This window comes from Magallana gigas, chromosome 8 (genome assembly GCF_963853765.1).
Source record: "Magallana gigas chromosome 8, xbMagGiga1.1, whole genome shotgun sequence".
NCBI classification, from domain to species: domain Eukaryota; kingdom Metazoa; phylum Mollusca; class Bivalvia; order Ostreida; family Ostreidae; genus Magallana; species Magallana gigas.
This window is the reverse complement of record NC_088860.1, coordinates 41039924-41281730: the sequence shown is the minus strand read 5'-3', so window position 1 is coordinate 41281730 and position 241807 is coordinate 41039924. Positions and strand designations below refer to the sequence as shown.

The window sequence follows — 241807 nt, the reverse complement described above, 5'->3', positions numbered from 1 at the left end:
AAAATTTACTAAATTACTGTTAATATATGTAATTACGTTAGCTAAAAGAAACAGCCAAATCGTCTCCTGTGAGACTTTGCGTCCGACATCGTCATGATTATCTCGTGCAGTCCGTGATTTTTCCTAGGTCGCTGTACTATGTAGGTTTGGACCAATCGATACACAGGGCGCGTGTCAATATCTCTCATGTCATTTTCTTGTCAGTTTCAGCAGCTGTAAATTTCGGGGCTAGTATGCCTTTGACACCAACTTCTCAACCTTTCAAAGGTACATTAAGGAACAATTATGATTCCTGCGAAAAGGGGGGGGGGGGGGGCTGAACCCTCTATTCTGCTATGTGTCTAATGGTTAAGTCTAAGCCCCCCCGGTTCCGACGCCTATGACTCTTTAAGAGTTTAAACGGGAATATCGGAATCTAACGCACATGCAGTTTTCTCTGTCCCAGATGTAGGAGTTACCGTGGACATAGTCTTTACGCGGCCTACATGTTGGCTCCTCATTCAATCAAAAATTGGATAATTCTGACTTTGAAACAGTGAATCATTTTTGAAGGCATGGTAAACAAAGAATAAATGCATAGTACTTCTCTATTTTACCTTTTTTTAAATCTTCAAAGCAAGGAATTTTAATTTTCTTTCACAAATCCTTTTTCTACCAAGATAAAAAGTGGTCGGTTTTGGTCTATATCTGTTCCATGTCTATAAATATACATGCATATTGTATGCGCGGTGCACAATTATAACTTTTACGATAATGAAATGAACATGTATATACCTACAAGTAAATTGTACATGTAAGGGATATAGGATGACAAACTAAACTGCACCAGGTGTGTGTACGGAAGCCCACTGGTGAATAAATCCAAATTTTATTTATTATTGAGCTGTATACGTCAACGGTATAACCCTTGATCTCGATATTAAAACCTAAGCAGCAACTTTTTAACCCTCTGGCTAGTTAACTTAAAGCTCTGGGGCCGGTTTCTTACCATAAAATTGAGTTTGCCAACAGTAGCGTAACCCCCCTATTACATTAGTCCTTATATGTATGATTATATGTTTACATTAAGCGCCATGCAGTTCATCCAATTTTATCTGGGCAGCCATCAGAAAAAGTGTATATCTGGCGGTCGCAAGATATTGTGTGCTGATCGCCCTAGACAGTTATATATTTCTCTCATAATATAGACATACCACTACCTAACCATACTTATATAGTATTAAAGTGGGAGGGATATTTTTATATCAGGAGAAGAATATGTACCGTGAGGTGCCCTTGGTGGCTGCCAGATAAAATATGGGGGGTTTTTCATGGCACGAACAGGCTTTCGCAGTGGCCATGCAGTGCTTAAAATTTTCAATTATTACAGCTGGGTTGAAAAGAACCACATTTATTTTTTCCTAATTGAGTCATCATGTTTGACTTTAAATATAGCTTTTCAAGAAAAGTCCTTGACAAGAAAAAAAGGGGGATTTCAATCAATGATGCAAAACTCATGTATATAAAGCACTAAAAAGTCGGGGGTTGTTAATTCTTTAGGGAGGGACAAATATATCATCGGTAATAAGGGCCACATTTTGCACCTGCTATTTGAGAAAGCTTTCGAATAACCCAACCAGCCACCTATTATATTACAAGAGTTTTGTATCATTTAAATTCCAGTCTATTATATTCATTCTATATTCATTTGAATCTGGTGTGATCATTTTTCACTGTAAATGTCAACCTGATAATATCTCTGTTTTCTTTATTCATTTTTATCTAGCTTGATTTCTATATACAGATAAAAGTTGGTGTAAAGAGGTAAATATAAAAAATGATTTCACGATTTTTTTCTCATTTTCTTATTTTTTATTTAATACTTGACAACACCATCATACAGTCATAAATGCAACAAACAATTAGCGTATAGTGTATACATGTATATGTAAATCATATATAAAAAAAAAAACAATTTCTAAACAGTGTCGGGTTTGTACGTGACTTTCCAGTGCATATTTAAAGAATTTGTTCCCTATCATTCTCTCATACCTTATATATATGGCTCGATTTTGACATATCATATAATTTACAATATTAATATATAGATACTTACATTGTAGAGAGAGGCTTTGATACGACAGTTGGATCAGTTATATGTAATCATTTGTTTATTTTCTACAGCTAGTCTTATAACCTAGCGAAACGATAGTCCAATGGGTAAAAACTATTTTTTTAATAAATCTGTTCAATAACAAGTTTTGAATCAATAGCCTAGCCATTTAGTTTACTTAATTAGTACTTTCTTGTTAACGCCCACTCCGTGTAGATAACATATGGTGCTCAATGTTCAGTAGTAAACGCCATAGTGATCTAAAACTTTTAAAAGAGGCTACTGCGTACATACATGTACGACGAGGCGGGGGACGGGGGTCTTAACATCGTGCCGGTGGGCAGCCACCCCACCCTAACTCTGTAATCCACGGTCGTCTCACATGAATAATTTGAACTTACTTTGTGGACTCTGACTAGCTGCAGGTCTGCAGCAGTCTGTAACTACATACCTGCAGATAGACTGACGAGCAATATGTATGTTGTCAGTTCTGAGTGTGTGTGTGTGTGGGGGGGGGGGGGTCTTTTTCTCAGTTACCTGACTTTAATTTCTCATTTTATAAAACTTATTTAAGTTATTTAGAAAATGTATGTTCTTGGTGTATATACATACCTGGTTATTGTTTGGATTGTTAATTAGTAATTATAGTAATAAGGACCGGAAAACAAGCTCCTCATAAATAGTGAGACTCATTGATAAAAGTATAGTATGAATTGCAAGTGTTTTGTAGTAGCCGAAGTATGCAGAGAATTTCGTGAGCAAAAAAACAACAAACAAAATACAACAAAAAACAAACCATATACATGTATTTAGCATCATAGCATCAGGGAAGGGGGGCGGGGGATCCTCACAACAGATATTTCTTTATGGAACCGCCCCCACCCCTTTTCAGTCCCGGTCCCACCTTTTTGAGAGCATAATTATAAAAATGTATGACGGGGATTTTTTTTTAGAAAATTAACATTAAAGTTGGAAGTTTTCGCTATTGCAACCCCGCCCCAACCATGGAACAAGATGTTTTTTTTTTCGTTTTTTTTTTTTTGGTCAAGATTTTGAATAAATTTGCCACCCTCTCCCGCCACCAGCACACACATACATATACAGTTTACCGAAATAGAGGATATTAACCTGCATTTTTACTCATTTTGCTGAAATGAAAAATCAGTTGGTAATTTTTATAGCTAAATTTATCTAGCCTAAGGTTAAAAAGATGAAAAAATCATACATTTGCATAGTATATAAGTCCCTGATTATCCTCATAATTAAGATATAAAAGGAAAATGATATATATTTTTATCAGGAGAAAAACATAAAACGTCAGCTGCCTGTGCAATTATAGCGGCTATATGTATATCGTTGAAAATGCATCGGGCTCGTAGTTCAAGTGTCAATGAATTTCCGGTAAAATGGAGAAACACGTGTGAGAATGTTGACAATGTTTTGCTTTTGATAAACAAGACTTACTAGGCATATTGAAATGGGGTCGAGAAAAATTCAGCAAAAATTAGTAAGTAAACAAAAGAAGGGGAAAGGGAAACGATGGAAAAAAGGCCAGAGTAGCAGCAGTAATCCGGACATCAAAACATATCGAGAGGCAGCAAAGAACAGATTCTTCCAAACATCAAAAGGTATACTTGTACTTTCTATTTAGTACTATTTAAAATGCATCAGGTTAAGTCCTTTCTACCATATGGAATACAATAGCATAATTGGGATAAAGTATCCCAAATGATATATAAATCTGTAGCTGCAGGACTGTAGCTCCCGGTCTGAAAAAATTCGGATGGACGACCTGGGAGCTACAGTGCCTCCCATAGTAAAAAACTGCAATTTACGGCGCACAAAAAATTGCGCTAGTTTTGGACTTATTAACCTTATTTTCACACAAATTCTGTAAAAAAAGTTAGTACCATTAAATTCTTCAGCAAATTTACTACTGACATCGTCACTTAACTTGTCTCAGATTTTCTCTTAACATGATAACCGACCTCGGAAAATGAAGTATGTTAATTTACGTCGAGATCGAGAGTCGCCATTTTTAAATGTAAACAAACTTGCACCACTTCAATTCACAGGGCTGGTGATGGTGTTTAAAAGACTATCAGAAGTAAGTGAAGTGACGATATCTGTAGTAAAATGTTCGAGGAATTTTTTGGGATCAAATATTTGTACAGAATGTGTTCGTAAATGAGATTAATCAGTCCAAAACTAGCGCATTTTTTTGTGCGCCGTAAATTGCAGTTTTTTACTATGGGAGGCACTGTAGCTCCCAGGTCGTCCATCCGAATTTTTTCAGACCGGGAGCTACAGTCCTGCAGCTAATAAATCTGAAGTGTAAAAAAAACATAAAAAATTAATTTGGTAATTTTTGATATAACATAAACTAGCTTGAATGTATATCAAATGCATCAACTTATCACCAAGTAAGTTTTCCTATATGACTATTGATTGTAAGATTGATCCTCATGAAGTATACATATGTAGATTTTGCCTCAACTCAATGAATAAATACAGTCAAACTATATAAGATGGGACTGTTAAGTATTCGAGATATTAAGGGTAAAATAGTTAAAAGATAAGCATAATTACTTCTTAAATTTTGAATATGATTTTACTGCATCCAAAGATAACAGATGGAGCAGTTTTCTGTGTTTATTTACCTAATACATTCATCAAATCTTGCACAGGAGAAAGTAGTTTGACTATTGATGCCTTGGCTAAACATGACGAGCAACAGATAGATAAAGACGGAGATGTCAGTTTCAAGGCAGAGTCTGATGTTGTCAGTGCAGCTGGAAAAACATTTAATACCTGGGCAACGAACTGGACAGAGTGTACGAACACAACCTTTGGTCGGGTACATAGGTACTGGGCATCAAACTCAGCCTTCCACAAAGAGGTAATGAAGTTAAATAAAATGTTGTCCTTTCACTCTGTTGGATGTGTTTTATAAGAGTTGGGGTGTCTGTGGACTATTTCTATGTACAACTTGTTTAAGGCAGAGTCGAACGAAGAAAACAGTGCATAGACCTCTATCTCCCTGGTTCCCTTGTTAAGGGGGGGGGGGGGGGGCATTTCCTGACAGATGGCAACAACTGCAGTAAAGCTTTATGGATGAACCCTTATTTTATGTGATACATGTATAAATTATTTGTAATGTTTTGCCAAAAAAACACTACAGAGTTAAAGATAAAAGTACTTACATGTAACTTATTGAACAATTGTATTCATCTAAATTATGTGTTATCAATTTTCTCTTCCACCAATTTATGTAAATAAAACACACACAAAAAATCAAAGGAAAATGTACAGAAATATTTATAATGGGTTTGATTTTACACAAATTACAATATGATAGTATCTGCTTTTAAGGGCTGAAATTAATCAGTTTTGTAACAAAATGATTAAAGAGAGATTCTGTAGAAAGGGCAATAGAGTAAGGATGTTGTATCACTATGAAAACATCCACATGAATACCACAAGCATTCTTGTTGTCATAAAAATGAGTATTTAAGATTTATTTTGATCCGGTGTCATATAATATTTTGAACCCCGCGATATATTGAACCCGGGTTCAAAATATCGCTGCGATATATTGAACCCCCCCATAAAATATTGAACCCAGGTTCAATATTTTATGGCCGCGATATTTTGAACCCCCCTCTATTTTTCATGGGTATTGGAGAGGGGGTTCAAAATATTATGGCTGCGATATATTGAACCCCCTACCTTTTTCCAATTCCCATTGGATAGGGGGTTCAAAATATTATGGCCGCGATATTTTGAACCCCCCTCTATTTTTCATTGCTATTGGAGAGGGGGTTCAAAATATTATGGCCGCGATATTTTGAACCCCCTACCATACAGGCTGATGTCAGCTATGAAGGGAGCCAATTAATGTTTACCTAGCTACCACCGGTGTGTATACGCAGTACACAGGTGTTAGCCCCCTTTTCTCCCACCTGAGGACTACCATTTAGAGTAACCTCCAAGGATACCCTATTTTCTTGGTAACAAAAAGAATCACCAAAAACAATATGATTTTCATTCATAATATGTTTTATTACAGACTGACAATAAAAGCACAATTATACCCCCCCCCCAAAAAAAATTGAATTCTGTATATGCATGAAGTAAAGATTGGGGGGGGGGGGGGGGGAAGTGGCAAAAGCAATAAAAGAAGGGGGGGGGGGCATTATTATTTATAATTAAATTTCACAGCCATTAAATTTTGAAACCCCTAGATCTCCAATAGCCAGTGATAAGAAGGGTTTTCAATATATCGCAGCCATAATATTATGAACCCCCTCTCCAATGGGAATTGGAAATAGGTATGGGGTTCAAAATATCGCAGCCATAATATTTTGAACCCCCTCTCCAATAGCAAAAAAAAAATAGAGGGGGATTCAAAATATCGCAGCCATAATATTTTGAACCCCCTCTCCAAAGGAAATTGGAAATAGAAGGGGGTTCAATATATCGCAGCCATAATATTTTGAACCCCCTCTCCAAAGGAAATTGGAAATAGGTAGGGGGTTCAATATATCGCAGCCATAATATTTTGAACCCCCTCTCCAATAGCAAAAAAAAAATAGAGGGGGATTCAAAATATCGCAGCCATAATATTTTGAACCCCCTCTCCAAAGGAAATTGGAAATAGAAGGGGGTTCAATATATCGCAGCCATAATATTTTGAACCCCCTCTCCAAAGGAAATTGGAAATAGGTAGGGGGTTCAATATATCGCAGCCATAATATTTTGAACCCCCTCTCCAAAGGAAATTGGAAATAGTAGGGGGTTCAATATATCGCAGCCAGAATATTTTGAACCCCCTCTCCAATGGGAATTGGAAATAGGTAGGGGGTTCAATATATCGCAGCCATAATATTTTGAACCCCCTCTCCAATGGGAATTGCAAACAATAATATTTTGAACCCCCTCTCCAATAGCAAAAAAAAATAGAGGGGGATTCAAAATATTGCGGCCATAATATTTTGAACCCCCTCTCCAATGGGAATTGGAAATAGGTAGGGGGTTCAATATATCGCAGCCATAATATTTTGAACCCCCTCTCCAATAGCCAAAAAAAAAGGAGGGGGGTTCAATATATCGCAGCCATAATATTTTGAACCCCCTCTCCAATGGGAATTGGAAATAGGTAGGGGGTTCAATATATCGCAGCCATAATATTTTGAACCCCCTCTCCAATGGGAATTGGAAACAATAATATTTTGAACCACCTATCCAATAGCAAAAAAAAATAGAGGGGATTCAAAATATCGCGGCCATAATATTTTGAACCCCCTCTCCAATGGGAATTGGAAAAAGGTAGGGGGTTCAATATATCGCAGCCATAATATTTTGAACCCCCTCTCCAATGGGAATTGGAAACAATAATATTTTGAACCACCTATCCAATAGCAAAAAAAAATAGAGGGGATTCAAAATATCGCGGCCATAATATTTTGAACCCCCTTTCCAATGGGAATTGGAAATAGGTAGGGGGTTCAATATATCGCAGCCATAATATTTTGAACCCCCTCTCCAATGGGAATTGGAAACAATAATATTTTGAACCACCTATCCAATAGCAAAAAAAAATAGAGGGGATTCAAAATATCGCGGCCATAATATTTTGAACCCCCTTTCCAATGGGAATTGGAAATAGGTAGGGGGTTTAAAATATCGCAGCCAGAATATTTTGAACCCCCTCTCCAATGGGAATTGGAAATAGGTAGGGGGTTCAACATATCGCAGCCATAATATTTTGAACCCCCCTCCAAAGGAAATTGGAAACAGTAGGGGGTTCAAAATATCGCGGCCATAATATTTTGAACCCCCTCTCCAATGGGAATTGGAAAAAGGTAGGGGGTTCAATATATCGCAGCCATAATATTTTGAACCCCCTCTCCAAAGGAAATTGGAAATAGTAGGGGGTTCAATATATCGCAGCCATAATATTTTGAACTCCCTTTCCGATGGGAATTGGAAATAGGTAGGGGGTTCAATATATCACAGCCAGAATATTTTGAACCCCCTCTCCAATGGAAATTGCAAACAATAATATTTTGAACCCCCTCTCCAATTAGCAAAAAAAAATAGAGGGGGATTCAAAATATCGCGGCCATAATATTTTGAACCCCCTCTCCAATGGGAATTGGAAATAGGTAGGGGGTTCAAAATATCGCAGCCATAATATTTTGAACCCCCTCACCAAAGGAAATTGGAAACAGTAGGGGGTTCAAAATATCGCAGCCATAATATTTTGAACCCCCTCTCCAATGGGAATTGGAAATAGGTAGGGGGTTCAATATATCGCAGCCATAATATTTTGAACCCCCTCTCCAATAGCAAAAAAAAAGGAGGGGGGTTCAATATATCGCAGCCATAATATTTTGAACCCCCTCTTCAATGGGAATTGGAAATAGGTAGGGGGTTCAATATATCGCGGCCATAATATTTTGAACCCCTTCTCCAAGAGCAATGAAAATTCGAGAGGGTTTCAAAATATCGCGGCCATAATATTTTGAACCCGGGGTTCAATATTTTATGGGGGGGTTCAATATATCGCAGCTATATTTTGAACCCGGGTTCATAATATCGCATAATATATTGAACCCGGGTTCAATATTTCGCGGTATCAAAATATTATATGACACCGGTATTAAAGATTTTTTTTTAATCAGTCTGCAATCGTGGCTCCTTTGGATATGCCACAAAAATATAAAATGTGTGTAAATGACACTGACCAGTCAGTTGTATAAACTTAGTCATTTTTATCATTGATTTACTGGACTTTTCCTATTACATGTATTTTAAAGACATTTACGAAGAAATTAGTATGATTTTGGTTGATATGTTGATAGTGACCTAAATTTGATTACTGGTAAATTAATTTGTCTATTTAAGGTGTACGTATTTACCCAAACAGTTTTCTATACATGTGTTATATGTATGTGTTTATTAACAGGTTCTAGCTGTCCTGGCTGCTGTTACAGAGGTTATAAAAACCCAAGGAGGCTCCGAATCGGAGACCGAATATTTTGCAGCTTTAGTGAGTACTTTTCACATTTTTACATAAATTTGCAATACTGGTTATCCCCCTACCCTTCTCTCCCAATCTTTCTCTGTCTTCAAACCAATATTCTGTAATTTATTATTGTTGGGTTTTTTTCAAATTTAAAATGTTGTTTTGTCACTTGTTTTTGCTTTATTTATTGTTGTGCTCTTTTCTACAGATGACGGCACTAGAGACCACAGACAGTGAAGAGTCTCTAGCAGCTGTTACGTATCTGCTTAGCTTAGTACTAAAAAGGTCAGTCTTTATCTCTTTGCTTCATGCAGGTATAGAGCCAGTCTATAACATTTGATAGATTTAGTATTAAGCATGTGTGATTTCACAAACTTTAATTCAGTTTGTAGGATGGGGTATCAATACATAGGCAGACAGTCTACTAGCTGTCTGCTTAGTACACAGTGGAAATATTTACACTGTAAAGCCTTTACATCTCAGATGTTGATATCTTTGTCAATGTGTATCAGAAGTCCTGTCCCTAGTTTTTTGGTTGTTTTTAAGACCTTGATATCAAGGATATATCATTTAAGTTTTTCACCATTTGGACCATCTTTTATTTGGTCTCAGTTTTCATCAAATTGTTGTCCCTTAATGGTTGTCATCGAATCCTAGAGTTTTGATTCTCTAAAAAATGTGATCTTTTAAGGCAGCCATGTTTTACATACCAATGCCTCACAGATTTTACTCACTGAAAAGATTTACACTGCAAAAATCATTTCAACTTGTAGAGAGAGTGGTTGATAGAAACTAAAATTTTCAATTTCTGCACCATTTGTGATGTAGTGATCATTTAATATATTATAATTACCGGTACAGTCTTATGAAAGAAAAATATTGGGGATGAATTTTAAACCTATACTAGCACTGTACCAGTTATCGGCTATAATTTAACGTTTTCTTTTCGTGTTTCCTTATTTCTTATATAGGTCATATTCTATTTTTAACTTAATAATGTCACTTCCCCCACAGCTGAAAGTGCAAAGATGTAACTCAGCGGAAAACAATAGGATCGTTAAAGCTCATGTTTAAAACATTGAGGAAAGTTTTCAAGCAAACATACTTTTCTTTATTCGAAACAGACAACTGAATTAAAAAATCTCGGATATTCACGTGCTATAAACCCGAACCCTCAGTTTAGCCGATAACTGGTCTTAGCCGATAAATGGTACAGTACCAGTATAGATCTAGAAAAATTAAAACATTTTACAAGATTTATATCTGTTTTTCTGTGATTCAGTATCTTTAATTTTCCAGAGTTCCCGCCCCGGTACTGAAGAGTCGGTTCTCAGAGATCGCCAAACAGTTCCTGGATGTCCTTGTGAAGCACAGTGAGGGTCAATCCACAGCGCTGCTTAAATCGGTGAGGACAGTCCCAAACATCAGTTAACAAAGCAGAGCTCACAAAGCTCATCAAGTCTGATTTTGAGAAAACAAGTGGGAGATCTGTTCTGATTTTAGAAAGACATGATTAAGGATATCGATGAGATTTGTATTTTAAAAATCCTAAAACATTTTGGTAATTTTTTTTGACAAAATTGTGCAAAAGGTTAAAAAATTAGATAGTTTACAGGATTTTTGATTGTTATTACTAGAGTTTACATTTAGGTTTTGGATTGTGCTTGTTTTTTCACTTTTTCTATACTGGTTAAAAAGAAATAGGCTTTAAAAAATGGATTCCTGTGTTTTTTTCTTTGACAGTTGTTGCTGTGCCTGGCTTTGTTGCTGAGAGTCCAGGAGCAAGCAACCTGGAGCAACTCCTCCACCCAGCGAGTGTATCAGGGCCTTCTGGCATTTACAGTCCACAAAAAACCAAAGGTACAGCATCATTTGATAAATCAAGGTATATAAATAGATTCTACAAAACATCCAAGGTATTGTATTATTCAGTGTATTGAGACAATTACAATCAACATATTTATCATTCTGGGGGATGTATCAAGGCCTTTAGAGGAAAACTAAGAACCTTCAAGATGAGTTTTTTTTCCCAGTTGTGAACAATGGATGCTGAATTATGTTGACTGTTTTGATTTGTTTCACTGTTATTTTCAGGTCAGGAAGGCTGCCCATCAAGGAGTGAACATTATTCTGAGAGGGAGCTCCTTTATGACCCAGGGAGAGACGGCCCCGCCCTACCACCCAGCGGGCTCAATGACCGCCAAGTTCTGTATCCAGGTTATAGAGCAATGCGGAGGTAGGCTGAAAGATATTTTGTACATTGGTTTTATAATGAAATCATACATGCACAGTTTAATTTTCTTGATTTTTGTAAATGATAACTAAGAGATATTAAGAGGATTTTAAAATTCCTCTCACAAATCTTAAATTTTTGTAGCATTCTCACGCATTTTCGCTTACTATGCTTTAATCGAAGGTGGTGTGTATCTATAAGCGATGTGATTCCATGTCCCCCCATACACTGCAGTCTTTCTCTTACAGGTTCTGGTGAGTCCTCGGACACACTTCACATACTGACCTTGCTGAAGGACATCATGGGTACATTTTCCCTCAACAGTGTCAAGGCCGTGTGTGAGACCATCCTCAGGGTCATGACCCTCAGCAATGTGGTGAGTACCTTTTATCACCCTGTTCAGGAAGTAAATAACACTTTCATATTAAGGTATGGTTTACCAGTAGTTTACTCTCAAGAAATATTTTTTGAGTTCATGTTTAAAATACTGTAGGTTCCATATTTTTGCACTACTTAATTCTGCGATTCAACATTATACCAACAAATCGCTAGAACATAGAATCATGAATGCTGACTTTTAATTATAGTTTCATGTAGTTTACCTAGTACGTTCAAAAAATAAAAGCGAGATTTTAAAATTCATGAGATGTGCTTCTCGTGATTTTACTTGGATTCATGCATTAGTTCCCTCCGTTTAATTAGAAATCTACAGTACCATGTTAATATTGAATTTTGTAGAATTAGTTTTGCAGGTTAGATATTATCTCATCAATTTTTAACCTGTTGTAACTGGATAGGATAGAATAATGACGGACCAGATCAGGAATAAAACCAGAGCACCCTGAATCTCTAGCCAGGTGTTCTATTGACCGAGCTACATGTATTTGGCAATGGGATTCAAACATGATGCCAGTTAGTTTAATAGAGCACCTGACTAGAGGTTTGGGGGCCCAGGTTCGAATCCTTGTCTTGCCCTTCATTATTTATTTCATTCTTTTACACAGTGTCTGAATGCAAACTTTTAAATTTTCTACTTTTTGACCTGCCATATTTTTGTTGTTAGTTTCTGTGGTAAACTTGAGAACAAAATATGTTTATAAACAGGTATCTAAAATGTACTGTACTTCTGAAGCTTTTTCTTAGGTTGAATATAGGGGGGGGGGGGGGGGGCTATTGAATGCATTTACTACATGCAAACAAGATGTACGTACATGTATGTGAGGAATATGTACCAGAACATGATGTCATTTTTGTGTTTTAAACTAAATCCTTTAAGGATATAGGGAACTGTGCATGCAACAATTTTTAACCTGCTATGTGTCTTTCAGATGGTGACGTCTTGTGGAATGAAGGCTCTGTTTGGACTGTTCAGTGGGACTCCCAAGCCAACCACTCTGAATGCAGAACTGAATGCACAGATCATTACAGTCAGTGAAACAGCAAAGCTTTATACTGCCTTCGACTTATTAAAGTTTGATAAATTTTCTTCAATCACTTCCCAATCTTGTATGGAAATGTCTACCCGTCAGTTATCTGTAGTACTATATGGCTAGCTGTCAATCACTCTTTGGGTCTATTTTTAGGCTCTGTATGATTATCAACCATCAGATAATGATGTTCAGCCCATGAAGGCATGGCTAGCTGTGATGGAGGCTGCTCACAAAAACCTTGCAAGGTATACTGAATCTTTTTAAAAGAAAAAGGACACCATGTTCAAATGTTACATCAACTCAATGTACAGTGTTTTAGAATAATTTAGGCAGTTCATGTGCAAGTATTGTGTACTTTGGTCTCTGCTACAAACATAATACAGTGTAATACTGATACATTGAACTTTGACCTTTATTTCAGACTGGATGAGAAGTTGTGTCTGAGCCATCTGCCGCGAGTTTTCTCTATCTGTATGACCTGTCTGTTGTCAGAGAGAATGGAGGTGGCTTGCAGTGCTACAAAAACCATGAAGGTTTGTGATTTTAACACCTAACTTATTTTTCTTGAGAGATTTGTTGTAAGGTTTGCTGAAGTTGTTGTTTACTTGTTGATGTGATTGTTTATTGCAAGCAAGATGGAATAACCTGTAAGCCTTAGTTTGTTGTTTGCTTTTATGAGCTGCTGAAGTTGTTGTTTACTTGTTGAAGTCGTTGTTTACTTGTAGGAGTTGTTGTTTACTTGTTAAAGTTGTTGTTTACTTGCAGGAGTTGTTGAAGGCATGCCTGGCCCCTGCTATGGACGGTATCAGTGTATTAGTGACCTCAGCGCCATCTGGTGCTAACACGCCTCTACATAAAATTATCAAAGCCTTGGACACAGGACTGGGGTACCAGTTTCATGCAGCATGGGGACTAGTCTTACAGGTGTTTGCGGTTTTATTTGAGGTAGGTTGCTTTTATCTCGTTGTTGTTGTAATAGGGAGTGAAATTTATCATGTACACGTACAGTCAAACCTGGATATATCAAACTTCATGGGATCTTGACAAGACTATGAGATAATCAAGGATTCCAGTTATTATGGTATCAATTAAAGATTGAAAAAACTATAATATTTTGGAAGAAGTTTGAGACTTCAAATTGACTTTGATCATGGTGATATATCGATTTGTTTTTTTATCTGCAGGTTGCTGGAAAAGAGTGTCCTTTGCTTTTCAAAAAGGTAAACTTTTGTAAAAAAAAAAAAAAAAAAAAAGAAAAAAAAAGAAGAAGACTTGTTAAAAAGATTTAAGTAAAGTAAAAAGGCTATCATCATGAAAGAAAAAAAAACCTCAATGTAAAATGAAGCAGATTTACAATAGTACCAAGCCGCTTGATGCCTTTTATAATATGACTGATTTGACCTGTATTCCCTGTTCAGAGTGTCCTGTCAATAGCCAACCTGCGGGACAGTCCCCGATTTCCTTACAAAGCAGAGCTTGACCATGCTATCGGAGCAGCTGTCAAATATCTGGGACCACGGCACGTCCTGGAAGCTGTGCCTCTCAACATCACAGGAGACGAGTGAGTAGCCGACATAAAACAGGGACTGAGGGCGGAAATATTTCTATACCTTAAGGCCTATCCAAAAAAATTGTGTGTTTCGGGTAACCCGACCTAACCTACAAAAATGGCCCGATCCTACCATTTTTAGACAGTGTTTTAAAAATTTCCCCAGGCCGATTTTGCATGGCGGTACCGCCATGCATTGAAGATCCCCCGCCATGCATCACACAATGCCGCCATGCTTCCCGCTATGCATGTTTATTTCAAAGCAAAATTCTTTTTCCAATTATTACACATCTTAACTGTAATTAGTAGATATAAAGTTGTCGTTTCTCCGCTCAAACTTCAGGAGAAACGCTTGCACCCGCAGTGAGCGCAGTTAATTTCGACATCGATCTCGGCAAGGGGGCACACGTGGTTTACGGTTTAAGGACTTAGCTTATGATTAAGATATATTAAAACTGAGTTTATTAATTGGTGATTAATGCATAAATAGAGACGTGATTACTTCTTGTTTTAATATAATGTGCTTTTTTTGACATCTCCGCCATTATCGAATGTTGTGGATTTTCCAAAATCTAAAAATAGCACAATGTTCACTCAATGGAGTTGGCTTGGATTCGATGTGCTTGAACTCTTTATTTGCCGCAAGGATATTGGAAACTTGAAAAAATGTACATAATAAAGAAAGAAAAAACTACAGTTATTTGCAGAAATGCACGGAAGCGATGTCACATGACTAGAAACATCGTATATTGTATGCCTATGAAAATGATTGACTGTGTACATACACATAAACGGGGAAGGGGACTGGTGTCAAGATATCACAGAGACTTTCATATGGACCCCCAATTTAAACAAGAAATATTAACTGCCCAGAATAAGTTGAATCAAGTTTGCTGTAATTGTATGGACTTGTTCTGCCTATTTCTTGTTCAACACCCCCTAAAAAAATCTCTTCTATATAATATGTAGAAGAAGGAGTGGGACAGAAGCTGATGTTGAACTGCCATGTGAATCTATATGTCTTGTGTTTTGTGAAAACTTGTGAGGACCAACCTTTTAAAAAACTGATTTTGAAAAAAAATGTTATTAGTTTTGCCAGAAAAAAAACAGAAAAATTGTATATTAAATATACACAGATATTAAAATATAATTATGAATTGAAATGATACTTGTTGATGTAGATTTCATGAAAATGCATCAGTTATAGTACATATCATGTAGTACGTTTCATCAAATGGTTATACTATTACACACAGTGATTTCGCCGGCTTAGGCGCTTTAATGCCGCACCTCGCACTTACTCTGACAAACTCCCCCCCCCCATGCTTCAAAAATTTTCAGGGGAAAACACTGTATTACAGTCTATTACAGTGTAATAGATGTCTGATTTTATCCGATTGTGATTTTATCTTATTTCCAATAAAAAATACGTTTTTAAATATGAAACAAACAAACATTCTTAGGATTCATACAAAAAAAAATATGATAAAATTAAAAAAAATCCCTACCTACCTAACCTAATTTTTTCATCAATGTTACCCTAAACACACAATTTTTTTTGTTAGGCCTAATTTGTTGCCAAAAAATATGTCATTATTTTCTTCATGTATTTGGCTGTGAGCTGGTGTTAAATATCCACTGGGTTTTATAAAGAAACAATTGAATTCTCTTGTATATTAGGGTTTTTTTGCCTCTTCTGATGAATAAGGGAACATTTTAGTAATTTCTGTTAAAGCTAAATAATAATGTAGCATAAAAACCCCAGATATAATAGTCCACAAAGATACATCTTATTTGTGCTGGGCATTCAAGAAATTACCAATGAAGAATAACTTGGTTGTCTATAAGATTTTGTTTGTTGTTTGTTTCAGTGATGACTACACCTTTCCTCGTAGCTGGTTGATTCCAGTAATCAGAGACAATGTTGGAAACACAGAGTTAGGGTTCTTTACGACCTACTTTCTCCCCCTGGCTGCTAAACTCAAAAAAAGATGTAAGGTTCTTCTGTGCATTGAAAGTTATTAAGCATATTCATATCTTGTTGGTTAAAGAATACTACAATTGCATAATATACACAATTATATAGATAAATGTTGTGGTTTCTACACATAATCAATTTTGATTAGCTTTAACAGTAAGAATTGCTTATATTCTCTCGTTCATTTGTGTTTGGAAATCTGGGCTATGATTGTTGAAAGCTTTTGTTGTAACTGTTTGTGATTGGTTGCTTGGTTATTTTTTTATTTGAATAATTCTAAAATAATTTTAGAAGTGATGTATTATCAGTTCTTGGTGTATGTTTGCTTTGACAGCTTTGGAAGCGGAGTCCACTGGTAACCAAGTGGTGTGCAAGTCTTATGACGCTCTACAGGGGCAGATCTGGTCCTTACTACCAGGCTTCTGTAACCAACCCACAGACCTCACACAGGTAATACAACCTCACCCAGGTAACAACCACACACAGGATATACAACCTCACAAGGTAACGCAACCTCACATAGGTAACACAAACTCACACAGGTAACACAACCTCACACAGGTAACAACCTTACACAGGTAACACAACCTCACAAAGGTAACATCCAAACACAGGTAACACAACCTCAGGTAACAACCTCACACACAGGTAACAACCTCACACAGATAACACAACCTCTCACAAGTAACACATCCTCATGCAGGTAACACAAGTTCACAGGTATACACAACCTCACACAGGTAACACAACCTCAGGAAATACAACCTCAGACAGGTAACAACCTCACACAGATAACACAGCCTAACACAAGTAACACAACCTCATGAAGGTAACACAACTTCACACAGGTAATACAACCTCACATAGGTAACAAGACCTCAGACAGGTAACACAATCTCAGGTAATATAACTTCACATAGGTAACAACCTCACTTGGGTATCACAACTTCACACAAGTAACACAACTTCAAACAGGTAACACATCTCACATAGGTAATAGAACCTCACACAGATAACACAACCTCACACAGGTAACACAAACCCACTCAGGTAATACAACCTCACACAGGTAATACAACCTCACACAGGTAACACAACCTCTCACAAGTAACACATTTTCACACAGGTAACACGACCATACACAGGTAATACAAACTCACACATGCAACCTCATGCAGGAAATAACAACCTAACACTGTAACTTTTGGTAATACAAACCTCAAACTGTAACCAACCAACAGACTACAGATAATTAATTAATGGTTATGCAAACCACAAACTGTACCAAACCCAAAGACCTTGCAGGTGTCACTACAGTATTAAATTTTACTATATATTCTTACCAAAATTCCACAACTTTAGATACAGATTAAAAATTCAAAACGAACTTCTGGGAAAAATCCACTTGACATCTTTTTAAACAACACTTCATTTACAATTTTCTAGCAAAATACACGTCAAGTGCATCCATCAAGGCGTGAGACTTTGTTTACCTCGAAGTTACATATTATGTGCTTGAAAATCAAGTCCGGGCCTTTTCACCCCCCTTCGGAAACAACACGCATCAGAAATTTAAATGACCTAAATTATTACAAAATTGGGATAGTTAGACCTCTTACTCATTATTTTTCAACTCATAAAAAAAATCAGCTCCTGTCACGTGCGGAAACGCTCCAAATTAAAAGGGGAATTCGGGAATTATTTTGCCTCACTCATGTTTTGATTTGAACCTTCAGTGAAATACTGTTATGACACCTACACATGTAATACATAATCCTTTTATATTCCAGTCCTTTAAAGGAATCTGTAAGATCCTTGGGTCGGCCATCAGTGAGCGAGAAGACCTGAGGGTGGAGGTCATGTCTGGCCTGAGGAAACTGATCAACAAAAGCAAGGAGGACGGTGAGATGCCTGTTTTTTAAGCTCAGTACATGTATTTTCTGAGAAACTGAGAGAAAAAATTACCTAATGGTAGCTTAGTTTTTTCTGTAAAATACCAAAGAAAACCTTTTTTGAGAAATCTCAGATTTGAGAAGAACTAGTTGGTTCATACCACGAAGCAAGCTCTATTGCTGAGTTTGAGAGGAAGACAAATATTTGGGTTTTATCATTGTTGCCATCTGCTTTAAAAGCTCTTTCTAGTTTAAGGTGCATTGACTCTCTTATGAGGGAGATCACTCTTGTATAACTCTACCTGAGATTAAGAATAGACTTGTACCTTTAATAAAAATGCTAACGCAACAGTTGATGAAAATGTAAAGAGCAATTGCAAGATGCTATTGATGCTATGAGAAAAAAATTATTCTGTGGAAGAGTTTGGTTACATGTCATGGGTAGTTTTTTTGCCATGTTCAGAGACAATTGCTGTATAATACAAATTAACATGTCATGGAAAAGACGAGATTTCATTACAATATCTGGAATTGTTAGATATACGCAGCACTTTTAAGGCTTAATTACTATAAAAATATCAACAGAATGATTTAAACGTTAATAAAACGATGCATCATTTTATTATTACAAAATATTTATGGAAAGTTATATGATCATGACATATATTTGGTATTAAATCAACGTATAGCATAGTAAATTTATGCTACCTTGTATGACACTTAGTGTGGTCCCCTGAATGGACAGTCACTTGATAAGAGTTGATAATTCTCTCGTTTGGAGGTCATGAACAAATTTCAATATTACAAGGGCATACCCTTATTTGAATTGAAAATTTCAATGATGATTAAATATTACTTATGAAATAGATTCTGAAAAGTGCTGCTGCCTCATGTAGAGTTCATCTTTTATTAGTCTAGAATAGATGTAAAAGATATGAGTTCAGGTTGAATTTTTATGACCTTGGCTTAATATTTTACATATTTATCAACTCATTCTATAGAATTTAAGAAGAATTTAAGCAGCAGCATTTTTATTAAATTACTAGTAATCGTTTCCTTAATTTATATCCAAAAAAATCATAATGATTTGTTACGTCAAACACATCAAACTTGTACATTAACACTCTAGGAAAAAAAGTAATACACGCTCTAAAATATAACTATATTCTGGATGTGTGATGTCATAGTTAACATTTCTCGTACTTTCTGGTGCGCACTACCATAAGGTAGTCTTTAACAGTGCTGCGTGCATGTGAGTCTGGGACAGAGAATTGCTCTTACAATGCTCAAACATCTATTGGAATTTCAATGACATGAATGAAATTTATTTTACAGAGGAGTGCAAGAAAGAGGTGGCAAGGTTTGCCAAAAACTTCCTGCCGATCTTGTTCAACCTTTTTACGACAGAACCAGAGAACACCAAGGACACGACCCGATTGGCTGTCCTAGAAACCACAAAGTGCTACCTACACATAGCGGACACTGCGGTATTTATTTTACAGTAGCAATGTCTTCCATTCTTATGCAGGTTCTTATTTTGGATTGACATGAGATTTAGCAGGTGGAATACATGTACATGTACTACAATCTGTGTAAAACACTAAACAATCATTTAAAAAAAAGAACTGGGTCTTGATAGCTTGCTTTATGATTAGAGTTGTGTTGATCTCTCTTTCAGCTTGTGAACACATACTGTGATAAATGTAAAGGAAAGTTCCATGAAGAAGGCATTTCATCATTTAAAAGGTTGGACGCAGTTATTCTTTGGTTTTTAAGATGAATTCTTAGTTGTATGTACATAGTGCCAATTTTACCAAATCAAAGTTAACGTTAAAGATACCACTCCCATTTATTATATTTGTCCTAATGTTGTTTATTTTGCTTTCTGTAGGCAAGCTTTGCTGGATCTTCTTCTTGTGATGTTACCTCTTGTAAAGGAAATGCGGGTGAAGGAAATTTTCCAACTTGTGACACAGTTTCTATCAGTGAGTTTAACTATTCAGTCCTTTACCAAATATAGTATTTCTACTAAATAAGAGTTAAGATATTTTATATGATTTAAAGGTTTTGTGTTATTTACATAGGCTAAAATAGTGAAAGTTTTGATTAAATCCAATATACTTGTGCTGCTTTTGTGTTGAAAGGTACATGAATTTATGAGTTATGTCCAAGACACAATGTAGTAATCAGTATCGATGATATCTACAATTTTGTATGGATATCACTAATTTGAATATTATAAAACTCAAATGCATATCTTTTTTATCTGTATTAACCATTTCATACATTGTATTGCTAACGGATCGATATCATTTCACCATCATTAAAAACCATAATTATGAAGATCTTTTTTGCATATTTTCATGTTGAGACATTTCACATACTTTTCTATAGAATTGTTGATATCATTTTGGTTTTGCAACTTAACAGTGTCTGTAGATATCATCATTTTGTATCTGATATCATTGATATTGTAGTTGGTCTTGCATTTTATTAATGTTGATATTGATGTGGAAATAGTCATTTTCTATACGATATCGTCAATATCAACAACGAAGTTGGTATTGGACATGTACCTTTAGTTAATAGTAATTTTTTCTGGTCTGTTTCTCCTACAGGACACAGACAAGACATTACAGAAGAAGTGTTACCGAGTGTTAGAGGACCTGTGTGGTAGCCCCTCCCCCGCCTGTCAAGGGTTCCTTACCCAGAACCTCCCCGGTATCCAGGGGGTGCTGCTCCAGTCCCTCTCTAGTTCCAGTCCATCGTCAAAAGCGGTAAGATCCACCAACTCAATGCTTTAACATTCTGATTAGATTTAGTCTTTACAGGGTTCAAGACTTTGTCTCAAGACTTACAACATTCTGTTTAAATACTCAATTCAAAGTTGAATTGTCTCCTGCAGCTGGCTTTGAAAAAAGTTTTTTGCTTTTATCTGAACTTTATTATGCTACTGATACTGTAAATATTATGACTGGTCCATTGAAAGTGTTGGTGAATTCGTCAAAATACAGAGAGGACATATTTATTGTGTAGAACTCTCTAATATTCTTTCTCTGATCGTGCTCACTTTCTTTAGATGTACATGTATTAATTTTAAGCTTTGTCTAGTGTTTTCTCATAAAGAAACAAAATGAACTTCAAGGTTAAATTAAGAGTATTTTGTTTCTTTTCCAGCCTCGTCTGCGCTGTTTAATCAATATATTCAAGTTATTGCCAGAGGAGCAGAAGGACTTCTTGTTAGCTGTTGTACCAGAGGTAAATGTCAATATCATTAAGGTTATGGTCTCCTAGAGAAATCTTCCTATCCAATGTAAGGGGGTCTAAGCGGTGATGTGAAATGAAGTTTAATGTATATCTGTATTGACATTATGGTAATAGTCAATGAATACATTATACCTGTATATAGATATAACATTAAGATTTTATATTGATAGAGAAATAATTTTTTTCTTTTAATAAACATGTGAAAAATTCAGGAAAAAGGTTATATGTAATTGTTTATAGCGAGCGCAGCGCCGGCGAGCGAAGCGAGCTCTAAGAACCAGTGTGCGCGGGAAAAAGAACGAGCTAAACCTACAGTTCATCAAACAAATTTTTTTGTCTACGTCCCATAATGCTCTCTAATGTTTTCACCCGTGGTGCTATGCCAAAAATGGCCGACTTTTAACTCGTAATTTACAGTGACTTAAAGTTTGAAGACACGTTTTGAGTACCGCATATGCTTTGGCGAGACTCAAAAGATTTGTTACATGCTTCCATACCTCCGTAATGAGTCGAGAAACGTAAACAAAGACGAACAAAGTCATGGATCTCGCGCTATATTTCCCGCGATAAATTTAGAGGTGGATCAAACATCTGTAATGCGTGTACTAGCTATTTCAGTACAGACTGCGATACCTGCCTCATTGACGTATGATTTGTTTTTAATTTTTTTTAATATAGAGATTTTATGTATATATATTAGCAAGAGCCATACTTTACTGTCATATCGATCCATTTTTAAGCTAATTGTGCATGAATGAGTAGGGAGGAAATAAACAATAGGACATTTTGAAATGAATCAAAAAGGAATAAAATAAAAAAATAAACAGTTAAAAAAATTATGTAGATATGGGATATAGTCAGACCATTAAATTTAAAAGTGGGAAATTACACACCTACAAACAGGTACCGGGCTCTCTCTCTCTCTCTCTCTCTCTCTCTCTCTCTCTCTCTCTGGGAAGTGGGTTGCGCTGTATGTATCATAACTATTAAAATTAGTACCTTTGGCATACTTATTGTAGAGCAATATACTCTCTCAAAAATTCTTTGACGTTCGTTGATACCTAAATAAAACTATAAGTTGACAATGATGCAAGGTATGTGTATAATTCTTGCTGCGCTCGCCAGAACGGTAGCACCGTAAAACATATTATTTGTAGAAAAGGATGCATTTTATAATGAAATTTTTTAGGATAGGCAATCTTGCAGAATAACTGCACATTGTTGTCTTTCTCTACAAACTGTGTACTTTTTAGGGCCAGGTAGTACATATATTGTTCCATCTAGTATAAATCTTCTTAATTTTCCCTTAATATTTTGACAGGCAATTCTGTGCACCAAAGAGATAGGAGAGAAGGCTCGCTCTGCCTCGTACCTACTGTTGGTGGAGATGGGCCGTGCCAAGATACGATGGAATAAAGATGAACACGGTATTATGTTCAGTTGGTTTCTTTAAGCATATATTTAGAGCTTAGAAATGAATTTCATGTTGTAGATTTACTTGAGACAAGTAATCCATCAACAAATACCTAGTAACCACTTGTATAGCAGGTTTTTTTCTTTCTGTGTGTAACTAGTTTTCATTTTATTGGGTGTGACAGGTGTCCCCACTCCTCAATAACAAGTGCTTTCTCATGAACAGGTGCCCTGGAGGACTACTTCCAGATGGTGATGGCAGGACTTGGGGGTTCCCCTCAGATGGTCAGCTCCACTTTGCTGGCTCTCACTCGCATTCTCTACGAGTTCAAAGGTCAGTGGCTGAAGTTGTGTACAATTAAATTAAAATAAATTGCATACTGATCTTGTTCTTGCTGCAATTGTATCTTTCACATATTAATATTGGTTCATATGAGTTTTATCATTTTTCACCAAGACGTTGTTAACTTTAAAATGTTGCTGCCTACAGCCTCCATCAGTTCCTCGTTACTGGAGACAATCGTGGAGAACTTGTGTATATTACTGACCTCCAAGACGAGAGAAGTGGTCAAAGCAGCTCTGGGCTTCATGAAGGTCCTTCTCTCCGCCTACCCAGACACTGTTCTGGCACCACACTTAAAACAAATTGTAAGCTTGGCTCTTGGAACTAAATCTCAAGTTAATCTTAATGTTATTTTATGTGTTAATGTTCAGATATGCACTGGGTGATTTGAATGAATCACTGTTGTATTTTTCCTCTTTTCTAGATGTCTAGTCTTGTATCACAGAAAGAGGATTGCAAACACCACTTCAGGTTTAAAGCCAAGGAAATTTATGCCAAACTTATCAAGAAATTTGGGTAAAATTTGGATTTTTTATCACTTTCCTTAAACACTTAAAATGTGTACCGTACTATTACATACATGTACATTTATGCAGGTTAAACCAACTACAATGAGGCTCCATTGGAATAATGTGCAAAAGCTTAAAAGCATGGAATGGCATGTTTTGTAATGGAGAATTGTTTTAATGCAGTAGATAATTATAAAGAGGTACATGGATACAGGATTTTGTAGTTCAGTAACAAGTATATTCTTAAATTTATAACTGGTTCCAGGTATGAGACAATCTTTGGCCTCTCACCACCAAGTATTCACAAGGTGTTGGTAAACATAAAGAAGACCCAGGAGAGAGCAAAGAAGAAGAAGAAGGAAAAAGAGGAGGAGTCGGAAGAAGAGAGTGATCAGGAGCACTTCAAGTCCCAGCCAGAGAGGTACTTTGTACATGTATACATGTTATCTTATGTATTTAATGTTTTATTTTTCCTCAGCGTATCAATCTCATAAAAAAGCTATAACTGTATAGAATAAGGATAGTTTAAAATTAATGTGAACTTGTTATAAGTGTGTCCAGTGCATCAATGTTAACTCCATCAAAATTTCTCTCAATCTCTTTGAATTCCAACAGCATGGATGAGCTTCTGAGGGACACCGACTCCGAGGAAGAAGGAGAGACGAAGGGGGCAGGCAAACCAAGGGACAGAACTCAGGCTAAACTGGCCTGGCTACAAGAAGGAGGGGACATCATGGACTTCCTGGACCCCAGTGCATCCAAGAAAGTTCTCGGTAAGTCACAGGAAATGCTCCATTTTAAGGGAGTGGAGGCTTTTGTTTTACGGGGTTTGAAAAACTGGCATAAATAAAATGAGGCAAGTCCTTTGTGACAAACAAAACACAAACCATACTTTTTCATAAAGATTTACTTTAAGAATTGTTTGAATGAAATAAATATCAAATCATTGTAGTTATAAAATTATGATGTTTTTTATCTATGTTGATAAAGTGGACATGTATTTAATTGCATGTGATGTTGAAAAACAATTGAAGGCCGTCATTGATGTTTGCAACATTTTATTGATAGCCACAAAGCCAGGAGAAAAGAGAGAACAAAAGACAAAGAAGAAGGAGGCGGAGTTTAAGACAGCTCCTGATGGACGCCTGATCATTACTGAGTCGAGTAATGAGGAAGGTAAAAAATCAGGGTCATGTAGGCTCTCACCCCCTTCTTAAAGAGTTGTTCATGAATAGGAAAGTTTGATCCATGCTATTTAATATATGATAGACTTCTACTGGTTCTTGCCAAAAAGTATTTCTACATTAGATGCAGATATCTGTGTAATATTCTGATTAATGGTAAATACAGTTTTTATTATCATTAAATGTTATTTCAGAACCTGAGAAAATGGCAGGTGATGATGAGGAGTTAGATGACTTATTGAATGCCATTGAGCAAGGTGCAGGGAATGTTAAGGTATATAATGAAACCAATTTATTTCAAAAGTGTTTCATGCACAGGAAATATTCTCCTGCCATACATGAATCTTCTAACTTGTCATTTTTGTGACAGAAAACCAAGAAGAGGAAGGTGGAGGATTTGGGATCTGATGAAGAAGGGCCGGCTCCCAAATATAAAGGTAACGTTTTGTGTGGCTCTCCCAACTAATTTATCAAAATCAAATAAAGGATGACTGAACTTAAGGACATGCGATATTTGTGAGAAAATAAACTTTTAAAAGAAGAATTTTTCTTTCATTAGCAGAAATGGTCAACATCTAAACTGCGTTAAATAAAAGTATGTTGTTACCAAGTACGATTTTGTTTTCATAGGCTGGGGTCATCACGATTTCTTCAATCTCCATACGATAATGAGGATGCCCACTTTAATACTGACTTCATACATAGTCAGCACATGTTTGTCTATTGTTCTCCGTTTCACAGTAGATGTATATTTGCATTATCAAAGTTATGTCGAAGGGAGATTAATATACAAACATGCTCTCATGGTTTAAATGAAAAAAAAAATCCTTCTTCTAATTTTGCTTTCCCTGTTGTAACCAAGGGCTGATACATGTTGAATATTATAATTCACCACGTGATTTCTCACCTCAGATAACTTTGTGAATACAAAATTCTATCAAGTGACATGTAATGTAGCATGTTATGTGCTAACTAGGACAATGTTTTTGTTATTGTTAAGTTGTCAGGTATTGATTTAAAGTCTTCTGTGCTAACATAGGCGTTGCCTAATTGTTGAAATGATAGTAAATAGTACATGTGTACTTGTGCCATATAGAATAGATAGGGTTATGGTGAAAGAGTGATCAAATAAATTGTATACATGGCATCGTCATTCATGCTAGTCTAATTTAAGTACATGTACCATTCTGATAATGTCATCTCCACCTCTCATGCATATTAATATTAATCTTATGTTTGATCAAGGCAGATAAGCGAAATTCTCCTTTTTTTCGAAAGTTCTAAGGAGAAAATCATTGAATGAGCTTATTGTATCATAGTCTAAAATGATGTTGGAAATTGACTAGGCTCTTTACAAAATTTAACAAAAGTGATATTAGGTGAAAAAATAAATGCAACAGAAGCAACTGAAAAGGGTCCAAAACCTGGCGCTAAGTGCAGTCATCCTATAAAACATTTTCATTACAAACAAGCATCTGACAACATCGTAGTTACAGTAATCAAAAGTAGTCCACTGATATTTTTAATGATAAACATTGAGTAGTATTTTGTGAATATCTATTCCAAGTTAAGAGCTATCTTATTTTATTTAGCTGGAGGTGGAGGCATACACAGACCAATTGTGAAGGCCAAGCGGTCGGCTCCTCATGACCCTGCCAGTGAGTACAGAGCCAAGAAAGCCGGAGGGGACATCAAAAAGACGGGCAAGCCGGACCCCTATGTCTACCTCCCACTCAACTTCCAAGCTCTCAACAAGAGGTAAAACACTTGATGCTCCAAGGCATGGAATGACTACTGATTCAGAATTATTTTATGCAATATACTCAAGAAATCTTACAGAAAAGTTCTCAAAAAGTGTGTCTTTTTTCCTTGATACTGGCAATTGATAAAGACAAACTCTCATCTTATATTAGTGTTGCAAAATTACATTAAATACAGTAGATTCCATATTTAATGTGAGGAAGTAATATTCATTTTATTTTACAGACAGCTTTGAACTATATGAAATTATGAAATATGAAATTGGTGCTCACGATTTTGTATTCTCACAATTTGATACAAAATGGCAGAATTGCGGAATCAAGTACTTGCTTAAAATAAGGAATTTACAGAATATGGTCAATAACTTTTTAGGCAATGGTGTGCCTTTTTATTTGATTATAAATAATAATTCCCTATTTCAGCTGTTCAGATTAGAGTTTATTTTTTTAATTTTCTTAGGAAAAAGGCAAAGATGACTGGTCGATTTACAAATCTAGTGAAAGGAGCAAAAAAGGGGGCCAAGAAGGGAGCTAAGAAGAAGAAGATGTGATTCGTATTTGGACATTCACACGCTGTGTTACTGCCGGATTGTTTTCTGTTGGTTCCGTTTTCATTGACTATCTAAGCGAGATGTTGTTCAGCATGTCTTATTGCATTAGTAATTTTAGTGCGGACTTCACATTCTGAACAATCAAGGTTGTTAGGAAAAAAGTTGTTCATTATACCATTTGAAAAAATGGTTATCTTATATGGAAAGAAAAAAATATTGAATTGTATTAAAGTTATGATATTTCAATATGCATTTTACAATTATGTTTTTTATTCAGTTAAATTATATTTACATGTAATTGTGTAGTGAGTTATATATCCTTGCAGATTTTTTCTGACGGATTTTTGAAAACACATTAAACTAGAACTGTCCTAATGGGACTAATACCCCCGCTAGGCTAATTTCAAATGGGACAAATAATTGAATTGAATAATAATTAAGGTTTGGAACACATACCAAAAAAAAATTCTAGAATTGTAAAAAAAAAAAAAAAAGTTAACAAAGAAAAATTAAAATCAAAATTGTCAGAATTTCACTGTAAATACATATCTATAACAGTAATACATTTACAAATGTATGTATTTGATGATATATTTTTTTAATTTAATTGATTTAAAGAAAAACCAACAAAATGACAATAACCCCTCCCTTTGCAGTGAATAGAAATACCGGTAGCCAAGCAATGCTCTTCTGTCGATAAAACTTTCAATATCTTTCTAATAAGAGTCTTGACAGATGCAATTAGTTGTTTCAAATTTTCCTCACTTTCTCCTATGGCACAATTGAACTCCATATCAGAAAATTGATCCCATAGGACTATGATTTTCTTTGATGAGCTTGTTAAATTTAATAAACTCCCAAAACATTACCATAATTACCATACTATGTAAAAATATGTAAAAAAAAAAAAAGAAAATTTAATATTACAAACAATTTTAAAATTGCCAAAACACTACAATCATATCAGTAATTTTGAATTTCATTTAAATTAATGCCCAATAGGGTCACTTCATCAAATTACTTGACAAATAAATTTAAACAACCTCTAAAAATAGTTTAACTTCTTTATTAATAATTATATTATTTATTTCCTTATAATGATAGACCTTTTGGTTTACATGAAACAGTTTTAAAATAGCCCCAAAACCATCACCCATTTTACAGATTATCAATTTCCCCTAAACACATGCTCCATCTGAGCCATGGCTCAGATAATGGCTCCCTTGGGACAAATGAATTCCGCCACACTTGTCTTTGATGTTCTCATTAGCTCCTAAGAATTTATCATTGACAAAAAAACCTTTGCATTGTCAGTTGATAGAATACTTATAAAAAATAATTTTTTTTTTTATTAATTAAGACATAAAGACAAAAAACTCCATCTGGATGTATTTATATAAATATATTTTAGAGTGTTTTCTATTAATTAATTAATAAAATCTGTAAGGATTACCTCCCTTACTTTTCAACATTAGTGTACAATATATAGAATAAGGAAAATGAATACTGTCATAAAATCATTAAATCTTGTCTGATCTTAAAAAAAATTGCAGGTGCACATCTTCAGATGGTGTTCAACATATGTACAAATTTTCAAACTGTTCCATGCAGTAATAAAAAATTCTATAGGGGGGACAAAGTTGCGTCTACAGACAGACGGACAGACAGACAGACGGACAGACGGACAGGGTGAAACCAATATACCCCCCTAAACTTCGTTTGCGGGGGTATAATAAGATTACTAGAATATCGCAGAAAATAAACATTTGGAAGACATCAAACATCAGGACCTTTAAAACAAACATAATTAGGGTCCTCCTACTTGGTTCTGAGTCATGGAAGGTGACAAATACCATCACCCACGAACTAGACACCTTCAACAAGATGCCTCCGTAGGATCCTCAAGATACTCTGGCCAGACAAGATCAGCAACGAAGAACTGTACAAGAGAACTCAAACAGCTGCCATATCTGGCCCGATAAAAGAAAACGATGGAAGTGAATCGGCCATGTCCTGAGAAAGGAAACAACTCTCGGCTTTTAAATTTTGAAACTTTTTTTTTAACTCGAGGTTACTTTGCATAATTCAAGAAAGTTCGAACTTTACTTTTTAAATGATTAACGCTAATTCGCTTAATGCACAATCTTTCAGATTAATTTATAAAAGCGTAACAAGTAAGTTTTTACCCAAATTAATAAGACATTTCTATAAACACGTGCAGTTTTATTCAACGATGATACCACTGCTACCTGTGAAGATATTAGTATATCCTGAACTAAAAAACAATAAAAAAGATTTTATTATAATATGACAGTCTTTTAATCTTCTTTGCATTTTAGTAGCATAAGAGACGGGATATGTACGCAGTCTGAATACCTTCCACCTATTTTACGGCTTTTTTATTAGAAAACAGAGACACAATATTACCAATGGATTAAAATCTGATAAATGAAAAATAACTAAAATCTCCCTGACCCCTTCATTTGAAAAAGGAATTAAATCTCTCTCTCTCTCTCCTAGAGTTAATAGCATGTTTATAACATGAATTTCATTCTTCATATATCTTGCTTAATATGAAAATCCCACGCTACGTAAAAATAAACAGAGGAACACTCTACACGTGTATAAAATCGGTCATATTTTGTGTATATTCGTTAGGCATAAGACATAGGTCATAAACAGAGTGCATGGACAAACATAAATTTTTCAGTAGAATAAAAAATTCGGCATGATGCTTTTTTTTTAAGAAAAACTTTTTGATTACCTTTATATTTCGTGATTAGATTAGTGATTACTATATAACTATAAAACAGAATTTTGCACCGTACATTGATTATAAGTCATATTTTAATGTTTCATCCCGGGATTTTTCCCGGGATCCCCTGACAATGAATTAAAGTAATTTTAGAGGGCCTTTGGTAGTATTACCTTGAATTTTGTCTGTGTATATATGGCTTTAAGAAATCAAATATGTATTTACCAAAAAAAAGTTCTCAGTTGATTAATTGTTAGTCATCTAGCTGTACATAGCTAATTTGAAGATATGAGTTATGCCTCTTGGCACTGGCGTCGGAAGCAAATTGAAAGTGGGGGGGGGGGGGGGGCTAGACTAATCCTCAGAAATATTGAGAAAAAAGTAATTCCCAAAATCATGGAAATCCTAATCCGTTTGGGGGGGGGGGGTATACCTATACTTCCAAAAGAAAAAAAAATTACTTTATACCCTAAAGGTAAATTTAGGAACAATAATCTTTCCTGTGAGAAAAAGTGTGGGGAGGGGGGGGGGGGGGGGGGGGGGGGGCTGAACCCTCTATCATGTTATGTTTCTAATGGTTAGGTTCCGACTCCTATGCTTGGCGTGTTATAAATAAATATCTAACTTTATCATATTCATGCAACTGTGACTTAGTGTAAATACAACTTTATATTCATTAGTGTAAAAAGGCGTAAGGATTTCTTTCTGTTTGTATAAGTATCTTACATTATTTCAGTTATATCAGTTTCCATTATAATGTTTCCAAAGGGGTAAGGGGTGTTTCGAGGAATAAATTTGTTTGCCAGAGGTTGTTTGCCAGAGGTTCCAACACCTTTTTACCGTAACTCAACTGTTAATCTTTTACGTTTTAATTATCCTAGTTTAGGGGGGAGGGGGGTCCAGATGATCTAAACCCCCCCAGATCAGCGCAAGCCGCGGAGCTTTTTTTCATCCTAAATTTAATACATTCTCATATTTCTTATAATATTATTTAAAAGCTAGTAACTGACTATAGATCAAATGATAACAACACCAACTTTAATATATTAATGTTTGTTTTAGTTAATTTTGTAAAGCAAATTTCTTTAAAAACAATGGGGGGTGGTGTACATTTCAAGGTCGGGTTCGAGTTACAACTACGAAAAGGTACTTGTCGTCTGGAGGATGCAGATGGATATTTTTTTTAAGGGTACTTAATACATACATCTTATATTTATATATTATTAGGCCTATATATTATTTTAATTTTCAACAGCGTGCAGTGTTATTTACAAAAAAATCCCCTGTGTGTTGCTGTCATACATGTACTCAGGCGCAGCAGTCAGAGTAGGTCTTCGTGTCTTATAGCCTAACAAAAACCCCGAATGTTTCTGACAAAGATGAAAGTTATTATATAAAATATTAAACATGTAAGCCCTTCAAAGATACGATTTTTCTTTTAATCATACAAACTTCTTTTGAACAAGATAATAACACAACATGTTTAGTACATTTCATGTTTCTTTGAATCAATACGACATTAGTTTCAGTTCGATGGCATATGCGCGGATCCAGAAAGAATTCCTATGGCGATCCGAGTGATAAAGATGTTTTCCGGGAGGAGAGCCAATGGAGAGTGTGAGGCCTATTTTAGGTAACTTTACAATGTGGATTTAAGAAGTTTGAATTTTTTAGGGTAAGTTTGTCAGGAACCCCCCCCCCCCCCCCACCCAGGTCTCCCACCAAGGGGATCAGTGGAAGAAAACCTTAATAAAAATTTAATCATTTATATATGATAAATAGATACATGTATATAATTTTGTTTAATTCACAACACATTATTTCTCTGACTAAAATTTCATTGATTAAAACCCACAAAAGCCATACAAAACATAATGATGTATAAAAAACAACAACATATACTCAATGTCTAAATACATTTTCAGGAAAACAGCTGATCAGATCAGGAAATTAAACACTCAAACAAAAGAAACCCAACAAGGATCTGGATATTTTAGATGTGGATTTTCTGAAGCTTTGAACATTCAGCAGAGAAAACAAGGCTGTTAAAAAATCACACACAACTACTCTAAATCTTAAAATTTAAGGTAAGTAATGCTAATTAGCTAGAACAATTTGAATTCTACTTAGGTTAATATACTAGTATCACTTCTCTATATAAGTAATGGGCCTCAGTCCCTTTGTGGCCTCACTCCATTGCTGGTAAAGAATTGAGTGCTACACGTCCATTAACCTTCATCATTAATACATATGTAACAAAATAACCACATGTAAGTTAAACATATAGAGACCATTACCTTGTTTCATGTTAATTACAAAGACTGTTGACATGTTATAGATAAACTGTTATCTTATATGCATCTAATGATGAAGAGAGTTTGTTTCAATATGAATATTGAGTCATTTAATACACATTGTAACAATTACATAAACACGGCCATTTTGTTTACATATACTATGCAAGAATAGTCAGTCTACATGTAATATGAAAGAAACAAATTGTTTGCATTAAAAGTTTGGTGTTAAAAAGCACATAGTTTGATGACATGCAATAATATGTTTTACGGTGCGACCGTTGGGGCGAACACAGCATGTGATCAAAAAATGAATAATAATAAATTAATAAAATAAAATTAACAACGTGAAATTTGAATGCCAAAAAATAAAACATACCTATTTTTCAGTAAATTTTCATTATTCATAGTTTATAAGATTTGTTATAATTTATTTATTTATATGTAGAACAATAGTTTAATCTCAGATATAATGTTGTTAAATAATAAAGATTTTAATATATAAATATTCATCGCACTGCATCTCCTCTTTTAAAGTGATTGTGATTATGATTGATTGATTGATTTCCCCCTTTTTTTTGCAGTAGACATTTTTTCTTAAACTTACATTTAAAACTTGACTCATCATAGAGCTCCCCCCATGCTAAAAATTTTTTTCATTTTTGTCAATTTATACATAGAAAATCGACTTACCATGGATATGCCCCTCCACTTAAAAAAAAATAATTTATGTTTAATTTTATTTTTAATTTACGCTTAAAAATATTTGCTTATCATGTTAAAAGAACATGGTGTTGTCCCCCCCCCCCCCCCCCCCCCCCGCCCCCCCCGCATGTAATAAATGGAAGTGAAAATAAAGAAACCATTGAACTGCTAAAGAGCTGAAGGATTAGAATTTTCATGATTTATTTTTTGGATGAGGCTGCCATCCACCCACCCACCCCCTTTAAAAAAAGGCGCTGTTACGTATAACGTTACGTTTCAGGAAATTACCGTAATTATAGTGAATAAAATATTTGTGAGCATTCATCCAAATTAGTGCAATTTACAACCGTTTCCTGTATCTGAAGAAATGTCCTTATTCGTCAGCGTTTCTTTATCTTAGCCATTGCAAGATTTTAAGAGGATTTTGGTCATTTCAGCAGATTTACAATAACTTCAATTAGAGTAATTTCCCCTTATCAGTGCTTATTGTGACGTCAAAGCTGACGTTGGTTAAGTGTCGTCTTACTCTTTAAAACTCCCCTGAGAAATAAAAGTATGCGAAGTATACTGTTTTATTTACTTAAAAAGCATGATGTTCTTAAAATTACACATCTTATAAGCTTTTCAAAGGTTTTACTTTGATTCTCGGGAGAACGTGATGTTGGAACGTGAGGTTGGAAACCATTGGTACTATGAATTGTGGGTCAAAATTTACTGACTCCGAAAAAATATATCGGATCAATGTGTAAACGTTTGTGACGTCACACGATTATTTTTGATTGAAAGTGTACTGAGGTGAACTTTAGAGGTAACATTGACTGTATGTCGCTTACGTCGTTATTGTTTTTACTGTCTAAATTTGTCTTGCTGATTCTCGTGAGAGTGTGAAGTGATAAAAATTGCCATGATTACAGGGAACTACTGGGACGATTAAAACGATGCATTACTGGTCCGATTTACTGCCGCCAAAAAAATCCGTTGAATGAATGTGCAACTAGTCCGAATTTTCTATTCACACACGCCTTGCCGGTAGAGCTCGCTTCGCGCCGGCGCTGCGCGCCGGCGAGCTGCGCTCGCTATAATTATACACATGGAAACTTACATGTTATATAAATACAGGCAACAATTTGTTTACATCCAATAGAAAAAAACTTACATGACCCGATAACACAGATTATATATATTTTATCTGTAATGATACAAACACACACAGTATTCTCATCTAATGTAGATGGTACATGATTGTATATATTACAAACACTGTGTTTACATGTAATATCTACCCACAGTATGTAATGTATACTTGATTCATTTGTTTACATCTAATTTATACAGTTCATTGATTTACATGTAATATTGGATTTTCTTCACTTTACCTGTGAAACACTCAGCCACAAAGAGGTTGTCTCTGGTGTCCACACATAAACCCCCTGGAAACTGTAAATGACAGTTGTCAATGTAGCGGAGGAACTGTCCATCCTGATCCAGGATGTGGATACGGTGGTTGTTAAAGTCTGTTGTCAGGATCCGACCCTGGCTGTCTGTTGTGATGCCGCGTGGATAGAATGATCTCTTGGTAGTAGAGGGAGGACGGTAGGTAAACCGGAGTTTCCCGGCCTGATTGACCACCACTACTGCATGGGCGTCATAGTCTGACACACAGATATCTAGGTTCCTGTTCTCACTGATGTATTTAATGTCACCAGATGAATAGAGAGGTTGTCCTTTGTCATCGTACTGAATACTTTGTTTCTCTGTGGAGCCAGAGTAACACACAACTTTTGTTTGTTTTCTATCATCACTGTCCATGACAACCAGGAGGTCACCAGAGGAGGTACTACAGACACCCCAAGGTTTCCACCCCTGTAGTCTGATCACTGTCTGTATCTGTGTATTCTTCACTATGTTCACAGTTCTATCATCTCTATCAGTATAAACTAGATCCCCACTCCTTGTCACTGCTATGTCCTGTGGCCAGTTCCCTGACTTGGTTTGGATGGACTCCACTAGTTCTCCCTGCAGGTTGAAGAGTTTCATCATGTTGTCATTACCACGTGTCCATACTTCTGTATCATTCAGACACGTCACACCATATAGTCCATACTCTGTGTCTATAGCTGTGATGACCTGGGGTACATCCACCAGTGACCGGTCGGGGGGAGAGGACTCGGCTCCCTGGGGCGGCATGCTGTAGTCTTGTTCCTCTGTAGTAAAAGATAATGCAGACAGAGAACCAAACTGTTCAATCAGCTGATCTGTGTGGATTTCCTGAGGCCTAAAGTTTGGTAAGGACACTTTGAGTTTAGGAGGCAATCTTTTGAATTCAGCGTTCCTGGATTTGTACTCAGAGACAAGGCAGACATCTTTGGAGTTCAGTAACTTCTTCAGTTCAGCAATGGTCTGTGTGATTTCAGAAATGGTGCGTGTGATTTCATTTTCCTGTTTATTTAGGATGGGCAGGTGTTTGGATTCCATTTCCTCCACGTTAGATTTCAGGTTTGTGATAATGGTGTCTATTTCTCTGTGCCAGACTTCTCCTTGTTTGTCAATTGCTGTTGTCAATTTCTGGGAGTTTTTACTCAGATCAGCTTTCTGCACTGGGATGTTGGATGCACTCTCTTTGTATTTAGGATAAATAAATTTCTCCAATTCTTGCAAATCTTTTTGCAACTTTTCGGTTTTGCTTTCAAAGGTTTTAAGAATGTCAACTTGTATATGTCCTAAATGTTTTTTAGAAGAAATACATTGTACACAGATAGGAATGTCACATTGTTCACAGTGGAGTTCACATTGTTTGGTGGGGTGTTTCCTACACTTGGGATAGTTCAGAGTGGTTAGATATTGTTTAAGTGACACAACTTTATGAACAACAGAGGAATCAGATAAATGTTTCTCTACACAGTCTTTACACAGATGTATGTGACAAACTTCACAGTACATGGGGGCCACAGAGTACTGACACAGGGTGCAGCGTACAACATCCTGGGCGCTGTTCCAGGGGTCCATGGTCAGGGAACCTTTTCTTTACTATAAATAGGGAACAACATTTACCTGAAAAGAGTTTGGAACATGTACCGTATATACTCGCCTATAAGTACGGTTCGCCTATAAGTCGGTTGCCTTTTTCCAGCTTTAATTTGAAGATTTTACTGTTGACTCCCTTATAAGTCGGGTTACTTTTTCAGGACAATTGATGTACAGATACTCTCAATAAAATACCACATTTTATCATACATGTTTTGAGTTTTAAAAAAATTGTCCTTTTTTCACCCCATAATTTCTTCTAGACTATTTCTATCATGGGTCTATGATGTTAATAACTTTTGATTTAAATGCCATTATTTTTTATAACACTAATTACAAGTTGGTAATAGCTTCAAAACTACCAGGTATTTAAATAGAGTCCTTTTGAAAATTTGATGATAGTGATTTATTTCCTTACTGACTGATTAGGTTGGTAATTAGCCCCTTAAACTGGGGTGTTGGCTTGTGTTGTTTTAGGTGACATGACCCCTATATCTATTATCACCTTAGGTGTGAAAAACAGACTGCTTGAATTTTCTTTTTATGAACACAGGTTCAATGCATTTATCATAATCTGTTTATCATTTAAAAAGAAATATAACTTACTTCTCTCTTGTGAATTTTTTTTTACTATGTCTCGCCTATAAGTCGGACCCCCACTTTTCACTCAATTTTCTACTCCCAAAATTCCGACTTATAGGCGAGTATATACGGTAAATACATGTATTGTCAAAACTACATGAATACCAGTAGTATTAAATGTAATATACATCAATTAATTTAAAATTGATGCAGTACGTACATTCCATATATTAATTAATTTATATCCCATTACATGCTATTGTTTTTGTAGGTGGAACTTATCTATCAACAACAGTTTCAATTAACTTTTTATAAATAAATGCTTATAACTTGATATAGTCTATAAAACTGTCAGATTATTTATATAAATATTTAGTAAATTGAAGAGCTTACTAATTCAGATCCGCTGGTAAACTTCCAAACGTCACATCCCAACATGGTGGGTTCTGTGTGTTAAATCTTTGTTCCTGGTCTCCCAGCTACCCGTGGGATTTATTGGTTGCAACATTCTCTGTCCACAATCTACATGTAGATGACAAATTGTTGTTCTTGGTCAACACAATATGGTTATTTCTAATATCAAAGTCTCAAATTCCCAATTTACATTCCAAAATAATTACTGGCACATGTATATATGTGTAAGGTCTCAATCATTAATATCTATACACTAGCGAGATGTAGTCCCCTCCCCCCATTATCAAAAAAAAATAATTACCAGTCATAGGAAGATATTTAGATATATTTATTAAGAAGAAAAAACTGAGATGATATAAAAAAAAATCATACCTGCATGTTCAAGGGTTTTCAGATTCAGAAATTACATTTACGAACAACTTCAGAACCACGGTGTTCGACTACTGAAAAACTTCAAAATCCAACATGGCAGGCCGTAGATGTTTATTGTTCCTGGTCCACCTACCTGTACAGGATCACGTGATTCAGACGTAAATGTCAGGTACAAACCTGTAATATGACAAGGACAGGTAAATCAGATATCCGAGTACTAGCTCTCAAATCTAGGTCAAACATTGTTAAGGTTTAAACGAGAAACAGCATTCTTTATTTGGTGAAAAAAGAGAAACGGTATAAAACATTCAGTTTTGATTCTTTAATTTTTTAAAAATATTCTGTAATTGTGTGTGTTGGAGGAGGAGAGGGGATGTGTATAGGAATATAGGAATCGGGCTGATCCATTTTAGAAACAACATTTTGTATTTAAAAGCTTAAGGTTACTCGAAGTGACTATTTTAAAAAACCAAAGTAGTATGAACAATGTTATTAATGACAATAATAAGTTCCAAGCCATAAGGTGAAATTCATACTGTGTAATTGACTGTGTTGACTTGATTCCTGTATTGTGTCTATAGAAACAGGGTGTGCTGTCAACTGGCAAGCTGCGGGACAGTCCCTGATATCCTTACAAAGCAGAGCTTGACCACGCTATAGGAGCATGCAGCCATCAATTATCTGAATGGACCACAGCACGTCCTGGAAGATGCATGTGCCTCTCAACATCACAGTGAGTAGCTGACGTAAAACAGAGACTGAGGGCAGAAATATTTTTATTCCATAATTTGTTGTCTGATAATTTACTTCATTAATTTTGCTAAGAGCTAATGCAAAATATTCATTGGGTACATTTATGAAGCAGTTAAATGTTCTTGTACATTCTGGTTTTTGGCTCACCTGAGCTGAAAGGTCAAGTGAGCTTTTTTGATCACTCTTTGTCCAGCGTCCATCCATCCGTCTGTCTGTCTGTAAACTTCCTTCATTTTAAACTTCTTCTCCGGATTTAAGCTTGTTAAAATGAAGGGCCGCTCTCTCTTTCAAGGGGAGATAATTAGGATTAATTTAAAATTTGTCGATATTTTTCAAAAATCTTCTTCTCAGAAACCATTTGGCCAGAAAAGTTGAAACATGTGTGGTAACATCCTCAGATAGTGTAGATTTAAGTTTGTGTAAATCACTGTCCCTTGGGGTAAGGTGAAGCCACAATGGTGGGTTGAAGTTTTACATAGAATATATAGACTAAATCTTTAAAAATCTTCTTCGCAGCAACCAAATCAGCAAGGAAAGCTGAAACTTGTGTGGAAGCTTCCTCATGTGGTGTAGATTTAAAATTTTGAAAATCATGGTGGGGGAGGGGGGGGGGGTCGTACTTTTACATAGGAATGTTTAGTGTAAATATTTAAAATTTTCATCTCAAAAACCGTTTGGTCAGAAAAGCTGAAACCTCTGTGGATGCATCCTCAGATAATGTAGATTCATGTTTGTTAAAATCATGGTCCCTGGGGTAAGGTGGGGCCACAATGGGGTGTGGGGTGAAGTTTAAAATTTTACATAGGATTATAAAATAAGAAAAATGTTCAGCTCATCTGAATAAATCTTTAAAAATTTTCTTCTCAGAAAGCAATCAGCCAGGAAAGTGATACTTGTGTGGAAGCATCCTTAGCTGGCGTAGATTCAAAGTTGTGAAAATCATTACCCTCAGGGGTAGGGTGGGACCACATTGGGGGGGGGGGGGGTCGACTTTTTACATATGAATATATACAGTAAATCTTTAAAAAATATTCTTCTCAAGAACCATTTGGCCAGGAAAGCTGAAACTTTTATGGAAGCATCCTCAGGTAGTGTAGATTCAAGGTTGTGAAAATCATGACTCCCGAGGGTAACGTGCCAAGGGTAGGGTGGAGCCACAATGGGGGGGGGGGGGGGGTGAATTTTCACATAGAAATATATTGAGTAAATCTTTAAAAATCTTCTTCTCAAAACCATTAGGCAATGAAAGCTGAAACTTGTGTAGAAGCATTTATAGGTAGTGTATATTCAATCTACAAAAGTTGTAAAAATCATGACCCTTGGGGGTAGGGTTGGGCCACAAAAGGGGGGGGGGGGCAATAGAGTAAATCTTTAAAAATCTTCTTCTCAGAGACCATTTTACCAAGAAGGTTGAAACTTTCATGGAGGCATCCTCAGGTAGTTAAAATTCAAATTTATAAAATTCATTACCCTGGGGGGGGGGGGGGGGGGGGGTCAACTTTTTACATAGGAATATACATTGTATAGAGTAAATATTTAAAAATCTTCTCAAGAACCATTTGGGCAGAAAAGCAGAAACTTGTTTGGAAGCATCGTCAGGTAGTGAGATTTTAAGAATATTCAAATCATGATTCCCAGAGGATAGGATGGGGTCACAAGAGGGGAAGGGGAGACAAAGTTTTACATAGGAATATATAGAAAAATATCTTTAAATCTTTTTCTAAAAAGACATTTGCCTGGAAAAGCTGCAACATCAGATAGTATCGATTCAAACTTGTTCAAATCACAATCTTTAGGAGTAGTGTAGGGGCAACTTTGGGGATTCAGTTGTACAAAGGAAAACATTTTAAATTATTCACAAAAACTGAAATGTTAATATATATACTTTTACTTATATGCAAGCATTTTTATATATTGCTGATTCTTTAAAATTGTTTAAACTTTGGCCCCTAAACGATTAAAGGGCCTCACAAGGGGTTCAGAGTTTGATGTAGGTTTATATCCTGTATATAAACAACTGTTAAGGGTCTTTTTGAGAACTGCAATGCTGAATGTGATATGACAATAAAATCATCCTGTTAGAAAACGGACTTGTAAATATAAGAATATCCAGGGGGAAACAGGATTATTTTTGTATAGGATCTACATGTATTATACCACATTGTCCAGATGTTTTGTATTATGACTCCATGAAGCTGATTTTATTATGCCTATTGTTGCTCAGGTGTGCGATGTGGCCCATGGGCCTCTTGTTTTAGCCTCATGTTATCATTGAGTGCATAGTGTTGAAGCTACAATATATGTAGTATAAAACCTTCAAAAGTAATCTCCGTTAAAAACACATCATATTTGTGTTGGACATTTCAGTAACTACAAATGAAGAATAACTTGATTGTCCAAAAGATTTTGTTTGTTGTTTATTTCAGTGATGACTGCACCTTTCCTCGTAGCTGGTTGATTCCAGTAATCAGAGACAATGTTGGAAACACAGAGTTAGGGTTCTTTACGACCTACTTTCTCCCCCTGGCTGCTAAACTCAAGAGGAGATTTAAGGTTTCTTTTGTATGCATTGAACAGGTATCAAGTTTATTTATGTTAAGTTGGTCAAAGAATACTACAAAGGAATGATATATATAGATAAATGTTATGGTTTCTAGACATAATCAATTCTGAGTAGGTTTAACAGTATAAATTGCTTATATTCTCTATAGCTAGTTCATTTGTGTTTGGAAATCTGGGCTATGATAGTTGAAAGCTTTTATTTTAATTGTTTGTGATTATTTGTTTGGTTTTTTTTAATAATTATAGAATAATTTTAAAGGTGATGTATTTTCAGTTTTTGATGTATTTTGCTTCGACAGCTCTTGTCCACTGGTAACCAAGTGGTGTGCAAGTCTTACGACACTCTACAGAGGCAATTCTGGTCCCTATTACCTGGCTTCTGTAGCCAACCCACAGACCTCACACAGATAACACAACCTCAGGTAATACAACCTCACACAGGAAACAACCTCACACGGGTTGCACACCTCACACAGGTAACACAGCCTCAAACAAGTGACACAACCTCAAATAGAAAGCACAACCACACACAGGTAACACAACCTCAGGTAATACAACCTCACACAGTTAACAACCTGACACCATTAACACACCTCACACAGGTAGCACAACCTCACACAAGTAACAAAACCACACACAGGTTACATGCCTCACTCAGTTAACACAACCTGAAACAAGTAACACAACCTTACACGGATAAAACAACCTCAAACAGGTAACACAACTGCACACAGGTTACACACCTCACACAAGTAAATAACAACATTACAAAGGTAACAAGCACACACAGGTACACAACCATACACAGGTAAAACAACCTCAGGTAATACAACCTTGCCCAGGTTACAACCACACACTGGTTACACACCTTACACAGGTAGCACAACCTCACACAGGTAATACAAACTCACACATATTACTTTCTACAGGTAATACAACCTCACAATTTCTTACAACGCTCTACAGAGGCAATTCTTGTCCCTCTTACCTGGCTTCTGCAACCAACCCACGGACCTCACACAGGTTACACACCTCACAGGTAACACAGCCTCAAATAAGTAACACAACCTCAAACAGAAAACACCACCACTTAGAGTAACACAACCTCAGGTAGTACAACCTCACCTACGTAACAACCTTATACCAGTAACACAACCTCACACAGGTAGCACAACCTCACACAAGTAACAAAACCACACACAGGTCACACAGATAAAACAACATCAAACGGGTAACACAACTGCACACAGGTTACACACCTCAAACAGGTAATACTAACAAAGGTAGCATACCCACACAGGTAACACAACCACACACAGGTAAAACAACCTCAGGTAATACAACCTCACACAGGTAACAAGCACACACAAGTAACACACCTCACACAGGTAGCACAACCTCACACAGGTAATACAAACTCACACATACAACTTCATACAGGTAATACAACCTCACAATGTAACTTATGTAATATAAACCTCAAACTGTTACCAACCAAACAGAGCACACTTAGGTAATACATCCTGTAACTGTAACCTTTGTTATAACAAACCTCAAACAGTAGTAAAACCACACAACCACACACAGGTAATACAACCTCAGGTAATACAACTTCACAAAGGTAACAACCAATCACTGGTAACACATCTAACACAGGTAGCACATCCTCACAAACAAGTAACAAAAGGACACACAAGTAACACAACCTCAGGTAATACAACCTCATGCATGTAACAACCTCACACAGGTTACACACCTCACACAGGTAATACAACCTCAAACAAGTAACACAATCTCAAACAGAAAGCACAATCATACACAGGTATTACAACCTCACATTGGTGATACATGTACAACCTTACAAAGGTAACAACCTCATACTGGTAACATAAACATACACAGGCAACACGTGCACAACATTAAACAGTTAACACAACCTCACACAGGTAACACAACCACACACAGGTAACACAGTCTTGGACAAGTAACAAAACCTCACACAAGTAACCCAACCTCACACAGGTAACAAGCACACACAGTTAACACAACCTCACACAGGAAACACAACCTCACACAGGTAATACAAATTCACACATACAACTTCATACAGGTAATACAACCTCACAATGTAACTTATGTACATGTAATTTAAACCTCAAACTGTAACCAACCAAACAGACCACACATAGGTAATACATCCTCAAACTGTAACCTTTGTTATTACAAACCTCAAACTGTAGTAAACCAACAGACCTCATACAGGTAATGCATATTCTACTACAGTTATTGCTGAGATCAAAGAGATGTCGCGGTCATTATTCTCCATTATAACAACAAACGTCAGTAGATATCACATCAGAAATACCTATTTGTCTCGCACTGAACATGAAAGTACAACTTCAAACCGTTTCAAAAAGTTTTAAAACCATGTCAATTTCACGTGTAAGTTCCTGTCAAAACGATGTGTATTGCCTCAAATGTTTATTTTTACGAGATCAATGCGGCTGTCCTAGGACCTCCCTAGCACATTTTCACTGCGTGTTTTTACATAAAATATATAACGTGGAGTAGTAATAATCGTATTAAATTGCCCTTAAAATATTAGGAATATGATTCAAAGATATTTCATAAATAAGTGAAGAGAATTCAAAATCCATAGAAAGAGTTCTTGTTTTTGTGAATGTTGCAGGATAACCTCATCGGTCTCAAAATGTTGTTTGAAATATAAAGCCTCGGCTTTCATATTTCAAAACAATATTTCTCGACCTCAGAGGTTATTCTGCAACATTCACGAAAACGCGTACTTTATTTCTTAAATGATTGTGCTGTTGTTTTCCAGTGAGGGAGAAGACCTGAGGGTGGAGGTCATGTCTGGCCTGAGGAAGCTCATCAACAAGAGCAAGGAGGAAGGTGAGATGTCTGTTTTTTAAGCTCAATTTTTTCTAAGAAACTCATATATAATTTTTTTCTCAGCTAAATTTTGGGTGAAAATATATTGTAACTAGCTTTTTGAGATAAATCTGAAATGTGAAGTTGAGAGGAAACCTATTTGCCAATGGTAGATTAGTTTGTTACACTTACAATACAAAAGAAGAAACTTTTGAGAAATCTCAGATTTAAGAAGAAGTAATTGGTTCATAGCATGAAGTAATTAAGCTCTGTTGCAGAGTTTTAGAGGAAGACAAATATTTGGGTTTGATCATTGTTGCCGTCTGCTTTAAAAGCTCTTTCTAGTTTAAGGTGCATTGACTCTCTTATGAGAGAGATCACTCTTGTATAACTCAACCTGAGATTTAGAATAGACTTGTTCCTTTAATGAATATGCTAACGCCGCATTTGATGAAAATTTAAAGAGCAACTGCAAGATGCTAAATAATTTTGATACTATGAGAAAAAAATTATTCTGTGAAAGAGTTTGATTTGAGATGTCATGGATAGTTTTTTGCCATGTTCAGAGACAATTACTGTGTAATACAATTTCAAAGTACCGTACATGTCTTGGAAAAGACAAGATTTCATTATATTCCAGTATCTGGAATTGTTAGATGTACATGTAAGTCCGTGACAGAGTGTTTAACTCTTACAATGCTTAAACATCTATTGGATTTCAATGACATGAGGAAATTTTATTTTACAGTAGAGTGCAAGAGGTGGCAATGTTTGCCAAGAACTTCCTGCTGATCTTGTTCAACCTGTTTACAATGGAACCAGAGAACACAAAGGATGCCACCCGATTGTGTGTCCTAGAAACCACCCAGTGCTACTTACACATAGCGGACACTGCGGTATTTATTTTACAGTAGCAATGTCTTCCACTCTGTGGAGGTTCTTATTTTGGATTGAAATGAGATTGAGAAGGTGGAATACATGTACTACAATCTGTGTAAAACACTTAACAATCATTTTAAAAAAAGAATAAGGTCTTGATAGCTTGTTTTGGGATTAGAGTTGTGCTGATCTCTCTTTCAGCTTGTGAACACTTACTAGTACTACTTACACAAAAGTTCCATGAAGAAGGCATTTCATCATTTAAAAGGTTGGATGCAGTCATTCTTTGGTTTTTAAGTTAAGATGAATCCTTAGTTGTATACATAGTGCTATTTTTGCCAAATCAAAGTTAACATTAAAGATACCACCCCCATCTATTGTATTTGTCCTTATGTTGTTTATTTTGCTTTCTGTAGGCAAGCTTTGCTGGATCTTCTTCTTGTGATGTTACCTCATGTAGAGGAAATGCGGGTGAAGGAAATTGTCCAACTTGTGACACAGTTTCTATCAGTGAGTTTACAATCCTTTACCAGATATTGTATTTCTACTAAATAAGAGTTTGAATATTTTAAATGTTTCAACAGTTTTGTCACAACTTTTGTGTTACTCACATAGGCTTAAATAATGAAAGATTTGATTAAATCCAATATATTTGTGCTGTTCTCCTGTGGATAGGTACAATAAGTGATCTGGTGAACCTACTTGTAGATTCCCCTTAATAGTAATTTTTATCTGGTCTGTTTCTCCTACAGGACACAGACAAGACCTTACAGAGGAAGTGTTACCGAGTGTTAGAGGACCTGTGTGGGAGCCCCTCCCCTGCCTGTCAGGGGTTCCTTACCCAGAACCTCCCCGGTATCCAGGGGGTTCTGCTCCAGTCCCTTTCTAGTTCCAGTCCCTCATCAAAAGCGGTAAGATACGATAGATTCATTATTTTACGCGAGTACTTAATTCCGCGATTCAACGGTTTTCCATCAGATCGCAAGTACCCGGTACATAAAATCGTGAATGCCAAAGTTTTATCATACAGTAAAACTCGTTCAGTACGAACACGGATATAGTGAATTCTTGGAAAGTGAAGTTTTTTGGAGTCCTCGGTAAAATTCTTAGCAACTCTTTGCAAAATTTAGCGTTTATAATGAATTTCGGTTACAAGGAATTTACGGATATAGCGAACTGATTTTGTGTCCTGTAGAGGTGAATAATAACAAAACACTTTTATAACGAATTTATTTACAGTTTAAAAAGTTTGCACTTCCAGTTAACATAACAATTTGAATGAATTTATTTTCATATAAATTTTTCAATTCACAATCTGATTATTAAAGATATCAAAGTAATGTATTTTTATTTTAAGCCTCATTTAACAAAAAGTATAGGCTTGTAAAAGAAAACATGCATATAGTGATTATTATAATGAATTCGTTATATGGATATTACGAATTACGGATATAACCAAGTATATTCACTGGTCCCTAGATCATTGAATGTGCTGGTGAATTCGTCAAAATAAAGAGAGGACAAATACATGTACATGTTTATTGTGTAGAACTCTCTAATGTTCTTTCTTTGTCTCTCGTGATCACTTTCTTTAGATGTACAGTCAAGTATTAATTTTAAACTAGTGTTTTCTCATAAAGAAACAAAATAAACTTCAAGGTTAAATTAAGAGTATTTTGTTTCTTTCCCAGCCTCGTCTGCGCTGTTTAATCAACATATTCAAGTTATTGCCAGAGGAGCAGAAGGACTTCTTGTTAGCTGTTGTACCAGAGGTAAATGTCAATATCATTAAGGTAATGGTCTCCAAGAGAAACCTGACTAACGAATGTAAGGGAGTCTAAGTGGTGATGAGAAATGAAATTTAATGCAATATCTGTATTGACGTTTTGGTAATTGTCAATGTCGATGAATAAATTTATATAGATATAACATTAAGATTTTATATTGATAGAGAAATAAACTGTCATTTTTCTTTTAATAAACATGTAAAAATTCAGGAAAAAGGTTAAGTGTAATTGTTTTTATTTTTAGAAAAGGATGCATTTTAGAAATTAAATTGATAATGCATTCTTGAGAGAATTTTTAGGACAGGCACTCTTGCAGAATAACTGCACATTGTTGTATTTCTCATGTGTACATTTTATGGCCAGGTAGTACATATATTGTGCTAACTAGTATCTTCTTACTTTTCCCTTGATATTTTGACAGGCAATTCTGTGCACCAAAGAGATAGGAGAGAAGGCTCGCTCTGCTTCATACCTACTGTTGGTGGAGATGGGCCGTGCCAAGATACGATGGAATAAAGATGGAAACGGTATTATGTTCAGTTGGTTTCTTTCAGTCCTTTATTTAGAGCTTAGAAATGAATTTCATGTTGTAGATTTACATTTGTACTTGAGACAAGTAACTCATCAACAAATACCTAGTAAACACTTGTGTAACAGTTTTTTTTCTTTCTATCTACAAGAGGTTTTTATGTTATTATGTGTGACAGGTGTTCTCACTCTTCAATAACAAGTATTTTCTCATGAACAGGTGCCCTGGAGGACTACTTCCAGATGGTGATGGCAGGACTTGGGGGTTCCCCTCAGATGGTCAGCTCCACCTTGCTGGCTCTTACCCGCATTCTCTATGAGTTCAAAGGTCAGTGGCTGAAGTAGTGTACAATTAAAAATAAATTGCATACTAATCTTGTTCTTGCTGCAATTGTATCTTTCACATATTAATATTGGTTCACATGAGTTGTATCATTTTGCACCAAGACATTGTTGTTAATTTTAAAATGTTGCTGTCTACAGCCTCCATCAGTTCCTCGTTACTGGAGACAATCGTGGAGAACTTGTGTATATTACTGACGTCCAAGACAAGAGAAGTGGTCAAAGCAGCTCTGGGCTTCATGAAGGTCCTTCTCTCCGCCTACCCAGACACTGTGTTGGCACCACACTTAAAACAAATTGTAAGCTTGGCTCTTGGAACTAAATCTCAAGTTAATCTTAATGTTATTTAATGTGTCAATGTTCAGATATGCACTGGCTGATTTGAATGAATCACTGTTGTATTTTTCCTCTTTTCTAGATGTCTAGTCTTGTATCACAGAAAGAGGATTGCAAACACCACTTCAGGTTTAAAGCCAAGGAAATTTATGCCAAACTTATTAAGAAATTTGGGTAAAATTTGGATTTTTTATCACTTTCCTTAAACACTTTAAATGTGTACTATTACATACATGTTCATTTTTGCAAGTTAAACCAACTACAATGAGGCTCCATTGGAATAATGTGCAAAAGCTTAAAAGCATGGAATGGCATGTTTTGTAATGGAGAATTATTTTAATGCAGTAGATATATAGATCGATGTACATGAATACAGGATTTTGTAGTTTAGTACCAAGTATATTCTTAAATTAATAACTGCTTCCAGGTATGAGACAATCTTTGGCTTCTCACCACCAAGTATTCAAAAGGTGTTGGTAAACATAAAGAAGACACAGGAGAGAACAAAGAAGAAGAAGAAGGAAAAAGAGGAGGAGTCGGAGGAAGAGAGTGATCAGGAGCACTTCAAGTCCCAGCCAGAGAGGTACTTTGTGCATGTATACATGTTATCTTATGTATTAAATGTTTTATTTTTCCTCAGCGTTTGATTGGTTAAATTTTATTAAATGATCATGTTAAAAATTCTATAATAAATCTGATGCTTATAAATCTTACTATGCTAAAAATAAAAAATGTATAAACCTTACTTTAAAAACATGTATTAATCTCATGAAAAAGCTATAACTGTATAGAATAAGGATAATTTAAAATTAATGTGAACTTGTTATAAGTGTGTCCAGTGCATCAATGTTAACTCCATCAAGATTTCTCTCAATCTCTCTGAATTCCAACAGCATGGATGAGCTTCTGAGGGACACTGACTCTAAGGAAGAAGGAGAGGCGAAGGGGGCACACAAACCAAGGGACAGAACTCAGGCTAAACTGGCCTGGCTACAAGAAGGAGGGGACATCATGGACTTCCTGGACCCCAGTGCATCCAAGAAAGTTCTCGGTAAGTTACAGGAAATGCTTCATTTTAAGGGGGTGGGGGTGTATTGTATGGGTTTGGAAAAACTGGTGTAAATACAATGAGGCAAGTCCTTTTTAAGAAACAAAACACAAACAATACTTTTTATGCCCCCTTCAAAGGAGGGAGGGCATATTGCTCTGCTGCTGTCTGTCGGTGGGTCGGTCGGTCCACCAACAGTTTCCATTCAATTTCTTCACAGAGGATGAACATATTGAAATGAAATTTATTACACAGGTTTATCATGATAATATCTAGGTCGAGTTCGATATTGGGTAGGATCGAGCAATTTTTTACAGAGTTATGGCTCTTTGATTTTCTGCTCATTTTCTTTGCAGGGGATGAACATATTGGAATGAAATTTTGTATACAGGTTTATCTTTATAAAATTTAGGTCAAGTTTGATTTTGGTATGAAAGAGCAATTTTCGACAGAGTTATGGCCCTTGGACATAGAAAAATTCCAAATATTTGCAGTTTGCGTTCATTTTCTTTGTGGATTTTTTCAAGAGGGGGGAGGGAGGGGGGGGGGGAGCATAAGTGTTTCACAAACATCTCTTGTTCATGTAAGATTTACTTTAAGAATTGATTGAATGAAATAAATATCAAATCCTTGTAATTAATTACGATAATTTTGATCCATGTTGATGTTTAAGTGGACATGTATTTAATTGCACATGATGTTGAAAAACAATTGAAGGCTGTCATTGATGTTTGCAACATTTCATTGATAGCTACAAAGCCAGGAGAAAAGAGAGAACAAAAGACAAAGAAGAAGGAAGCTGAGTTTAAGATGGCTCCCGATGGACGCCTGATCATTACTGAGTCGAGTGACGAGGAAGGTAAAAAATCAGGGTCATGTAGGCTCTTGTTGGGTGCAAGAAATAGTGATAAAATAAGATAAGATCAGGGTCACACATACTCTTTATCATGTTCACTGGAGTCTCGAGATAAATAAAATCAGGGTCATACAAACTGTTTATCATGTTAATAGTTGTATAGAGTAATACAGCATTTTAGAATGAAATAAAATCAGGGACAATCTTCCATCACCCCCTTCTTAAAGAGTTGTTCATGAATAGGAAAGTTTGATCCATGCTATTTAATATATGATAGACTTCTACTGGTTCTTGCCAAAAAGTATTTCTATACTAGATGCAGATATCCGTGTAATATTCTGATTAATTTAAATACAGTTTTTATTATCATTAAATTTTATTGCAGAACCTGAGAAAATGGCAGGTGATGATGAGGAGTTAGATGACTTATTAAATGCCATTGAGCAAGGTGCAGGGAATGTTAAGGTAAATAATGAAATCAGTTTATCACAAAAGTGCTGACTGCAGAAGAAATTATCTCCTGTCTTATATGTATCTTCTTACATGTCATTTTTGTAACAGAAAACCAAGAAGAGGAAGGTTGAGGATTTGGGATCTGATGAAGAAGGGCCGGCTCCCAAATATAAAGGTAACGTTTCGTGTGGATGTCCCAACTAATGCCATCATCATTTTATTATCAAAACCAAATAAAGGATGACTGCACTTAAGGACATGCGATATTTGCGAGAAAAATTTACTTTTAAAAGAAGATTTTTTCTTTGAATAGCAGAAGTGGTCAACATCTAAACTGCAACTTTACGTAATTGCGTTAAATAAAAGTATGTTGTTACCAAGTATGAGTAAGCGGGGGTCATCACGATTTCTTTAATCTCCATACGATGAGGACGCCAACTTTTATACTGACTTCATATATAGTCAGTGCACATTTGTCTATTGTTCTCCATTTAACAGTAGTTGTATATTTGCATTATCAAAGTTATGTCAAAGGGAGATTAATAGACAAACATGCGCTCATGGTTTAAATGAGAAAAAAAACTGCTTCTTCTTACTTTAACTTTCCCTAGAATAGATAGGGTTATGGTGAAAGAGGGATCACATAAATTGTATACATGGCATCGTCATTCATGCGTATAATTTCAATACCATTCTGATAATGTCAGCTCCACCTCTCATGCATATTTAATTAATCTTATGTTTGATCAAGGGCAGATAAGCGAAAATTCTCCATTTTTCGAAAGTTGTATTAAATGAGAAAAACATTGAATGAACTTATTGTATCACAGTCTAAAATCACTATTGATGTTGGAAATTGACTAGACTCTTTTAAAAATTTAACAATAGTGATAATAAGAAATGAACGCAACTGAAGCAATTGAAAAGGGTCCAAAACCCGGCGCAAAGTGCAGTCATCCTATGAAATATTTTCATTACAAACAAATATCTGACAACATCATAGTTACATAGTAACAAAAGTCAAAAGTAGTCCACTCTGTTATTTTTAATGATAAACATAGAGTAGTATTTTGTGAATATCTATTCCAAGTTAAGAGTGATCTTATTTTCTTTAGCTGGAGGTGGAGGCATACACAGACCAATTGTGAAGGCCAAGCGGTCGGCTCCTCATGACCCTGCCAGTGAGTACAGAGCCAAGAAAGCTGGAGGGGACATAAAAAAGACGGGCAAGCCGGACCCCTATGTCTACCTCCCACTCAACTTCCAAGCTCTCAACAAGAGGTAAAACACTTGATGCTCCAAGGCATGGAATGACCATTGAATTATTTCATTCAATATACTCAAGAAATCTGATAGAAAAGTTCTCAAAAAGTGTGTCTTTTTTTCCTTGATACTGGCAATTGATAAAGACAAACTCTCGTCTTATGCATGTATTAGCATTGCAAAATTACATTAGATATATGGTTGGTAACTTTTTAAGCTGTCGTGAGCATTTTCACTTGATTACTAATATTAATTGTTTATGTCAGCTGTTCAGATTTAATATAGAGTTTATTTATTTTTATTTTTTTTTTTTTAGAAAAAAGGCAAAGATGACTGGTCGATTTACAAATCTAGTGAAAGGAGCAAAAAAGGGGGCTAAGAAGGGAGCTAAGAAGAAGAAGATGTGATTCGTATTTAGACCTCCACACGCTGTGTTATTACTGGGTTGTTTTCTGTTGGTTCCGTGTTCATTGACTATCTAAGCAAGGTGCTGCGTTGTTCAGTATATGTGTTCTTGCATTCTTGATTCAAGACGTGTGGACTCCACATTCTGAACAATTAAGTTGTAAACTTTAAAAAAAACGTTGATGTTGGTAATTGCTCCATTTGAAAAATGGCCATTTGACGTGGAAAGAAAAAGAAGATTGAATTGTATTAAAGTTATGATATTTAAATGATACATGTATAAGGAAAATAACATTAACATGCAATAATGGTCATATGGAGTGAGTTAGCCCTACAGAATTTTTCTGATGGACTGTTGAAAATAATACATTTTAAAAAAAATAGAATATTGCAGAAAATAATCATGAATTTTGTTTAAATGCTGTGTAGGACTCGGTCTTCTTTCTCTGCACATAAATCTTTTTATTTCTTCGTTTATACTTTTGTACAGTTAAAGTTGCTTGCGCAATTATTTCACACAAAAAGAGACAGGAATACATGTACGTTTTGTTTTGTATTAATTATTGATTAAATACATGAAGTTGTTCTGCGGGTGTTTTAAAAATTTATTTTAAACTCATGATCATGGCCAGAGAATTTTTTTAAAAATTTAAAAAGAAAATTGTTGAAACTTGTTGTTGCATTTTTTTTTTCAATTTTCATTGTAATTTCAAATTCAGGTAAAAACAACACACCGTTCACAAAAAGTAAAGAATAGTGTTGACCTCCTAAACCACGAGAAGTAAAATAAATTTATGTACTCCTAACTCTAATTATGAGGAGCTATTGAATGAAAGATAGCGAAATCATAGCAAACAATAACAGAATATAAGAAGTCAACAATTCCGTATGCCATGGCAGTAACATAACAGTCAATGGAGACTCTGTATTGGATGTTAAATACAGGATAACAAAAGCCTGTACAATTTATGAAAACCTGCGGAACATTTTGAAGACATCAAACATCAGGACTTTCAAAACAAACATAATTGGGGTCCTCCTACTTGAATCTGAGACCTGGAAGGTGACAGATACCATCTTTCAAAAACTAGACACCTTCCAAACGAGATGCCTCCGTTGGGTGTGTTCCCGTTTTGCACACATTTGATAATTGGGTATAGAACAATAGGTGTGAATTGTGTTGTGATAGCAATTATAGTCTGCTTTCGGTCAAAGATTTTACCTGGATTTTTACCTGTGTTTTATTAGTGCCTTTATGAAACAAGAATAGACATTTTGTTGGGTTTTAGGTCTAATAACTAATAAATATCATCATTTTTTTTTCATTTGATAAAATAAAGATAATGATATTTTTAGTCTTGTGACGTTGTGAAGATGATGGGGTACTTCGTGTCTTTTTTTACAACTTGTTTGCAAAAATATGTAAAACGCATGTTTATAATTTGTTGATTGGTATCAACAGAAAGAATATTGTGAAAGGAGACATATCTTTATCACAAAATATTTCAATCTTTGAAGTAGCGGCTTTGACAGTAGTTCTTATGACATCACCGCTTTAGTATATATTGTGGGTCACTTTCTGATTTTTCAGATATAGAACTAAGCTAAAAACATGAAGCACAAACATTTCCGACAAAAATGATTATTTTGACATTGATTCGAAAAGTTCTTATGTTCCGGCAAAAATGATTATTTTGACATTGATTCGATAAATTCTTATGCTGTCATCGCTTAAGTATGTAATGCGGGTCACTTTCTGGTTTTTCAAATCAGTGGCTAAATGCATGAAGCAAAAAAAAATCCTACAAAAATAATGATTTTCATATTGATTCGATATACACATGTACTTCAATCTGAAGAAGGTTGAACAAGCATGAATTAGGTCCACATTTGATAGGTTTTGTGAAAATATATATAACAGTTTTTGAAGCATATAAAATTGCCTATTTATCATCATATATATCATCATACAATTTGTCTATTTTCTATGATTATTGAAGCAAAAGCATAAATGAAAAATATATAGCAGCGTTTTCACTAGACATATTTCCTTCATTTATGTTGGCAAAAGCATTAATTGAATATTAAAATATATTTTCTCTTCAAACTTGTAACAAGTACTTCCTATAGACAGCAAGTTATTGCATTACATATCCAACATTTTTGCAATAATATTTTTTGTTTAATGAAATTATTCATGACCAAATTGATATTTGAAATTAGATTCAAGAACATGAATGTCAATTTTTATGTAAATGTGCTTTTACGCAATTTATATTGTAACATAAAATAAATGTAAATATCAATTAGAGTAGATGTTTTATATTTATTTTATTGTCGATTGCCCTCACAGGAACTGTGATATAGACTATAGCAATTAAGCAATTATCTCACCTGGTCAAATTCCCGTTTCGCACACATTTTTTCGATACCTAATTTTCAAATGTGTGCAAAACGGGAACAAACCCTCCGTAGGATCCTCAAGAACTTCTGTCCAGACAAGATCAGCATCTAAGAACTGTACAAGACAACTCAAACAGCTGCCATATCTGTCCTAATAAAAGGAAAACGATGGAAGTGGATCGGTCATGGGCTTTCCATGGGGGAAATCTACTACTATATATAGTATTTTCCCTGAGGAGAAACTGCTCTAGCTGTAGTTATATGCCCCCCCCCCTCCATCTTCGAAGAAGGGAAGGCATCTTGATTTGCTGCTGCCCGTCTTTCTGTCTATCTGTTGGTCGATTGGTCCACCATAGTTTCCGTTCATTTTCTCTCAGAGGTTGCAAGTATTAAAATGAAATTTGGTATACAGGTTTATCATAATATCTTGGTCATGTTTTAGGCACAATCCTGCAATTTACACCCGAGTTATGCCCCTTGGAAATTCCTATTATTTGCAGTTTCCGCTCACTTTCTTTCCAAGAGTTTCACGCATTGAAATGAAATTTGGTATTCAGATTTATCGTAATAATACCCCGGTACATGTATCTAAGTCAAGTTTGATTTTGGGTACAATCGTGTAATTTTCGACAAAGGTTATGCCCCTTGGACTTAGAAAAATTCCTATTATTTGCAAGTTTCCGTTCATTTTCTTCGCAGAAGTTGCACATATTAAAATGAAATTTGGTATACAGATTTACCAAAAAAATATCTAAGTGAAGTTCAATTTTGGGTGCAATCGAGCAATTTTTATCAGAGTTATGTCCCTTGGACGTAGAAAAAAAAATTGAACAAGTTGTTTTTCATTTGGCTGCGCCAAAGAGCTGTTGCTGCGATCCTCGCGCTCTCGTGACGTGTCTTCTGCGTTTATACCGCGCTTCCACGGCGTTTCTAGTGCGTTGTCATCAAGACCACGAAAACTCGAACAATGGCTGTTGTACAATAGCAAGCGATGTAATAATTATCAAACTGGATGTAGATGACTATACGTAAAAAGTAGCATTTGCTAATATTCCAAGACCTATCAATGGACGTAGATGGAATTCATGCCATTTGGTTCTGATGTTTTCACATCTTTTCTATGTTTTCTAACAACTAATAACGGATCTTTTTTTGTAGACCTACTACTAAGAGTTTTGTCCTTGTCCTTCACAAAATGGTTAGAATTAGTTATGTTTCAATTACAATGTACCTTTCCATAAAATCAAAACAATTTTTAATCATTTATTTACTAGTTGTAAATTCTTGTTTGTTTCCCATACAATTGTACAAATTAATATTAACATACCAAGAAGTAAAGAACGTCTTGTGCACGCAGTCAGCGCACAGAGCACGCCGTTGACGCGCGGTTAAAACTCCTAGCACGTCATGAGCGCTCGGCGGAGACTCAACGAGAGCGCAGTTAATCGCCATGCAAGTAGAACTCCCTGAAAACGCAGTTACACGCCGTGGGAGCTCCGTAAGAACGCCTCGGTCGCCGTCAGGACGCCGTGACATCTCCACTTGTAAAATTTTCAAAAAACAATGTACATTTTTTCTGAATTTTCCTTGCGATCCTACGGCGATTCCATAAATTTTACAACGCCGTGAACACGCCGTGGGGACGCAGCTTATAGTGTGACAGGGCCTTTAAATATGAAAATCCCACGCTACGTAAAAATAAAATGAGGAACACTGCACGTATATCAAATCAGTCATATTTTGTGTATATTCGCCAGCATAAGACATAGTCATAATCAGAATGCATGGACAAACATTAATTTTCATTTCACAAATAAAAAAAAATTTCGGTATGATGCTTTTGTAGAAAAAAAACTTTTTGATTACTTTTAACATTTCGTGATTACTAATCTATAACTATAAAACAGAATTTTGCACCGTACATTGATTATAAGTCATATTTTAATGTTTCATAAATAAGCTAAGCATAATTTGGTTTAGAATGATAAAAGTTATATAATAACGCATTTCAATTTTATTATTTTGAATTATTTACACTGTCATTAAATTGTCATTAGAATAAAAACATATTCGGTATGTTGCTTTAAAAAAAACCTTTTTGACTTCTTTTAACATTTCGTGATTACTATAACTATAAAATAGAATTTCATAAATAAGCATAACCCGTCTCGGTGTAGAGTGATAAAAGTTACATAATAACGAATTTCAATGTTTTATTTTGAATATTTACACTGAACCATTTCCCCCCCCCCCCCCAGGGATCCCCTGACGATGAATTAAAGTAATTTTAGAAGGCCTATGGTAGTATTACTTCGAACTTTTCTGTACACGTGGGGCTTTTAAGATATCAAATATTAACCAAAAAAAGTTCTCAGTTGATTAAAGTATATTTGCATGTTTGCCAGAGGTTCCAACGCCTATTTACTGTAACTTAACTGTTAATCATATACGTTTTGATTATCCTAGTTGGGGGGGGGGGGGGGGGTTCCAGATGATCTGACCAACCCTCCCCTCAAGATCTGCGCAGCGCACAAGCCGCAGGGATTTTTTTCATCCTGAATTTAATACATATTTTTGAAAAATTAAAAGCTAGTAATTGACTATAAATCAAATATGATAACTACACCAACTTTAATTTATTAATGTTTGTTTGAGTTAATTTTGAACAGGTAAATTCTTTGGGGGGGGGGGGTTACATTTCTAGGTTGGGTTCAGGATACAATTACGATAAGGTACTTGTCGTCTGGAGGTTGCAGAGGGATATTTTTTTAAAGGGTACTTTAAACATATAGCTTATATTTATATATCATTATGGATTATTTTAAATTTCAACAGCGTGCAGTGTTATTAAAAAAAATATATCCCCTGTGTGTTGATGTCATACATATGATATTTGTACTCAGCCACAGTGCCTTATAACCGTCTTTGCTAGCCAAGGGTTTTTGGTCCACTTTCCTCGGAGCGAAGATGCTAATAACAAAAACCCCAAATGTTTCTGATAAAGATAAAAGTTAATATATAAAATATTAAACATGTAAGCCCTTCAAAAATACGTTTTTTTCTTTGAATCATACAAACTTCTTTTAAACAAGATTATAACATAAAATGTCTATATTTCATGTTTCTTTGAATCAATACGACATTCGTTTCAGTTGGATGGCATATATACGCGGATCGAGAAAGAATTCCTATGGCGATCCGAGTGATAAAGACGTTTTCCGGGAGGAGAGTCGATGGAGAGTGCGAGGCCTATTTTAGGTAACTTTACAATGTGGATTTAAGAAGTTTGAATTTTTTAGGGTAAGTTTGTCAGGAAAATCCCCTCCAGATCTACCACCAAGGGGATCAGTGGATGAAAAACTGGAATAAAAATTTAATCATTTATATATGATAAATAGATACATGTATATAATTTTGTATATTTACATTTTCCAGTGTCTTTGCCTGTGATAACACTACGTATCGATTTTGTACTATATAACCGATAATACAAATGACGCCAAATTGAGGCTCCATCGGGGTTTGCTTATTCATATTTAAATATTTAATCGTACGATGGCTCAAAATTATATAAATATAAGTAATAAGGAATCATGATAATTTCGGTCGGGGTGTACTGTTTGAAAAACAGCAAGTATAACCAGATTCAATAACTATTGGTAATCTTGATTGAATGTAGATCTGATGTAGATCTGAAGTGGTAAATTGCTGAAACAAATTATAAACAATTTATAAATACATGGAATAATATGCAAACTGACATTTTAACAATTCACACAATAATACATTTATATCATATATGTATATATATCATAGTTCTCATAAGAAATAAATTGACAATTATCAAAATAGACGAATTCCAAAATGTGCACCCAGTATTGAAACAGTAGCCCGAGGGAAATTATGGAATATAGGTAAAAAAGGGAAAATAATTTAATTGAAAAATATAAACATAGAATTCACACTTTATAGGTGTGCTGTGTACTTATTAATGACCAGTAAATCATATAAATAATGAAGTTATACTTATATGTTTTAACATCAACAAATGTAAACACGAGAAAATATGGCGCCTACAACCTACTACAGTAACAGTCATTACGAGGGTGCTTATGTTTGCTTATATAAACATGTCATGGCAAAAACAACAAATAAAATGAATATTTCATATATCTAAATGCATATGATACTTACAATTTGAGGGGACAAGGATGAAACATGGAATATGTTGGTATAGACAATGTGTAGCACTGCGGCGGGACCGCACGTACACAGCGTGAAAAACTGAACATAGAAGAGTTCCACATAAAGAGGAATAACTCTCAGACTGTATAATACAAGATCAAGAAAGATAACTCTTGGTTCCACTACACTCCCCGCCTGGCATCTTTGAGATGCCACTACTCATATGCATGCACAAAACATTTCAAAATTGTGATAAACTAGTTGATAAATAATACATCTCGTGATCACTTGATACATGAATCATAATACAAGTCAATGTTTACAAATTCATTGTTAACAGTCCATTATTCACAGTCCATAAGTTACAGTCCATTATTCACAGTCCATAAGTTACAGTTCACATCTAGTCACTGTTCACTTTCTATTAGCAACACGAGATCATGAATTGGTCGAATGTAAAATGTTGGTTTTCCTGCTCGAATAGTTCGCACAACAACTTTTCTCACGATTCCATCGTCACTTGGAAATACGCGGTCGATAATACCAGTTGGCCAGTTGTTCCGGTGCTCAGCGGGATCTTTCAACAGTACCACATCATCTACTTTAACGTTTCTGGTTTTGCTTTTCCACTTACGTCTACTTTGTAGGATAGATAGATACTGCTTACGCCACTGATTCCAGAAAATATCTGCAAGGATTTGGACACGTTTCCATTGCGCTCTGTAAACGTCTTGTAGACTGAGTGAATCAGACACGACTGGTAGGAAATCAACTTTACCGGTGAGAATCATAGTTGGTGTAAGAATCATTGGGTCATTTGGATCCGAAGGTATCGGTGCTATAGGTCTAGAGTTTATGATGGCACAAACTTCACATAAAAATGTTGCTAATGTCTCATGTGTTAGAGGTTTACCACTAGATTCCAAAAGCATTGAATCGAGGATTTTCCTTGTCATTCCTATGACTCGCTCCCAGACACCACCCATATGGGAGGAATGTGGGACATTGAAAATCCAGGTGATGTAGGATTTGTCCAGGAACTGTTGAACTGGTCCCTCTTCTACTTTTATCGTGTTCACTCTCATTTCCTCAGCAGCTCCAATGAAATTGGTGCCTCGGTCAGATCTTATTATCTTCACTGGGCCACGGAGTGATAGAAATCTACGCAGTGCATTTATAAAACATGAACTCGACATCTCTTCAATAACCTCTATGTGAGCCGCTCTTGATGTTAAACAGGTAAACATCAGTCCCCATCTCTTGCTGTTTGCAGCTCCTCCTCTAGTTCTGCGGGTACAGACTTCCCATGGTCCGAAGACATCAATTCCAACAGATGTGAAAGCTGGGCCTGGTGTGATCCTGTCCTCTGGTAAGTCTGCCATCATCTGTGTTTCAAGGCCACGGCGAAGTTTTCGACAAGTCACGCAAGTGTGAATGAAAGATGAAATCATGCGCTTGCCTCCCAGGATCCAATAACCTGCCGTACGAAGTGCACCTTCAGTGAATAATCTCCCCTGATGTTTGACTTGCTCGTGAAAATGACGTATCAAAAGAACAGAGATATGACTGTTCTTGTGAAGAATAATTGGATTGATTTCCTTTGATGGTAAAATTCCAGCAGCTTTGTTCAATCTTCCACCAACACACATTAGTCCATTTTCATCTAAGAATGGTGCAAGTGTGGATATACTTGTGTCTTTGTTCAAAGGTTTTCCAGACTTTAAACTGTTTATCTCTTTAGAGAAGAATTCTTGTTGAATCTGTTTTAGGACAAAGGTCTCTGCTTCACAAATTTCATCATAACGGGTAAGTTGCATAGGTTTCTGGTCACGACAAGCTCTAAACCTGCGGCAAACTCGCTTGAGACAAGCAATGCCCGTAATGAGACAACTCCAACGATCAAATCGATCAAATTTCTTGGTAATGAGATCAGATCCTGTTGTTGTAATGGTAACATCAGTTTGTGAGCATATTACAGGTCTATCGATTGGACGGACTTCTCTGTCACTATCAGGTTCAACAAGTGGAAACTGTGTAGGTTTCATTTCTGTCACATCACACAACCATTGTGGACCAGTAATCCATGGTAACCGCATAATGTTGATCACATTAGTGTTGCATCTTGTACAAGAATCTGCAGGATTCTTTTCACTGGAAATGAAGTTCCATTGATTGGCATTAGATATTCGTAGAATACGATCAACTCGGTTGCTTACATAGGTGTAAAATCTTCGAGTCCTATTACCAATGTAGCCTAACACAACTCTGCTATCTGTGTAAAATCTCATGGTTTGCAATGGGATGCCAAGTTGTACAGATATGATCTCTGCGAGTTCCGTTGCTAAGACAGCTCCACACAATTCTAGGCGAGGAATGGTGTGGCCATTAAGAGGTGCTAACTTGCTTCTTCCCATGATGAATCGAACGCTTGTTTGTCCATCACTTACAGTTTTTATATATGCTGATGCTGCTATTGCCTTTTCTGAAGCATCTGAGAATATGTGAACTTCTGCTGTCTGAGCTGAACTAACAGAGGTGTGAGACATCATACGGGGAATGGCGATATCACTGAGACAGTGAAGAGACGATTGCCACTCCTTCCACTTTTGAAGATTATTGACAGGTAATGGTTCATCCCAGTCAACTCCTTCAGGTGTGCATTCTCGGAGAAGTATTTTACCGCTGATGATGATTGGTGATATGAAACCTAATGGGTCGAATAGGCTGTTTACAGTTGAGAGCAGACCGCGACGAGTAAAAGGTTTCTCTTCAGTAGGTACTGTAAACACAAAAGTATCATCCTTCAGTCTCCAACAAAGTCCAAGAGATCTGTGTATCATGTCATCACTATCTATTTCTTTCAACTGTTCTCCATGATCACTGACATCAAAAGCGTCCATCACAGCTTGTTTGTTGGACGTGATTTTGTGAAGACGAATCTGACCTTCCTGTTTCATGGTTGACTGAGTGCGCTTCATCAGGCTGATAGCATCTGATTCATTTGGTAAAGAGATTAACCCGTCATCAACGTAGAAGTTATGATGTACAAAGTTTTTCACATCTCGATCAGCGTGTTCGACAGTCTTAAGGAGTCCATAAGATGCAATAGCAGGCGACGGACTGTTGCCGAATACATGTGAAGTCATTCTGTACTCTATCATGATGTCATCTGGGTTGTTTTCTTTATACCAAAAGAAGCGTAGGTAATTGCGGTGGTTTTCATCAACACGAAATCGGTAAAACATCTGCTCTATATCTGCTGCCATCGCCACCTCATCCTTCCTAAAACGAAGCAAGATCCCAAGAAGGCTGTTGATCATGTCTGGACCAGACATGAGTACTGAATTGAGGGAAACTCCACCATACTTAGCCGACGAATCAAAAACGCCTCTTATTTGATCTGGTTTCTTTGGGTTACGAACGCCAAACAAAGGTAGGTACCAGCAACCTGTGCTTGTTGGAGGTGGCGCAACTTCTGCTGCTCCACTGTTTAGAACTTTCTCCATGAATTTCACAAACTGTCTCTTCTTTTCTGTATCTTTCTGTAAACTGTTGTGTAGTATCTGAGCTCGATGTAATGCCTGAGGTCTGTTGTTAGGAAGATCAGGTTGGTTCTCTCGAAAAGGAAGAGGTACAGTCCACATGCCGTCCTTGTCTTTAGTGAATGTTCTATCCATCAACTTTAGGAATAGTCTGTCTTCTACCGATAAACCAATACAATCATCTTCAGGGGTCTTCATAAAGACATCTTCACCATGAAATTGAAAGTCACGCTCACCAATTATATAGTTAGACACAAGTGTTTGCTCTTTCACGTCAATGTTGTTCTGACAAGGTTGACTGCATGTAACTCTACCATCATTGAGAATAGACACTTTGTTGACATTCACGGAGGTTCTTCTATGAAGTTTACCGAGACAAACTTCACCAATTATAGCCCAACCAAGACTAAGTCTTTGAGCGAATGGTTCCCCTCGAGGTCCAGTGATCTGCTCTTCAATGTGATGGGCCTCAATCAAGTCTCTACCAATAAGGAGCTGTATTTTTGAATTCACATCAAACTCAGGTATACTAGATGCAATTCTGAGAAGGTGAGGGTAGCTCTTAGCAACTTCTGGTGTAGGAATTTCAGAGGTTTCGTTAGGGATGTCATCACATTCCATCAGAAGAGGAAGGTCCATTGTCACAGCTGTGTCCAATGATCGTAACTTCATACTATGTGCTTGCCGACCATTTTGGGCTGTCTTTCCCATACATGTTGTCAAAGTGTAATGAATGGGTGAGGACATAATGTTCAAGGCATCAAATAGTTCTGGAGATGCAAGAGACTGGTTGCATTGGTCATCCACGATTGCGTAAACACGATACATGTTGTTAGGACAGTCTGTGTGAAATACATCCACAAGGAAAATTTTGCTGCATGATCTGCCTTGATAATGGTCACCACAGAATGTAGTACACTTGACACTAGTGTTTGTTGAAGCTTTCATAGGTACAGGCGATATGTTGTCTGTTTCTGACTTCATGGTTTGTAGAGATGAGTTATACATTTTCTCCCCGCCATGCATGCTTGGGCTTGATGATGGACCTTTGTTTATATGCAAAGCTGTCGTATGATAAACACTCCCACAAGCAGTGCATTGGATTTTGACTTGGCAGTCTTTTGCTGTATGACTAGTTGAGGTGCAACATCTAGTACAAATGTTTTTACTTTGCAAAAAGTTCTTGCGTTCAAAGAACGGTTTTGCACGGAAGGCTCTACAATCATGGATGCTATGATCTGCCTTATGATATGGGCAGCGGGTGTTGTTGTTGTTGTCTGTTGACACCTCAGACTTTTTGGAGTATACCGGTCTCTTGAGAGCTGGTTGTCGGCTGTTGGTGAATACAAATGCCGGATCATTTCTGATTTCACTCATTTCGCGTACAAATGTCACAAAATATGAAAATGGTGGGAACGGCACTTTGTTTAACTTTTTGAAATTGGAGGCTTTGGCGATCCATTTTTCCTGCAGGTGAAATGGTAATTTGTTGATGATAGGATTCACTCCAATTGACGAGTTAAAATACGATAGGCTTGTAGAAAATGTTGAATTGGCCATCAGTGATTCTATCTTAATGAGAATGTTTAACAAGTCATACAGGCGCTTGTTTTCAGCTGATGTCACTGGTCGGAAGTTTTCTAGCTGGTGACGTATCGACGCTTCGATCATTTCTGGTCTCCCGTACATCTCATCAAGTCTTTTCCAGATTATTTGAAGTGCTTCCTTAGGTTTACCAGGATTTGCATTGCGAATTCCAATTGCTGTAAGTTTGGAATTGCCAGTGAGTCTATTTAACATTAACTCAAGTTCTTCATTACAGGAAACTTTTAGTTCACTGATAATATTGGTAAATGTTTCCTTCCAGGCATTGTACGAATCTGGCGAGTCATCAAAGTTTGAAAAACGTTCAGGAAGCATTTGCTTTTTAATCATAAGCAGGGCCATTTCAGATAGCACATGAGGCGATTCAGTTGTGGGTATCTGGACATCAACAGGATTGGAAGGGATGTTTTCCACAAACTTCTGTGTTCGTTCCCCTGAACTCTCTCTCTCAATGTCTGCAAGGTCTTGCTCCATTGAAAGTTCATCATCACTAGCACTCTGTTCTTGTTTCAGTAAATCTAAGTCAATGTCCAACTCACACTTTTTTCTGTTCATTTCAGCTATACGTATTGATTCATCTTCCTCAAGGCGAAGTTTCTGTTTTCTTAACTCTGCTTCTTTTTTCATTATTTCCAACTTCCGCTCTTTTCTTCTTTTCCTCTCAGTGCTGGTTGTTGATATTTCTGAGGCTGTTTCTAAGAGGTCTAATTTTGCAGCTTTAATGTTGTCTAAGGCCTTGTAAACCACTGACTTTCCTTTCTCGAAGTCCTCGGTACATCGTTTCATCTCGCTTTTACCTTGTTCACTTCTGGAGTGTCTTTGTAGAAAGACAAGGTACTGTTTAATACTGTTGTGAAATTCACTGAATGTGTTCTCTATATCACTCTGTAAGATTTGATATTGTTCAATGTTTCTGTCACATTTTTGCACACGTAGAATGCATTTTTCGACTTTCCCCCATGTTTCGAATATAGGTTTTTTATATTTTGAACATTCTTCTTCAAATGCTAAGAGTCCTTTCTCACTCAAGATAACATCACGTTTATCCTTGATAGAGGTGTTGGTTTCTTCAATCTCGTTCTGGGAATCACTGTTCCGTGGTAAGGGGAGCCCTCCCGTAGCCATGTTTCCTTGGTGTGTAAATTCAATTTACTGTACTGTTTGTTTTCAGCTGATGTCACTGGTTGGAAGTTTTCTAGCTGGTGACGTATCGACGCTTCGATCATATCGGTACAACTTGGCACCCCATTGCAAACCATGAGATTTTACACAGATAGCAGAGTTGTGTTAGGCTACATTGGTAATAGGACTCGAAGATTTTACACCTATGTAAGCAACCGAGTTGATCGTATTCTACGAATATCTAATGCCAATCAATGGAACTTCATTTCCAGTGAAAAGAATCCTGCAGATTCTTGTACAAGATGCAACACTAATGTGATCAACATTATGCGGTTACCATGGATTACTGGTCCACAATGGTTGTGTGATGTGACGGAAATGAAACCTACACAGTTTCCACTTGTTGAACCTGATAGTGACAGAGAAGTCCGTCCAATCGATAGACCTGTAATATGTTCACAAACTGATGTTACCATTACAACAACAGGATCTGATCTCATTACCAAGAAATTTGATCGATTTGATCGTTGGAGTTGTCTCATTACGGGCATTGCTTGTCTCAAGCGAGTTTGCCGCAGGTTTAGAGCTTGTCGTGACCAGAAACCTAAGCAACTTACCCGTTATGATGAAATTCGTGAAGCAGAGACCTTTGTCCTAAAACAGATTCAAAAAGAATTCTTCTCTAAAGAGATAAACAGTTTAAAGTCTGGAAAACCTTTGAACAAAGACACAAGTATATCCACACTTGCACCATTCTTAGATGAAAATGGACTAATGTGTGTTGGTGGAAGATTGAACAAAGCTGCTGGAATTTTACCATCAAAGGAAATCAATCCAATTCTTCTTCCCAAGAACAGTCATATCTCTGTTCTTTTGATTCGTCATTTTCACGAGCAAGTCAAACATCAGGGGAGATTATTCACTGAAGGTGCACTTCGTACGGCAGGTTATTGGATCCTGGGAGGCAAGCGCATGATTTCATCTTTCATTCACACTTGCGTGACTTGTCGAAAACTTCGCCGTGGCCTTGAAACACAGATGATGGCAGACTTACCAGAGGACAGGATCACACCAGGCCCAGCTTTCACATCTGTTGGAATTGATGTCTTCGGACCATGGGAAGTCTGTACCCGCAGAACTAGAGGAGGAGCTGCAAACAGCAAGAGATGGGGACTGATGTTTACCTGTTTAACATCAAGAGCAGCTCACATAGAGGTTATTGAAGAGATGTCGAGTTCATGTTTTATAAATGCACTGCGTAGATTTCTATCACTCCGTGGCCCAGTGAAGATAATAAGATCTGACCGAGGCACCAATTTCATTGGAGCTGCTGAGGAAATGAGAGTGAACACGATAAAAGTAGAAGAGGGACCAGTTCAACAGTTCCTGGACAAATCCTACATCACCTGGATTTTCAATGTCCCACATTCCTCCCATATGGGTGGTGTCTGGGAGCGAGTCATAGGAATGACAAGGAAAATCCTCGATTCAATGCTTTTGGAATCTAGTGGTAAACCTCTAACACATGAGACATTAGCAACATTTTTATGTGAAGTTTGTGCCATCATAAACTCTAGACCTATAGCACCGATACCTTCGGATCCAAATGACCCAATGATTCTTACACCAACTATGATTCTCACCGGTAAAGTTGATTTCCTACCAGTCGTGTCTGATTCACTCAGTCTACAAGACGTTTACAGAGCGCAATGGAAACGTGTCCAAATCCTTGCAGATATTTTCTGGAATCAGTGGCGTAAGCAGTATCTATCTATCCTACAAAGTAGACGTAAGTGGAAAAGCGAAACCAGAAACGTTAAAGAAGATGATGTGGTACTGTTGAAAAATCCCGCTGAGCATCGGAACAACTGGCCAACTGGTATTATCGACCGCGTATTTCCAAGTGACGATGGAATCGTGAGAAAAGTTGTTGTGCGAACTATTCGAGCAGGAAAACCAACATTTTACATTCGACCAATTCATGATCTCGTGTTGCTAATAGAAAGTGAACAGTGACTAGATGTGAACTGTAACTTATGGACTGTGAATAATGGACTGTAACTTATGGACTGTGAATAATGGACTGTTAACAATGAATTTGTAAACATTGACTTGTATTATGATTCATGTATCAAGTGATCACGAGATGTATTATTTATCAACTAGTTTATCACAATTTTGAAATGTTTTGTGCATGCATATGAGTAGTGGCATCTCAAAGATGCCAGGCGGGGAGTGTAGTGGAACCAAGAGTTATCTCTCTTGATCTTGTATTGTGCAGTCTGAGAGTTATTCCTCTTTATGTGGAACTCTTCTATGTTCAGTTTTTCACGCTGTGTACGTGCGGTCCCGCCGCAGTGCTACACATTTTCTTTACCAACATATTCCATGTTTCATCCTTGTCCCCTCAAATTGTAAGTATCATATGCATTTAGATATATGAAATATTCATTTTATTTGTTTTTTTTGCCATGACATGTTTATAAAAGCAAACATAAGCACCCTCGTAATGACTGTTACTGTAGTAGGTTGTAGGCGCCATATTTTCTCGTGTTTACATTTGTTGATGTTAAACATATAGGATACCTTCATCATTTATATGATTTACTGGTCATTAATAAGTACACAGCACACCAATAAAGTGTGAATTCTATGTTTATATTTTTCAATTAAATTGAATTTACACACCAAGGAGACATGGCTACCGGAGGGCTCCCCTTACCACGGAACAGTGATTCCCAGAACGAGATTGAAGAAACCAACACCTCTACCAAGGATAAACGTGATGTTATCTTGAGTGAAAAAGGACTCTTAGCATTTGAAGAAGAATGTTCAAAATATAAGAAACCTATATTCGAAACATGGGGGAAAGTCGAAAAATGCATTCTACGTGTGCAAAAATGTGACAGAAACATTGAACAATATCAAATCTTACAGAGTGATATAGATGTAGTGGAACCAAGAGTTATCTCTCTTGATCTTGTATTGTGCAGTCTGAGAGTTATTCCTCTTTATGTGGAACTCTTCTATGTTCAGTTTTTCACGCTGTGTACGTGCGGTCCCGCCGCAGTGCTACACATTTTCTTTACCAACATATTCCATGTTTCATCCTTGTCCCCTCAAATTGTAAGTATCATATGCATTTAGATATATGAAATATTCATTTTATTTGTTTTTTTTGCCATGACATGTTTATAAAAGCAAACATAAGCACCCTCGTAATGACTGTTACTGTAGTAGGTTGTAGGCGCCATATTTTCTCGTGTTTACATTTGTTGATGTTAAACATATAGGATACCTTCATCATTTATATGATTTACTGGTCATTAATAAGTACACAGCACACCAATAAAGTGTGAATTCTATGTTTATATTTTTCAATTAAATTATTTTCCCTTTTTTACCTATATTCCATAATTTCCCTCGGGCTACTGTTTCAATACTGGGTGCACATTTTGGAATTCGTCTATTTTGATAATTGTCAATTTATTTCTTATGAGAACTATGATATATATACATATATGATATAAATGTATTATTGTATGAATTGTTAAAATGTCAGTTTGCATATTATCCCATGTATTTATAAATTGTTTATAATTTGTTTCAGCAATTTACCACTTCAGATCTACATCAGATCTACATTCAATAAAGATTACCAATAATTATTGAATATGGTTATACTTGCTGTTTTTCAAACAGTACAGTAAATTGAATTTGAGGGGACAAGGATGAAACATGGAATATGTTGGTAAAGAAAATGTGTAGCACTGCGGCGGGACCGCACGTACACAGCGTGAAAAACTGAACATAGAAGAGTTCCACATAAAGAGGAATAACTCTCAGACTGCACAATACAAGATCAAGAGAGATAACTCTTGGTTCCACTACATCTATATCACTCTGTAAGATTTGATATTGTTCAATGTTTCTGTCACATTTTTGCACACGTAGAATGCATTTTTCGACTTTCCCCCATGTTTCGAATATAGGTTTCTTATATTTTGAACATTCTTCTTCAAATGCTAAGAGTCCTTTTTCACTCAAGATAACATCACGTTTATCCTTGGTAGAGGTGTTGGTTTCTTCAATCTCGTTCTGGGAATCACTGTTCCGTGGTAAGGGGAGCCCTCCGGTAGCCATGTCTCCTTGGTGTGTAAATTCAATTTAATTGAAAAATATAAACATAGAATTCACACTTTATTGGTGTGCTGTGTACTTATTAATGACCAGTAAATCATATAAATGATGAAGGTATCCTATATGTTTAACATCAACAAATGTAAACACGAGAAAATATGGCGCCTACAACCTACTACAGTAACAGTCATTACGAGGGTGCTTATGTTTGCTTTTATAAACATGTCATGGCAAAAAAAACAAATAAAATGAATATTTCATATATCTAAATGCATATGATACTTACAATTTGAGGGGACAAGGATGAAACATGGAATATGTTGGTAAAGAAAATGTGTAGCACTGCGGCGGGACCGCACGTACACAGCGTGAAAAACTGAACATAGAAGAGTTCCACATAAAGAGGAATAACTCTCAGACTGCACAATACAAGATCAAGAGAGATAACTCTTGGTTCCACTACACTCCCCGCCTGGCATCTTTGAGATGCCACTACTCATATGCATGCACAAAACATTTCAAAATTGTGATAAACTAGTTGATAAATAATACATCTCGTGATCACTTGATACATGAATCATAATACAAGTCAATGTTTACAAATTCATTGTTAACAGTCCATTATTCACAGTCCATAAGTTACAGTCCATTATTCACAGTCCATAAGTTACAGTTCACATCTAGTCACTGTTCACTTTCTATTAGCAACACGAGATCATGAATTGGTCGAATGTAAAATGTTGGTTTTCCTGCTCGAATAGTTCGCACAACAACTTTTCTCACGATTCCATCGTCACTTGGAAATACGCGGTCGATAATACCAGTTGGCCAGTTGTTCCGATGCTCAGCGGGATTTTTCAACAGTACCACATCATCTTCTTTAACGTTTCTGGTTTCGCTTTTCCACTTACGTCTACTTTGTAGGATAGATAGATACTGCTTACGCCACTGATTCCAGAAAATATCTGCAAGGATTTGGACACGTTTCCATTGCGCTCTGTAAACGTCTTGTAGACTGAGTGAATCAGACACGACTGGTAGGAAATCAACTTTTCCGGTGAGAATCATAGTTGGTGTAAGAATCATTGGGTCATTTGGATCCGAAGGTATCGGTGCTATAGGTCTAGAGTTTATGATGGCACAAACTTCACATAAAAATGTTGCTAATGTCTCATGTGTTAGAGGTTTACCACTAGATTCCAAAAGCATTGAATCGAGGATTTTCCTTGTCATTCCTATGACTCGCTCCCAGACACCACCCATATGGGAGGAATGTGGGACATTGAAAATCCAGGTGATGTAGGATTTGTCCAGGAACTGTTGAACTGGTCCCTCTTCTACTTTTATCGTGTTCACTCTCATTTCCTCAGCAGCTCCAATGAAATTGGTGCCTCGGTCAGATCTTATTATCTTCACTGGGCCACGGAGTGATAGAAATCTACGCAGTGCATTTATAAAACATGAACTCGACATCTCTTCAATAACCTCTATGTGAGCTGCTCTTGATGTTAAACAGGTAAACATCAGTCCCCATCTCTTGCTGTTTGCAGCTCCTCCTCTAGTTCTGCGGGTACAGACTTCCCATGGTCCGAAGACATCAATTCCAACAGATGTGAAAGCTGGGCCTGGTGTGATCCTGTCCTCTGGTAAGTCTGCCATCATCTGTGTTTCAAGGCCACGGCGAAGTTTTCGACAAGTCACGCAAGTGTGAATGAAAGATGAAATCATGCGCTTGCCTCCCAGGATCCAATAACCTGCCGTACGAAGTGCACCTTCAGTGAATAATCTCCCCTGATGTTTGACTTGCTCGTGAAAATGACGAATCAAAAGAACAGAGATATGACTGTTCTTGGGAAGAAGAATTGGATTGATTTCCTTTGATGGTAAAATTCCAGCAGCTTTGTTCAATCTTCCACCAACACACATTAGTCCATTTTCATCTAAGAATGGTGCAAGTGTGGATATACTTGTGTCTTTGTTCAAAGGTTTTCCAGACTTTAAACTGTTTATCTCTTTAGAGAAGAATTCTTTTTGAATCTGTTTTAGGACAAAGGTCTCTGCTTCACGAATTTCATCATAACGGGTAAGTTGCTTAGGTTTCTGGTCACGACAAGCTCTAAACCTGCGGCAAACTCGCTTGAGACAAGCAATGCCCGTAATGAGACAACTCCAACGATCAAATCGATCAAATTTCTTGGTAATGAGATCAGATCCTGTTGTTGTAATGGTAACATCAGTTTGTGAACATATTACAGGTCTATCGATTGGACGGACTTCTCTGTCACTATCAGGTTCAACAAGTGGAAACTGTGTAGGTTTCATTTCCGTCACATCACACAACCATTGTGGACCAGTAATCCATGGTAACCGCATAATGTTGATCACATTAGTGTTGCATCTTGTACAAGAATCTGCAGGATTCTTTTCACTGGAAATGAAGTTCCATTGATTGGCATTAGATATTCGTAGAATACGATCAACTCGGTTGCTTACATAGGTGTAAAATCTTCGAGTCCTATTACCAATGTAGCCTAACACAACTCTGCTATCTGTGTAAAATCTCATGGTTTGCAATGGGGTGCCAAGTTGTACCGATATGATCGAAGCGTCGATACGTCACCAGCTAGAAAACTTCCAACCAGTGACATCAGCTGAAAACAAACAGTACAGTAAATTGAATTTACACACCAAGGAAACATGGCTACGGGAGGGCTCCCCTTACCACGGAACAGTGATTCCCAGAACGAGATTGAAGAAACCAACACCTCTATCAAGGATAAACGTGATGTTATCTTGAGTGAGAAAGGACTCTTAGCATTTGAAGAAGAATGTTCAAAATATAAAAAACCTATATTCGAAACATGGGGGAAAGTCGAAAAATGCATTCTACGTGTGCAAAAATGTGACAGAAACATTGAACAATATCAAATCTTACAGAGTGATATAGAGAACACATTCAGTGAATTTCACAACAGTATTAAACAGTACCTTGTCTTTCTACAAAGACACTCCAGAAGTGAACAAGGTAAAAGCGAGATGAAACGATGTACCGAGGACTTCGAGAAAGGAAAGTCAGTGGTTTACAAGGCCTTAGACAACATTAAAGCTGCAAAATTAGACCTCTTAGAAACAGCCTCAGAAATATCAACAACCAGCACTGAGAGGAAAAGAAGAAAAGAGCGGAAGTTGGAAATAATGAAAAAAGAAGCAGAGTTAAGAAAACAGAAACTTCGCCTTGAGGAAGATGAATCAATACGTATAGCTGAAATGAACAGAAAAAAGTGTGAGTTGGACATTGACTTAGATTTACTGAAACAAGAACAGAGTGCTAGTGATGATGAACTTTCAATGGAGCAAGACCTTGCAGACATTGAGAGAGAGAGTTCAGGGGAACGAACACAGAAGTTTGTGGAAAACATCCCTTCCAATCCTGTTGATGTCCAGATACCCACAACTGAATCGCCTCATGTGCTATCTGAAATGGCCCTGCTTATGATTAAAAAGCAAATGCTTCCTGAACGTTTTTCAAACTTTGATGACTCGCCAGATTCGTACAATGCCTGGAAGGAAACATTTACCAATATTATCAGTGAACTAAAAGTTTCCTGTAATGAAGAACTTGAGTTAATGTTAAATAGACTCACTGGCAATTCCAAACTTACAGCAATTGGAATTCGCAATGCAAATCCTGGTAAACCTAAGGAAGCACTTCAAATAATCTGGAAAAGACTTGATGAGATGTACGGGAGACCAGAAATGATCGAAGCGTCGATACGTCACCAGCTAGAAAACTTCCGACCAGTGACATCAGCTGAAAACAAGCGCCTGTATGACTTGTTAAACATTCTCATTAAGATAGAATCACTGATGGCCAATTCAACATTTTCTACAAGCCTATCGTATTTTAACTCGTCAATTGGAGTGAATCCTATCATCAACAAATTACCATTTCACCTGCAGGAAAAATGGATCGCCAAAGCCTCCAATTTCAAAAAGTTAAACAAAGTGCCGTTCCCACCATTTTCATATTTTGTGACATTTGTACGCGAAATGAGTGAAATCAGAAATGATCCGGCATTTGTATTCACCAACAGCCGACAACCAGCTCTCAAGAGACCGGTATACTCCAAAAAGTCTGAGGTGTCAACAGACAACAACAACAACACCCGCTGCCCATATCATAAGGCAGATCATAGCATCCATGATTGTAGAGCCTTCCGTGCAAAACCGTTCTTTGAACGCAAGAACTTTTTGCAAAGTAAAAACATTTGTACTAGATGTTGCACCTCAACTAGTCATACAGCAAAAGACTGCCAAGTCAAAATCCAATGCACTGCTTGTGGGAGTGTTTATCATACGACAGCTTTGCATATAAACAAAGGTCCATCATCAAGCCCAAGCATGCATGGCGGGGAGAAAATGTATAACTCATCTCTACAAACCATGAAGTCAGAAACAGACAACATATCGCCTGTACCTATGAAAGCTTCAACAAACACTAGTGTCAAGTGTACTACATTCTGTGGTGACCATTATCAAGGCAGATCATGCAGCAAAATTTTCCTTGTGGATGTATTTCACACAGACTGTCCTAACAACATGTATCGTGTTTACGCAATCGTGGATGACCAATGCAACCAGTCTCTTGCATCTCCAGAACTATTTGATGCCTTGAACATTATGTCCTCACCCATTCATTACACTTTGACAACATGTATGGGAAAGACAGCCCAAAATGGTCGGCAAGCACATAGTATGAAGTTACGATCATTGGACACAGCTGTGACAATGGACCTTCCTCTTCTGATGGAATGTGATGACATCCCTAACGAAACCTCTGAAATTCCTACACCAGAAGTTGCTAAGAGCTACCCTCACCTTCTCAGAATTGCATCTAGTATACCTGAGTTTGATGTGAATTCAAAAATACAGCTCCTTATTGGTAGAGACTTGATTGAGGCCCATCACATTGAAGAGCAGATCACTGGACCTCGAGGGGAACCATTCGCTCAAAGACTTAGTCTTGGTTGGGCTATAATTGGTGAAGTTTGTCTCGGTAAACTTCATAGAAGAACCTCCGTGAATGTCAACAAAGTGTCTATTCTCAATGATGGTAGAGTTACATGCAGTCAACCTTGTCAGAACAACATTGACGTGAAAGAGCAAACACTTGTGTCTAACTATATAATTGGTGAGCGTGACTTTCAATTTCATGGTGAAGATGTCTTTATGAAGACCCCTGAAGATGATTGTATTGGTTTATCGGTAGAAGACAGACTATTCCTAAAGTTGATGGATAGAACATTCACTAAAGACAAGGACGGCATGTGGACTGTACCTCTTCCTTTTCGAGAGAACCAACCTGATCTTCCTAACAACAGACCTCAGGCATTACATCGAGCTCAGATACTACACAACAGTTTACAGAAAGATACAGAAAAGAAGAGACAGTTTGTGAAATTCATGGAGAAAGTTCTAAACAGTGGAGCAGCAGAAGTTGCGCCACCTCCAACAAGCACAGGTTGCTGGTACCTACCTTTGTTTGGCGTTCGTAACCCAAAGAAACCAGATCAAATAAGAGGCGTTTTTGATTCGTCGGCTAAGTATGGTGGAGTTTCCCTCAATTCAGTACTCATGTCTGGTCCAGACATGATCAACAGCCTTCTTGGGATCTTGCTTCGTTTTAGGAAGGATGAGGTGGCGATGGCAGCAGATATAGAGCAGATGTTTTACCGATTTCGTGTTGATGAAAACCACCGCAATTACCTACGCTTCTTTTGGTATAAAGAAAACAACCCAGATGACATCATGATAGAGTACAGAATGACTTCACATGTATTCGGCAACAGTCCGTCGCCTGCTATTGCATCTTATGGACTCCTTAAGACTGTCGAACACGCTGATCGAGATGTGAAAAACTTTGTACATCATAACTTCTACGTTGATGACGGGTTAATCTCTTTACCAAATGAATCAGATGCTATCAGCCTGATGAAGCGCACTCAGTCAACCATGAAACAGGAAGGTCAGATTCGTCTTCACAAAATCACGTCCAACAAACAAGCTGTGATGGACGCTTTTGATGTCAGTGATCATGGAGAACAGTTGAAAGAAATAGATAGTGATGACATGATACACAGATCTCTTGGACTTTGTTGGAGACTGAAGGATGATACTTTTGTGTTTACAGTACCTACTGAAGAGAAACCTTTTACTCGTCGCGGTCTGCTCTCAACTGTAAACAGCCTATTCGACCCATTAGGTTTCATATCACCAATCATCATCAGCGGTAAAATACTTCTCCGAGAATGCACACCTGAAGGAGTTGACTGGGATGAACCATTACCTGTCAATAATCTTCAAAAGTGGAAGGAGTGGCAATCGTCTCTTCACTGTCTCAGTGATATCGCCATTCCCCGTATGATGTCTCACACCTCTGTTAGTTCAGCTCAGACAGCAGAAGTTCACATATTCTCAGATGCTTCAGAAAAGGCAATAGCAGCATCAGCATATATAAAAACTGTAAGTGATGGACAAACAAGCGTTCGATTCATCATGGGAAGAAGCAAGTTAGCACCTCTTAATGGCCACACCATTCCTCGCCTAGAATTGTGTGGAGCTGTCTTAGCAACGGAACTCGCAGAGATCATATCTGTACAACTTGGCATCCCATTGCAAACCATGAGATTTTACACAGATAGCAGAGTTGTGTTAGGCTACATTGGTAATAGGACTCGAAGATTTTACACCTATGTAAGCAACCGAGTTGATCGTATTCTACGAATATCTAATGCCAATCAATGGAACTTCATTTCCAGTGAAAAGAATCCTGCAGATTCTTGTACAAGATGCAACACTAATGTGATCAACATTATGCGGTTACCATGGATTACTGGTCCACAATGGTTGTGTGATGTGACAGAAATGAAACCTACACAGTTTCCACTTGTTGAACCTGATAGTGACAGAGAAGTCCGTCCAATCGATAGACCTGTAATATGCTCACAAACTGATGTTACCATTACAACAACAGGATCTGATCTCATTACCAAGAAATTTGATCGATTTGATCGTTGGAGTTGTCTCATTACGGGCATTGCTTGTCTCAAGCGAGTTTGCCGCAGGTTTAGAGCTTGTCGTGACCAGAAACCTATGCAACTTACCCGTTATGATGAAATTTGTGAAGCAGAGACCTTTGTCCTAAAACAGATTCAACAAGAATTCTTCTCTAAAGAGATAAACAGTTTAAAGTCTGGAAAACCTTTGAACAAAGACACAAGTATATCCACACTTGCACCATTCTTAGATGAAAATGGACTAATGTGTGTTGGTGGAAGATTGAACAAAGCTGCTGGAATTTTACCATCAATATTAACTAGATTTGATTTTTTGTTGTGTTCTTTGCATGTTTTATGATGTATTTTCATGATGCATACACTTTGATTGTACATAATTATTAATGACATGCAATTTAAAGGTGTCAGATATATTCATATTTAATTGATAGGTTGCAAAATATTTTGAGTTAAAAAAAAATTGCATCCGTTCAACTGGTGCGATTATTAATTGAGGAGTTACATGAGCCATTGGCAAGCATTGTAAATCTCCTTTCTTTAGTCCAAAATCATATATATAATTTATCTTAGCAACCTCATGCATTTACAACCATCAAAATGCCCAGTGCGTGGAAACATGATGATGTGGTAGATATTTTGTAAAATGTTTCTATTCTATCTTCTGGGAACATTCTCTTGATTGATTATAAGTTTTCTATCATACCATGCATGAGGTTGACAATGTGCAGGTTGAGATTTCATTGTTTTCTGTTACAATGCATCATACTATAACAAATTACCTAACCATTATGTATCAAGGTAATTAGGCTGTTCTGATGAAAAGCTGATCTGTAGAATAAGTACTATTTGCAATTTCCTTGAAACAGAGCTCTATCAGCTTAGTTCATCACAAAATCATTAAAAAAGGCCTTGCTTAAATTGATGGATTAAAATTTCCAAGAAAAATAGTACCTCTTTCATAGGTTATTTAATTTTTGACAAGAAATTAATTGATATCCCACATACGTCCTATGATTTAAAACCGTTACATATATAGTATTTATTCCTGCATTCAGAATTCAATGACCATGAACTGTTTCTGACCGTTTTGACCAGAGCATCAGTCATGCCATCCTACTCCATTAAAACATGATAAGGATAATATATTGTGCTCATTAACTTAATTAAGTTAGCACTTGCACATATACCGGTAGTGACTTTTAAATCAGACTTTAAAAGTTGACAAGTTCAAATAAAATTGTCAGTAATTTGAAGTTTCAGTGCAGTTGAAAATGTTACATTTGAGTTACAGGTGCATGACTTGTATTTTAATGTTAGTATGGTATAATGGCTGACTTTTTTTAGTGATTGATATACATGTACTATTATAGATATTCCTGGTATTCATCCTTTTCAAATGTGGCTGTGATTGAGATTTTGTAATAATTAATTGTAATGAAATTTTAGTTGTTGATACATTGATTATATATAAAGTATCAATATATCATTTAGAACTTAGTTTTGGGTGCAAATATAAGATGATTTATTTTGAACATATTTAGATTTCCATCATTGTTAACTTTTGTTTTCATGAGCAACACAATATGGTCACAAACTATGTGGTAATAAAATTTCTGTTTGACACGAGGTTATGCAATTTCCAGGAAGAAGAAGGAATGAGTTTTGAAGTGCGTTATGAATTGAACAGTGTAACTTTTAACTGTTTTTCAATCATGTCTCAATCATATTATCTGAGGTTGTTTTGGTGAGAGCTTCCTGTAATCTTTGCTTGTAAGATTGTCCAGCCTGCAATTTATGTCTTGCTATATATTGATTTCACAACAAACTGCAGTCATAAATCTGATGTTAACATCTTAAGATGATAATACCAAACGATGTAAAATTAATTAACAATTGTAACACATCACATTCTTCTTTTTCTCTCTTCTGAGAGTTTGAGTGAATGAATGCAATCAAATTCAATCTTTTCACTTCACAATTTCTTAATTCTTAAAGTACTTGGCAGGTCAGATTTCTCTTTATCAGCAAAGCTATATGCTTTAAATAAGGATTAAGGGATTAAGAAGGATTTGATCACATTGAAATTTTTCTGATCTATATTCTAGGATTCACTTTTGTAAAGGTCACTTAATTTTAATCAGAATAACAGGATGTACAGCCAAGGCATGTAATTTAATTTTCAAGCTTCGATGTAAATATGTTGTGTTTGGTTTATTCTATATCAAGAGTATTCAACAGACTGCACTTCTATCATGTCTATAGAAACCTATCGTTTTCCATTTAATGATGTTACATTGACAACATGCACACACATGCACTCACGGAACGCCTTCTGCCAGTTGTCACCAGAGATTTACATGCAACTAGGGTTACAGAAATATAAATATCTGAAAGGTCTGAAATAGAAATGTACAATGTAAATGTATCATCAAAAGTACAAAAAAACCCACCCAGGTAGATGTTCTGGTTTTAGTTATAATGTAGTATACACGATGGCATAAGGTTTAATAAATTAATATACATGTACATGTAACAAGTTAACTTATTACATCTTAGCCGGGCTCTGCTGAAAGCAGAGTCCTGGCTATAGGCAGGCAAATCGCCAATTTTACTATAAATAGCACAAGTAAACAAAAAACCAAACAGCGTCAAAGTAAAAGCTTCCGCTATACCAAATAGTTACACAAAGAGCCACGTTTTGTCAAAAGTGTTGGCATTTTAATTGTTTCTTTTATTTTAATTTCGAGAGAATTGTCTTTCTTTTTTAGTTTTCTTATTAATAACTTAATTGTTTTAAAAACAAGACTATGCATTTTGGATACATAAAATGCGCATGAATTTTCATGAACTACTTTGCTGCGCGTTGAAGAAATGGGGATTGAATATATAACGCTTGTTGCAAAATTCAAGGCAGAAACTGTTGAACTTTTTTCTACTAGACAGACATATTTTTGTTTTTAGCCGCTTACAAAAATTGATCGCTCTCTGATGCTTTGCCGACATTAAAAGCATATGAGAGAGAGAGAGAGAGAGAGAGAGAGAGAGAGAGAGAGAGAGAGAGAGAGAAAGAGAGAGATTTTCAGTCTTTACCACACAATATGCATAAAGACACACCAAAAGAGCCCGGCTTTCAGTACTTCAGTACTTTGATTAAGTTTTTGACATTAAGATCACCTTGAATGTTGAGCAAATTACCATGAACCATACCTTATATGGTATTCATCATCTTGAACCAAACCTTATATGGTATTCATCACCTTGAACCATACCTTATATGGTATTCATCACCTTGAACCAATACTCTTGATTCTATATATATGGCATTTTTCATACATCATTTTGTATCAGCTTCTTTGCTGATAAAATACATTTGGATATGAATCTCACTTAAAATGATAGAGGATACTGTTTTATATACAATATATGTACAAGTACTGGTGCATGTTAAATTGGAGAAGTATATTGAAGTCTGATATTAAATCAAGAAACTTGGTGTTCCATCAGATAAAATGATCAAGAGTATTTTAAGTTTTGTGAATAAAATTGTTATTTCCATCATAGTTTAAATGATTGCTTGGTTGATGGACCTTGTAGAAAGAAATTGATGTGTATCAGGTGAATACAGGTAGAGATCACACATGAATGGTACAATAACACACCTACACTTACCTGATCTGTAAAGTCAACCTATAGATCTACTGAGAAATGTGATACATTTTGTACAATTGTGTGTGGGTGCTGTCAGAAAAGAGTCATCATATGTTGAAAAATTAATTGTTCTAATGATGTAAACATCCATTGAGAAAGAGAGAGAGAGAGAGAGAGAGAGAGAGAGAGAGAGAGAGAGAGAGAGAGAATTGGATTGTGTATATTTATGGAGAAAAACTTGATACAGATACATGTACTTAGTATTAATTGAGGGGAGATTGCTCTATGGAAAATCTAGTAGATACATGTAGTCTATCGATGCTAATGACTTTGTCAAAATGACAGTTAGAGTCACAGACATACAGGGTGCTTTAAAAAAGTATTTCAATCATTCCATATTATCTCAAGATGTTGAAAACCATAATCTAATCTTGCAGTTTTTGTTCATTTACAGTTGGTGCTCGGAAATTGAACTCCCTTGTCAACTGTACTCCACGAGCCATCAAACAATTTCCGCGAGACCTCTTCACGCAGAAACAGAGGGCAGATGGCGCTGTTCTCTTCCACATCTTGGTGTCAGCGTACATGTTTGCAGCATTTGCTTACATATGTGAAGACTACTTTGTTCCATCTCTGGAAATTATGAGTGATGGTAAAAGAAAATGAAAGAAATAATAAATATCTCATTTTTTCATTCTTTTTTTCTTACAATCAAGAAGTGCTTTAAATTACTTATTTCAAAATTGAATTTTTATTTTATTTTTATCAGCAGTATGTGATCTCTAAAAGTGCAATTTTAAAACATGTAAAACTACTTTAAACAAAGTCTTAACGCATGGACTGATAAAAATGAACTTTTGATTTAAAAAATTAAAAATGCCCTTTAAGGTACCCCTCCCCCTTCACACTCCCTCCTTTCTCCTGGGGCTACACATTGTCTTGCAGAACAGACATGTTAATTGTTAAATGACACATATTCATCAATTTTAACTAGCAGTGTAATCAATAAAAATTATCTTGCAGTAATCAATTAACTTCTTTGCTTAAAATAAGTATATTTACGAAAAACATCACTTAGTCTAGGACATTCACCATCTCCTTTCACTACAATTTAGCAATATAATTTATCAACATTCAGTACTGAGAGCCCAATCACCCCTTATAATCAAACTCATTGAGCAATTATTTCAGAAGGAAGAGGATGTCTTATGCTGAAGACTTACACCATTTTCCTAGAGTGAAATTTTGTTTTAGGTTGGGGGTTGGGGAAGGAGTTAATGTTAATTTTAAAATTTCAATTTTTCCGGGGGGGGGGGGGGGCTGTTCAGACCCCCTTGACACCTCCTTTCCCATTCACCCTGCCTCTTTTAGAAAATGCATAACCCCTAACAAATTAAACGACTTGATGTACCATCATGTTACTCCACAAATGTTTAAAAGAGAAAACACAGCCAATTGAGGTTTATTTCTATCTGACGTGTGCTCGCTATTGGAATGATAGAATATACATGTAGCAGTTGTGCTGTAGGAGCTCATTCTATTGCAGTAATTCAGTCTGTTTTTTGGTGGTTTATACATGTACATTGTATTTGCTTCAGTTAGATGCTCGTTAATCACAAGAACAATTAATCTTCATGATCTATTCATCAAAAACAGGCTTTATTCATCCACAAGTATCTCCTATTATGGCATAATATTCAGTAGCATTATTTTACAGTACAAGCAATCAATTTTAAAACAATCTACCAGTAATTAAAATGAGATGATCTGAACCCAATACCGCTTCTCAAACATTTAAGAAGTGGTAGCGGATTCAGAATATCTCATTTTAATTAGATTGAATTTGAAAATGAATTAAACAGTTTAAGAAAAAAGAAGATGATTGTGTAATTTGCATTATTATGCCCACTCCCTTGAAAAAAAAGTTTACTGCGGATGTACATCTTTAATGCATAGAATATTTAATTAACGTGAGAATATTTAAGATCTTTACATAAGAATCCCCTAATCTGGATAGTGTATCTGTTTGAAGTATTGATTTTTCATGTAATTCACACAATTCAGGTACATACATCATTTTATATCATGTACATATGTATAACATATTTGATACGCTACATTTATTCAAGATGAAATTTTCAAGAAATTGTATTAATATGATTATCTTCCTTCCTCCTAAATAAAACATCCATTTAATTAAATGTATAGATAGATTACCAGTATTAATTAAGTGCCTGTTGTATAGTTTTTTAAGAACAAAACATTGACTTAGGGTTTTTGTATAATAAAATGTGTTTGTGTGCCATTTTTTCATTATTTAGGTTCTTATTTTGGGGGGTAGTAAGCAGAAATCTGAGGAATAGTTGTTGGTGATTTTGATATTTTTATTTATTTGTAATAATTAAGATGGCCAATTTAGCCAAGCTTAGTGACCATGCATTTTAAAAAACTTCTGTACTGTAATGTGACAACTTCTGGTTTGCAGCTTTTCACATCCAGCCAGATGTTGCGGGAGCCACGTTAATGGCAGCAGGAAGTTCCGCTCCAGAGTTAGCCACAGCTGTCATCGCAGTGTTCATAGCAGAGGTATTCCTGAATTATATTTATGATTTAAATAAACACCATTGAAAACAAATTGCGCATTGAAAGGTTCCATTAAAAAAAACTTTCTTACATAAAAACTGAGATGATTAGCTGAGATCAATTAATAAAAAATCTTCCTATTTCATATGAAACATTAAACATAATACACATATGAAATATATGTCATTGATTAGTTTAAGAAGTTACCGTTCTTTCTCAGAATTTTCTAAAACCAAAATTTCTTGTATGGTAAAAAAATCAAAACTTTAGAGTAGTTAATCGTGCATCCGTGTATTTAATACCCACCCGTATTGTATGATTATTGAAAGCACTTATGTAACCACCTGGCCAGCATAAAGAACCATTTTTACAGTCATTTATTTAAATATTGACCCCCTCCCCAATGTTACCGGTAAACAAGGATAGTTACAAACACATGTCAACAGTCTTAATAATTAATATTCCCCTGAATGGTGGGAACAAATTGTCACGATCAGTGTGTACAGGCAGATGGAGGGATCATGTATAATAGCTACCTGTATACATGTACAGGAATAGCTACCTGTTCATATAATTATGAAGGATGAAGTTACAGAACAATAGGCGAGCAACTGGAGGCGGTTGTTTGAGAGTAGCATGTGGATAAATGATCTATTCAAAAGTATCAACTAAGTATATATATGCATTTTTCAAGGAGAATTTTAATAAAAAAAATATATGGCATAATACTTCTTGCACCAACCAGTGTAAATGTACGTCTGACTCGGTTTTGAAGTACATGTATAAACAATGTGTATTCTTTGACATGGGCTGTATTTGTTTGCCAGCTAGGGCCCAACTTTACTCACTAATCAGCTATAGTAAGGGTGGTACATGTGATCTAAGGGTAATACATTTACATGTACATTATCACCCAGACCAACAGTAGAATGCCAGGGACAAGCAGTTTGTGATAGGCTATAAATAGAAACATGTTCTATAAATTTATTATGTACATTTTGTAAATGTTAAATATGATTGAAACTAGGAGGAATATAACTAACTTCACAGAAATAACTTGTACCAGGAACTAATTTTTTTTATTTACAAAAGGTAATCATATTATGATAAAGATTCGTCTGAGACAGTAAAAATTTGCATATTTTTTTAATTTTAAACTGCTGATGAAATCGAGTCTAATGAAGTTTGATGTATCATTTTAATTCTCAGAAAAATTTCTGTTTTAGGATGACATTGGGTTAGGAGCAGTGGTTGGCTCAGCTGTGTATAACGTGATGTTTGTCATCAGTGTTTGTGCTCTGGGTGCTGGCATGGTAAGTCTCTTTGTGTGATCTTTGTCACTAGTTTCTGTGCACTGTGTGTTATGTGTCATCAGTTTTTATGTTCTTTGAAAGACTCAAAATGTATTGATTTTTTTTTCACTTTGTGTCTGTATGCACTCCTTCATCGCATAGTAAGTTGTTTTGTGAATAATAATTAATAGGGAGAAAAATTAATTTTCCTTCAGTTCTCTAAACATTTATCAATCTCAATGTCATACAATGAAGCTATTGAATCCATGCTGTGATACATTCCTGGTACCGCATTTAGGTATTTTATAACTCCCTCTACATTTTTCAATACTTTAGATTGTTGAATATTTCTGTAGATGCATTGGAGATACGCATGTTGATTCTGATGGTTTTCGGACTTCACACTTGTCGATCCATAGTATTTTTCAATCTGTGTCTTTATTACCCAAAGCAACTGGCTCACTTTACTTTTAATTTCTACCCTCCAGAATAATATTTTTTTTGTTGTTAGAAACTATTTGGTCAGCTAGGATAAAAAAATTTGTTTTAATAAAGATATTTTTGATTGTAGATATATTTCTATTTTTTTAAGCTGCAAGCTGATGTGTCCTGGCTAAGCTCTACTAAGAAATTATAAAAGTAAACAATTGTTGCTTATAGATATCACTAATGTGGCTTATTTCGCACATGTTTACATATTAGTAGTACACTGCACAGGTACAATTCTAACAATTAAGTGGATGTGGAAGAAAACATGTGTAAATTAAAGTATTGATTCAATTTCTCATGTAGAATAAATCATTTCATAGATATTTGACAGATGATACAGTTTTAGTAATGAAGTAACAGGAAATTGAATTTCCAAGCAGAGCAGATTTAAAACGATCTATTGTGATCTATTGTGGGTTTTGGGGTCCTATTCATTTACCAATTTACCCTTAAAATCTGATTAAAAAAAAAAATTCTTTCCTGTTTTCTTCATTTTAATCAATCTCTTTCTTTCTCGTCTTTTTGCTCTCTGAGACAATTTAATTTCATAATTTTATGTATATAAAATTATATTTTGCATGATGATAGCATTTTAAAGTTTAAGTGAAAATCAATGACTGAACTTCTTATTTTGCAAATCATTATATGGATAGCAGAAGAATATGTCTCTCAATCTCCATTCTTCCTTTAAAGTCAGCCGAATTATGGGTTTATCTGCAAAGTAATTTGGCCAGATTTATAATGGTATTTAATGAAAAATCAAATGATTTACTAGTTTTTCTCAGAACTAATATGGCTAAAAGTAATGTTATCAAATCCAATAGCAGCTGATCCATGTATCATTCTTGCATTAAATAAATGGAAATGTTGATACACAATGGCCTTCTCCTAACTGGTTTTGACAGGTTGTGAACCTTCACTGGTGGCCGTTGTTCCGAGACTGTGCGTTCTACGCGCTGAGTGTGGGAGCTCTGGCCGTGGTCATCCTTGACGAGAATGTGTATTGGTAAGATATCAAAAAATCAAAGGACTGAAAGTCATGACAGACACTGATATTGGTATTATTATAGATCATGCTATGTCTTACTGAACCAAACTCTAATTTTTTCACTTCTGTGAATATATCACCCACAGAAAGCTTTTTTGATATGAAAATAACAAGACAGACTAGTGGCATGCTGTTTTGATAGTAATTAAATGTAATCAACACCTACATCCCGATTCCCTTCAGCCCAGGGGCCTTACCTGTTTTCTAGGGAACTTCTCTTAGAAGTTACAAAATCAAATTTTGAATGAAATTGTGTTTAAATTAAATGTACATTTAATTGATTTTATATGATTAACCTATTTCCAAATCTGTAACCAGTTACCATCGTTCTGACTAAGTAACCATTTAAAAGGTTAGAAATTGTCATCCTTAATAATATCATATTAAAAGTTTTGCATTAGCAGTTTTTGCTTTTTTTCAAAGAATTTTACAAATATACCCAGGAGAGATTCAGAAATTTTGGCCACTTTTTCTATGTCAGCAGATTTCTTAGAGGTGTTTATTGTTTAAATGAATTCCTAAATATCAGTCTGAACTGGTTTTTGTTTTATATTGTCATGAGTATATGTCACAATCAGTATAATTATTGGCTTTATCTGTCTAGTTGCACTCATATAACAAACTTTTTAACATCAAAATTTGAGCTAATAATGTATATAAAGGATATGCTGCCTTGACATTCTTAACATATATCTTGATGTCATATACTCCTGATAGAAGAAACATACTTTTTTCTCCACAGTTATGAAGCTACTAGGAGACATGTCTATTAATTAAATGAATATTGATTATAACAGTCAACAGATGACTGGAGAAAACTTTATTAGCAAAAGGAAATTGTTTCTTTCTATGAACTATTCATTATCTTCTATGTCTAGTTTACCACCTTTGGTCTTTAAAGAATTTATGAAAAGGAGGCCTTTGTAACATCTGTATTTCAATTTTTACAATATATGTCATAATAATAGGTGTTACTCTCAGAAGATGGTAATGAAAATTGGTACCTTTTTTGTCAATACGAAAGTATTTATTTAGTGGTACATACATGTACTAGATTGCTTTTCAAAAAAAACCCCACAGATACAGACAGTGATTAGACTACGGGGGTGGATACCTCATGGTGTCTGTAGTACTTCCTCTGGTGACCTCCTGGTTGTCATGGACAGTGATGATTATGAACAAACAAAGGTTGTGCGTTACTCTGGCTCCAGAGAGAAACAAAGTATTCAGTACAACGACAAAGGACAACCTCTCTATAAGTATTTATCTGGTCACATTAAACACATCAGTGAGAACAGGAACCTAGATATCTGTGTGTCAGACAATGGAGCCCGTGCAGTGGAGGTGGTCAATCAGGCCGGGAAACTCCGGTTTACCTACACTGGTCCTCCCTCTACAACCAAGGGATCATTCTATCCACAAGGCATCACAACAGACAGCAAGCTTCGGATCCTAACAGCAGACTGGGAAAACCACCGTATCCACATCCTGGATCAGGACGGACAGTTCCTCCGCTACATTGATAACTGTGATTTACATTTCCCATGGGGTTTATGTGTGGACCCCAGAGACAACCTCTTTGTGACTGAGAGAGACACAGGTATAGTGAAGAAAATTCAATATTGCATGTAAATCAATTAAACTTTAAATTAGATGTAAACAAATGAACCAAGTATACATTACATACCCGGTACTGTGAGTAGATATTACATGTAAAGACAGTGTTTGTATTGATCCTGAATATACCATCTACATTAGATGAGAATAGTGTGTGTGTTTATATTGTATAGGTATTTATCATTAGAGATAATATATATATATATATATATATATATATATATATATATATATATATATATATATATATATCAGAGTTGGGGTCAATTACTTTGAAAAGTAATTAATTACTTTCAAATACATTGACAATTTTATCAATTACTTGCAATTACAATTACATTGATTTTTTAAAATGTAATTATTTACTCTCAATTACTTTGATAAATGAAATTAATTACAATTCAATTACTTTAGTTTTATTTTTTTAAATCATGAGAACATATACATATATTAACGACATTAAGATATACAGGGCTTTATGTACGGTTATTTTTTTAAAGGTTGTATAGTTCAGTTCAGATCAGATTTCTTGAAAATTTTCTTTAACATTAAATTCATTAAGAACCATTGAGTTCATTTTTGGTTCTGAATAATATTTTCTCTATAGTGAATTAATTTTTATTCACATATTAAAACTGTGTTTATTGAGAAAGTACAACTTTTGGCAGTACAGTGTATCAGTATATAAATAATAATTGCTTTAATTCACAAGAATGAGATATTTTGATTCCCTTGAGTCTAAAATCAGTTCAGTCTAAAATCAATTGGGGTTCTTGGGTATTGGAGGAGTTCACACCTCCACAAAATTAGATCTTTACCTATTGCTCTGGGCAGTGTGTCATACTGTATAAACATATGAAACATTATGGGACATTTAATTATTGTATAAACAAAAGTCCATGCCAAACATGTATAAAATCTATTTATCATTATAAGACACCTTTATGATATCTTAAACTTGGAGAAAAGTAATTGAGATGTAATTGAAAAGTAATTGAAAATTCACAATATTTTTGGAATGTATTTAAATACATTCAATTACTTTGAAAAATGTAATTAATTACACTCAATTACAAATACTTTTTTCAATTACCCCATCCCTGATATATATATATATATATATATATATATATATATATATATATATATATATATATATATATATATATATATATATATATATATATATATATATATATATATAATCTGTGTTATCAGGTCATGTAAGTTTTTTTTCTATTGGATGAAAACAAATTGTTGACTATTTTCATATAACATGTAGGTTTCCATGTGTATAATTATATTGCATGTCATCAAACTATGTGCGTTTCAAAACCAAACTTTTTCTGCAAACAATTTGTTTCTCTCAAATTACATGTAGATTGTCCATTCTTGCATGTATATTATATGTAAACAAAATGGCTGCGTTTATGTAATTGTCAATTACTATGTGTATTAAATGACTCAATATTCATATTACATATAAACAAACTCTCTTCATCATTTGATGCATATAAGATAAGAGTTTATCTATAACATGTCAAACAGTCTTTGTTTTTTTACATGAAACAAGGTAATGGTCTCTATATGTTTAACTTACATGTGGTTATCTGAAGAAACTTTTTGTTACATGTATTTATAACCAGTGAAATGACATCCATTTCACTTTTGATAACTTTTAGGCTAAGCATACATTTTCATAGTCTACTTTATTTTACTTTATTCTAATCTTATATGTTCCCATACTTAGCAATTCCTTATTGACATCTAAAGCATTCCTTATTATTTATTTCTAAAGGTTGTCCAAGCTGTTGTTTACTTCTTAATCACCTAGAATATTTAGTGATTTCACAGTAATTGTTAATCTTTATTGTCAGTGACACTGCTCATGGCACTGGGCACTCATAGGTGTAAGTTAGGGTAAACAAAACCACTTTGACTTCTTCACATCAAAGGGATGACACTGATAACTTAATTATTTGATAAGCCCTAAGTGACAACTTTACCTTAGGCAATTCATAGCGAAATTTATTCTTGTACATGAGTTCTTCTAGAGAGAGTTAGCTTTGAGACTTCGGACTGAAAGGATGTAGGGCGAAGCTAGGAAATCATGTAGAGTGTTAGGAGACAAATTTCTAATTCATCTGTTAAGGCCCCCTCCTCTAAATTACAGTTAGGAACAAGACTTGCTCATTAATGTTGTTACCTGCGTGTGTAGATTGGATTATTTAACATTCAATCTTTAATAAACATTTCTCATATCCTGCCATTTGGACTTTGTGCATTCTTGATTTACTTATTCCCCTTGAGCTTAATTCCCCAAATGAACGTGCACCACTGCCTAGTTATGTACCAGACATCCGGGCGTGGTCACATATTAATGACGAAGGTTAATGGACGTGTAGCACTCAATTCTTTACTAGCAAAGGAACGAGGCCACAAAGGGACTGAGGCCCATTACTTATAAAGAGGAGTGATACAGGTATATTAACCCAAGTAGAATTCAAATTGTTCTAGCTAATTATCATAACTTACCTTAAATCTTAAGAATTAGAGTAGTTGTGTGTGATTTTTTAACAGCCTTGTTTTCTCTGCTGAATGTTCAAAGCTTCACAAAATCCACATCCAAAATATCCAGGTTCTTGTTGGGTGTCTTTTCTTTGAGTGTTTAATTTCCTGATCTGATCAGACATCTTCCTGAAAATGTATTTAGACATTGAGTATATGTTGTTGTTTTTATACATCATTATGCTATGTATGGATTTTGTGAGTTTTAATCAATTAAACTTTAGTCAGAGAAATAATGTGTTGTGAATTAAATAATGAATAAGGAATCATTCTTTGAGTATAATGAGGTGATAATTTCGGTCGGGGCGTGATCAAATCCATTAAGCCCGAAGGGCTTTATGATAGATTTGATCACGCCCCGTGTAGTGGAACCAAGAGTTATCTTTCTTGATCTTGTATTATACAGTCTGAGAGTTATTCCTCTTTATGTGGAACTCTTCTATGTTCAGTTTTTCACGCTGTGTACGTGCGGTCCCGCCGCAGTGCTACACATTGTCTATACCAACATATTCCATGTTTCATCCTTGTCCCCTCAAATTGTAAGTATCATATGCATTTAGATATATGAAATATTCATTTTATTTGTTGTTTTTGCCATGACATGTTTATATAAGCAAACATAAGCACCCTCGTAATGACTGTTACTGTAGTAGGTTGTAGGCGCCATATTTTCTCGTGTTTACATTTGTTGATGTTAAAACATATAAGTATAACTTCATTATTTATATGATTTACTGGTCATTAATAAGTACACAGCACACCTATAAAGTGTGAATTCTATGTTTATATTTTTCAATTAAATTATTTTCCCTTTTTTACCTATATTCCATAATTTCCCTCGGGCTACTGTTTCAATACTGGGTGCACATTTTGGAATTCGTCTATTTTGATAATTGTCAATTTATTTCTTATGAGAACTATGATATATATACATATATGATATAAATGTATTATTGTGTGAATTGTTAAAATGTCAGTTTGCATATTATTCCATGTATTTATAAATTGTTTATAATTTGTTTCAGCAATTTACCACTTCAGATCTACATCAGATCTACATTCAATAAAGATTACCAATAGTTATTGAATCTGGTTATACTTGCTGTTTTTCAAACAGTACAGTAAATTGAATTTGAGGGGACAAGGATGAAACCTACACAGTTTCCACTTGTTGAACCTGATAGTGACAGAGAAGTCCGTCCAATCGATAGACCTGTAATATGCTCACAAACTGATGTTACCATTACAACAACAGGATCTGATCTCATTACCAAGAAATTTGATCGATTTGATCGTTGGAGTTGTCTCATTACGGGCATTGCTTGTCTCAAGCGAGTTTGCCGCAGGTTTAGAGCTTGTCGTGACCAGAAACCTATGCAACTTACCCGTTATGATGAAATTTGTGAAGCAGAGACCTTTGTCCTAAAACAGATTCAACAAGAATTCTTCTCTAAAGAGATAAACAGTTTAAAGTCTGGAAAACCTTTGAACAAAGACACAAGTATATCCACACTTGCACCATTCTTAGATGAAAATGGACTAATGTGTGTTGGTGGAAGATTGAACAAAGCTGCTGGAATTTTACCATCAAAGGAAATCAATCCAATTATTCTTCCCAAGAACAGTCATATCTCTGTTCTTTTGATACGTCATTTTCACGAGCAAGTCAAACATCAGGGGAGATTATTCACTGAAGGTGCACTTCGTACGGCAGGTTATTGGATCCTGGGAGGCAAGCGCATGATTTCATCTTTCATTCACACTTGCGTGACTTGTCGAAAACTTCGCCGTGGCCTTGAAACACAGATGATGGCAGACTTACCAGAGGACAGGATCACACCAGGCCCAGCTTTCACATCTGTTGGAATTGATGTCTTCGGACCATGGGAAGTCTGTACCCGCAGAACTAGAGGAGGAGCTGCAAACAGCAAGAGATGGGGACTGATGTTTACCTGTTTAACATCAAGAGCGGCTCACATAGAGGTTATTGAAGAGATGTCGAGTTCATGTTTTATAAATGCACTGCGTAGATTTCTATCACTCCGTGGCCCAGTGAAGATAATAAGATCTGACCGAGGCACCAATTTCATTGGAGCTGCTGAGGAAATGAGAGTGAACACGATAAAAGTAGAAGAGGGACCAGTTCAACAGTTCCTGGACAAATCCTACATCACCTGGATTTTCAATGTCCCACATTCCTCCCATATGGGTGGTGTCTGGGAGCGAGTCATAGGAATGACAAGGAAAATCCTCGATTCAATGCTTTTGGAATCTAGTGGTAAACCTCTAACACATGAGACATTAGCAACATTTTTATGTGAAGTTTGTGCCATCATAAACTCTAGACCTATAGCACCGATACCTTCGGATCCAAATGACCCAATGATTCTTACACCAACTATGATTCTCACCGGTAAAGTTGATTTCCTACCAGTCGTGTCTGATTCACTCAGTCTACAAGACGTTTACAGAGCGCAATGGAAACGTGTCCAAATCCTTGCAGATATTTTCTGGAATCAGTGGCGTAAGCAGTATCTATCTATCCTACAAAGTAGACGTAAGTGGAAAAGCAAAACCAGAAACGTTAAAGTAGATGATGTGGTACTGTTGAAAGATCCCGCTGAGCACCGGAACAACTGGCCAACTGGTATTATCGACCGCGTATTTCCAAGTGACGATGGAATCGTGAGAAAAGTTGTTGTGCGAACTATTCGAGCAGGAAAACCAACATTTTACATTCGACCAATTCATGATCTCGTGTTGCTAATAGAAAGTGAACAGTGACTAGATGTGAACTGTAACTTATGGACTGTGAATAATGGACTGTAACTTATGGACTGTGAATAATGGACTGTTAACAATGAATTTGTAAACATTGACTTGTATTATGATTCATGTATCAAGTGATCACGAGATGTATTATTTATCAACTAGTTTATCACAATTTTGAAATGTTTTGTGCATGCATATGAGTAGTGGCATCTCAAAGATGCCAGGCGGGGAGTGTAGTGGAACCAAGAGTTATCTTTCTTGATCTTGTATTATACAGTCTGAGAGTTATTCCTCTTTATGTGGAACTCTTCTATGTTCAGTTTTTCACGCTGTGTACGTGCGGTCCCGCCGCAGTGCTACACATTGTCTATACCAACATATTCCATGTTTCATCCTTGTCCCCTCAAATTGTAAGTATCATATGCATTTAGATATATGAAATATTCATTTTATTTGTTGTTTTTGCCATGACATGTTTATATAAGCAAACATAAGCACCCTCGTAATGACTGTTACTGTAGTAGGTTGTAGGCGCCATATTTTCTCGTGTTTACATTTGTTGATGTTAAAACATATAAGTATAACTTCATTATTTATATGATTTACTGGTCATTAATAAGTACACAGCACACCTATAAAGTGTGAATTCTATGTTTATATTTTTCAATTAAATTATTTTCCCTTTTTTACCTATATTCCATAATTTCCCTCGGGCTACTGTTTCAATACTGGGTGCACATTTTGGAATTCGTCTATTTTGATAATTGTCAATTTATTTCTTATGAGAACTATGATATATATACATATATGATATAAATGTATTATTGTGTGAATTGTTAAAATGTCAGTTTGCATATTATTCCATGTATTTATAAATTGTTTATAATTTGTTTCAGCAATTTACCACTTCAGATCTACATCAGATCTACATTCAATAAAGATTACCAATAGTTATTGAATCTGGTTATACTTGCTGTTTTTCAAACAGTACACCCCGACCGAAATTATCATGATTCCTTATTACTTATATTTATATAATTTTGAGCCATCGTACGATTAAATATTTAAATATGAATAAGCAAACCCCGATGGAGCCTCAATTTGGCGTCATTTGTATTATCGGTTATATAGTACAAAATCGATACGTAGTGTTATCACAGGCAAAGACACTGGAAAATGTAAATATACAAAATTATATACATGTATCTATTTATCATATATAAATGATTAAATTTTTATTCCAGTTTTTCATCCACTGATCCCCTTGGTGGTAGATCTGGAGGGGATTTTCCTGACAAACTTACCCTAAAAAATTCAAACTTCTTAAATCCACATTGTAAAGTTACCTAAAATAGGCCTCGCACTCTCCATCGACTCTCCTCCCGGAAAACGTCTTTATCACTCGGATCGCCATAGGAATTCTTTCTCGATCCGCGTATATATGCCATCCAACTGAAACGAATGTCGTATTGATTCAAAGAAACATGAAATATAGACATTTTATGTTATAATCTTGTTTAAAAGAAGTTTGTATGATTCAAAGAAAAAAACGTATTTTTGAAGGGCTTACATGTTTAATATTTTATATATTAACTTTTATCTTTATCAGAAACATTTGGGGTTTTTGTTATTAGCATCTTCGCTCCGAGGAAAGTGGACCAAAAACCCTTGGCTAGCAAAGACGGTTATAAGGCACTGTGGCTGAGTACAAATATCATATGTATGACATCAACACACAGGGGATATATTTTTTTTAATAACACTGCACGCTGTTGAAATTTAAAATAATCCATAATGATATATAAATATAAGCTATATGTTTAAAGTACCCTTTAAAAAAATATCCCTCTGCAACCTCCAGACGACAAGTACCTTATCGTAATTGTATCCTGAACCCAACCTAGAAATGTAACCCCCCCCCCCCCCCCAAAGAATTTACCTGTTCAAAATTAACTCAAACAAACATTAATAAATTAAAGTTGGTGTAGTTATCATATTTGATTTATAGTCAATTACTAGCTTTTAATTTTTCAAAAATATGTATTAAATTCAGGATGAAAAAAATCCCTGCGGCTTGTGCGCTGCGCAGATCTTGAGGGGAGGGTTGGTCAGATCATCTGGAACCCCCCCCCCCCCAACTAGGATAATCAAAACGTATATGATTAACAGTTAAGTTACAGTAAATAGGCGTTGGAACCTCTGGCAAACATGCAAATATACTTTAATCAACTGAGAACTTTTTTTGGTTAATATTTGATATCTTAAAAGCCCCACGTGTACAGAAAAGTTCGAAGTAATACTACCATAGGCCTTCTAAAATTACTTTAATTCATCGTCAGGGGATCCCTGGGGGGGGGGGGGGGGAAATGGTTCAGTGTAAATATTCAAAATAAAACATTGAAATTCGTTATTATGTAACTTTTATCACTCTACACCGAGACGGGTTATGCTTATTTATGAAATTCTATTTTATAGTTATAGTAATCACGAAATGTTAAAAGAAGTCAAAAAGGTTTTTTTTAAAGCAACATACCGAATATGTTTTTATTCTAATGACAATTTAATGACAGTGTAAATAATTCAAAATAATAAAATTGAAATGCGTTATTATATAACTTTTATCATTCTAAACCAAATTATGCTTAGCTTATTTATGAAACATTAAAATATGACTTATAATCAATGTACGGTGCAAAATTCTGTTTTATAGTTATAGATTTATCTCTTTAGAGAAGAATTCTTGTTGAATCTGTTTTAGGACAAAGGTCTCTGCTTCACAAATTTCATCATAACGGGTAAGTTGCATAGGTTTCTGGTCACGACAAGCTCTAAACCTGCGGCAAACTCGCTTGAGACAAGCAATGCCCGTAATGAGACAACTCCAACGATCAAATCGATCAAATTTCTTGGTAATGAGATCAGATCCTGTTGTTGTAATGGTAACATCAGTTTGTGAGCATATTACAGGTCTATCGATTGGACGGACTTCTCTGTCACTATCAGGTTCAACAAGTGGAAACTGTGTAGGTTTCATCCTTGTCCCCTCAAATTCAATTTACTGTACTGTTTGAAAAACAGCAAGTATAACCAGATTCAATAACTATTGGTAATCTTTATTGAATGTAGATCTGATGTAGATCTGAAGTGGTAAATTGCTGAAACAAATTATAAACAATTTATAAATACATGGAATAATATGCAAACTGACATTTTAACAATTCACACAATAATACATTTATATCATATATGTATATATATCATAGTTCTCATAAGAAATAAATTGACAATTATCAAAATAGACGAATTCCAAAATGTGCACCCAGTATTGAAACAGTAGCCCGAGGGAAATTATGGAATATAGGTAAAAAAGGGAAAATAATTTAATTGAAAAATATAAACATAGAATTCACACTTTATAGGTGTGCTGTGTACTTATTAATGACCAGTAAATCATATAAATAATGAAGTTATACTTATATGTTTTAACATCAACAAATGTAAACACGAGAAAATATGGCGCCTACAACCTACTACAGTAACAGTCATTACGAGGGTGCTTATGTTTGCTTATATAAACATGTCATGGCAAAAACAACAAATAAAATGAATATTTCATATATCTAAATGCATATGATACTTACAATTTGAGGGGACAAGGATGAAACATGGAATATGTTGGTATAGACAATGTGTAGCACTGCGGCGGGACCGCACGTACACAGCGTGAAAAACTGAACATAGAAGAGTTCCACATAAAGAGGAATAACTCTCAGACTGTATAATACAAGATCAAGAAAGATAACTCTTGGTTCCACTACACGGGGCGTGATCAAATCTATCATAAAGCCCTTCGGGCTTAATGGATTTGATCACGCCCCGACCGAAATTATCACCTCATTATACTCAAAGAATGATTCCTTATTCATTATTTAATTCACAACACATTATTTCTCTGACTAAAGTTTAATTGATTAAAACTCACAAAATCCATACATAGCATAATGATGTATAAAAACAACAACATATACTCAATGTCTAAATACATTTTCAGGAAGATGTCTGATCAGATCAGGAAATTAAACACTCAAAGAAAAGACACCCAACAAGAACCTGGATATTTTGGATGTGGATTTTGTGAAGCTTTGAACATTCAGCAGAGAAAACAAGGCTGTTAAAAAATCACACACAACTACTCTAATTCTTAAGATTTAAGGTAAGTTATGATAATTAGCTAGAACAATTTGAATTCTACTTGGGTTAATATACCTGTATCACTCCTCTTTATAAGTAATGGGCCTCAGTCCCTTTGTGGCCTCGTTCCTTTGCTAGTAAAGAATTGAGTGCTACACGTCCATTAACCTTCGTCATTAATATGTGACCACGCCCGGATGTCTGGTACATAACTAGGCAGTGGTGCACGTTCATTTGGGGAATTAAGCTCAAGGGGAATAAGTAAATCAAGAATGCACAAAGTCCAAATGGCAGGATATGAGAAATGTTTATTAAAGATTGAATGTTAAATAATCCAATCTACACACGCAGGTAACAACATTAATGAGCAAGTCTTGTTCCTAACTGTAATTTAGAGGAGGGGGCCTTAACAGATGAATTAGAAATTTGTCTCCTAACACTCTACATGATTTCCTAGCTTCGCCCTACATCCTTTCAGTCCGAAGTCTCAAAGCTAACTCTCTCTAGAAGAACTCATGTACAAGAATAAATTTCGCTATGAATTGCCTAAGGTAAAGTTGTCACTTAGGGCTTATCAAATAATTAAGTTATCAGTGTCATCCCTTTGATGTGAAGAAGTCAAAGTGGTTTTGTTTACCCTAACTTACACCTATGAGTGCCCAGTGCCATGAGCAGTGTCACTGACAATAAAGATTAACAATTACTGTGAAATCACTAAATATTCTAGGTGATTAAGAAGTAAACAACAGCTTGGACAACCTTTAGAAATAAATAATAAGGAATGCTTTAGATGTCAATAAGGAATTGCTAAGTATGGGAACATATAAGATTAGAATAAAGTAAAATAAAGTAGACTATGAAAATGTATGCTTAGCCTAAAAGTTATCAAAAGTGAAATGGATGTCATTTCACTGGTTATAAATACATGTAACAAAAAGTTTCTTCAGATAACCACATGTAAGTTAAACATATAGAGACCATTACCTTGTTTCATGTAAAAAAACAAAGACTGTTTGACATGTTATAGATAAACTCTTATCTTATATGCATCAAATGATGAAGAGAGTTTGTTTATATGTAATATGAATATTGAGTCATTTAATACACATAGTAATTGACAATTACATAAACGCAGCCATTTTGTTTACATATAATATACATGCAAGAATGGACAATCTACATGTAATTTGAGAGAAACAAATTGTTTGCAGAAAAAGTTTGGTTTTGAAACGCACATAGTTTGATGACATGCAATATAATTATACACATGGAAACCTACATGTTATATGAAAATAGTCAACAATTTGTTTTCATCCAATAGAAAAAAAACTTACATGACCTGATAACACAGATTATATATATATATATATATATATATATATATATATATATATATATATATATATATATATATATATATATATATATATATATATATATATATATATATATATATATATATATCAGGGATGGGGTAATTGAAAAAAGTATTTGTAATTGAGTGTAATTAATTACATTTTTCAAAGTAATTGAATGTATTTAAATACATTCCAAAAATATTGTGAATTTTCAATTACTTTTCAATTACATCTCAATTACTTTTCTCCAAGTTTAAGATATCATAAAGGTGTCTTATAATGATAAATAGATTTTATACATGTTTGGCATGGACTTTTGTTTATACAATAATTAAATGTCCCATAATGTTTCATATGTTTATACAGTATGACACACTGCCCAGAGCAATAGGTAAAGATCTAATTTTGTGGAGGTGTGAACTCCTCCAATACCCAAGAACCCCAATTGATTTTAGACTGAACTGATTTTAGACTCAAGGGAATCAAAATATCTCATTCTTGTGAATTAAAGCAATTATTATTTATATACTGATACACTGTACTGCCAAAAGTTGTACTTTCTCAATAAACACAGTTTTAATATGTGAATAAAAATTAATTCACTATAGAGAAAATATTATTCAGAACCAAAAATGAACTCAATGGTTCTTAATGAATTTAATGTTAAAGAAAATTTTCAAGAAATCTGATCTGAACTGAACTATACAACCTTTAAAAAAATAACCGTACATAAAGCCCTGTATATCTTAATGTCGTTAATATATGTATATGTTCTCATGATTTAAAAAAATAAAACTAAAGTAATTGAATTGTAATTAATTTCATTTATCAAAGTAATTGAGAGTAAATAATTACATTTTAAAAAATCAATGTAATTGTAATTGCAAGTAATTGATAAAATTGTCAATGTATTTGAAAGTAATTAATTACTTTTCAAAGTAATTGACCCCAACTCTGATATATATATATATATATATATATATATATATATATATATATATATATATATATATATATATATATATATATATATATATATATATTATCTCTAATGATAAATACCTATACAATATAAACACACACACTATTCTCATCTAATGTAGATGGTATATTCAGGATCAATACAAACACTGTCTTTACATGTAATATCTACTCACAGTACCGGGTATGTAATGTATACTTGGTTCATTTGTTTACATCTAATTTAAAGTTTAATTGATTTACATGCAATATTGAATTTTCTTCACTATACCTGTGTCTCTCTCAGTCACAAAGAGGTTGTCTCTGGGGTCCACACATAAACCCCATGGGAAATGTAAATCACAGTTATCAATGTAGCGGAGGAACTGTCCGTCCTGATCCAGGATGTGGATACGGTGGTTTTCCCAGTCTGCTGTTAGGATCCGAAGCTTGCTGTCTGTTGTGATGCCTTGTGGATAGAATGATCCCTTGGTTGTAGAGGGAGGACCAGTGTAGGTAAACCGGAGTTTCCCGGCCTGATTGACCACCTCCACTGCACGGGCTCCATTGTCTGACACACAGATATCTAGGTTCCTGTTCTCACTGATGTGTTTAATGTGACCAGATAAATACTTATAGAGAGGTTGTCCTTTGTCGTTGTACTGAATACTTTGTTTCTCTCTGGAGCCAGAGTAACGCACAACCTTTGTTTGTTCATAATCATCACTGTCCATGACAACCAGGAGGTCACCAGAGGAAGTACTACAGACACCATGAGGTATCCACCCCCGTAGTCTAATCACTGTCTGTATCTGTGTATTATTCACTATGTTCACAGTTCTATCACGGTAATCAGTATAAACTAGATCCCCACTCCTTGTCACTGCTATGTTTGCTGGACTGTTCCCTGACTTGGTTTGGATAGACTCCACTAGTTCTCCTTGCAGGTTGAATAGTTTCATCTTGTCGTCACTACCACGCATCCATACTTCTGTATCATTCACACACGTCACACCCCATAGATATTCATATCCTGTATTTATAGCTGTGATGACCCCGGGTACATCCATCAGTGACCGGTCTGAGGGAGAGGACTCGGCTCCCTGGGGAACAATCTAGGCTGTAGTTTAGTTCCTCTGTCGTAAAAGATAATGCTGACAGAGAACCAAACTGTTCAATCGGTTGATCTGTGTGGATTTCTTGAGACCTAAAGCGTGGTAAAAATCACGGACTTTAATAAATAATGATGATGCTTTTAGACTTCAATTCCCATTTAAGATGATTTGGCTATTCCTTTACCGCATCTACTGTTGTACATTATCAATAATTTAGTTTTTACTTACTCTTTCAAATCAATCGTTTTGTTTAAAAAAAAGATGTAACAATAAAACGATGCGGGTTATGAAGGTATGCACGTAGCGATCATTGTCCAAAAATTGATAATCCGCCAACGTGGGTTATCAATTTTTTCTGCAATGTCTTTTTATCCCACATCTAATAATGAAAAATTATGTTTTTATATGAATATTCGTCTATATATACTGTATATACAAGGAAATATTCACCCCGCTTTATTTTCGCCCATTTCGCCCTCCTTGTCTACGGGCTAATTTAAGCCTGGGCAAATTGCATTGGCTCAAATTATTCTTTTTTTAAACACAGCTATGTCTGGGCGTATTTAAGACGAAGCTAAACTGTTTGCAATTGAAGAAAAGGGGAGGCGAAAATAACACGAGGCGAAATTTACCCTAATTACAGTAGTTACAAGTAAAAATACTTCATGAACACAATCAATTGGTTTGCATATACTTTACACGAATAGTCAGTTCGCAATAATTCATGCAAAATAACAACAATTAAGAATTTTAAATGCATACCATTCAATGGCATGCAACAATGATGCACGTAAAAATCTACAACGAAATCTGGAATAACAGTCAAAGAGTGTGGTTACATTTTAGAAATTAGAAATTTTTTTTTTAGTTTAATGATGTTATAGTTTCGGTCGGGGCGTGGTTCAATAAAATTCAAATTTAATAAAGCCCAAAGGGCTTTATGATGGAGTTGACCACGCTCCGGGCGAAACTATCACTTCATAATATTAAAAGACATTTTATAAACAAGTTTTTTTCATGTAACACGTGTTACGTATTACTACGCTGTTATGTTATAAGACACGCCCATTTTGTGTCACACATCTTTTATGAAATTACTGGGCTAGAGGCTGCAAATTGATTCGTGATATTATCACAGACAAAGACAGTTGAAAATGGAAATATTTTTATATATGTTGTCAGATGTTACATGTAATACATGTTTAATATAGGATACGAAGGTATGATATTGATAAATTGATATGATCCAATTATAAACGTTTGAAAAATTTCATCTGCAATGATTGCAACATATACACTATAAGCACAAAATATTCTCAACTAATATACAATGAATACCATAGATAAATACAATAACATAAACGTTCATAACATGCAGTCTTTACACACAATAAATAAGAAATACAGAATGTACATCGTTACATATAATTTTATATATGCACTTTATTAATTAACACTTTATATTTCCATACATATGCAATAACATGAATTTTATGCAGTTACTTGCATTACACATTGTATCATTATATTTATTTAATGATTAATTCATAGCTCTCTGATTGGCTCAAATCAAACAATCTCGAAACAAGAGGCCCACGGGCCACATCGCTCACCTAAGAAACAATAGGCACGATAAAATCAGCTTCATGGAATCATAATACCAACTATCTGGACAATGTGGTATAATACATGTAGATCCTATACAAAAAAATCTGTTTCCCCCTGGATATTCTTATATCTATAATCAAATCCCTTTTTTAACAGGATGATTTTATAGTCATATCACATTCAGCAATGCAGTTCTCAAAAAGACTCTCAACAATTGTTTATATACAAGATATAAACCTACACCAAACTCTGAATCCCTCGTGAGGCACAATAATCGTCCAAAGGCCAAAGTTTAAAAAATTTCAAAGAATCAGCAATACATAAAAAAGCTTGCATATAAGTAAAAGCATATATACCGGTAATAACATTTCGGTTTTGTGAATAATTAAAATATCTTCATTTGTACAACCGAATCCCAAATGTGGCCCCACACTACTCCTAAAGATTGTGATTTGAACAAATTTGAATTTACACTATCTGATGTTGCTTTCACTAAAGATTTGAAGATATTTTCCTATATATTCCTATATATATGAAAAATCCCCACCCATGTGACCCCATCCTACCCCCGCGAATCATGATTTGAATTAACTTGAAATCTCACTACCTGACGATGCCTCCAAACAAGTTTCAGATTTCCTGCCCAAGTGGTTCTTGATAAGAAGATTTTTAAAGATTTACTCTATACATGTTTATTCCTATTTAAAAAGTTGACCCCTCCCCCCATTGTGTCCCCACCGAAGCCCCCGAGGGTCATGTTTTCACTTTTAATTTTCACTACCTGAAGATGCTTCCACACAAGTTTCAACTTTTATGGCATAATGGTTTCTAAGAAGATTTTTAAAGATTTAATATATATATTACTATGTAAAAATTCGCCCCTCTCCCTTGTGGCCCCACCCTACCACCAAGGGTCATGATTTTTACAACTTAGAATTTACACTACCTGAGGATGTCTCTACACAAGTTTCAGCTTTCCTGAATAATTGGTTTCTGAGAAGAAGATTTTTAAAGAGTTACTCTATATATTCATATGTAAAAAGGCACCCCCCCCCCATTGTGGCCTCACCCTACCCCCGGGGTTCATGATTTTCACAATTTTGAATCTACACTACCACCCTAACCCCGAGGGTCATGATTTTTACAACTTTGAATCTACACTACCTGAGGATGCTTCCATATAATGTTTAGCATTCCTGGCCAAATGGTTCTTGAGAAGAAGATTTTTAAAGATTAACTGTATATATTCTAATGTAAAAATTTGACCCCCATTGTGGCCCCACCCTACCCCCAAGTGTCATGATTTTTACAACCTTGAATTAACGGCAGAAAAGGATGCTTCCACATAAGTTTCAACTTTGCTTGCCAAATGGTTCTTGAGAACAAGACTTTTTAAGATTTACTCAATATATTCATATGTAACAAGTCGACCCCACCATTGTGCCCTACCCTGCCCCTGAGGGTCATGATTTTCACAACTTTGAATCTACACTACCTGAGAATTATTCCCAAAAGTTTCAGCTTTTCTGGCTGATTGCGTTCTGAGAAGAAATTTTTTAAAGATTTACTCTATATATTCATATTTAAAAAAGTCGACCCCAATTGTAGCCCCACCCACCTCCAAGGGTCATGATTTTCTAATTTTTGAATCTTCACTACCTTAAAACGCTTCCACAAAAGTTTCAGCTTTCCTAGCCTAATGGTTCGTGGATAGGAGATTTTTGAAAAATCAATTATTTCTCTAAGTACTATATAGTATCTCCCTTAGCAAAAGGTAGTGGTCGTTAATTTTCGCATTTTAGCATAAGGATGCTTTGTGTCAAGTTTGGTTAAAATTGGCCCAGTGGCTCTAGAGAAGTTGTTGAAAATGGGAAAAGTTTACAGACAGACAGACAGGCGTATGGACGGACGGACGACAGACAAGATGTAATCAGAATAGCTCACTTGAGCTTTCAGCTCAGGTGAGCTAAAAACAAGTTATATCCAACTGCACGTGACCTGGGAGGTCAAAATTACATTTGATTTTCTCTACATTGCACTAAAAATAGATTGTCCAATGAAACATCTCGTTTCTCAATTTGTTCGGCAATAGCTTCAAACTAAAACATTGCTTGATAACACTCAATTTTATATACGTCTGTATCAATTCGTCGCTGAATCATATAATAAAATAATTATTGCTGGGGTTTTTTCATCAATACGATGATTAAGCTACCCTTGCAGTACAATATTGTACTTCTAAGGTAGCTTAATCATCGTATTGACTTCCAAAACAGCAATAATTGTATAATATTGGATTTTCTTCACCTTACCTTCGTACCTTTCAGCCACAAACAGGTTGTCTCTTGTGTCTACACATAAACCCCATGGATGATCTAAACCACATTTGTCAATGTAACGGAGGAATTGCCCATCCTGATCCAGGATGTGGATACGGTACTTCATTTTGTCTGATATCAGAATCCGGCCCTGGCTGTCTGTTGTGATACCGCATGGATCAAAGGATCTCTTGGTAGTAAAGGGAGGACCAGTGTAGGTAAACCGGAGTTCGATGGCTTGATTGACCACCACTACTGCACGGGCGTCACGGTCAGATACACAGATATCTAGGTTCCTGTTCTCTATAATGTATTTATCCATATCAACTGAATAGAGAGGCTGTCCTTTGTCATCGAGCTGGATGCTTTGTTTCTCTGTGGAGCCAGAGTAACACACAACTTTTGCTTGTTTATCATCACTGTCCACGACGACTAGGAGGTCACCAAAGGAGGTGGTACAGACATGACGAGGAATCCACTCCTCTAGTCTGATCACTGTCTGTATCTGTGTTTTTTCACTATGTTCACGGTTCTATCATCTCTATCAGTATAAACTAGATCCTCACTCCTTGTCACTGCTATGTCCCGTGGTTCGTTTCCTGACTTGGTTCGGATGGACTTAACTAGTTCCCCTCCGGAGGTTGTAGAGGTTCATCTTCATGTTGTTACCACCCCGTGTCCATACCTCTGTATTATTCAGACATACTACACCGTATAGTATTGTATACTCCCTGTCTGTGTCTATAGCTGTGATTGCCCGGGGTTCATCAATAAATGAATTGCCTGAGGGAGATGACACTACTCCATTGGTCGACATGCTGTATTCTTGGTATAATTTCATGATGTGTTTAACGGGCGTGATTTTGGTCTAATTCTATATCTGTTTTTATTATTTACAGTGCTTAAGGAATGCCTTTCTAATGATCGAATGAAATTTGAGAGTCAGTCGTTAAGTTATAATTTAGATACAGGGCTCATAATTCTTTGTCATTTAAACAAGGCTCGTGTCCTGTTTTTGTTTACATAAGTTCAATAAACCATTAAAAATCTTTTTCAAACTGATTTGTCTATCTTCTTAATCCTTTAAAGCATAAATAAACAGCTTCTGACATATAACGCATTCATTTTAGGTCTATAACCGGAATTTTCACGTCAACATTCAAAATATAAACAAACGCTTTATTTACATTGAAAAGAATTGTAAGCACTGTAACTCGCTTATAACTCAACGAATGACACTCAAATTTTGTTTGTCTGTTAATATGTCTTACTGAGGGCATTGTAAACAACTTTAGAATCGAAGAAATAATTTTTGACCAAAATCGTAACCATGCCCCTTTAACCCTAACCTGTACCTTCATTGTATATCAAATTCTTATTTCTCAAATACACCTTTCCATGACTTTTTTCAAGGTGAAACAAATCCACCAGATAGTATAAAACAATGTCAGAACAATTAATAATAAGTTAATTGAATAACATACGTAATTCAAATCCACTGATAAAATATTGAGCTTCACAATCCAACATGGCGGGTTCTGGATGTTTATAAACAAACGTGCCTAGTTCCAGGTGTTGATTATTTCTGGTAACTACAAATTCACGTGAGTGATTTAAATGCCATTGTACGAAAGAACTTTAAACGTCAAATAGAACGAAACATATAGTAAATGTTTACATTTGATAAACATATTGAAGGGAAAAACGTGAAAAAGGTGAATGCCAGTTTTTGAGGTTTTAGTTAAGAAATCATTGTTTGAGTATTAAGAGATAATTTTGGTCCGGACGTGGACAAATCCAGTGAAGCCCGAAGGGATTTATGATAGCTTAGATCGCTCCCGACTAAAATTACCACCTCATTATATACAATGATTCCTTTTTACTTATATTTATATAATTTAAAGCAATTGTACGATTAAATATGAATTGAATATATATAAGCAAACCCTGCATGCACCCCATTATAGGTCATTAAAAGTTATTGGACTCGATATGCAGGGTTATCACAGGCAAAGTTCGCGAAATATTCTGGCAAAATGAATATGTTTCAGGTAATAATTTATTGGTGCATAGGCGTCGGAACCGGGGGGGGGGGGGGAGGGGCATTTTTTTTGCAAAGTTAGACCTAACCATTAGGCACATAGCATCATAGAGTGTTTAGCCCCCCCCCCCCCCCCCACTTTTTCTCGCCGGAAATGTAATTGTTCCTAAATTTACCTTGAAAGATTGAGCAATAGGCATACTAGCCCCCCCCCCTTCCCTCACGGATTAGGAATGTCATGATTTGGGGGGGGGGGGAATTTTGGGTAGGAACATTTTTTTTGGAAGAAAAGATATACCCCTCCCACGGATTAGGATTTTCATGATTTTGGTTATTAGGTTATTTTTCCCTTAATATTTCTGAGGATTAGTCTAGCCCCCCCCCCCCCCCCCCCACTTTCAATTTGCTTCCGACGCCAGTGTGGTGTCTGTTGGCTGTATCATTCAAAGTTTGAAAACGTGTAATTTCTATTCTTTATTTTAATATACATGTATAATCAAAACCCGACCTGCCAGTTTCTTTCATTATTTTTGATAATTCTGAAAGATAGTTGTGATTTACCTATAACTTCCTGTGTACGACACCTTTCACTTAACAAATATGAAATAAGAAAGAGGAAAAACGAAATTAAAACTGGTGGATTCATTGAATAAATTTATGAATATCCAAATGTTATCCCGTTTACACATATTTTGCGTGGAAATTATTAAGTAGAAAAAAAAAACGAAATGCTCCTTTACATGGTTATGTTTATTTTCTGCATTCTTTATCATTGTTTCAATCAACTAAAATATGAAACATAAATTAAGTTATTGGAGGACTAATAATCGGGCTGCTTTATCCAAGGCACATGTCTCAGCCTCGAGATCTAAGGTTCTATGTCTACAGCATTAACACAAGGCTGTATCGTTGCAGCCTGGTACACACGATTGTAAAAATGTTAGATTACTGTAATATTTAAACGTTAAGCCTAACTCAATCTGAACACTGTGTATTCTTATTACATTGTACACTGCAGGCAAGTAGCACTGGGGAGGGGAGGGGAAGAAGGGACTGTCTTTTTTTTCATCGCAGCAGACATTTTTTCTTGAATTTACATAGAAAAAATTGAAATATCAGGAAGTTGCTTGGAAGCATGTAATAAATGGAGGTGAAAATGAGGAAATGAAAATCAGTGAAATAAAAATTCAATGATTACCCTTCCCCTCGTTTTATCTCGTTAAAAAAACTTTTTAAAAGTCGTAATAATAACTCTTTATTTCATTTTAAATACGCCTTTTTTAAAAGTCGCATTAACGACTTTTTATCTCTCGTTATAACGACTTTTTATCTCGTTATAACGACTTTTTTATTATTTTTTAACATTCCGATTTGACCTTACTAGGCTTTCGAACAATAATTATATGCGCTTTATGTTTATTTTTTAAGTCGCTACACGTGAAGACTCAAAACTCAAACCTTTATATTTTCCGCTGAAATACGACCTGAATAAATAAATATAGCAGTGTAAACTTCCGAACCTGCATGGCTTGTCATTATCTTATGATATGCGTACCATTTGATACGCATATTGGCTTTATACCAGTGATATACTAGTGTCATGTGGACTATCCTCGCACATACTAATAAACATCAAAGTTTAACCCTTATGATTTAATACTCAATCTCAACTTCTCGGGCCAGAGCTCGAAAAAATATTTTTTAAATCTAAATATCAAATACTTACTTATTTATCCCTGCAGTTCGTATGAAGAAATAAATCGTTATTTTTAATATCTACTGTGTTGTTGTTCGACGTTTGCTTGCTTAATATTGTCCGATCCATAATTAAACAGACTATCTGTGTATTAATTTGCTTTATTTTCAATGTATGATCAAAAAGAAAATTCCAAGTGTGCCCGATGCATGGTTAAACCACCGTAAATAGTGATGACATAAAGAAACTAGGTTAGTTGCATGAATCAATTATTCTTAACAAATCCTAATGCCTATAATGAAATATAGCCTTTCACAAAATAAATTCAGGAAGTTCTGTGGTGTGATTTTGCCACTAAACGGTATTTTTTTCAATTACAGTGTATTGAACATAAATGTAACTAATGTGCCTATGATTATAAAGGAGCAATACTCACTCTCTCTCTCTCTCTCTCTCTCTCTCTCTCTCTCTCTCTCTCTCTCTCTCTCTCTCTCTCTCTCAAACATGCATGCCCGCTTGGGTAAAATAGCAAAGCGCGCCCTGACAACCTTAGTTGCGGTTTCTTCTTATCAATATTGTTAAATGATACAACTTGTTTTCTTTAAAAGTAAGTTTACCTGTACATGTAATTCTTATCATCTTAATATAGAATAGTAATATCATTTGTTAAAGCAACTAAACTGCAATACATGTATTTTGAAATCTAAAATATAGCCATATTCATTTATTTATTTTTCATGATGTTTTGTTAAATGGATTGAATTATTGTTATTTGTTAATTTGTTTCTTTTAAATTAATAGTTGCAGTTTCCTCTGATGAAATTGTTAAAATTCAAAGCTTGTAAAGGTTAATTAGTCTCTGACGAAGCAGCCGAAAACAAGCTCTTGCAAACTGAGCGAGTAAAGAATCATCCTAAAATACACACAATTAAGCTTAAACATATATACCAAATTTAAAAAAATTCTAAAATAATTATAAAAAAAGAATAAAAGAGATTTTATACTATTATGACAGTCTTTTATTTTCCTTCTTCGTTGCATTTTAGGAGGTAGGAGACGGGAGAGGCAGAAATGATTTCTTTTTTTAGAAAACGGCTTTTTATCTGAAAAGTTTACGTTATCATTGGATTAAAAGTTAATAAATAAATAATTAGTGAATAACTGATTAAAATCTCTTCACGGATAATGAGTTTGACGTTTTGCATTTTATTCGTTAGGTCTGTCCTTCAATCTGCCATCCGCAGAAAGGTGATGGTACCAATCTAATTAAAATAAGACTCGTAAATCTGCTCCTCTACGATACGCTATACAACTTTAGATTCAAAAGTCTAATCTTAATGGATTGGTGATGGTACCTGTATGTACTAATGAACTTGGGGGAATAAGCCGAGGCATATGCCTACAAGTGGCCACAACCCTATCACGAGTGTGTTTCAAATGACAATCACGCATTTAGTATAATATGTGAATTAACTTCAAATGTTTTTATTCCTGTGCTTACATATTTCCAGAGAATTTAATTTATTATGTGCGTGTAAATAGAATAAAGAGAATTCCAATCTTTTGTCTTAAAGAGGCAGTACAGCTGAAAACATATGTGTGAATGACTTCAGATTTACCTATTGTATCGTTAGGAAATAAGAAATAACGTTGGTTGTAATAGTTGAAATACATAAAAATCCCTTTCACATACTGAATTAACGTAATTATGAGCTTCCGGAAATTTAAGGGTCGTACAAACCGGAATAATCTTATATCGTTCATTTGTACCACGTGGACTTTGATTGACAGTAATTGAGATGTGATGAAAACTACAAGATCTTCGTCCGACTACGGTCAGCATGGTATACCAGGTTAAAGGGACTGTCTAAAGGGAACACATCCTCACTCGATAATTTATAAATAGGTATACGTGCCTTAGAAAAAACACAAATATTTTTCTGATAAAGATAAACGTTATTACATGAAATTAAATGTAAGACCTCATTTAAAACCAGATACGTGTTTTCTCCGAATCATGCAATTTCTTTCATACAAAATAATAAAGCAACATGTACATGATGTATATAATACCATGTATACATATGTACTTCAAGTCTCTGCGCGGTTTTCCCAGGGTGTCTCGAGGTAAAAAGATAGTTTAATTTGCCTGGGGAGGGGGGTAGGGGGAGGCCTTTGGTAAATGCACTATATAAAATTAAAAAGTAATAATTTTCCAGGGTAAATCCATCCGGAGTTTTGGACACACACCCCCCTCCCCCGTCCCTGGTCTTTTCATCACCTAGATCACGCAGTGTATGAATAAAAAGAATAATATTTTCTATTCGACTTAAAGAGAATTATCTATGATGAGAGAGAGAAAGAGGTGGTACGATACACCTTCATATTGTTACGTACTTCTGATTGAAATTAACAATAAAATCAAGTATAATTGTATATACATATAACTGTTTACCACCAAAATTGTTACCAAGATTCGTAGTGCAATCGGTTTGAGCATTAGCTACAAATCTGTAAGTCACAAGTTGAAATTCTGCTGGGTTTTTTTTTATAATTGTTCCCTTTCTAAAAATAATTATACATTATTTTTGGGTCAAATATTTTAAATTTTAGAATTCTAAAGCGGTGAAAGCAATTTGGTTGCCAATGTAATGTACTTTTAACCACATAAATATCGACTTGTATCCTATACAACCTTGTTTGATTCACAAAACATCATTTCATGACCAATTTTTAAAGTTTTATTGATTGAAACTCGCAAAATCCATACTAAGCTTAATCATGTAAATATACTTATTGTATAAATACATTTCCTGCAAAACACTTGAATATTTTAAATAAATGTGGATGAAGATTTTCTGAAGTTTGGGATATTCATCAGAGAAAACAAGGTTTAACTTAATAGAAAATCACACACACGACTACTAGAACTTTAATTCTTAAGATTTAAAGGTAAGTAATAATAATTATCTAAGACAAATGAAATTCTACCTTGGTTAATATACCTGTACCACTCCTCTTTATCAGTAATGTCCCAGTCCCTTTGTGGCCTCGCCTCATTGCTTGTGAAGAATTGAGTGCTACATGTCCATTAACCTTCGTCATTAATACATGTAACATAATTTTTGTCAGTAACCACGTGTATATATCCTATATATGTCTAGTAAAAACAAACAGAGTTTGTTCATATGAAAATGAATATTGAGTCATTTAATATACATGGAAAGAATTACATAAACTCGGTCATTTTGTTTACATATACAAGAATAGTCAGTCTACATGTAATATGAAAAAAAAACAAATTGTTTGCATAAAATCATTGGTGTTAAAACGCACATAGTTTGATTTCATGCAATATAATTAAATACATGGAAACCTACCCGTTATATAAGTACAGTGAACAATTTGTTTACATCTAATAGATAGGTCAGGTTGTTTACATGTGATACATGTTTCATAAGAAATATAAACACAGCCTTCATTGTTAAAAAAAGTTTACATGACCCGATTAGACTGATTATATATATTTTATCTGTAATGATAAATATCTTTACAATATAAACACCCAGTATTGTCATCTATGTACACAATATATTCAGGTGCAATGTAAATAGTTTCTTTACATGTAATATCTACACACAGAATAAAATATATATTTGGTTCATTTGTTTACATATAATTTATGCAGCTATTTAAAGGGACTTGGACACAATTTGAGCTCAAAATTCTAAATTTTATTGTTCTGTTTTTAATGTTTAGAATGGTTAATATTGGTATTCTAAATGCCTTGTCAAAATTTGAAAGTAAATTATTGAGTTAAAAGTGAGATATTGAGTTTGATATTCTTTGTTTTGTAAACAAATATTGAGTCTTGTTATTGTTTACATGTGTGTCTTATTGACATAAGTTTTAATCAAATGTTGCTTTTTCTGTTGATAATATTATTTAAAAACAAATTGAATCAGTTTATTTTGTTTGCCACGAGTCAGTTTGTCAAAGAAATGGTAATTCCTTGCTTTACATTATTTGTAAACAAGTATAAGACTCGAGCTTTGTTTACATAACAATGAATTCTTACATCTGTATCTCTCTTATAACTTGAATACTAACAGTCAAATTTTGGCGAATCACTCAAATAACATAGGTAAGCTATTTTATGCATAAAAAATAAAAAAAATAAAAATTTTGACCTGAAATGTGTCTAGTTCCCTTTAATTTACATGTCATATTCAATTTTCTTCACTATACCTGTTAACTCAGCCACAAAGAGACTGTCTCTGGTGTCCACACATAAACCAAATGGACGCTGTAAATGACAGTTGTCAATGTAGAGGAGGAACTGTCCGTCCTGATCCAGGATGTGGATACTTTGGTTGTCACAGTCTGCTGTCAGGATCCGACCCTGGCTGTCTGTTGTGATGCCGCGTGGATTAAATGATTCTTTGGTGGTAGAGGGAGGACCAGTGTAGGTAAACCGGAGTTTCCCGGCCTGATTGACCACCACTACTGCACGGGCGTCGTAGTCTGACACACAGATATCTAGGTTCCTGTTCTCACTGATGTATTTATAGTAGCCAGAGGAATAGAGAGGTTGTCCTTTGTCATCGTACTGAATACTATTCTTCTCTGTGGAGCCAGAGTAACACACAACTTTTGTTTGTTTATCATCATCATTGTCCATGATAACCAGGAGGTCACCAGAGGAGGTACTACAGACACCATGAGGTTTCCACCCCTGTAGTCTGATCACTGTCTGTATCTGTGTATTCTTCACTTTGTTCACAGTTCTATCTTTGTAATCAGTATAAACTAGATCCCCACTCCTTATCACTGCTTTGTCTGTTGGAGTGTTCCCTGACTTTGTTTGGATAGACTCCACTTGTTTCCCCTGGTGGTTGTAGAGGTTCATCATGTTGTCACCACCACTATGGGTCCATATTTTTGTATCATCCAGACACGTCACACCATATACTCCATACTCATACCCTGTGTCTATAGATGTGATAACCCGCGGTACATCCATCAGTGACCAGGCCAGGGGAGAGGTCTCCGCTGACAGAGAACCAAACTGTTCAACAGGCTGATCTTTGTGGATTTCTTGAGGCCTAAAGTGTGGTAAAAATCATGGACTTCAATAAATAATCATGATGATGTTAAACTTCAATTCATATATAGGACGATTCGGCTATTCTTTTATCGCATCTACCGGTGTACATTTTCAATAATTTAGTAACTCTTTCAAATCGATTATTATGTTTAACTAAAGACGTAACAATAAAACAATGCGGGTTAAGAAGACAAGGTATATGCATAAAGCGACCATTGCCCCCCAAAGAAAGATAGTCCACCAACGTGTGTTATCTATTTTTTCTGTAATGGCGTTTTATCCCGCATCTAATAATGAGAAGATTGTGTTTATATATAATATTGGTCATTTAATATACTGTATACACAAGGAAATATTCGCCCCCGTTATATTTTTGCCATTTCGTCCTTCTTGTCTACGGGCGAATTTAAGCCTTGGCAAATTGCATTGGCTCAAATTATTCTTCTTTCTTTTTAAACACAACTTTGTCTGGGCGAATTCAAGACGAAGGGAAACTGATTGCAATTGAATGAGGTCGGGACGAATATAACACTAGGCGAAATTTACTCTTATTACAGTAGTTACAAGTAAAAATACTTCATGAACACAATTAATTGGTTTACATATACTTTACGTGAATAGTCAGTTCGTGATAATTCATGCAAAATAACAACAATTATGAATTTTAAATGCGTATCGTTCAATGACATACAACAATGATGCACGTGAAGTGAAAGTCTACAGCGCAATCTGAAGTTTAAAAAAAAACTGTCAAAGAGTGGTTACATTTAAGGAATAAGGAATCTTTCTTTGAGTATTATGAGGTTATAATATCGGTCGGGGCATGGTCAAATCCAATAAAGAACGAAGGGCTTTATAACAGAGTTGACCACGCTCCGACCGAAATTATCACATCATAATATTCAAAGAATGATTCCTTATTACTTATATTTGTATTATTTCCAATTTGTACACTTTTAAAAAAGGATTTTTTAATGGAACATGTGCAACGTATTACTACGCTGTTATGTTATATGACATGCCCATGTTGTGTCACACATCTTTTATAAAATTATTATTGGGCTTGAGGCTTTAAAATTGATTCCTAATGTTATCAAAGACAAAGGCAGTTGAAAATGTAAATATTTTAATATATATGTTCAGGTGTTACATGTAATACATGTTTCATATGGGATACGAAGGTATGATATTGGTAAAATGATGTGATCGAATAATAAACGTTTGAAGAATTTCATCTGCAATGATTGCAATCTTTACATCATAAACACAAAATATTCTCAACTTATGTACATGTACAATGAATACAATAGATAAATACAATAAACATAAACGTCATTTCATGCAGTCTTTACACAAAATAAATATGAAATACAGAATGGACATATTTACATCTAATTTATGCATTCAATAAATTCACATTTTATCTTCCATACATGTGTAATATGCATCGTATCTTTGTACTTGGTTGTTTTCATAACATGAATTTTGTGCAGTTACTTCATTTACATGTAGTATTGTATTTTCTTCACTCTACCTTCGTACCTTTCAGCCACAAACAGGTTGTCTCTTGTGTCTACACATAAACCCCATGGATGATCTAAACCACATTTGTCAATGTAACGGAGGAATTGCCCATCCTGATCCAGGATGTGGATACGGTACTTGATTTTGTCTGATATCAGAATCCGGCCCTGGCTGTCTGTTGTGATACCGCATGGATCAAATGATCCCTTGGTAGTAAAGGGAGGACCAGTGTAGGTAAACTGGAGTTTCCCGGCCTGATTGACCACCACTACTGCACGGGCATCACGGTCAGATACACAGATATCTAGGTTCCTGTTCTCACTAATGTATTTATCCATACCAATTGAATAGAGGGGTTGTCCTTTGTCATCGAACTGGATGCTTTGTTTCTCTGTGGAGCCAGAGTAACACACAACTTTTGTTTGTTTATCATCACTGTCCATGACAACCAAGAGGTCACCAGAGGAGGTACTACAGACACCACGAGGAACCCACTCCTCTAGTCTGATCACTGTCTGTATCTGTGTATTCTTCACTATGTTCACAGTTCTATCATCTCTATCAGTATAAACTAGATCCCCACTCCTTGTCACTGTTATGTCCCGTGGTTCGTTTCCTGACTTGGTTCGGATGGACTTAACTAGTTCCCCCCGGAGGTTGTAGAGGTTCATCTTCATGTTGTTACCACCCCGTGTCCATACCTCTGTATCACTTAGACACGCTACACCGTATAGTATTGTATACTCCATGTCTGTTTCTATAGCTGTGATTGCCCGGGGTTCATCAATAAATGACCTGCCTGAGGGAGAGGACACTGCTCCATTGGTCGACATGCTGTACTCTTGTTATTAGGGTCTTCCGTTTCCAACGGAAGACCCTCTTGTTATTCTATTGTTTCTTTTTATTATTATTAGGGTCTTCCGTTTTCAACGGAAGACCCTCTTGTTATTCTATTGTTTTTTTAGGGTCTTCCGTTTCCAACGGAAGACCCTCTTGTTATTCTATTGTTTCTTTTTATTATTATTATTATTATTATTCTTTTTCTTTATTTTTCTGACTTTTTTAAAGCTTAATATCTCAAAAAGTTTTCAACGTATTTACATAAAACTTTCAGGGATTATGGCAAATCACTGTCCCTAAAAGATATTAATTTTTTAAGTACAACGTCACTTCCGTTTCTATGTTACGTCAATTTTTAAATTTTAAAAAAGTGATTTTGTCCAGGGCGTTTTTCAAAAACGCTTAAAGATAAAGACTTGGAATTTTCTGTGTTGAAGCATTGATCGTTTTTATTTGGACATAAGGCTGGAATTTAGTTTCCGACACTTCCAGTCCAAACCGGAAGTGTTTTAAAATTTTCGAATTTTCGAATTTTTCGTTTCAATTTCAAATGTTTATGAGGTTTGTAAAGTTGGTCATGCTGAATACGAAAGTGAAATCCGTTTAAAAATCGGAAGATGCATTATAGAGATATCGGGGTTTAAAAATTGATTTTTCCGGAAATTTTCTTTCCGCGTCCTTGGTTTAAAAAATAGCGTAATGTTCAAAGTAAAATTAACTCGTACCAAAAATAATTGCTAAGTCGTACTTAAACACATTCGGATTTTTTTGTTTAGTCGTTCTTAAAAAAGGTTTTTGTTAAGTCGTACTTAAAATCATTCGTATTTTATTAAGTCGTACCAGGAATAATTCGATTTTTTTTCATTTTTTTCTTTTACTCTTGTTGTTGGTTTAAGAGCTCTGCTTCTTACAGGAACTTTCAGCTTTACTTCCGACATTGACGGAAGACCCACTCGTTGCTTTGCAACGAGCTTTGCTCTAGTTTTATTATTATTATTCTTCTTGTTTTTCCTTCTGACTTCTTTTTTGCTTTATATCTCAAAAACTATTCAACCAATTTGCAAGAAATTTCCAGGGATTATTTTAATTTCTTGTCCCTTGAAGCCTTCAAACTTTTAGTCATTAAGTCACTTCCGGTTTCTAGTTACGTCATTTTAAAAATTTTCAAAAAGTGATTTTGTCCAGCACTTTTCTCGTAAACGGTTGTTTATAAAGACTTGAAATTTTCTGTGATTGTAAATCTGCGAATTGACTTATGGCAAATGTACAGAAAAAATTATTTTGTCCCTTCCGGTCGAAACCGGAAGTGAAACAAATTTTTCGAAAAAATGAATTTTCTAATCAAATCAAAAACAAATATGTGTTTTGTAGAGCTTATTTAGCTGAATCTAACACTGAAAGCCGTTTCAAAATCGGACGATGCATAACAGAGATATCGGGGTTTAAAAATTGATTTTTCCGGAAATTTTGATTCCGCTTCCTTGGTTTAAAAAATAGCGTAATGTTCAAAGTAAAATTAACTCGTACCAAAAATAATTGTTAAGTCGTACTTGAACACATTCGGATTTATTTTGTTAAGTCGTTCTTGAAATCGGAAATGTTTTTGTTAAGTCGTACTTAAAATCATTCGTATTTTGTTAAGCCGTACCAGGAATAATTCGATTTTTTCATCTTTTTATTTTCGTTACTCTTGTTGTTGGTTTAAGAGCTCTGCTTCTGACAGGAACTTCCAGCTTTACTTCTGACATTAACGGAAGACCCACTCGTTGCTTTGCAACGAGCTTTGCTCTAGTTTTTTTTCTTTTTCTTTATTTTTCTGACTTTTTCAAAGCTTAATATCTCAAAAAGTTTTCAACAGATTTACATGAAACTTTCAGGGATTATGTAGCATTATTGTGCCTCAAAGATGTTAAATTTTTAAGTACAACGTCACTTCCGTTTTTACGTTACGTCAATTTTTAAATTTTAAAAAAGTGATTTTGTCCAGGGCGTTTTTCAAAAACGCTTTAAGATACAGACTTGGAATTTTCTGTGTTGAAGCATTGATCGTTTTTATTTGGACATAAGGCTGGAATTTAGTTTCCGTCACTTCCGGTCCAAACCGGAAGTGTTTTAAAATTTTCGATTTTTCGAATTTTTCGTTTCAATTTCAAATGTTTATGAAGTTTGTAGAGTTGGTCATGCTGAATACGAAACTGAAATTTGTTTGAAAATCAGACGATGCATTACAGAGATATCGGAGTTTAAAAATTGATTTTTCCGGAAACTTTGATTCCGCGTCCTTGGTTTAAGAAATAGCGTAATGTTCAAAGTAAAATTAACTCGCACCAAAAATAATTGGTAAGTCGTACTTGAACGCATTCGGATTTTTTTTGTTCAGTCGTTCTTAAAATCGGAAAGGTTTTTGTTAAGTCGTACCTAAAATCATTCGTATTTTGTTAAGTCGTACCAGGAATATTCGATTTTTTCATCTTTTTATTTTAGTTACTCTTGTTATTGGTTTAAGAGCTCTGCTTCTTACAGGAACTTCCAGCTTTACTTCCGACATTAACGGAAGACCCACTCGTTGCTTTGCAACGAGCTTTGCTCTAGTTCTGTTGTATTATTCTTATGTATTAAATGAATTTCATGATGTGTTTAACCCTGACCTTTATTGTATATCGAATTCTTATTTCTCAAATACACCTTTACTTAACTTTTTTTTCAAGGTGAAACAAATTCACCAGATTTACTCATTCAGTAGTATAAAAAGATGTCAAAACAATTATTAATAAGTCAATTCAGATCCACTGATCAACTACTGGGCTTCACAATCCAACATGGCGGGTTCTGGATGTTTATAAACAAACGTGCATAGTTCCAGGTGTTGATTATATCTGGTAACTATAAGGTCGCGCGATTGATTTAAATGCCATGTACCAAAGAACTTTAAACGTCAACTAGAACGAAGCATATAAATGTTTACATTTGACAAACATACTAAGAGACAAAAAGGTGAATGCCAGTTTCGAGGTTTTAAACAGATACGAAAACTTCATGTATCATTCATTGCTTTGTAAACAATGCTTGTGCAATGGTTTTTGTTTAAATTTGTGAAATACCGTGGTAATATTTTTCTGATTGCTACATCCTTCTGAATACAATGGTTGTCTAATTCAAAGTTTGAAACCGTACGTGTAATTTCTATTCTTTATTCAATATACATAAAATAATCAAAACACTGCCTGCCAGTTTCTTACATTTTAAAAGATTGTGAGCTCTGTATCTCGCGTAAAGCGCCTGACTGCGAGATAGAGATGTATTTTTATAGATATACATATTTGTATGCATGATTCTAGCAGTTATGAACAATTCGATAAAATAAGAAGTCGGAAACATTTGAGTAAAACATTACTTTTCACATATATTTTTCCATGGGTTTCCGAATTAATTGGGGGAATATAATGGAAATCTCAAGAAAACAGCTTGATTCCTTGCTGAGAATTGACAAGCTAACAACTATATAATTATGTACGTTTTCAAAGCCCTCTCTTTATTATATGGGTTTCCGAATATAGGAAACCACTGATATCACGATTCCTGTTGGTTTACATTTATTTAATAATATAAAAGACAGTTTTCATCCAGTATTCAGAAAACATTCAAAAGAGTATTGGTCTATAAACCCAAAGATCGTGGAACAGTTTTATAGATCGATCGACCCTCGTGATCAGTAAGCTGCCGTAGACTATCACTAGGATACTTCAATATCAATGTTCTTGCTAACAACAACAATTCAATAACAAAAATATACTAGCATAACTCATTTAATTTCATTCAATATCTGAATCAGTCACCATTCTTTAATTTTTTGGAGTTGGTGTAACAAAATTGTTTGGCTTTGTAGATGATTATCACTCACACACTTTACATGAGCTGAATAGCACACCCCTCTTTAAAACACACTAATTCTTATTGAATTCTTATTCTATGATCAAGTGAACAGTTGATTGAAAAAAATATATATTAATGAAAAAAAAACCGTGTCATCCATTAATATAGGTAATCGTAAAAGTGTACACATGTATTCCTTGGGTGTTCCGTATAGACTTGTCCACAAATCTGTCCATGTAGTATAATTTTTAGTTTAGCATAAAAGGTTCAGTGACAGGTATAATAATCAAAATATTATGTATACTGAAAAGGGGTGGTAAACGGATTATATCAAACTCGTATCGCACGACTTCATGTAATTTAATAAATTAATCGCAACAATAAATAAGTTCAGTTCTGAACATAATTACAAGGCAAAATTTTAACTCTAAAACGATCTGAAGTAATGCATAAATTAGTTAATACAAATAAAAATGACATAAATAAAACGGCAATCGTGCATTTTAAATCGACAGTCTTAAGCATCGTGGGAATTCTGCGTTATAGAGTTTTCCCTCTTTTTTAAGTCCTTCGCGCATTTTTTCTAATTTTGCGTAAAGAAATAAATGAAAAGTCGCCTTTTTATCAATGCTAATTTTTTTAGTAAAGGTGAAATAAAATACTAAATTTATAACGTAAAAAGATTAAAATCATCTATTAGGTAAACGACAGGCGTATGGATTTGCGTTATTTACTTAAATGATTTTTACTAATTTTGTGTTAATCAATAAATATGGTAATTTTTTTTAATTAATATTATCATTAATCTAGTTAGAAAATATGAAACACAAAAGGAACAATTATTAAATCCATCCATCAGGCTAACGCGGGTTATGTATTTTTTCTGTAATGTCGCCACCGTGTTATGCCGCATGAATTCACCAAAGAAAGCATTTTATTGTTTTAATACATTCGGTGTATACGCGTACTTCCCATTATGTTTGCATTGGACATATGCAATGTTCAGTCTCCCGTGAATACACTTAGCTAATTCATTCGCCAGGAGCACAAAAAAGTAATCACGCGTTTTGGGAAGATATTTTAATGTAAGATCAGTTGAAACGTTTAATCTTACATAACCAATTTAATATGTACTAATTGAAAGTAATCGTTAAATTCTACGTTCTCCTCAATTAAAATGAATTTTTAACAAAGTTCCTGGCTCTATATTTAAAGTCGCGGAAGCGACCCTAAATAGTATGTTAATATGTTTCATATCCCTGAATAAGAGCGTATATTTTAACAATAAAATGCTTTCTTTGGTGATTCATTCGGAATAATTGTAAAGATAGCGACATCGCAAAAAAAAAATACATAACCCGCTAACGCGGTAATTTTTTTCTGCAATGATCGCTACCTTCAGAAACCACATGAATCATCAAAGAAAGCATTTTATTGTTTATATTAACATCTTTCATTAGATTAATTAATAAATTGATTATGAAAAGTAAGTAAAACTCACTTAATTACTGTCAACGTACATAAGTACGTTAGCTAAAAGAAACAGCCAAATCGTCTCTTGTGAGACTTTGAGTCTGACATCATCATCATTACATGTATTTCGTGCAATCCGTGATTTTTCATAGATCACTGTAGGCTACGACCAATCGATAAACGGGGCGTAAAGATTTCAGCCATGTCAGTGTCAGCCGCGGTAGGCTTTAACCACTCGATATACAGGGCGTGTCAAATTCTGTCTTAGCTGTCAGTGTCAGCCGTTGTAGATTTCGACCAATCGATAAATGGGGCGTGTAGATTTCAGTCTGGCTGTTTCTGTTGAGCTATGAATTGACTACAAGTTTCCGTAAGAAATAGAGTAAATAATACTTGGTAGATGTAAATATAGTGACTTAACAGCGACGATACACAATATTTCCAACAAATAGACATCAGTATGATGATATAAATATAAGCATTGAATACTTATTTTTTGGATGTCGTCGGTCCAATAACACACCAAGCGGTGAAGACAATTTATCATGCCGCTAACAGGTGTTCTGTATTTTTTTACTGCAGTGTCGCCACCTTCATACATTCGTATCCTGCAAGAATCATCAAAGAAAGCATTTTATTGTTTAAAAATATTCGCCATGCAGGCATAAGACATCGGTCATGGTCATAAACAGCATGCCTGGACGCACAACAAATTTCAATGGAAAAAATAATTGTATGATGCTTTTTGTTTTTGGTTTTTTTATTACTTTAATCAATTTGTGCTTACTATAACTATGAAATATAATTTTACACCTTGATTATAAATATTAGAAGTCATATTTTAATATTACATGAATAAGCATAACTCGATCGGTTTAAAATGATAAAAGTTATATAATACCCATCTTTGCTAGTCAAATGTCCGATTCGTTTTTCTCATCTCCCCCATCGGACACTTGGCTAGCGAAGATGCATTTTAACGAATTTCAATGTTTTATTTTGAATATTTACAGTGAACCAATTTATTTTCCCTGGGATCCCTTGACAATAAAGCTAACGTAATTCTAGAGGGCCAATGCCAGGGTATTACTTCGAATTTTCTGTACATGTATGGATCTATATAAGAAATCAAATATTTACATCAATTGAATAAATGTTAGTATTAGTCCTCTAGTAGCTGTAGCTATTTTGAAGATACGAGTTATGCCTCTTGGCGTGTTAAATAAAATATCTAACTACATCATATATAGCGTACTGTGTATATATATACTTCTATATATATTATAAACTTCTTTTTCATAATTGATACGCCACATTTACATGTTTTCATCCCTTTAATCGAAGAAAAAGTTTAATTTTTTATTGCACAGGCATGACAACGTTAAAATCAAGGCACCAGACCATATGCCATATGGTATTTATTGTTCAGAAAGTTGCCTTTTCATAAAATTCAGTATAATTGCAAAAGTAATCGTTTTAATTTAACTATTAAATACATATTATATTTTAATACATTGCCAAGAATTTTAGGTTTTTGGTGATAAAAACCTTCAAATCTAGCTTTTCGTGAATTAGAACTTTCGTAGCTGCAGGTCTGTAGCTCCCGGTCTGAAAAAGTTCGGATGTGCAGGGTCGTCCGAATTTTTTTCAGACCGGGAGCTACAGACCTGCAGCTAACACTTTCCCAATGCAATCGAATGTCTACTGTATAATATTAATCGACTTTTTTTTGCCTTCTGTCACAAGTTCTACAAAGGATCTGATGGCTTCTCTGTAAATGAACAGGAAAGTTTTAAAAACAGGTCAGAGTTAAACTCAGCTTTGTTATAGATTTAAACTCGAAACAAAATTTTAAATTTTGCTTTAAAAAATTATGTGTAGGCATTCGCTTTGTTGCCTTAATGGACGCTACGCCACTGATATTCATGCAACAGTGACTTAATTTTATACAACTTTCTATTAGTGTAAAAAGGAGTATCTTACATTATATTAATTATATCAGAGCTTACATTGAAAAAATAAAATGAAGAAAGTTCAATGAAAAGCAAAAGCCCTAGATATAGTCTATCGATGGGGAAAATTAAAATTCAAAACAAAATATCTCCCTTCTCGCAGCAAACAATTTTTCTCAATTTATATAAAAAATGGAATGAACAATGAGTGTGCTCCCTGACGTTTTTGAGAGCATGTAGAAACTGGAAGTGAAATTAAGGAAATTAACAGTGAGATTGAAGTTATAGGTAGGGGGGGGGGGGGTAGTGTACATTTCAAGGTCGGGTTCGGCGTACAGTTACGAAAAGGTGTTTGTCGTCTGGAGGATCTTGATGCAGATGGACATTTTTAAAGACTGGTACTTTATACATATAGTCGATATTTATATATTATAATGGATTATTTTAAATTTTAACAGCGTGCAGTGTTATTTACACAAAAAATCCCCTGTGTGTTGCTGTCATACATGTAGTCAATGTACTCAGCCGCAGCAGTCAGAGTAGGTCTACTACGTACATGCCGTATTAAAAAAAACGAATGTTTCTGATTAAGATGAAAATTATTATATAAAATGTTGAACATGTAAGCCCTTCAAATATACGTTTTTTCTTTGAATCATGCAAACTTCTTTTGAACAAGATAATAACATAACATGTATAGTATATTTCATGTTTCTTTGAATCAATACAATAGTTTCAGTTCAATGGCATATGAGCGGATCCAGAATGAATTTCTATGGCGATCCAAGTGATAAAGATGTTTTCCGGGAGGAGAGCGGATGGAGAGTGCGAGGCCTATTTTAGGTAACTTTACAATGTGAATTTAAGAAGTTTGAAATTTTGAGGGTAAGTTTGTCAGGAACATCCCCCACCAGCTTGGGGATCAGTGGATGAACAGCTAGAATATAAATTTAATCATTTATATATGATAAATAGATACTGTGGAATCATTTAATTTCATGGAGGCCAATTTTCATAGATTATGGGTTTTTTAGTCTTGGGGATGTAATTTCGTGGATGCGTCAGTTTTCAGTTTCAATATGTTAACTAAATCTTTAATAGTTTTCATTGCGGATGTAAATTCGTGGGAGAGGGCTACCCACGAATACCACGAAAATTAAGCAATCGCGAATGCTAATGATTCCACAGTACATGTATATAATTCTGTTTAATTCAGAACACATTATTTCTCTGACTAAAGTTTTATTGTTTAAAACTCACAAAATCCATGATACACAGCATAATCATGTTTAAAAAAAACAAAAAACATACATACTCATTGTCTAAATACATTTTCAGGAAAACAGCTGATCAGATCAGGAAATTAAACACTCAAAGAAAAGAAACCCAACAAGGACCTGGATATTTTGGATGTGGATTTTCTGAAGCTTTGAACATTCAGCAGAGAAAACAAGGCTGTTAAAAAATCACACACAACTACTCTAAATCTTGAGATATAAAGGTAAGTAATGCTAATTAGCTAAGACAGTTTGTATTCTACTTGGGTTAATTTACCTGTATCACTCCTCTTTATAAGTAATGGGCCTCAGTCCTTTTGTGGCCTTGCTCCATTGCTGGTAAAGAATTGAGTGCTACACGTCCATTAACCTCCGTCATTAATACATGTAACAAAAAGTTTGTTCAGATAACCACATGTAAGTTAAACATATAGAGACCATTACCTTGTTTCATGTTAAAAACAAACACCGTTGACATGTTATAGATAAAATGTCATCTTATATGCATCAAATGATGAAGAGAGTTTGTTTATATATTGTAATATGAATACTGAGTTATTTGATACACATGTTACCAATTACATAAACACAGCCATTTTGTTAAAATATACTATACAAGAATGGACAGTCTACATGTAATATGAAAGAAACAAATTGTTTGCAGATAAAATTTGGTGTAAAAAAGCACATAGTTTGATGACATGCAACATAACAAAACACATGGAAACCTACATGTTATATAAACACAGTCAACAGTTTGTTTACATCTAATAGAAAAACTTACATGACCCGATAACAGATTATATATATATTTTATCTGTAATGATATAAACATACACAGTATTCTCATCTAATGTAGATGGTATATTCAGGATCATTACAAACACTGTCTTTACATGTAATATCTACACACAGTATGTAATGTATACTTGGTTCATTTGTTTACATCTAATTCATGCAGTTAATTGATTTACATGTAATATTGAATTTTCTTCACTTTACCTGTGTTCTCAGCCACAAAGAGGTTGTCTCTGGTGTCCACACATAAACCACATGGATACTGTAAATGACAGTTGTCAATGTAGCGGAGGAACTGTCCGTCCTGATCCAGGATGTGGATACGGTCGTTGTCCCAGTCTGCTGTCAGGATCCGACCCTGGCTGTCTGTTGTGATGCCGAGTGGATAGAATGATTCCTTGGTAGTAGAGGGAGGACCAGTGTAGGTAAACCGGAGTTTCCCGGCCTGATTGACCACCACTACTGCATGGGCGTCATTGTCTGACACACAGATATCTAGGTTCCTGTTCTCACTGATGTATTTAATGCCACCAGATGAATAGAGAGATTGTCCTTTGTCATCGTACTGAATACTTTGTTTCTCTGTGGAGCCAGAGTAACGCACAACTTTTGTTTGTTTATCATCATCACTGTCCATGACAACCAGGAGGTCACCAGAGGAGGTACTACAGACACCTTCAGGTTTCCACCCCTGTAGTCTGATCACTGTCTGTATCTGTGTATTCTTCACTATGTTCACAGTTCTATCAAAGTAATCAGTATAAACTAGATCCCCACTCCTTGTCACTGCTATGTCTGTTGGACTGTTCCCTGACTTGGTTTGGATGGACTCCACTAGTTCTCCCTGCAGGTTGAAGAGTTTCATCATGTCGTCACTACCATGCGTCCATACTTCTGTATCATTCAGACACGTCACACCATATACTCCATCCTCATACCCTGTGTCTATAGCTGTGATGACCCGGGGTACATCCATCAGTGACCGGTCTGGGGGAGAGGACTCGGCTCCCTGGGGTGGCATGCTGTAGTGTTGTTCCTCTGTTGTAAATGATAATGCTGACAGAGAACCAAACTGTTTGATCAGCTGATCTGTGTGGATTTCCTGAGGACTAAAGTTTGGTAAGGACACTTTGAGTTTAGGAGGCAATCTTCTGAATTCAGCATTCTTGGATTTGTACTCAGAGACAAGGCAGACATCTTTGGAGTTCAGTAACTTCTTCAGTTCAGCAATGGTCTGTGTGATTTCAGAAATGGTGTGTGTGATTTCATCTTCCTGTTTATTTAGGATGGGCAGGTGTTTGGATTCCATTTCCTCCACGTTAGATTTCAGGTTTGTGATAATGGCGTCTATTTCTCTGTGCCAGACTTCTCCTTGTTTGTCAATTGCTGTTGTCAATTTCTGGGAGTTTTTACTCAGATCAGCTTTCTGCACTGTGATAATGGATGCACTCTCTTGGTATTTAGGACAAATGAATTTCTCCAATTTTTGCAAATCTTTTTGCAACTTTTCAGTTTTGCTTTCAAAGGTTGTGAGAATGTCAACTTGTATATGTCCTAAATGTTTTTTAGAAGAAATACATTGTACACAAATAGGAATGTCACATTGTTCACAGTGGAGTTCACATTGTTTGGTGGGGTGTTTCCTACACTTGGGATAGTTCAGAGTGGTTAAGTATTGTTTAAGTGGCACCACATTATGAACTTTAGAGGAATCAGAGAAATGTTTCTCTACACAGTCTTTACACAGATGTATATGACAAACTTCACAGTACATGGGGGCCGCAGAGTCCTGACACAGGGTGCAGCGTGCAACATCCTGGGCGCTGTTCCTGGGGTCCATGGTCAGGGAACCTTTTCTTTACTATCTAGGGGAACTTTTATCTAAAAAGGAGTTGGAACATGTAAATATACATTAAAATTACATAGAATAAAATATATGTTACACTCAAAATGCTACTTTTATATCTCAAGATGGCACTTATCTGTAAAAAAAAAAAATGTCTCTTTTTAACTTAAAATATTATTTAATAGACTATATAAAGGTCAGATTAAACCTTGATAAGTGAATTAAAGAGTATATTACTAAATTTTATTCCACTGGTAAACTGTCAAACTTCGCAATCCAACATGGCTGTAGTGTTTGAAGTTTGTACCTGGTTTCCTGGCTATATATTTCTCTCCACGACTAGATTTAAAATGTTAAATTGTTCATTTATCATTTTTAAAATTATGGTAAAAAATCTCAAAATTGTTTGAATAGATTCATTATTTTTTAATCATTGCATGTATTAAATGCACATGTAAGACGTTAGTTAGTAATTTTCATACTAACAATTAATTTTATAATTATACAAAGGTAGAATACCATTGATTCAATTGTTGGTTGTTACAGTTATCAAATAAGAAAATAGGATGTTGCTACCTGTATTTACAAAGACTGCCATACGTTTAATATTCAAGAACAGCTCCATAATGATGAAAAACTATCAATAAAATTCACAATCCAAAATGGCGGGTTCCAGGTGTTTATTGTTCCCAGTCGGTTGCTACCTGTTGAAGATCACGTGATTCAGGTTTAAATCTCTTCATACAATAACTGCAGAAATATGAGTATAAAAGATTCTAGGTCACACATTGTAAGAAATTTAAACTGGAATAGCATTCTTTAGTATGGTGAACTTAAATATGTGTATATGTAATGTTAGATGATTTAAAAAATTGTTGTGTGTTAATTGTTAATTCAAATCCCTGAAACTCTGTTAATGAATAAGAATTTTGTATAAGAGGTAAAAATTCTCTAGAAGGACCTAAACTGTATAAAAGAATCAATGTACTGCCTGATGCAACTGCATGTTTCTTCTGCATCTGTGAAAAAGCTGATGTGGTGTAATGGTGCACACATTCTATTGAGAATGAAGAGTGGGTTCAAATCCCATTATCAGCAAAAACATGAAAAGAAATCATGCATGTGTATCCATATTACTTAATGTGCTAGGAGCTAGGCTAAACTTACCAACATGATCTACCTGTACCTAAATGCCTTCTAAAGAGTAGTAGACAGTTATTTTAATATTATAAACAATACACTTATTTACATGTACTTGATTTGAGAACAATTAAGAATTTTGTACATATTTAAACTCAACTTTTTAACAAAGGAACATTTTCTGAATAGAGAAATGGGGGATTTATCATATGTTTTATATCCCTTAATTGTCTAGAAAGTTTAAGCATCAAATTGAGTTAAGGGTCCTCCGCACCTGTGTCAACTGATACTTTTTATGACAACTACATGTAACTCACAACATAGCAATTAAAAATGATATTGTATTGGGAAATTCAATGCGCATTGGGTATGAATTAGCAAAGTGTACTCATAGAAAATTAAATGTCGCAGATTTCCAATGCAAACATAAGAGGAAATAAACACTGAGTGTAGATATAAAAGCATTAGATTACTGACCCGCAGATCTTGAGTTTGAATATGGTAGGGAGCAGGGACTTTTGTTTACTTATATGTAATATCTAACAAATATTTTTTTAAATCATGTTTTTCCCAAAAATTGCTTTTAAGTTTTAGTTCTTGATATTTTGCAATTGTAAACATTTTTCTTGAATATCATACCTTTTAAAACAATAATACATACCAGTTTGTGCTTTCTAAACAGAAATTGCATGTATCTACATATATATTTACATTGTCCAGTGTCTTTGCCTGTGATAAAACTACATATCGATTTTGTATTTTATAACCAATAACGTCAAATTGGGGGCCAGCGGAGTTTGCTTATTTACATGTATATTTAAATATTTAATCGTACAATGTCTTAAAATTATATAAATATAAGTAATAAGGAATCATTCTTAATCAATAATCCTCCGGGCTTTAATTGGATTTGATCACGCCCCAACCAAAATGATCACCTCATAATATTCAAAGAATGATTCCTTATTCCTTAAATACATCCCTGATTAATCATATAAATAAAGTTTAATGAAAATCCCAAATATTCCATATGGTAGCAATATGGTGTAAACATACCGAATTAAAGAGGTATAGCGCACTTAATATACAATTTCGTACAAATGAATATACAATATACCTGGTAATACATTATTATTAATAGTGCTTTTGCAAAAATCATTGTTATGCAATATTTAGTTAAGATATATCTAAAGAAACCCAAATTACACAATTACAAGTTACAAAAGAATTAATTATCTTACACAACATCATTGAAATCTTTGGTAAGGGATATTTAGAAATATGTAGCATTTGAACCAGCTTTTAACAAAACTAATCTAATTAAAATTATGTTCTACATGTATTGTAGTACACATTTACATTTAATTAATTTTGTGTTCTTTGTACTGAAAATTTAAACATGCAAATATTTCAATAAGTGACTTTTCTATTACATTCGTGTATATAGCCACGTATAATGATTATTGAAAAAACGAGTAAATATGTGTTGTATATATTGAGGCCTAGTAGTAATATGTTATATACTGTACAGTATGTCTTTTTGTTTAAAAGGGATCTTAAGACACTATTACAGATGGAAATTTGATTTTTGATTTCTATGTAATGTATGAAATAGTTTTATTGTGTATTTTGAATGATTAACCAAAATTTGAATGTTAGAAGTCATGTTACAAGCAAGATACAGAGGAAAGAAATCGTTGTTATGTTAATAAAGCTCAAGTCTTATATTTATTTACAAAAAATGTGATGTAGAGAATTTGACAAATCATGAAAAACATTCATATATTGACCATTCTAGACCATCTTCGCTAGCCAAGTGTCCGATTCGTTTTTCTCATCTCATCATGAGAAAAACGAATCTGAAACTTGGCTAGCGACATTAAAAATGAAAAAAAAAATGAAAAAATTGAGTTTTAATCGTGTCCAAGTCCCTTTAATAATTTGCAGCCACTGGATTGATCTCACTATTTGTAGAATTTATTTCTTTTCACCTAAAGCATGATTAGAATATAAAGTTTTTACTGCACATGTAATCTTCTTATCTTCTGTATTTTTCAAGTCCTCTTGTATAATGCTGTGCACATGATCAATATAAAGAATAAATTACCAGGTACTGATCTCTTTTATAACACTTCACTCTTTTAATTAATTTACACTTGCATTCATTGCATTTTGCTGGATATCATCACAATTTATAATATCAACTGACTTTATACAGAGCTCTATGTAAAGGAGAAAATTCAAAAACTATCCTTTCTGTGAGAAAACAGTTTTTTCTCTCACAGAATGAACAGTTTGAGGATTTTATCCTACTTAAGGATGACGTTTACTCAGAATGAAAAAAAATGTCCACTGATGATAATGAAAAACCAACTATTGTGTGTTATAGACCTTTTATTGTAATGTTATTTTTCATTTTCAAAAAAGTAGGTCAATGACCTACTTTTTGAGTTAATGGCCATTGTATATTTTTGGAAAATTAAAGGAAAATCACTTAAAATTTTACACCATGATTGAGATTTTCTTAATTGTAAAAATGATACAAATTGCTCACCACTTTTGAAAATGAAATACAATTTATGAATGGCAGTGACACTAAATATATACAAAGCATTAAGTTTTCCTTCACAATTTTTAAAAATAATCCAGTCCGAATTTCCTCTATCACTTTTCAAATTCCTACCCATTTTTGATCCAATTTTACAAAAAATTGAATGATGATAATACAAAAACATTTATAGTATTAAACTACTTATATTGATCTTATTCTGTTGGCATATAATTTATATGATGTCAATGATCAAAATTTTGAGATATGGTGTCTTTTCTCGTTTTTAAGCATATTTCAATATTTGTTAAATTCATGCCATACGGTTACTATAATGAATGAATGAGGAAAAACTACCAGAAAATATGCAAAATTATATAGACTAAAATATAAAATCTTAACTTTTAAAATTAGAGTACTTCCAAAAATGTTTTAGCAGGTTTATTTCTTTGATTCAATGACCAAGCCAGCTACAATAATCAATATCTATTCAACAGGTCCAGTACTATCTCTTGATTTAGTTATATAATTTAAACAACCTAACTACAATAGCTTTTTATATATGTAGTTTTAAAAAGCTTAAAAAGCTTTATATCTAATTCAAGTTATCAGCTAAATCAAGATATTATTCTCAATATTCTGGACCTGTTCAATTCATAATTCAATTCATAATTAAAATATTACCTAAGAAATCCTCCACTGTGTTTTGGTAGTTCTCATTTTTTGCCTTTTGTTTTGTAAATGAGTGCAGCCTTCTGGCAGAAGACGCACATAGCAAACAGGAACTTAATGGAATAAGTTTTAGCGGAGTCTCCATAAGAATAACAAAAAATGTGACTTCGGTAAAAGTAAAAGTGAAACCGAAACAAGTTAAAAGTAGTTCCTTTCCCAACATTCAAAGCGTGCTATGGATGCCATCGCATGACGTCCGAGGTTAATGTCGAGTGCGAGAGACATCCGAGTAGTTCCGAGTGGTATGAGCCTACTATACGACATACAGTCAGTGCTACCTCTAAAGTTCACGTCAGTACACTCTCAATCAAAAAATAATCGAGTGACGTCACAAAGGTTTACACATTGATCCGATAGATTTTTTCGGCGTCAGTAAATTTTGACCCACAATTCATATTACCAATGGTTTCCAACCTCATGCTCTCGCGAGAATCAAAGTACAACTTTTGAGAAGCATATATAAGATGTGTATTTTTAAGAACATCATGCTTTTTTAAGTAAATAAAACAGTATACTTCGCGTACTTTTATTTCTCAGGGGAGTTTTAACGAGGCCGAGTACAGAACGAGTACGCACGCTTTCGCGCAGCGTTTCATTTGGATTGTGACGTCATCTTTTTGCTTGGTTGACGCCATGGCGTAATAGTTTCAACTGCAGATATTCAGCGAAGTTTGTTGAAAATAGCTCGTTTGATGCGTAAAATTAATGTTTTATTGTGGAATAAACATGAAAGTCTCGAAGTATAAGTATATTTGGGCTTGGGTCGAAAACGTGAAGAGGATTCAGCAAGCCTAGCCCTCTGTCACGTTTTCTTAACCCGCCTAAATATAGCTTATACTCTGTCCCAAGATATTTTGGATTCACGTTTGGCTTAATTGTTTAATATTTATAAATACCTCAGGATCCAAACGATGTTCATTCAAAAGTATGAAAAATTTCCAAGATTTCTCAGTCAAAACGCCCCTGTTAGCTTATCGGGTTTCAATACAATGCTAAAAAATGTGATGTCTACGGAGATTTTGCATTGCAGTAAGCCCGGATGATAACGTTGAAATATTGCGCGATGTATTCCGAGTGTATTCCGAATGGAGAAAAGATGTAAACATTCCCCATTATAAATCTCCGTAAGGAATCTGTTTTCATTCCTGTGAATTTTTCCGAGTGAAAGATGATAATGTGTCAATGAAATTATCTTGGAAAATATCCCTTTCAACTATTTCAATTGCACTTCTTTCACAGGTAAGTGTATTTTTATTAAAAATCGTCCAAACGTGAATCCAAAATATCTTTGGACAGAGTATAATTCATATTTTTCAAGACAGTAACCATGTATTTTATATTAATGACCCTTAATATGTGATGTTATATATCTTTTTATTACTTAAATATGTCTCAATGTTTTAATAATACTATATAGATCACCTTTTCTGCCTTTGTCAAATAAAAAGTAGCCATTATCTGACGAATCTGGGAAATTGGGCATACAAAAATCAACTTTGATAAGACCCCTGGAACAAACCAGGAGGTAAAAGGGTTTTTTTATTTGACCATTTGATGCCTTTTAGCAATAACTTTAATGTGTAGAACAGAAAAAGAAATCCCTAGGGCAGAAGTTTTAAAAAAATGTAAAAAAAAAAAAAAATGTGCAAATTTGATACATTTCATGCAAAATCCCATAGGGGCCTATGTTAAAGATTAACAAACTTTGAGATGACCCCCTAAACAAACGGTGTGGTAAATGTCTTATTTTTTAATCTTTAAATAATAATTATATCAGTAGAAATTCATGTAAAAAATTTCATCCAAAAATCTAGGGCAGAACAAATTAGACCCGGCCTCGTTAAAGAGTCAGGCGACACTTAACCAACGTCAGCTTTGACGTCACAATAAGCACTGATAAGGGGAAATTACTCTAATTGAAGTTATTGTAAATCTGCTGAAATGACCAAAATCCTCTCAAAATCTTGCAAAGGCTAAGCTAAAGAACAGCTGAAGAATAAGGACATTTCTTCAGATACAGGAAACAGTTGTAAATTGCACTCATTTGGATGAATTTATTTTATTCACTATAAGTACGGTAAATTCCTGGAACGTACACGTAGCTTCGCCTTTTTTTAAAAGGGAGTGGATGGTGGATGGCAGCCTTATCATCCAAAAAATCTTTGCAAGCAAAAAGAAAAAAAAATCATGAAAATTCTAATCCTTCAGCTCTTTAGCAGTTCAATGGTTTCTTTATTTTCACTTCCATTTATAACATGGGGGGGGGGGGCACCATGCTCTTTTAATATGATAAGCAAATATTTCAAAGTGTAAATTAAAAAAAATAATAATCAAACATTAATTTTTTTTTTAAGTGGAGGGGGCAAATCCATGATAAGTCGATTTTCTATGTGTAAATTGGAAAAATGAAATATTATTTTTTTAACATGGGGGGGGGGGGGGCTCTATGATGAGTCAAGTTTTATATGCAGGTTTAAGAAAAAATGTCTTCTGCAAAAAAGGGGGATGAACTGACGTTACAATCACTTTAAAAGAGAAGATACAGTGCAATGAATATTCATATATTAAAATCTTTATTATTCAACAACATTGTATCTGAGATTAAACTACTGTTCTACTTATAAATAAATAAATTATAACAAATCTTATAAACTATGAATAATGAAAATTTTCTGAAAAATAGGTATGTTTTATTTTTTTGCATTCAAATTTTACGTTGTTAATTTTATTTTTATTGATTTATTACAATTCATTGTTTGATCACTTGCTGTGCTCGCCCCAACGGTCGCACCGTAAAACATATTATATGGATGCATTTATGTTTAAAATATAGAAATAATAGGTCTGTTACGAAAATTCAGTGAAACTGGAGTCGAAACATGGCTCGAAGTGTAAACCGTCTTTGGTTCCGACATTTACACGTTTTCCAGAATCAAAATATGAGGGCTTGCGAAGAGAAGTGGATGTAGGCTATGCCTGTCCACTTCTCAAAAGAGAATAAGTGGATGGAGAGTGCGAGGCCTATTTTAGGTAACTTTACAATGTGAATTTAAGAAGTTTGAATTTTTTAGGGTAAGTTTGTCAGGAACATCCCCCAGGTCTCCCACCAGCTGGGGGATCAGTGGATGAACAGCTAGAATCTAAATTTGATAAATAGATACTGTGGAATCATTTTAAATTTCATGGGGGCTAGTGTACATTTCAAGGTCGGGTTCGGCGTACAACTACGAAAAGGTGCTTGTCGTCTGGAGAATCATGATGCAGATGGACATTTTTAAAGGCTGGTACTTTATACATATAGTCTATATTTATATATTTATAATATGTTTTACGGTGCGACCGTTGGGGCGAGGGCAGCATGTGATCAATCAATGAATTATAATAAATCAATAAAAATAAAATTAACAACGTAAAATTTGAATACAAAAGATAAAACATACCTATTTTTCGGTAAATTTTCATTATTCATAGTTTATAAGATTTGTTATAATTTATTTAAGAAATGAAGATAATAATTTTTCTATTGATCGACGTATCAAAGAAAAAATTGACCGGAAAACTTCATCAATGCGCGTAGCGCATTGATGAAAAAGTTTTCCGGTCAATTTTTTCTTTGATACGTCGATCAATAGAAAAATTATTATCTTCATTTCTTATCATTTAATAAAACATTTTCAAATAAAAAAATGTTTAGTGTCATTGATCAAAAATGTAAATAATGTAAATGAAACGGCGCGTATGAATACAAAACAACAAAAGCAACAATATTCAAAATGGATGCACCTTCAGCTGATGCAGAGCTACTGAGTTGAATTAATGGATTAAACACAAATAGTGAGTTAAAATCTGAACCGGCTGAATTGAAAACAAAAGGACAATACATGCGATAGCTTGTGATATTATTATTCACTGTGCTGAAAAATTCGTAATAAAACTAGTTATCGTGTGAGATCGCTGGGATATGCAACTGGACATAACCATCCAAGGAGAGGCGATCGTGGACGAAAATAGTTGATATGTCGACAAAGAATAGTATGTATAAGCGACTTTTGTAAACGTTGTGGTAACTAACTAGCCAGTGATGTACTTAAATGGTATATCTGCCGCTTGGAATGCGCCGAAGGAGTTGATGCATTACTCATAGCTTTTCTTTACGACGCTTATTCTGATGACCGATCATGTACGTGTGTAAATTTAAAAATTATAGTTACCAAATTTGAACAGCAGTGTTACCGTGAAAGTTTATAGGACTATATGTTCGTTATAATATTATTCCTGGAAAAGGAACAGCCAGCCTCGCTGTAAATGTTGATTGATCTCAAGCAGACGAAATCGTAATAAGACGCTTAATTTTCTATTTCGTGAATCAAATAATGTGTTTTATTTATTTTTGAAGGTTAAACTTTCAAGTTTTTATATTCACAAGGTTGCATTTTGTTTGCTGACAATAAAACAGACACAACTTTACATTTTGTTGACAGTGTTTATCTTGGAAATTCCCGTTCTATAAATAGTGTTAGATCAGAACAGTTGAGAAAAGTAGATCCGGCAAAAATTTTATTGATGCAGGTATCAAAGACATTTTTCAACCAATCAAAAGCGCCGATATCTCATCAAACGAATAATTATTAAATGATTTATTTATAAGTAGAACAGTAGTTTAATCTTAGATACAATGTTGTTGAATAATAAAGATTTTAATATATGAATATTCATTGCACTGTATCTCCTCTTTAAAAGTCATTGTAACGTCAGTTCATCCCCCTTTTTTGCAGACATTTTTTCTTAAACCTACATATAAAACTTGACTTATCATAGAGCCCCCCCCCCCCCCCCCCATGTTAAAAAAATAATATTTCATTTTTTCCCAATTTACACATAGAAAATCGACTTATCATGGATTTGCCCCCTCCACTTTAAAAAAAAAAATTAATGTTTGATATATTTTTTTTAATTTACACTTAAAAATATTTGCTTATCATATTAAAAGAACATGGTGCCCCCCCCCCCCCCATGTTATAAATGGAAGTGAAAATGAAGAAACCATTGAACTGCTAAAGAGCTGAAGGATTAGAATTTTCATGATTTTTTTTTTTTTTTGCTTGCAAAGATTTTTTGGATGATGAGGCTGCCATCCACCCACCCACTCCCTTTTGAAAAAAGGCGATGCTACGTGTACGTTCCAGGAATTTGCCGTACTTATAGTGAATAAAATAAATGTGAGCATTCATCCAAATAAGTGCAATTTACAACTGTTTCCTGTATCTGAAGAAATGTCCTTATTCTTCAGCTGTTCTTTAGCTAAGCCTTTGCAAGATTTTGAGAGGATTATGGTCATTTCAGCACTGAGATTTACAATAACTTCAATTAGAGAAATTTCCCCTTATCAGTGCTTATTGTGACGTCAAAGCTGACGTTGGTTAAGTGTCGTCTTACTCTTTAAAACACCCCTGAGAAATAAAAGTACGCGAAGTGTACTGTTTTATTTCTTAAAAAAGCATGATGTTCTTAAAATTACACATCTTATAGGCCTATATGCTTCTCAAAAGTTGTACTTTGATTCTCGCGAGAACGTGAGGTTGGAAACCATTAGTACTATGAATTGTGGGTCAAAATTTACTGACTCCGAAAAAATCTATCGGATCAATATGTAAACCTTTGTGACGTCACTCGATTATATTTGATTGAGAGTGTACTGAGGTGAACTTTAGAGGTACCGTTGACTGTATGTCGTATAGTAGGCTCATACATCGTTATTGTTTTTATTACGGGCCGCCGGAAGGCGGTCCGTTATTTGATACACATTTAAATATTGTTACTGCGTTTCTGCGGGATAGTTCTTTTTTAATAGAATTAATACTATGCTTATTTTTATGAATTTAAAGTAAATTTGCATGTATAAATATGTTTTATGCCTTTTAGAAAATATCACATATTTTTGGTTTTACTCGTAAATGAATAGTAGGTCATACTTAGTAGATTATGGTATTTGGCGCGTTTTTATCGAGACTATAATCTATTCGGAAAACTTCGGAGTTCTTCATTCTTTTCAAAACAATGCATCATGATCGGTATACGGGACATACTAAAGACCTGAAATACTAAAGACCTGAATGTCATTTAATTTTATATCAATGATATATTTGAATTTCTATGTGCCGTGTCAAATAAAATGACTTTGCGTGTGTATTTATTATGTTTCCATGTAAAATGTGGTAGAAAATATCATGAAATGACATTATATGAATTATTTACGCAAGAATATGACAGAAATTAAAATTTGAATTGACTGAAAAATTTGAACTAATCAATTTTAATTTTATTATGAGGTCCCTTGAAATCATATATTAAACTAATGCATTTGTTTTCATTCAATAAAATGCAACCAAAAAAACCAAAATGGTTTGAAATACATAATTTTCAAGAGAAAAATGATGAGTTGAACTTTGTATTAGAGTAATGTACAAATCAATGTGTTCTCTATTACTTCATACTATGGCAATGATCATACAATTTCCGTTAGAAATGCTTACAGTAACGAAAGATTCTTTATGATAATAGTAAAATGTTAAACTTCAAAACAAGTTGCTGAAAGTATATTAAAATTTACCATAAAAATTAGTACAACCAACTCTAATTTTCTTCTTTGTGGTGTGTTTTTATGTAAACAACCAATTGCAATGATTCATACAACAATTATATTTTTTGCGGCCCATTTGACGCTTGCGTCAATATGATTTCTTGTTGTTTTGCTGATTCTCGTGAGAGTGTGAAGTGGTGAAATTGCCATGATTACAGGGAACTACTGGGACGATTAAAACAATGCATTACTGGTCCGATTTACTGACGCCAAAAAAATCCGTTGAATGAATGTGCAACTAGTCCGAATTTTCTATTCACACACGCCTTGCCGGTAGAGCTCGCTGCGCTCGCTATAATGGATTATTTTAAATTTTAAAAGCATGCAGTGTTATTTACACAAAAAATCCCCTGTGTGTTGCTGTCATACATGTACTCAGGCACAGCAGTCAGAATAAGTCTACGTACATGGTACATGCCGTATTAAAAATTTTTTTTAAAAACCCGAATGTTTCTGATAAAGATGAAAGTTATTATATAAAATATTGAACATGTAAGCCCTTTTTCATTGAATCATGCAAACTTCTTTTGAACAAGATAATAACATAACATGTATAGTATATTTCATGTATCTTTGAATCAGTACGACAATAGTTTCAGTTCAATGGCATATGCGCGGATCCAGAAAGAATTCCTATGGCGATCCAAGTGATAAAGATGTTTTCCAGGAGGAGAGCGAATGGAGAGTGCGAGGCCTATTTTAGGTAACTTTACAATGTGAATTTAAGAAGTTTGAATTTTTTAGGGTAAGTTTGTCAGGAACACCCCCCCCCCCCCCAGGTCTCCCACCAGCTGGGGGATCAGTGGATGAACAGCTAGAATATAAATCTAATCATTTATATATGATAAATAGATACTGTGGAATCATTTAATTTCATGGAGGCCAATTTTCGTAGATTATGGGTTTTTTAGTCGTGGGGATGTAATTTCGTGGATGCGTCAGTTTTCAGTTTCAGTATGTAAACTAAATCTTTAATAGTTTTCATTGCGGATGTAAATTCGTGGGAGAAGGCTACCCACGAATACCACGAAAATTGAGCCACCGCGAATGCTAATGATTCCACAGTACATGTTTATAATTCTGTTTAATTCAGAACACATTATTTCTCTGACTAAAGTTTTATTGTTTAAAACTCACAAAATCCATGATACATAGCATAATCATGTTTAAAAAAAACCAAACATATATACTCATTGTCTAGATACATTTTCAGGAAAACGGCTGATCAGATCAGGAAATTAAACACTCAAAGAAAAGAAACCCAATAAGGATCTGGATATTTTGGATGCGGATTTTCTGAAGCTTTGAACATTCAGCCGAGAAAACAAGGCTGTTAACAAGAATAGAATTCCAGGGTCCCCCGCCGGTCAAGCAGTATACTAGTATCGAGTCTATCGACCAAGGCTGATTTAGGAACTTGACCAAGGTATTAGTGGTATAAACATTTGGTATAAATTTAATGAAAATCTGTCAAAATTTGTAGGCATGAGAGCGCTTACAAGATCAATTTTTGGAAAAAAACGGAGTCATGATTGTGGTCAAAGTCCCAATAACTCCAACAAAAAGTATCGACCAAAGCTGATTTTCGAACTTGATCAAAGTATTAGTGGTATAAACATTTGGTATAAATTTAATGAAAATCTGTCAAAATTTGTAGGCATGAGAGCGCTTACAAGGTCAATTTTTGGATAAAACGGAGTCATTATTGTGGTCAAAGTCCCATAACGCCAACAAAAAGTATCGACTAACGCTGATTTTCGAACTTGACCAAGGTAATAGTGGTATAAACATTTGGTATAAATTTAATGAAAATCCGTCAAATTTTTGTATGCATGAGAGCGCTTACAAGGTCAATTTTTGGATAAAACGGAGTCATGATTGTGGTCAAAGTCCCATAACGCCAACAAAAAGTAATGACTTAAGCTGATTTTCGAACTTGACCAAGGTAATAGTGGTATAAACATTTGGTGTAAATTTAATGAAAATCTGTCAAAATTTGTAGGCATGAGAGCGCTTACAAGGTCAATTTTTGGATAAAACAGGGTCATTATTGCAGTCAAAGTCCCACAACTCCAACAAAAAGTATCGACCAAAGCTGATTTTCGAACTTGACCAAGGTAATAGTGGTATAAACATTTGGTATAAATTTAATGAAAATCCGTCAAAATTTGTAGGCATGAGAGCGCTTACAAAAAAGTGTGACGGACGGACGCATGGACACACGGACGCACGGACCCACTGACACACGGACCCACGGACGGACGGACGCCCGGCATTTCTATGTCCCCGCTCCGCGTTGCGGCGGGGGACAAAAAAATCACACACAACTACTCTAAATCTTGAGATTTAAAGGTAAGTAATGCTAATTAGCTAAGACAGTTTGTATTCTACTTGGGTTAATATACCTGTATCACTCCTCTTTATAAGTAATGGGCCTCAGTCCTTTTGTGGCCTCGCTCTGCATTGCTGGTAAAGAATTGAGTGCTACACGTATTACATAAACATGGCCATTTTGTTTACATATACTATACAAGAATGGACAGTCTACATGTAAAATGAAAGAAACAAATTGTTTGCAGAAAAAAGTTGGTGTTAAAAAGCACATAGTTTGATGACATGTAATATAATTATACACATGGAAAACTACATGTTATATAAATACAACCAACAGTTTGTTTACATCCAGTAGAAAAACTTACATGACCCGATAACACAGACAGGGTTGTCTCTAAAAATTGAAGTAGACGGGAGAAATAAACAAGAGGCCCATGGGCCACATCGCTCACCTGAACAGCAGTTCCATGTAACATTACATTTCGTAGCATATGCTTTTTCTATTTTAAACATTGAACCCCTTTCTGGGGACCCAGTTATTGTCCGAGGTTTATGGTTGGCTTGAACAACATAAATAGTAACATAGGAATGAAAATGTGTAGCACTGCGTTGGGACCGCACGTACACAACCTGAAAAACTGAACGTAGAAGAGTTCCACTTCAAGAGGAATAACTCTCAGACTGTATAGAACATCAAGAAAGATAACTCTTGGTTCCACTACATTAGAGTTTACACAATTTGAGGATCCTTGCATAGTAATCTCACAAACTGTAGCATTATAGTTCTCGAGAAAAACTTTTTAAAAACATTTTCAATATATCTTTCTATCTTAAACTTTGAACCCCTCTTGGGGCCACAGTATTAGTCCAGTGCTAAAGTTTTAATTATTTGGAATCTACATTATTTAAGGATGCTTGCATAGTTATCTCACAAGCTGAAGCATTATATTTCCCTAGAAAAAGATTTTTCAACATTTTCCCTCTATATTTCTATGCTAAACTTTGAACACCTCTTGGGGCCCCAGTATCAGATTGAGGTCACAGCTTTTATAATTTCGAATCTACACTATTTGAGGGTGCTTATGTAGTTATCTGACAAATTGATGCATTGTAGTTCTCGAAAAGAAGATTTTTAAACATTTTCAATATATACCGGTACTTCTACATTTAACTTTAAACCCATCTTGGGTCCCTAGTATTAGTCCAAGGGTCACTATTTTAAAACTGTCAAACCTTCATTATCCAAGGTTGTATGCATGATAGTAATCTCACAAATGGAAGCGTTGTAGTTCTCGAGAAGAAGATTTTTTAACATGTTACCTTTATATTTCTATAATAAACTTTGACCCCATCTTGGGGCCCCAGTATTGGGCCGGGGGTCACGATTTTACCAATTAGGAATCTACATAAGCGAAGGATGCATGCATAGAAATTCCACAAACTAAAACATTGTAGTTCTTGAGAAGAAAATTTTTAAACTTTTCCTTTATGTTTTTTAAACTGTTTAAATTTTGAACCCCTCTTGGTGCCCATCAATTGTCCGGGAGTTACAATTTTTTGAATCTACATTATTTAAGGATGTACATGCATGCATAGTAATATCCCAAACAGTTGCACTATAGTTCTTGAGAAGAAGATTTTAAAACATTTTCCTATATATGTTAAAATTTAAACCCCTACTGGGGTCCAACTTTTTGTTCGGGGGTCATGATTTTTACAATCTTCACTATATATACAACCTTTTGTGTATGTATAGGCATTTTTGGTGAAGGGTTCTTGAGAAGAAAATTTTTTAACATTTTTCATATGTAGTTCTATGTTAAACTTTGAACCCCGCCTGGGGCTGCAGTTTTGGTCTGAGGGTCACGATTTCTACAATTTAGAATCTTCATTATATATACAAGCTTTTGTGTAAATATTGGCATTTCTGGTGCAGTGGTTCTTGAGAAGAAGATTTTTTAAACATTTTCCTATGTATTTCTATGTTAAACTTTGAACCCCGCCTGGGGCCCCAGTTTTGGTCCCAGGGTCACGATTTTTACAATTTAGAATCTTCACTATATATACAAGCTTTTGTGTAAATATTGGCATTTCTGGTGCAGTGGTTCTTGAGAAGAAGATTTTTAAAGACATGCACCCTATACTTACTGTTTCGCAATTATCTCCCTTTTGAAAAGGGCTGTGCCCTTCATTTTAACAATTTATATTCCCCTTTCCATAAGGATGCTTTGTACCAAATTTGGTTAAATTTGGCCCAGTGGTTTTTGAGAAGAAGTTGAAAATGTGAAAAGTTTACAGACGGACGGACAGACAGACAACGGGTGATCAGAAAAGCTCACTTGAACCTTCGGTTCAGGTGAGCTAAAAAGTAGAAGGGGATCTGGAGGTCTACCTTATAGCTAGATTGTGTTTGAAATGCAATAATAGCCGGGTAATTATGTCACTTTAGGCGGGGAAATTCCCCGCCTCCCGGGTCTTAGAGACAACCCTGCACAGATTATATATATTTTATCCATGCGCGGATCTAGAGGGGGGGTCGGGGGGTCCCGACCCCCCCTGGAAAATGAAAATTTATTAAATTTACATAGTAAAATTATCGCGAAAATATGCCTCGGACCCCCCCTGGCAAACACAATTATCCTTCGGACCCCCCCTGGAAAAATTTTCTGGATCCGCGCATGTTATCTGTAATGATAAATACCTGTATAATATAAACACACACAGTATTCTCATCTAATGTAGATGGTATATTCAGGATCAATACAAACACTGTCTTAACATGTTATAACTACACACAGTATGTAATGTATACTTGATTCATTTGTTCACATCTAATTCATGCAGTTAATTGATTTACATGTAATATTGAATTTTCTTCACTTTACCTGTGTCACACTCAGCCACAAAGAGGCTGTCTCTGGTGTCCACACATAAACCCCATGGAGTCAGTAAATGACAGTTGTCAATGTAGCGGAGGAACTGTCCGTCCTGATCCAGGATGTGGATACGGTCGTTGTATTGGTCTACTGTCAGGATGCGACCCTGGCTGTCTGTTGTCATGCCGACTGGATCAAATGATTCCTTGGTAGTAGAGGGAGGACCAGTGTAGGTAAACCGGAGTTTCCCGGCCTGATTGACCACCACTACTGCATGGGCTCCATTGTCTGACACACAGATATCTAGGTTCCTGTTCTCACTGATGTGTTTAGTGCCACCAGATGAATAGAGAGGTTGTCCTTTGTCATCGTACTGAATACTTTGTTTCTCTGTGGAGCCAGAGTAACACACAACTTTTGTTGGTTTATTATCATCACTGTCCATGACAACCAGGAGGTCACCAGAGGAGGTACTACAGACACCGTAAGGTATCCACCCCTGTAGTCTGATCACTGTCTGTACCTCTGTATTCTTCACTATGTTAACAGTTCTATCAAAGTAATCAGTATAAACTAGATCCCCACTCCTTGTGACTGCTATGTCCTGTGGATTGTTCCCTGACTTGGTTTGGATGGACTCCACTAGTTCTCCCTGCAGGTTGAAGAGTTTCATCATGTCGTCACTACCATGCGTCCATACTTCTGTGTCATTCAGACACGTCACTTCGAATAGATCTACATACCCTGTGTCTATAGTTGTGATGACCTGGGGTACATCCATCAGTGACCGGTCGGGAGGAGAGGACTCGGCTCCCTGGGGTAGCATGCTGTAGTCTTGTTCCTCTGTTGTAAAAGATAATGCTGACAGAGAACCAAACTGTTCAATCAGCTGATCTGTGTGGATTTCCTGAGGCCTAAAGTTTGGTAAGGACACTTTGAGTTTAGGAGGCAATCTTCTGAAATTAGCATAGAAAATTGAATTACCAATGCAAACACAAGGAGAAATGAACACTGAACGTAAATGTAAAAGCATTAGATTACTGACCCGCAGATCTTGAGTTTAAATATGGCTGGAAGTAGGGACTTTTGTTTACCTATATGGATGTAAACATACTGAATTAAAGAGGTATATATAGCACACTTAGTATACAATTTCATACAATATACATTTATTTACCTGGTAGTTAACTAATCATTTACTAATGTACTGTGTATATATATATTTCAGGTATCAGTCATCCTTATTATTAAAGATATAAACCTAGGAAGATGTTGACTCTCATTTATGACTGATACCACACGACTTAAACTATGGGCCTGATGACACCACTGAAAAAAGCACAGCCACAATCACAACAAGAGGCCCTTGGGCCACATCGCTCACCTGAGGAACAATAGGTATGAAAAAATCAGCTTAATGGAGTCATAATACAAACAATCTGGACAATGTACAATAATACATGTAGATCTTGTATAAATAAAATCCACTTTTCCCCCTGGATATTCTTATGTTTATAATCATTAGTCCCTTTTCTAACAGGATGATTTTATAGTCATATCACATGTTGAGTATTGCAGTTCTCAAAAAGATCCTTAACAATTGTTTATATATGGGATATAAAGCTACATCAAACTCTGAACCTTCTTGTGAGGCCGAAGAATTGTCCTGGAGCCAAAGTCTTAACAATTATAAAGAATCATCTAGCTGATTAGTTTCTGAGAAGAAGATTTTTAAAGATTTACTCTATATATTCCTATGTAAAATTTCGAGCCCCCATTGTGGCCCCACCCTACCCCCAGGGGTCACGATTTTCACAACTTTAAATCTACACTACCTGAGGATGCTTCCACACAAGTTTCAGCTTTACTGGCTGATTAGTTTCTGAGAAGAAGATTTTTAAAGATTTACTCTATATATTCCTATGTAAAACTTCGACCCCCCCCATTGTGGCCCCATCCTACCCCCAGGGGTCATGAATTTCACAAGTTTGAATCTACACTACCTAAGGATGCTGCAATACAAGTTTCAGCTTTGCTGGCTGATTAGTTTCTAAGAAGAAGATTTTTAAAGATTTACTCTACATATTCCTATGTAAAACTTCAACCCCCTATTGTGGCCCCACCCTACCACCGGGGGTCATGAATTTCACAACTTTGAATCTACACTACCTGAGGATGCTTCCACACAAGTTTCAGCTTTGCTGGCTGATTAGTTTCTGAGAAGAAGATTTTAAAAGATTTACTCTATATATTCCTATGTAAAACTTCGACCCCCTATTGTGGCCCCACCCTATCACCGGGGGTCATGAATTTCACAACTTTAAATCTACACTACCTGAGGATGCTACCACACAAGTTTCAGCTTTGCTGGCTGATTAGTTTCTGAGAAGAAGATTTTTAAAGATTTACTCTATATATTCCTACGTAAAACCTCGACCCCTCAATGTGGCCCCACCCTACCCTCGGGGGTCATGATTTTCACAACTTTGAATCTACACTACCTGAGGATGCTACCACACAGGTTTCAGCTTTGCTGGCTGATTAGTTTCTGAGAAGAAGATTTTTAAAGATTTACTCTATATATTCCTACGTAAAACTTCAACCCCCTATTGTGGCCCCACCCTACCACCGGGGGTCATGAATTTCACAACTTTGAATCTACACTACCTGAGGATGCTTCCACACAAGTTTCAGCTTTCCTGGCTTTCTGGTTCTTGAGAAGAAGATTTTTGAAAATTTCTCGAAATTTTTCTTTAATTTCTAATTATCTCCCCTTGAAAACGAGTGTGGCCCTTAATTTTCACAACTTTGAATCCCCTTTGCCTAAGGATGATTTGTGCAAAGTTTGGTTGAAATTGGCCCAGTAGTTCTTGAGAAGATGTTGAAAATGTGAAAAGTTTACGGACAGACGGACGACAGACAAAATGTGATCAGAATAGCTCACTTGAGCTTTCAGCTCAGGTGAGCTAAAAACCAAATATTTCATGTTTTAACTTTTTTGTTGTCGTCCGACCTCGGTAGTCTCTTGTGTGAAAGTTGTGTTTCTGAGTGAATCATGTGAATGGCTCGACCTGTGTGCTCGTAATGGCATAACATTAAACCCAAAGAAGTTTCAATTTGCTCAAGACACTGTCAATTTTGCAGGACTTACAATCACCCTAACAAACATACGACCAAGTACTAAGTTCTAGATGCAATTAGCAACTTCCCAACACCAACTGACATTACTGGTGCAAGAGCTTGGTTTGGGCTTATAAACCAAGGAGCATATGCATTTGCCATGGCAAGACAAATGAAACCTTTTCGTGCTCTTTTGAAACCATCCACAACATTCTGCTGGACAAATGAATTAGATGAAGTATTTCACAAATCCAAAGAGATCATTATTCAGGAGATGAAGGACGGTGTTCGTCTTTTTGACCCTGCTCGTATGACATGCCTAGCTACCGACTGGTCTGTTGACGGAATTGGATTCTTTTTGATGCAGAAGTACTGTCAGTGCTCAAGTAAAACCCCCTACCTGCTGTAATGACGGTTGGAAACTATGTCTAGTTGGCAGCAGATTCACACATCCAGCAGAAAGCAGATATGCTCCTATTGAAGGTGAGGCCTTGGCTGTTGTGTATGCACTTCACCAAACACGCTACTATGTTCTTGGTTGCAAAGACCTTCTTGTTGCAACTGACCACAAGCCACTACTCCAGATTCTGAACGATCGATCACTCACGGACATCGACAACAGACGACTTCTCAACCTCAAAGAGAAAACTTTAGGGTACAGGTTCACGATTCTTCATGTACCAGGCAGAAAGAACCTTGGGCCAGATGCAGCATCACGGTATCCTGTTGGACCACCAGATCGTCTGAACTTACCTGGTGAAGCACCTGAACTTGATTCCCTAGTTAACATGACTGCTCATTATCATGATACACTTACCAGTCTATGTCTACATACAGAGGATAATGATACAGCTAATGACACCTCCACAGTTGCTGCTGCCACTTGTGCCTTGAATGCTGTTATCACAGTTGTTACTTGGAGCATGGTTCGTGAGGCCACTGCATCAGACCCTACATTTGTAAATCTCATCAGGCAGATGGAAGCAGGGTTCCCAGAAGACTACAAGGAGCTACCAACAGACTTGGGTCCTTACCACCGCTTTGCATCCAGTTTATGCACCGTGGATGGTGTAGTTCTTATGGGCCAACGAATTGTTATACCTCCAGCTCTTCGCAAACCAGTACTCGATGCTTTCCACGCAGCCCACCAAGGAGTCAGCGCTATGCGTGCAAGGGCTATGGACTCTGTATATTGGCCTGAGATCACAGTAGATATTGCCAGGGTGAGAGACCAGTGTGTTCACTGCCATCAGATGGCCAAGTCATACCCTATGCAGCCACCATCCGACATAACACCTCCAGATTATCCATTCCAGATGATTTGCAGTGACTACTTCACATATAACAGTAATGACTATGTAGTTATTGTTGACAGGTATTCAAACTGGCCAATGGTATACAAGTCTGAATCAGGTGCAGAAGGACTTGTCAAGAGACTTCGTGAGACTTTAGTGACATTTGGCATCCCAGAGGAGTTGACGTCTGATGGAGGTCCACAGTTCACAGCAGGGAAGACTCAAGAGTTCTTAAAAGCCTTGGGAGTTCGTCATAGACTTTCATCAGTTGCAAACCCACACGCTAACTGCAGGGCTGAGATTGCGGTAAAGACAGTAAAACGCATGCTGGTGGACAACATTTCTGCTGTTGGATCTCTGGATGTTGACAAATTCCAGAGAGCTTTACTGATGTACAGAAATTCGATTGACCCAGAGACAAAAGCATCACCAGCATTGATTCTGTTTGGACGACCCATTTGTGATGCCATTCCCATACTGATGGGTAGATATTCCCAACATGAAACATGGACTGAGTTAATGTCTCATCGAGAGATGGCTCTTGCCAAACGTCATTCAAGGGAACATGAATGGTGGAATGAACACACTCATCACCTGCCAATACTACAGGTTGGAGATCATGTATACATTCAAAACTTGGTAGGCAACCATCCCAGGAGATGGGAACGTAGAGGAACAGTTGTTGAAGTACGCCAATACCACCAGTATGTTATACGTGTAGATGGCACAGGCCGAGTAACTATCCGCAACCACCAACACCTACGAAAGTTCACTCCTTTTCAAACCAACCAAACACAAGGTACTTTGATGGCACCAACTGCAGTTCAACATCAAGAAGTGATCTTGAGCTCTCCAACTACATCCAAGACGACACAGCCACAAGTGCCCAAGATTCCAGTGTCTTTATCACCAACAAGAATCTTAAGTCAACCAGCTGCATTGAATGAGACACCTATTATAGTCCCCACTCAAAAACAGGCGACTCAGACTCAGACAATTCAACAGCCTACACAAATAGATTTGGACCAGTCATTCCACCACACCCCTGAACCAGATGTACCTTCTAAGTCTAGGATACCACGTGCTCTATCCCGTCTTCAGCCACACAATAAAGCTGGAGAAAAGGAACTATTGACACCACGAAGACCGCACCGCCGCAACACAACAGAACATAACATTGATGAATGAGGAACTGATTAATGAATTATGCATAGACATTGATAAGTGAATCTAGAGACTTTGCGTTTAAAACTATGAAAGGACATCATACGTTTAATCGTGTTCGCGTCCAGAAGACTTTAACAGAACATTCCTGAAGATTTATTTTCTAATAGACTTGACTTTATTTGTTTAAGTTTTCGTTTTTTTCGTATACAAAAAAACTTGTCTCCGGGGGAGGAGATAACTAATCATTTACTAATGTACTGTGTATATATATATTTCAGGTATCAGTCATCCTTATTATTAAAGATATAAACCTAGGAAGATGTTGACTCTCATTTAGTAGTGCTTTTGCAAAAATCAAACAATTTCAATATTATGCAATATTTGGTTAAAATATATTTTAAAGAAACCCAAATTACACAATTACAAGTTTAAAAAGTATTAATTATCTTACACAAAATCATTGAAATCTTTTGTAAGGGATATGTAGAAAAATTATTTAAATAGAAAAATTGGTATGGAATAAAAAGTTAGATATTTGAGTATTTGAACCAGCTTTAAACAAAACTAATCCAGTTAAAATTATGTTCTACAGGTATTGTAGTACACATTTACATTGAATTAATTTTGTGTTCTTTATACTGAAAATTACACATGTAAATATTTCAATAAATGACTTTTCTATTACATTCGTGTATATAGCCTCGCATAATTCATATATTCCTCTATATTTATTCATTACAATATGCATTTATAAGTGGTATTCAAAACTAGTTTATATGTCCAAATCGTATTAAATATTCAACCGACTCAAATAAAAATTGCTTAAATTTATTTCTATAAAATTCATATACCGGTATTCCTATTTATGCTGTAAAATAGTATTAAAACTATTTCACATTATGTTTATGATTTTTTTAGGGTACGTTATCTCCAAGAGAAAATGTACCTGGGTACGTTCTCTCTTGGAGAAAACGTACCCTAGGAATTGGGTACGTTTTCTCTTGGATATGTTTTCTCCTGATACCAATATTTTTGGATGAGTCTGCACCCCCTTTAAAAAACGATGATTCGTAACTGTTTCTTAGTATATTTGTAATTTAAGTATAGCTAGCTTTTAATTGACAACTATCAACAGAAATCTAACTCCCGAAAAGAAATACTTCCTTGGAACGCCCAATCCCCATTTTTAAAAAAAAAAACCATATGAAATATATAACAACAGAGACATTAATGTTATTTATGTCACTGATAACAAGATGCTAATTGATAATCAACGGCTGTTTAAAGAACACAGAATCACCGACCACCCAACCACCCCAGGCCCCACCCTCCACTTCTACATGTATACATAGGCAAATAAAAATTCAGATCAGGTGCCTAGCTATGATGTATATATATCCACATTTGACCCTATAGCATGTATATATAGGGACTAGCTTTAGTACATAATGATAATTAATACGTCCCTGCTATAAACAAATAAAGGTTTAATCACCTATTACTTCATATTTTCCATAAATCTGACATTTTAATAAAGCTATCATGCTTATATTTTGTTCATAATCATTTAAAACATAGACAGTATACGTCCCTGATATAAAGAAATAAAGGTTTAATCACCTATAACATTATATTTTCTATAAATCTGATATTTTTTTATCAAGCTATCGCTCTTATTTATAATCAGTCAAAATATAGACAATAAATAAATATTGTATGTCTATGTTCATACAGACCTTCATAGTTTCAGTCATATTGCTATCCCAAACTTCCGCCAGAGTTCGTTTGTAGTTCGTTTGTACCAAACGAAGACGCAGAGGGTAGTGTGATTGCTAAATACCAAATGTTACGATCCACCCTCTTTTTTAAGAGATGTCCGGGTAACTAGAATTACCGAAATACCTGTGATTTACCGAAATGCCCTTCAAAAACACCGAAATGCCTCATTTGAGCACAAATATTTAACATCCCAGTTAGCACAACAACGTTATTAAAACGTTTTAACAACATTGTGAAAATGTTATGAAAACATTTTCAAAAACGTTATTACAGCGTGATTCTGTGTGGTTTTTTTTACGTTATAATAACGTTTTTTTGTAAACATTGTTTAGCAATGTTTTGAAAACATTTTTTTGAAACGTTATGAGAACATTTTATAGAAACGTTATTACAACGTAATTCTGTGTGGTTTTTTTTACGTTATAATAACGTTTTTTTGTAAACATTGTTTAGCAATGTTTTGAAAACATTAGTTTGAAACGTTATGAGAACATTTTATAGAAACGTTATTACAACGTAATTCTGTGTGGTTTTTTTTTACGTTATAATAACGTTTTTTGTAAACATTGTTTAGCAATGTTTTGAAAACATTTTTTTGAAACGTTATGAGAACTTTTCAGGAAACATTTTAAAAACAATTTTACGCAACAATTTCAGAAAATGTACCGGAATCGTTTTGATAACCTTAGTGAAAACATCTTGAGAACATATGTTATATATTTTAACATAATTTGATATAAAAATCTTCAAACACTTCAAAAAAATGTTCTCAAACTCTTTCAGTTTTGTGTAAATATAAAATAAAAACAACAGTTAAATTTTCTTTAAAATAACATTTGTATTATTGAAAGAACAATCAATTGTATTATGATTCTGATGGAAAATTGTGTTTTTGAAAAAAAAAAGTCCATATTATTCGGAGTCTGGTGGGAATTCGCCTTCTTTTGGATTTGATTTCTTTCCACGCTTTTTCTAAAATAAAGAAGATTTCAATGTAAAATAAAATTATGAAGATGACTATTTTAAAATGTGCATATTCTATGAAACATTTGATAAAGACATTAACAAAGAGTGATATTGTTTATAACTGTATTATATAGACTGTAGATTTTCAAATGATTTTAAAGCCTATCTAACTCTAAAGACAAGACATTTTATTTACTTTAGCATAATTGATTCCCCCAGGAAGATGTGGAGCAAATCTCAAAACGTCCAAGACCTCTCGTTTAATTGTCTCAAACGGGATAGTTTTCTTCGATGCTTTGCGAACAGCAGCTAAAAAGATTTGAAAAAAGGAAAAATCGGTTAAAAAATGTATATATATGTATTTGTAGATGGAAAAATTCATTAGATTCAGGTTAAAATAACATGACCTATAAACACAAAAACAAATTCAAGTTCTTGAATACTTAATCAAAATGCTGTTTAATACTTACAAAGGATGATTTTGTAGAGGGGTGTGCCAATAAAAGCAATTTTTCCTTTTTGTCCGGTTCCACTGAATTGGCTCATGCAGTTATTTGTCATGATACTTCGCATAACTGCTCTGCAAATCTCTCCAGCATGCTCTCCACCCTGGAGAGAGGCCATGGCATTGATCTAAAACAAATGAAATCAGCAATTTAATATAAAAGTATATTTTATTGGGGATGAACTATTCCTAAATTAATTTACTGATGCAAAAAAATATTTACAGAATAATAATTTACATATCAACCATCTTTGATCGCTTTAATTAACTCATTATTATCTTTGTAAACATACATTTTGCATAAACTATGTGCATTTGGTTTCTTACCAATTTCTTCTTTGAGTCGTCATCTAGAGAATCCTGGAATTCTTCAACTTCTGCTGAAGTATTCAGTCTGTTACCAGAGGGTAACAGACTTTCAATAGTATCCAAATCAACGTCCACAGCAGAAATTAGATGGTTTTTTATTGCAGTTATATCCTGTTGCTGCTTATCAAGTTTGGAAATAACTAAATAAGAAATAACAGTTTGCTTTGTTAAATTGGTCTCATTAAAATAATTTAAAAGATATGATGTATATAATCTGGAGCTTATTTACAGACCTTGTTTGAGTAAGTCAGAAATGCTTTCTCCCAGTGTTTTAGTTGCAGATGTTCTAACATCATTGGCAGCGACTAAAAACAAAATCAGTTTTTGTGAATACATGTACTAATTAATATAGCTCCTCTTACAAAGTTTTACGATGTATTTTATTTTCATATAAATAACATACCGGGTAACTGGATAGATACTGATGGGGTACTTCTTGGTGGTGTAGCTGTCCCAGCTGATGAGGCTGACAGTGTACTTTTTGATCTCGGGGATCTGCGAATGGAGGTAGTTGATGTCAGCAATTGTCTTTTTACTGAGTTTGTGGCCAGGTTTTGTTTCTTCACTGGCACAGAAGATGCTGGGGGTGATGGAGACAGCGGCGAACTGTCTAGTGATGGTAAGGTAGGCATCTTCTTTACAGGTGTTGTACGTTTCTTCTCCTTCTGGGAACATGTGTTTTTTGGGAGAGATGGCAGTGTTTTACCTGTGTTAATTTTCAATAGCTTTATTTATTTGATATTAAAATGTTTCAAAATAGTGCTAAATTTGAATTACTGGTATAAAAATTGATAATGATTAGTGTGTTACCTTCAATGTCACTTTCGATATCAGTATCGTTATCCGATTCGCTTATCAGTCTTGCTGGAAGCTTCCTTTTTCGTGATTCCTCCTCACTCTCCAGATTAGATGTCTCTTCCGCTTTTTTTAGATTTTTCCTGGCTGTGTCATAGTCTTCGTAATCTGTTTTTTAAAGTATTTGTCAACAACAAAAGTATCGGAATATATTGAAAACACCTGTATGTTGGTAAATTTATATATATGTATTTCTTTCAAGATTTTCAAAAGTGTATCATGTTAGTTTCAAATATTAAAACTTTATATTTTACCTTGTCCAATTTTCCTGTATTTGTACTTTTTCCAGGTGTCCTTGTCTGGTAGGGACATTTTTTGTATTTTTTTCTTCGCATTCAGGTGTGGCCAATAACAGTATTGCTTCAAAAAAGAAGAAAAGGACGTAGATGATAGTTTTTAATCTATTTGATACATAATTCATTAGGAACAAAGGGTTTTTAATTTTCTCATGACCAAGCTATTATATTGAATCAAAGTATGTTAACCTATTAAAAAAAACCATGATTTTTGTTGTACAAATAAGCATTAATAAATATTTTGTTGAGTAAATAATGTATACATACTCCTTCAAGCCATGATTTAGGTACACATTCTACACTTTCGTCATCCACAAAATGGACTACAGCAAACATGTTTTAAATTGGTAATGTAAGATCTGGAATATAAATTTAATATATTCTAAATATTTAAATACATTATTTCAAGTAATGAATTGAACAGATACCTGGTACAAATACCCAATATTAAACCATGCATTCTTTGCTTTTTTGACATTGTACAGATTATCAATTAAACTGTAAGAATCACATGATATTGATTCAAATTAAGTAATGATGGTTTGTATAAGTAACTGCTCATAGCTACCAGTATTAGAATTCAAGCAACTCTACCTATTTGCATTCCAGTATTTCATTCAGATTCAAGACATATAAGATATTATTAGCAACAAAAATAAATATAGTATTAAATGATAAAGCACATACCATTTGTGGTACCATTTATAGATGTTCTGGTGAAAATATGTTACACTTGAAAGTTGTGTTGCAATGGAATAAATACATATCTGTTGTCATGGTGAGAAGGCACCTTCAGACACCTTGTTGTTAGGTTTTCAGCATCAATGGTTTTTATTGTGTAATTTTGATTTAAAAATTCTGCATGTCCAATGATGTAAGATTCACAGGGATAAGTAAAGGAACATTCGGGTGAATAGTATTCTCTGCAGAGGAATGCCTGTTTCTCCCTGTTGACAGGGCGGATTACTTCACAGAACCTCTTCCTATCTGTTCTATACACATTGTTGGGAATTTTGACCATTATCTTTTTAACTTTAATTTGAGCTGGGACGACATCTGTTTCCATGGACTCAAAAATCCTTTTTACCAATTGAGCTGCAGGATTGTTGCCTCCGCGAACTTTTCGTTTTAATTGTTGCATATAGTTTTCAAAAGGCCAAGCAGCACATTTCTCTAATGAACCAAATGTATCAGCCTCAGACTTTAAGTGCAACAAGGCATGCACATTGTAGACACAAAACTCCTCTCCGTACAATCTGCGGCAATTTCGTACAAAGTAACAAAGTAGGCGATGTGCATAAGTTGCATAATGCAAAACAAGATCCTCATTAACTAAAATAGTTATTGCTACACAAAGGCACATGAAATGTTTGTACAAGTTATTTGATAAAACACCTCTTAATGCAAATTGTCCTGTATATAAAAGGAACTGGCGGAATTCAGTAGCTTTCCATCTATCCACTTCCTCAAGACCCCTTGGTTTTCTTGCAAACTCTTGAGGTATATATTGCACAAAAGAAATGAGTTTTGCACTAATCTGAGCAACTTGATTACTGGACAGTCGATTATTCGCTCTCGGGCCCCGCATCCAAGTTATGAGAAGTTTTTTCATTACTCCAAGGCATACCTGATGCATGTAATCTACAGGGAAATCTTTTATCATATCCATTGGCAGGTCAAGAAATGGACAGCAAGCATCTTTGTGATGTTCTTCCTGTGTTTGGTTACGGAAGGACTCATTTGTTCGGTAAACAAGATTTTCAGTTAATGGGTAGGTCATCCGTCCCAAATATTGCCCACGTTGCTCACATTTGTCACATCCATAATACCCTGAATATTGTTTGACACACTTAACAAAAGCCTTTGCTGGTGCATCACAAATAATGCATAGAAGTTTGATTTCAAAATGTTCTTCATTGAAGTCAATCCCATTAGTTATCAAACTATTAATGTCAGCAATTGTTTCATTTAAAAATTCAAGGTTCGATGGTTTAGATGTTCCAACAGTCAACGTGATTGGAAATGGTTTGGGGGGCTTCAAATTGCAAATAAGTCCTAAAACTGGCCATGCAGATGTTTTGCTGCTTTTAAATAGAGGAAGTCCGTCAATGTTCAAAGACAGTATTAATTTGCTATTTAGGGCTTCAATTTCTGTTTGGCGATATTTTTTTAACGTATCCAAAATCATTAGTTTAAGTCCGAAATGAAAGTAATTCATATTAGATATTCTTTGCAGATCAATGTTCCTTGGTGTTTTAAGTAGCGTGCGCGAAGAAGAAGGAATATTTGGATTAACAGTTTTTTTTTAATCTTTTCAACAGATCATCAACTGCACTTGCCTTGATTTCGTGTGTATTAACCCATTCCCTTAGTGTATCGATTAATGCAGTTTCTCCATCACAGTCATCAGATTCATCATCACTAGATGAGATATCTGCGGCAAAATTCAAACCTTGTTCTGCTGTGTTGTTATTATCTAATGGTGCATCGTCATACATTTGCCGATCATTCAGAACCGGTGCATTTTGTGTATCGTCAATGTTTTCATTAGGATTTTCATCTTGTACAAAACTTGAACATTGAAATGTGTCAGAATCTGTATCTAATTCAGACTGTTGCCTTTGTTTTCTACGTTTTTCAGACATCCATTTCTTGTTGTATAGGCGCCGTTTGTTTTGTTTTTTATTAGGGTCCATTATTTGTTTCTAAAATAAAATAAAAAGGGTTTCTTCTAATTCATAATAAATTTTTACTTGTGTTATAAAAGATCCAGACGTCTTAAGGTATTTCTATTAAAAGAATAAACAGTACAACCAATGTACTCTTAAAAATTTTATCGTGTTTATCTCCTTTTTGTCAACACAGCAGATCGTATGTGTAACTGCACGAGAGAGAGAGAAAGAGAGAGAGAAAGAGAGTGAGAGATACAACAGTAGTTGGAAATGTGTAAACAATAAGAAAACAAAAACAAATGCCGCTCTATAACATTTAATTCAATGAATTGGGTGTTTTATATTGAGTCATAGGGTTTTTTTAATTATAGGGGAGGATAAATTGTTGCCTTGTTTGCTAACAGGAAATAGTAAAACAACCACCCCCCTCCCATTGTGTTCACCTGTTTAACATTACAAGTCTCAAATATATAAACTTAAATAGACTATAATTTAAAAAAAACTATCATGCATATCATGCTTCATAACTGGCATATATACTTGTAAATGTACATCACATTTGTTAGTCATTGTAAATCATGATCTGAAGATTTTAAATTTTTCTTTTGTTAACTTCATGTAGATTTGCAGAATGAGTCATCAAGATAAAATTATATACAAATCATGCTTGCATTAATATATACCCAGGCATTAATTTAAATTTGAATATTAAATACCAAACTATACTCACATTATGTGACTGTAATTTGCCTCTCGGTCTTTGTGTGAATAGCGCGCGATTGGGTTTTACAAAACTTTGACCTCAAATCGCGAGAAAATTGCATAAGTAGGATCGGCTGTAAGAGGCTTGGCCATAGCACCCCGCTGTGTCATTCCATTAACTCTCAATCAACACATTGAGAGAGCAAGGGAACTGATTCCCTAGGGCAGCATCAGTAAATGAACTAGCTGAAAATTGCCTTTGTTCTAAATATTGAGATAAAACTTTTAATAGAGGAGGTTCAAATTTAGTGAATATAATTTTTTGTCTTATTGAGTTTCAAATTGATTACATAAATATAAAGAGTAAAAATGATGTCACACAGTATGAATACTGTTAATTAAGGAAACATGCACAGTTCTTCTATTACAGTTTTTTTATTACAATGAATTTTACTTCTATTACAATTAAGCGCTATCTGGATTTACACATCCATTTTCAAGTGAACCTACATAAGGTACTTTATATAAAAAGGTGGTTGAATTTGAAAATTAAATGTAATTTTTTACGTTTTAACAATGTTTTATCAATATTTTTAGGCAATGTTATGTTAGTGTTTGCAGGAAACATTTAATTTTATGTAATTGGTTTAAAAATATAATGAAAAAAGGTTTATCTTTATATTCATATTTAGGTAATTACCCTTATAGGAAAAAATGATGAATTAAGAATGCTTTTAAAATCAATATGAAAACGTTTTTAAAACGTATTTGTAAATGTTTTTGGGAGAAATGATTTAAACATTTTTAGTAATGTTTTAACAATGTTTTATCAATATTTCTAGGCAATGTTATGTTAGTGTTTGCAGGAAACATTTAATTTTATGTAATTGGTTTAAAAATATAATGAAAAAAGGTTTATCTTTATATTCATATTTAGGTAATTACCCTTATAGGAAAAAATGATGAATTAAGAATGCTTTTAAAATCAATATGAAAACGTTTTTAAAACGTATTTGTAAATGTTTTTGGGAGAAATGATTTAAACATTTTTAGTAATGTTTTAACAATGTTGTGAAAACGATGGCATAATCGTATGAAAATGTTTCGTCAAAAACGTTTGCTTAAAACGTTTTAACAACGAAAAAAAAATGTTATTAAAACATTTTTTAAATGTTTTATTGACAACGTTTACTGATAACGTCCTTACAACAGGAATAAAATGTTATAAAAACGTTTTGTGCTACCTGGGATTATAGTTTAAATCAAAGTGTTTAAATGTATTTCCCAAATTTTCAGTTTGATAATGTAATTATTTTGACATAAATAGCGATTTTTAATGTGTAGACATTGGGTTAAGAACAATAACTCTTGCATGAATTGCTTTTCACTCGAATAGAGGTGTGAAATTTTATTCCTAAGAATTAAAAATAACAGTTTATCAGCTTTTATTTTTTTATATCATATAATAACCATAAAAAATCCATATAGAGTGGAAGCAACTATAAAAAGAGCAACTATTTTAAAGACGTAATTTCTATCAGAATTGCTCCTTTCTCTTGCACACGTAACGTTATATAACACAAGTTCAAGTATTATAATAAATATACATTTATTCCAAAAATTAACTTTATTTACAATAACTATCTATATAAAATACTAGACATACACTCTTTATGGCGTAATAATGGGCATTTTTGTGTTTTTGAAGGGTATTTCGGTGTTTTCACCGGGTATTTCGGTAAATCGCGGGTATTTCGGTAATTCTATGTACCGGAGATGTCCCGATTGTCCGGTCTTTTTTATGCGGAAAACTTTGTATACGAGTTGACCTGTATACGAGTTGGTCTGTGTACGACTTGACTAAAAATCTTTTAAGATATTCGGTACGTTTCCGACGTTGTCCTACGCTTGAGTCAAATAGGGAACCATGCGAGGTAATCCGAATTAAGTTCAAGCATGCGCAAATGATACTTCCTGTTTAATTTCAAAGGGAAGCGGTAAAAGAAAAACAAGACAAGATTTTAAAAATTGTAAGCCTTAAAATCTGGAGAATTCTGTTTTTTATTACAATATCAAAGGTAAAACTGGCAAAGGCCTACAAAATATTGTGTTGATTTCAACTGTCATTTAATAACATGGATTTCGATCGGTTTCGAGACAACGATAATATTTTGACTGTGAAACGGTCTCTGCTTGACAATGTTATGAATATACTTGCCTGTTATTGTAAACAATACAATATACCTCTCGATTCTACACAGGCACGTATCATCATGGGGGCCTGCCCCCCCCCCCCTAATTTTTTGCGCAGCAACAATTTTTTTAAAATTTACATATATCAAAAATCGAATTATCACGGAGTTGGTCCCCCCACTTTTTTGGGAGTATGTAAAAAATTGATATGAAAATAAGGAAGTGAGGAGTGAAAATGAAGTTATATACTACGCCAGCCCCCCCCCCCAACGGATTAGGATTTTGAAGATTTTGGAAAAGTTTAAATTTTCCTCTTTTTTTTTTTTTTTTGCTTGTCAATATTTTTTGGATGAGTCTGCCCCCCCCCCCCACTTTTAAAAACGATGCTACGTGCCTGCTACAGAACAAATTATATTCAATGTGCTCCATAGTATATGATATTTAATATACAGGGGCCTAATGCATATTCTTGATCGTTTTGTCTTCTAACTGTTTGACCACAGCGCATGGACAACCTTAGATAGAATGTTCTAACGTTAAAAAGACAGATGTCCTACGGAACCGGTTTAATGATAGAATTCGTCCCATATACTCGCTTTGTAGCAAATAAAAAAATTAAATCATGCTGTATCTCCCCTAAATTTTCATATGATTGGTCTCAAATTCTTACAATGTTGCTCTTTTATAATCCCATTTTACAGTGTACCACATTAACTGTTTTTGCAACAAAATCACTCCCATTTAAACATCACGTTTGAAAATTCGCTGTTTACGGTCGCCATGTTAATGATAAAACCCAAGACGTTCCGAGTGCGATTTCAAACAAAATGACAGGCAAATTCAAACGTGTTTATTAACAAAATGCCTTAGTATGACATATTAAATGGATATTTTATGGAATTAACTATATCTGCATGTTCAAAAAGGTTTGTAAAGTATAAAAATTTGTTTTTTCCCTGCATATTATTTTTAACAGACTTAAAATTGACGCGAAGCAGATCCGCTTCGCGGCTGCTACATTGCAAGTATATGGGACAAATTCTTACTGTGACCTGAGCGTAGCCTGGTCATGGTAAGATTATTCTTTCTAGGACTAGCTTTACTGATATAAACTTGACAAACACTGATTATTTCTGGAAATATTTAACCAGAGAGAACCCTCAATTTGATTTGAAATTTTTTAGTGTTGATACTCGCTGAGAAAGCTATTTTGAAATTTGCTATTAATATTTTCAACAGAAATAAAATGGATGAAAACTTGCTGGAGTTGAGTGAGAATTGTGAGAACTCGCTGTCTGGGGATACCATGCCTCCTTTATTGATGGGCACGCCACCGGTGGTGAAGAAGTCCATTCTGAAACCTTCACAGCAAGACAACCTCATCCAGCTCTGTACTCCTGTCCACAAAGGACTCAAGGTGAAAACAGGGGAAAGGTGTACTATAGCACCTATATTCATGTCAAAGAGAGGTTGAAATTTACCAATCTGAGGAAAATTGACTTGAGAATAGTGTATTCAAAATTGATATTATTATTAAAAAATTATATATAAGATTAGCTTATTAAAAGAGCTAATTTGAATCACAGGATCGAGTAACAAATTATGGTGCAATGTTTTGATAAAACATCATCCCCATATGCAATGATATGTATACAAACGAAGAACAAGGTACAGTTTCAGTCATATTTTGCCCGGTTTCTGAGTGATTTTTTAAAAATATCACAAACAATTGAAATGTAACGTTTTATTAATTTACACAAGAATACCCATGAATTAAGAATCTATTAATAGTTACGTGATTAAACTTTCGCAAGGTTGTCACGTCATAAATAGTGCATTTTCCCATAGTTTTCATAATACTGAGCAGAACACACCAGTTCCTTAGTGGGTTTTTTAATAGTATTAGTAAAATATGTCCGCAGCTGTTGCCCTTGATGAAACTCACATTATATAAGTTTATCATGTTATATTACATAAAATATATAATAGTCTGTCCCAAGTTATTGCTTCCATCACTTTTTGATGATTTTTAATAAAATTACACAAACCTGTGAAAGAAATACAGTTGAAATCGTTAAAAGGGAATATATCCAAGATATCTTCACTGAACAATTATCCCTTTCCACTCAGAAAAATTAACAGGAACGAAAACAGATTCCTTAGGGAGATTTATAATGGGGAATGTTTACATCTTCTCTCCATTCGGAATACACTCGGAATACATCGCGCAATTTTTTAACGTTATCATCCGGGCTTATTAATGGCTGTTGCAATGCAAAATCTCCGTAGACTTTCAATTTCGGGATGTGTATTGAAACCTGAGGCGGTAGAGGGGGCGTTTCAAAACAGATAATCTGGACATTTTTTATATTAGTGGATGAACGTAGTTTGAGCACAAAGGTATTTACTATTATTGAAATATCAAGCAAAAAGAGGTGGAAGCAAAAACTCGGGACAGAGTATAATTCCGTTGTGGGCGACGGCTGCAGACACTTTTTTTTTTGGTTTTTTTAAACTATGAGAAAATCATTTTTTACCAAATCTTAGCAATATGCCAAATTGTTGAAGTTGTACCCGGGTAATTATTTTTTAAAACAAGAAGTGCATAACTTGGTACTTTGTATACACACATGTTCAAGATGGTATACATGTATTTTTATGAGATTTGAAAAACTTCTTCTTTCAAAGCATTGAATGTTACTAGCAACAGTGCTTGGAATCAGGTTAGACATTAACATATCAAAGATGGCTAAGCACCCAAGTCCAAGTGATAATCTTGATACTAATACAAAAAATTTAATATAAGGTTTGTTTTTTTAGTCCAAGTGAAGACAATTTGACATATATATGTAGAAATGTTATTGTTTATATCAAGTTCCTCTTATAGTATTCAATACTCTTTCACAATTAATGATTCAGAAATGTAAATACTAGTGACATATATTAAATGCTAGTGTAACTTTCATTAAGAATTTTGACAAAATATCTTAATTTTGTATGTCAAATTATAGATACCTCAAGTATAAATTAGGATGCTTGATTTTGAAGGTGAAATTTGAAACGCCCCATAATGTTAAAAAGTCAACACCCACTCGCTTTGAGGATATACGAGTACTGGACGAGAAAGAGAACTGGTCAGAACGCACGGCTGTTGTCACTAAAGCTCAACACCGGGAGTACCTCAAGATGGCTCAAGAAATTATGCTGGAAGTTATCAATAAATTACCATTGTAAGTCAAGTTCACGTAACTTTTCATGTTGATCCTGTATTGAGTTTACTGTATTATTAATGTTTTCGGGGATTTTTCTACCGGCAATTTATGTCAGAATTTAGACCCTTTCCTCTTGCAAGTATTACAGATTGTCCTAATTAAACTTGTATCTTCCTACACCCTATCCCACCACACAAAAAAAGAATTATTTATGATTTTGAAAAGTAAATAAGAACACCGAAAAATTAATTCATTTATTAAATGTATTTTACAATATACCAAAGATAGAATTAGAATAAATCAGTACTTATATTTTATTGAAATGCATACAGTGATAGTTGTTATTTTGCCAATGGATTAAAACTTTGATGATTTTCCCAATTCGAAAGCCACATGTCCCTTTTAAAAAACAGAAAAAGCACTATAGATCTGTATTAAAATTAACGATGCCATGTCATTGTCTTGTTATGGTTATGTATATATATACCTATAGTCCTATAAACATGGTTGAAAAAGTAATTCCCTAAAGTCTACGTTAATTATTTCTGTGTATGACCACACTTTTTAAATGTCAATTTAAGCATCTGTAATGAATTATGAAGGACAATTATGTGTATCATACACCTCTACAGCTTGGAGATACATGTACAGCTTACTCCACTTATATTGAAATCGCTTATTTTGAAATTCCGCTTATTTTGAAATAGAAATAAATCCCCAGGTTTTGCTTCTCATTTTCTTTGCATTGATTTAACGGATATAATGAAATCGGCTGTTTTGAAATATCGCTTATATTGAAGCCACTTATCGGTCCCCATAGGTGATAATTAGTTGTTTTTTTAACGGTTAAATTGAAGTACTCCCTGGCGGCTGTCGTCACAGTTGGTGACAGTAATTATGCCAGACTGACTGGTTGATATACAAAGGTGTGAATTGATAAGTTCTCATCATGTGTGTTTTTATACTTCTTTTAAAAAGTAAAATGTATTCACCGTTGAATTTTTTGTTTTTACGTATACGGATGTATTGAGGCTAGACGTAATATGGAAACCCCACAGAAAAACCTTATCTTCGGACACTAAATACGAACTATAGTTATGGCTTTTGATAAAAGGACAAAACCTAAATTCGACATAGCTAAGGATTTTGAGATTATCGTGAGTACACTTACGATGATATTACACAAGCAGCGTCTAGCAGTATTTGAATCCTTTGAGTCTGGTGATTTTCTCTAAAACGTAAAAGAATGCGATCGGAGATTATGATGATGTTTAAGATAGTAAACAAAATGAAACTTACAAAACTTACGGATATAATTTTAATCAAACCTTCAAGGACTAATATTCCATGTAATCTGTTCACTGTTATAGATAAATAATGACCAAATAATTTGTTCGGGTTTGGTATTCTATGCTTACATCGGGATTAAACTTTCAAAAATGGCGGCTTCACGTCAGTCAATTTCCCTTATATTGAAATACGGATATATTGAAATAATTTGCAAGGTCCCCTGAATTTCAATATATCCGGAGTAGGCTGTACTTTACATTATAGAAAAAGAAGTACTTGAGTCATGTGTTAAGTACAGGAAAAATTGTATTTCATGATTGACTTGTATTTGTTGAAGATAATTTTTTTAAAAACTAGAAATATTGTGCAAAAGTCCACAGGGTTTGTTTTTCAATTGTTTCATTGTAATTAGCTCATCATGACCCGATTTAGAATGAAAATGAAAAAAAAAAATGTGAATTGAGTGTGTTTTTAATACATTTAAATATTCAACTTATTTTACAGGGAGGAAAAAGTGGAAATGGAAACAGAAAATTCACAAATTGAAGATGTTTCAGTAGATAAAAACCCTCAAAAAGACTCTGCAGTTCTAAATGAGGAAGAGGGGGAAAGTCATCAAACTGAGGAGCTGAGGAACTCTGAGGGAAATGAGGACAAGAAAACTGAGGAGATTTCAGTGGAGCCCTCATCACCTCCCCTGCCTGCAGCCAAGGGAAGTTATGATATTGACTTTGACAACTTGGATGAAGTGAATCCATTTGTGACCAAAGTAGCAGTGCAGAATTCTCCTGTATCAAAAATCAGCAGCAATTTAGATCAGAGTTCTCCAAAAGAAGATAGAAAAGAAGAAGAGGGAGATGATGCAGAGAGAAAGGAAAGCAATACCTCCTTGTCGGAGCTACAGAGTGTGAAAGACAATCCATTCATCAGGTTAATCGAGTCTCCAGCCATAAAGGACAAGAAACAGGGACAACTTCTGGATGCCATTGTAGCTGAGCAATCGGATGATATATTCAGTCAGAGTTTTGAGGACATTGATCCTTTTCAGCCCAAGAAGCAACTTATGAACAGTCCAGATCCAACTCAAAAGACAAATTGTTCTGATTCAAATCCAGATGGTGTGAAGAACTCTAATGTTAAAGACACAGACGAAAATGTAGATCCATTTGCTACCAAGACGAATGTCATGAACACACCTCCCAAGAAGAAGGACGACGGTATAGATGGCCATTTTTCAACAGAACTGGAAAATTCCCAGGCTGAGCCCATGGAGGTAGATGACATTGCTGACCCATTTGCAATCAAATCTAAAGTAGAAAGTTCCTTGGGACCAATGTTGGAGCAAGAGGGGACAGATCCTTTCCAAACTAAATCCAAGATTGTCAATAGTCCAGGCATGCGGCACTCAGAAATGGAAACATCTGATCCCTTTGCAACTGTTTCTAAAGTTCAAAATTCTCCAACAAATGATGTTGTTACTGAAAATGCAAATCCCTTTCCAACGCAAACTAAAGTAGAAAATTCATCTATGGAAACAGATGATGATCCTTTTGCAACAAAGTCAAAGGTTGCAAATTCACCTAATGCAAAAGAAATTAATGAAGACATTAATCCATTTGCAACAAAAACGAATTTGGTGAACTCCCCTATATGTAAAGGTGCAAATGATGAAACTGACCCTTTTGCAACCAAATCAGAAATTGCAATTTCTCCAGTTCAACAAAATGCAATAGAAGAAATGGACCCTTTTGCAGCCAAGTCAAAAGTTGCAAATTCTCCAGCTGAACTAAATGCAACAGAAGAAATGGACCCTTTTGCAACCAAATCAAAAGTTGCAAATTCTCCAGCTCAACAAAATGCAACAGAAGAAATGGACCCTTTTGCAACCAAATCAAAAGTTGCAAATTCTCCAGCTGAACTAAATGCAACAGAAGAAATGGACCCTTTTGCAACCAAATCAAAAGTTGCAAATTCTCCAGCTGAACTAAATGCAACAGAAGAAATGGACCCTTTTGCAACCAAATCAAAAGTTGCAAATTCCCCAGACGGAAAAGAGTTGGATCCATTTGCAACCAAGTCTAAGGTTGCTAATTCTCCCACCACAACAAATAAAAAAGAGGAAACTGATCCCTTTGCAACAAAAAATAAAATGGCAAATTCACCACTTACTGCAACAAAACCTGATAATTCAGACCCATTAGCAGTTAATTCAGAAGTAGCAAATTCCCTTAAAGTCTGTGAGAAGCCAACTGAAAACAAGGAAAATTCCATCAATAAAAATGAGGAATCTACCTCAATAAAACTTGGGAAGAATGAGTTTGAGAGGGATCTGATGGGAAGTGAGACCAGTGCCAGTCCATTTTCTGGACTGCATGCTAGCAAATTACACAACTCCTCTTCTATCCTTCAGGATGACCCCTTTAAAACCCCTACTGGTCCAGCAGTAAGTTTCTTGCAATGCTTAAAAAAACATTAGGAACAAGAAATTATCTGATTTAAACTGGAGTGATGCCTTTATTTTGAAGTACATGTAGTTCAATTTACAGTTATAAAGAGGGATGGTTGTTAAAACTGTAGGGGTTGGATGTTGGCAAATGGTTAAAGGAACATTTATCATTACTAAGTAAAATGCTGAAGTTGTCTTGCTTTCTTCCTGTTTATGTCTAAGTTTTATAAAGGATCAGGAATAACAGATAACAGTTTATCATTGACTTCAAACTTGAACATGGTATCCATGTATCAAGCTGTATGTAAAGTTATACATGTCTGTTTCATTGTATCAAATAGAAAAAGACGCCCAAGAAGACGTGTCCTTTCACGATGAGTGAGTTTGGTCTCTGTGACGATGACTTCAAACCAGCCAGCTCCACATGTAAGCTAGTATTCATTCAGGCTAAATAAAATAGATGTATTGGTATCCAGGCACAGCTGGGTTAGTTAAAATGCTGTCGCTTTGATTAATTTAATTGCCTTATTATGCCCCCCTTTGAAGAAGGGAGGGCATATTACATTGCCTCTGTCTGTCTGTCCATCGGTCGGTTGGTCCAACAATAGTTTTATCCGTTCATTTTCTTTGCAGAGGTTGCACGTATTGTAATGAAATTTGGTATATACATTTATTAAAATGTAATATCTAGGTCTAGTTCGATTTTGGGTACGATCGAGCAATTTTTAACAGAGTTATGCCCCTTGGACTTAGTAAAATTCCACTTATTTGCAGTTTCCATTCATTTTCTTCGCAGAGATTGTACGTATTGAATGAATTTGGTATACAGATTTATCATAATAATATCTAGGTCAAGTTCGATATTGGGTATGATCAAGCAATTTTTGACAGAGTTGTGCCCCTTGGACTTAGTAAAATTCCACTCATTTGCTGTTTCCGTTCATTTTCTTTGCAGAGGTTGCACTTATTGAAATGAAATTTAGTACACACATTAATTATAATAATTTCTAGGTCTAGTGCGATTTTGGGTTTGTTCGAGCAATTTTCGACAGAATTATGCCCCTTTGACTAAGAAAAATTCCAATTATTTGCAGTTTCCATTCATTTTCCTGGTGGATGTTTCCAAGGGAGGGGGCAGAAGTGTCTCACAAACAAGCTTTTGTTAAAAAGGAGAATAATTCTATTTTCAATGCGAAGTAAAGCTATGAATATTGAGTTATTCCTCCTGAAAAATCTCTTTCAATTAAATAATATACCTGCCTGCCTCATTTTATTTAGAAAATTTTGACCTGAGAACCAATGCATTATTTATTTGTTTGCCCTTCTGATAGATGCATGTGAACTGGACTCCGTTAACTGATTTCTCTCTGTGTGTTGTTTCTTCTCTTGGCAGCAAACAGTTACAGATTCTTTGTGTCATTGGGAAAAAATGCAAAAAATAGCGCCTCAAAGAAAAAAAGGAGTAATGGTCAACAGTATTAAACTAGCTAACTAACCGAGTGATATGTTTTTTTGATTTGGGCCAATTTCAGACTCAAGTGTTGAAACATTACAAGTACAACTGTAGCATCAGACTAATAACTCAGGTTCTATTTGTGATTTTTTCCCTCTTTCTAGTGTTTAGTGATCCGGCAGATTTTGACGTCTTGGAACAGTTTGGAACCAATAAAGTGGTGAGTATCAAAAGCTACTTTTTTTTAAAAAAAAGAGTGAATATTAAAAGCTTTTTTTTTTTTCTTTTTTTTTTTTTAAAAGGGGTGAATATCAAAAGCTTTTTTTTTTTTATTTGACTTATGGGTTGTCATAATGTTCAGTTGACTACTTGTTATTCTATTCTGATATCTTAATGCACCAAAAAAGTAATTCACATTGTGTAGAATATTGTTATTGAACTTAATGATGTACATTAATTGCGTATATAAACATTTGCCTATACTATCACCCATTTAATATGTTTTTTCAATGTTTGCATACAATCGCCTGTAGATAGCAGAATCAGCCCTGTCACGACTGTCACTGTACGTCAAGTTTGACCCCTTGGTGGACCTTCCGGTGACAGGTAAACAGAAAAAAACACTGAATCTTATTACTGCCTTTCAGATTGAGAGTTATCTCCTTAAGAATCAATTTCATAATGAAATTGGTATAACAATCTGATAAGGCCAGACAAAGGCATCTGGAGAAATAATCAAATAGAAGGATTAATAAGCATGATAAATCAGATTATGGTGATTGCAACGTACATTAATTGAAAGGTACATATATTAAATAGTGATCATAGCTTAAGTGAAAGAATATATACAAATTATGGTAGGTGATAATGGTTAAAGTTGGCCGTCCTTTGACTATTATAATTACGTGTCTGATTTATATTTACAGATCCTCGCCGGGCCAGCATTGACGTGAGGCGGATGAGTATGAGGCGTGGCAGTGTCTACGACCAGAAGCTGAGACAGCTGTTAGTGTCCTTGTCATTTATTTCTGTGTCACTGTCATTATCATATATCTGTATGTTTACAATAGTTGGATAACTGGGCAATTAATGCGGTGGTAATATTTTTTTTTCGACAGAAGATATACGTATGGGTTTTTTAAAATTTTATTAAGATATGTTCCACGGTTAATAGACCTGACTTACAGTAAATGATTAAGACAGTGAAAAACTTGTATATTGAATCTTACAGTCCATGATATCTGTACTAAATTTTATTTTCTAAGCACAGGAAGATCTTTTTAAGGGGGGTGGGGGTAGGGATATAAATATCTGGGGAGGGGGGGGTAAATATTGGTAGTAGGCAATAAAAAATCTTTTATGAATGACTTGGCAGGAAAATATTATAGTGTTAAGAATCTTGTTTCAAGTAATTGTACAGAATGTGTGGCATCCTCGTGGTTTGTACTTGTGTCTGTGTTCTTCCGCTCCATGTAAGATTCTGAATATTCCTATAGCTAGAAAAATATAATTTTAGATAGTAGAATTGTGTATTTTTAAATGATTGGAGGTATGTTCTGTTTCTCCTTGTAAGATTTTCTACATTGGTTTCACAGAGAAGCTGAGGAGAGCATGGTGCTGATGGGGACACCACCCCGCGGTGCCAGTCACAGCCGAGTGGCCCCAGTGGTCAAGAACCACACCCCAATCTCTAACAACCCGGGCCCAGCCTCTAATCCAGCTGCGCTAGACCTATTGTGTTCCGACACCCCGGAGGGAAAAACGGTATGTCTTATGTTCTAATTTACCAATATTACTTATTAGGTTAGTTACTGACTCACTACGGAAATATATTGGGTTGATCAATCTCATAGATGGCGAGGCGAAGCCGAGCCTTCTATGAGATTGATCAACCCAATATATTTCCGTAGTGAGTCAGTAACTAACCTAATAAGTGTTTTGTTTTCTCGAAGACTTTCAAGCGACATATTTATTCACAAATAGCGATGATCTACGCAAAGCCATGTACAAGATGCCTTACATCTCGTCCAATTTAACTCATTTAAACTCTTCAAAATTTTCAATCTCACCTTTCAAATACTCTTTCAAAATCTTTGCTTCACCCATGTTACTTACAATGTTTTGTTGCTTTTCAATTTTAAATGTTTTCACCCTTTCCTCTGCAGAGATTTGAGCAAATTTTGACGCTGCCATTTTGTTCTGCTCCAGACAAAACAATGTGACATCAATATTCTAAGGGCAACTACTCTAATTTTAAAGAATTTCAAAGGGCAACTACTCCAAATACTTTAAGAACTTACGGGATGCAGTTTATGTATAAAATACTATGAAATGAGTAAGCGAAGCGTCAACCAATGACGGCCATATTGCCTAATATTATTTCTCACAGAACAAATACGCGGGGCTGTTAAGGAAGCATATGGGCAATTTAGCGTCTTATTTTGACTGTTATATTCAAAATCGTGAAATTAAATAATTATTTTGAATAAGATCAAAAACTTAGTATTATCCTTTAAAACAGATATCAGTGCAATAAAATCGGTTAGTACATCACTGCCACATTGGTGCATTATCACGTGACAACTATAAATAGCTTACGTATATTCCTAAACATAAAATGAGATAGAACAACACTACCCCGCGGTTTCCAAAATAAAATAAACATACCAAGTGAAAGCAAAACATCTCAGTTTAATCAAAACCACTGCTAGAATCCTATGTTTTACCTTATTAAAAAGTTATTTATCCGGTTCTCGTAAAACCTTCCCAACTTTTATATAGTTTGCACGGAAAACGGCAAATTGCATCAAAACAACACACAACATGGGATTCTAGCAGCACTTTTCAATTTAAGCATTGATCAAACTAACGATACGTATAAAATTTCAAGTTCAATATATACGGGGTAGTGTTGTTCTAGTCGGATTTTTATATCGTAAACAACGACAGAGGAAAGCCTGGCCAAGAAATAAAAGCAAATTTACATACCTTTTAGCGAATGATTGATAAAACTAACATCTCCCCCAGTATTCGTATGTTCAATTCTCAATAAATCACACCACAATACTTTATTAGAGTTCTTAGATAAATTATATTTTGAAAATGTTTACAATGCTTTCCGATCAAATTCACACGACATTCAACTTTTAGTCATGACGTCATCAATGTGTCAATCTACGTAATACAAACTAATTTCTGGAAAAAAATTGTCTTCAGTATTTTTTATTTGTTTTTGATCTACGTTACGTTGCTTAGATATTTGAATATGTACATAATAAGTAAGATTTGTGATTTCACGGAATTACATGTAACTCAGATTCCATATGCTTCCTTAACACCCCTGCGTATAGAGATATATGAGGCAATCACGTGCTATGTTTAAACCAATGTAAATGTGACATTTCAGTCCAAGGGAAAACAAACGGTATGTCTTGTGTTCCTATTTACCAAACGGTGTGTCTTGTGTTCCAATTAACCAAATGATGTGTCTTGTGTTCCAATTTACAAAACAATATGTCTTGTGTTCCAATTTACCAAACGGTATGTCTTGTGTTCCAATTTACCAAATGGTATACATGTGTTGTGTTCCAATTTTCCAAACGGTATGTGTTGTGTTCCAATTTACCAAGCAATATGTCTTGTGTTCCAGTTTACCAAACGGTATGTCTTGTGTTCCAATTTACCAAACAGTTTCTCTTATACTCCATTCTTTTTGGGGGGAATTTGAACAAGGAACATTTCATTTGATACACAAATAGATATTCATCAGTGACTTTCTGACTTGCTTGTAAAATCTAAAGGAAACATAGTTATCATGTGTATTTTTTTTCAGTTTGCATTCACATATTTAGCTACACTTTGAAATATCTTCCAAAATATCACTCATAAATCAGTGAAGTATTACATCCAGTTATTGAGTATAATCACCTGACAAAAGTAACCAAAAGAGCAGTAGGTATGTACTTTATACATGTAATAAGTCCTTGTACAACTACTGGAATTCTAATGAATGTTATAGGAAGGGAGGTAACCTGTATCATGATACCATTTTATAGTGAATCATGGAAGGGTTGCACCTTATAGTATTTGCCTTTAACTTTGAATTGATTATTTATTAAACTGATAACGAGTTAAAGTTTAATAACTTGTAAAGACTATGTGCTCTTAATGAAGAAGATTTGAACAAATGTTTAACAGTTTCAAATCTACTTTTACAGGAATTTACAGTTTAATAACATGTTAAGACTGTGCTCTTATTTGAACAAATGTTTAAAATTTTCAAATCTACTTTTACAGGAATTTACAGATGTTATCAAGGACACTCTGTCTCTGAACCAGAAAACGGACAATGGTGAAATCATCGAGGTAACATTGTTTATGACTTAAGAAGACAATTGTTTTCATGACACTGACTCTCTCAGCTTTTATGAGCAAAGTTATACTAAGAAAAGTCAACTGAATGAAAGCGAAGATATTTCTCTCTTAGGTGTTGCAATACACAGAGGCGGATATCCTGAGAATAAAACAAAACTTAGCAATGGAGTTCCAGGGCATTCTGCTGGACAATCAGAGAGAATGGAGCAAAAAGTTGGCAGAGAAGGAGAAGGAACTCGGGAAGAAGGAAGAAGCGATGAAGGAGGAGGTGGCGAAGAGCCAGGAGAAGTGTCAGAAAGCCGAGGAAGACACCAAGCAAATGATGTATGTATAGGCGAAGTGTGTACATGTATGTATAGGGGCAGTGTGTACATGTATGTACAGGGGCTTATTTGCTCTCTCTCTCTGTCTCTCTCTCTCTCTCTCTCTCTCTCTCTCTCTCTCTGTTTATTCTATACTTCTATGCATTCTCTTTATCATATATACTAGTATATAATAATATTTTGTTATTTTCATTTATAGATCTGTTGTAAAGGAATATCAAATCATAATTGATCAGCTGTTAGGTAAGCTCTCTTGTTCTCTTTCATTTGTTGTTGCTTTGGATTTGTTACAAAGCTCATGCCAACTTTGGGCTCTTTTTCTAGCAATTATACAGCTCAATGAAAAAATTTCTAGAATTTCTTTTTTTATTCGGATTGCACTATGTCAAATAATTTTTTTACATTTTTAAAGGAGAAAAAGAGAAGTTGAATGGCCAGTTAAAAGAAACGAAACAGGAATTGCAGAAAGTAAAAGATCAGGTACAGATTACATAAGACATTTCTGTATATTTGCATGCAGGAGTTTTCCTTCTGGTTTTAAACTGCTCAAGAGGCTGAAGAGTTGGGAAATTGATGCCTAAACTACCAGGTATTCAAATTGGGAAAATTTGAAAAAGTTCTACAGTCACTCCTGCTGTTATGGCCAACTTTAATCAGCGGCTACTCCCATGAGCGGTCAGTTTCAATCCCAACCGTCTAGTTTTTAACCGGGTTTTCTAAATTGAAATGGTGAAAATGGCGGGTGGGCTGTTGCCAAAAGGGTACCCCTATGGTACAGATAACTCCTCATACAGTTTTCAAAATAGTAGTTGCTGTTTTGCAGATCAATTGTACATGTGTGTGTATATTTCTTGGTTTTGATTTTTGATAATTTATGGGGGAAAAATACCAGCTGTTGAACTCAGTCATTTTTTGGCAAAACATTGCATATAGGGTATCCGTATTGTACATATAACTCCTCCTACAGTTTTCAAGATAGGAAGTTGATGTTGTGCAGATCAACGTCATTTTTTGCAGAATATTGCATATAGGATACCCATATTGTAAGGATAACTCCTCCGAAAGTTTCAAAAAAGAAACTTGTTGATTTGGGGATCAATTGTACATATATTAAAGATGTGCATATAACGTACTTGGATTTTGATTTATAAAAAAATTACCTGCTGGTAATGCAGAAAAATCGGATCACATCCTGTAATATTAACAGTTTCAAGAAAGGAAAATTTGATGGGTATATGATGAAATATCAGACGTTCATTGTGATTGATTGTCTTCTAAAGAGATGCCCTCTGGTTTTAGGCTGTGCAAGATGCCCAGTCAGTGGACACCATAGAAGCCTCGTTTTCAGCTTTGCACAAACGATTTGAAAAGTCCAAAGAACTTCTGATAACTGCTAAAAAGGCAAGTATTTAGGAATTTTCACAGAAAATGTAGAGTATGAATAGTATCACAGTTTTAATTAAAATTCTAAAAAGATGACTCTAAGGTCCTTGACAATCCATGACTTTTACTTTTTATGACGGTGTGTTTCAAATTGGCATCTACACTGTTCATATTGCCAAAATTGGGTTTCTATCTCTTTTAAAAATGGTATAGTTTCGGTCTACTAACCTGCGAGTCGTGAGTTCAAATATAGCAGGGACTTTTGTTATTATGAATAGTAATAGATTTTGGGTATAAAATTTATAACCAGGTATCATACTGTACCTGGTCACTAAGTGACTTTTTTAACAAAGTTTCAAGTTTCAATTTAAGTACAAAACCTGAAGTCACAATTCTCTAAGAATGACGTCATTATGGTAAGATATTTGTACTGACTGTGTATGGAATATACATGGTCTCCATGTGACTGCTGTTAGCCAATGATTTCCTTACAAATTAGCAGGAGGTAAAATATTTGTATGTACTATGTTGACTGACGTTTGATTCTCTCAGAATGAGGAGACACTGAAGGCCTGTGTGGAGGACTATCAAGGCAAGCTGCAGAAGACCGAGGAGCGACTCCTTAAACTGAAGGAAGTGGCGGAGGAGAAGCTCAAAGCGTAAGTGTTCTCGGTGTAAGGGGAAACTACTCTCCTCAACTCCAAGCGTCTAAACGCCCCCCCCCCCCCCCCCCCAAATTGATGATTGGTTAATAATGCTTTGAAGTATTTATACCCCCGCAAACGAAGTTTAGGGGGTTATATTGGTTTAACCCTGTCCGTCTGTCTGTAGACGCAACTTTGTCCCCCCTATAGAATTTTTTATTACTGCATGGAACAGTTTGAAAATTTGTACATATGTTGAACACCATCTGAAGATGTGCACCTGCAATTTTTTTTAAGATCAGACAAGATTTAATGATTTTATGACAGTTTTCATTTTCCTTATTCTATATATTGTACACTAATGTTGAAAAGTAAGGGAGGTAATCCTTACAGATTTTATTAATTAATTAATAGAAAACACTCTAAAATATATTTATATAAATACATCCAGATGAAGTTTTTTGTCTTTATGTCTTAATTAATAAAAAAAAATTATTTTTTATAAGTATTCTATGAACTGACAATGCAAAGTTTTTGTTTGTCAATGATAAATTCTTAGGAGCTAATAAGAACATCAAAGACAAGTGTGGCTGAATTCATCTGTCCCAAGGGAGCCATTATCTGAGCCATGGTTCAGATGGAGCATGTGTTTAGGGGAAATTGATAATCTGTAAAGTGGGTGATGGTTTTGGGGCTATTTTAAAACTGTTTCATGTAAACCAAAAGGTCTATCATTATAAGGTAATAAATAATTTAATTATTAATAAAGAAGTTAAACTATTTTTATACCCCCGCAAACGAAGTTTAGGGGGGTATATTTGTTTCACCCTGTCCGTCTGTCCGTCTGTCCGTCTGTCTGTAGACGCAACTTTGTCCCCCCTATAGAATTTTTTATTACTGCATGGAACAGTTTGAAAATTTGTACATATGTTGAACACCATCTGAAGATGTGCACCTGCAATTTTTTTTAAGATCAGACAAGATTTAATGATTTTATGACAGTTTTCATTTTCCTTATTCTATATATTGTACACTAATGTTGAAAAGTAAGGGAGGTAATCCTTACAGATTTTATTAATTAATTAATAGAAAACACTCTAAAATATATTTATATAAATACATCCAGATGGAGTTTTTTGTCTTTATGTCTTAATTAATAAAAAAAAATTATTTTTTATAAGTATTCTATGAACTGACAATGCAAAGTTTTTGTTTGTCAATGATAAATTCTTAGGAGCTAATGAGAACATCAAAGACAAGTGTGGCTGAATTCATTCGTCCCAAGGGAGCCATTATCTGAGCCATGGCTCAAATGGAGCATGTGTTTAGGGGAAATTGATAATCTGTAAAATGGGTGATGGTTTTGGGGCTATTTTAAAACTGTTTCATGTAAACCAAAAGGTCTATCATTATAAGGAAATAAATAATATAATTATTAATAAAGAAGTTCAACTATTTTTAGAGGTTGTTGAAATTTATTTGTCAAGTAATTTGATGAAGTGACCCTATTGGGCATTAATTTAAATGAAATTCAAAATTACTGATATGATTGTAGTGTTTTGGCAATTTTAAAATTGTTTGTAATATTAAATGTTCTTTTTTACATATTTTTACATAGTATGGTAATTATGGTAATGTTTTGGGAGTTTATTAAATTTAACAAACTCATCAAAGAAAATCATAGTCCTATGGGATCAATTTTCTGATATGGAGTTCAATTGTGCCATAGGAGAAAGTGAGGAAAATTTGAAACAACTAATTGCATCTGTCAAGACTCTTATTAGAAAGATATTGAAAGTTTTATCAACAGAAGAGCATTGCTTGGCTACCGGTATTTCTATTCACTGCAAAGGGAGGGGTTATTGTCATTTTGTTGGTTTTTCTTTAAATCAATTAAATTAAAAAAATATATCATCAAATACATACATTTGTAAATGTATTACTGTTATAGATATGTATTTACAGTGAAATTCTGACAATTTTGATATTAATTTTTCTTTGTTAACTTTTTTTTTTTTTTTACAATTCTAGAATTTTTTTTTTTGTATGTGTTCCAAACCTTAACTATTATTCAATTCAATTATTTGTCCCATTTGAAATTAGCCTAGCGGGGGTATTAGTCCCATTAGGACAGTTCTAGTTAGAGGTTGTTTAAATTTATTTGTCAAGTAAATTGATGAAGTGACCCTATTGGGCATTAATTTAAATGAAATTCAAAATTACTGATATGATTGTAGTGTTTTGGCAATTTTAAAATTGTTTGTAATATCAAATTTTCTTTTTTTACATATTTTTACATAGTATGGTAATTATGGTAATGTTTTGGGAGTTTATTAAATTTAACAAGTTCATCAAAGAAAATCATAGTCCTATGGGATCAATTTTCTGATATGGAGTTCCATTGTGCCATAGGAGAAAGTGAGGAAAATTTGAAACAACTAATTGCATCTGTCAAGACTCTTATTAGAAAGATATTGAAAGTTTTATCAACAGAAGAGCATTGCTTGGCTACCGGTATTTCTATTCACTGCAAAGGGAAGGGTTATTGTCATTTTGTTGGTTTTTCTTTAAATCAATTAAATTAAGAAAATATATCATCAAATACATACATTTGTAAATGTATTACTGTTATAGATATGTATTTACAGTGAAATTCTGACAATTTTGATTTGATTTTTTCTTTGTTAACTAATTTTTTTTTTTTTTTTTACAATTCTATAAAAAAAAATTTGTATGTGTTCCAAACCTTTATTATTCAATTCAATTATTTGTCCCATTTGAAATTAGCCTAGCGGGGGTATTAGTCCCATTAGGACAGTTCTAGTTTTTTTTCTTTTTGCTGCTCTGAAGAGAAGAAAATTAAGTAGTTTGTGGGGGGGGAGGGGGGGGGGAGCAAACTGGGTAATATGATAAATGATAATATATTGTATTGTTTAACCTCTAATAAATTTATACTGCATTTTTCTTGTTTTATTCCTTTAACAATTTTGGAATTTAGTACGGTAATTGAAAATATTTTTATTTGTTTAACAATTTATTTTAAGGGTTTTTATTTTCATTCAGTGCACACGAATCTCTTGAGAAAGTGAAAGCTAACTCGGCATCGGAGACAACCCGACTTCAGGCCCTGGTGAAAAGAAAGGAGATGCAACTAGAAAGCACGGAGAAATCGCTGGAGCAAAAGGTGCTTCTTTGCAAAAACAAATTAAGAAATGGAATACAGAAATAGATTAAGTGTAAAAAAGATTGTCATAGGGAAAAATGTTGAACAATTTAGCGTTTGAAAATTCACACAAAACTTCCTTATTTTCTAGCTTTGCTTTTGTTGTAAAAACTTTTCTTTGATCTTTGACATGACCATATCTTCTGTGTTATCAATACAGACAAAAGAATTCCAGGACTTGACAGAATTGTGTGACCAACTCATGCAGAGATTGGAATCTGGAGGCAACGACCTCTAGTGATGGCGACGACGTCTAGTGATGGCGACAACCTCTAGTGATGGTGGCGACCTTATAGTGATGGCCATTGGCCACATACATTTTGTGAGCCCCAAAACGTTCATAGGGCTGAAGTTCAAGGCTCGGACCAATGTTATTAAAGCAGAGATGTTTGGTTAATTTTTTAAATCATAGTGCTTTGTCAGCAAATCTTACCGTTTGTACTGATGATTTTTTTTAGAATGACGTTAAATCCTACAAAACATATATCTATTTTATGAATATCCAAGATGTTTGAATATGATTTTTTTGAGTGTGGATTGTGGTTGACCATGCTTTATTAAGATGTGTACATGTACATTTTGTTCATTTCATGCATGGTTCATGTTAACATGGTCCTACTCTGGAATTTCTTTAAATGATGTTATGTGTTAAAGATCCTTGTTTATGTTTAAAAGGGAAGGTTTGCATATAAGCAGTGTTTAAGAGTTAGAGAAGCGTTAATTTGTTTAGGTTATAGAAGTCAAAAATGAATTTAAAAAATTCATGTATTATTAATTCTCTGGCACTGCCACATTAGGCCAAATACTGCTACATTTATTTATTTATTGCTATCACATTGAAGAGGGGAATATATAACTCTATACTCAATTTCAAGTTAAAATATTCCCCTTTTCAAATCTTGCAATAAAAATGAAATACAAGCCTGCCATTATAATTTGAACTTTTTGGCCCGAGAACCAATGCATTGGTTATTTTTACAGCATAATGTATATTCTTGAATTATGAAGGGGAATAACCATCTCAGAGAAGACCTATTTATTGGTTTTAGGTAAATATTTTGGGTACCAGACCATGATACTTAGTAAATGTGTATGTCTTAGAAAGTGATCATTTCTATACACCAAGGGATAGATGTGCCTTTTGGCAAACTTTATCATTTCTTTCTTTCTTTCTTCTTTGTCTATATACTCCAAACTTTGATGTAAAGAAATAAAATTTTGAAATGCATAAAATTGTTCTTGTAATGTTGATTATTTATAGTTTTATTAATTTTTTTGGAAGGGGGGGGGGTCCATTATTGTAACTTCTATATTATCTCTATATTATGAGGCATAGGGAAGATACATGTATGTACATAAATATTATTAGAGGGTCGCAAAAATTATAATTGTAAACCTTGTTGACATTGGTATATGTGCTTTATTTCGTCTAAAATCACCCTATTGAATTCCACTGTTGTTGGGTGTCAAGAAATATCTTGTTTTTATGCCCCCGCCATAAAATTGCTGGGAGCTTTCAATGTTATCCTATTCCATCATCACCAACTTCCCGTTCATTATCTGGCATCAGTTGCAAACATTCAACGCAAACTACTAGTATATATATGGATAGAAGTTTACGCAGGTCAACTTCGAAATGGTGCCAGGTCTGATGATTTTTTTTTAACCAAGATATGCCCCTCGAACTTAGAAAGTAAATTTTTAGTTTCCTCTCTCTAGCTTTTGAAGGGATGTATATGTAAAGTTGCATATAAAGGTATTTTACCAGAAATGTAAGTACAGTTTAATTTTTTGTCTAGATTGATGATTTTTGACAGAGTTATGTCCCTTGAAGTTAGAAAAAATCTGTGCAACCAAATGTAGTTTTATTCTTATTCGAACATTGATAAGATATTTACCAGTCTGACTCTAAGCCATAACAACACTGGTTATGGGTAAATGCGTAAAGACTCTTTTTCACACAAAAGCAAAACTCGCGAATATCTGCCTCGTTTTCTTGAAATCGACTACGGATATCTACAACAAACACACTTTTAATTCATATTCTTTTCAATTATGAACATTTCAATACCTGCTTATTTGTGTAAAAGCAAATCGAGTGATCGAGCGTTAAGCATTTGAAAAGCGGAAATTCTAGAGCCCAAATAGTTGAACTGCATAGATTATACTTTAGTCATGCTCTACATAACCGATCTAACCAGTATTACTGTGCGCTATCTCTTACACACATAAATAGCAACCTCGTGTTCGATAAAACTTGTTGGATTTATCAGCCTGTCATAAATATGACTAAATGTTGCATTTGAAATTTGGGCTACCATGCAGCGGGGGCATTCGAGGAGTTACAACACAGCTAGGAAAGATCCCCGCTTTGAAAAACGTATCTGTGTCTGCTTTGTAGAATTGCTGGTTTATAACACGTTTTACAAATTTAAGTTCGATTTGAATTATTCTCTGTCCCAAGATATCACATGCTTAAATTCTCGATATTCATAAATGCCACAGATTTTAAATACTAGTAATAGTCATTCAAAAGTATGAAAAATTTCGAAGATTTCTCCGTTGAAACGCCCCCTTTAGCTTATCAGGTTTCAATACTCGGCTAAAAAATGTGATGTCTACGGGGATTTTGTATTTCAGTAGACCCGGATGAAAACGTTGGAAAATTGCGTGAGGTATTCCGAGATACTTCCGAATGGAGAAGATGTAAACATTCCCCATTATGAATCTCCGTATAAGAAATCTGTTTTCGTTCCAGTGAATTTTCCGAGTGAAAAATAATATGTCAAAGAAGATATCTTAGAAATCTCCCATTTAATCGATTCAATTGCATTTTTTCACAGGTATGTGTTTATTCATTAATAATCGGCCAAATGTGCTGCATAAATATCTTGGGACAGAGTATACGGCGTCTGAATTTATTGGTCAACATCCTTCCCATCAGTTACCTACCTGGATTTTTACAAACTAGTACTTTTATGAGATAACTTCTAGTCATGAACTATATAAAAATGGAATTCAGTGAAGAAAAAGTAATAGCATTAAAATTTCAACATTCTCCTATTATTTATTTTAACATCGTTTTCACAACTGATATTTACACTGTTCGATTTTTCATATTCCCCCAAACATTTTATATTTGAACCAATAAATGGTCCCTGTAAATGAAATAAAGATATATTTTGCAAGCTTTTTGGAACAAGATATTCCATCGCAAAATCAAACATCAGCTGTTAAGCACTTTAAATACACTATGGTATACAATGCTCGTGACCTTTTAATTGTGGTTTAGATTTAGCTCTGTCTTCTCGCGGCCCGTGTGACCAGTAAAAAGCAGGAACAATTCCACATGAATGCGTATCAATTTATCCGACGAATCTCATCCAGAAGATGAATAATATGAAGACGAAGAAATGGACAATTGTTTTGAGCGTTTTTGGCGCGTTTTTCAGATTTTGTAACGCTGGAGCTAAAGGAACAGTGTCCTATGGTATGTTGGATTTTTTCTAATGATATTAAGATACAGTAAAACTATTTATTGTTCCAATGGAAAAAAAAAAATTATAGCTATGCATACTCATGACCAAATTTCCAGCGTCTTTGATCTGAAAGGGAGGAGGGTAGATATATAACTTGTTATAGAAATCAGCGTAATTAATAACTTTCCATTGTATAGACTTCCTTTTATATGATTTACCATGAAATTAAAGCTTAAATAAAATTGATCCTCTATGAATGATTATACAATTCTATACCCTACATATAACAACTTGTGATTATAAATAAAGGAGAACAGAAAGCGTCATATATTTTCTAGATAAATGGAAAAACAACCATTGATTGGATCATTTAATAACATGCTACACTATATCGTACTATAGTATTTATAACTTTTGAGTTCATTTTTGTTTGAACACGCAACTTGAAACGTGTGACTTTTATCGCATGTTCTTTTAAAATGTAGTTTATGCGAATTATATACCCGTGTTTGAGTACACATTCGACAGTTTTTTCTTTGCGAATATCTATTGAAACTACGAATTAATTTTAAACCACTAATTTCATTGGTATTGCGCTATTATGTTTATTTCATTAGTAATAATATATCTTAATTTTTCTTTGCAATCGCTTTTCTAGCTATCTTGTGGTAGAAGAGATATATATAATAGTGATCGAGTTCATACGCACGCCTGTGATCTCGATTTTAAAGTTTTAAGCTCACCTGAACAGAAGATTGAAGTGTAGAACCACTAAGCCAAATTTATCTATAAATTTTGCATAAATCGTCTTTACATATAGGGAATTATTAATTTCCAAAATAATGTCCTTGGTCCTTTGTAAAAGGGAGATAATTACAACACAGTTAAAATTTAGCGCGTGTTTTAAAATAATCTTCATGTTAAGAACCACTGCACCATACATGCCAATATTTACACCAAAGCTTGCGAAGATTCGAAATTGGTAAAAAAAAAATTACCCCGAATTTAAACTATGTCCTAAAGATAAATGTTTGTTCAGATTTTAATGTAGAAATATTACAAGTATGCCAGCACCCTCAAGTAGTGCAGTAGTGTATAGATTCCCCGGACCAACACTTGGGCCCCATGAGAAGTTCAAAGTTTAACAGAAAGATATAAATTGGGGAATAGTTAAAAAGTCTCCAGAAACGACAGTGCTACAATTTGTGGAAAAAAAACTATGTAAGCATCCTAAGACACATGTAGTGAAAACTTTAATTTGTTAAAGTCGTGACCCCCAGGCTAATACCGGGGTCCTGAGGGGTTCAAAGATGAATACCAGGTCTAGGCAACCTCCGTTTTTGGAGGGTAGATTTTATCCTCCGTTTTTGGAGGATAGATGTATGCGCCCCCTGGTGGATCTTTTCAGATGAAGGGCAATTAACTCTGTTTTTACAAAGGGAGTTAACTATGAATAAAATATAATTATTATACTATAAAAATATCACCTTATTTAGCTATTGATAATTATAATTATTGATAATATTTAATAAATATTTAAGTTTAAATAATTGCAGGGCTGATTTTAAAGAAAAATACCTTATGTGAAGACTCTCACATTTTTTTTCAATATTCTGGATAATTGATATCTATAAATGGTATCATTTTGATTAATAAAATTTAACAATGTCTTTTTGTGTGAAGGGATTAAATTTAAATGATACTTAATAACATGTGAATTAATTAGAATAAGAGCTACAAAGTTCCTAAGGTATATGCAAACATTTACTTTGTACATGTACAATATAGCAGATCAAGATATCTATTGTGTGTCTCTAAACGTGAATGAACTCATTAATGTTTTAATGAGTAATAAACATCACTATTTTGTGATTTTTATTAAATGAAACATGTAAATAGTCTATGTCATTTGTAAAACTGAACACAGGAAGTACACACTTTCAAAGCATATTGTGAAAATACTATACATAGAATTTCAAATCGCCGCATACAATCATTAGTTTATTCCCTTAACTTTAATTCCCATATGGTCTGGTGCTTGCATTTTCTCATTAAAGATATGCACGAAGCCTTTGAAATATACCCATGCTATCCTCCAAAAATGGAGGATAATTTCACCCACAATGCAAAGTGACTTTCCATATATGGTAAAAATCAACAGCCAGCTTGAAATTGAGCTATCCTCCAAAAACGGAGGTTGCCTAGACCTGAATACAGAAACGTATTATGGAAAATGTTTTAATAATCCTCCTTTGAAGAGCTACAATATTACAACTTCAACTACAAAATTCAAAATTGTGACCCACGGGCTAATATAAAGGCCCCAAGAGAGGTTCAAATTTCAAAATTCAAATTATAGGTAAAATGTTTAAAAATCTTCTTCTCAATAGCTACAATGTGTACACACATTCCGCAAGCATCCTTAGATAGTGTAGATTCTACATTGTTAAAACCGTGACCCTCAGACCAATACTGGGGCCCCAAGAGGGTTTCAAATGTTCAAAATATTTATGTTTATAGGAAACATTTTCAAAAGCCCTTCCCAAGAAATCATTGCTACGTTTGCTTATCTTGCTACGTTAGCATCCTCATAGGGTCTAAAATTATTTGAAGTTGATATGACAGTTTTTTTTTAAATCTTTATTACGTTCATGCCTATGATATGAAGACTTGTCAGTTGATGCATCTTAGGATAGTTATAGTTAAAAAGTAGTTATCTATTGTTTTATGTTCTGTAATAATCTTGTAACATAAGAGGACATTTTTGCAATATTCTTAAAGAGTTTCATATCTAAAATTTCGAAATAGAAAGATATACAAGAACTGTTGTTCAGGTGAGCGATGTGGCCTATGCGCCTCTTGTTTTTCTCTCTATCAGCCGACGACTGCCCCCAAGGTTGGGCTCCTGCCCCTATTTCTGTTCAGAACGAGATTTGCTTCAAAACACTGAACGACACCTCTAAATACAATAATGGCGCAAAATTGTGTTTGGAAGAAGACCCCAGAGCAACCATGGCGATGCCCAAAACAGACCAAGAAATTAAAGCAGTGGCAACAAAGTGAGTTTTTTATGGTGTTAGAATATTCTTTCTTCAAAATTAAATAAATGATGAACAAAAATCAAAAACAGAAACTCCAAAAAGAGAGAAAAAAAGAAAAAGTAGGAATTAACACAAAAAATCCACACTTTAATGTTTAAATATGTTTTTTTAGAAACTTTAACAAAATCTTACATTTTGGTGATTCCCAAATTCCCTGATTAATAATAAACCTCACACAATTCGTCAGAGTTTTAACAGGAGAGTACGCGTGGATAGGACTGGACGATCGTGATGATGAAGGGATCTTTCTATTTAATGACGGCGACCCCTTAGTCCTCAGTGACTACAGAAACAACCCATGGAACTCAGGTAGGTGGGCCCTGGTACACAGGTAGGTAGGCTCTAAAACACAGTAAGGTGGGCTCTGATACTGGTAAGTGGGCTTTAGCACATGGGTAGGTGTGGGCTCTAGAACAAAGGTAGGTTTGCTCTGGTACACATGTAAATGGGCTCTAGTTCATAGGAAGATGGGCTCTAGTATGTACACGTAGGTGGGCTCTAATACACAGGTAGGTGTGCTTTGGTACACAGATAGGTGGGACCTGGTACACAGGTAAGTGGGCTCTAGTACACAGGTAGGTGGGCTCTGGTACACGAGTAGGTGGGCTCTGGTACACGACAAGGTGGGCTCTGTTATACAGATAGGTTGGCCCTGGTATACAGATAGGTTGGCCCTGGTACACAGAAAGGCGAACCCTGGTAAACAGTTATATGGGCTCTGGTACACAGGTAGGTGGGTTCTTGTACACAGTTGGGTTGGCCCTGGTGCACAATCAGGTGGGCCCTGGTACACAGGTAGCTAGGGCACTAGGAAACAGGTAGGTGGGCTCTGGTACACAGGTAGGTGGGCCTTAGTAAACAGGTAGGTGGGCTCTGGTACACAGGTAGGTGGGCTCTAGTAAACAGGTAGGTGGGCTTTGGTACATAGGATGGTGGGCTCTGGTACACAGGTAAGTGGGCTCTGGTACACAGGTAGCTATAGGTGGGCCCTGGTACACAAGTAGGTGGGCTCTGGTACACGGGTAAGTGGGCTCTGGTTGACAGGTAGGTGGCACATGCTATTATATTTTTTCCTTTAATGATTTGTTATTGAAGCACAGGGATCGAATAATTTAAGAAATGAAACCGCAGATTTGTTTATTGAAAAGGCATACACTATCCCAGACCATTTTATGTCATATAAAACTAATGAATATTGAAATCATTCGTTATTATTTTATTTTTGGTTACTTAATTTATTAAAAAAAGAACAAAATAACGCCAGGCGCCGTGTGAGATACCTGTACCGGTATTTATTGATTGTTGGCCATGATGTCTGTAATGTCTTTTTTTCGTACGATTAAGTTTTTAGATGTTTTATCCATACCCCTTAAGTTGTATCTATAAAATATTGGCCAGCAACCAACATCAGACAGGGTTGGTACCAGTTGAGCCATTTAGCCTCATGCTGTTTAGCTAACATATTAAAGCAAAAAAGTATTAACTGTATTCAATTAATTTGACATGAAAACATGCGAATGAATGATTTCTTTTTCATCTCCAAAATCATTTTTATTTCTTTAAATTGATATATAAATAAAAACCCAATCAAACAAAACCAAAATAGATATATTTTTGAAAATAACTTAGTATTATTTTCCCCTTATTTCCTGATAAAATTGACCGTTGTTCATATCTCATTTTACCCGCACCTATTACGTATATACACATTCCAAAATAAAGCCTATATTCAAGCAGCTTCTGTGTCACTGTTTATTCAACTACCAAGTATACTGTATGTTTGATTTTAGTGAAATCATAGTTTATCTATAAGGGGCTAGTATAGTTTCTCATTTTCAATATTACTATTAATATTTCATTCCTTTTAAGGTAAATTTAGGAACAATTATGTTTGCTGCGAGAAAAAGAGGGGGGGGGGGAGCTATGTGTCTAATGGTTAGGTCTGACTTTGCAAAAAGGACTAAGCCCCCCTAACCCTCTCTCCCCCCCCCCCCTTCCCCGGTTTCGACGCCTATGTACATTTTGTGTTTTTTAATTGTCTAATTTTGATTAAGCAGCTTAATTAACTCATAATCTCATTCGATGTTTAAAATTTGTTCTTCCCAGGAAGTCCGGTTTCCGACACCAATGTAAACTGTGTGAAGGTATGGTACCAAAAGGAGAGGTCCTATAAATTCATTGACGAGAACTGCAGTGTCAAGCTGAATATCGTATGCCAGATTGATCTTTTTGATGCTTGTAAGTCAACGGCGTTACCGGGGATGGTCAATTTCCATTTTTTTTAAAAATCGGATTTGATGTAAGATTCATGTCTCTTTGACCACCCCCCCCCCCAAAAAAAAAAATAAAAAAAATAAAAATGACCCCGCCTCAAAAAGAAAGGAAGAAAGAAAGAAACAACACCAACAGCACATGCAATTAAATAGTCCGTTACAAGAAAGAATAATTGTCCTTTTTCTAGAACTACTCTAAAACTTACAAGCAGTCATAGTACAACGCCAATTTATCTTTTTAGAGTAATTATTTATAAGCAATACGTGTATGCCAGTAATTATGCGTCTTATCAACAGAAATCATGACTATTGTCTTTCCTATTATTTCAGCTTCTTTCTCGTCCAGCGCTGAGACGACTCCTAGCGAGTATTTCTCTAGTGCGTCTACACCTGTAGCAAGCTGTTGTATTTGTCGTGACAACGAGACGCCCGTCGTAACCAGCATCGATGACATCAAAGAACAACTGCTGATCGACAAAACGACGTTGTCGTCATTCAAGCGGAGCAAAACGTCAGCCGAGGATATCCGGATATCGTCACGGTATATTGGACTTGCCGGTTCAGTGGTCATCGCGTCGGTCCTTGGGCTTATCGTTTCATTGGATGCGTTCAAATTCCTAAAAAGGTGTAGATGACTACGAAATAAAATATTTTGGTTTTTTTACCTTGTGGTTTTTTTTTTCAAACCCTCTTGGGTTTTCTAGATTAGTTTGACTTATACAAATGCAAATTTTGATAATGGTTGACCAAAAAATATTTCATTGACATACACTAGAATTTTTCCTTTGGCAACCAATGGTGCCAATCGCCGATCTAGAGCATTTTTCTGGGGTAGAGTACCAAGGGATTATTGTGTTCGCCAGGAGGGGGAGGGGGTTCCAATGCCTATTTTTTTGGTAAATTACTATGTGAAATATCCTGCCTCTCAAGATCCACACCTGAGCCTCAATGCAAACTATTAATTGGGCATTCATTTTTACAAACTTAGGTCAAAAGGTCAAGGTCATAAAGTTTACAGCCATATCAATGTCAAAAATAGAATGATAACTGGTGCATGTAATTAATTTTGCAAAATACAATTATTGTAGAAGCCAATAAAAGATGGGTAACCATAACAGATATTCCAAGTCTACATGCAGCTTAATTGATTAAGTGGTACACTAATGTAATTTACAGGGGATTGAATTACATTTCTCCATTTGGTAAAGGCATTGTTAACATATTATAATCTGAATCATTATGGGAATGCATGAATGGGATCATGAATCATATCTAAATAGATGTCAAAATTTCAGTCTTAGAACTTATAAAATAATTATATCATTAATGAGCTGAAATCCATGAATGCAGATAATATCTATTTGATTTAGCAAAGTTCAGTGACAGTTTTCTATTGAACAATTGTTTATAACAATATGTTTAAAGATTATCTCTTAACTTTGTGATCCCGAGGCCTTAAATCCTAGTAAGATCCTTAGAAATGAGCAGGTCAAAGTTCATCAGTCTGATCGCAATTGAATTAATTGTATTAATGGTTATACATGAACTAATGGATTCAATATATTCATATATTGCTTTTAAATATTAACTTAATTTTTAGGCATAAAAATAACCATCCCTCATGAGCTCTTTTAATTTTAGATTTTATTATATCCTTTTTTTTGACATCGACCTGACCTGAGGGTGTGTCATGATCTTGACCCAGACTCATTTGGGCAATCTCAAGGTCACTGACACAAAAAAGTTACAGATTTGTTTCTGGTCCATATCTTTTTCTATGAGAAACATTAGAAATTCTTACTTCAAACAAACATTGCTTATGGCCTGAGGGTGTGTCATCATCTTGACCTAAGGTCCTTGCATGGCTTGAAAAGCCAATTGAAATTTGTGTCCAGTCCATGTCTTGCAATAATGCCGTAACATTGGAAGTTCTAACTTCAAACAAACATTGCTTATGACTTAAGAGTGTGTCATGACCTTGACCCAAGGTCATTTAGGCAAGGTCATTGGCAGGAAAAGTTAAAAATTTGTGTCAAGTCCATATCTTACTTCTAGGAGAAACATTAGACTATGAAGATCTTACTTCAAACAAACATTTCTTTTGACCTAAGTGTGTGTCATGAACTTGACCCAAGATCATTTTGGCAAGTTTAATGTCATTTGAAGAAAAACTTTATAATTTGTGTCTGTTTCATATTGTTCATATGGAAAAACTGACAAAGTCTCTATTTCAATAAAAATTTGATGATGTGTCATGAAGTTGTTCAAATTTAAGGTCATTGTTTAACAAATGCTTAATTCCTGTCTGGGCAAATCTTGTATTGGAAACAGATTAGAAGTTAAAACAAAGATTGCATGTGACCTGTAAATGTGCCTCAATCTGAGCTCTGGTCTTTTGTGATATTTTCCAAGGGGGTTATCATTTGTGAGCTTGCTCATATAAGTACATCTACTGGATAGTTTTGCAGAAATGATATAAAATTCAACGCGACTTAGATTTAAAGTACATATATGTTAGGCATCCTTTAAAACAACCTTTCCCTAACAAAGTGTAATTGATTTAATTACAAGAGGCCCATGGGCCACATCGCTCACCTGAGGAACAAAAGGTATGATAAAATCAGCTTAATGGAGTCATAATACAAACTATCTGGACAATGTACAATAATACATGTACATCCTGTATAAATAAAATCCATTTTCCCCTGGATATTCTTATGTTTATAATCATTAGTCCCTTTTCTAACAGGATGATTTTATAGTCATATCATATGTTGAGTATTGCAGTTCTCAAAAAGATCCTTAACAATAGATTATATACGGGATATAAACGTACATCAAACTCTGAACCTTCTCGGGAGGCCAAAGAATTGTCCTGGGGCCAAAGTCTTAACAATTATAAAGAATCATCTGGCTGATTAGTTTCTGAGAAGATTTTTAAAGATTTACCCTATATATTCCTTTGTTAAACTTTGACCCCCCCCCCCCCCATTGTGGCCCCACCCTACCCCTGGGGATCATGATTTTCACAACTTTGAATCTACACTACCTGAGGATGCTTTCACACAAATTTCAGCTTTCCTGGCTGATTAGTTTCTGAGAAGAAGATTTTTAAAGATTTACTCTGTGTATTCCTATGTAAAACATCGGCCTCCCATTGTAGCCCCACCGTACCCCAGGGGTCATGATTTTCACAGCTTTGAATCAACACTACCTGAGGATCCTTCCACACAAGTGTCAGCTTTCCTGGCCGATTAGTTTCTGAGAAGAAGATTTTTTAAGATTAACTTTATATATTCATGTTAAACTTCGACCCCCCCCCATTGTGGACCCACCCTACCCCCGGGGGTCATAATTTTCACAACTTTGAATCTACACTACATGAGGATGCTTCCACACAGGTGTCAGCTTTCCTTGCCAATTAGTTTCTGAGAAGATTTTTAAAGATTTACTCTATATATTCCTATGTAAAACTTCGATCCTTCATTGTGGCCCCACCCTACCTCCGGGGGTCATGATTTTCACAAATTTGTATCTACATTACCTGATGATGCTTTCACACAAGTTTCAGCTTTCCTGGCTGATTAGTTTCTGAGAAGAAGATTTTTAAAGATTTACTCTATATATTCCTATGTTAAACTTCGACCCCCCATTGTGGCCCCAACCTCAGGTGAGCTAAAAAGTTTACAATACAATAAGTTGTTAAAGTTGGTTTCTGGAAGAACAGACTTTGAAAATTTTCTTAATAAATATTGACATTTTTTTTACTTTTTTAATCTTTAGTTTTTAAGATCTGTGTACAAACATATAATTGTGAGAATCTATGTATCTTGCTTACAATTCGAAGCTTAACACTCAAATATGGTGAGTAAATAGAAATTGTAAACAATTAAACACAAGAAACATGCACTACATGTATAACAAATAAAGAACACAATTTATTTTTTCGAAATGAATCATATATATATACATGTATATACCTACATATTTCCGTCAGCGATATCAAACTCTATTTAAACTGAATAAACTCGAGACAAGTGAAAAGCTGTCAATGTGACAGCAAACCGGGTTTTCTTTTATGTGAACTGTATCCATAATCCATGTCAACCCGTATCCAGTGAAATGGAGTACCCTATATATGCAACATTTTCCAAAAAATGACTAAGTTCAAAATCTGGTATTTTTTTCATAAAATATCGAAAATCAAAATCCTAGCAATATGCACACCTCTGATATATGTACAATTGATCTGCAAAAGAACAACTTCCTATCTTGAAAACTGTAGGAGGAGTTATCCGTACAATGAGGGTACCCTATATGCGATATTTTGCCAAAAAATGACTAAGTTCAAAAGCTGGTATTTTTTCGACAAATTATTTAGAAATCAAAATCCTAGCAATATGCACACCTCTGATATATGTACAATTGATCTGCAAAAGAACAACTTCCTATCTTGAAAATTGTAGGAGGAGTTATCCGTACAATGAGGGTACCCTACATGCAATATTTTGCCAAAAAATGACTAAGTTCAAAAGCTGGTATATTTTCGATAAATATTCAAAAATCAAAATCCTAGCAATATTCACACCTCTGATATATGTACAATTGATCTGCAAAAGAACAATTTCCTATCTTGAAAACTGTAGGAGGAGTTATCCGTACAATGAGGGTACCCTTTTGGCAGCCGCCCGCCCGCCCACCCACCCGCCCGCCATTTTCACCATTTTAATAACCGGATTTTTCCGTTGGAAAACCCGGTTAAAAATGCCGTGCTATTGCATTAATCTTCCATTACGCAAAAGATAATGCCGAATTACCGATAGAATGAATTGTATTTCAGTACCCCTACATCAGATTTTGCTTAATTTGCGCAGGAAAACAGTTAACTGTTTGATTTACTGAAGTCTCTGTTTGATTTGATACGTAAAAATCACGAAATACAGACGATAGTTTCCAGGTTACAAAGCATAGATAATGAAAACGAAACGAAAATCAGAACAAGCTAACACCAACGTCATGTGTGAAAACTGTCAACGCATTGAAATATTTAGCCTCAATTTACTTCACAAAATCGGCACCAATATATTTTGCATGTTTCAAAATTTCCCTTCATACGCGAACTGTTGCACAACAAGCAAATTCATCATAGTCAGATCAACCCTTTTTCGTATAATGTCATGGCTGCTTTAAACAAAGAACCTCGTTTTAGAAGTATGGAATCATTTTACCGCATGCCGAACCCGAAGCAATTAAACTGATTGAAACACGCCTTTCCTTTATTATTATTTTCGTAATAACTCAGATTTGACACAAAATTACCCCTTAATTTTTGCAATTTATATTTTCCTTCCCATAAGGATAATTTATGCTAAACTACGTTGAATTTGCCTCGGTAGTTCTTGAGAAGAAGATTTTTAAAAATGCACCCCCCTTTTTCTACAGTTTCAAGGTTTTCTCCGCTTTGAATACAGATCAGACTTTTATTTCTGCAATTTATATTCGCCCTCCCATAAGGATGCTTTGTGCCAAATTTGGTTGAAATTGGATAAGCGGTTTTAGAGAAGAAGTTCAAAATGTAAAAAGTTTACAGACGGACAGACGGACAGACGGACGGACGGACAGACGGACAGACGGACGGACAGACGGACGACGGACAAAATGTGATCAGAATAGCTCACTTGAGCTTTCAGCTCAGGTGAGCTAAAAAGTGTCCTAGTGTTCAACTAACCTACATCTGATGATGGGTCATGTCAGCAAAACCTGCCAGCTAAACACTAGCTCAAAACTCAAAGAATCCTGTATCTTCTTCTATGAGTGCTACTGTGGAATCATTAGATTTCGTGGTGGCTCAATTTTCGTGGAATTCGTGGGTACCTCTCATCCACGAATTAATTCTCCACGAATTAATAAATCATGGCAATAAAGTCATATTTCCTTTCGTAGGTATACGAGAATATACACAAAATTATGTCCCCATGAACCAGTAAAATTTAAGCAATCCACGAAAATTAGCCCCCAAGAATTTTAATGATTCCACAGTATTTACTCTCTCTCTCTCCTCTCTCTCTCTCTCTCTCAAATGTTTCCACTCCCTTTTAAATTTTTCATTATTTTTATTTGAACACTATATAATAACAAAATCATATCATCTGGACGGATTCATACATTTATCATATAACAGATATTATAACAATAAGGTACAAGGTGATAAAAGCCAAATCAAGTACATTTATTCTTGAACATCCGAACTATGTCAGTGTTTCAGTGCATGTATATTTATAGATAAATATGTCAAACACTTGTGTAACTTGGAGTGTTTGATTAATGGTAAAATGAAAGAGTATCAATGTAAACCAGAGAAAAGAAGGCAGAATGATATAACATTAATGCTTCCAGTACATCAAAAGTATAGTGAATGGCAATTGGTTTTGTAATATGTAAGATGTTGTTCATTAGGTAAACATCTCTTCATGAGATCCTGGCTGTCAATTATAGCACCTTTCACAGGATATGTTTGTGTCAGGAAAAGACTGGTGTATACGTAATGGCGGAGCATTTCACATAACGCAAACACAGGAAACGATCACTTCAAAAATCCAACGTCACCGTCACATACATTCCACCAGAATTATCCATTTTTCCCCCCGTTCTTCGATGATATTGACTAGATTTTGGGAACGCGGTTTCTTCGGTGTATGTTCCCTGTACTGAGTTCCCCGGTGAAAGCTTTAAATCGGTACTCTAGATTCTTCCTGGTGGACACCAGTTCTTTGTGCAAATCTTCAGCCTGAAAAAGAGGCAGATACCAAATATGTATAAATTTTTAAACCTAAAATTACTTTACCAATGCTTTTTTATTCTCTTTTGCTATGTGGTAAAATAAGTGTTTGATTTTCAAAAAAAAAAAATAACCTGAAATATATATTATCATCAAAATATTTTAAAGTTATTTTTAAGACACACTGGGCAAAAAATAAAAACATAAAAATCACAGCAAGCAACACCTCAGTCACCATACAAAATGGTCATGTGATATTATTTTGTAATCAACAGAGTGAATTATTTCCACTACTGACATATGTTAGTCGAATCGTACATGTAATAAAAATTATTTTAAAAAAGATTAAAAAAGAAAATTGACAACTGACTACAACTCATTGTCCTAATGTGAAAAAAAAATTGCATAACATAGTGAGTTCAAAATTATTAATGTATAATAGCAAAAGGCAGTAATTATTAGTATTTAATTTAATATGGATGACTTCATAATCTAGAATCAAAATTACCCTGCATATAATTATGAAAAATAAAATATAAAACATTTGATTGCAAAAAAAGGTAAATTTGTTAGAAAATTTTAGAAATAACGTATGTTGCCAAGGTACATATTATTATGTCACTAAAGCTAAAGAATAAAATGAGCCCCCAAGTTATTTGACAATTGGCAACTTTCCTGTAATCAAAGTTTGTTATAATATAAAACTTTGTCTAGATCAGTTCCATCAATACATCCCAATGTCTTAATAACTCAATCACAATTCAGTATAACTTTCATACTGAATGAAATTACATTACTTTCTGTAGACGTTATAAACAACGATACGCCCGTCGACCCTTTGTAATTTTTTGGACACGACTGTGTACAAGTAAAACAATAGAGATCTAGAAGAGTAATCACTTACTCAGACCCCCGCGTTGGTCCACTGTGCAAGAGTGGGGTGGGCATCTATTGCCACACAGTACCTGAAGAGGTACTATAAGAACTTCTACCTGTAAATGTTACTCATAATTGACCAAAAATGCTTTAAATAAATCAAAGTTATGAAAAGTAAAGGCTGTAAAGTGGTAAATCAATATTAAATAATTTTCTAAGTAATATGTTGTTTGTTTTTTTTGTTACAGAAGGGTCCTAGATATGGTTTTCATTATATGCTACAAGTATAACTATATGATTATGTATTCAACGATATAAAGTTATATGTAAATGTATTAGCTAGCTTTTAATGCAAAAAAAGTACACATCAAAACCTAATGTTGAATAATTTAAATATTTCTGAATCAAACAGACTGAACATGGATATTCAGATATTCCTTTCATAGATGCAATTAAAAGCAGAGGCAATCATTAACAATTATAAGCAGATTTTTTTCCTACTTCGTATTTTTTAAAATAACATCAAAACAGAGTCAATAGAATAGAAGAGATTATAAAACTATGTCTTCTATGAAGTACAATTAATTTTCTCAAAAACAGCATTATATATCACACACATCAGCTACTCTCTACTCATGCAGAATACTTCAATGTCCACTACTAAAAATAAAACCTAATAAGTATCATTTCATTGCAAATTACCAAATTTCTATTGGTCTTGCCTTAGAAGTCTTAAGTTGCTAAACTGGAGAAATTTAGTTGAAAAAAAATGTAAATTACTATAAGTTTTTATGAATTTGTACCCCATTAAATGAATTTTAATAACGATCAGTTAATCCAGGAGAAAAGAACAGAACCATATAACTCTTGGACCATTTTTTGATCTAGTGACCTTGACAATTTTTATCTGACCTTGAATAGACTTTAAAACTATACAGATAATATTATGACCTCAATAATACCTGGCTTGTTATTCAACAAATGTAATCATTACTAAATGTGTAACTGCTTCTGTAATCAATAGCCTATGGATGCATGTGCTTCAGCTCAATCAAATTTAACTACATGTAATGCTAAGTCTATTAAAGAAAAATAATTAAAAAACAACCAAACTTTTAAAAACCATCTACATTTCACAACAAGGAAATTAAGACTCTTAATTGATCATAAATGTTTTAAATATCACGAGGAAAAGACAACGGCACATTGAAACGTTTAAGAAAGACATTTTAAAAGAGAGCTAAAGTTTGGTAAAGATGCTTTAAGGATCAGAAGCTCATTCTGTAATCTCCAGAACTCATGCATGTTCCTAATTTCTAAGTGTGCATGCACTCTCTCTTGGGTCTAAGACAGACACAGTTTACATCTATAATGATATTACACTGTACCACATTTCAAATTATGTATTTTACCAAATGCATGAGGAAACTTTTTGGAGACCAATGAATCTGCAAGACAAAATGGACTATTTACATCTTGAAGGACAAATAGAAGGGATCAGATTACCCACCATTCTTCCAAATGAATGTAAAAATATTTGTAACAAAGTTACCAAAATAGTTTCTGTATAATTTTTTTTAATCTGCCATTGTATGCATAAAGTGTTTTATCAGCCATCAACTGCTTCTATATTATAAACCGGTATTAATTAATTTTCAATCATTTTTTTCCCTTTCATATAAAATAACCTGTAAAACTTATTTTAAGGCTGTAGTCTGAAGTGTTAACCAAATCTAATATTTAACATTTAACTACTCAGTAAACATTATCTTTACATTCGAATATGTACAAACATTTTAGCTTTTACACATAATTGAACATTTTTTAAAGAAGAATGTTGAATTAGATTTTGATTGCCTATGTGGTCACAGAAATGTGAGTGCTATTGATCTATTAAGTAAACATAGTGCAAATTAAACAAAGTTTGCACAAGAAAATTGACGTAAAAGCCAAAGGAGAGAGTTACTACCTTGTAAAATGCATTAGTTTTCTGTCTATACATCAATCCTGGAATTAATATTTAGCCCGTGATTCCGAAAGGCTAAAATTCATGTAGAATTACTAAGCAAGTTATGATTGTAAAATACTAATGTGCATAAAATGGAAACATATACTGATAAAAGCTTTTACATTTTATTTACCATGCATATATAATTATATCATGTGACATTACAACTTTATAAAAAAAATGTCCGATTGATAATATATTTTTTTGTTATTCTTAAAAAATTGTTAATGTGTCGAGTGTAAAATCTGATCAAAAACCAATTAAAGGTGCATTGTACTTGACTGTTATCATAGTGTTTATTTTTGTTTTCAAATAAAGGTACTAAGCCCAATTCTAACCCAAATCTATACACTTGCGACATGTGGTATCAGTGTATGCATAATGCATTTGAAAAAAAGTACTAAAACTGACAAACTGCCCTAGCTGACACTGACAGCACAGTACCTTACAATGGCACGACTCAACATAAAGGACTTAGAACCATTTTAACAAAACCTTGGACTTTCAGTAGGATGTAACAATCTATTTATTGCGAAAAAACAAGTTAAAATGATGCTCGTTTCAAGTGAAATAAACACTGACTGCGTAGTCTTCACTCAAAAGCCAGACAAATCGTGTTGATTTCAAAGAGCCATGACTGAGTGGCCTACAATAAAATAGACAGGACTCCGTCAAATTGCCGCTTGACTCAACTACCCAAAGTCCAATCTCTTGTTAAAATGGTTCTAAACTGACAAAGTCTCCAAGCTGACAGTGGCAGCACAGTATCCTAAATGACTCCACAAATAGTACTTAATAGACAAACTGTGACAGCTGATTGCATGGTATCCTACAAGACTCAACTTAAAGTACTACAACTGACTAACTGTCATTGAAGCTGACACTGACAGCACAGTATCTTACAATGGCATGACTTCACATAAAAGACTTACATTAACAAGCTGACATTGACAACACCATATTTTAAATGACTCCACATTAAGTACTTATAATTACTGTTCTAGCTGACACTGACAGCATTGTATTCTAAATGACTTCACATAGAGTACTTATAGTGACAAACTGTTCTAGCTGACTCTGACAGCAAAGCGTCCTACATGATACAATGTCATGGTTCTGCATAAAGAACTTAAATTGACAAACTCTCCTTGCTGACACTGACAGCACAGTATCCTAAATGACTCAATATTAAATACCAAAATAGATAACCTGTTCTAGCTAACACTGGCAGCATAGTTTAAATAATATCCTTAATGACTCCACATAAAGTACTTATATTGAAAAACTATCTTTTTTAACAGCATAGTATCCTATATGGCTCCACATAAAGTACTTAATTAACATGTATATTGACTGTTCTAGCTGACACTGACATCATAGCTAGTATCCTACATGACTTCACATAAAGGATTTAAATTAATAAAATGTTCTAACTGACGGAACAGTATCCTACATGACTCTACATAAAGTACTTAATATATTGACTGTTCTAGCTGACACTGACAGCACAGCTAGTATTCTACATAACATCAGATAAAGGACTTAAATTGACAAACTGTCCTAGCTCACAGCATAGTATCCTAAATGATTCCAAATAGAGTACTTTAAATGACAAACTGTGATAGCTGATAGCACAGTATCCTACATGACTCTATATAAAGAGGCTGTCCTAGCTGACAACACAGTATCCTAGATGACTCCACATAAAGGACTTCAATAGACAAACTGTTCTAGCTGACAGTGGACTGACAAAGTGTCACACTGTTGCCTTACCACTTGGTCATTGTTTGGAGATAGGTGGCAAAACAATGCTAATGTGAATGATTCCGAGCTGTCCTGTTCCAAAAAATACAGACCTTTTATAACTATCCCACAATGAATTAACAACACTATGTATTCTTTTCAAAATTACAAGTTTTATTGTATTTTATTTTCCAGCACTGACAAATTAAATACTATGTTTTCTTCAGGATTGCACTTGAATTTCTTTAAAACTTTGAACTTATGAAGAGATTTTTTTTAAATCTAAAGATTCAGGCTAGTGTAATTTTTTTTAAGAGTCTCGGGATAAAATGTTGCAATTACTTTGGGTTTTTTCCAATATAGTTTTCATTAACTTACACATTTACTTTAATTACAGCTTTTATTTGTACAATTTAATTATGAAATTTTCTAAATACAGGTGTATGAATTTTTATCTGAAAGTATGTTAAACTTATTCTTTATATTTCAAAAAATACCTGTATTAAAATTACTTTGATAATGATATGATGAGTACATGTACATATATTATCAACCGCCTCCCAACATAAACTAGCAATATGTGTACATAAATTCACACTAGCTAGTCTAGCTCTATCTAATAAGCAAAATGAATTTGATGGGGATTTATCTGCATAATGCGCTCATGATATCTTGAAGTACTCATTTTGTTACCAAATTGCAGATCACCAAAACTTAATTTTTTTTGTTTTAATTCTTGCAATCAAAATATTTCTTGCTCTAGATCATAAAAAGGCTGATAAATGACTAGGTATTCACAGTGACATTGGGCTATTTGTGTGCGAGTTAGGTGGATGTCTAATGCACAACCAAAATATTTTTTGAGCATTGTGCTACATTAGTTAAGTTACATATCCACAGATATGAAAAGAGCTTCCCTTGAGACTTGAGTGTTGGTGATACAATGTTACCAAGACCCCTCCCCCAATCCCTAGGTGAGTGCATGAGCTCATGCATTGTCAATATTTTTTTCATTTAACTGCATGAAGGGGTTTTCTTGCAAGCAAATTTAGATAGTTTCTCTGATCATGACTTATATTTGAGCAAACTTGATCAGACCATGTGAGTGTGAGTCCATGATAAAATTCTCATTTCAAACAGACAAGCTCATTTCACGTTTTGTATGTGTTATGAATTGTTGAAATTTTAAATTTTCAAAAAGGACAATGTAAGTATTATTATGAACAATACAAAGTGTATACATTCTCCTAAACAGTACATATTACAAAAAAAAATTGATTCAAACTGACAAAAAACATGAAAGAGGAAAATCTTTGTATGTTAGATTAATCAAGTCTCCATCTTAATTGCTGTATATATGATGTCTAGGAATGAAACAAGACATTAAGAAAAAGCATGCAATCTGGATTAATGAACTGGAAGTAAGCAAGCACAGATAATATTCTATGAGATCTATAGAAAACCTGTGGTCCACGCTTTGAGTTCCTGATAGCGCATCAAGAGGTCTTTCTGCAGAGATTTCACCTAGATAAGGAGACAAGCCAGGTATCTAAACTCAAAACTCTATCTTCTCAATTATTCTACCAAATTAATCTATCTACTGGAAGCCATTTTATGTCTATATATACATATGTACCATTTCTGTTCATTCAAGTTTCAGTCTTCAAATGAAATTAACCTGTACACTCAGTGGGCTGTTATAAATGGTCCATCTGAGAGTTCTTATACTTAAGATACTTAATAGCCATCTCTTAATAAAGTAAGGGTATTGTAGCTAATAATTAAGATGATGGCTCTCAAGGAAAAATTTGTAAAATTCCATAACCATGTATAGTAAGCTAGGATAATGGTTTCCCATTACATTAATCAGAAATCTTAATTCCCTACTCTCAGCAATACATAGTTTGTTCACAGAATATTGCACCTTATAATCCTAACCCTGCAGACCCATGAACCACAAGACTTCTACCAATTAAGTAATTAATGTGAATTATCAGGATTGTTATATTTAAATTACTTTTTTAATTGAATTAACTTTTACAAAACCTATGGAAATTAATCTTCTGTTGTTGGAATTGTTGCATTTTATTACATTAAGCATTTAAAGGTGTTATTGTCATGCACAACAACAGTAAACTGAATGGAAAGCCATGCATAATTTGTATATTTTGTTCAATGCACATTGTACATGTGACTGGGAGAGGATTTTTAAATCAATACATGAATATTCATTGCTAACCATTCGGTATACATGCCATAAAGGGGTCAAATTGCATAAATTATACTTAATATGCAAAAACCATGGTCATATACCTATTATCAGTCTTGCTTTTCTTACCTCAATGGAATATGAATTGAAAGTTTTGCACAATTCATTAAAAGAGAAGCAAAACTGATCTTATATTTTTTCATGATTTGCAAAAAGGTAAAGGAATAATATAAACACATTTTTGTAGATAAATACTTATAGATAATGAATATGAAATTGCGTTAATCAGGGAACTTTGCAAACTTTACAATAATCAAAAATATTTTTTATTTTATTTCAATACTCTTATTAGGAAGAACAAACTTTCTGAATTATTTGAAATTGACTCTACACGACAATAGAATTGAGATGAGTGGGATAGGGAGGGTCTGTTGTACATGTTACATTAATGTAATTAGGGAGGGAAAAATAATTTCTCTGGAAGAAATATTATCAATGTCATGTTTCTAAATTATACATTGAAGGAAACTTACAGCCAGTCTTGCATATTCTTACTGACCTTGGCCCAACTCATTAAATATATTTTGTTCTGATGAATAATTCATCCTCTATTTCGATTGGCTCCTCCACACTTTCATGAAGGAAATCTCACCAATTACCCTGTTTATGCAAATGTGTACATCTTTCAACAAATGCATGTTTTCATAATTATCAAGATAATCATCATTTTTATATCTCCAAAAAATTCTGAGGTTTGCTTTCTCAGTGGTGAAGTGAATGAAATGAATATTCATGAAAACAAGAAATTTAAGTTCAATGAGTTGGCCCACTTCAGGAAACATATGAGAAACTGGGAGTGGGTTTCTAATAATGGTTTCTACAGTATTAACAACTGATTGACCAATCACCAGAAAATTAAAGATTGAACTAAATATACCCTTCATAAAGAGCACAACAGCCTTATCTATGGAGGATTGAAAAATTCTTCTTTCCTCACAAACTGATTGATTATCTTTTTACTCATTTCATACTCTAGTTGTCTATTCTTGAAAGATATAAGACTTAGTATAATTGTTCAAAGGTTTATTACATGTATATCATACATGCTGTATCACGTTGAATTATTAGGATAACTTTATTAACTATTTCATATTCAATTTATAAGTGTATGTACATGTATACAGTTCATATTACATGTATATTGACAATTTTGTCAAAATGCTTCTTTTATAAAGAACCATGCAGAAAATTAAAACGTTTTTTAACTGTTGCTAAACATTGTACTAAAATCAGGAGGCACTAAAGCAGAAAACTATATAAAAGTTTTGATACGCTACTTTTGAAAAAATGATTCAACACCTTAAAACTGTTTATTAAAAAATGACTATATTTGGATAAATATGCAATTCACTTAAACAATACAACATGACCATTTTGTAAAAAGAAAATAAAAAGAGCAATATCAATCAATTATTATTACCCTTCTCCCAAACCAATCATGTTAGATAAAACAGTTAAATCAAGTTAAAGTCCTTTAATCTGAACTTCTTGAAAAAAAAATGATGCTTCATTTGCAGAACATAAAATATATCAAAACCTATAGATCAAGACATCCAGAATAAAATAGTTTCAATTATTGTAAAACATAGACATATATTGTTTGGGGGCAACATTGTGTCTCTTATAATATGACCATCTTTTACAATCATTAAGAGCAATGTCTTTAAATTCTATAAATACTGGCAATTAACCGATTTGTTATGCTTCAATACAAGCCATGGTAGTCTGTCTCTATGCAGTAAGGGTACTGTACTTACAATTTCCAGCTCCCTTCTGGCGGCCTCCATTTCTTCCTGTGGGGTTCCCTTGGGGAGTTTCCGTCTCTCGTGCATTAGTGAGGTGTGCTGTTTGATTCTCCTCTCTAATTCCCTGATCCTTGTTTGTCTGCAATTACATTACCACTTGTCTCTCAAAAAAATCACCCATACTGTCTGATCATAAAGGCAACCGATTGTTTGGAAGATAATAAACACAGTCTCCATCTATATAATATATAGTCACATCCATCTTCAGTATTACAGCATTAATTGTATGGTAACGTTTGAAGTCAGTACTGATTAATGTTAAACTTTCTTAGTTTTAACTTCAGAAACCATATTTTCTGAGTTATATAACAAAACCATATAATTATTTTTATTCTGCATCCTCACCAGAGTTTCACCATACTAGCAATTTACTCTATCAAATTAACTGCTGTGAAGTCGGGAATTGATAAACTGATTTAACAAAACATAAAGACAGACCTTCATCTTAGGCTTTACTCTTGCTTATTGTCACAGTGAAAGAGAAAGTATCAAAGAAACAAGATAATATTTTTTGATTTTCCATTTTGTGGCTGCTGTAAAAAACAACCTCAAATTTAAAGACACGAGGACTTGAAAGTCTAGCTTACTTCCTGCAACCACCAAAACAGAGAATTAACAGAGCTGAATTCAAATTTATAGCTGCTACCCTACCTGCTAGAGTAAATATTTAGGTCCTATTGAAGGCACCCCTGAATGAATTAATGGTGTTATTGCTAAGCACATATTGTTCAGGATCATAGCAATATATAGAGTTAAGCAGTGGCTACGATCTTAAATGCAGCCTAGGTAACATCTGATTCCTCAATAGTACCTCCCCTCTCTATTAAGGTGTACTTTGGCGTATTAACAGAAATCAAAATTAATGTATATATTCTGTGTGGACATTTTTTTATATACCCTGCCTCTCTTTTAGTCATTAACAATTAAGTTTGTTTGGAGCACTAACAGAAATACAACAGTTGAAATTTTGTGTAGACATTTGTGGTTAATATTTTTTTCTTATTAGGTACAAGTGTTATACAGTTAAATATCTATATCTCGAAGTTCGGGGGACCACGGAAAAAATTCGAGATATCCGGGTGTTCGAGATATCCAAAGTCGAAATTCTTCGACTCCATTAGCGTTTTTGTTTTTGTCCTGACATGTTAACACAGGAAGTCCTTATATGCACTATAATTTGAAAACCGGTATGAACGAAAAAAAAAGACGGAATATTGAAACGATGTTTTATTTATAGACATTTATAGACATTGCACATATACACTTAAATAAGAATTTATATGAAACGTTACAATTATTTTAAATAACAGTTAATCAAACATACAAGCATAATGTACATGTATACAACTTTTCAGAATATAAATAAATCACGTTCACACTATTGTCAAATCACTGCGCTATTTGGTAATTGAGTGACTGTGAACTTGTTTGCTTTATAAGTAGTATGCATCATTATTCATATTATCGGTAATGTTAGGGGTGCTTACATTTGGGAGCTGTGAACTTGTTTGTTTTATCAATCACCGGAGTATATACCCAAGCTGTTATAACAATTACCGTGTCATCGATAGCTGCACTGGCTAAGCGTGGAGTTAATAGACTATCAGTCTTGAGAAAAGGTGTGAATTGCCGCGGGCGAGAATAACGAGGACACGACATGCGGGGTGCGATTAGCAGACCGGAAAATTGACTTCACTTCGAGATAACCCAGGTAAAATTTGTTATTGGGACCGTAAACATACTTCGACATAAGCGGGGTATTCGAGATAACCGCATTCGAGATATCAGTAGTTTTTTAAATCATATATATAGGGAAAACGGCCGGGACCGGCGGCCGACTTTGACATAACCGGGGTATTCGAGATATCCCATGTTCGAGATACCGATATTTACCTGTACTTACTTTTCTGCTTTTAATACTTGACATGTATTATGTGAGAAAAATGTATTCACATTTTCCTCTTGAGGTGTACATGTACTTGAATATTCTTGCTGTGTAGGCATTTTTATTGACTTTCCCACCTTTAACACTTAATTTTCCTACTTCAGTACTTTTCTACTTGGTGTGGATACCCGCTATTACTTTTACTCGTTTTATTATTACTTGTGTACGTTGTATGGATATCTATAATATAGCTACTTATCATCTCTACTTATACTTTTCATAGTAGGTATTCTAACTTTATGGACATCTTTTCATGTGAACTCTATGTAGACATATGCAGTTACTTTTGCTGTGTATTTTAGCTGTATGGACATCTGTGCTTAGTTTTACCCTTCAACTACATGAGTACTCTAATTGTGTTGATACCCGTACTTATGTTTACACTTGAACTACATGTGTACTCTATGTAGTTCAAGTGTACATATAAGTACACATGTCAACACAGCTAAGGACTATAGCTATGTTGATATCTGTACTTATATTTACACTTAAAAAACATGTGTACTCTATCTGTGTTGATATCCGTACTACTTATGTTTACACTTGAACTACATGTGTACTCTAGCTGTGTTGATATCTGTACTTACTTTTCCTCCTCCACTCGCTGTCGAGTGGTCGGTGACATGGCACGGCGCACCTTTTCATGGGCATTCTTTACATCTTCCTGTCAGTTACAAAAAACATGAAAATGCAAAAACTGTAAATCTATCTTAATTAATACAGTTACCATTTCAAAATGCAAAAAAGTGATTTCCAAATATGATCTTAGATTCTGACTTACCTTAATTCTCTCTTCATTGGTGGGAATTTTCATGTGGTTTTTGTCGATGTCAAAGGGGGCTTTCTCAACAGCATCAGTATAATCTGGAAACACACGCCCACATAATGCTCCCAATTTTACATTATACTTTGAATTCAAATTCATACATCCAAATACAATTAATAATATAGACATTATCAAAATTAGACAAATTTCTCTATATTGTAAGAAATTAATCAAAAGAGGAGAATCCCCCCCCCCCTCAATGTGTGATTTATATGCATTGTTCCTGATGGTCTGCATTGTGAGTACTTTGTTTTCTAATTATCAGTACAGTCTGTGCTTTACTTATGAATTAGGGTTTGGGATTATCAGAGTCATACCCTTTGTTCCCTTCACCATACTTTCGTAGTGCTTCTTTTGCTGTATTTTCTTTGTTTTTACTCGCCAGTCTTTAAGCACTTCATCATCTCTGAAACATGAAAATAAACACATGAAGCTTCATAGATATTGTCAGTACATACAGTTTTGCACTGATTGATACTGTCACACACAGAAGCACACTTTTAAGCAAAAAACTTGTTTCTAGGTGAAATTAAATACCGGTATGTTTTAAAATATAAAAACAAAGATTCAGTTGGTATTTGTGGAAATCAATTTTCCAGGACTAATTTAAAGCTACACTTGTTCACAGAATACATAATATTGAGATTCTTCTTAAGGTTATTACTTCAATGAATATTTGCTATATTGCTCAGTTCAATTCACAATGTGTACACCTTCAAAACTGGTGTACAAAATGTGATGAATATTGAGTAACCCAAGTAAGCTTATATGAGACCATACTTTATCTATGCTAATTTCTCATGTGAATACATCTTTATAACTATTTGGATAAAATAGTTCACCTTACTCCAGACACAAAATTTGATTTTTAAAAAAATAAAAAAAGAATTTAGGTTAAAAATCACAATTTGCCGACATGCATCTAATAGTTTATATATGATACAGCATTCTCTGCCTTACTTTCTCCTCTGGATAATGGCGTCTGTTTTCTGTTTGTGCTCTTTGACCTTGGCCAGCTTGCGCTCCTCTGTCATCTTGAAGTTAGCGTATTCCTCGGGTGGAGGTTCAGGGTAGGGGTTTACTTTCCAGTTCATCACGCTAGCGGCAGACTTTTTACGACTGTTGTACAAAATCAGATTCAAATATAAATAATTCAAATTGAGAGTTTTTTCAGTGTACATTTATCCATTTTCATCTAGATAATAAATGATAAGATTAATTCAGAAAATACACTAAATGTACTAAATTTTTTTTAGAAATAATAGTGTTTTTAATGTTATTCATAAATTAAATACACGTTTTCAAACATGATAATGGTTTGAATGATCCAATCAATGACATATGTAGTCATTCTATGGTAATTATGATGATTCAGTTGAATGAATATATGTATCATTCATATTAGATTGATAAAAAGGACAATCATAAGTCTCTGATGATTGAAACAAAAAATCATGCAAAAATGTAAAAAATACCAATTATTAAGCAAACTATTAATTGTACTATTTATCATGTGTATAAAGTTAAATGATTTAACAGGTATATATTGTATAACATTTTAAAATACTAGTGTATAGAAGAGTGTGCTCTTTTACTAAAATCCAGAAGTTTAATACTCTGAAATAAAATTTTTTTTTTTTTGGAAATTCAAAAAAAAAAGAATTAAGTAAAAATTGGAGCAAAAAATATCAGAACTTTTATTTTAAAAACATATAGGCTGTAGGTATCACACCAGTAATTGACATATCAAAATGAATGCAACTGTAATTTCATTAAAAAGTTAATAGAATATTCATTCTTAGTATTTAAGAATTCCCTTATTCAGTTTAAATAAATTTGGACCTCCTAACAATGTTTTTTTGTTAGAAGGGTGAGCATTTTTCATAGGAACTACTCCTTCAATTTGTAAATGCACATTTTCCAATCATTTTCCTAAGGAGTGTGCAGGTAATTAACAAATAACATATAAACAAAAAACAATTTTAAAAGAGGTTTAATTTTGAGGGTCAGATTTTGTTCAGTTTGAAACCAAGAGAAAATGTTGTACGATTGGGTGTCCTTTTAGGTGTTTCCTCTGAATATTTTGTTGAGAAAAATGAACACACTGATATTTCATAGAAATTTTCTTCTTTTTTTTTTTTTTGATACATTTTGTTATAAATTGAATGAACACTTCTTTCACCTGTAGTTTTAACAAATAGCGGTGTGACACCTGCACTATAACCATTGTCTGAAATCCATGGCCATCCTCACAAATATTTACAATGAATTTTTCTAGTTTTCATGCAGTTCACAAATTAGAAAATGAAACTCTTTTGTTCTTGAAGGAATAAAAATGACCATTGATTATGTCAATTATATGCAAATAGCCATGCATTGTTCATAGATACATGCATTAATATCTTTCCAGGAATGAAGGAGCAAAATGAGAGCATGGATTATTCATTACCGGTACTACAAGAAGAGTTCAACAAGTTGCCCCTCAGTCAGGCCAAAATAAAATTATTGTTTCTTTGGAATTGCCTCCTGCTTCATTGAACACCCTCCCCCCCCCCCCCCAACTGAAAAAAATTTATTTGCAAATTATAACAAACTTTTTTATATCGAGACTTTTTAAAAATATTTTTACCAACTATTAATTAGTTAAACTTCAAGTTTGAATAGTAAATAAAAAAAATTATTCACTCCCTTCCTCCTGGGTCTAGAAACCTCCAGGCGGCAATTCCAAACAAACATTTTTTTACGTGTTCGTACTAAACGAGTTTTACTGTATGTGAGAATGACTGCCCGTTTCCAACAATGGGACTAAACTGTGAACTGAATTGCGAACTGAACCGTTGAATGCAGTCTCAGACCTGCAACTTGTCTTCCATCTGTTCAAGGAGACCTGATGCAGGGAGTCCATCCTGCCTGACTCTATCATGTGTCGAAAACTAACAGCAGCAAATCGCAGATACATATTTTAATATTAATTCTTCTAGCTCCCATATTTTTTACTTCATTCCAAAAATTTTTTATCTCACATATTATTGGTTTTTTAAAAGTTTATTTATATCGATAATATTATTTTGTTTTAAAAAAAAAATATTCATTTAATATCATTCAGACCTGAAAATTATAGTTTTAAGGAAATGTTCATCTGCACTCTTAGTTGTATTTTTATTTCTTAGTTTAATCTTAGTTTAATCAAGAAACCAAACAAAACCCTTTAAACTCATACAGCTAAGGGTATGATAATTTTAAACATCCTTCTGAATATAAATCACACCATTAATTGCTTAATTAAGAGAATCAATTAACATTAACATCCATATTTAATTTAATATCAGGGCTCTTGAAGGAAGAGGAATCGGCATAAAATGGAAATCCAGCCAATAAATCAAGTACAGAAATCGTTAATTCAATTAATCATGGTCAATGACAATAATAAGTTGGCAAAATGTTCCCCAGCCAGAAGAAACAGATAAAAAGAAAAAATGTTAGAGCCCAAACTTAATGCATTAACTAGTAACAATGATTAAGGATTTAAGGTGGAATTAATAATTTGGGGGGAAATTAATGACTTGGATGCATAGTCATTTTCTAATTCTTGTCAGGAGAATACTATTTTGTGTTAAAATTGACAGAGCTTCAAAAATTTTGTTATTCACTATTCAATGACAGAAAGATGTAAAGTATTGTATATTTCAAAAACAAGTTTGGTTATTCATAAGAACAGAACCATCAAGTCCTCTGAAGTATTTATTTGAGAGCAGAGAAATACAGCAAGAGGTACCTATTCTCCTCATTGAAAGCTTCTGTCACAAAGTATGTAGAATCAACACTGAAAATTCAACACACTAAAATCATCATTGATAAAATTAACTTCATTCAGATAAACATGTATACACCTTGGTAATGATGTACCAACAGAGACAATGAAGCTACATCCAGAAATATTTTGTCAACCAGTCTGAAATTTAAATTCAATAGCTCTAAAGTAACTAATGTTGTGCAAACGATGTATGTATAAGTATGGTTCTGAAATCATACTTCATAAAATCATAGTTTAAATTTCATATACATGCACGTCTACATAGGTGAGATTCACTGGCTGTGATGTGTTGAAAGCGGTGATCTGACATCACAAACTAATGATGTCATACAAATTTTATTCATATACATTTTTTATGAACATACTTTGGTTGCTACACCTAACTAACTACCAAGAACCATTAAGCAGAGAAAAGTATTCGAGAAACCTTGATATTTGGCAAAGTCTTGGAGTGGAGAAAAGCTTCTGGCATTTTCTAATGGAGTTCTTCCATTACGATACTTCTATTAGTCTAATGGACTTATGGGATAATTGGCTGGGAGGAAATTCAGAATCAAATTACCATAACCTACCTCTGTCTCCTAAAGCTTAAAGCCAAAAAAGTATTCTTACTATCAACAACTCAAGAAAGTTTGTTCATCTGATTCTTTCATAAATCTGTTCTTTGTTGAAATATAATTTGAAATCTTAACTATTTTTTGCATAGGAGGGCAGTCAGAAAAGAAGTCTCTTCCACTTGACATAATTCACAGAAAATTGATAAGTACAGTACCATAATAACTAAAAGGTACTGTAAATGTTTATATTGAGGAAATACATCAGCCACTGTTTAATAGTTTTCTATGCAGAATTGCTACATAAGTCTCTCTAATCTCATCATTATAACATGACTCCTGACCAACAACACATTGCGAATAATATTCTCTCCATCTTATTTTCATCAGTCTATCACACCATAGCTTAAAAGACACATTTCTTCTGATCATCATCACTCACCTTTCCACAGTTCCAGACGCCCCCGCACGGCGCACTTTCTCCGCCTTCTCCTGTTTTTTGTCTGTGTAACTGACCGGGCGGTGGAGAGCCACCGGCTGTGGCACCGGTCCAAATGGGTCTGAGGACTTGGTGGTGGTGCTCTTGGCATCGTCCAGGGCCAGGGTCCGCTGACGCCGCTTGGCGTAGTCCTGAAGGTCATCTCCATCATCCCAGTCATCAGAACTACTGCTGCTACCATTACCTGGGGAACCTGGAGGAGCAATGATATCAAAATGAGAGAGAGAGAGAGAGAGAGAGAGAGAGAGATTGCCAGTCTTTACTACACTAGATGCATAAAGACCTATTAAAAGAGCCAATCTTTCAGTAATTCAGTACCGGTACTTTGATTTCAAACTGAGAGAGAGAAAGAGAGAGAGAGAGAGAGAGAGAGAGAGAGAGATTGCCAGTCTTTACTACACTAGATGCATAAAGACCACTTAAAAGAGCCAATCTTTCAGTAATTCAGTACCGGTACATTGATTTCAAACTGAAAGAGAGAGAGAGAGAGAGAGAGAGAGAGAGAGAGAGAGAGAGAGAGAATAAGAGAGAGAGAAAGAAAGAGTGAAAGAGGAGGAGAACAAATTAAGTATAAAAACAAGGATTTTAATAAATATCCCTATATGGACAATGCTAGTCTAGTCGAAATTGTTCATCTGAGTAGCCACTGTATGTATTAACAAGTTTATTTATTAGGGAAATGATTTTACAAAAAAACAAAACAATTCTTTATATTCTTCATATCATGTTCTTAACAACGTCATCCCAGCTGCCTTATGTTCAATGAGATGTTGACTTTAATTCTGTACTGGTCATACCGTTCAAGAGTTGACCGGATGACTTGGCCTGGAGCATCTCTCGTAGGAATTTCAGGATTTCTGCAGTGCCTTTCTCCATGATGTCTTTCGGTGGAAATTCAATGGGGTTGTTGCTTATATTCAGACCATTTAAACTCTTAATTAAACCTAAAATAAACAGCATAACCAGTATTTCCAATTATCATTTTAATATTTACATGCATTTAATTGTCAATCAGACATCATTCTCCCTTCTCAATAAATAAATGTTTTTTTATGATACATATCTAATAATTTTCAATCATACAGAAAAGACATAATGTACCTCTAATTTTTTATGTAACATGTATACTAGTATAAATCTTTCAGATAGTCATTGTAAATGCTGATTAAAATAATAAAAAAAAACCCAGGACTTTTCACATACTGTGGAATCATTCAATTTGTGGAGGCCAATTTTCGGGGATTGCTTTAATTCTACAGGTTCGTGGGGATGTAATTTCGTGTATTATCTTATGCTTACAAAAGCAAATATGACTTTATTTGACTAATTTATTAACTTGTGGAAGATGATAAGAGATACTCGCAAACTCAAAATTGAGCTTAGACGAAATATAATAATTCTACAGTAAGTTCTTTTATGTCCAATTAATGCAATTTGATGATAGGAGTCTCAGAGAATTAAATCCTCATGAGTTTTTTATTACCTAGTTCAAGGGGAAGACTTCTGAGTTTGTTTCCTTCCAGAAGAAGTGTTCGGAGGTGATTGTGTCGACCAGTGTACACGCTTGGTAATCGTAAAAGTTTGTTCCTCCTGAGATCGAGCCATGTTAGTCGTGGCAAGCAGTCGAAAAAATCGTCCGGAAGACTAGTCAGTTCGTTTCCTTCTAGGTACAGGTACTGAAAATTTAATACAGTTTCATAATTTATAGGTTGAAGCATAAAGAATTGGCTGTAACTATAAGGGTTCTATCCAGAAGTAGAAAATACTTCACTATCATTGTCAATATCATAATGGTCTAAAATTAAACTGATATTAAAAAATGTGCCCTCTAAAAATCTTAAAGTTTTTCAACATATACAGTGATTAGTTTAGTTGCAGGTTTTAATTAGCTCCCAGTTTGAAAAAATTCAGATGGATAACCTGGATCAACCTATAACAGTGCCACCCAATGCAAAAATTGTGTGTTTAATTATTGCATACAAAAATGTGTGCTAGTTTTTGGACTGATTAAACCTTATTTACATGCACATTCTGTGGAAAAAATAAGTACAATAAATTCTAAATGCAATTTACTACTGATATCATCACTTTGATTTACTAGCCTCTAATAGTCTTTCAAACACCATCACCAGACCCATAATTTGATAAAGTAAGTAGTGCAGTTTGTTTACAAGTAAACAAGGTCAATCTTGATCTTGAAGTGAAATTATATTTTCATATTCCTAGGTCGGCACAGTGTTTCAGAGAAATTAATTAGTCCGAAAAAAGTAAGTGATGATAGCAGTAGCAATTTGCATGAAGAATTTAATGGTTCTAATGCCACAGAATTTGTGTATAAATAAAGTTAATCAGTCCAAATCTAGCACAGATTTGTAAGTGTAATATAAATTAAAATACACTTTTTTTTCAATGAGTCAGAGTGGCACTGTAGCTCCCGGGTCGTCCTAACTGGGTTTTTTTTCAGAATGGGAGCTAGAGACCTGCAGTTAAATTGAAGGTTTGAGTTTTTCTGATTGATATTGAATGTATTGATCAATCAAGCAATTGCCTATATCCATGTAAATCATCATGCATGTTCATCATCACCTGACCTACATATATGTATATCCCAGCTGTATGTTACAATCGAATGATTTTCTCTATCACATTATTATAGGCTTCCTTACATAAAAAGAAATACAAAGATATATAAACCCTAGCCTGCTAGCAAAGTCACATAGTGAATATAGTTAAACGGAGTAACCCTGCATGCATGTTTATGCAGGCCCGAACACTTTACCTCAAGGTTATTCATCTCTAACAGTTCGCGTGGAATCTGCAACATTTTTTTATCACACAGTTCTAATGTATTTGAACCAAGTGTCCTTGTCTGTTTTATAATTTTTAAAATAAGATCTTCATCTTTCTTCGTTTTTGCGACTCCCCTTTCTGTCGGCGAATCGAGACCAGGGGAATACAAATCCAATCGATCAATTTCACTTTCCGACGACTCATCAACATTGTCACCGATATCCAAATTGTCGATATCTGGATGATCATCAAGAGTTGCCATCTCAGATTCCAATTTTTCTTTGATTTTCATGACATTAAAATATTCCTAGACCGTGAAGCCGACTGTGTTTGTTTTCACCGTCATTCCACATGGTATATCAAAACAAATATGGCGGCCGATACAACCCAATCACTATGGAGATTGCGGTCACGTGAGGTTTCCGCGCATCAGTCAGTGTGCGACGAAGCGTGATATGGAATACACAACGATGCTGCTATGTTTTCTTTCCTGGGTAATGCGGAAGGTACCAGCATCGAAGAACATGGACTGATAGAGTGTTACTTCCGTGAATAAGACCAGTTTAAATGGTAGGAATTTATTTTTAAATGCATGATAAATGACATGATTTCTGACGTAAACACGTTGCAGTTTTACATGTAACTGAATGGTGTACAATGTGCAATGATTTTAGTGTTTGAGTAAGCATGTATTGATTTGTCTGATAGTGATGGTGTATTTATTGCTAAATCAATTTTATGTACCTTAGCATTGCTCATTTCCTCTAGTTACAGACTCTGTTCCGAATCTTATCTCTCGAATATTTAAGATTCTTTAGCTCATGCAGGTACCCCCCCCCCCCATATCATTTTTTGAAATTAGATTTCTATTATACATGTACTTGTAATTTTTATACAATCATACGGTTGATGTTTAACAAAGGATGTAGTTTTTTTTTTCAATTTTTCTTCTCAACCTCTCTATGAATAAATAAATGTAAATAAATAAATAGATAAATATTGTAAAGAAATAATTGTAGTTAAATAAAAATGATTTATAAACTAGTTAAATGATATTTACAATGCCAATTTCTGTTTGTATTTATCATAATCTTGCAAGTTATTTAAACTTGACTCGCCCCCCCCCCCAAAAAAAAAAAAGAAGAAGAAAAGATTGACTGCTTGCATGTACATGTATATACTGTATAAATAGAATATAATATCTTAATTAAGACTTGATTTATTACAAATCATCCCTGTATTGATTGAACATCAAAGGTATTGAACTTGATTCTATCAACAGGAGTGGGATAATTATAAAAGAGACCATATCTGGAGTTCATCACGAGGATATCGATAGGATACCGTTTCTGGCGTCCATTGACTTTAATCATTTTCTGATTTATATTTACTGTCAGAAGTATAACTATATCATTTGACTGCAAAGCTTTTGAACTCTCCTTAAAAGATTATTAGCCATATATATAGATCTAAACAAAGTATATATATATGAACCAAATACAAACAAGTTTATAACCATATGGAGTTTGTGATTCAATACAAAATCATATCTTGATTTGTAAAGAAGATATTATATGGTTTTTTTTTAAAAAGGTTCAATAACTACAAATTAAACAAATATTATTCTGTAAAACTCCTGTCTTTTGGAATGTGAAAGCCTATAACTAGAGATGGGCATTGACTGAACATTTCAATTTAATAGTGATTTAAATGCATAAAACTATTTTTTTTATCTTGTCAGCAAATTTATGGGTAAAATACTTACCTCTGTACCTTTTTTTTTTTATCCCATTCTGATATCTTTAGATTTATCAATCAATTCCTGTTTAGGCAATTTTATTTTTTTGTTGTTGGTGATTTTCATGCCAAAATGAGAAAAAAATAGTACTCTCTTCAAGACATTTTCTCTCTCTCTCTCTCTCTCTCTCTCTCTCTCTCTCTCTCTCTGGTCTCTCTCTCTTTCTCTGGTCTCTCTCTCTCTCTCTGGTCTCTTTCTCTGGTCTCTCTCTATCTCTGGTCTCTCTCTGGTCTCTCTCTCTCTGGTCTCTTTCTCTCTGGTCTCTCTCTCTCTCTCTCTCTCTCTCTGGTCTCTCTCTCTCTCTCTGGTCTCTCTCTCTCTGGTCTCTCTGGTCTCTCTCTCTCTCTCTCTCTCTCTCTCTCTCTCTCTCTCTCTCTCTCTCTCTCTCTCTCTCTCTCTCTCTCTCTCTCTCTCTCTCTCTCTCTCTCTCTCTCTTCCAATTTTTTTCATGAAGAATAATTGATTGGTAACTAAGATACTTGTCACCCGGATCGGGCACAATTTTTACTTAAGAGGCATCATCCAAATTAAATTAAAGAGATTGTCTAATTCTCTTTTGGGAGAAAGTCATGTTTGGTAATTGCAGTATGTTTTTTTTGTTGGCAGTTTGAAGAATGATTTTTTACCAGGAACCTTTTATATGTGTATTGATTTTAAAAGAAGACGCACCAATTGATACTGTAAGGAAGGGGCTATATTAAATGGACTCTGAGAGTTATTTTAAGATGAATCTAGAAGTCTCTAAGAGAGTTTGTACTACAGTAATCTAGCTTTTTAACTTTTCAGATTTTGCAGAGGAACCACGTTTGTTAAGATAATGAAATTAAACCATTTGTCTCAGTTTTGAAATTTTGGCATTTAAGAAAAAAAAATCCCAGAGCTAAATCTTTTCAAAAACCATTTATATACTTTCAAATTGATGGAGGTTTAATATGTCAGCAGCAGCAGTGTGCTCTTAAAAAAAGAAATCGGATGGCTTATGGAGAACAACTGACAGGCGGTTTCTGCTTTCTCTATTGCATAGAGATAATGTGTGCATTTTGCGACTCTTTTTTCAAACAGGAAGAGTTGATAGATTATGTAATTGTCTTCAGAAATATAAAATGGTTAAAAATGTGCTCCTTTTTGTGTGCTTAAAAAATTTAAGTCACAGGTTCCTATATTAGCAGATCTGGCAATGTAAATGGCTAGTAAGTTGATGAATATCTAAAAATAAAAATTTTATTCCAGAGATTTGCAACAAAGTATATTGTCTAGTCGTAATAAGGTACATTTTATCAAGAACATTACGGAAATGTGACAAATTATCAAATAATACACTGTCAACACATGGTCGAACTTTGTCATCTCAATCTCAATGGAACCAAGAAAAAAACCTGAGATATCTAAAGATTCAAAATACATGGCCATAAACAGTGACTTGCAGTTCATTTCAGCATTAAAATCAATTGATATTTGAAATATTAATGTTGCAGATAGATAAGTTCAACTGTATATTTAGTCAGGTGACCACAGCTTGCATATGCCATTTCAACCCTTTCAAAGTCCATGAATCATTAACAATTGGGTTTTTGAAAACCCATGCAGATATTTTTGCTTTTATGACTTTGATCTAGACTTATTCCTCAGTTCTCATTTGTTTAGATATATCTATACTATAAACAATAGGAATTTCCTCTTATATACTATACATGTCTCTGCTATTTGAAATTGATTTTTGAATCCTGATACATGTAGTATTTTTAAGATTTCTAATATGATAAAACGAAGGATTTTATTAGGTTTGGGTCAGAAATGAATGATTTAAGGGAGACAATTCATGTGAGAAATGGCCAATATGCATTGGAAAGTTTATGAATTTTTCCATTTAACAGCTGCTATTAAGAGCTGCTGCATGCATTTTTCTGAATTTTACTTTGATTTTTCCGCAAAGATAGTTTTTTGAACTATTTAAAATCTACACTATCTATATAAGAGATGCTTTCATCATTTTATTTCAAAATGTTGCGGGGTATTTACTTTAAATTTACATAAAGAGTTAGAGTGATTTGTCAGTAGTTGTCTTTAGAACTATTTTGTAATCTTTCAGAAATAATCTTTGTAATTTATCTGAAAGTTATTTCCCTTTTCAGGAAGTCACTGTACCTTGAGAACTTCTTATTTACAGAGAATGTATATCATGATCATGATGATGTTCTAATATTTAGTTGCATTGGTCATCATTTGAAAATATTCATGGCATTCAATGCATTTTGAGATACTAAAAGATGTACTGCATATAACTTTAATTTATGTATATACAGTTGAACTTCGGTACCTCAAACACTGATTTCTCGAATACAATGAATATGTCGAAGTGATTTGTAAGTCCCAAACTCTTAAACTTTAAGTATTTTACCCTTGATCATGTTGATATCTTGAATACTCGGATATCTTGAAGGTTTTATCCAGTCCCATCTAGTTAGAGATAACGAGTTTTGACTGTAGTTAAAATGCACCTCACCTTTCTAGTATATTTTTTTCAATTTCAGATGAGAGCTGACATGTGTTTCTGTTTTCCACTTTTCCCATCAGAACTGTAGTAGGAGCGTTCCGCTCCATGAAGGATTGTTTTCCGCCAGTTCTATAGGAAGGACTAGGCATGGGCAACTCTACGTCAGGACGCAAGGACTCCTTTGATGTTCATGGTGAAGGTATTTGAAAGGGGTAGTTCATATTTATTGTTTATGAAGCAGGTAGAAAGGTGTAGTTCATGTTCATTGTTCATGATGAAGGTAAAAAGGTGTAGTTACAATATGGTCATTTTCATGGTAAAGGTAAAAAGGCACAGTTCATTTTCATTGTTCATGGTGCAGGTAGAAAGGTGTAGTTCATGTTCAAAGTTTATAGTTAAGGTAGAAAGGATGGCTCATGTTTAGTGTTCATAGTGAAGGTTGAATCATCTCTTTAGCCTTGGTCTGGAATCTGCTTACTAATAACTTTCTCCTACTTGTGGCTGATCACAAAAAGCATCATTATCATAATTAATTGTCATTAACTCATTATTAGCTTTCGAAGTTTGGCTGATTTCGATACGGGGTCACATGTCAGAGTCAAAAGTCATGTTACAAAACAGACAAAATGGATGCTGAAAACAGGCATGTTGAAACCAAAAACAGTGGCCGCTGGCCGCGTTAGACAGGTGGGCGCTTAAATCAGTTAAAATATAGTGAAAAACTAAACGGGCAGGATTGAAACTGGCCGCTGATTAAAGCTCCTTATTCTGATTAAAGATTTCCATTTGTCTTGCGTTGTTCTCTCAATCCTTAAGTAATGCTACAATCAGCCTCCGGAGCCATGACTGGCAAAACTCGTAGCACATGCACAATCACCAAACACATACGGCCAGTTGTGACTGAGGCTTAAGTCATTGCTTTAAAGTTGAATATCTGTAGGTGTGTATCATGAGTTTGATTTCTGAGTGCACGTGAACCAAGGTTATGGTCTATATATCATTAGTAAGGTTATTGATAAAAGGAGTGGATTGTTGATCCATTACATTGTGTCCACTGTAATTACAGAATAGTCCATGTGTGGGTGAAACATTAGTATATATATATGTACCAGTATGTATGCTGTTAATTGGGGTATTTTGGGGGGAGTTTTTGTGTGTGTGTGTGTGTGTACATGGAGATCGAAATTCTTTTATCTGCAAAAATATGCTAAAAAAGTAATTTTCACAGAATCAAGCGGAAAAAAGGAAGCAAAACTGTAACACAGTTATGGGTTAAATATTTCATCAGTATTGTTTTAAATACTTACAAGATTGATGATGATGATGATGATATCTTAAATAACGTTTCTAATAATACTTTGTATTTTTTATCTTAATGAAGGAGATTTCATCTTTTTTCATCTTTTTTAACAATGATTATGACAAAAGAATTCCCCCACATAAAGACATTTTTTATCTATTAATGAAGGAAATTTCTTATATTTTGCAATGATCATGATAAAAGAAAACCCCCACATAAAGTTCCTGTAATTATAATAGCAGAGGTTGTATTTGAGGCATTGATTTAAGCAGTGAAGGAGACAAATTTCTGTCTGGGGATTGGAAGCTAGATCCAATTAGCCTGGGAGACATAAATCAATGTACGTAGACTTTAAACAAACTCGATGTGCCAGTATATTTTAAAACTTTTAATCTATTGTGTCAATGTAGGCAACTGCGTCTAATGAAACTTGCTGCCCACAGCTTGAATCTTTGAATCAATTCAAGGGTGTGAACGTTCTATTGATTTATCATTGATTTATCATTGCATTGATGTATCTTTATGAGCAAAGAAAGGAAGCATTACAATCTTTCCAAATTGTCTTTTGACATATTTCAGTTATTAAAGGAGGTTGATATATTATGAAATAATTTTATGATAATAATGTTATAGTAGAATATTTTAAACTTGATAATTTTGGAAAGATGATTGGGATGGGAGCTTGGAACTGAAAGACTTCAGAAAAGACAATACTGTATATCTGGTAATTTTTGCTATGATCTAATTTTCGCCCTTTTCTCGATCTCTTTCAAATCGCAAAATATTGAATACGCAGAAATTATATCTTGTATTATCTTCTATAAGAAACTTTTAAAGTGACTGTCGCAAAATTAAAATTCCTACATATTTTCCCCATTTTCGCAAATTTTGTGACATGCGGAAAAAAAACAAAGATATGGTAAATTATTAATTTTCATAGTTAATGCCCTATTTGCCTTTACTTTATGTCATTTATCTTGCTGTTTAAATGTGATACTTAAAATATTAACCCCCTCCCCCCTCCCCCCCCCCCCCCCCCCAAAAAAAAAGCCAAAATGTCTTTAGTCTTCTTTTACTTTGATTTATAGTTTGATGAGGAAACAGAAACAGACAATTTATTTATTTTTGACTTACTACGCATTTTATACAGATCATCTCCGTTAAGGTTCGATGGGAAATCTTCATTTTAGGCACCAAAAACCCAGTTTGTTTTCTTAAGAGACGTGCTACTTCATCAACAGGTGAAGGAACAGCTAAATCAGTTTCTAGGAATAATCAAATCTCCATTATAAATTGATTCTATATCTCATATTTTTCGACTTCAGTTTTTAATAACCAGATTAGATGGTTTGTGTAATGGGAGAATGGAGGGGGGAAAAGAAGAATTAACGGGAAGATGATTCCAACCTGCTTAAACAAAGTCCCTCATAATTAGTAAAACATTATAAGAGATCTGGTAAAAGCTAGCCCCTCTCTTCATTATAGTGAAAGACGGTGATGAATCAGGATTTAATGGTACGGAAAACTACCAGTGACTTTCCATTATGAAGGATTTTCATCAATATTATAAATCTCATTATTATTGTATCTGTAAACGAGAAGATTTGTTTGGATAGCTTTGTTTGGCAAATCCATACAAAGCATTTGTAAACATGAAAATTAGATAGTAACTGTAGGCAAACTAAGGTTTTACTCTACAGAGAGTCATGTGATTCAGAGAGATTTATAGTTCAACCAGAAACCAGCTGGTGGTTTTTTTTGACAATTTACACTTTTTTTTCACAGTTGTGGTACAGATTTGGAGCTTAGTAAGTCACCTTAATCAAGGTCAAATTAAATTATCCAGGCCAATTTTGTAATTTTTGAAGAAGAGGTTACAATGTTGTCATAACTTTTATGTGTACTTTGGTCAGAGGACCATAAGTTATTCTACCAATATATTGAGGGAACTTTATATAATAGTAAGAGGTTGACCATGACCTGTAATCAAGTCCCCTGTAAACTTTAGGTCAGGGGTCATCAAGGTTAAAGCCTTGTTGCTAGGAGTGATCATGGAGCAGTATGTTTTTACAATCATTCTTTTAAGTCAATTGTGTTTATATAAAGTGAAAAAAAAAAGGTCTGTATTTGTAAGTTGGTTTTTTTTATTTAAAAAACAAAAAAAAGAAAGAAATCCTTGTACTCCAGTACTATGGACTGTTAAAAGGTTAAAGTTCACTAAGGTCAATCTTAAGTTCAAGTTTAATTTAAAATGTTTAAAGGTTAAAGTTCACTAAGGTCAATCTTCAGTTCACTGTGACAAGTTTGATTTGAAATGTTAAAAGGTTAAAGTTCACTAAGGTCAATCTTAAGTTCACTGTGACAAGTTTGATTTGAAATGATTGTCTTTAAGTCTAAATTGCTATAATTTCTTTTAAAAAATCATATGTGGCAGAGGAATTTGTGAAAAAAATATATAAACTGATTGAGAAAATTTTGAGATATGAAATTTATTTGAAATGAATTTAATGTGATTGTTTTCTTTAAAAACCAAGGTGAAATTATATGAATGCTTTTAAGTGAGGCACAGTTGGCTGTCACACCCGTGTAGATGAGAATGGAATGTTGATTAACAGTTATATTCAGTTCATTGTGTGAGTGTATTATAATAATAGCCCTCTCTGATCTTTTATCTAAAAAAAAAAAAAAAGCAAAAAAACAAAAAACAAAAACAAATGAAACAAACAAATTGGGATAGGGTTACATTTCTGCAGCTAGTGTTTCATACCTGATTATTGAAATGGCTCAGCTTGGCAATACAGGCAGAGCAGAGTTCAACTTTACTGACAAACCTGATTGATTTGTGTTAGCGGTATTAGTAGAAGAAAAATACCAGACCATTATTGTAGAGTATTTTATCTCACCATAATGAACAAATATTGCCATCTTAATTTTGATAATGTAATCAAAAGCACCCAAAATAATGTCTGTTACTTTTTTCTTTTCAGTGAATTTTGACCACTTTCAAATTCTGAGGGCCATAGGCAAGGGGAGCTTTGGAAAGGTAGCTAATTTAAACTGTATATGTCACAAAGCTAACCCCATTGATACAAAATTGTTAAACAAAAGAAAGCACATCAAATGTCAGAATAAATCAACGACCAAAAGTTGATAAGATATTACATGTACAACGTCAGCTAGGAAAATTCACGCAATGACATAGTATGAAATACTCATGTTCTCTTAAAATAATGCACCTGTACATAATGTATAAAAAGATGCTGTTAAATAGATTAAACATTTATTTACATATATTTTCTGAGTGTTATCAGGTAACCATGGTAACTAAGCATCTTTTAATCCATTAATAAAGTTCTCCATTTATCTCCCTTTTTGTAATCTGGAAATATTTGCTCGAGATTTTTAAAAGAGTCTAGTTCATAGCTGAATGACTATAGATTCCTTATTAAACATGAGGAATAAATATCCGCATAAAATCCTGAGAAACAAATGTCATGAATTTTGAAACTTTGCTTTCTGACATATATGCAAACTACATGAAACTGTGATAGAATTAAGTAATCTACAGTATACTGTAGATGAATTTCAGTGTAGTAAAGTTGTTTCAACACTTTTTCTCAGGTCTGTATAGTCCAGAAAAAGGACAACAAGAAAATGTACGCAATGAAATACATGAACAAGGCCATGTGTGTCAGGAAAGATGCAGTCCGGAACGTGTTCCGAGAGGTGGAGATCCTATCGTCCCTGGACCATCCCTTCCTGGTCAACCTCTGGTACACCTTCCAGGATGAGGAGGACATGTTCATGGTTGTTGACCTACTTTTGGGGGGAGACCTACGGTTCCACATTCAGCAGGAGGTCAGGTTTGAAGAGAGCCACATCCAGCTGTACGTCTGTGAGATAGCGCTAGCACTGGATTATCTCAGGAAGAAGTACATCATTCACAGGTACTGATAAAATACCTAATAGGGGAAAGGGAGAGGTTAAGGCATTCAACTATATGTCTGTTAGATCGACAGCCTTAGCACTGAATTATCTCAGGAAGAATTTAGTATATCATTCGCAGGTACTGGAAAATACAATGCTAGGAGAAAAAATACAATGGGGAAAATCTAGGGAGAAAATGGGGGAAAACATCCAAATTTAGTTCGTGAGAAAGCATAAGTGCTGGACTATCTCAGAAAAAGTATTTCTCGCATAATCATTGGAGTGAGATCGGTTTTTCCAGTGTAAGACAGCAGTGTGAGATTTTTCTGTCTTACACTGTGTATTACTACGCCGCTGTAAAATGAAAAACAAACATCGTTTGTTACAAGAAAATGATAAATGATGGAATTAGCTAATCTTTAAGTCATTATTTTGCTTAGTTGACTACAACTCAATCATATTTTCATTGAAAATATTTTCGTATGCTCTCTTCTTCACTTGCACTATTTGTAGCGCATGGCGGGATAAACTGAAATATATACACTTTTAAACGTCAAAAGAGAAAGTTGTCAAACATCGTTTTTCATGTAAATAAATGCAAGAAAAATGATTCATTACATACTCATGGGGGATAGTAAAATTCCACCTTGGTCCCAATATTCATGGTCTAGACCGTGAATGAATGATTCTATTAATCTTAAACAGGTAAGAAGAACATGTATGGTACACAGGTATTGGTAAATTAATTATGGAAGACAAATACAATTGTAGGGGAAAGTTTGCAAGGAGGATGAAAGAAAATTGTTTCTTGCATATGAATATTATTCAATCTTAAGACAAAAATGGAGATTTAATATATTTTAAGAAAAAAAGAGTTAAGGTCATTCATCAAGGTTAAAGGTCATAGTGTATGGCATAGTAAAATTAATTAAACTAATTTGAATATTTTGCCTTTCACTGACATCCAGTACCCTGGCCTTCTTCCACACTTGTACTGAATGGGAATCTTAATTTTCATTTGAAATCAACTGGCCATGCATTTTTTCCAAAAATTGTTTCTTTCAATAACATTAATTGAGGCTCACAGCGACATATCAAATACGAGAGCATGAAGGATCTGATTTTAATTAGATTGCTGTATTCAGAGAATTTTTAAATTGGATATCAATAACTTTAGTCAGTTTATTAAGAGGAAGTATCAAGAGAGCTGGATTGTGAAGCCCTGCTAATCATTTAGACTTGTCCTCTGTTGTAGCCACCTACACCTAACATAGGTCAATACTGATTGGTGAATGTATGCACAAACATCTGCTTTAATGACACAATGTATGCATTCATTGAGAAACCACCACATCGAGCCCCTGATTGTATTACTGTTATATTTATAAGATTGATGTTAATCAACTGAGTGAATATAGTTCATGTACTAAGTCAGTGACCTTTGTCCCATTGACTTCTGTAATGTGCTTAGCGACCTTGACATAGAGATGTTGTTACGATATTTACTGTTAATGTAATGGCCTGTATAAAGTATGAGGAGCCACATTTTGGTCAAAAGAAATTCCTGCTGAAAGATTTTTTTATCAACGTCATTTCAAAGCCTTTAGGAAATGTAGAATTATTTGATTATATCTAATATCGATACGTAACGAAATTCAAGACCATTCAGGAACCATTCAGCTGAACTTAAAATTATATTAAACGATCAAGATATTGAAAGCGTAAAAGTGCTCTATCGCGATAAATGAGAAAATATTGAACCTGTCATTCCAAGGAATTTCAGTGAAGGATTCCAGCTTCCCATTGTTCTAAATTGCATTTTTTTCCTTACTCCTGTTTGTCTTTGTGGGTGTTTTAATATGGAGAACGATTTCGCAAAAGTACACCCAGAAATAGATCACACTTGGGGATAAAACAATTTATAACACTGTTCAGCATCCATTTTAATTTAATATATTGTTGTGAGATAATTTAAGGTTGAAAATCCCCGTCAACACTCATAAAAGTCTATCTATAACATTTGTTCAAATGAATTAAGGTACAAGGAAACATTTTTAACATGCAGCATCTCAAACTTTAAACCTGCATATTTGTACTTAAATCTCTGCTTTGATAATGATACATTATTATTATTCAAAGTAAACCTGATTGTTACTGCAGTGCACACATTTATTAATGAAATCATATTGTGCTGAGAACGGGTGACAGAAAGATCAATAAATAATTCATCTCAGTAAGAGTTATCTCCTTCCTCAAAAAGAAGTTGTCCTTAAAGTCACTAGAACTGTATATAGTCACAAAATGGTTCTTAATGTCATGTATTTTGAATTTTGAAGTTTCCATTTTTGTGATGATAGCAGTAAAATTATGAGATTGTTGATATGATTGTTTGCAATAAGAAATTTCATTCGGTTGAATTTTAGAAAAGATAGCTTTTCTTTAGCTCCAAGGTATGTTTAAGTTACCAGTATTTAATGATTTTTTTCTTCTGTTTTACAGGGATATAAAACCTGACAACATCTTACTGGATGAGGAAGGTAAGACAATCATTATGGAAAAAGCACAGATGTAAAAAAAAGAAAAAAGATTATGAATAAACAAGTTATTAAAAAACATTAATATTTATTTTCCACACCAAGTCTCTTTTTTCCCATATTGCATACATAGTACATGTACCCCACCACCGCCACCACCACCCACCATTGCAGTTGTAGATTGGCTTTTCAGTCACTGAGATTTTAAAATCTCTAAGAAGAAAGTGTCAAAAAACTTGCCACAAAATGTAAAAGTATATTTAGAACCATTTTAACAAGAGCTTGGACTTTGGGTAGTTGTGTCAAACAGCAATGTAAAATAGGCCTGTCTATTTCATTGTAGGCCACTCAGCCATGGCTCTTTGAAATCAACAAGATTTGTCTGGCTTTTGAGCTAAGAGTATGCGATCTGTGCATCTTTCGCTAGAAACCAGTGTCATTTTTAACTTGTTTTGATTCAAGAAATAGATAGTTTTGTCCCACCGAAAGTCCAAGGTCTTATTAAAATGGTTCTATTTATTTGGAAAAACTCTATTAATCCAATTCTTTCATTTAGGCTGTAAAAAGGGGATTCCGAGACAGATATTCCATCATCTAAGGGCAACCATTTATTACATCAAGTTTCTTTCATATGTTTTATTATCTGTTTATCATAGAAGCAGATGTCCATTTGGTGGAACATGTTGATTTCATTAGTTCACATTTTGATTTTTAGATGTGAAGTTAAGAGAAGCATTAGATCGGGGTTTTTTTTGTATTGCTAAGAGAACTGCGTTTCCGGAAGGTCCAAGGGACTGATGCTTAATGTATTTTATACAGCTTCTGTCTAAAGTAGATAACATCCCCAGGAGAACTGTGCAGTAGTGTAGAGTCTGGGTATTGCATAATCCCTGATTCCCCTTAAGCCATTACTTGTTTTATAACATCATTCATCAAAGACCTCGCTAAGCTCAACTGCAAGAATTAGAAGATGAGGGATGAAAATATGCAATAGATTATATGCTTTTAGATGGAATGATTTGAATGTTAAGTTGAATTTGATTGGTTTGTGTCTGCTTCCGAGTATTGTGTTACAATCTGTCCTGTAATGATGTGTCCCTTAAGATCACAGATTGCGCTACTAAATCTTTTTGTTCCAGAATTAAATTTTAGTCGGAGGTATTGAGATTTACTGGAATGTACAGTAAAACTTGTTTAGTACGAAAACGGACATGGCAAAATCTTGGATATAGCAAAGTTTTTTGAGTCCCTGATAAAATTCTTAACAAATCTTTGCAAAATTTTACGGTTATAACGAATTTGGATGCAACAAATTTATGGATATAGCGAACTGATTTTGAGTCCCATAGAGGTGAAAAATAGCAAAATTTAACACTGTGAATAATATCAAAATTTAACACTTTTATTGCAAATTTTCTTACAGTTTGTAAAGTGAAAAAAAACATATATATATAATTTATTTATAGTAAATTTGCTAAAGTTATTATTAAAAAATTTGTTATACGGATATGACGAATTACGGATATAACGCAGTAAATTCATTGGCCCCTGGAACTTTGCTATAAGCATGTTTTACTGTATATAGGATTCTTATTAATAAAGTCAAATACACAATGCTGTTGTGTTGATTTAAGAGAGGAAATGGAATTTTTGTAGGACTTTCATCAAATCAAGATGGAGGCGCATATTTAGTACTCTATCCTAGTACTATGCACCTCCATCTTGATTTGATGAAAGTCCTACAAAAATTCATTATTTGTAAAAACCAAAATGCTGAAAAACTAATAAAAACAGTTTGAATTTTAGCAATTGCAACTGTCACATTGGTAACTATTGAAACATTGGTTTTTCTACAACAACATTGTCACAAATAATAACAAATAATAACAGCCATTGAACAGTTTTGAATCAACATTAATCTGTTCAGAATAAAGAAAAGTCTGTATTTTATTCAAGGAATCAATAAATATCATATCGCTCAAAAGTAATTCGGTAGGAGACTCAGAGCTGGAGATGAATTATTAATGATGACATGTCAAGTTTCATAAAAATTGATTGAAATGTTGGAAAACTGATAATCTGTGTCTCTTTGCAAAGAAACACAAGAAATGGCCCCTGTCAAAAGAAATGAAGACAGCAATATGTCTTGCGGCATTGTCGCCTGGTCTCTGTATGCTATATTGATTCCCGGGACAAACATTCCCCCGACATTTGGCGCCCCAAGAAGGAACATAAAATGCTAAATTGACCGCTTCAGATATTGGATTGGACATGTCTGGTCTTGCTGTCACTCATCATGGAAGAACTGTAAATGGGGGACCAGACGACCATTATTAATCCAATCTTTGTTCTTTGGGTTCTGGAAATTGAGTCTTTCTGATGGACAGGTTTTAAGAAAAGGCATTGGTTAATAGCTTGATTGAATGGATAGAGGATTAAATCTGCCTTATAGCCTCATTTTCTTCACCCCCCCCCCCTAAAAAAAATAAAAAATTACCAATTCTCCAACTTCTATGAATAAAGATGTTGGGAATCATATTTTTTCATATATAGGGGACAATTTTTATGTTTCTATAGATTTTTAAAAAAAGGTTAATAAGTAAGGAATTTCATTTGTTGACCATTTTCTTTGAATTCATATATGTTGTTCTCAATTCATCTATGAACTTTAATAATAAGGGTGTCTGTCAAAAACTATGGTAATGGGATCTGTGTGTGGATGAGATTGCCCCAAAAACAGATGAATTTTACCCCCCCCCCCCCCCCCCCCCATCAAATGATAGGTACTGGTATATTGAATAGAATTTGCATTATTATAATTCATTTTCATCATTATAACCCATGCATACGATTATCACAGTTCAAAACCTATGCCACTCTCACACAAGCTTTATCATGGATCAGCTCAATACACTTCTCTTGATTACATGAATAGTTCTTGCTTTCTTCTGATTTGTTTCTTTACACTTTTGCAATGGAAATATCACCAATGGTGTATTGCTTACAGAAAACAGCATGTTTATACATACATTCATTTGAGGATCGAAAATGAAAAATATTCATTAGTAAAAGGAATTTCAAAGATCAATGAATTGGTCAAGTGAAAAGTCATAGATTCCCAACAATGGAACTGGACTTTCGTTCTAAGCCTCTGCCGATTGTGTCACATGAATCCTTGCCACACCATCACCCCTTCATTTATTTTATTCTATTACATGTTACTATTATTTAAAGATTATTTGTTGTCTGCAGGTCATGTTCACATCACAGACTTCAACATTGCTACCTTGACCACGGACAATCAGCTAGCTACCTCCATGTCAGGCACCACTCCTTATATGGGTAAGTGCGGGAAGAATGAAAACACTTTCGTTTTTTTAAACATGACACGTTCCTGATATATTTGTATGTCGGTTGTGTGAGAATTAATATTCGGCAATATGGTCACCTACTCATCTTGACATTTCAAAATATTTAATGCATGAACTGCATTAGGTAAGTACTTAAAATATTTTGAGTTGTTGCCCTTTGAAATTACTTTTAAAAACCTAATACTGTAAACGTAATACATTTAGCTGTGTAATCTATTTAGCGTATTTGGCGGAAAACGGCGTTCGCGAAATCAAGTACATGGCCTAATGTTAAATATATACAGTAAAACCCGGTTATAGCAAAGTCCTAGGGACCAATGGATTTACTTCGTTATATCCGTATTTCGTTATATCCGTATAACGAATTCGTAATAATTTTTATAGCGAATTCACTATATACATGTTTTCTTTAACCAGACTAAAATTTTTGCTAATTGAGGCTTAGAATGAAAAAACATTCTTTTGATACTTTTAAAAATCGGATTGTAAATTGAAAAATTTATGCAAAAATAAATTCATTCAAACTATAATGTTAAATGGTAGTGCAAACTTTTTTTAACTGTAAACAAATTTGTTAAATTTCATTATTATTTATCTCTATGGGATTCAAAATCAGTTCACTGTATCCGTCAATTTGTTATATCAGAATTCTTTATAACCCTAAAGTTTTGCAAAGATTTCTTATTATAAGAATTTTACAAGGAACTCAAAAAAACATCGCTATACCCGAGAAATCTGCTATATCCCTGTTCGTACTAAACGAGCTTTACTGTAAGTAAAATAATATGTACATTCAGAAATGCGCTAAATCAAATCCACGTTAACTTGTTGACAAGTCATATTCTGCAAAATATTGTACATGCTAAATACTGTAAATTCCTAATTAAACGCGAGGAATTAATATCCGCATAAAATCGCGAGAAGCCCGTCTCGCGAATTTTAAAATCTCGATTTTAATTTTCAAACATATGTAAACTACATGAAACTATGCTAAAATTTCGACTTTCACGATTTTATGTTCTCGCAATTTAATGGAAAACCGTTGAATCACGGAATTAAGTACTCGCGTAAAATAAGGAATCAACAGTATTGTACGTTTACAGTAAGTTATAGTAATGGTTACTGTATATGATATAAGCTGTAGTAGGACACCTTGCACGAGAAACAGGAAATCTAGTTTGACTGAAGGGTTATGGTTTGAACAATTGCTGGTGTGAAAGGTCAAAGTCCAAGCACTTGTTCACTGTTGCTTGTGTTCTCAGTGTGTCCTCTCTCAATGTAAGGGCACCACTAATTGTTCACCAAGCTGTATTCAGCAGTTGCTCAGTTCTCTCTTAGAGTTCCTTTATCATTGATATCATTATGGTTGAAGGGGTCAAGCTGGAAAGCAGATAATTTCAGGGAGTCACAGTAATATACTTAATACTGTTTATATTTTAGCCCCTGAGATTTTCGCCTGTGCATTAGATGAGTGCCCTGGCTACAGCTTTGCTGTTGATTGGTGGTCACTGGGGGTGTGTGCCTACGAGATGCTGAGGGGACGGGTAAGTGATCAGATAAGTTATTGGTTGTCCCTGGGTGGAGGGGGTGCCTATGAGAATGTACTGTTGTAATGGGACAGGTAGTTAATGGGATGTATGAGTGTTGCATAGTCTTAGAGATGAGGATGTGTCAATGAGAAACTTGGTTTGAACATATTTTATTGCATAAACATATACAGATGGTTCGAACAAAAGTTCTAACAACTTACGAGGTTCTTATAACCCCGTCTGATAAAAATACAGTAGGGTCCTTTTAAGGTGTGCCTATGAGATGTTGATGGGTGGAAACTTATCAGGTCATTCCTGGCCAGGGAACTGGACTGCAAACAGCTGCTGCTGAATCTGAGAATGTCGGTGGTTTATTTAAACATTGGTCTCTTAGTTAAATATAGAAAGCTATCTTATCATATATCAAGTCTTTTTTTTTTTTTTTTATATAAAATGTTCTAATTTTCAAGTAATGCCCAGCCATGCTGAATTAATTTGTGAGATATAGAAGTTACTGTTGTTGGCAGAAGTTCACTATTAAATAGTATATTAACAAGAATTTGCTGTCTATTTGGCAAGGTCTCACAAATTTAAGCCTTAATACAGTCATTGCATGTATGAAGTGATTTTCAGGCATTCCTTGAATCATATGGCATCAGCATGATCAGACATTGTACAGTCAAACGACAATAAAACAGACGGAGTCAACATTATCTAAAGCACCAAAAGGGGCCATTATTATGACCAAGCCTGTCGATAAGGCCAGAAAAATTTACTTTCTTGGTTCTCAGGTCAAATATTTCAAAGTATATTGTGACAAGTAATTATGTTTTATATCCCCCTGTGAAACCTGTTGCAAAGGGGACTAATGTGTATGAATAAAAGTGAAAATTTGAGACCAAATAGGTATTTTTAGGGCTGAAGTAAAAATTTGATATTGGAGTTTATACATGCAATAACGTGTTTCACAGCTTTGTAATCAGTGGGCCCCATTTTGATAGATGGACAAACAATATTTACATCAAATTTATGAGTCATAATTTAAAAAGATTCTATTTAATTTTTTTTGTTTCTGGGTTAATTTCTTATATAAAGGGTATTGAAATGATCTGAACTAAAATGATAGAAATGCCTTTTTTGTGTTGATATTTCTCTAGTGGAATCACTTTTGAGCATGTTGATTAATATTGGCAGCAATCTAAATATATTGCTAGAAGCACTGAGTAATTATCTAAAGTGTCTTTACCCATTATTAAAGTGAGTTTAGAGAATCAAGGTTTAAAGTACACATTGACCTTAGAATCTGTTGACAGACTTGAAGATTCGAAGAATTTACACAGTCATATATATTTTGTTTCCAGAAAAGAAGTCTGATTTTGACTTCTAAAGCATGCAATGTTTAGATCATTACTTACCAAATTATGAAAAATTACAATTGAAAACAATACTATTAAGATTTTTCAAAACAATGAATAATTCATTTTTTATATAAAGTTGATCTAACTTTTACTTTAAAATTTCTTCTAACAATGGAAGCTACGATCAGAACTAGTAACGCAGATACAAATATGCATGTACTATACATTACTTTTGATCTAACAATGTATTGTCAATTTTTAGTAGCACTGGTCTAGATTGCTGACTGTAGACTTAAGTATAAAAGTAGTGCTTGTTAGTGGATCATTAGCAAACAAGAGGCAAAAGCAGGCTTAACACTGTCTTATAAATGGTGCCATAAGTTGCTTCAAGAGCTCCTTCAAGACTACTACTCATCGATTTAGCTAAGTTGTTTTTGTGACGAGAGATTTTTGTCTTTTATTTTTTTTGGTCATTACCAACGGAAGCTGACTTGACAAATGCCGTTTTGATTGGCTACTGACTAGACACTAATGGGGATGTTCCAATCTCGTATTTAGCCAGTAATTGACAGTTAAGATGTTAGATTAGTTTTGGATGACAAAGCACTTTTGAATGTGACTGAAATTAATAATGTTTGGCAATGACATTTTTATTCAAAAAAGCAATCTATCTTGAAGGGAAAGTTTTTTTTGGGAGGGTGGGGAGGGGGGGGGGTTACATTACATGGTTACATTGGTTACATTTAGTTGAAATCATACTCTGAATATCATCAAAAATGATGCATTTTCCTGAATCAAGATTCCTGTTTGGTTTCCTTGTACTTAAAGATTGCAATCTACCCAGATATTAATTAATTTGATATTGATATTTATTTATTTTTAGCTCACCTGAGCTTAGAGCAGAAGTGAGCTTTTCTGATCACATTTTGTCTGTCGTCCGTCTGTCCATAAACTTTTCACATTTTCAACATCTTCTCAAGAACTTGACTGGGCCAATTTCAACCAAACTTAGCACAAGGCATCCATAGGCAAAGGGGATTCAAAGTTGTGAAAATCAAAGATCACACCCTTTTTCAAGGGGAACTAATTAGGAATTATTTGAAAATATTTGAGAAATTTTCAAAAATCTTCTTCTCAAGAACCATCATGCCAGGAAAGCTGAAACTTGTGTGGAAGTTTCCTGAGGTAGTGCAGATTCAAAGTTGTGAAAATCATGACCCAGGGGGTAGTGTAGGGCCACAAGGGGGGGGGGGGAGTTAGATTTGAACTTAGGAATATATAGAGTAAATCTTTTAAAATTTTCTTCTCAGAAACTAATTAGCAAGGAAAGCTGAAAGTTGTGTGGGAGCATCCTGAGGTAGTGTAGATTGAAAGTTTTGAAAATGATGAACCCTGGGGCAAGGGTGGGACTTCAATGGGGGGTCCAATTTTTACATAGGAATATAATTATATAGATCAAACTTAAAAAATCTTCTTCTCAGAACCTAATTAACCAGAAATGCTGTAACTTATGTGGAAGCGTTCTCAGGTAGTGAAAATCATGACCCCAAGGGTAGGGATGGGCTACAATGGGAGGAGTCAAATTTTTACATAGGAATATATAGAGTGAATCTTTAAAGATCTTCTTCTCAGAACTTAAGTAGCTAGGAAAGCTGAAACCTGTGTGGAAGCATCCTCAGGTAGTGTAGATTCAAAGTTGTAAAAATCATGACCCCCCTTGGGGTATGGTGGGGCCACAATGGGGGGTCGAAATCTACATAGAGTTAATCTTCTTCTCAGAAACTAATCAGCCAGGCAATTCTTTAAAATTGTGTTGACTTTGGCCCCAGGATGATTCTTGGGTCTCACAAGGAGTTCAGAGTTTCATGTAGGTTTATACATGTATCCCATACATAAAAAACAATTGTTTAGGATCTTGTTGAGAACTGCAATGCTCAACATTTGTTATGACTATAAAATCATCCTGTTAGAAAAGGGACTAATGATAATAAAAATTAGAATATCCAGGGGAAAATGGATTTTTTTATACATCATCATCATGTATTAAACTACATTGACCAGAGTCTAGTAGTTTGTATTATGACTCTATTAAGCTGATTTTGTCATGATACCTATTGTTCCTCAGGTGAGTGATGTGGTCTATGGGCCTCTGGTTTTCAACCATGTTCAGATTTTTGTTCAGTTGTAGTGTATAAATGCAAAGTACTGTATCTTGACTTTATGACAGTGAAATTTATTAGTTTATAGTGGACAATTAAGTGATTGTGACACAAATTTGTTTGCAATTCTTAAAATATTTATGCCAACTCACCATTTATAACAATAATACTTTTAACTTCAATTTTTGCCTGTAAAATGCACAATATATTTCAAGGTGCCTTTCATTTTCAATAATGTTTTACTGTCACAAGGTCACTGAAATCACCCTTAAGTGATAAATAGATACAGAATTGATCATGGTCTATTTTTGATGTGAATAGAATAAATCTCCAGGGACAGTGAGCAAACAAGTAGTGCAATTAATTGCTGTAATATATGACACACCAAATAAGGGGAGGGATATTTCATCACTGTACTAGATTGATCAATCTGGTTTTATTTTTCATAACCTGTTAAATACTTGTTTTTTATGCTCCACCATGCAAGTGATTGGAGTACATAGAGGGTGATATGGTGATTTTCCATCCCTCTTTGTCATTTTGTTTGTCTGTTATATTTTCTGCATTTAAAGCATGCAATTTTGAAGAAAATGTTTTAAGTCTAAGATTATTTTCATCAAACTTAGTGCAAAGATACACATATTAGGTGGGAGCAATTTAAATGTGTCTAAATTTTCTGACCTTGACCTTCCCAATGGCCTTGACTTTATATGTTCCTTATTTTGTGTTGGGCTCATTCTCAAAGAAACTGACAGAGCATGATATTGTTATCATATGTTGTATACCGGTATAAAGATACCCATTGGTGATAGCAGTTCAAGTTCCTTATGACTTAAGTTGACTTCACTATTCCTTATTTTGCATTTACCTTATATTTGGTATCAAGTAACCTGTTCAAGATTTTTTCACCTGAAGCCTTATTTACTACTACTGACACAAATTGGTAAGCTAAAATGGAAATGGAAAGATAAAAACATTAAATAATAAAATGCTTTCTTTGTTGTTCGAAGTGGATATGATGATGACAATCATTCCGAGAGAGAATTTTATTGTTTTATGGATGATGTTAAGCAAGCTAGCTGCTATACATAGTTAATTGTAACCCTAGCAACCCAGAAAAAGAATATGTTGCTAACAAGTGTGGCTGCGTCTCTACAAATGTCCTCACAAGTCATTATTGCATTGACGAAGTAGGATTGGGGATGGCGAGTTATAACAAGAGCAAGACAATTTATTGGATTTCAGACATTGCGAGATGTTAAAAATGGAGAAGGCTGTATCTTAAGCTTAGCAATGCTCATCAAAAATTGATTGCAGAGAAAAGTTAATCATTAAAAAAAGGGTTTTTTCACTGTGACAGCTAGCATGAGCCATTGAGTGCAAGGTATCGTTAGCTAAGAATTAATTCTTACAAATTATTTTTTCCTGAGTTTTGCAAAATCAATATTTTGATTGTTCTATTTGAGAAAAATTTTAAAGAATTTTCACAAAACAAAACTTAATTTAAGTTTTAGATGTCTAATTTCAGACGAATGTGAATTAAATTTCAGCCTTTTTTTTCTTTTTTCTTTTTTTTTTGTGCATGTCATCTTGGAACAGTAAAAATCAATATTGCAGCCAGTTGAATTACTGGTTTCCTTTCTTACCATTATATGTAGTGAAATGTTATCAAACAACTTTCATTCTTAGTCACAAAAATGCTTTTATTCGCTGACCCTACTTGTGATTTGTATCGGCTCTCCTGTGACAAACATCCATTTTATTAATTAATCAGTGGCACATACAGTTTGCAATGTTGAGGTACAAAAGTTTAAAATATGTTAGGATTTTCAGAAGAAAATCTGATTTTTCCTGATGATGATACACATGTAATAGTCAGTGTTTGGAACAAGTTACCAGTTCAGCATGACAGGTTTAAGAGTATTACTTAAAACACCAATCTAAAATATGCATTTACCTGGTACAGTAAAAACACACTTATTAATAACAAAGCCCCAGGAATGGGCAATTTTATTTAGTTATATTAATTCATTAAACTGTAAATTCCTAATTAAACGTGTCAGAAATAAATATCCGCATAAAATTGCAAGAGGCACATCTCAGAGATTTTAAAATCTCGCTTTAATTTTTCAGACAGATGTAAACTGTTTGGAATTATGATAAAAAATGCGGAGTTTGCTTTTTATATTCTTTGATATTCCTGCGATTTGATTCAAAACCGTTGAATCACGGAATTAAGTACTCGCGTAAAATAAGTACAACATGTAATAAAGTCATGGGGAATGAAAATCACTTTACTGTAAGCGTCAATTCATTATAAGCTATTGTTTGCTATAACCATGTTTTACTGTATAAAGATTGATACTTATAGTCCAGAATTTCGATATCTAATCCTTTGCTCCATAAATTGAACCAAATTTAAGTTGCAGCGCCTTTATTTTGTGATTTACTGGGAATAAACTGGTTCACAGTGACTTATTTTTTCGATCAAGCCTTTTTAAAAAATAACAAAACAACAACAACATCATTAAAATGTGCTTGAATTTTTTTTCTTTTCATATATGTAAACTAGCTATGATTAGATTCAGAATACAAACATTTAGAAAAGCAAAATAACATTGCTCTAAATTTATAACCTTATGTACATGGCAATTGAATTGCTCGTAACTGATATATAATTAAATATTTATGAAATCAATGTTTGAAAGTAAATACTAAACACTATAAAGAATACATTTTTAATATTATGAATACTGTAAACATACTACATTTGGCTGTTTATTCTTTTTAGTGCTTTTGGTGCAAAGCAGCTTCCGCTAAATCAAGTACATCGCTCAATGTCATGCATATATGTATAAGAATAGTCACACTCAGGAATACGCTAATTTAAATCAACGCCAACTTGTTCAAAAATTGATTTCCGCCAAATATCGTACACGCCAAATATAATACGTTACATGTAACAGTAGTTGTGAGTTTTATTCTGGGCCAAATTAATAAAGAAACCATGAGCAGTTGATACTGGACTACAAACAACATACATGTAAATTTAGATTAGCTGGAAAATGGAATACCTTAGAATTTAAGTACTGGCACATGGTATTGGATATTTTTGAAGACAAAGTTATCACGAAAATTTCTTGCAAATGAATAAAAGTAAGTTCATAGTATACAATAAAACACGCTTAGGAAGTGCAAGGGACATGCGATTTTGCTTCGTTATAAACCTAATTCATTGTATCTGCCAAGTTTTACTGTGTAATGTATAGAATGATGCATGTAAATCTTCACTGGGGCTGTATTAAAAGCTGTGCTGATGCCACATAGTAATCAGTCTAACTGTCCCTTCATCTCATGTGTTATATCACTTTATTGTCCTGGACATGTTTTCTCTCCTTGATCTAATCTGTCCAATAGTGCTTAATTAAAATGTAAATGAAAAATCAAGGTCAAAGTTATTAACCTCTAATGAGTAGTTTAAAATAATTCAGAATTTTCCATGGAAAATCTCCCATCTGATAATTCAACATGAATTAAGCTGGTAGTTTTATAATGCATATTGAATGTACTAATATATAATTCAATAGTGCAATAAATAAAATTGAATATCCTGACATTTGTTTAACTTTGCAGCGACCTTATGATATTCACAGCAGCACCTCCATTCACGAAGCCAAGCAAATGTTTACAACACTTAAAGTGCATTACTCATCAAACTGGCACAGTGGCTGCAAAGACCTTATAAAACAGGTAATTATAGAGAACCTTATAAAACAGGTAATTATAGAGGACCGTATAAAACAGGTAATTATAGAGAACCTTATAAAACAGGTAATTATAGAGAGCCTTATAAAACAGGTAATTGTATAAGAGAGCCTTATAAAACAGGTAACTAGAGAAGCCTTATAAAGCAGGTAATTATAAAGGACCTTATAAAACAGGTAATTATAGAGAACCTTATAAAACAGGTAATTATAGAGAACCTTATAAAACAGGTGATTATAAAGGACCTTATAAAACAGGTAATTATAGAGAACCTTATAAAACAGGTAACTAGAGAAGCCTTATATAAAGCAGGTAATTATAAAGGACCTTATAAAACTGGTCAATAAAGGACCTTTAAGACAGGTAATTATAGAAGAGTGTATAAAACAGGTCATTATATAGGACATTATAAGACACTGTCAGGTTATTATAGAGAACATTTATAATAAAACAGGTAATTATATGGGACCATTAAAAACAAAACAAATTATTATAGAAGACCTTATTAAACAGGTATTTACATGGAATACCTTAAAATACAGGTAATTATAAAGGATCTTATAAAACAGGACTGTTATATTAATAGAGGACTTATAAAAACAGGTATAGAGGACTTAATGTACCAGGTAATTTTATATGGCCTATATAAAAACAAATAACTATTAAGGACTTTATGTTACTAATGATTTTAAAGGATGTTGAAAATCAGATTATAATGTAACATTTAATAAGAGAGGACTTTATATAACAGTTTGTGTAGAGGTTACTTTATAGCAGGCTATTATAGAGGACTTTATAATAACATAGTACAGTAAAACACGCTTATAACAAAGTGCTAGGTACAGGTGATTTTGCTTCGTTATAAGCCTAATTCGTTATATCCATCAAGTTTACAACATGTAATAAAGTCACAGGGAATGGAAATCACTTTGCTTTAAGTTTCAATTCATTATAAGCGTGTATGCTATAACCATGTTTTACTGTATTAATATTAGAACATTACCACAGGTTATCACAGAAATTTATTTGGTGAGAGATTATGGAGAATCTTATAAACAGGTAACCTAAAAGAGGACCTTATGAGGCATTAAGTCATAGACTGGGGACCTTAATCATCATGAAGACTGAGTGGGTTAAATGTATATATTTTCTTGGGTTATTATTATCAGTCAGTCCATATTTCAGCTATTGTACCTGGATCCTGAGAAGAGGATATCATCACTTGAGGCCTTGCAGAAGCACAGCTTTATCGCCGACCTGGACTTTGACAAGATTCTACACCGAGAGATCAAGCCTCCATTTGTGCCTTCTGTAAGCTACATCTGGAATATTTCTATGCTCCTTGTGCTTGTCATGGAGAAACAATTCATTTTTCTTTTACAGTTCGATCTTTTTAAAAGAAAAAAAAATTGTAATTCTTTATTTTGATTATTTTAGGTATTTTTGGAATTAGCGTTATTGAATATACTATTATTGGAAAATTTTGCTTGCTATAATTTTGTCCCAGTCACAATCATTGTCCACAAGTGGATTTAAAACGGGATTTTTTAAATGGTATAAGAGATGTTTTTAAACTCATTTGTTGAGGTATATTGAGACAAATCTTTGATTGTATGTATACTCTAAACAATTCAAGGCTTAGCATATTTTTTGCCTCCAGGAAAAAAAACATTTTCAGTCAAAGAGAACAGTAAAATCCTACATCTGAAATCGGCAAAAAAAATTAGGTTCTAGAAAGCCTTAATAAGATCTATTTACAAGTATTACCTAAATGTGACTGTTTTGTAGAAAGACCACCTGAATTGTGACCCAACATATGAACTGGAGGAGATGATCATCGAATCAAAGCCACTTCACAAGAAGAAAAAGAGGCTCGCTAAACAGAACTCTAAACGGGAACTGTCTCACCAGTCATCAGTGGTAAGAGACTCGAGATATCTCACAAAATCTCATTGGAACCTACGTGAATTTATGACATTCCTTACAACTAAAAGGCTTGAGATATCTCACAAAATCTCAAGGGAAGAGTAATGTTCATTCATGTTGACCTCTCTTAACAGTTTAACTTCAGTTGTTAGAAGTTTGAGATATCATGCAAAATCTTTTGGGAAGATGGGTTCATTTAAAAAGACAGTTATTACCAGTTAATTATTACTGATAACAAGTTAAAGATATCTCGTGAAAATTAACGGTGGTCAAGTTTATTTTTGTAAATCATTCTTATTCGTTGAAAACGGGCTTGAAATATCTCGTTTAATTATTTATCTCATTATGATGTTAAGTACTTACGAAGTGAGATTTCAGTGTTGAAAAGTTTGCAAGATCTCTCACAAATTAAATCTCTCATGGAGGTCAATTAATACATGCTTCTACTTTTCTTACATGACCTCAATATTTAAAGCTTCTCAAATCTCACATCAAGGCCAGATACATTTATACATTTAGTAATGGTGAAAGATTTCAATTTAAAATTATAAGATTTTTTCTATTATTGGAAGAACAATAATACTTTTCTTTGTATTTTGATAATCAGTGTGTCATAGATTGAAAGCGTTTGATTTTGTTAAAAGTAAAAGATATTCGATGTGAACTTTATTCGTTTTTCTATAAATATTTTGAGTTACTGTGAATTAAGATTTTATTTAATTGCTGGTCATAATAATTAATATGAATATTAACTTTTCTATGAACAGGAAGGCGATACAGCTCATGACACAGAAGAGAATATCTTCAAATACTTCAGGATTTTCAATCGAGAAAGGTATGCGTTGCATGTATTACTTGTTATTTTGGTCATCCTTTCAAGAACATTAATCGAGCTGCATACTAGGATTTTTCACACAGCCACACATTTTCTATTTCAGTCATTGAAAAAATCGTTCAGGTTTGATTGATATTCACTCAGTTTGTCACATCGTGACTTCATATGAATCAGTCTACTTGATTTTACATTTAAATGTCATTCAATTCTTAACATTTATTAGGTCAAGTAGACTTCTTCTTCATGCTTAATTTTGAAAAGGAATAAATCTGGCTTTTTATTTTATTCATTGCAAGTACAGTTGAACTTCCATATTATGAACACTGATATTTCAAATGGCTTGAATATATTGAATTGAAAAACCAGACTCATTTTTGAAAATAGAATTTTTACCTTGATATCTTGATCCTTGGGTATCTCAAAAGTTTTGTTCTCAGTTCAAGTGTGGTCTAGATAAAGAGGTTTGACAGTATATTAAACTAGTTGTGGTCCATCATGATTTCTTTTTATAAACTGCTCCCAAAGTTTAGGAACCGTGAAATATTTAAATCCAATTTTTTAATATTATTAAAAAATGGTAGCCTAAGGTTTATTTACTGTAACATGCAATTAACTGACAAAAAACTCCATCTGTTGCTTGTTTTCAGAGAATTACCAGGACATAATCAAGAGGAATCTCACCCAGCTCACCAGGAAAAAGACAATGAGTGTTACGAATCTCAGGACGAGCTGGAGGCCCCCGTCAGAGCGGCCTCCAAACCCCGAGTTACTAAACAAGTGACGTTCGACTCGAGCGAGCTTCATACAACCAGCAAGAAACCCATATCCAGCATAGGGGCTAGTACCTCCTTCAGCTGATGGCCAGAACTGCTGGTGTTGCTGATCAAGTGGAAAGGTTCAATTTCATTCCACTGATATTGAAAAGGAATCGATTTAGTTTTATTTCTGAAGAAAAAACTTGTACATCTTCTAAGAAATATGTGAAATGTATTTATAAAAACAGGACTTAGCTGTGAATGGACCTGGTTTATATGTGTCCATGCTTTCCTTGCCACATGATGTCAATCTTTTTTATGATCTAGTCTTGATTTTTCTCTAGTCAAGGATTTTTTTCTTTTACCCACTACATAGTTGAATGTATTAAAGGGTTGTTATTAAGGGACAATTAAGCAATGATTTTACATGTATGTTCATGTATCTGTATGGTACCATATCATGTCTCCTGTTTGTGTTATTACAGGAAGAAAGTAGAAGTAGAGAAAGGACTATGAGCGGTATTATGCATTTTTCGCCCCCAAAATTAAAGTTTTGTAAAGAGCTTTAAAAATAAGGTGAAAGATTTTTCGGGAATTAGGTCATTTAGGTGACATCATTGATAAACAGCGAATGAGCAATGATGACTAAAATAAAGATTAAAGTGAAAGGTGTCCACTGTACAATGATTTATGAAGATTTGATTTTTATACGATACTATTTAAAAATTAGTTAAAATTGGGTGAAGATATTTGACCATACTGCACATAATCATTTTGGTTTCATTATTAAAGTAGAGAAGGTTTAATTAGTTACAAAATGTTTTTGAGGTACTTAATATGAATTGGAAAGTCTACTTTTACTGTCACTGTTTGTTTGCCACAATGACCTACAGGTTATATGTTACAATTGAGTGGGTTAATTAATTAAGCTGTATGTGTAAACATTGTGCAACATACTCCTCTTCAAAATTTTGCTTTTGTAAAACATACGTTTTCCTGAAGAAATCTGTTACTTATTAAAATACCTAGAATTTCGGCATGTATTTGGGGTCAACATTTATTGATGACACCACTTTCAGTTGCCGATTTTGTAAGGTAATAGTCCCCGCAAAAGTTTTTCATAACAGACGGAGTAATATCTTTTATTAGAGGGACACATTATGAATTTAAATTCACAGCATCAGAAAAATGGCATAATTTATAGTTTAAAGTGAAAGTTTTACACATGAATGTTTATTGTAACAACTGTGCACACAAATTGCTTGTGATCAAAATATTTTCTTGTATTTATGGGGATATAAATACGATTTGGTCACATGATCAAATCTGATAAAGTCCTTATTTCTTATGCCACCAGACCAAAGTTTGTTACTGCACTATTGTGAATCATTAATTATGTTTTGAATATTTATAGGTCTTTTAATATTGTGTTCGAATCTTTTTCACATTCCTTTGGTTATACTTGTATTAATTTTATAATTTTTTTGTTCTTGTTTTATGAAATAAGATTTATTTGTAATTCTGTTATATTTACCTAGTTAGAAACAATCCTACAATGAAATGAAGCCAGTATCAGTGATTTAATATTTATTGTTTGTTTAACGAGGCCGGGTCTAATTTTTTCTGCCCTAGATTTTTGAATGAAATTTTTAACAAGAATTTCTACTGATATAATTATTATTTTAAGTTAAAAAAATAAGACATTTACCACACCGTTTGTTTAAGGGGTCATCTCAAATTTTGTTAATTTTTAACATAGGACTCTATGGGATTTTGCTTGAAATGTACCAAATTTGCACATTTTTTAAACTTCTGCCCTAGGGATTTCTTTTTCTGTTCTACAAATTAAAGTTATTGCTAAAAGGCATCAAATTGTCAAATAAAAAAAACCTTTTACCTCCTGGTTTGTTCCAGGGGTCTTATCAAAGTTATTTTTTGTACGCCCAATTTCCCAGTTTGTCAGATAATGGCTATTTTTTATTTGACAAAGAGGGAAATGGTGACCTTTATTGTATTATTAAAACATTAAGACATATTTCGGTAATAAATAAATATATAACATCACATATTAAGGGTAAATGATATAAAATACATGGTTAATGTCTTGAAATAAATAAATTTAGCGATATTTAGGCGGGTTAAGAAAACGTGACAGAGGGTTAGGCTTGTTGAACCCTCTTCACATTTTCGACCCGAGCCCAAATATAGCTTATACTTCGAGACATTTATGTTTATTCCACAATATAATATCAATTTTACACATCAAACGAGTTATTTTCAACAAATTTCGCTGAATATCTGCAGTTGAAACTATCACGCCATGGCGTCAACAAAGCAAAAAGATGACGTCACAATACAAATGAAACGCTGCGCGAAAGCGTGCGTACTCGGCCTCGTTAAGTTAATCTTACAGTCATAGTTCTTATGTGTGAGGAGAGAGAGAGAGAGAGAGCGAGCGAGAGAATAATTAAACTATAATTTACCCCCCCCCCCCCTACCATGATAAATAATTTTTTTTCTTATATACATTTGAAAATAGAATTCAGTGCATAATTCAGGACAAATTACATGTCGTAAAAAAAATTATGACAATCAGAATTCTTTACTTTATTTGTATTCATCTTCATTGCACAAAGCTTATGTCATGAAAAACATGAATTTGATTTCATCTTGTTGTCAATATGCTCTGTTTATTGCTGTTTTTTTTTAATTTTATAGTGTGACTTGTTTAGTCGTTAGCATGTGTTCAAAGTACATATTGTTGTCATTAGAAGGATTATATCCTATTTTTTAATCTATCCATATTTTACATGTACACACCATCATACTTAGTGACATTCAGATCTGTAAAGTTGAAAGGCTCCATGATCATTGTTTTATTTTATAAATTGTTTTACTTTTTCTTGTTCTCTTTGTTTTATTATTTATATTCTATTCACTGTTGGCATATGTTTTATAAAATTAAAAAAAAAGATTAAATATTTTTTTTGTTATTTTAGTGATGTGAAATGATCAGAAATATTTTATGAAAATCCGTCAGTCGAGCCATTGAAAAGATATCCAGCCACTTTTTTTAATGAATTGACAGTAGATTGATCCTTGAGAGAAGTGTGAAAATATCATCATAATCACATTGAAACATATTAACATGTGAAAAATTACTCATTTTATTCATTAAACCAAAACAAAAACAAAAACCAATAAAAAAAACTAA

The 241807-nt window shown here is 34.5% G+C and overlaps 18 protein-coding genes and 6 long non-coding RNA genes across 45 annotated transcripts; 12 read left to right on the top strand and 12 right to left on the bottom strand.

The window, feature by feature from the left end:
* The first annotated feature begins 3470 nt into the window (after positions 1-3470).
* Positions 3471-27477, top strand: LOC105336871 (RRP12-like protein). The gene is made up of 33 exons (XM_066069996.1): positions 3471-3720; positions 4780-4991; positions 9063-9146; positions 9331-9407; positions 10422-10527; positions 10866-10982; positions 11217-11358; positions 11604-11731; positions 12684-12782; positions 12939-13030; positions 13207-13318; positions 13551-13730; positions 13970-14005; positions 14204-14346; positions 16206-16327; positions 16647-16762; positions 18103-18214; positions 19540-19691; positions 19883-19950; positions 20096-20189; positions 20823-20981; positions 21382-21462; positions 22793-22898; positions 23111-23218; positions 23375-23532; positions 23652-23743; positions 24002-24157; positions 24352-24509; positions 24805-24912; positions 25115-25194; positions 25291-25357; positions 26513-26678; positions 27141-27477. The coding sequence occupies exons 1-33, from the start codon at positions 3570-3572 to the stop codon at positions 27229-27231; spliced, it is 3873 nt and encodes a 1290-aa protein (XP_065926068.1). The 5' UTR covers positions 3471-3569; the 3' UTR covers positions 27232-27477.
* Positions 27478-31356: 3879 nt separating this feature from the next.
* LOC117689701 (uncharacterized) lies at positions 31357-40986 on the top strand. The gene is made up of 4 exons (XR_010708822.1): positions 31357-31619; positions 31912-32073; positions 37965-38110; positions 40557-40986. It is a non-coding gene; the product is annotated as an uncharacterized lncRNA (long non-coding RNA).
* LOC117689686 (E3 ubiquitin-protein ligase TRIM71-like) lies at positions 34069-37523 on the bottom strand. The gene is made up of 3 exons (XM_066069997.1): positions 37378-37523; positions 36985-37113; positions 34069-36036 (listed from the first exon to the last, which is right to left on the bottom strand). Exon 3 carries the CDS (start codon positions 35989-35991, stop codon positions 34330-34332), a length of 1662 nt encoding a protein of 553 aa, XP_065926069.1. The 5' UTR covers positions 35992-36036; positions 36985-37113; positions 37378-37523; the 3' UTR covers positions 34069-34329.
* A 9-nt stretch (positions 40987-40995) lies between the features above and the next one.
* Positions 40996-52065, top strand: LOC117689700 (RRP12-like protein). The gene is made up of 18 exons (XM_066069998.1): positions 40996-41114; positions 43532-43602; positions 44330-44477; positions 44662-44728; positions 44877-44970; positions 45213-45371; positions 46152-46232; positions 46669-46774; positions 46996-47103; positions 47259-47416; positions 47536-47627; positions 47881-48036; positions 48347-48504; positions 49253-49360; positions 49743-49822; positions 49919-49985; positions 50926-51091; positions 51390-52065. Exons 5-18 carry the CDS (start codon positions 44905-44907, stop codon positions 51478-51480), a joined length of 1596 nt encoding a protein of 531 aa, XP_065926070.1. The 5' UTR covers positions 40996-41114; positions 43532-43602; positions 44330-44477; positions 44662-44728; positions 44877-44904; the 3' UTR covers positions 51481-52065.
* A 6408-nt stretch (positions 52066-58473) lies between these two features.
* Positions 58474-64338, bottom strand: LOC136269512 (uncharacterized). Its single transcript, XM_066070065.1, has one exon. The coding sequence runs from the start codon at positions 64336-64338 to the stop codon at positions 58474-58476; it is 5865 nt and encodes a 1954-aa protein (XP_065926137.1).
* A 132-nt stretch (positions 64339-64470) lies between these two features.
* LOC136271004 (uncharacterized) lies at positions 64471-66351 on the top strand. Its single transcript, XM_066070064.1, has one exon. The coding sequence runs from the start codon at positions 64471-64473 to the stop codon at positions 66349-66351; it is 1881 nt and encodes a 626-aa protein (XP_065926136.1).
* Positions 66352-67293: 942 nt separating this feature from the next.
* LOC136270692 (uncharacterized) lies at positions 67294-68001 on the top strand. Its single transcript, XR_010708521.1, has 2 exons — positions 67294-67461; positions 67946-68001. It is a non-coding gene; the product is annotated as an uncharacterized lncRNA (long non-coding RNA).
* Positions 68002-69159: 1158 nt separating this feature from the next.
* Positions 69160-71040, bottom strand: LOC136271003 (uncharacterized). The gene has a single exon (XM_066070063.1). It carries the CDS (start codon positions 71038-71040, stop codon positions 69160-69162), a length of 1881 nt encoding a protein of 626 aa, XP_065926135.1.
* Positions 71041-74298: 3258 nt separating this feature from the next.
* LOC105345842 (uncharacterized) lies at positions 74299-76683 on the top strand. The gene is made up of 2 exons (XM_066070062.1): positions 74299-75754; positions 76607-76683. The coding sequence occupies exons 1-2, from the start codon at positions 74299-74301 to the stop codon at positions 76681-76683; spliced, it is 1533 nt and encodes a 510-aa protein (XP_065926134.1).
* A 2486-nt stretch (positions 76684-79169) lies between these two features.
* LOC136270965 (sodium/potassium/calcium exchanger 5-like) lies at positions 79170-85340 on the top strand. The gene is made up of 4 exons (XM_066069995.1): positions 79170-79851; positions 81685-81785; positions 83009-83095; positions 84469-85340. The coding sequence occupies exons 1-4, from the start codon at positions 79785-79787 to the stop codon at positions 84571-84573; spliced, it is 360 nt and encodes a 119-aa protein (XP_065926067.1). The 5' UTR covers positions 79170-79784; the 3' UTR covers positions 84574-85340.
* Positions 85341-88381: 3041 nt separating this feature from the next.
* Positions 88382-93023, bottom strand: LOC136270964 (uncharacterized). Its single transcript, XR_010708821.1, has 2 exons — positions 92915-93023; positions 88382-88925 (listed from the first exon to the last, which is right to left on the bottom strand). It is a non-coding gene; the product is annotated as an uncharacterized lncRNA (long non-coding RNA).
* Positions 89163-92562, top strand: LOC136270963 (uncharacterized). Of its 2 annotated transcripts, none has more exons than XM_066069994.1 (2): positions 89163-89335; positions 89822-92419. In XM_066069994.1, the coding sequence occupies exon 2, from the start codon at positions 89943-89945 to the stop codon at positions 91578-91580; it is 1638 nt and encodes a 545-aa protein (XP_065926066.1). In that variant the 5' UTR covers positions 89163-89335; positions 89822-89942; the 3' UTR covers positions 91581-92419. The 2 variants fall into 2 exon arrangements, 1 of the variants encoding a protein (XP_065926066.1); XR_010708820.1 differs by lacking the exon at positions 89163-89335 and adding an exon at positions 92465-92562 and having other exon boundaries at positions 89928-91978.
* Positions 93024-94665: 1642 nt separating the features above from the next.
* LOC136270763 (uncharacterized) lies at positions 94666-95382 on the bottom strand. Its single transcript, XR_010708629.1, has 2 exons — positions 95210-95382; positions 94666-94723 (listed from the first exon to the last, which is right to left on the bottom strand). It is a non-coding gene; the product is annotated as an uncharacterized lncRNA (long non-coding RNA).
* A 2731-nt stretch (positions 95383-98113) lies between these two features.
* LOC117689691 (tripartite motif-containing protein 2) lies at positions 98114-104725 on the bottom strand. 3 transcript variants are annotated; one of them, XM_066069993.1, is made up of 3 exons: positions 104603-104721; positions 103113-103901; positions 98114-99284 (listed from the first exon to the last, which is right to left on the bottom strand). In XM_066069993.1, the coding sequence occupies exon 3, from the start codon at positions 99145-99147 to the stop codon at positions 98338-98340; it is 810 nt and encodes a 269-aa protein (XP_065926065.1). In that variant the 5' UTR covers positions 99148-99284; positions 103113-103901; positions 104603-104721; the 3' UTR covers positions 98114-98337. The 3 variants fall into 3 exon arrangements, with proteins under 3 accessions (XP_065926065.1, XP_065926064.1, XP_034327229.2); XM_066069992.1 differs by lacking the exon at positions 103113-103901 and adding an exon at positions 99421-99571 and having other exon boundaries at positions 104603-104702; XM_034471338.2 differs by lacking the exon at positions 103113-103901 and having other exon boundaries at positions 104603-104725.
* Positions 104726-109621: 4896 nt separating this feature from the next.
* Positions 109622-114333, bottom strand: LOC109617050 (uncharacterized). The gene is made up of 2 exons (XM_066069990.1): positions 113505-114333; positions 109622-111960 (listed from the first exon to the last, which is right to left on the bottom strand). Exons 1-2 carry the CDS (start codon positions 114317-114319, stop codon positions 111072-111074), a joined length of 1704 nt encoding a protein of 567 aa, XP_065926062.1. The 5' UTR covers positions 114320-114333; the 3' UTR covers positions 109622-111071.
* A 7943-nt stretch (positions 114334-122276) lies between these two features.
* Positions 122277-123052, top strand: LOC136270962 (uncharacterized). The gene is made up of 2 exons (XR_010708818.1): positions 122277-122467; positions 122963-123052. It is a non-coding gene; the product is annotated as an uncharacterized lncRNA (long non-coding RNA).
* On the bottom strand, positions 122358-130112 carry LOC117689688 (E3 ubiquitin-protein ligase TRIM71-like). Of its 2 annotated transcripts, XM_034471328.2 has the most exons (4): positions 129918-130112; positions 126122-126249; positions 125783-125884; positions 122358-125580 (listed from the first exon to the last, which is right to left on the bottom strand). In XM_034471328.2, exon 4 carries the CDS (start codon positions 125537-125539, stop codon positions 123872-123874), a length of 1668 nt encoding a protein of 555 aa, XP_034327219.2. In that variant the 5' UTR covers positions 125540-125580; positions 125783-125884; positions 126122-126249; positions 129918-130112; the 3' UTR covers positions 122358-123871. The 2 variants fall into 2 exon arrangements, with proteins under 2 accessions (XP_034327219.2, XP_034327220.2); XM_034471329.2 differs by lacking the exon at positions 125783-125884.
* An 8103-nt stretch (positions 130113-138215) lies between these two features.
* LOC136270960 (tripartite motif-containing protein 2-like) lies at positions 138216-149269 on the bottom strand. Of its 4 annotated transcripts, none has more exons than XM_066069986.1 (3): positions 149134-149269; positions 142861-142909; positions 138216-142771 (listed from the first exon to the last, which is right to left on the bottom strand). In XM_066069986.1, the coding sequence occupies exon 3, from the start codon at positions 142639-142641 to the stop codon at positions 141793-141795; it is 849 nt and encodes a 282-aa protein (XP_065926058.1). In that variant the 5' UTR covers positions 142642-142771; positions 142861-142909; positions 149134-149269; the 3' UTR covers positions 138216-141792. The 4 variants fall into 4 exon arrangements, with proteins under 4 accessions (XP_065926058.1, XP_065926060.1, XP_065926059.1 ...); XM_066069988.1 differs by having other exon boundaries at positions 138216-142768; XM_066069987.1 differs by lacking the exon at positions 142861-142909.
* On the top strand, positions 143068-176993 carry LOC105346603 (transforming acidic coiled-coil-containing protein 3). Of its 4 annotated transcripts, none has more exons than XM_034471308.2 (18): positions 143068-143213; positions 158974-159151; positions 160783-160964; positions 162741-164679; positions 165024-165108; positions 166300-166355; positions 166669-166741; positions 167062-167140; positions 167731-167899; positions 169542-169559; positions 170432-170500; positions 170622-170833; positions 171032-171075; positions 171245-171312; positions 172132-172233; positions 172768-172874; positions 175923-176043; positions 176243-176993. In XM_034471308.2, the coding sequence occupies exons 2-18, from the start codon at positions 158981-158983 to the stop codon at positions 176318-176320; spliced, it is 3573 nt and encodes a 1190-aa protein (XP_034327199.2). In that variant the 5' UTR covers positions 143068-143213; positions 158974-158980; the 3' UTR covers positions 176321-176993. The 4 variants fall into 4 exon arrangements, with proteins under 4 accessions (XP_034327199.2, XP_034327197.2, XP_034327200.2 ...); XM_034471306.2 differs by lacking the exon at positions 143068-143213 and adding an exon at positions 157478-157571; XM_034471307.2 differs by lacking the exon at positions 143068-143213 and adding an exon at positions 157485-157619.
* Positions 149994-156790, bottom strand: LOC105318061 (uncharacterized). 4 transcript variants are annotated; one of them, XM_066069985.1, is made up of 10 exons: positions 155570-156370; positions 152435-152526; positions 152126-152231; positions 151827-151979; positions 151420-151722; positions 151250-151321; positions 150975-151156; positions 150613-150775; positions 150339-150451; positions 149994-150148 (listed from the first exon to the last, which is right to left on the bottom strand). In XM_066069985.1, exons 2-10 carry the CDS (start codon positions 152501-152503, stop codon positions 150089-150091), a joined length of 1221 nt encoding a protein of 406 aa, XP_065926057.1. In that variant the 5' UTR covers positions 152504-152526; positions 155570-156370; the 3' UTR covers positions 149994-150088. The 4 variants fall into 4 exon arrangements, with proteins under 4 accessions (XP_065926057.1, XP_019918686.3, XP_065926056.1 ...); XM_020063127.3 differs by lacking the exon at positions 155570-156370 and adding an exon at positions 152855-153440; XM_066069984.1 differs by lacking the exons at positions 149994-150148; positions 150339-150451; positions 150613-150775; ... (3 more) ...; positions 151827-151979; positions 152126-152231 and adding an exon at positions 152855-154872 and having other exon boundaries at positions 155570-156790.
* A 2361-nt stretch (positions 176994-179354) lies between the features above and the next one.
* On the top strand, positions 179355-185570 carry LOC105346602 (aggrecan core protein). Its single transcript, XM_034471347.2, has 5 exons — positions 179355-179572; positions 182440-182620; positions 182850-182971; positions 184769-184900; positions 185266-185570. Exons 1-5 carry the CDS (start codon positions 179473-179475, stop codon positions 185568-185570), a joined length of 840 nt encoding a protein of 279 aa, XP_034327238.2. The 5' UTR covers positions 179355-179472.
* Positions 185571-191592: 6022 nt separating this feature from the next.
* LOC105323141 (leucine-rich repeat-containing protein 27) lies at positions 191593-211134 on the bottom strand. Of its 8 annotated transcripts, XM_020065190.3 has the most exons (15): positions 210832-211134; positions 209536-209728; positions 208850-208996; positions 207996-208245; positions 206961-207008; positions 206041-206118; positions 204146-204304; positions 203503-203591; positions 203141-203223; positions 202947-203023; positions 200367-200493; positions 197804-197864; positions 194002-194037; positions 192618-192705; positions 191593-191722 (listed from the first exon to the last, which is right to left on the bottom strand). In XM_020065190.3, exons 1-14 carry the CDS (start codon positions 211132-211134, stop codon positions 192662-192664), a joined length of 1695 nt encoding a protein of 564 aa, XP_019920749.3. In that variant the 3' UTR covers positions 191593-191722; positions 192618-192661. The 8 variants fall into 8 exon arrangements, with proteins under 8 accessions (XP_019920749.3, XP_065924231.1, XP_019920753.3 ...); XM_066068159.1 differs by lacking the exons at positions 192618-192705; positions 194002-194037 and adding an exon at positions 194559-194596; XM_020065194.3 differs by lacking the exon at positions 194002-194037.
* A 139-nt stretch (positions 211135-211273) lies between these two features.
* On the top strand, positions 211274-241572 carry LOC105323142 (serine/threonine-protein kinase 32B). Of its 2 annotated transcripts, none has more exons than XM_066068164.1 (12): positions 211274-211412; positions 215172-215327; positions 219422-219477; positions 220056-220381; positions 222861-222898; positions 226148-226237; positions 227707-227810; positions 234946-235062; positions 236263-236388; positions 236866-236997; positions 237771-237838; positions 238486-241572. In XM_066068164.1, exons 2-12 carry the CDS (start codon positions 215282-215284, stop codon positions 238694-238696), a joined length of 1314 nt encoding a protein of 437 aa, XP_065924236.1. In that variant the 5' UTR covers positions 211274-211412; positions 215172-215281; the 3' UTR covers positions 238697-241572. The 2 variants fall into 2 exon arrangements, with proteins under 2 accessions (XP_065924236.1, XP_065924235.1); XM_066068163.1 differs by having other exon boundaries at positions 215172-215333.
* Positions 220267-238478, bottom strand: LOC136270517 (uncharacterized). Its single transcript, XR_010708267.1, has 2 exons — positions 238232-238478; positions 220267-220396 (listed from the first exon to the last, which is right to left on the bottom strand). It is a non-coding gene; the product is annotated as an uncharacterized lncRNA (long non-coding RNA).
* Positions 241573-241807: the final 235 nt, after the last annotated feature.

Bases quoted from the DNA above. Each gene is read 5' to 3' on its own strand.
- LOC136269512 (XM_066070065.1), bottom strand. From the start codon at position 64,338: ATGGCTACGGGAGGGCTCCCCTTACCACGGAACAGTGATTCCCAGAAC.
- LOC136270963 (XM_066069994.1), top strand. From the start codon at position 89,943: ATGAAACCTACACAGTTTCCACTTGTTGAACCTGATAGTGACAGAGAA.
- LOC117689691 (XM_034471338.2), bottom strand. From the start codon at position 99,147: ATGGATGTACCCGGGGTCATCACAGCTATAAATACAGGATATGAATAT.
- LOC136271003 (XM_066070063.1), bottom strand. From the start codon at position 71,040: ATGAGATTTTACACAGATAGCAGAGTTGTGTTAGGCTACATTGGTAAT.
- LOC117689688 (XM_034471328.2), bottom strand. From the start codon at position 125,539: ATGGACCCCAGGAACAGCGCCCAGGATGTTGCACGCTGCACCCTGTGT.
- LOC105346602 (XM_034471347.2), top strand. From the start codon at position 179,473: ATGAATAATATGAAGACGAAGAAATGGACAATTGTTTTGAGCGTTTTT. The intron at 179,573-182,439 runs GTATGTTGGATT...TCTCTCTATCAG, and splicing joins TAAAGGAACAGTGTCCTATG to CCGACGACTGCCCCCAAGGT. The intron at 182,972-184,768 runs GTAGGTGGGCCC...TGTTCTTCCCAG, and splicing joins AAACAACCCATGGAACTCAG to GAAGTCCGGTTTCCGACACC.
- LOC105336871 (XM_066069996.1), top strand. From the start codon at position 3,570: ATGGGGTCGAGAAAAATTCAGCAAAAATTAGTAAGTAAACAAAAGAAG. The intron at 19,951-20,095 runs GTTGGACGCAGT...TGCTTTCTGTAG, and splicing joins GGCATTTCATCATTTAAAAG to GCAAGCTTTGCTGGATCTTC. The intron at 25,195-25,290 runs GTATATAATGAA...TTTTTGTGACAG, and splicing joins AAGGTGCAGGGAATGTTAAG to AAAACCAAGAAGAGGAAGGT.
- LOC136270965 (XM_066069995.1), top strand. From the start codon at position 79,785: ATGTTTGCAGCATTTGCTTACATATGTGAAGACTACTTTGTTCCATCT. The intron at 81,786-83,008 runs GTATTCCTGAAT...TTTCTGTTTTAG, and splicing joins TCGCAGTGTTCATAGCAGAG to GATGACATTGGGTTAGGAGC. The intron at 83,096-84,468 runs GTAAGTCTCTTT...TGGTTTTGACAG, and splicing joins GTGCTCTGGGTGCTGGCATG to GTTGTGAACCTTCACTGGTG.
- LOC105323141 (XM_066068159.1), bottom strand. From the start codon at position 211,134: ATGAAAATCAAAGAAAAATTGGAATCTGAGATGGCAACTCTTGATGAT. The intron at 203,224-203,502 runs GTATGACTCTGA...GTGTGTTTCCAG, and splicing joins TATGGTGAAGGGAACAAAGG to ATTATACTGATGCTGTTGAG. The intron at 200,494-202,946 runs GTAAGTACAGAT...ATGTAATTGCAG, and splicing joins CAGCGAGTGGAGGAGGAAAA to ACAAACAAGGATCAGGGAAT.
- LOC117689686 (XM_066069997.1), bottom strand. From the start codon at position 35,991: ATGGACCCCTGGAACAGCGCCCAGGATGTTGTACGCTGCACCCTGTGT.
- LOC105323142 (XM_066068163.1), top strand. From the start codon at position 215,282: ATGGGCAACTCTACGTCAGGACGCAAGGACTCCTTTGATGTTCATGGT. The intron at 219,478-220,055 runs GTAGCTAATTTA...ACTTTTTCTCAG, and splicing joins GCAAGGGGAGCTTTGGAAAG to GTCTGTATAGTCCAGAAAAA. The intron at 237,839-238,485 runs GTATGCGTTGCA...GCTTGTTTTCAG, and splicing joins AGGATTTTCAATCGAGAAAG to AGAATTACCAGGACATAATC.
- LOC109617050 (XM_066069990.1), bottom strand. From the start codon at position 114,319: ATGTCGACCAATGGAGCAGTGTCCTCTCCCTCAGGCAGGTCATTTATT. The intron at 111,961-113,504 runs GTACGAAGGTAG...ACCACACTTTAG, and splicing joins AACCTGTTTGTGGCTGAAAG to GCCTCAAGAAATCCACAAAG.
- LOC117689700 (XM_066069998.1), top strand. From the start codon at position 44,905: ATGTTACCTCATGTAGAGGAAATGCGGGTGAAGGAAATTGTCCAACTT. The intron at 47,104-47,258 runs GTCAGTGGCTGA...TGCTGTCTACAG, and splicing joins CATTCTCTATGAGTTCAAAG to CCTCCATCAGTTCCTCGTTA. The intron at 48,505-49,252 runs GTAAGTTACAGG...TTTCATTGATAG, and splicing joins TGCATCCAAGAAAGTTCTCG to CTACAAAGCCAGGAGAAAAG.
- LOC136270960 (XM_066069986.1), bottom strand. From the start codon at position 142,641: ATGCTACCCCAGGGAGCCGAGTCCTCTCCTCCCGACCGGTCACTGATG.
- LOC105345842 (XM_066070062.1), top strand. From the start codon at position 74,299: ATGACTTCACATGTATTCGGCAACAGTCCGTCGCCTGCTATTGCATCT. The intron at 75,755-76,606 runs GTATATCCACAC...TCCTGCATTCAG, and splicing joins ACCTTTGAACAAAGACACAA to AATTCAATGACCATGAACTG.
- LOC105318061 (XM_066069983.1), bottom strand. From the start codon at position 154,385: ATGAATTACTTTCATTTCGGACTTAAACTAATGATTTTGGATACGTTA.
- LOC136271004 (XM_066070064.1), top strand. From the start codon at position 64,471: ATGAGATTTTACACAGATAGCAGAGTTGTGTTAGGCTACATTGGTAAT.
- LOC105346603 (XM_034471308.2), top strand. From the start codon at position 158,981: ATGGATGAAAACTTGCTGGAGTTGAGTGAGAATTGTGAGAACTCGCTG. The intron at 160,965-162,740 runs GTAAGTCAAGTT...CTTATTTTACAG, and splicing joins GTTATCAATAAATTACCATT to GGAGGAAAAAGTGGAAATGG. The intron at 170,834-171,031 runs GTATGTATAGGC...TTTCATTTATAG, and splicing joins GAAGACACCAAGCAAATGAT to ATCTGTTGTAAAGGAATATC.